The sequence below is a fragment of the Desmodus rotundus genome, chromosome 8 (genome assembly GCF_022682495.2).
Source record: "Desmodus rotundus isolate HL8 chromosome 8, HLdesRot8A.1, whole genome shotgun sequence".
Classification (NCBI taxonomy): Eukaryota; Metazoa; Chordata; class Mammalia; order Chiroptera; family Phyllostomidae; genus Desmodus; species Desmodus rotundus.
The window spans coordinates 60,469,570-60,726,196 of NC_071394.1; the positions used below are offsets into that span (position 1 = coordinate 60,469,570).

General features: G+C 42.7%; 1 protein-coding gene across 8 annotated transcripts; it reads right to left on the reverse strand.

The window, feature by feature from the left end:
* Nucleotides 1-65,051: 65,051 nt before the first annotated feature.
* Nucleotides 65,052-226,130, reverse strand: ZNF704 (zinc finger protein 704). 8 transcript variants are annotated; one of them, XR_008427476.2, is made up of 10 exons: nt 225,327-226,118; nt 191,099-191,340; nt 105,669-105,772; nt 100,954-101,180; nt 93,843-93,943; nt 90,009-90,276; nt 86,859-86,963; nt 70,543-70,640; nt 68,966-69,861; nt 65,052-66,602 (listed from the first exon to the last, which is right to left on the reverse strand). XR_008427476.2 is itself a non-coding variant. In XM_053929536.2 (9 exons), exons 1-9 carry the CDS (start codon nt 225,750-225,752, stop codon nt 69,750-69,752), a joined length of 1,599 nt encoding a protein of 532 aa, XP_053785511.1. In that variant the 5' UTR covers nt 225,753-226,130; the 3' UTR covers nt 65,052-69,749. The 8 variants fall into 8 exon arrangements, 3 of the variants coding, with proteins under 3 accessions (XP_053785511.1, XP_053785509.1, XP_053785512.1); XR_008427475.2 differs by having other exon boundaries at nt 65,052-67,541; XR_008427473.2 differs by having other exon boundaries at nt 68,948-69,861.
* Between the last annotated feature and the right edge of the window lie 30,497 nt (nt 226,131-256,627).

Consider the following 256,627-nt stretch of genomic DNA (forward strand, 5'->3'; position numbering starts at 1 on the left):
GGGAGGAGTGGGGAGGAATGATAAAAATAATAGCATGATTATTCAAATAAAAATGTTTATTCATATACCACATAAAATTATCTACCCTACTACACTTTGGGAAATGCTGCCTAGAAATAATACTCTTTTTATACCTCCTGGCTCCTTTTGAAGAAGTCCTTCATGAGAAAGTAAGTACATAGGGATTTTCTAATTTAAAAAAATACTGGGGTATGTTTTCTTGCATAATGAAACTCAGATATTTCTTCATTACTCCATGTGACAGTCACACTTAGCCCCATCAGTATGACTACACAGACACATTCACACACAGAGAAACAACACACACATTCACAGACACACATTCTCTAATAAGATGTTTTTCAAGCTGGTAAACATGAAGAAAAATTTTCAGCTTTTATATTTACAGAGTTTATTTGATGTCAATATTTTAGGATATTTGAAGGAATTATTTTATTCATATTTTCAAATATATAAGCATAAAACTAAAATTTAAAAATTACATGTCATTTTTCATTTGTATAATCATTTTGACATTTATCTATTAAATAAGATTTTGTCATTAACCTTGTTTTAAAAATCAAAATGATTGTATGCTTATTGGGTAAAAGTAAAGCTTCTCTTGATTTTGGAAAATTCCAATTTTTCCACCTCCTGAAACCTTGGGTTATGTCTCATGAGCAAGTGTTTTGCCCAAGTCCCATTTCTTTGAAGTCCCATGTCTTCATTTACAAAGTAGGTACTCACTTCCTGCAGAGCAGGGCGGTTGCCATGATGATCCATTTTTAAGACCTTCATAAGCTGCAGAAGGGAATAGCTTGGCGGTGTCTTAAAAAAAAAGGAATATGTAGAGTTCCATTTCATAACTAAAAAAACAGCTTATTGTTGAACTGTTTATTCCTTTACACATGGGTTACAAGAGCATTTTCTTTAAAATCTCTAAGCAGTTAATTATTTGGGCTGTTTTCAAAATGCCTGGATTTTTAAAAATTGCATTTAGTCTGAGGACTTCCTAGCTGTCTCTTTTGTGTTTTATTGTACGAAGAATTTCTCCTCTTGTTCCCCTGGTTTTATCATGGAATTGTGGGATTTCAGAGCTGTGAGCAGTCATGGAAGTCACTTAGTTCTTATCTAGCTATTTAATTTGGTAATGGTGGCTCAGAGAGGTCGATTTTCCATGTGATTTGTCAAAGACAGCTCATTTCTGTAATGTGGCAGCTTCTTCAGCAGAGGAGGGTTTATTGTGCCACAAGGTGGGCAGCAGCCTGAATACTCACGCAGTAGCCTTTCCATGAGAAAGCCTCTGCAGAATTCGAGAAGACTTGGACTCATAAGAGCTGGTCAATCACAGTCTAGTTACCAAACATCCGCATGGTGACATGCGTGGACCAGGGGATCCCATCACTCCAGGTCACCAGCTCTGAGCTGAGACATGGAGTGATGAGATTCCTGCCCTTCCCTTCCTTGTTCTGTACCTTGGTCCCTACACTCAGGGAATGGGGTAGGAGGGGTCCGGTAGGCAGCATGTTACAACCGAAAAACACCTGTACACAGAGTTCTGCACAAATGCCATATGTGACCCCAGGCAAGGCACTTAGCCTCTGCAGTTCTTAATGGACCAGATTCAATGATCTCTGAGATAAGCAGGAGAAACAACAGATGCTCAATCAAATAGTAAAAAGAAGACAATTTTTTTCACTTCTCTTTTAAAAAGAATATGCTGTACTTGATTGCGTGGCAATAATTCAGTATTCCTTCCTGCCCCTTAATCCAGAAGCAAGGACAATGAGAGAGACACTGGAAGAGCAACGTTCTATCCCAGGGCGGGTTGAAAGAGTTGTAATGTGGGGCTGGGAAAGCAGAGAATACATTCAGGATTGTTTTATAAAGTAATGGGAGTTAGCAGCAGTTACCATGCAACAAGGAAAGATGTATTTTTTTGAGAATATGAAAGCCAAGTTCTACGGAGTTAGAGCAGAAGTGGGAGACTGCCTGCCTGGCCAGTATCAGACCCCTTTCTCCAAGGGGGACCTAGCTCCCCATTTAAAACCAACATTTAAAACTCACTACAGATAATTAACTCAGAAGGGGATAATGAACTGAGTTGAATCAGTCAAATTTTTGCTCTGTATTTGGAAATGAGATTCTGAGATAGCCAATGAGTATTGTTCCTTGTACTAAGGGATATAAACGAAACCTTTCTGTGACCTCATGGATCACATGGTCAGAGGATAAGCAGAGCTGGTCAGAGAGGTGACAAGTTAGGGGCATCCTGAAGAGAAATAGAGGCAAAAGGCAGAAATAGGGAGGGCCTTCTGCTTCGCCCCTGCAGACATTTGGTTTGGGGACCACATCCTTTCTAGGGCCGGGTTCCCATGTCCCTGAATCCATCCAGTAAACTCCCTGGTCAATCTCACGGAGGCATCTTATGACAAATGGCAGGAACATTCTTGTGTAGTTTAGGTTAACGAGGAAGATCAGTAAAGAAACTTGTCCTTGGCCCAGAAGTTGGGTTCTTGACAGCAGAGGGAAGGGTGAGTCCCAGTGAAATGCACTCTGTCAGCCACACAACGTCCTTTGTACAAGCTGGCCCATGCCACCCCAACCTCTCCTCCAGGTTGGCTCCTTAACCAACACATTGCTGGAGAGTCAGGAAGGCCTTTCCTCCCCAATTCAAGATCCCTCCATTTCTGACTTTTCCCTCAGGCCATAAAGAAACAGACTAATGATTTCCAAATTAGCAAATTCCACACAGCAAAGATTTTCCATTAGATTTAATAGTAACAGTGTTAACATTGTCCTCCATCTTTATTTCAAGTTTCCACTAATCAGCCGAGAAATTTTCTGTCCTTTCTCCTTCAATTTACCTGGTGAGCCAAGATCATCCCCTAAATTCTATTAGGCCAGAACGTTTGGTTCAAACCTGAAAAATGCAGTCAGTCCTCTGGATGTTTCTGAGCACATCTGGATGCCTAAGAGATAGCCTCTGCTTTCTACCTGATTCTAGGTAAAACATCTATAAAACTTTGCTCCACAGGAAAAGCCAGCAACACCCTCAACTCTGAGGCCTCGTCCAGTGACGTGTGTATCACAGAGCAGTAGACCGGGAGCTCTACCTGGCCGTAATGTGCTTGTCCATGTGTACTTCTGTTTGGGAATCAGAGAGGGGTTTCCTTCCAACCCCACTTGTGGATCACCATAAGGGTGGATGAAGAGGGAGAATGGAGAGGAAATCCAACCTTTGCAGTTTATAATCTGAGTGACCTTCAGTCAGTCCTTCAGCCTCTCCAATCCCCAACTGCAGGAGGGCCTCCTAGGCTGTGTGTGCAGATTGCAGAGAAGGTGGCTAACCTTACGGCACACAAAACATCACCAGCTGTTCTCTTACACAGGCAGAAAAGCCAGGTTGGCCACCTCAGCTTGTTTCTCTTGTCCCTGTTCACACTTCTCTGCTGGCAAAGCCTTCATCTCAAGTGTTGTCTCCTCTCCCACTAAACGGCGTGTCCTGCTGAATACAGTTGTTTCCTCCTGTGGCAATGTCATGAGTTGCCCCTTTTTCTTTTCCTCATACTAATGAGGTCCAGATATAGTATTGTTGCTTTTATTTTTCTAAGACAATATATCACTTCCTTTCTAAGTAAATAGCACATGTGCTTAGAATTAGTTGGTGATCAACAGTAATTAGGTATTCCGTGGATGTTTAAAGCTTTCATTCCACACCTTCATCTAGTCACTTTGAATTAGTTAATCCAAACTCTATATTGATTAAATTGTCTTCTTTTCATTTGACCTCTTCTGTAAGGAAAAAAAAATCATTCAGTTATATTCTTTTCAGTTTCAGACCTAAAAATCAAACTGTGGGTATGAAAAGAAAAAGCAAGGTATGTAATAATATTACAGCAAAATGCTGCTTATGAATTAAACTAAAATTAACTTTTGTTGACATTAAAACTAGAATTCTATTAAAAATACTTAGAGCCTCTCTCTCTGTCTTTTCCCTCTCCTTCTTTTGTTTGTTAAAATATATTTTATTGGTTATTCTATTACAGTTATCACATTTTTTTCTTTACTTTATTCCCTTCCACCCTCCACCCTCCATCCTACCAGCAATCCCCCACCTTAGTTCATGTCCATGGGTCATGCATATAAGTTCTTTGGCTTCTCCATTTCCCATTCTGTTCTTAACCTCCCCCTCTCTATTTTGCATCTACCATTTATGCTTCTTATTCCCTGTACCTTTTGCCCCGTTCCCCCCACCCCCTTGCCTGCTGATAACCCTCCATGGGATCTCCATTTATGTGATTCTGTTCCTGTTTCAGTTGTTTGCCTAGTCTGGTTTTGTTTTTAGGTTCAGTTGTTGATAGTTGTGAGTTTGTTGTAATTTTACTGTTCATATTTTTGAACTTCTTCAATTTCTTAGAAAAGTCCCTATAACATTTCATATAATAAAGCCTTGGTGATGATGAACTCCTTTAACTTAACCTTATCTGGGAAGCACTTTATCTGCCCTCTCATTCTAAATGATAGCTTTGCTGAATGTAGATCCTTGTTTTCCATGACTTTGAATACTTCTTTCCAGCCCCTACTTGCCTATAAGGTTTCTTTTGAGAAATCAGCTGATAGCCTTATGGGCACTCCTCTGTAGGTAACTCTCTCCTTTTTTCTTGCTGCTTCCAAGATTCTCTCCTTATCTTTAATCTTGGGTAGCTTAATGATGATGTGCCTTGGTGTGTGCTTCCTTGGGTCCAGCTTCTTTGGGACTCCCTGAGCTTCCTGGACTTCCTGGAAGTCTGTTTCTTTTGCCAGATTGGGGAAGTTCTCCATTATTTTTTCAAATAACTTTTCAATTTCTTGCTCTTCCTCTTCTCCTTCTGGCACCCCTATGATTCAGGTGTTGGAATGTTTAACATTTTCCTGGAGGTTCCTAAGCCTCTCCTCATTTTTTTCAGTTCTTGTTTCTTCATTCTGTTCTGGTTGAATGTTTACTTCTTCCTTCTGGTCCAAATAGTTGATTTGAGTCCCGATTTCCTTCTCAACACTGTTGGTTCCCTGTAGATTTGCCTTTATTTCACTTTGCATAGCCTTTACTTTTTCTTCTATTTTGTGACCATACTCAACCATTTCTGTGAGCATCCTGATTACCAATGTCTTCAACTCTGCATCTGACAGGTTGACTATCTCTTCATTGCTTAGTTCTCTTTTTGGAGCTTTGATCTGTTCTTCCATTTGGGCCATGTTTTTTGTCTCAGTGGGTCTGTTAGGTAGTAAGGGATGGAGCTTTAAGTATTTGGCAGGGCAGGGGAAGCCAGGTCACTGCACTGTGGGGCTGTATGTGGGGGAGGGGGAGCAATAACACTTGCTGGGTTCTTGGCTGACTTTCACCCACTTCCTCCACTACCCATAAGCAAATTGGACCCTTCTGGTGCTGAATCCCAGGTGGGTGGGTTTGTGTATGTTCTAGGGCCCTGTGGGTCTCTTCAACAAACTCTCCTGTGAGGCTGGGAGTTTCTCCCACTGCCTCAAGCCCCACAGGTGTTTTCAGTCAGAGGTTTTGAGGCTCTATCTCCCTGCACTGGAATCCTGGGTTTCGAGGATGAGGTCTGTCTTGATCCCCAGTTGTTCCTCCTGGTTTATTGGCACACAAATGCGGGACCACCTGGTTTGTTAGCCGCCACCTCACCCGCTCAGGTCCTCCAGCCGCCACCTTGCCATGAATCCTCTCCACCCTGGCTGTCTGTCTCCACACCTCCTACTGGTCTGGATGAATCTTTCTTAACTCCTCGGTTGTCAGACTTCTAAACAGTTCGATTTTCTGTCAGTTCTTGTTATTTTTTGTTTTCAAATTTGTTGTTGTCCTTCTTTTGGTTGTTCAAGGAGGCAAAGTGTATCTACCTATGCCTCCATCTTTGGTGGAAGTCCGTATTTCTTCATTCTTATTTTCTATTAAGTCTCATTCAGACTTGAGACCCTAGTGGGAAATTTTACTTTTAATTTTGGTAAATGTCAAATAGAAGTGATAGGAATTTCAGAATATTTAAGCAAAATTATAAATAATCTCTTCTGTGTCATATGTGTTAAAATAGTCACAGGATATTTTTTTCATTCTAAATTCTGTAAAAGGAAAAACAAATCACCTTTGGACTAAACTTTATGAGGGGGTGTTTTCCTTAGGGTAAAAATCTTTTTAGAAAATGAAAAGAAATTAAAAGACTGGAAATCACAATCAGTTATAGCAGGAAGATGGGTTGGCCAGCGGTCTGCGCAGGCAGAGCATAAGGGCCCGCATTTCTTCCCTTGCTCTTGGGGCCTTTGGAAAGGAGCATAGGCCATCAGGAAAATGGCTCTGGCCATGAGCCAATGCCCTTCAGTTTTTCAGTGGGAGGAAGAAGGCAGAGTAAGTCCCTACTCTGAAACTTACTGGGTGCCTGGCCTCTTAAGCAGGGGTCCCAACTCATTCCCAGTAAGTTAACTGAATTTCAAGCTTGATTCCTCAGCTGCGTCTGAAAAAGAAGCTCTTCCCTAAAATATGGGTCTTAGCCTCTTAAGTGGTTCCTATCCCATCTCCCCATCTGTCCCCCATCCTGGGCCCATCAGTCTTTAGCACTGGCATTGCTGATTCTACATAGAGAAACATTAGTACTTTGCTCACTTTGGTTCCAAATGCTCCACTTTTGTTTCCTCCTCACTCCTTCTGTCCCTGAGCTTAGTCAGGTGAAGGTCTGCAGGACTGATTTAGACACAAAGAAAGATGCAGGCAAAGATTTTAGGGGTGGGTATATTCACATTGTCTATTTACTGAGGCCAAATTCAGGAGGAAACTCTCAGTGCTCCCCCCTTGACTGTGAATGTGCAAACAAATAACAAGGGATGCTTAGTCTCTGCCTCCTAATTTGCAGGTGCCTAAGTATTAAAGGTAACAAAGAAACAAGTAAACGTATAAGCAACAGGACAACCCCCAAAACAGGATTCTGTGTCCTGGATCTCTACAAAAAACCACGTGAGGGACAGAATAAAACCACCTGTGTGGTGCACAGACCCTTAAATGTACTGACTTCTATGGTTGTCACCTTGTCACCTTTCCAGTCCTGAGCCCCAGACTCAAATGGGGATTCCCAGGAGACATTCATGATTCAAAATCTGCTTCCCTGGGCAGATTCCTACTGCCCTGAGTAGAAGTGAATGTAAGTGAGGCTGTGGTCAGGAATCTCTGCTTACCTTTAAAAGATATTGCAGGATCTGCTACTAAAGCACTAGCTGCCCAACAAAAATCTCCAGCCAAGCTTATTCTTGATGATGGGACAGCCCTGAATTATGTTTAGCTGGGCAAAGAGACCCCTGTGCTGCACTTGGAATAACACTTCTGGGAAAATTGAGGCTCAGCTGTGTAAGATCACTGAGCAATCCACTTGGCTTCAGAAAGTAAGTCCTTCAACAAGGGCTGTCTTTGATCTATTTGATCTAAGCTATTTTGAGTCATGGGGACTGTGGCTTCAGAGAACCCTCCAAACATTGGGTGCTACTCTCCTTATAGTCATTGTAATAGTCTCCCTGGTTCCTGGGTTCTCTAAGAAGCTTTAAATGCATGCACGCAGCTGCTGGGGACCAGACAAATGATTTCCCTTAGCCTACAATGCCAAAAACAGGGTGAAGAAAAGTCAACTAAGGGACTGAGACCTTGGTATCCTAACCCAGTGATTTTTCAACTGGTATGCACAAGAATTTTTAAAACATGCAATACCTGACTATTTAGTCAGGGACACTGACCTCTTTTCCCTTAGATTGTCAAATAAAAAATGACAATAGACAACACAACAATAGCTGTTGGGTGTGAGTGAATCAAAATTATACGTTATTTTTTTGTCAGATCGGCAAAAAATATATTTTTTGGTGTGCTGCAGAATTTTAGTAATTAGTTTATGTGTGCCATGAGATGAGAAAGGTTGAAAATTGCTGTCCTAACCTATGTATTTAAGTGGGTGGTCCAACCTGACCCCAATATCAATAGGAAGTGGTAGGTCAGAATGGCACTTAGCTCAGAATACCTTAACTTTTGATCAATTCCCTCAGTACAACTAAGAATATTGATTAAAGGAGGAATTGATAAAGTTAATTTGTATATTGGGACCTACAAAATGGTGGTTGCCTTAGTGACCCACCCCGTGTCACAAATCTAAACCCGTGAGCCTTCACTTAGGGGAAACACCAGCCAAGGAAACCTCATCGGCACCAACCTCAATCCTCCAGCTCAGCTTAGCCAGCTTACCTTACACTAGAAAATGAACCTTGCTAGCCTTTGAAGGAAATCCTTCTCCAACTACCCCTCCACACCCCCTACCCCAGTAAGTCCTGCCCTGCTTTCTCCTTGCTTCTTCTAAGACTCCATAAAACTCACTCTCGGTCCAAACCCCTCTGGAGTAGTGCTTCATTGCTGTGAGGCCCTGGGCACTCCCCACTGTATGGATTGTTGTCTTTTGAATGAAGAACATACTCATTACTTAAAGAAATAAAAGTATACACAAGCTAAAAAACAACATGGCTTATCACTGAATTCAGAAGACATATTTTAAAATATTGCCAGAATTCTAAATATTCATGTGAACCTATACAAACAACTTGTGCTTAGTAGCTTTGGGTATGGCGGGTTGCTTTCTGTATTTCTAAAGTTTACAATACCATACAAAAATTTATTAGAGGAAAACTTGAAAAATAATGACTTATAAGTCCACATGTCTACCCAATGCTGCAAAACTGGATGATATTGAGAGATTCGGTTAACCCATAAATAGATTTGATCCATGGTTATATTCACAATTATTCTAGATAAGATGCAATGGTAGTCCCACCTTGTGGGGTGTGAGGTCAGGGAGCAAAGGACCCTGCTCAGTGATGGCTGGTTTGGGGTTTTCAACCCAACCCTGACTGCTGGCTGCCATTGCGCAGATGTGGGCAGGTCGTAGCCCTCTCTAAGCCCGTTTCTTCTTCTACAAAATGGGATAATACTGTATTGGTATTTGCCTTCTAAGTTTAAGAAGTTTAAATAAAATGCTAATATCTATAAATTGCAGAGAATAATGCCTGGAACTCAGTGAACCCTCAAAAAAGGTTCCACATCAACTAGTTGGGAAGCAAAGACTGGAAGTCATTCATCTCATGTCCAAGTAAGTGAACATGTACAGTTTTATAGACGTAGTTGGATGTTTGCCTACACTTTTCATATTTTCTTTTTATTTTTTTCTTCTTGGTCAAAGATAGAGTTGAAACCAGATGGGATATCCTACAATTACAAACCTACAAGCTTTCCTGTTTCTTTTAGATTGGTACCTAATTTGGGAGTATGTGGGCAGAAGAAACCAAAAAAAATATTCCTTTGAGTAATACCTGAAAAGAATTAGAGATTAGGATTTTCAGAACAAAAAACTAAATAAAATAAAATAAAAGCCCTGGCTCTACACACACAAATACTATTCTTAAAGGCTTAGAGGAATTTGTGACCTTTACTTTATGAAAAATGGACAATCTTACATTTGATTGGTCCATTTTCTCTCTGTGTGTGTGTGTGTGTGTTGGGGCGGAGGAGTTAATCAAGTTCCCTGCCTGAAAGCTAAACCTATTTATGGTGAGCTCTGTTTTTTCAATTAGGTTTCTTTTCATTTTCCCATAGGCCATGTTAGCTGAGAACGTCCAAGTTTATTTTTCTTTCCTTTTCCTTTTTATAATACCTTTATAATAAAATATACAGAAATTAAATCTACTGGCTTTCTTTTGAAATTCTAAGTCTTAACAATGTTTTTTCTCACACATTTCCGAGTGTAGTCTAGCCCAAGTTTGTGGTCAGGTCTTCCAGTGCGAGGATCGCACCCATTTCACCCACTTTGTGAGATGCCGTGTGCAAGTCAGTGCCCAGCAGATAGTGAAGAACCACGAAGAGTTTGTGATTTTTGGCTTTTCCCAGACATTTTCAGCTGGATATCAGAAAATACTGTTTCAGTTTCCGAGCTTAATATTGGTAATACGTTCTCTCCACGAGGTCCTTCCTTTGCGGGGGAGGCGGAATGTGAACTCAAAACAAAATCCATATAACCTTTTTAACATTCTTGCAACAGAAAGTAACCACCGGTGGGACAGTCTGAACTGGTGTTGAGCTGGATCGCGTCCTCCCCCGGGCTTTGCCTGCAGGCCTGGGGAAGGGACAGCACCTCCCAATGGATGCAGGACTCTGCTGGGGGTCGGAAGGCAAGTCTGGGGCTGGAAGGTGGGCGCGGTATCCCAGCCCCCCTCCCTTCCCACTACCACCTCCAGGGGCCCCGCGCCCCGCCCTCTCGTGGCTCCTCCCAGCGCGCGGTCACCCGCTGGCCGCAGTGTCCCCCTGGGTTCCTGCGCTGCCTCCCTCCGCTGGGAGCAGGAATTCCGCCCACAACCCTGCCCGGGCCTGGTGCCCTCGGGGGCGGGGTGGGGCGGTGGGGGCCGCGCCCTCTTCACTGGCCTGTGCTCCCTCCGCCCTGCCTCCCTCTCCTTCCCCAACTTCCCTCCTCTCCAGCACTCTGGCTCCCTGCCCCCCACCCTCGCTCTCGTCCCTTCCTTCTTCCCTCGCTGGAGCCCCTTTTCCCCGCTCCCCCTCCTGTCTTCTGCTCCCTTACTCTTTTCCTCCCGGGTTTCTCCAGATCCCCTCCGCCCCACCCCCTACCCTTCTCCCCTGTGCTCCTCCCAGCTCTCTTCCTCCTTCAGTTCCCCACCTTCCCATTCCCCCGCGCCCCTCCTTTCCTCCACCCCGCCCCTCCTCCCTCCGCTTCCCCACCCCTCTCCCCGGGACCCTGCCTTCTTCCACCCCTTCTCCACCCGGCTCGCGGAGCTCCCACGTGGTTGCTATGGAGCCGCCCGCGGCTGCTCGCCGCCTGGCGGGAGCTGCCCTGTGGCCCTGGGGACTGTGCAGTGACTCTGCGTGAGGCGCCAGCGCTTCGCCCCCTCGGGGCCCAGGAACAAAGCCTGCCCTCCCCCATCTCGGGAGTGCGCTGTGAGACCTTCACGGGCCCCCGGGCGGGGCCTTAAGACCACCGGGAATCTGCTTGACCCTCACATCTGTGGGTAGGACCCCCAGGGTTGGGGTGACAACTGCGAGTACTGAGCTACCTTCCTGGCCCCCCAAGATTACTCCCGCTTCTCATTATCCCCATCCCCATCCCAGAGGAGTCACTAGGGCCGGGGGATGGCCAGATGGCCCCATTTCAACAGGACTCTCCCCTTTTGTTGGGAGCCGGAGCAACATCCAGGCCAATTTACATAGGAAAATGGGGTTTGTATCCCCAATTCAGTACAGTGCCCCGACAGCTGGTGGCTCTGTCATCCTGTGAGGACCCCACAGCGTTGTGTTTAAAGTGGCTTTATGTGTGCGGATGTGTGAATGTGAATAGCAATTAATGGGGGACCAGTAGCTCTTAGGTCCGGCTTGGAGAAACCCTGTGTTCACAAAGGAAATTTTAATCAGCCTGGTCAGCCTAGGATCATAGAAGGGAAAAGTCTTTCCGAGGACTTCTGATGCTCTCTTACAGAATTTATAGCTCATCATTTAATCCAGAAATCCAGAAAGCCAAATAGTTTGGATCTGGGGAGGATTTTGAAATCCTTACGGTTTACACTTTGGTCTTTGGTCTGCTTGTAAAAATTGCAAGGCTTAACATAAAAAGGCATAAAGAAAACTACTAGGAGATAAAGATGATTGATGAAAGACCTGATCTAATTCACGTTATTAAACGACTTTAACTCAGCCAGTTTGAGTTGGTGCTGTGTAACTAACCTGCAGCAGGCCGAAAGTGATCGTTACTTTGGAATCAGTGGCTTAAAGCATGCACTTAAATGACGACGTTAGAACATTGGAGGAACTTCATTCTTATTTTACCAGTTAGGAATTTGAATCCCAGAGAGGTTAAGTGATTTTCATAAGATCATACAGCTCTAGAATTTATGATCGCAATTCTTTGAATCCATAAAAGTTGGAAGCTTTAGGACACTAGATTTAGGAGCCTATGAAAATATCTTAATCAGGACAGTCTCAAGCCTTGCACCGGTCCACTGGAGCCACCAACAGGTAACTCCCTAGAAGGCAGGGGTTGAGAGGAAGTTTTTCCGCTCAGCCTTTATATATTCATTAACTTTAGCTGTATTGGAGCCAATTCTAGCCATTAGAATCCTCCAGAACCCTGAACTGGAACTCGTGACTTTATTTCCATCAGAGCAATTGCTTTGTGACATGATGGAAAATGCGTGGCCAGGATTTGTGTGAAGTGGGAAATCAAAGCTGGGCTGGAACCCTCTGGGGTTTTTCTTTTCAGGTGGGAGGACAAATGACTGATGGAATCTAGAAGGTTGGGTGGCTAATTTAGAAAGGCTTTGATCTCCACAGAACAACAGTAGCTACCTTTATAGCCATTGAAAAGAGTCCTTGAAATGAAGTCTCCTTACTTTAGGGGGTGTGTTGGAAGAATTCTATTGGCTAAACCTTCTGCCTTAAAACCCTAAGTGAGTTTGCGATAAATTAGAAAAGAGTGCTTCCTGGGCAGATACTGGTAGAGGGGTAGTAATCACAGGGTGCCAAGTTGAAAGAGGGTGTGAATTCAAACACCGTATAATACTTCAAATGTGAGAAAGAACAAGAGCATACAACTGGACTGGAAGTAGAAATGGAGTTAATTTCGGGTCTGCCTCTCATACCAGATCAAGTTAGTAAGTTTTTTTCTGCCTTCCATTGGCTTGGGCCCATTGTACCAGGATGAGAGTGCCAAGTATGTGATGAAGCTGTTAGATAATCAACGTAAAAACCTCTCAATTCTTGGAAAGGGAGAGTTTTTTAGAATCATTAAAAATGCGTTATAGTTTTAAAATAACTGTATACAAGGAAATTATTGAAATTGACCTTCCTACTACTATCACACACACATACTGCCTTATTCCCTTTACTGCTGCATTTTGAGTGCTCTTTAGCTTTTGTGTTGGTGAGCTACTGAGGTGTTACAAATAATCCTAAAACAGCAGCCATTTGTTACAACGTATGCATCCGGGGTCAGGAGGAGGTCAGCTGAGCTAGGTTGTGCAGGTTGGATAGCCTGGCTAATGTTGGCTCAGCTCATACACGCTTCTGAGAGGCTCCTGGGGCTCTGCTTTGGACTGAGCTTGGCAGAGGAAGTTCAGCTGGGGCAGTTCTGATCTACATCTCTTATCCTTCTCCCAGGACCAGTGGACCAGTGTAGGCATATTCTTCTCTTGGTAATATCAGAGGAGCAAGATGGGCATCAGAATCACGAAGGCCTCTTGAGGTCTGTCTGTGTGTCAATAGAGTCAGGAGCCGACACACTGTCATCTCTACCTCCTTCTATTGGCCAAAGCGGGTCACATGGCTGAGCTCAAAGTCAAGGAGAAGGGATGAAGCCCAGCTCACTGCAAAAAAAGATGACAAAGGGGTGGATAGAGGGAGGGTAAAAAATTGGGTCCATTATGGCAATGAAACAGCCCATGTCAACATGTCACATCTATGTTACTTACTTGGAAGTTTGTTTCTCTTCCTGCTAGACCAAAAGCTCCATATGGGCAGGGACTTTTGTTGGCTTATTTATTGCTATGTCCTCAAGATCCAGACAGCAGCACATTGTAAATGTTTAATAAATATTGGATGAGTCAATTAAGTGGATCACATTAATTATGATGGCTTGTGTTTAAAGCCCAAATTGCCTGCAATTGAATGCAATTTTCTTAGTTTATCTTCTGATTTAAAGATCATTGTTCATTTTTGCTGGCTACAGAAACCACTGGCTGTTTAAGATAAACATTTCTTAGACCTTAAAAGAATTGCTTGACTTCAAAATAGTTTAATATTTCTCTAGAACATATGAGCAGGAACCACATAAAAGTAGATTATTAGATGAGTAGACAATCAGTCATAGGGAGAGGTGGGTCTTACATCTATTTTGGCAGAAAACATATTGCTTCTTATATAGGAATAATATAAATATAAATATAAAACTTTCAAAATTTGACTCTAAAAAATGCTCAAGACCTTTGGATTTGAACTGGCCCAAGAGGTGTGGGACATAGGACAGTACCTGTGAAATTACTGTTACTGGGCGTTGGGGTCCATGGAAATGCAGTCATTTCTCTCTCTCCTTCGCCCCACCTAATCCAGGAGACAGAGGGCAAATGACTTTTATTGGGTTCATGCTTTAAAGGGGAATTCCTGTGCAGTATTTATTATTTTATTTCTTTGAAATTTGAATTTGTGCTTCTAGTTTTTGACCATGATATATGATGAGATAGGAGATAAAGTAGGTGTTAATGCTCAGTTACATGTCCACACTTAGCAGCAGGCTCACTTGGGACTCCCAGGAGAAAGCCAGGTGTTGAACACTGGAGTGAGCATCTGAAGTTTCATTATCTGAGTGGCTAGCTTCTCAGATGGGCAGCTTTCAGATCTAGAAGTTTGATTCCAGGTAGATAGGCGGATATCTTATTTTGCATAGAGAAGAATCTGGAAAGTTAAGGGCCTAGAGACATCCTAAATTATAGTCACTTCTCTCTCTGATACTCAATAGTCCCCACACAATGACTGTTGCAAGTTGTAAATTTAAAATGTTGCAAACATTTCTCAGAAAGGTTTTTTTTTAATTTTTAAAAATATATTTATTGATTATGCTATTACAGTTGTCACATTTCCCACCCCCCTCACTCCACTCCATCCTGCCCACCCCCTCCCTCCCACATTCCCCCCCATAGTTCATGTCCATGGGTCATACTTGTAAGTTTTTTGGCTTCTACATTTCTTACGCTATTCTTACCCTCCCCCTGTCTATTTTCCACCTATCATTTATGCTATTTATTCTCTGTACCTTTCCCCCCTCTCTCCCTCCCACTCCCCTGTTGATAAACCTCCATGTGAGCTCCATTTCTGTGGTTCTGTTCCTGTTCTACTTGTTTGCTTAGTTTGCTTTTGTTTTTGTTTTAGGTGTGGTTGTTAATAACTGTGACTTTGCTGTCATCTTTACTGTTCATATTTTTGATCTTCTTTTTCTTAGGTAACTACCTTTAACATTTCATATAATAAGGGCTTGGTGATGATGAACTTCTTTAACTTGACCTTATCTGAGAAGCACTTTATCTTCCCTTCCATTCTAAATGATAGCTTTGCTGGATAGAGCAATCTTGGGTATAGGTCCTTGCCTTTCATGACTTGGAATACTTCTTGCCAGCCCCTTCTTGCCTGTAAGGTCTCTTTGGAGAAATCAGCTGACAGTCTTATGGGAAGTCCTTTGTAGGTAACTGTGTCCTTATCCCTTGCTGCTTCTAAGATTCTCTCCTTATGTTTAATCTTAGGTAATGTAATTATGATGTGCCTTGGTGTGTTCCTCCTTGGGTCCAGCTTCTTTGGGACTCTCTGAGCTTCCTGGACTTCCTGGAAGTCTATTTCCTTTGCCAGAGTAGGGAAGTTCTCCTTCATTATTTGTTCAAATAAGTTTTCAATGTTTTGTTCTTCCTCTTCTCCTTCTGGCACGCCTATAATTCGAATGTTTTAAAGATGTCCTGGAGGTTCCTAAACCTCTCCTCATTTTTCTGAATTCTTGTTTCTTCATTCTTTTCAAGTTAGATGTTTCTTTCTTCCTTCTGATCCACACCGTTGATTTGAGTCCCAGTTTCCTTCGCATCACTATTGGTTCCCTGTACATTTTCCTTTGTCTCTCTTAGCATAGCCTTCATTTTTTCATCTAGGTTTTGACCAAATTCAACCAATTCTATGAGCGTCCTTATTACCAGCATTTTGAACTGTGCATCTGATAGGTTGGCTATCTGTTCGCTGCTTAGTTGAATTATTTCTGGAGCTTTGAAGTGTTCTGTCATTTGGGCCATTTTTTTTTCTTGGCGCGTCTGTTACGCAAAGGGGCAGAGCCTAGGTGTTCACCGGGGCAGGGTAATGGTAGTCGCTGAGCTGTGACGCTGTAGGTGGGGGAGGGGCTGAGAGGGAGCAATGGCGCTTGCTCTACTCCACCGGATTTCAATCACTCCCTCTGCTACCCACAATCAAATTGGGCCCCTCTGGTGCTGGTTCCCGAGTGGGTGGGCTTGTGCAATCCCTAGGCCCCTGTGGGTCTCTCCAACGACCTCTCCTGTGAGGCTGGGAGTCTCTCCTGCTGCCACCCCAGCCCCCACAGGTGTTTTCAATCAGGGGTTTAAGGCTTTATTTCCCGGTGCTGGAGCCCTGGGTTGCGCGGTCTGCTTCGCTCCCTGCTGTTCCTCTGGTTTATCTATGTGTGAATGTGGGGCAGCGGGGTGCTACCCGCCGCTCTGCCTGCCCCGTTTTCCACCACTCTGAGTCTGGCCCTCTCGGTTTATCTGTGCGGGAATGTAGGGCCGCAGGGTCTGCTAGTGGTCAGACTGCCCGCCCCGTTCATCGCACACTCCGCCAGTCTCGGTCCCGCCACAGCAACACGAGTCCTCTCCGCCCCAGCTGCCCATCTCCGCCCCTCCTACCGGTCTGGATGAATGTTTATTTTTTATCTCCTTGGTGTCAGACTTCTTTGCCATTTGATTTTCTGTCAGTTCTGGTTGTGCGAGGAGGCGCAGTGTGTCTACCTACGCCTCCATCTTGGTTCTCCAAGGTTTTATTTACAAGTTTATACTAACATGTTTGCCTTATCATTAGTGAGGCCCATAAGCATTCAATTAACCTAGTTTAACTTTTTGGCCTTTTTGGTTAGAAGTTTGGAGGTTTAGAGGTTCCTTCATTCAGCAAACAGTGAGGGTCTACTGAGTGTAGCAAATGCAATTAGGCAAAGCCCTTGGCCCCAGGGGACTTGACAGGTTGGGGGTAGATCTGCATATCAGACAATTTCAGCCCAGCGGGATAAAGGGTGTGACTGGGAAAAGGGTGCAGTGGGAACTCTGAGGAGGGGTGCCTAGGGACATCAGGGGATACTGGTCATTGTGTCATGCCTCCCCATTTGCAGAAGTCCTTTTACACTCATTGTTCCCTCCCCTCCTGGTAGTTTCCCTACCTGAAGGCTCAAGCTAGGCATTATTCCTCTGATGCCCAGAGGAGGAGACAGCTGAAGGGTATACAGACTTGAGGTCAAGCACACTTTGTAAGGGGTGGAACCTGCATCACACAGGGGTCTCTCTGGCAGGGCTGTTTCTCTCCTAGTCTTGTCACTGCTCCCTCTGCCAGGCTTAGGCGACTTCCATCTGTGTGGCCTGCTCCAGTCTTCCCAGGCCTTCCATCCCTCAGGTGTAAAATGAGGACATTGTCCAGGATGATTTCTAAGATCTTGCACCTGTAATGGTTTATGATTCCAAGAAATGTTTCTTTTCTAGTCAGTCTGAAGAAGCTTGATGTGAAAGTAGTGTCAGTTTTTTATTCATGTTTTGCAGAACCCCGTGTGGCAGATTAGTCTTTATTTTTTAAACATATCTGTTTCAGAATGAAGAACTGAGGAACTAGGATCCTGCCACTTGTCTGTGGTCCCACAGTGTCCTGGCAGGGCCCGCACTTACCGGTTATGCCTCCTGAGTTACTGATCTCTTTTTGTTTCTCTGTGTGAATTGACTTTCCTAGGACCTTTCCCTTTTTAAAAAAAATATGAGTTTCAGGTGCACAGCATTATAATTAGGCGTATGTACCCATTACAAAGTAATCACTCCCCAAAGTCTAGTTACTATCCATCACCACACAATTGACCCCTTCACTCCTTTCACCCATCCCCAACTACCTTCCCCTCTGGTAACCACCAGCCTGCTCTCTGTACCTGAGTTTGTATTTCTTTTGTTTGGCCTTTTTTTTTTTTTTAAATTCCACATGAGTGAAATCATATGGCGTTTGTCTTTCTCCTTCTGTCATTTCATGTAACATATTACCTTAAAGGTCCATCCATGTTGTCACAAATGGCAAGATTTTATTCTTTTTTATGGTCAAGTAGTATTCCATTGTGTGTATATCACATCATATATACATATACAGCACATATATGTATCACACCACGCTTACACATCACATATATCACATCATATATACACATATATCACACACATATTACATCACACGTATATATCACATCATATATAATTACACACACACACACACATATCTGTATCTGTCTCACATCTTCTTTATCCAGTCATCAATCCATCAATGGACACTTAGGTTGTTTTCACACCTGGGCTATTGTGAATAATGCTGCACATAGTACCTCTTAATTTTTATTTTACTTCCATTTGTAGTGTAGCTACTTCTTACTCTAGATGTCTTAAAGTATGTGTGTGTGTCTGTGTGCACATGTCTTCTGTAATTTGCCCATTGTTGAAAAGAAAGGCTGCAGACTGAAAGTTGTAAGACTAAACCCTTATTTGCAGACATATTTAAAAGTATGATTTTATTTATTTTGAACAGCTGACACTTGAAAACGGTACAAATTCCCAAAAAAACTTGTACGGAATTTAAAAAATTTAAGCTGACATTTACTAATTTGGAGGATTTCATATATAAAAATCGGGGTTTATGACTTCTCCTGAAAATCAGATCATTCAACATTAGGCCAACTTTCCTGTAATGCCACCAATGACCTCCACTGTCTTTTGGCAGCCTGTGGGCTCACCAGGTGTTTCCCCAGCCCCATCTCAAGTCCTCACCACTGGCAGGCTGGATTGGTCATTTAATTCCCTGGGTGGCCCCTGCAGACATATTTGTATTTGTACCTGCTCACCTGAAGTATTTGCACAGTAGATGTCCCACCTACAAAGAAAGGAGTCCACTGGGTCCAGGCAGACCAGTTCCTAGTTAGCTGGACAGGAAGGTGAACGTCACCTGCAGGATAAGGGTGAAGGTGGGTGGAGTCAGGCAGGAGATTCCTGAAGCCTGAGGAGAAACTGCCAATTAGGAGAGAGGCTTGGGATTGGCTGGGATATTCTCTGGAGAACAAACAACCAACAATAAAACAGGCAGACTGAAGCAGAAACAAAAGAGGAAAAACAATAGGGTTCACGGAAGGACAAAATGCACAGTAATGGCAAACTGAAGAAATATATGAAATAGAGAAAATGAGCAAATTATGAATCTCCCTAATTTTTGTCTGCAAAAGGGGGCTGGCTTCCTAGAGAGCAGAGGTAAGAGGAAGCAATGTAATTAAAGAGCCTACTATTCTGCCTGGCCTTCGGTGGATGCTGGAGGATAGTGTGGTGACTCCTAAATGCGGGTGTGGCTGCTTCACAACACACAAGGAAGTGAAAAGTATATCACTTTTTTCTGGATATAATTGTATTTTTTAAAAATAAAATATGACATTGGGTATCAGAAATAAGTTTTTGAATATGGCAGTGTTTCTTTTCCCAGTTGCATGTGGGTCTCCTGGTCCCACAGCAGTTATGTGAGGACTACAGAAAGGAACCCTGCACAGTTAGGGTGACAGGTTGGATTTCCAAGGTAAATAAGTTCACTGTCCTCATAATATAGCAAGTGTTCTGCCTGAGATCCAAGTGGGTTCAGAGTTTGGCTGTGTTTACACCTAGCAGAGGGGTGAGTATCTATTTGAACAGGTTCTTTTGATGTTATTAGGTTGTTTACAACTATTTTGGACCTCTTCCAAGCACATGGTAGAGTTGCACTTTCCAGTTGCCTTCAGTTCAGGCATGTCCGTGGGACTTTGTTTGGCTGATGAAATGCATTTAGAGGTGGTTTGAGTCACATCGACAAGCTTCACGGTCACAGAAGCCATGGGAGCATGTCAAGTTGGCTTGCCATGTGACTCAGGCAAGCAGACACCCCTTGACAACCTGCAATGAACACACAGGAAGCACAAGAAATAAACTTTTTTGTGCTCTGTCTCTCTCGGTTTTATTGTTACTGCTGCGTAACTTGGCCTATCCTGACTGATAGAATTGATATTCTAGAGCCTTTTTTTTTAACTGAAGGAGGATAGAGTTTTTATTTGTTTCTCTTTCTGCTTTTGTGGAGAGAAGAGAAGGGGCATGTGTCTGATCTCCACCTAGGCCCCAGGTCTAGTTGGAGACCCCAGGTCTAGTTTGAAGCCCCAGTGGAAAAGGAAGTTGAGCTGGAAGCTGAAGGAACCCACCATGGGTGATTGTCAGAATGTCTTGCCCTAAGTTTTCAGGAGTAAGTGACAAAGAGGTGTCCTGAAATCAGGAGAGGGCCATGCCTCCACCTTTCTTCCAGGACTCAGGCAGTGCTGTGACATTTCACAGACTGGTAGTATGGGAAGGATTTTTTTCAGATGTCAGCATCGTCACACAGGTGAGCAGCAAAGGAAGGTGTGACGTCCTGAAATGCAGCAGGAATGGAAAACAAAGGTAGGTTTGTGACCGGGTAGGCTGGAGACATCACTCTGGAGACTCCCAGAAATAGCCAGGAAGACTTGGACTGAGCAGTTGAGGTCCTGCAGTTACCCTGGTGGTGTCAAGGGCTGCTGTCATTTGGAATTAATGATAGGACCTGGTGTGTGTGTATACAGACAGGCTTGGGGGTGTAGGGACAGTGAGTCAGAACATTAGTCAGCTGGGCCTGAGACATGGCTGCAAAGTGGTTCCTCTCTGCACTGACTACTATTTCTGACTGAGTATCAACCCTTTTATCTGGCTGCGTGGATCAGGGTATATTTTCTCTAGGAAACTGAATGTATGCAGTATTCATTCTTAAGGAAGAAAACCAAAATATTTAATATTATTTTTGAAAGCACTGCAATTTCTAGACTTCATTACAGGGCCAATGTCTTTTGTTTTTCTTTTTTATAAAAAATTTTGTTTTTGGGAGAAATCCAAACCACACTGACTTTGTCTATGAAATGACTTTAAGAAGCCAACATATACTCTGAAGGTAGGGAGTGAAGAGTGTTTCAAAGGAAGAAGTAATAGACAAACTGCTATCAAAGCACAGCTATCTGTGTGAGTCTAAATGATACAAAAAGCATACTGAGAGACTATTTTATTATAATTAAACTGAAATTGGGTTGGGGGAGTTGCACTTTAACACACTTTACAGACCCACAAGCCCAGTAGCACTCCCTAGGGGACATTATTGACAGCTTACATTCATCTCAGGTCATCTGACCCCAGAAGGCAACCTGAGAGTATTGACTGCATGTGTCTCTATTGTATTATCTTTGTCCATGCCTTTTGGTGGCAGTGTGGAATTTCCCGGGGACTCCTGCAGTTATGACCCGGCTTTGAGAATCATTGAGTGGACGGTTTAGGCCACCCTGGGCATCCTTGTTTTGTTCACAGCAGAACCACCTTCCTCTTGTCACATAGTATAAAATTCTGGGACAACGTCAATGTGGGAAAGATCCTTCTCTTTATAGTCAATGGCAAATTGTTATATTTGTTAATAAATGATGTCACAATTTTTCAAATATTCTAGCAAAAAACTTATAAAGGTCTTTCAAATAAATTAACCAACTTATCCCCCCAGTGGTGAAGCTGAATCTTGCTCAAGGTCACCAGATGGCAGCAGAACTGGAACTGGAACTCAGGACTTCAAGCATCTTGACCATCCCCTCACCTTCATTTTGGGGGCGTTGTTAAATGATTAAGGAGTCCTGAAAGGACCTATATGCAAACAGGTGTCTGGGATCTGACAATTTTGGATAAAAATATTAAAAGAAAATAAATAGTTGCCTGCATATTACTTAATCCAAACCTTTCCTTATTATTTCTAAAGAGAATAATAATAATAAAATATTACCAGCAACCCCACTTACTGAGTGACTCTTCTGGGTCAAGCATGACACTCAGCCTGGTGTCCCTCTACTGTCATTTAATGCTCACAATAACCCCAGAACGTCAGTACTAATTTAGCCCCATTTTACTGGTGAGGAACTGAGGCTTATGGAGCTTAGGAAACTTGTCCAGGTTTTTACAGCAGCAGCTAAGTGCTATTCCCAAGCACCCCACTGACCTTACTCTTGTACCTGAGGAACCTCATTCCCCCTCCCCCCAAAAAATTTTTCACAAATTGAAAAAATATCAACTAGTCCTGAAGCAAGCTGAAGAAGCCAAGAGACCCATTGTACAGGTTTAAGTTTTGCTTATTGGAACACATGTTCAGTGGAGATTTGTTAATCATGTTGGTTTTCCTGGAAAGTTAATTTGCTTTGCAGCAAAGTCTGAAGACTCTGTGTACTAAACATTAAACTAAGATAGATGTGGTCTACCGTCATCCAGGCCCAGATTACACAATTCAGAGGGAACAAATGGTAAATTAAGATAAAGTGTGGTGAAACAGTTTTCATTTAAAGAAAAGCTAGCCATTTAATATATTATTTTTTCTAGCTATAGGGTCTTGACCCTCCGGATTGTTGAAAGGAATTTCAGGATTGATTGAGGAAAGGGAATAGCAACTCTCTAAGGCTGCAGCAGATTAAATGACCTGTCCTGCCATCCTCCTGCCAAAATGAGATTCATTAGGGAAAACTCTTAACGAAATTAAAACTCTCCTGACCAATGTCCTCCCCTCCAGCTGTTGACAACCAATCGCGCTTTTGACAACCAGGCTGTGGGTGATCTGTGGAAACATTTCTTTCTCATAAGAGGGATGGCAAGAAGCACTGGGAACTATTTACTTTTAACCCAAAATGACAAAAACAGCTGACTGATGGGTGACATGAATCAGGAACGTGGAGTGAATGTTCAAGGGTTCAGATGTGCTTGTTCTTGTGGCAGCGTGAGGCTGCTGTCATTTCCTGACCTGTGTGCAAGATGGGAAGATGGCTTAGAGGCTGGCAGCAAGGATGAACTTTGCTCACACAGCCTCACACTCTGGTGAGGGGCGGCCTTTTCTAGACTGGTCACCAGGGTGCAACAACTCCTCTGGGGGGCGCTTCTGTTTATGGAAGGTGACAGAAAACACAATGTCCATATCAAATGAAAATAAACCTCCAGTGCTTCTGCTCTGGTAACCTTTAGAAGGCACTCAAAGGACACAAGTGCCTAGCGGGCCGCTCAATAACAGCCCTTCCCCAGATGGCGGGTGGCAGCTGCACCTGGAGGGAGACAGTGCATGTATCATACCTGGTATTTCACCTCTGATTCTGAGGTGAATTCAGAGTGGCCCATCTGTCATGTAAATCCCAGGGGTTAGGGATATAGATGGGAGTCAAAGTGGCATTGATATGCTTGAATCTTTTACTGGATCATAAGCTTCTTAAAATCAGGGATAGAACTTGTTTAATTATGTCCCCAACTTCTAGTTTAGTGCTTGGCTCATAATAAGAATGTAAATACTTTGAATGAATGAATGAATCAGTTTAGGCCTGATGTGAAAAAGAAAGAGACCACTCACTTTTTTTACTTTCTTTGAAGATGCTGCAAGTCAGACAGGTTTCAGGGTGCCTCTTCCAGGGGAAGAGTCTTTGCCTTGAGGTACTAAGTGTGTCCCGTGTCTGCACAGGAGAAGGGGGTCAGCAGTTTGCTTCCCCAACTCAGGGCTTAGGGGGCACATGGCTCTTGCAGTTTGAAATTAAAGTTTCAGTCCCTGAAGCTGATCTGGGACTGAAACTTTAATTCAAAGTCAACATTCGCCGAACCTTATAATCTATTGGAGGTATTTCTAAAAATTCTCAGCTCTGTGATGTGTTAGAATCACTCATGAATGTTCAAATGTGTAAATACTTGGCCCTACTTCCAGGGATGGGCTTGGATTCACTTTTCTTTATTGACACAGGGTTTTGCAGAGAGACAGCAAGGACAGCGAGAACTCTAGCTCAGGGTTTCACCTTTCAAAGAACAACTGGGGTGCCTGCTAAGAACACAGATTACTAGGTCTTTCCTGTATCCACTCACTGAGTCAGACTCTCTAATAGAAGGGCATAGGGATTCGTAGTTTTTAAAGTACTGCAGGTGATTCCCAAAATGTTTCCCCAGGCCAACAGTGTGGGCCTTGTCTGGGAGGTTGTGAAACATGCAGAATCTCAGGCCCCACACAGAAATAGGGAGTCAGAATCTGCATTTTAAAAAAGATTCCAGGTCATTTGCCCATTAAAGTTTGAGAAACCTTGCTTTTTACCCAAATAGATATTGCTTTACTATGGAAATAGATAAATGTAAGCTCCTTTAATGAGAAGCAGTAAAAGTAGCTTTAAAAAACATTTCATTTATTTTTAGAGAGAGGTGAAGGGAGGGAGAAAGAGAGGAAGAGAAACATCATGTGAGAGAGAAATATCAATTGGTTGTCTCTCATATGCACCCCAAGTGGGGACTGAACCTGCGACCCAGCCATGTGCCCTGACCAGGAATTGAACTGGCGACCATTCCCTTTGCAGAATGATGCCCAACCAACTGAGCTGCAATTAAAGCTTTAATTAAAGAGAATCTAACTTCCAGCCAAGATGGAGGCATAGGTAGACACACTGTGCCTCCTCGCACAACCAAAAGAAGGACAACAACAATTTAAAAACAAAGAACAACCAGAACTGACAGAAAATCGAACTGTATGGAAGTCCGACAACCAAGGAGTTAAAGAAGACTCATTAATCCAGAATGGTAGGAGGGGCAGAGATGCATAGCTGGGCAGAGAGGACTCTCGGCAAGGTGGTGGCTGGAGGACCCAAAGAGGCAGCAGATTGTGGAGCAGGGTAGGCAAGGCTACAGCTGGCAGACTGGGGGCTTGCAGACTGGGTGGTCCCACATGCACATTGCAGATAAACTGGGAGGAACAAAGAGGGAGCTAAACAGACCATGCAACCCCAGGGCTCCAGCTCAGGGAAATAAAGTCTCAAATCACTGATTGAAACCCCCTTGGGGGTTGAGGCAGCAGTGGGAGAAACTCCCAGCCTCACAGGAGAGTTTGTTGGAGAGACCCACAATGTCCCAGAACATACACAAATCCACCCACACAGGAATCAGCACCAGAAGGACAGAGGAGGAAGTGACTGAAAGCTGGCAGAGAGCAGAGAAAGCACCATTGCTCCCTCTCAGACACCTTCCGCACATACAACAGCACAATGAAGTGGGTTGCCCCACCCTGGTGAAAACCTAAGGCTCTGCCCCTTTATGTAACAGGTGCACTAAGACAGAAAAAAAATGGCCCAAATGAAAGAACAGATCAAAGCTCCAGAAAAAATACAACTAAGTGACAAAGAGATAGCCAACCTATCAAATGCACACTGGTAATCAGGATGCCCACAGAATTGGTTGAATTTGGTGGCAAATTAGATGAAAAAATGAAGGCTATGCTAAGTGAAATAAAGGAAAATGTACAGGGAACCAATAGTGATGGGAAAGAAACCGGGACTCAAAGCAACGGTGTGGACTGGAAGGAAGAAAGAAACATCCAACCGCAATAGAATGAAGAAACAAGAATTCAGAAAAATGAGGAGAGGTTTAGGAACCTCCAGGATATCTTTAAACGTTCCAACCTCCGAATCATAGGGGTGCCAGAAGGAGAAGAGGAAGAGGGAGAAATTGAAAAGTTATTTGAAAAAATAATGAAGGAAAACTCTCCCCATGTGGCAAAAGAAATAGACTCCTGGAAAGTCCAGGAAGCTCAGGGAGTTCCAAAGAAGTTGGACCCAAGGAATCACACACCAAGGCACATCATTGTTAAGTTACCCAAGATTAAAGATAAGGAGAGAATCTTAGAAGCAGCAAGAGAAAAGGACAGTTACCTACAAAGGAGTTCCCATAAGACTGTCAGCTGATTTCTCAAAAGAGACCTTATAGGCAGGAAGGGGCTGGCAAGAAGTATTCCAAGTCACGAAAGGCAAGGATCTACATTCAAGATTACTCTATCCAGCAAAGCTATCATTTAGAATAGAAGGGCATATAAAGTGCTTCCCAGATAAGGTCAAGTTAAAGGAGTTCATCATCACCAAGCCCTTACTATATGAAATGGTAAAGGGACTTATCTAAGAAATTGAAAAAGATGAAAAACTATGAAGAATAAAATGACAACAAACTCATGACTATCAACAAATGAACCTAAAAAACAACAACAAAAAAAGAGAAACAACAAAAACAAAAACAAAAACTAAGCAAACAATGAGAACAGGAACAGAATCAGAGAAATGGACATCACATAGAGGGTTTTCCGTGGGGAACGGGAGGAGAGGAATAGCAGGGGAAAGGTACAGAGAATAAGAAGCATAATTGGTAGGCATAAAATAGACAAGGAGAGGTTGAAAGTGGTATAGGAAACAGAGAATTCAAAGAACTTATAAGTACAACCCATGGACGTGAACTAAGAGGGGGGGAATGCTAGAGGGTTGTGGGGTATAGGGTGGTGGAGGGATAAAGGGGGAAAAATTGAGAAAACTGTAGTAGCATAATCAATAAAATATACTTTAAAAGTGATAGGTACAAAATAGACAGGGGGAGGGTAAGAACAGTATAGGATAAGTAGAAGCCAAAGAACTTATATGTACGACCCATGAACATGAACTAATGTGGGGGGTAGGGGAATGTGGGTGGGAGGGAGTGTGCAGGGCAGAGGGGAATAAAGGGGGAAAAATGGACAACTGTAATAGCATAACCAATGAAATATATTAAAAAAAATTGAAAACCATATATACAAAAAAGTGTAAAGATCCCCTCTCCTGTTGTACCTTTTCTTTCCATGGTGTTTTTTTCTAAGTCTGTATAGAGACTGTCAAATCATTTTATTCTAGAGCCTGAATTTACTCCTTTGGAATATAAATTTGTTCTCTTTGTGTATATATACATGTATACTTACACACATACATGTGAATGTATTAGTCGGGGTTCTTTGGAAATTTTATATCTATCAATCAATCAATCTATCATCTCTCTATTATCTATTTGGAGAGGTGTGGGGTGCTTTAAGGAACTGGCCGAGACAATGATGAGGCTGGCTAGTCCAAATTTTACAGGGCAGTCTGGCAGCCTCGAATTCCAGCAAGAGTTGATTTTGCAGTCTTGACTTCAAAGGGATTATGGAGATTAAACTCCTTCCTTCTTGAAGGAGGATTTTGTAGGATTTCTTAAAACCTTACACTGACTGGGTGAGGCCCACCACATTATGGAGGGTATGTGCTTTACTCAGTGTCTGCTGATGGAGCTGCACAGGAACAGCCAGACCAGTATTAGGTGAAACAACCGGGAAAAATAGTCAAGCCAAATTGACACATAAAATTAGTCATTTATATTTATAAAACAGATCTTTGAAAGTCCTAGAAGTCCTAGACTCTGACCAGAATCAGACAGTGATAATTCATAAAAGGTATCTATTGTTACTCATGTAATTGAACTCTAGGTTTTTCTTTTTATTTTTAAAAGTTTTTTTTTTATTGTTCAATACAGTTGTCCCCATCTCTTCCCCCATTACTCTCCCTTGCCCTTCCCACTCCCCCTTTCCCACATTTAGCCCTCCTCCTGACCCCGTTGTTCTTGTCCGTGGGTCCTTTATACATGTTCGAACTCTGGGTTTTTCTTTTGTCCTCCAACCCCCTCCCCCGCCCTTTTCCCACCTTATATTAAACTTCTTTTCAGACAAGATAAAATCCTGTGCCACCTGGGGTGTTCCAGACAGCTGTTATAATTGCTCATTCCCTGCTATAACTGTTAGTAAAACATCTGAATTAAATAATTTCTTTAGTCAAGAATTTAATTTGCTTGTTTATGGATTTCAGTAACTGTATTAGCAGCCCACCCCTCCTTTTTATGGAAAGACTCTCCTGCCCTCTGTAAAAATATCTCCATCTATCCATCCATCTATTTATCTATCATTTGTTTGTTTTTATCTACCTACCTACCTACCTACCTACCTATCTATCTATCTATCCATCCATCTATCATCTATTTGTTTTTTTCTGTAAGGTGGCTGTAGTAGAGCTTAGGTGTCTTTAACTTCATTTGAAACAATTTTGTTAGATTGTAATGTCACAGCTCTCATATCAGTGTGCATTTGAAAAAACATTAGAATTGGTGAATTTTTGTGTATCCATTTTAATATTGAAGATGGAAGAAAATATATAACATTTTTGACATATTATGTTTTATTTCAAGAAAGTTTACCAACCGAAACACAAACAAAGATTTGTGCAGTGTATGGAGAAGGTGCTGTGACTGATTGAACATGTCAAAAGTGTTTTGCAAAGTTCTATGCTGGAGATTTCTCGCTGGATGATGCTCCATAGTTGGGTAGACCAGTTGAAGTTGATAGCGATCAAATCGAGACAGTAATTGAGAAGAGCATTATAGCACATGGGAGATAGCCAACATATATAAAATATCCAAATCAATAAAGTTATTAGTGAAAATGAAAAATATGTCTTTTATTTTATGGAAATAACTATATGGACTCTTTGGCCAACCAGATTATCTATCTATCTATCATATATCCATTTATCTATCAAAACCCATATGGTCACACTAATATTCACAGCACCATGGGCTTCAAGCTGACTCTCATTATCTTTAATACAGCTACTGATTTGATCAATCTCCCTGTGTGTAACCAACCTCCCGTCACTTCTCTGCCTTCTCCTCAGCATGGATACCTGGTCACCCATCCACAGCCTGGGTGGACACCCTTTCCCCCACTGCTTGGTCTCTAAAACTTCTCTGAACGCTCCCCTTATCCCCATGCATGGTGCCCTTTTGACCTTTCTTACGCTCTGACATCACTTTCTTGGAAGTCCTTTTGCATAGACTGAAGGGCTTCCTTTAAGGGAAAAAACATCAGAAGTGGCTTTAGAAAGACCTGCTTCCTGGGCCTTTTGTTTTAAGAGGAATTATTATAAAATGTGGGCACAGCACCGCAGTCACTTGGAACTAACTGTTAAGGGGCACTAGACAACTCTGCAGCCAAAAAGACCACAAAAAAGTTAGAACTCTTAAGCATTGTGTGATTTTTGATGTATCGTATTTTTCAGACTATAAGACACACCTTCCCCCTCCAAATTTGGGAGGAAAATGGGGGTGCATCTTATAGTCTGAATGTAGCTTACCTGGCTCGCTACAATATTTCTGCTTTAAAGGATATTAAATATTTTACCACATTTTTTGCTTCAAAAATTTTTTCCCTATTTTCCTCCTCTAAAACCTAGGTGTGTCTTATGGTCCAAAAAATACAGTAAATAGGCTTCTGATGTCTACTTTGTCCTTGAGAACAGCAACGCCTAAGCAGGTTGCTTGTACAACACTTCGATATTGTGTGTAAGAGCACAGACCTCTCTCCCAGAAGTACCCCCTCTGTCAATGCCCGTGTGTTGGATAAAGAAAGCAAGAGATGGTTATTTAGCTGAGCGTGAAAAGGCAATGAGAGGAAGTCCTGAACACACCTCCCCGGCAGATCCAGATGGTTCTGTGACTCCCAAGTTCACAGAGGTGGTGGAAGGCACAGGGAAGGACAGTGGCCTGGTTTCTGAGCTCCAAGGCCAGTTGTGATGTATCTGGTTACATATCCGGTTATGATGGTTCATTTTCTGTGTCAACTTGATTGGATCACAGGATGCTCAGATAGCCAGTTAAATATTATTTGGGGCATGTCTGTGAGGGTGTTTCTGGAAGAAACACTTGAATTGGTAGACTGAGTACAGCAGATGGCCCTCCCCAGTGTGGGTAGGCAAAATCTAATCTGTTGAACGTCTCAATAGAACGAAAAGGCAGGGGTTGAGTCCTCTTTCTGCCTGACTGATTGAGCTGGGACATTAGTCTTCCACATCATCAGTTTGCCTAGGTCTCCAGCTGGTGGGTGATAGATGGTGGGACTTCTCAGCCTCCATAATGATGTGATCCAATATCTTTAAGAAATCTTACAATAAATTTAAATATATAGGAGATTACATATAACATGCAATTTAAATATATGAGAATATATAATATAATATAATTTAAATATATATAATATGTCAAATATAAATGTATAATCTCCTATGGGTTCTCTTTCTCTGGAAATTCCCAACTAATACACCAGTCATTACAACTTCAGACTGAAGGTCATGTCCCATGAGATTTTACTGAATATGAGAATCCATGTAAGATGAACAAGAATAATTAAATCAAATATTTGAAGGAAAAAAAATGTTATAAATGGCAAAGGGGCCAGAATTGGACAGGAACATTTCCAGGGCTGTCTTAGATTTAGAATACAGCTGTTGTTTGGACTTAAGGACAAACCAGGAATGAGTGATAAGGTGAAATGTCACAGGCCACAGATGAGGCTGTTTCATCCTAAGGAAGATTGATATGTCATAAACACAAGACAGAATTCAGTGTCCTAAGAAGCAGCTCATCTTTTAGATAAAGTTGTCAAAAGCCCATCAAACACTGTGTTGCAGTTCAAAGACAAAGAGTGTATGTGTCAGGGATGGGGAGGAAGTGCGGGCAGGGAGGGCCTGTAATTGCCAGGGCGGGTCCTGATAGAAGTGAAAACGAAGGACCAGGCAAAAGGTGGTCCCGCTAAGGTAGCTGCACAATCCTGGGAGACTCAAGCCATTTCGGGGGGAAATGGGTAGATGGGATCTTGTCTAGAACACAAAAGAAAAAAATTTAGAAGAAAGGACAGTAGCTTGTTAGGTAGAACCTACATAAAGGACAATTAGAAGGTATGGTTATCAGCCAGAAACTAGAGTTTCTTTTACCTGTTTTTTAGTTTTACAAACTTTGTTTAAAAATTACTAATATTTTTACTGAAAAAGTACAGATTAAAAGTTTTAATTACAGATCCCTATTACAAACGCTTAATTGCAGTTAAACTCTGAAAACTAAAGGTAAAATAAAATGTTTAAGTGTTCTTAGAGAAGGAAGTCCTGAAGTGTGGGTGAAATATGCAGGTCATTTGGAACTGCTGAAGGGTGTGCTAGATGGACTGAGCAGACAATGAAGCCACGTGAAAGCCAGGTACGAGAAATCGGGGAATTGTAGATGCAGATGGTTGCTGTTCAATGCACAAAACCTGGCTTGAACTAACATAAGGCTATTTTTGTTTAATTTTTCCGTGTGTGTGTGTGTGTGTGTGTGTGTGTGTTTTCTGCTTCAGAAATACTAGTGTTTGATTATGGGCGGCTTCCTAGACCTCCTTACCGATACATTCTATTGTCTGTGCCTTAAGAAAAGCTACTCAGGATACTTCTTAACATTTTCTTTGTTCCTAGCCTTCAATTCTGGTGAAAAGCAGATGCTTCTGTTTTCTCAGAATTTTGCCCCAAGATGGGGTGGGAATGGAACCAGGGCTTCAAGGAACGAGCAGAAAGCAAGGCTAACTTGTCATGTTCCTGGTCGTTCCCACTTGCCTGCTTTTAGAATTCTATTCCTTTAGTCTTCATTTAGAATTCAGTGGAGAACTCCCAAGTGAGAAAAAGAATTCTTTCCCATCCAGAAATAGGAAATCATTTTATATGTCTATTATTAATGCAACCTCTGTGTTGCTTGTCACAGGGCTCCCTGCTTGCTCTTTCTAGGATTCATGTTCACACCCGGGATTGTTACCTACTTGAGCCTTGAAGTTTTCTTCATTACCTGACTTACCTTGTGAATACTCCAGCATGGACTATGTCAAGTTATGAAAATAATAGAATATATTATATAACTAGAATATGAGTGAGTTTGTACATAATATAGTGAATGAAATCATGGACTAACACATGTAATACATTTCCTGGAATTCAATTAAAACTTCATAACCCCTATCATTAATGAATCAACAAACAACAAGTGCTGGTAAGGATGTGGAGAAAAGGGAACCCTAGTGCACTGTTGGTGGGAATGCAGACTGGTGCAGACTGGTGCAGGCACTCTGGAAAACAGTATGGAGTTTCCTCAAAAAACTAAAAATGGAACTGCCTTTTGATTCAGTGATTCCATTTCTGCCAATATATCCTAAGAATCTTGAAACACCAATTCCAAAGAATATATGTGCCTCTATATTCATAGCAGCTTTGTTTACAACAGCCAAGATCTAGAAACAGCCGAAGTGCCCATCAGTAGATGAGTGGATAAAAAAGCTGTGGTATATTTATACAGTGGAATACTATGCAGCATTAAAACAGAAGGAAATCTTAGCTTTTGCAACAGCAGGGATGGAACTGGAGACTATTATGCTAAGCGAAATAAGCCAATCAATGAAAGGCAAGTACCATGTGATCTCACTTATAAGTGGAATCTAATGAACAAAGTAAACTAATGAGCAAAACAGAATCACAGGCATAGAAACATGGAACAGACTGACAACCGTAAGAGGGGTGGAGATAGGTAGGGACTGGGTGAAAAAGGTGAAGGGATTAGTCAAAGAACATACATGCATGGCCCATAGTCATGGACAAGTGTGGAGATTGGCTGTGGGAATGGGGGACAGGCTGAGTGGAGGGAGGCAAAAGGGGAAAAATTGGGACAACTACGATAGCATAAACAATAAAATATTTAAAGGAAAAAACCCTCCATAACCCTGCGTGATGGTGGTGGTGGTGGTGGTGATTATTGTTCTAATATCTGGAATCTCCAGGCTCCCTTATCATTGTCCTGTGTTTATTTCCCTCATTAGTGACCCTGGGCTCATTTGTGCTTTCTGCTGCTGGGTGCTTGGCCCAAAGCCAATGGGCTCTGCCATTCCCTTGCAACCTCCTGGAGCATCTCTAGGTTTTACCTGGAGTGGCACCCTCATCAATGTGAGTGGCACATCGCCTCCCTAGAACTGACAGTTTTGTGCTGCATGCACATAGAGGTAGAAAGCCTCTCAGATTTATCTCGGAAGAGTGATGTATTCCCTCTTCACAGATCATAGCATTATCATCTCTTTTTCTCTCTCTTTCAAGAAAGCCTACCTTTCAATCTTCAAGAGAAAAACAAATCCTAACTCTGAGGACACCCCAACATGTTCCAAATTTGGCTGCCTTCTTGACTCTCTCAAGAGCAAATTCAAAAGATTACATACCTTCTTTGTTCTCCCGGGGAAATTTATATCACCTATGAATTATTTGGTCTTTTAACCCATATAGAGCCTTCACACATTTTTGTTTTGATTATTATATAATAACCAATGTTTAATGCAGATGCATTAGGAAAAATTATGAAAATGTCCGTAAGTGAAAAACACTAATACATAATTTCAACACCCCAAATTTGCTCTGTTAGCATATCAGTGTGTAGACTTCTATCTTTTATCATACAGTTCAGTTTTGGGGATGGGATATTGTGCACATGACATTTTAACCTGAATTTTAAAAGTTTAATTTAACATAGTTTGAAAATCTTTGCTTGTTAAGCAAGGAAACTAATGGAATCTCAACATCGAGGTCCATTCATGGATGGGAGGGGAGACAAGATTAATAGCAAGTAGTCTTCTAGCCCCGGCCTCATTTCTCTTTGTAGCTCTGATCTCCACTTGACTATTTTTATGTATTGCTTGTGGTTGTCCATCCTCCCCACCAGAATATAAGCTTCATGAGAGCAAAGATTTTGTTTGTTTATTGCTATATCTCTGGCTCTGGACTTATATTGGATACAAAACCAGCATTCAGCCCGTTTACTGAATGAATTAATGAAGAATTCACACCATGATTGGTGATTATCTTCTTTTTCATTTATTTGCTGTCACAGTTACTGTTTATCATTCTCTGTGGTTATTGTCAACTCAGAAATTTATTCATAGTAACTAAGCCCATATATGTGTATTTATAAAACTTTAGATTATTAACTGGCTCAGTTGCAAAAACTTTCTGTTAGTAATTTGCATGGTGGTGTCATACTTCCCTCAAAAATTAAAAACCTCCTGAAGGGCTCATCTGATTCACTGTGGTGGCTCAGGGCACCTCAGCACACATAATTAGAGAACCATAGAACTTTGATGTAATATTTGTGAGGATTTGAGGAGCTATATCCTCTCAGACCTTTTGAGAAGTTTATAGTCTCTCAAAACCTTCTGTCTTGTAGAGAAATTGGAAAAATCTACTGCCAATGTATCAGAAGGTAGTGGTATGAGTTACATGTGAACTTTGGAGCAGTGTGGCCATTGTTCTGTGTATTTCATTTTCATTAAAAGCAGAAGTCACCAGAGTAGCGGTCAGGACGCCAGGGCCAATAGACAACAGAGTGCACTGGGGGCCACTCCCTGGCACTTCCGATCTGTGTCCTCTAGGCTTCCAGGAACCCATGCTGCTGTGGATAATCCGCCACTGCTTCTTCCGTCAGCTAATCCTCACTGTGGAGCTTTTAAATGTTGACATTCTTCAAGTCTTGGTCTTACATTTCAGTTCTTGTATGTGAACAGGTGGCTCCCCAAACCTTTCTACTGACTTTTTTTAAATCACCCCAGTCCTTCAATAAAATAAAGTGTATTTTTACAGACAGATACAGAGATCCTGAGGAGACAAAGCAGGGCAGTCACAGGGTGCCCTCCCACAGGCCCCACAGAGAGAAGCTGGATCCGATGAAGGGAATATAGGTGTGGAGGTCCAGGTGGTACCCAGTATAGTGAGGGGGCCCATAGTGCAATGGGGCCCAGTGGGGGAAACATGTGACACCCACACACAGTATCTAGGGAGATGACTCCAGGAAAATGGGTGAGGCAAATTTCTACTTACCTACAATATGCTACATCAGAGTTGTACACTTTGGATGCTCAGGAGAATCACCTGGGGAGTTTCTTTAAAATGCCACAGCCCTGCCCTGACCCATAAAATTTACTTTAAGAAGAGAGGCCTAGGCTTGAGAAGTGGGAAGGGGAACCAAGATGGCGGCGTAGGTAGACACACTGCGCCTCCTTGCACAACCAGAACTGACAGAGAATTGAACAGCAAGGGGGACCAACACCAAGGAAATAGAAAATAAACATTCATCCAGACTGGTAGGAGGGGCAGAGACGGGCACCGGGGCGGAGAGGACTCGCGTGGCTGTGGTGGGACCGAGACTGGCAGAGTGTGGGACAAATGGCGCAGGCAGTCCGAGCACTACCAGACCCTGTGGCCCCACATTTGCACAGATAAACCCAGAGGGCCCGTCTCAGAGTGGTGGAGAACGGGGCAGGCAGAGCAGTGGGTAGCACCCCGCGGCACCACATTCGCCCACAGATAAACCAGATGAACCGTGGGGAGCTAAGCAGACTGCGTAACCCAGGGCTCCAGCGCAGGGAAATAAAGCCTCAAACCTCTGATTGAAAACGCCCGTAGGGGTTGGGGTGGCAGCAGGAGAGACTCCCAGCCTCACAGGAGAGGTTGTTGGAGAGACCCACAGGGGCCTAGAGTGTGCACAGGCCCACCCACTCGGGAACCAGCACCAGAGGGGCCCAGTTTGATTGTGGGTATCGGAGTGAAAGATTGAAAGCCGGAGGAGAGTGAGGCGGGCGCCATTGCTCCCACTTGGTCCCTCCCCCACGAACAGCGTACATAGTCACAGTGTAGCAACCAGAGCAACCCCGCCCCAGTGAACACCTAAGGCTCCGCCCCTTAAAGTAACAGACGCGCCCAGACAAAAAAAAAAAAAAAATGGCCCAAATGACAGAACACTTCAAAGCTCCAGAAAAAATACAACTAAGCGACGAAGAGATAGCTAACCTATCGGATGCACAGTTTAAAGCACTGGTTATCAATATGCTCACAGACTTGGTTGAATCTGTTCAAAAAACAGATGAAAAGATGAAGCCTATGCTAAGAGAAACAAAGGAAAATGTACAGGGAACCAATACATAGTGATGAGAAGGAAACTGGGACTCAAATCAATGGTGAGGACCAGAAGGAAGAAACAAACATCCAACCAGAAAAGAATGAAGAAACAAGAACTTGGAAAAATGAGGAGAGGCTTAGGAACCTCCAAGACACCTTGAAACGTTCCAACATCCAAATTATTGGGGTGCCAGAAGGAGAAGATGAAGAACAAAACATTGAAAACTTATTTGAACAAATAATGAAGGAGAACTTCCCTCATCTGGCAAAGGAAATAGACTTCCGGGAAGTCCAGGAAGCTCAGAGAGTCCCAAAGAAGCTGGACCCAAGGAGGAACACACCAAGGCACATCATAATTACATTACGCAATATTAAACGCAAGGACCTACATCCAAGATTACTGTATCCAGCAAAGCTATCACTTAGAATGGAAGGGAAGATAAAGTGCTTCTCAGATAAGGTCAAGTTAAAGAAGCTCATCATCACCAAGCCCTTATTATATGAAATGTTAAAGGGAGTTACCTAAGAAAAAGAAGATCAAAAATAGGAACAGTAAAAATGACAGCAAACTCACAGTTATTAACGGTCACACGTAAAACAAAAATGAGAGCAAACTAGGCAAACAACTAGAACATGAGGGTTGTCAATAAGGGAGTGGGAGGGGGAGAGGGGGGTAAAGGTACAGAGAATAAGTAGCATAGATGATAGGTGGAAAATAGGGGGAGGGTAAAAATAGTGTAGGAAATGTAAAAGCCAAAGAACTTATAAGTGTGACCCATGGACATGAACTATAGGGGGGGAATTTGGGAGGGAGGGGGGTGGGCAGGATGGAGTGGGGTGGGGGGGAATGAGACAACTGTAATAGCATAATCAATAAATATATTAAAAAAAAAAAAAAGAAGAGAGGCCTAGGTATCAGGAATTTAAAAATCTCCTGAAGGGATTCCAGTAAGTAGTCAGGGTTGGGAACCACTTGCTAGAGGAAGCTGATCTGAGGAACAAGTGGAGGTGAGAGCAGGGAAGATGAACTTGGACCTCTTCCAATTCTACAAGCAGATTCAGGGAAGAAGGGCCCTGGACCTGGGGGCAGACCTCTTGCCATGAAGCACAGAAATAAACCCAATACGAAGACTGTTCAGAAGAGACATGGAGAAGACTTAAATCTTGATGACAGCATTTGAGATATTCCCATGTCTAGAAATTCCAGTTGTATATCCTATATCTTCTCTTTTTACTTAAGCCAGGATGGCCTAGGTTTTCTGCCTTGGTAAAGGGCGTGAGCAGAGTGTTACTTGCATGGCTATCACTTCTGACCTTTTTCTTACATATACCTTAGGCCTTATATACTGAACTTTGTTTCTGCTTTGGTTGGCGGGGATAGCCCATTGTGTCCCAATATTTATTTTCTCTTTCTTCCATGTAATATCTAGCTAAGCTGTCTAGAAAAATAAAGGCGACAATTCTTCACTTCCATTGCAGTTGTGGCCATAAGATAAAGTTTTGGCCAATAGAATGCAAATAGAAAGATAATGAGGTAGCATCCAGAATCCTTAAGAGACAGCAAGAACTGGCCCTTTTCTCCATCCTTCCTCTATTTTGCCATCGGAAACATGGATGTCATCATTTTGAACTTGATGATGAGGCCACACCCGAGGAATGGGATGGACAGGCAGCTGGAGTCCTGGGCATGGCAGGGAGCAGAGCCACCACACTGATTCGGGCCTGACACTCCCAGGCTTCATTTATGGGAATGAAAAATATATTTCTCTCTTACAAAGCCAATTCTACTTTGGGTTTCTGTTGACTCGAAGCTGAATCTAATCCTAATCAGTATACCATATTAAGTTTCATGTTGATAGATTTGGACTCTGGGCCCAACATCTCTGCTCCGTCCAGCTCTCTATCATCTGTTAATGAGATCAGTGTGCTGTCTGTACCTCCCTCCCAGTCATTAATAAAAATAGAATCAGGAGAGGGCCGAAGACTATAGCTACTGCCTATGACAGAGAGGTTTCTCACCAGGGTACTTGTTATTTATCCACTTTGACTTTCTTTGAACACAGGTGTGGGATGGTGTGGAGGGAAAATGAGGAGCATCAGCCATAGATCAGCAGATCTCAAACTTTATTGTGTATCGGAACCACCCAGACGGCTTGTTGAAACACAGACAGCTGGGCCTCATCCCCTGAGTTTCTGACTCTGTACGTCTGCAGTGTGGCCCAGGTACTTATGTTGCTAACAAATCCCAGGTGATGATGGGCCAGGGAACACACTTTGAGAACCATTACTCTAGGCTATGATTTTTACTCGGTAGGTAATCTATAAAAGAGGAAGAATATTTAAAAGTAGTTTGGCTATGGAAAGCGAGTCCTTGAAGACACAAAAGGGGCTGGAGTATCTGGGAGTGTTAAACTCTGAGAAGGTCAGGGTGCTGTGTGTGGCCTCCAGAAAGGAGGCCAGCAAGGTAGGGGCCAGAAAAAGGTAGACTGTTCTCTTTGCACTGGAGGAGCCCGGGGCTCCTGTCCAATGGCTTCTATTTTCTCAGTGAACAATATGCAAGAGCATTACCTGAAGCAAGGGTATTAGCAGGGTGAGGAGAAATTACAAAACAGCCTGGCACATCCCATATCCTGCGGTGGTTAAGGCGTACTGGGGAATGACGGGAGGACTCTAGCAGGGCTGCACCTGCCTAAGGAGGTAGCTGACTCATCTTTGTATTGGCACATTTCTGGGAATGTCTAAATTGACGCCGTTCCAGGGAGGATATGGCACAACACTCACCAAGATGTCTCAGGCTCAGCAAAGTGCTCGAGGAATATTCAGTTCACATTTAACAGTCAATGAGCATGTGAAGCTCGGTTTGTAGTTTAGACTGTCTCCCTGGAACAAAACGACAGTTTGTTAGTTTTCACATGGATATATTTTTGATGACTTTTAATGAATTTTAAAAAATCTGTTTTGTGGGCAGGCACTATATAATGTGTGATTTTTCTTAAGAGAGAGAATGCTTCATATATTGTTGGATATCACACCTTAAAAAAAGACTGCAAATGCACAACTACCAAATCCTGAAACACAGTTTTCTTTCTAAAGTAGGGTTACAAGAAGACCCAGCAGATGCTGCCACATATGAGCACATTTCAGCTCACTTCTGACTCACAGAACAGCCAGAACCATAGTTCAGTTCCTTCTCTCTGGGGAGGTGAGAAACAGGAGAATAAATCTGAGGGCATTTTGAATGGCTTCAAACCCCACCACTGAGCCTAAGATTGGTGCTGTTTCTGAGAGGAAGAAATTAAGACCCACAGAAAACCAGAGGACCCCTGTCACTAGAACGAGTCCACAGGGAAAAAGGTGGTGACCAAGCATCAGGATTTGCCTGGGTTTAGGGCGGTGCCTGGGATGTGGGGTTTTCAGTGCTAAACCTCTGATAGTTTCTGGAAAACCAGGACAAATTAATCACACTGGCTGGGGCTGAGCATTGAAGGAAAAACCCAAGCTGGTATGGAGCACAGGAAGACTGCTGTATTGACTTCTGGTAGGAAACAGGGCTGGCACTGGGTGTGTGACTAGGGTACCATAGTCACAGCCTTGGGCTCAGGAGGGCCCACGCATGGTGTAATGTTCTGCTGTTGTCACTTGAAAGTCTTCAGAACTTTTGAATAAAGGGTTCCTCATTTTCATTTTGTTATGGGTCCCGCTCATTATGTGGCCAGTCTGCAAATTATGTGGCAAGGGAGCTGGGGTTTCTGTTTTGCTTTCTGTGAGGCCTGATAAAGAAAGGCAGACAGGTTCTCTGTCCTGCCTCTCCTCTTTCTGGTTAAGCAAAACCCATGTGAAATATTTCTTTATCCATTAAGTTTTTCAAAGGCTACCCTGTCTTATCACACATGTTAGTATATAAAAAAATTAAAGTTGGCTCAAATGAGGCATTTCCACCATGGATGGGATTCTCCCAGCAAGGAAAAGTGAGCAGGAGAAAGAACAGATAAAGCATTTAGAAAAGTCTGAGAAAGTGTGGTAGAAATATTATCTTAGGAGCCTCCACTGGGGGAGAAGCCATGCGGAACTCTGGATCAAAGGGAAGCCTCCGGAAGATGAAAGGGGTGATAATTGTAAGTTGAGAGAGAGAGTTTTAGAATAAAGGTGATAATAACAGGCACTTTGGGGGAAACTATGAGAAGTTCACATTGGGGGGTGGGGGGGTGGTTAGATTGAGGAGGGAATATTAATTCTCTCCAAGTTATTCAAACAGAAAAAAGTTTTTCAAACAGAAGGTTGTTTTACTGTGGTATTTACTGATGCTTTTGTCATTTTAAATAGGGACCTTGGTGAGGACAGGGGATGGCTAGCTAAGAGAAGGGAAGGATAGTTAGCTGAGAGAGAGGGTAAGGGAAGTTGAAGTGGGAATGTGAAGCCAGGGTAGCTAAGCAGGTGTGAGGATGTCAAGGTGACCTTTGGGAAGTGGCTGAGATCAAGTGTGTTCTCACTCCTAACTGGGACCCAGATGGTCACTCATCACAAGGGTGATGGAATCACCCAGCCTCTGCCTCAACTGGGCCAGGCCTCCAGCAACAGTCCCCAGCACTGGGCAAACATTGCACTGAGCTGTTCTGGGGAGCAGAGTACCTGGCACTGCAGCTTAGAAAGGTAGGTAGAGTAGGACCTGCTGTGAAAGTCACAGGATCTTTGAGATTTTCATTGTATTTTCCCTCCAGTCTTTGGATGGGTAGATGTCAAAGCCATGTAATGGAGACAGGGGGAATGTAGCTGGAATCAGATGCAGGGCTTCTGCCCCAGGAGTGGAAAGGATGCTGGGTCCCTGTTGTTTCTCCCCCCCATCCGTAGGTAACAGGGTTGAGAATTAATTTGTGGAGGTCTGGGCAAAGCATTCTGGACTTCGCAAGGGGGAAAAGTATACTGTAAAAACAATGTGACCTGGCTGGAAAAGAATGATTTTTAAAGCTTAGAGAACTTGGCTGTGTGTGTGTGTGTGTGTGTGTATGTTTGTGTCTGGGTTCTGAGTTCTGTTAAACTAAGTGATGAGTGGCTTCCAGGTAATGAGGCAGACGTTTCCAAGAGGGTGTCAGTATGTCCAGAGCAAGAACACCAAACCCGGGTGACCATACTGCTGTCTTGCTAAAATGCCCTTACATGTAAAGCTACTTCTCTTATAAGCTCTGCCTTAACAATTTTTTTAATTTTATTTTTTCCATTACCATTTATCCCCCTTATACCCTCTCCCACTTCACACCTGTTAGATGGCTATCATCAATAAATCAACAAACAGCAAGTGCTGGTGAGGGTGTGGAGAAAAGGGAACCCTAGTGCACTGTTGGCGGGAATGCAGACTGGTGTGGTCTCTATAGAAGACAGTCTGGAGGTTCCTCAAAAAACTAAAAATGAAACTGCCTTTTGACCCAGCGATTTCACTTCTGGGAATTTATCTGAAGGAACCCCAAACACTGATTTGAAAGAACATAAGCACCCCTATGTTTGTTGCAGCGTTATTTATAATCACCAAGGTTTGGAAGCAGACCAAGTGTTCATCAGTAGATGAGTGGACAAAACAACTATGGGACATTTACACAATGGAATTCTACTTGGCCATAAAAAAGAAAAAAAATTACCCTTTGTCTAAACAATTCTAAAACTCAGAACAAGACTGCTGATACATGCTTTTAAAATGATTGTGCATATCCACACAGTTCTAGAAGTAACTTTTATGAAACAGGATACATTTCAACATTTTTGGGGGGTGAGGGTGGGAATATTTGTGAAATCAACTCACGTATGCCTTGGAAAATAGGCTGTATTTTATGTTAAGATAAAAATCTCCCGGGTGATCAGGCAGGTAAATATATATTTTTATCTTCACCCAAGGACATTTTTTCATTGCTTTTAGGGATCGGGTGGGGGGGCAGGGAGAAAGAGAAAGAAAGAGACAGAGACAGAGAGAGAGAGAGAGAGAGAGAGATACATTGATGTGAGACAGAAACATTGATTGGTTGCCTTGATTGGGAATTGAACCCAAAACCCGAGTATGTGCCCTGACTGGGAATAGAACCTGTGACCTTTGGGCCTATGGGACAATGCTCCAACCAACTGAGCCACACTGGCTGGGGAAACAAGGTAAATATTTTAAAGTTTAAGGAAATATCAACATTTTATGAAAGACAAAGGTAATTTAAATTATTGTTCGATGGTGAAAAATTAATTTCAAAATCTACTTTTAACAGGTTTTATTGAATAGTCACTAGAGGGCAGCACTTGATAAAGGTTTGATAAAAATCTACATTAATTTGTAGATATCACAGAATTTTAATTTGTTTTATTAACAATGATAATAGTCAAAAGTACTTATCTTGCTTCCTCAGCACAACAAAAGGAAGCTCTGTGTGCTCGATTTCTATGTGGAGTGAGGAGTTCTTAAAGCAGTATATCCTAATTTGGAAAGGGTGTATCTGTTTTTATAGTGTTCAAGATGGTAAAAAGCAATCAAAGGAACTAAAAACAATTTAGGCAGTACTTTACAAGTCCTGGATTGATCCCATTGGTTTGCTAAAAAGGAGTTTGGTTGCTTTAACTCAATCGCCAACATATTATTTACCCTCCCTGGGAAACTGCCCAAATTTGGCCACATTTCACATGCTGGGACAAGTTCCGAGTCGGGGCCAGCTGTGGGTCTGCCTGAGGTGGTGGAACAGCAGAAGAGAGGTGGCAGGCTGGTTTCCAGGGGCCGGAAACATCACAGCCACACCAGTGGATGGCAGTGTTTGGGGCGTAACAGGGACAGACCCCTGCCTGGCTCATAGGCGTCAGTCAGTAAATGTTAGTTCCTCTTATGTTTACTTTCTATATAGTTATTTCTTGACTTGTGATGCCACTTAACCTATATTTGATGTATTTACAATTTTAAAATATTAAAGAAATACATGCACATGGTAAACAAACAATGTAATATGATACATGATCAAACATGTCTTTCTGACCCCACACACCAGACTCCCTCTCTGGAGGTAACCACCAGCGGTGAATTTTTTCATATCATTCAGAAAATTTCCCTGAAAAAATATGTCTATATAGGGATATGTGTATATTATACACATTTTTGTACAAATAGGAACATACTATATACATGCTATTCTATGTCTTGCTTTTTTATTGTTGCAGTTCAACAGTGCATCTTAGAAATTTTTCATATCTTATTGCTTAACTTTTTCAATTTTATTATTTTCCAATGGTAGGAGCTTCATTTTTTCTTTTCCCCTTTGCTACAATGTCAGAGAGAGAGAGAGTACTATCAACATACTGGGTGTTTAACAGCCATTCTGGGAGTCATTGGCTAGGCTGTCAGCCAGCTCCTCGTGAGGTGGGCAAGGAAGAAGGAAGGGTATGATCACATTGAGGAATCTGTTTTGTTCATTTCCAAAAAAACGAGAACTGGAAAGAGTACATTGGGTCATCTTATCTAGTACTTGACAAGCCCCGGATACTTGAAATTCACTGCAAAAGTCTTGCATCATTTTGGTCTGTGGGCTGTCCCAGCTCCTTTTACTTGTCATCACTAGTTAGCTGTGCCTGTGAGTTGGCAGGTGTTCACAGTCTCACTGTTGCTGACTGGGAGCTCTGTGCTGATGGGGCACTAAGGAACCTTCCTTCAGAAGCCCAAGATGTCATTTATAGAGGTCTCATGTTCCATGCGTTAGCAGTGATGGTGGCCTTCATTATTCTCCTCCTTGGGCCCCCAGTCCTTCATTTGAAAGATTGTGTACTAAGAAAGTGGAAATCACACACAAAAGCTGTAGGCATTTTCTAACCATGGTCTGTGAGAATGACAGATAGTCCAGGTTTAAAGGATAAGGCATCTGTGGAAGGAACTGGGGACAGACCATTCTAGAGTCTGAAGAGCCCTGACCAGTGTGCTCAGGAATTTGGAATGGAAAGCCATGGAAGATTCCATACAGGACAACATTGGGAGGATGTCGATTGTGTTCATCAAAACAGTAGAACATAAGGTATCCAGGGAGGGAGAGAGTGGAGAATTACCTGAGTCTTGTGCATACTCAGTTTAGGGGACATCAGAAATGGCTCATTGGTGATTCCTGATCAGATTTTGGGAGCTCAGAGGGGTCAGGAACAGGGATGTGTGAGTGAAAGGTTAACAAAGCATTTTCTCCTCCTTTATGAAAAAAAGAAAAAGACCTTGGGTTAACTGTCTAGCTCTTTGTGCCTGGAAACCTGACAGAAGTGAATGCTGTTTGGGTTGCTGGGCAGCACAGCTTCTGGGGAAGACTGACCCATGATCAGTGGGCTGTGTGTGGACTGGGAGGAACGTGAATGAATGGGGCTGCCTGGTGGGAAAGCACAACTTTGGACTTCCTGAATGGAGTGACATGATGGGGTATGCCCCTGCCTGAGATCTGGAAGCTCTGCTCTGGGATTGTTCCAGTAGAGATTGTTCCTGATGTGTGGGGCATCTGCACCCACCTGTCTGTTCTCAGACTCTCATCTCTGCCCTGTGACTTAGACCCTTACACCCAGACCCAGGTGGCTAGGAGCATCCCCCTGGGGTGCTGCTTCATGCTTGCTACCCCTGGTGAAGCCGGCAGCAGTGAGGTTTCCTGGGTTCTGGATGTTCACCTAGATGAGCCTAAGATTACAAGGAGTGAGCACTGAAGAAAGAAAATACTGTATTTACATGTGATACACATACCCCCAATTTTTTCTCTGACTTCATGTTGTCAACTTTTTCCTTCTCTGAACCTCAGTAGTGAGCCAGGCACACGTCCTTAGCATCTGGCATAGACATTGCTGGCCATGGGCAGGTGCCCAGTCAAAGCTTGTTGCATAACTGATGTCAATAAATAGTTATTGATTACCTGCCATATTTCATGTACTTTGTTAGTTTCCAGAATACAAATATATGTCAACAATCCCTTCCCTCAAGGACTTCACATGTTATTAGACAGAAAATACTTAGAAAGAATCTTGTCACAGTGTGTGCCAAGGGGAATGACGAACAAATGACTTCCAAGGTTGACATTGGAGTAGCTGATTTTATGTCCTTTGAAAATATACGAAGAAAGGGAGAACCAAGATGGCGGCGTAGGTAGACACACCGCACCTCCTCGCACAACCAGGACTGACAGAAAATCGAACTGCAAGGAAGTCCGACACCAAGTAGATAAAAAAGAAACATACATCCAGACCAGTAGGAGGGGCGGAGGCAGGCAACGGGGCAGAGAGGACTCCCGTGGCTGTGGCGGGACCGAGACTGGCGGAGTGTGGGACCAACAGGGCAGGCAGTCTGACTACTAGCAGACCCTGTGGCCCCACACTCGCACACAGATAAACCGGGACAAATGGCGGGGAGCAAAGCAGACCGTGTAACCCAGGGCTCCAGCTCGGGGAAATAAAGCCTCAAACCTCTGAATGAAAACGCCTGTGGGGGTTGGGGCGGCAGCAGGAGAGACTCCCAGCCTCATAGGAGAGGTCGTTGGAGAGACCCACAGGGGCCTAGGGTGTGCACAAGCCCACCCACTCGGGAACCAGCACCAGAGGGGCCCAGTGTGATTGTGGGTAGCGGAGGGAATGACTGAAATCTGGTGGAGAGTGGAGCGGGCGCCATTGCTCCCTCTCGGCCCCTCACCCAAGTACAGTGTCACAGCGACCAGCGTTACCGCGTCCTGGGGAGCACCTAAGGCTCTGCCCCTTTAAGTAACAGACTCGCCAAGACAAAAAAAAAAAAAAAAAAAAAAAAAAAAAAAAAAAAAGGCCCAAATGACAGAACACTTCAAAGCTCCAGAAAAAATACAACTAAGCGAGGAAGAGATAGCCAACCTATCAGATGCACAGTTCAAAACACTGGTTATTAAGATGCTCACAGAATTGGTTGAATTTGGTCGAAAACTAGATGAAAAATGAAGGCTATGCTAAGAAAAACAAAGGAAAATGTACAGGGAACCAATAGTGATGCGAAGGAAACTGGGACTCAAATCAATGGTGTGGACCAGGAGGAAGAAACAAACATCCAACCAGAAAAGAATGAAGAAACAAGAATTCGGAAAAATGAGGAGAGGCTTAGGAACCTCCAGGACATCTTGAAACATTCCAACATCTGAATTATAGGGGTGCCAGAAGGAGAAGAGGAAGAACAAAACATTGAAAACTTATTTGAACAAATAAAGAAGGAGAACTTCCCCAGTCTGGCAAAGGAAATAGACTTCCAGGAAGTCCAGGAAGCTCAGAGAGTCCCAAAGAAGCTGGATCCAAGGAGGAACACACCAAGGCACATCATCATTACATTACCCAAGATTAAGCAGAAGGAGGGAATCTTAGAAGCAACAAGAGAAAAGGACACAGTTACCTACAAAGGGGTTCCCATAAGACTGTCAGCTGATTTCTCAAAAGAGACCTTGCAGGCAAGAAGGGGCTGGAAAGAAGTATTCCAAGTCATGAAAGGCAAGGGCCTACATCCAAGATTACTGTATCCAGCAAAGCTATCATTTAGAATGAAAGGGCAGATAAAGTGTCTCCGATAAAGTCAAGTTAAAGGAGTTCATCATCACCAAGCCCTTATTATATGAAATGTTAAAGGGACTTATCTAAGAAAAAGAAGATAAAAAATATGAACAGTTAAAATGACAGCAAACTCACAGTTATTAACAACCACACCTAAAACCAAAACCAAAGAAAACTAAGCAAACGACTAGAACAGGAACAGAACCACAGAAATGGAGATCACATGGAGGGATATCAATAGGGGATTGGGAGGGGGAGAGAGGGGGGAAAGGTATAGAGAATAAATAGCATAAATGATAGGTGGAAAATAGACAGGGGGAGGGTAAGAATAGTGTAGGAAATGTAGAAGCCAAAAAACTTATAAGTATGACCCATGGACATGAACTCTAGGGGGGGAATGTGGGAGGGAGGGCGTGGGCAGGATGGAGTTGAGTGAAGGGGTGGAAATGGGACAACTGTAATAGCATAATCAATAAATATATCACAAAAAGAAAATATACTCAAAAGTGGAATTGCTAGGTCATATAGTAATTCTATTTTTAATTTTAATTCTATTTTAAAAGGGAACCCATTTCCTAAGGTATGCCTTTGGTACTTGTTTTCAAGTTTATATTTAAATTCTCAGATGTTTCTATCTATCTACCAACTAATCACAAATAATCATCATCATCATCATCATCATCATAGTTAGCACTTATTCAGCGCATATTATTTACCACTTTACAGATGAGAAAACTTGAGTTGGTGGAACCAGGATTCAAAACCTGAAGTCCGACTCCAGAGCCCACCTTCTTACTGACTGCACTGTTCAGCTTCCTGTTGCTGCCCATGCAGGGACATTTAAGTGCAATGTATTCCAGGCATGTATCTGCTTGGACAAGAAGAAGAACAAAAGAGTATTTTGTATATGTCTGTAAGAAAATTAAAGTGAATTATTCTTCAAATGTTTCATATGTACTGTGGATTTAGGATTGATGTAGTAAAGATGTCTAGTTCTCATGTACAGTTCTGCTAAGGGAGAAATCACTTAGAGTTCCATTAAAAAAAAACAAGTGAAACAAACAAAAACCTCCCAAATAATCAGATTTAAAAATAGGCAAAGGACCTGAAAAGACATTTTTCCAAAGAAGACATAAAAATGGCCAACAGGTATATGAAGATATTCAGCATCACTAATTTTCAGGGAAATGCAAATCAAAACCACAATGACATATCATTTCACACCTGTTAGAATGGCCACCATGCAAAGGACAAGAGTTACCAAGTGCTGAAAAAGTTGTGGAGAAAACCCTGTGCACTGTTGGTGGGACTGCAAATTGGTGAAGCCCCTGTGGAAAACAGTATGGAGACTTCTCAAAAAATTAAAAATAGAACTACCATATGACTGTATAAATAGTGGAATATAGTCAAATTCCACTTTTGACTATATTTCCAAAGAATATAAAATCAGGATCATGAAGGGATACCTGCATTCCCATGTGCATGCAGCATGGTGTATAATAGCCAAGATATGGAAACAACCTGTGTCTGCTGAGGGGTAAATAGATAAAGAAGATGTGCTACACATACACAATGGGACATTAGCCAGCCGTAAGAAAGAAAGAAATTCTGCCGCTGCGACAACGTGGGTGGACCTGGAGGCCATTGTGTTAAGTGAGATGAGCCAGACAGAGAAAGACAAATACTGTATGGTCTCACTTATATGTAGAATGTTTAAAAAAAAAAGTGAACTATAGAAACAAGGTAGAGATTAGAATGGTGACTACCAGGGGCTGGTAGGGAGGGGAAACGGTATTACTGTACACTTCAAATTCAGGAAGAGAGTAGAGCTTAAGCAGTCTCACCACCATCAAGCACACACACATACAACAACCAAAACATTTGATTTAAAGTTAGAAATTAATGCCTACTCTATTTCAGGTAAAGCTCCGGTTATATGACTTTTTAGTTTTATTTTACCTTATATGTGTTTGTCTAGTTTTATTTTATCTTGTGGAAACCTCAGATAATTTATTTTAAACTTTAATTATACCTGGAAGACTTTTACAATTTTGTTATGGGTTTAACTGTGGTAGAATGTTGTGCATATGAATGTTGAATTTTACCAAGCACAGGGAAGTGGAAAAACATTTCATTTGTCCAGTTTTTCTTGGTAATCCTTGAAAAAGGCTAGAAAAACTATTTCTTTCCATTTTTGTAACTGGCTCCCTCCTCCTCCTTCCACCTCCTTTGTTCACTATCCTGTAGTTTACTTGGGGAGACGGGGTGATCCCACTGCTGCTCCAGCCAGCCTGTGTGACCTGAGCCCCGTGCTGCTTGGTTTCCTGCTCCAGGCTCTACTTTCCCTCCTCCAATTCTTAGACAGGCTGTAGAGAGAGGTGACAGGGAATTCTGAGTTTCTCTTCACATTCCTGCCCCTGAATCTCTACAACACCATGAATACAAGGCTGTGTGCCTAAGTAGGGAGCCCATATGATGCATTGTTCCAGTGGGAGACCTTTTAAAAAATGTTTATTTATTTATTTTTAGAGAGATGGGAAGGGAGGGAGAAAGATAAGGAGAGAAACAATGATGTAAGAAAGAAACATCAATCAGTTGCCTCTTGGAGCTGGAACCTAGGAATGCACCCTGACTGGGAATCCAACCCACCACCTTTCGCTTCGCAGGACAACACCTAACCAAATGAGCCGTACTGGTCAGGGTCCAGGGGGAGACTTTTGATAGTGAGTTGGGGACTAATAATAATGACACCAGGATATCAGGCACAGAATGGCAGTCCCAGGAAAGCTGAGAAGAACAGTGTAGGAGACATCAGCTGAAGGCTTGTGGACGGAAGGGAAACACAGAGCAAGCAACAACTTAAAATTGACTATCACTTACTTACCATCTTCTAGAAAGTCCCTCAGGCCTCTCCCTGCTGTGTGTGGCTTGATTTCGGGGAGGGAGAAGGGACTGATGTGAAAGGGACTTGTGTCTTCTCTGCTCTGCCCAATAGGTGTCCATTAGGTGCATGTGGCAATTTAAATTTAAATAAATTAAAAAATTCAGTTTCCCAGTCACATCAGCCACATTTAAAGTATTCAGTGGCTACTACATTGGCCGGGCATAAATGCAGGCCATTCCTGTCGTCCCAGAAAGTTCAGTGCTGGACGCTCCTCAGATCTCCCTTCCTCCTTTCCTACGTCCAGGTTGTTTTTCCTCCCCAATCTACACCCCCGCCCCCCACAGCCCTGGCCTGGCTGTCCAAATTCCATTGGTTTATTGTGCAAAAAAATTGACCATTCAGGCTTGCCCAAAAGGCCTCTTTTCTTTCCACTAAAAAGAAGTGTTCTAGCTCTCTGAAATGTTTTCCTCAAAACCAAGGACTTGGCTACCTAGAGAAGGGTGGCCCCTCCCTCCTACAAGGCAAAAGTGTCCACAGTCAGGTTAGTGCCTCTAATGTTCTGACACCAAGTTCTGACTGTAGCATTTGTAGGCAGTTTTACTACTTTATCATCATATGGTCAGTAAAGAAGTACAAGAGGTTCTAAGTCAAATCCTTGGTTTATTTGGCTATAAAAAGCAAAGGGAAGAAATGAAAAAAAGAATTACAGCTCAGGCTTAGGCATACTGATTTTTATTTTTTAATATATTTTATTGACTATGCTATTATAGTTGTCCCGTTTTTTTCTCCTCTTTCTCCCCCTCCACTCTGCACCCTCACCCACCAGCAATCCCCCACCTTACTTCATGTCCATGGGTCATACATACAAGTTCTTTGGCTTCTACATTTCCCATACTATTCTCAACCTCCCCCTCTCTATTTTGTACCTATCATTTATGCTTCTTATTCCCTGTACCATTTCCCATATTCTCCCCCCTGCTCATCCCTGCTGATAACCCTCCATGTGATCTCCATGTGTGTGATTCTGTTCCTGTTCTAGTTGTTTGCTTAGGTTTTTTTTTAAGTTCAGTTGTTGGTAGTTGTGAGTTTGTTGTCATTTTACTGTTCATATTTTTGAACTTCTTCAATTTCTTAGAAAAGTCCCTGTAACATTTCATATAGTAAGGGCTTGGTGATGATGAACTCCTTTAACTTTACCTTATCTGGGAAGCACTTTATCTGTCCTTCTATTCTAAATGATAGCTTTGCTGGAGAGAATAATCTTGGATGTAGGTCCCTGCCTTTCATGACTTCGAATACTTCTTTCCAGGCCCTTCTTGCCTGTAAGGTTTCTTTTGAGAAATCAGCTGATAGTCTTATGGGAACTCCTTTGTGGGTAACTCTCTCCTTTTCTCTTGCTGTTTTGAAGTTTCTCTCCTTATCTTTAATCTTGGGTAATGTAATTATGATGTGCCTTGGTGTGTGCTTCCTTGGGTCCCACTTGTTTGGGACTCTCTGAGCTTCCTGGACTTCCTGGAAATCTATTTCCTTGCCACATTGGGGAAATTCTCCTTCGTTATTTGTTCAAATAAGTTTTCAATTTCTTGCTCTTCCTCTTCTCCTTCTGGTACCCCTATGTTGTAATGTTTAAAGTTGTCCTGGAGGTTCCTAAGCCTCTCCTTATTTTTTTCAATTCTTGTTTCTTCATTCTGTTCTGGTTGAATGTTTATTTCTTCCTTCGGGTCCAAATTGTTGTTTTGAGTCCCAATATCCTTCTCAACACTGTTGGGTCCCTGTACATTTTCCTCGATTTCACTTTGAGTAGACTTCACTTCTTCCTCTATTTTGTGAGCTCACCCAACCATTTCTGTGAGCATCCTGATTACCAGTGTTTTGAACTATGCATCTGATAAGTTGGCTCTTTATCACTTAGTTCTCTTTTTGGAGCTTTGATCTGTTCTGTCATTTGGGCCTTTTTATTTTTTTTTGTCTTGGGGGGCCTGTTACATAGTAAGGGGCAGAGCCTTATGTATTCGCCAGGGCGGGGTAAGCCAGGTCACTGCATTGTGATGCTGTATGTGGGGGAGGGGTCTAAGAAGAACAATGCCACTTGCTGGGCTCTTGGCTGGCTTTCAGCCAGGTGCCCCACTACCCACAAGCAAATTGGGCCCTCTGGTGCTGATTCCCAGGTGGGTGGGTTTGTGTACATTCTAGGACCCTGTGGGTCTCTCCAATGAACTCTCCTGTGGTCTGGGAGTCACTCCCACCACCTCAACCCCCACGGGTTTTTTCAGGTAGAGGTTTTGAGGCTTTATTACCCTGAGCTGGAACCCTGGGTTGCTCGGTCTGTCTCATTCCCTAGTTCTTCCTCCTGGTTCATCTGCATGCAAATGTGGAACCACCTGGTCTGCCAGCCACTGCCTTGCCCACCCTGGTCCTCCAAGCTGCTGCCTTGCCTCGAGTCCTCTCCGTCCAGCTGCCTGTCTCAGCCCCTTCTACTGTTCTGGATGAATGTTTCTTCTTTAACTCCTTGGTTGTCAGACTTTCATACAGTTCGATTTTCTGGCAGTCCTGGTTATCTTTTTGTTTTAAATTTTTTGTTGTCCTTCTTTTGGTGTGCAAGGAGGCAAAGTGTATCCACCTATGCCTCCATCTTGCCTGGAAGTCTGCACATTGACTTTTAAATAGAAAACATTTGACTTGTACTGAGAAAGAGTCCGTCTGTCTGCCTGTGGTGAATAATCTTGCTAGATGGTCATGCACACAAATATACTGGAACAGAACTGGCAGATGTGTGGTTTCATTGTTGAAAATAGCTTTTCTATTATCATAAGTAATAATTGCATGTGAAAGTGTTGTGGGTTACATAACAGTTTTATATCATGAGATACGCTAGAAAATAGTTTTATTGCAGAAAATAGTGAACATTCACCTGAGGGAAGAGTTGATTCATCCTGTCTTGGCAGTGCTGAGGGTATACTCGTATGCTTTCAATCCAATTTTTCTAAAGTCCAACTGCATCCAACTGCAAAAGTTCTAGGGCTTAAGCCTCTGCTTTGAGATATTTACTGCTGAGGTTTTTCTCAGAAAATCATTATTCTCCCACTACCACCACGACAAAAGACTTAAAGGGAAGATGCTGCCCTTCATGTTCTCTCTTTGTAACCCAGGACTCCAGGAGAGAGGCCAGGAAGCTGGAAGGGCCCTGGAGGGATTACCCTGGGATGCTATCAGCACATGTCACAGACCAGACACCAGCTAGAGACCGCAGCAAGAGGATGGTCAGTAAGAGTGGCTGACAGTTGCCCAAGGGGAGGGGAGCTGGGTGAAAAGGTGGAGAGACTGAGAAATACAAATGGGTATTTACAGAGTAGTCACAGGGATGTAAGGTACAGCATAGGGAATATATTTAATAATATTGTAATGACCATGTATGGTGCCAGGTGGGTACTGGAAATATCAGGGTGATCACTTCATAAATTCCATAAACGTCTAACCACTATGCTGTACACCTGAAATTAATATAATGTGGAATGTCCACTGTAATTGAAAAATTAGAAAATGAAAAAGAGTATGGTGGGATGATAGCAGTGGAAAGTTGAAAGACCAGATGGAATGACATTGTTCTCAGCAGATGACAGCACATGATTTTGTGGGGCCAGGACTGTCCTTCTTACCATACCCAGGACTAATCATGGCCAAGTGCACAAAGAAAAAGCAGGGGGAGATAACTTGGGTTGACTGGGTTTAATCAGGAACAAAGGAGCTTTGAGAAGATCCTACCATCGTAACAACTGAGTAACTAATGGTGATCCAAATCTGGAAGAATGGCTGGGCTGAGTTAATCATTAAGGAGACTGGGACAAATAGCCAGATACTTGGAAAGGAAAAGGACATTTGACCTTTTCCTATACCAAAATGTTCTAGATAGTAAAAATGATAGTGTAAATAAAAGCTGAATGGAAATATAAGGAAATATTTTCTGATTGAATGTGAGGGGCCTAAGATAATGAAATTTTAAGGAAAAAGAGAGACAGATTTAATGATACAAAGATTTAAAAAATTTGCATGCAAAAATGTCTCATGACTGAATATAAAATGCACATCAATTGGGGAAACTGTTCTAGCAAGTAAGACAGAAGTTTACAACCTAACAATGTAAAAAACTCCTACTAATACATGAGAGCAGGTTAACATCCAAAAGATAAACAGGCAGAGAATATGAACAGACATAGTGTAAAAAGAAATGATCAGTGGTTGACATAGAAAAAATGCTTAATATCATTAGCTAGTATTTAGGAAATATAAACTAAAACAAAATGCCTGTCATTTAGGGAAGACTTAAAACGTGATAACCCTCATTTCAGGAGAACAAATAGCAAGACACTAATTCACTCTGCTGTTTGGAGAGTAAATTGAGTCAAATCATTTGGATAGTAATTTGGCAACCTGTAGCAAGAATTTAGAAGAGATTAAAATTGGAAACAAGCCCTGGCCAGCGTGGCTCAGTTGGCTGGAGAGTGGTCGCGTACACGAAAAGGTTGAGCATAGGAGGCAACCAATCAATGTTTCGCTCTCTCTCCATCTTCTTCTCTCTCTAAAATAAATAGACGTATTTTAAAATGTTTTAAAAAGTTGGAAACCTATGTTTTCCAGATAGGGAAATATTTCAGGATATCGTGTATATCTACATGCTGGGCTATTATACGGCATAAGATGGAGGTATTGGAAAATATTTAATGACATGGGAGAACACAAAGTGACTAAAAGCAGCATGCTGAATTATATATACAGCATGATTGCAACTATGCAAATAAACGTGCATGGAAATGGTTTGAAAAAAATGCATGACTCTACCTGTGCTTATTTTTTTGTCTGTGCTTATTTTTGAGAGTTGGTATTATCAGTGATTTTATTTTCTTTCTACTTGTCTGTACTTTTATAGTGCAGAAAATTCTAAGTTAGAAACATTTGAAAATAGTTTTTGTAGAAAAAAAAATATATATACTTTCAGCTTTACTGTAACTTAATTAATGGCTCCTGCTCTAATGGTTCAAGATGGTGAATGCATTTGTCTCAAGCTATTTGAATAATGACCCTGTTGATGTTTCATTTAATATTTTTTTATTCTTAGTATGTGTCAGGCACCACGTTAAGCACTTAACTCATATGAACTCATTTAGAATTCACGATGCTCAAATAAAGTAGGTCATATTGTTACCCATACTTTATGGAGCAGAAAATTGAGGCACAGAGAGGTTACTTAACACCCCCAAGGTCACACAGCTAGTTAATAGCAGAGATGAGATTTGAATTCAGGCAGTGTTGCTCCAGTGGTCCTACTCTGTATGCTCTATGTGGTTATGTTTAAGAGAATAAATAATCTTGTCCTTCAGGCAAATAATAAAACCTCATAAAAACAAACTAGTATCAAACAAGAGTCATAAATATAAAATGACATTCATGGGTCATGAATATCATCAATGAAATAGAAGACTTAAATTAGATAATCTTTAATATGCCCCTGGGTGTAAATTGTATGATTATATTTATTAGTAAGAAAAACTGACTTTTGTCTACTAGGTAGGAATGTCAATTATTTCCTTTCCCTATTACTTCCTTCCCAACCACACACCTTTTTATTAGAGACTCATCCATGTGACCCCTGACACCACCCCACTACCAGCCCAGTTGATGGATCCAGGAAAGCTATCTCACCCAAACTAGACCAGTGAATCCTGAGTTTGGGATCAGTGTGCCAAGATTCTAGCCCACCCTTGATGGCATGTACCGAGTTCAACGTGGGGCCCTGCTGGCCATTTTCTACCATATGCTGGGGAAGCACAGAGGCAGCTCTGCAAAGTGAGCAGAAAAGAGACTCACAGAAGAGAGAGGACCTGATCCTGAAGCTCCATGGAGGCTGGTTGGGGGGTGGGACTGGACAGGTCGGGGTGTGGTTGTCTGATTTCTAGATCTTGGTTCTAGGACTCCATGAGCACTGGCAATATTATCTGACTGTACCCTCCAACACCCTGTGTCCTTTCAGTACTCCCTTCCTTGTGTTTGTTTGCTTTTTCTAGCTTGAGTGGGATTATTACTTGCTACCAACCATGTAAGATGTGTGCAGCTGGTTTCCAGCGCAGATAGTCCCACAGGCAGAGCTGCTGTGGGACTTGAATGAGATGATCCCATGAAAGAATCAGCATACTGTCTAGCACAGTGGTCTCCAATCTTTTTGACACCAGGGACCAGTTTTGTGGAAGACAATTTTTCTAAGGATTGGGGTGGGCGGGGGATGGCTTTATAGCCTGTTACCAGATGCAGCTTAATTGTCACTTGCCACTCACTGATAGGGTTTTGATATGAGCCTGCAAATAATTGATTTATTATGGTCGCTGTGCAGTCAAACCTCTCTGCTAAGGATAATCTATATTTGCAGCCACTCCCCAGCACTAGCATCACCATCTCAGCTCCACCTCAGGTTATCAGGCATTAGATTTTCATAAGGAGTGTGCAACTTAGATCCCTCGCATGCACGGTTCATAGTAGGGTTTGCTCTCCTATGAGATCTAATGCCACTGCTGATCTGACAGGAGGTGGAGCTCAGGCAGTAATGTGAGTGCTGGGGAGCAGCTGTAAATACATATGAAGCTTCGCTTGCTTCTCAGCCATTCACCTCCTGCTGTGCAACCCAGTTCTTAACAGGCCACAGATCGGTTCTGGCCCATGGCCCAGGGGTTAGGGGCCCTTGTCTAGAACATAGAAGCAAAGTTATCCTATCTTCAGTCCCATTGCATCTCAGGAAAGGTCAAAGGGCTCAGTGTTCCCTGTGCTGAATACAAGGAGATCATAGAGGTTCAATGGCTAGGAGCTGGGCTGAGGCTGGAGGTGGCATGGAAGAAGGCAGTGGGTGTCCAACTGCAAAATCCTCTAGTTCTCAAATTGTCTGAGCTGTAAAACTCTGTCTCCACTGCTCAGTCTATTGATGAAATAATGATGGCCAGGAGTAACCAAGAAAACATTCAGATGTGGTGTATAAGCAATTGACTAAGGTAGGGCGTTCTTATTTTAGAAAAAGTCTTAAGAAATTGGAGAGAAAATTCTGTTATTTGAAGGCACTCATCCTGGACATTTGCGGGTTCCAGCATTTGAGTATTTGGGCTTCCATTTGGGGAATACCCTCTGTGCACAGTGATGTGCTATTTCCAGTAATTCTCACAATAGTCCCTCAACATAGGAATGTCTCTGAACCAGGCAACAGACCATGAGTCATCATCCTCTCCATCCCAGCTAAGCCAGACTAATTCGTTTTCTTCTCTTTCATTATCATTCCCATTATAAAGACAAGACTTATAAAGGTTAAACCACTTGTTGAGTTGCCTACCTCTCAAGAGGCAAAACTTGCTTTCGTGCCCACATCTGTTCCGCAAAGCTTGCTGCCTTTGTTGCACATATCCATGTGCTTGGCTTTTGCAGGCAAATATTTCAGGTTTTAGTGGACATCACCTTGGCCTAGGGAGGGTGTCTAGGATGGCTTGCCACCAGAATGGACATTGCCTTTTCCCTGCCAGGTTGTGTCCACATGCCTGGGACCACTGGGCTAGTGCACAGGGTGAGCAGCTAACATGTTGAGCAGATGTTTCCAGGGGATGGGTTTGAGCTGTGATCATCGGGGCTGAACTCTAGAAGAGAGATGTGCCTTCCGCACGTTTTTAAAGATAGCCTTGAACAGTTGACATGGGGAAGATGTCCATTTGGCTGTAAGTGATTTTTACCATTGTAGGTAAAACCTCAAATCCTCTAACCTCAGTGAGCTCCCTTGGGTATAAGTTAGTTACCCTTTACTTCAATAAACAGCGTCTAAATAGAAGCAGATCACAAAAACTTTTATTACGTGAAAGTCAGACCTCATGGTAATTACCAACTTACAAGTGCATTTAAGTTCATGTGTGTGGACACTGCAGAAGTCAGGCTGGTCTCATGGCAGTCCTGGGCTCTGGCTCGGTCGGCACGTGCCTGTGCAGCCCCAGCTAGAATCGTACACGCAGTGATTACGGGTCAACGAGGACGTCAGACTAGACTACCAACACCAGGTTCATTGTTACAGGAAGCATTACAGACGTGAAACTCCAAAGACCAAAAGACTATTATTAACGTGATTCTTACTATAAACCTTTACTTCTACTTATATTCTTCCATAGGACCAATGTAGCAAGTCCTTGACTCAGGGGGACGGCACCATTTCTATATTTTCACACTTAAATGGGCCACAGAAGCTGTAAGTAAACATGTAGCGGTCCTCCTGACGCCCCCTGCAGGTAGATGCCAGCTGTCCCCTCAGGAAAGTGCAGTTTAGTTTAACTGGTGTGAACATTTTATGTTGTACATCTTCAATCTGACATTTCTCTTCTATTTCAATTAGCACCAGTTTATTTGAAGTATTTTTCCTGGTGTTAAGTATTTAGAAAACAATTTTTTTAAAGCACACACAAAGTCCCAAACAATGGAAAGCAAAAAAAAAAAAAAAATTCAAAAAAGTTGTCTTAGAGAACAGCATTTAGAAAAACGACATCATTTAAACATTTGACAAATCTATATACAATGTGCCAAAAGCTGGCCAGGAGCATGGCTGAGGAACAGTCACTGAAAGGTGTATGAACCTGGACCTCCACAGGCTGTATTTACAGTTGACTAGGGATTCAGAAATGTAGTATCAGAACATCTGAATTTGGCTAAAAATAATATAAAAAGACATTCCGCATGACTTCTAAATGGTAGCAAACATATCCAGTATAACTAAATGTGAGTGCCAGGTTTACAAGTGCATTTCCCAGTATTTTACATACAAACGGTTGAGAAACATTCTCAGTGGACACAGAAGGGAAATAGACTATAGAGAAATGGATTTCTCTATTTCCACATTGTCAGATGAAGGAAAGGAATTTTTTTTCATGTCATGTAATGTGGTAAAGCATTGATTAAGGAGCAAAGATAAATTATTAGTGGAAAAGATTCCATGAACATACAAAATCAACAAGAGGGCTGAAGAAACATGTACATATTCCATATAAACATCCCCCCAAAATGAGTCATCATCTCCATGTAATTTTGAAGAAAGATCAGTAATTTGCTTTGCTAGGAAATATTTTATATTTTCATTTTTTAATTGAATTTATTGGGGTGATATTGGTTAATATAATTATAGGTTTCAGGTGTACCACTCTATAATACATCACCTGTATATTGTATTGTGTTCACCACCTCAAATGACGATGTTTTATTTTTATATTTTGTTTTTTGTAACTATACAACCCAAAGCCTTTGAGGAATATATATTTTTTTAAATAGAGAATTAAACACACCAGATACAGCCCACACTGTTTTTATCCAATGTTACTAGAACACATACCTCTAAGGGCTGGGCACATCTTGTGACAGCCAACATGTCCTTTCTCTGTTTCAGAGGTAAAATATAAACCATTTCCTATTAATTCACCGTAATGGCTGAATTTGTTTAGAGCCTGAAATTTCAATGCACTGTTTGTAAAAATATCAGCTAGAAGAATGTAGATGGGAGTCCTACCTCCCCATAAGAACGTGTTCAAGTTTATCTTGAATAATTTGTGGTTGTGATAAGTCTCTATGAAAAGAATTTACTTGGGTTCAACACAAAATAAACATTACTCTTTGCAAATGCATAGATTGTAACTTTATACATTCATTTACTAACATTAACAACCTTTGTAAGCACTCACTCATCTCCAAATGGTGGCTAAAACTGTATTTCAAAAGATGTCTAAAAATTGGATAGCATTGCCACATTCGTTGTGAATTAGTAGTGCCCAATTACAAGTTAAGGCCTGTCATTTGAAGGCGGGCATCATATAGGAAGGACCCTTCTTTCTCTTCAGTCTGTCTTTCTCCTTTGCTTGTTTTGCAGGCACTACAAAGCAATGTTTCCTACTGACAGCATTTCCACTAACAACCCCATTAAAGATGTTTTAGATTTTCATTTCAATAGTTTAGATTTGGTATAGAAAACAATTTGAAAGATGGCTTAATTTTTAAAAGTAGACTTTTTAAAAGCTTTATCATGAACTAAGGGCAACAGAGGTTCTGTGATAACTGCTGTTTTCTCCACTCTCTAGCCCCTCATTTGAAGAAGACCGTAGGCCACTCGGCCTTGGCATTTGATGATAGTCATGAACCCTTTGGGACCTAGCGATTTCTTCTTATCCTGAGTTCTTCTAAATATATAGGTTTTGATACACAAAACACTTTGGAAACTATACTAGCATCTGGTTATTCCAGAGAGCACATGTTCAAATGGCTGACTGTTGTCTAACCATTAATTATAAAAATAGGGATTTTAGGGTGTATTGTAGGAAAATATTGATAAATGGCATTTTTTTACATATATCATCCACATTCCTGGGTTATTTTACACCCAGGGCATTTTCAGTTATTGAAGTCACAAGTATATTTGGGGGTACTGAGCTCTTCCCTAAAAATCTAACTCTATTCCAAACCTTCCTACCAGTGGTCACGAAGGTTCCCCAAGTAGTTGGGAGACTTCAGAAGGGATTTTCCTATCATCACAGGGCTTGGTCAAATCACAGTCATTGATTTCCAGTTAGCGGAGTCTAGCAAAAAAGAGATTTAAAGAGCAAAGCAAGGGTTTGTAATCTGTAGGAGATGCATCCTTATTTTGGGGTGCGGTGGGGGTAGTTTATGATGAAGCTACACCATTGATCTTGGAGGGTCATTCTAACTTTGGCAGCAGGCACTGGTCCCAAAGATCTTCCTCTTTCCTCTCTGTCCCTCCATCTCTGCTCAAAGCATGGGAGGGAGGCTGCCCCCAGGTAAGGGACAAGGGCTTCACTGTGTGAGCAGATTGGAGCTGCTGCTTTCTAGATCCATGAATATAACATTAAAACAATGACACCCTGCAGGAGCCACTTCCTTTCACATTTTTAAAAATGCTTCCATTTTCATGCTGTGTAATGTGGGCAAAGTGAGGCCTGGGGCAATTAAGGTGAAGCTTACTCCCTTTGCCCTTCCATTCCTGGTCCACATGCAAGGGGCTGGTGGTATGGGACTTGCACAGGGCTTTGAGTCAGAGTGAGAGGACTAGATATCTGCCTGACCTTTATCAATGACTTGGCCAGTCTTTTGTGATGAGTGTGGCGGGCTGCGTGCTGACCTTCCCGCTCTCTGAGTGTACTCCCAAAACTGCTCAGACAGATGGGAATTCTCCCCCAAAGGAAGGGGTGGCCTCACAGACTGAGACTAACACACCAGCCATGTTGACTTTTATCCCCTTAGATCTTATGTAAGAGTGAGAAACCAGCAGCCCCAGAAGCAAATTGTATAATCTGGGACCTTGGGAGAAGAACATACATAATAACAGCACAATAACAGAGGGATGTGTCACCAGTGAATGCCAGGTAGCTGCCAGGATGGGGACTGTTCTCTGTTCTCAAAGCTCAGCTTCTCCTGAGTGTTGGTTTTCCTCTTTAGTTAGAAGAAAATAGATGAGTAACTTTTTAAAACAGAAAATGTCACTTTAGTGACAGCTCACTTTGCCTTCACCAGGAGTTGCTACTTGGTATTCTCACTAATTTTCTGAATTAAAAATTCAGAGTAGAGAATTGCCCTCTAAGTGAATGTAGTACATGGGCCTCTGATTTCAAAAGTTTGCCTTTAGCCACTTGGTTTTTATGCAGCCCTTACATCGACACCTATCTTTGCTAACCAGAAGAATTCCGAAGAGGATTTTTGCTTTTGAGAAAACAGCCATCACCTTACTCTAACGTAGGTCTTTGTGTTACTGATTCAGTTTACAAAAAGTTTCATAAGCTCACTCTACCTTTGGATAGGTGGAGGAGGGGGGCCTGCATTTAAGTAGACTTGGGAATTAATTTTGAACAGTTTCATAATACAAATGAAGGCAATCTTTTCTTTGGAAGGTGGCAGTTAAATACATGGATGGCACCCAATAAGAAAGAATATTTTTTAAAAAACAAGGACTACAACTTAAGTACTGAGTTCATGATTTCCACCTTCTTTCAGATCTGTCATTACCTCCTCTTGGAGGGGTAGCTTTTTTCTTGTTCCCTGCAGTTTGCGTCCTTCTACGTCCTGCTACTGTCACAGCGCTGGTGCCACCACTGTACAACGGGCTTCTTTTCCAGCAGAGGAAGAAAGGGCCCCCCCTCTGTCCTGCTCTAGCTCTGTATTATTGCTTTAGAAATATTTATCAAAAAGCCTGTTAATGACGTAGGTGATGGGCAGGAATGGTTTAGGTCCCTTCCAGCTCCCCGTGAGTGTTTTTTCTTGTACTCAAGATGTGAAAACTGTAAACTAATGCAGAAGGGTGGCGGGAAATCCATTCAAGTATCAGACCACCTTGGCCCCCCTCACAATGACAGAAATCTCAGGCATCACCAGAGCTATTACATTGCATTCGTATTTAAACATGGCTCAACCAGATTCCCAGGTGTTTCCAACTTGGAGTTAACATTACTCATTGATGTGATCCCTGCACACTGTAAATCTGAGCTGTTTTAAAATTTCCTGGCATCAATTTAAGTTTACATGGATAACAAATGTTGAATGTTAGCAGCAAAATAACTTTTCCCAAGGAATCTAAACTGTTATTCGTGTTAGCTACTCAACTCCTATAATGACCACCCACATGGTTGGAACCTAGGAGATGCAGGATGGCGCTGCCCTAGCCCTAGTTTTCATTTGGAGATCATTCGCTTGTTTTTAACAATGTGAGTGAATGGGCTCTTCTATACTGAGAAACTGGATTGGAAGAATGGGTTGAGAACACGGTGGGTCACTGGGTTTTCTCAGGTCTGGATTTTTTCTGGAAGAGTAAGGTCTGAGCTTCAGTGGGCCCTTGCCCTTGAACTTGCAGGCAGGCATGAGGCTGACTCCCAGGTTCAAGATCATTCCAGGTTAGCCTTGGAGGTGGGTGATAGTGACCCTAAATATCCCTGTTCTCCATTTGGTTCTTAGGAAGTTCAAATAACACAATGCGTCTGACAGAGACATACCTTATTATAAATGTGATTGTTCCAACACATCACATTTAGGGTTCTGGTGTGAGATACAGCCTAAAATCACTTAGTACATCCATCCATCCAAATGAAGGAAGTGATGTCTACTCTTTTTCATGATACATTTATTCCTATTTTGTCTTTGTCTTCAGATAAAGTTGTGAAGGTTTTCTGTGTGGAAAAATTCCATTCTGAGGTCAGTGGACACTCTAAAATACCCAAATACCTACCAGTTTTTCAGCAAGGATTTTGCTATCCTATAGGTGAAAGCACAGAAATATTATCCAGGGACAAAAGTCACAAGGCAGGAAGGAGGGGAAGGAGTGTAGAGGGGTTGGCAAAGGGCTTCAGCTATGTGTGCTGTCTTACACTCTGGGGGCTCACAGCTGCCTTCTCTGAAGGCACAAGGCTGCTCCTTGCCAGTGCCTCGTCACAGTGGTCACGGCAGTGGAAACACGAAGAAAGTTGGATTACAGTTACCCGATACTCGGGGCACGGCCGGGGCATACCTCAAGAGAGCAGAGTGAGAGCTGGGTGAGACTTCAGTATGTTTTGGTCAGAGCCAAGGCTAGTTTGAGGACATTATACTTCTATATTCAAGTCTTCCATGAGAATGACTTGTGGGGAGAACTGACCTCTTTCCCTTCCTTGGTTTTAGTTGTCCAGATGGTGCCATGGTGAGTGTGGGGGGTGCAGGGGGTGGCTGATGGCTGTGGAATGTGAACTTTGTGTTCCCCAATAGCTGGATCTGGTGGCCAAAGGCTACACCTGCCCACACACAGGTTCCTTTGGTCTGCACAGTGTTGGCCAAGAATCTTAGTTGTCAACACTTAAATGTCAGGTAAAATCATATTGCCAAGTCAGAAGATCTAGCCTCCCTGGGCCTGATTTCTACATGGCTGTGATTGTCTATGGCTGGGTCCCCTCTTCAAAGGGGACATGTTTTTTTCTTGTTCACCATGATTGCCACCATTCTCTAGCATCCATATTTTGCCTGATCTGAATCATTCATTCACAACCCATCTGGGCCTTCTAAAGTATCTGCTCTATACCACTAGGAAGCTTCTACTTAGAAAGGAAGCACTGCCCTGGCCGGGGTGGCTCAGTAGATTGAGTGCCAGCCTGCAAACCAAAGGGTCGCCAGTTCGATTTCCAGTCAGGGCACATGCCTGGGTTGTGGGCCAGGTTAGGTCCCCAGTGGGGGTGCATGAGAGACAACCACACATTGATGTTTCTCTCCTTCTCTTTCTCCCTCCCTCTCCATCAGTCTAAAATAAAAAAATAATAATACCTAAAAATAAGTGGAGCAAGACTCACTTGGTTCAAAACCATTCAGCAATGAATGCTTCTTGGGAACTTTAATGCTAACAACAGGGATATTCCAGGGGAAGGGACATAGAGATTTTCAGACTGCCTCATCTCAAGGACCAGGAGGCGGGGCTGTATAGTCATTCCCTAACTCCATGCATTTCTAGTCCTCATGTGTACAGATTCGAAAGCCCATTTGAAGGCAAGGTCTGAGTGACCCTCTGACAACCTCATAGGAGTTGCCCAGTGGTGACATGACCATCGTATCTTAGCTTTTCTTCTGATGTTATCTGCATACTTGGTTAATGGGTCCAGCTTTTGAATGAGTAAAGTCTTAGAAAGACAAGATGCTTTCTCGCTTTAACAGTGAGTGGGATAAAAAAAAAAAAAAAACAAAAATGAACTACAGCACTGTGAATGGTCCGGCAAAGCTCAGAATTACTTGTGTAGTTACTAAACTCTCCCTGGGTGCCTTCCTCATTTCCCAGCTCTTGGGAATACTGTGACTTTCCGATCCCAACCAGGCATGTCTGAATTCTTCTGGTGAAAAAAATCGATCACTTGTTCTGATAAGGAAATGTAAGTTTAGCTGAAGAGAATATTATTTTAAACAGCACTGACCACCGAAGAATTCTACCTTTGGGCTTATTTTCCATGATTTTAGAAATTTCTACCAAATGATGCTTGCTAGTTAAATGCAGGTTTGTGGTTCTGGTAGGTCAATTGGTAACTTGTGTGTGTGGCAGAATCTATCATTTTACACTAAAAAATTTATAACAATATTTCTCCCATTACTTATAAGCATGTCTATTGACTTCTTCTAGATTTAAGATACATAAGACGATTCTTAAAGTGTCTTTCCCCCCCACAATACTTTGAAACTGTTAATGATAAAAGGAGTAGCTGTTGCCATCTTGATTTTCTGGTATTAATCTTTCCATCTGATCTACATTTCCACCCCTCACTGCAGAGGGTTAACTGAAAAGATATGCACCAAAACGCTTGCTTAAAAGAGGCATAGCCCTTTGTTTGGAGAGCAAGAATTGCTTATAATTTTAACACTTCCTGTCCAGTAAAAGACTGTCTTTTAAAAACTAAGCTACAATGTATAAAACCAAGGTCAGTTCTCAGAAAATGTTCATGTTTTTTTGTGATTACAAAACACTGCATCCTGTAAAATATCTCTAGTTCTGTTAACTGGAGAAGTTAAGTACTAATGCTTATTATAAAAGTGGTATGTCTCTTAGAATTGTAGAAGCCTAAGCAGTGTATTTCTTGTCTTATTTGGAAAATTAAGTTATAATTGTTATTGTATTTCAGATTACATTCCAATATAACACATTACCATTGTGATTCTCAGACCCGCAAGAGAAGTTATAAAATATGAGATAGTCATAAAAAAAGGATCTATTTACAAATCAAGACCACAAGTAAAAGTCCCATTTTGATTGCTGGTCCTATGATAGATACACTTTTTAAAGCATCTAGACCAGTGATTTTCAAACAGTGTGTCACAAGAATTTTTAAAACATGCAATACCACTGTTTAGTTAGGGGCACTGACCTCTTCTCTCTTAGATTGTCAAATAAACAAAAAAATGACAACAGCCAGCACAACAATAGGTGTCTGGTGTGAATGAATCAAAATTATACCTTTTTTTTCAGATAGGCAAAAAATAGAACTATATTTTTGGTGTGCCAGAAAATTTTAGTAATTAGTTTATGTGTTCCATGAGATGAAAAAGGTTGAAAATCACTGATCTAGACCAGCAGTCCCCAAACTTTTTGGCACCAGTGACTGCTTTTTCCACAGATGGGGCTGTGGGGGAGGGTAAAGAGGGGGGGGTGGCAGGAGACAGGAAGGGGAGCTCAGGGGAGCTTAGCTCGTGGCCCTGTTTCTAATAGGCCACAGACGGGTACCAGTCCATAGCCCAGGGTTGGGGAGCCGTAATCTAAACCATTGGATATGGGCTCAAAGTCAGTCACAATGAAATACATTTTATACTTTCTTGCTGTATTGATGATACAATTGGTACCCCAAAGTGCTGATTTCATTTTATTTTCTGACTTGTGGTTCAACTAGTTACAATAGAAAAAGACAAAAGAAACAGTTTCCATAGGGAGGAACCCTCAGGGAGGATCCCCACAGGTATAAGGAGCAGGAACAGGGTCAGCGTCCATGGCCAGGAGCGTTATTTTCTTAGAAGAAATGAAATTTGCAGTTGCCCCTGGTGCCCAGAACATTTTCCAAAATGATCCACACCCCCATCCATACCCGAGAATCCTGCCGTGTTTCCACTCACTTGGGTGCACAGATTCTTCCGGGTGCTCACCCAGGTCACTGCTACAGTTGAAGTGGTCAAGAGAAATTTTACAGGGTCATGAGAAAAAGCAGCACCTTGTCCAGAAGAGTCCATGGAAGTTTGCTCCTTAACTCGCTATCACAGCTTTAACGCTTCGCCCCTGGGAGCTTCTGCTCATAGCTAAGAACTCTGGTGAACTAAGAACCCATCAGTGATGAGAGGAAGGAATGCCAAGGCTACATAGTCACAATTACATTCTGAGAAAGCCTTCCATGAGTCTGTGGACACCCACCCGGGATGGTACCTGTGGTCCACACACCAGGCTTTAACCACAGCTCAGCCACAGAGAAACAGCTCTTCTCATAAAGCAGCCCCCAGCCCCAGAAAAGTTGGTCCCATCTAGTTCGTGTAACTTTGTCTTGAAATAACATCATGTTCATGAAAAAAAATTTTTTTTTCTGACTAGAAGACTCTGGAGATAATGTCTTTCTAATATTAAGCTCCTCCAGTTCTATTTTTCACATACCCTTTAATTTTCCCTGAGGAAATGAATATTATTTATAGTATTTTGCTACTATTCTCAAGGCATTCTGTTCTAAATGTACAAGTCTTTCCACTTTTCTCTAAACATTCTCAAGTGAAAGCTGTGCTTTCGTTTCCAATGAAGTCTGCTGAAGAAGGCAGTGGGCTGCTCCCACAGGTGTGGACACCTGATTTCTGCCCACTGCAGATGGCTGCTCCCCCAGCGGGGCCCAAGGACAGCCACCAGTGGCTGATCAGCACTAAGGGGTGGGAGTCAGGTACCCATGGGCCTCTTGTGTTTCTTCTTGGTTCTTCCACACTCTTGTTACTTTCTCCAAGTTGTCACGCTGCATCCTACAACTTGGGTGCATGTCCCTTGGGAAGGACTAAGGCAGGGGTGTCCAACCTTTTGGCGTCTCTGGGCCACACTGGAAGAAGAAAAGTTGTCTTGGTCCACACATTAAATACATTGCGACACGTAATCACAAAAAATCTCATAATGTTTTAAATAAATTTACAATTTTGTGTTGGGTCGCATTCATAGCCATCCTGGGCCACATGCAGCCCACGGGCCATGGGTTGGGCACCCCTGGACTAAGGCTTCAACCTACTTCCTGATGACTCTCTCTCTCTAACTATGCAGTTATGTGGAGATTACCTGTCCATCTCTATGAAATGCCTTCTTTGGAGAGAGGTGAGAAATGTTTTCTGAAGGAAGGAGTATCAAGGGAGAGAAAAGTCAATGCTGCGACGAGCCTTATTTAGAAATACTTTGGGACCAGAATCCACTGCATTGCATTCCTGTTGCAGAAAGGTCTCTGAGGCCCCTGTGATGGATGGGGCTCCAGTTCAGCAGCCAGCATGCTGTGGGACACCCCTTCCCATCCACCACCTTCTTCCCTCCACCAAGTGAGAGAACATAGAAGAGCATGGTACCCCAGAGATGGCATAAATAAATGTTGGGCTTAATTTGGCACTTTGTTTAGTTCCAAAGGATAACAAAATAGCTTTATATTAAAAAAATTTAGCTTTTACAATCAGTGTTGTATATTGCAATTCATAGCTTGCTGGCCCCCTGGTTACTACATGCCTTCGTACCGGGGAGAGAGAGGTGTCTGTATGGTCAGGGAGGAGCCCCCACGTGGCGGGAAACTGGGGAGAGTACATGTAAAGAAGGTGTTGGAAAGGCAAAGAACTCCCAGGGAAGGGCATGCAGCTCTACCTTCTGCTCATACCTGTGCATTTGGCTAAAATCCAGGCAGAGCTCAGAACTACTCATGTCCCATGTCTCTGCAGGACAGCCACACAGCCTGGTCCCAAGGTTGCTCCACAGCAAAGGTCTCTCCCTCCTTGTGTCTAAAAGTTCTCTGTGTGTTGGGAGGATAAATTCAGCACCTCATCATGTTAATCATTTTTGATTAGTGAGATAATCCAAGGATCAAGAGCCAGGGAACTTTACTGAAGAGAAAAACCTCTGCTCCAGGGTTGTACCCCAACTACCACTTAAGTCCATGGTGAACCTGCTCAAATGGGTGATCAGCCCTGGACTCACTGGGCACTCCACCTACAGCTCAGGGCCCTGGCACCAGGCCAGAGCCCCGTCTCACAGCGGGCGGTGCCTGCAAGTGAAGCATCAGGTCACCGGGGAGGAGAAAAGACATGCTAGGGCAGAGGATGCAAAAACATTTCTCTACTTTAAGAAAATGCCCTTTCTTGGCTATCCGCATAAATACTAAACATACATTACAGCTGATGCCATGGCGAGTGCTGATAGAGCATCGTGATGTGAAATTAAATAAAGCTCTTTTTCTGTTCTCTCAGAATAAGTGTTTTTACAGAAAAAATAAATGAAGGAGGAAAATAGGATCTCTTCTAGGGAATAATGTTTAAAAAGTCATATGAGAATTTAAAAAAGACAAGTTGCCAAAATATAACCACATAGATTATGGATATTACAATACAGAATTATATATATATACATATATATATATTTCTGTTATCACTAGATGACTTCTTTCTACTCTTTAAACAAAGGTGTATGTACAATCTCTAGATGTATATTAAACTTTCCTCTGTGCAACCTTCTTTAACATCCCCATGGCTAACCCTAGGCTCCCATCCTGCACAGTGCATCCTATAAGGTGCTTGTACTTCCTTGTGCAGGTATAGGAGAGATAGCTCTCTAGCAGGGCAATTGAGAGGAGGGTAGGAATTTATAGGGCTTGACAACTAACCCCCTCTCCCCAAACCACCACCACAAAAACCAACCAACCAATCAGGTGAGAAAGCCTAATAAGCAGAACACAGCACAAGCCCTCCTACTAAATCAAGAGCATCCTACACCAACATGCATTCTCCTTTCGGTGTTCTCTATGTTCCCTTCTGAGCCAAATTCTTAATGAATAGCTTCACTATTTTTACAAGAAAAATAAAGGTTTGGATCTTCCCTTTACCCATAAAATATTTAGATTATTCATGACCCCATCTCCCAGACACACTAAAGCATGAAACCTGCCCAAGTGCATGCAGACTGGAGGTTGGTTTGTTGACCTCACGTGGCTTTCTGAACAGGTGGAGACGTGGAGGCTGTGCTCTGCATTTAAAGCAAATCTGCAGGGACAGTTTGAGTTCTTGACGTTTCTCGGACCAGACAGTGAGGAGTTTTGAGGGAAAGCTCGATGACCCATAGACCCGGCAATGACTGTCAGACATGTGGTGACACGCAGATTTCAGCTGCGGTTCACATCACATCCCTGAAAGAAGTCAGGCTTACCCAGAGGGCTCCACGCACCAGTTCTGGATTGAGTTGAGCAGGCAGAGGAGGAGCTGCTTGGGGAAGGGCCTCTTACAGATCTCAGGAAGACTTCTAGGTGTTTCCCATCGGTGACAGCTGGATGTCCTGAGCTCAGCTTGGAGCTGAAGTCTGCTGGTGAGTTCAGTCAACCTCTTTTTGAGTTTCCACCATCTTGGACCCTGCAAGCCCACAGCTCTACCATTTCGGGGCCATTCTTCAAAACAAAACAAAACAAAACAAAAGAGAAAAACATGGAGAAGATACCCAGAGTGCTGCCCCAAGAAGTCAAATGGAAACTGGGAAAAGACTATTCACACAAAAGTGGGTATTGTTCTTTGTACAAATGCTACAGAATCACATGTAGCTTTTTTGTGTGTCAACCCCCCCAACCCCCTCCCCCCCGGAAATGGTATTTTTCAGAGAGCTTATCAAAATATGCTTCCTTTATAGGTAAAATGGGCTTTGTTGATTCCATTGCTACGGAAGTCCACAGTTTTCAGACCTAGACACATAATAAAGCAAACTGACTTTCCTTTTCACACACACACAAAATTAGTAACAGCTGCTCTAGGCGGGTCTCCGAACAGACCAGTGACTGTGTGACTTATTTTTTGCTGTAATTCCACCAAGGTTCCTGGAAGTGTTTTCCCGGGCTCCAGATGTGTTTTGTTTAGAAGGAAGAGTGCTTTCCCAAAAGCTGCAGCGGGAGGCGAAGGTAGGGTGACCCGTGGTGGCTGGGATCCGGTGGCTGTGACCCGATTACTGATGTCTCTCAGGTCCCTCAGTCCAGGAAGCGCTGGCAAGCCTTCTTCCAGCGGCAGGCCGTGCACCACAGGTCTCGGTTCTCCATGCCATATACCTTCCGGCATTTCTTGCCCTCTCCCCGAGGCTTCCTGCAGACGTGTGAGGACAGCATGGTCAGTGGGAGGAACTCAATGGGCATTCCACTGAGGGCTCAAAATCCCTCAAAAAATGGAGAAAAGAAGCTAGGAAACACAGCAGAGCTCTCTCCAGGTCAGGCTTTCACATATGTTTGGTGATTTCCCTGCCACTGCCCAGGGCTGCTACAATTGGCTTCTCTAACTCTTAAGCTTCTACTTGTCCACTTGTGGACATGATATGGGCCATCTGCACAACACTAAGTTAAACACGCACACTGAGACCAGCAGAGAGCATTACTGTTTCAAAATTTTAAAGATGTGCTTTCAAGTGCTCTCTTTCCTCAAGTGTCTAGCATCCCGGTTAAGGGAATCCCAGGAGGTGCTCCTTGGTCTGGATTAGAAACTCTATTTTGTAGTTAATTTAATACAGCAGTTAATGCAACATGGCTTTAAGTAGACCCAATAATCACCATGGCTTATTCTGTAGCAAAACTTACTGCAAACTGTTACAACAACAACAAAAACCCAACACATTTTCCCTCATAGTTAATGGATTGGGAAAACCATGGGAACAAAAGAAAGTGTGTCTCATCCATTATAGGGGAATTTTATGGAAGGTCTTATCTCTGGTTTCTCTTTCTTTATTTCAGTTCTATGTTTCAGTTAATTCCCGGGAGATGAGGAGTTTCATACCTTAGGCTGACCATCCCCCTGGGTGGGGAGGACAAGACCGTGTGACTGTGCTGTCTCTGCTCTCCTGTGCCCACAGGATGGTGATGTGTTGGTGACACCTGGTGAGGACATGGAAAACAAAGTTGATGGGGTGTGTTCTCTATACCATACCTTTATTTAGCTTTGCGATGTGGGCGGTGGTCCTTCACCACTAGAAATGGAGGTGAGGTGTTTCCTTCACAGAGACCACATGTTAAAATGGATGGGGGGATGCTCACAGCAGAATTTAAAAGCATCTCCAACAGATGAGACCCAATAGCAATTAATACCTTAAAAATCTTCATGACTTCACATGTGTGCATTCTAATTTGCCTATAGTAACATATTTTCATTTGAATAATGTTTTATACCATAAAGGATACTCCTATTCCAAGTACCATGATTTCTCTTTTAAAGAAGAAAAGAAGCGGAGAACCAAGATGGCGGCATAGGTAGACACACTGCGCCTCCTCTCACAACCAGAACTGACAGAATATCGAACAGCAAGTAAGTCCGACACCAAGGAGATAAAAAATAAACATTCATCCAGACCGGTAGGAGGGGCGGAGATGGGCAGCAGGGGCGGAGAGGACTTGCATTGCTGTGGCAGGACCGAGAGTGGCAGAGTGTGGGACCAACAGGGCAGGCAGTCTGACTACTAGCAGACCCTGCGGCCCCACATTCTCTCACAGATACACCGGGACGGATGGCGGGGAGCGAAGCAGACTGTGTAACCCAGGGCTCCAGCGCGGGGAAATAAAGCCTCAAACCTCTGATTGAAAACACCCGTGGGGGTTGGGGTGGCAGCAGGAGAAACTCCCAGCCTCACAGGAGAGGTTGTTGGAGACACCCACAGGGGCCTAGTGCGTGCACAAGCCCACCCATTTGGGAACGAGCACCAGAGAGGCCCAATTTGATTGTGGGTAGCAGAGGGAGTGACTGAAATCTGGTGGAGAGTGGAGCAAGTGCCATTGCTCCCTCTCAGACCCCTCCCCCACGTACAGCATCACAGCTCAGCAACCTGCGTTACCCCACCCCAGGGAACACCTAAGGCTCCGCCCCTTTAAGTAACAAGCACCAAGACAAAAAAAAAAAAAAAAGGCCCAAATGACAGAACACTTCAAAGCTCCAGAAATAATTCAACTAAGCAGCGAACAGATAGCCAACCTATCAGATGCACAGTTCAAAACACTGGTAATCAGGAAGCTCACAGAATTGGTTGAATTTGGTCGAAAACTACATGAAAAAATGAAGGCTATGCTAAGAGAGACAAAGGAAAATGTACAGGGAATCAATAGTGATGCGAAGGAAACTGGGACTCAAATCAATGGTGTGGACCAGAAGGAAGAAAGAAACATCCAACCAGAAAAGAATGAAGAAACAAGAATTCAGAAAAATGAGAGGCTTAGGAACCTCCAGGACATCTTGAAACGTTCCAACATCCGAATTATAGGGGTACCAGAAGCAGAAGAGGAAGAGCAAGAAATTGAAAACTTATTTGAACAAATAATGAAGGAGAACTTCCCCTATCTGGCAAAGGAAATAGACTTCCAGGAAGTCCAGGAAGCTCAGAGAATCTCAAAGAAGCTGGATCCAAGGAGGAACACACCAAGGCACATCATAATTACATTACCTAAGATTAAACAGGAGAGAATCTTAGAAGCAGCAAGGGATAAGGACACAGTTACCTACAAAGGACTTCCCATAAGACTGTCAGCTGATTTCTCAAAAGAGACCTTACAGGCAAGAAGGGGCTAGCAAGACGTATTCCAAGTCATGAAAGGCAAAGACCTACAGCCAAGATTACTGTATCCAGCAAAGCTATCATTTAGAATGGAAGGGAAGACAAAGTGCTTCTCAGATAAAGTCAAGTTAAAGGAGTTCATCATCACCAAGCCCTTATTATATGAAATGTTAAAGGGACTTATCTAAGAAAAAGAAGATAAAAAATATGAACAGTAAAAATGACAGCAAACTCACAGTTATTAACAACCACACCTAAAACAAAAACAAAAGCAAACTAAGCAAACAACTAGAACAGGAACAGAACCACAGAAATGGAGATCACATGGAGGGTTATCAATAGGGGAGCAGGAGAGGGAGAGTGGGGGGAAAGGTACAGAGAATAAGTAGCATAAATGATAGGTGGAAAATGGACAGGGGGAGGGTAAGAATAGTGTAGGAAATGTAGAAGCCAAAGAACTTATAAGTGTGACCCATGGACATGAACTATAGGGGTGGGGGATGTGGGAGGGAGGGGGTGGGCAGGATGGAGTGGAGTGAGGGGGGGGAATGGGACAACTGTAATAGCATAATCAATAAATATATTAAAAGACAAAATCAGTAATCAAGGAATGAATTTACTTCTAATGAATGAAAATAATAAAGCAACCAGAAGCTGACTTTAAAAAAAAAAAAAAGAAGAAGAAAAGCTAGAGAGGTGAAGAGAGCTTTCTAAAATTATACGGCTAGTGAGTAGCCACATCAAGTGGCCTTCGGCCTTCTGTTCACTTTGTCATTCACAGCCACTAAATAAATGGCTTCTTACACAAGATACCCACACAGCAACGAACCCCTTCTGGGGTCCAAAAGGAATAAGGGGAAGAACCCACGAGCTTGAGCAAATCAAGAATGAATGTCACCCACATAATACTTACTGTCACTGTGGGCTAGGTCCACTGACAAGAGCTTTAATTTTCACAACCACCCTAAGTGATAAGTACTACTATTGTTCCAATTTTATGGATAAGGAAACCAAGGCACAGAGAGGTTGTAAAACTTGCCCAACATCACAACTCTGCAATGGCAGGGTGGGGCTGTCCTGAGCCTGACTCGCTAACACCTCTGCCTCCAGTCTTAACAGTAGCAGGGCCCCTCCTGTTCTCCATTCCCCGGATGATCACCGAGTCTCTCTGCACACCTGCTCTCATAACTCTAAATATCCTCCCAGGTCCCAGAATTTTCAAAAGCTACCAAAACTAATTTTCATAACAAAAGGTAAATGTTTCAAGTAAATATATAATCTTTGTGTCACAGAAGAGCAGACACTTGATACATTTTAAAACATAGTCATCTAGAAGCCAACAGGGCCCTAGAAATACCATTACCCATTAACAGTCACGGGTACATTCCCAAGGCAAACTTATAGAACTGATTTGCTCTAGTTCAGGGGCTAGTACATTTATTTTCTTTCAATGGGAAGTAGTGTATGTACATCTGTGTTATTTCCCCAGACATTAATTTTAAAAAGATTAAACAAGAAACAGAACCCCTAACATTTTAAATCACTGTTGCTATGACTCTGAATTATTCCATATCATTGGTCTTTACTTTTGCTAAAGTTGGGTGGAGTGGATGCATTTGATGTGGGTAGATATGTAGGCTCTTCCAGGAGCAGAATCCCACCCCATCCCCCATCCCCACCAGGATGCATAATAGCAAACCAGAGGGAGTAAATTTTATAGGTGTGCTTAGCTGTGATCCCGAATGATCTAGAATTACTCATCTGAATTGTTTTCAGTGATCAGGACAATAGAAAATTTAAAAAATAACTGTAGAACTTTTAGAATCCCAAGAACACTCCCCTATTTAGTCAGAGAATTGAAAAGGTTTAGGGGACATGGTACTATTTTTATCAGCCCAGGATACTGTGGAAAGTTCTAAATTTTACAAAGTTGCTGCCCCCCCCTTTTGTGTGGGGTAATATGGGATTACAGGATGTTCTTCTTTCAGTGGGTATTTATTGAGCACTGACTACGCACCAGACACTGTCTGAGTCTGTGGGGATAGAACCTGGAACAAAACAAAGTTTCTGCCCTCAAGGAGCATACGTTCTAGTGGGCAAAGAGCCTCTCAACACCAAACACAGTAAAATAGGGTAAGAGGCAGCTTGACGGAAGGACAGAACATTTATTTATTCAGGGTGCTAAGAGAAGGCTTCTCGAGGAGACTACCCCTTACCTCCAGGGCACCCCAGGGAAAGGAGAGCAGTGACAAAGCACTGTGGGTGCGGAGTGCCGATGGGGTCAGAGGACACTGTGTGGGGGCAGAAGGTGGGAGAGCAGGAGGTGTTAGATCCAGGTCATGCCCTGTCACTGTGATAAGGAATTTGAATGTTATTCTAAGGCCAAGGGAAGCCACTGGAGAGTTTTAAGAAAGTCAGATGTCTGATTAGCTTTGGAAAGATCGCTTTTGGCTCCTGGGAGAATGGCTTGGAGACAGCTGGAGAGAAGCCCCAAGGCTGGTTCAGAGCTTATGCAGTGTTTTGGGGGGAAACATACTGGTGATTTAGATGAGGGTATGGCCATGGTGTTAAGAAGGGGCTGGACCCATGTCCATTAGGGGCAGAGTCTGGGACTTGCTATAGATGGGATATGGGACAAAATGAACAAACAACCCCCCCCCCCCCACACACAAATCTTTAGATGAATCTGAGAGCAATCACGAGGTAATGATGAATCCTCATTTCTGGACTGAGCAGCTGGAGGGATGCTGGGACTATTTATTGAAATGGGGAAACAGGTAAAAACTACAGGTTTGGGGTAGGAGAAAGGACTGGGTATTTGAAAATTCCAAGAACATAGTTTGAGGAACATGGACCTTCTGCTGGAATAACCCTTGTCTACAGTCTATTCTTGCTAATGGCTTTCTCAGCCCTGGAGTTGAGGGCCTGTATGTTTTGAGTCCAGTTCTGGTGTCCACAGGACGCAGCAGAAGCCAGGACTAATTCACACCTCACATGTGGCTCAGGCATGGGGGAGGGGCCATACAATCCAGCTGTTGAGCTGTCCTTGAGACACAATGACAAAACAATGGGGTTTTAGCTTCTTGTTTTAGTTGGGACTGAGGGTGGAGAAGTCCAAGTGACCGGCACAGGGAACTAACATTTATCCAGCACTTAAAAACATGAAAGGCTACTAGGTTATTTGTGATCTCTTTTAATCCTCACAGAACCATGCAAAGTGCTGTAGAAGGGCTACAGCCTGTAGAAGTGCTGTTCCTTGCATTTTGCAGGTAGGATAATTCAGGCTGTGAGCAGAAAAGAGGCTTGTGCAGTGACCCAGAATTACGAGCAGCAGTAATTTCCTGGGATCTTGTTCAATGAATTGCCTTCCACATGTTACCTCATTTAATTTTCATCATGATCCTATGACAGGTATGGCCATCATTCCATTTTATAGGTGAGGAAATGGAGAAGTTTAGTTGCCAAGGCCACAGTTAGTCACTAGTGGACCTGGGATTTGAACATGGCTGTCTCATACCAGCTGGCCTTGGGACTAGGTTCAGAGTGATAATGCCCTGCTCTTTCTCCTTTTCCATTAATGGGAACAGGGAGTGCCCTAAAATAAAGCCCATCTAAGCATTCTTTTGTCTATTTCTCCCAATGGTCTCCACTTTTCAATTTTTACTTGTTTTATATCTTAACTGTTTCTAAGTGCTCTTTTGAGGCATGTTATATAAAGTATATAATGTGCTTGGAGAGTACTTTATGGTATTATTTCTAAATAAATAAAATTATTGGGTGATAGGCCTATAATTTGTCTACTAATTAGGTGTAACCTCAGAAGCATTTAAAGCACTCTAAATTATACTCTGCAAACGTCAGGCTAATTTCTCCTTCGAGTTGAGGAGATTCATGTCATACATACGAGTCACTCCCAAACGGGGAGGATCCTGTTCTCTGACCAATGTATTACGGCAATGAGACATGTCACAAGTGCCATGATGGCACGTGCTCCACAGTATCAGTGCCAGGCTGTGCTCAATACAGCAACTTTCCAAGTGCTGGAGTTGAGGGCACTGCTTAACAGAGGCCCTGTGACTGTCAAGAGGTCACAGTGTAGATGCCAGGGTTGGAGTCTGTGGCTGAGCCTCACCAGGTCAGGAATACGGTTGTTGTGTTCTCCTGTAAACAAGTTGCAGACATTTCTTTTCTTCGTGATTTTCTATCTCTCAAATGGAATTAAAAAAAAGAAGACTTTTGTCTTGGTTTTAACCTCTTATAACATACTATTTTGAATTCTCCCTCTAGGTGTTAAAAAACCCCAGCTAAACCACTAACAGGCAAGCATGGCTATTTCAGGTTGGGAGACCCTCCTGGCTTGAAGCCTCCTGGACTGACCCAGGGACAGCAGGCTGGTCCATTCCTACTGGCTTGCATGGGGCCTTTTATGGACTGAATGTGTTTCCCCAAATCCATATGTTGAAGCCCAAATTCCCAGGGTGGTTGTATTTGGAGATGGAGCCTTTAAGGGAGTAATTAAGAATAAAGAGGTCCAAAGGATGAGACCCTGATCCACCAGCATTAGTATCCTTTTAAGAAGAGACACCAAAGGGTTCTCTCTCCATTTCCCCCCAAACCCTCCAAGAGAAAAAGCCATGCAAAGACACAGAGAGAAGGTGCCCTCTGCAAGCCAGAAAAAGGCCCTCACCGGGAAGGAATTGGCCAGAACCTTGATCTGGGACTGCTAGCTTCCAGAACTGGGAGAACATACATTTCAGTTATGTAAGCCCCGTTCTATGGTGTCCTGTTAAGGCAGGATGAACAGACTAATGTGTCATGAAAAGATAGAAAGGAATGGAGATAATTAGAAGAAAAGAGAGTCATTCAGGAAAAACAGGTCAAAGAAAGCTGTAATTAATGAAGGTCCTCTCCCTACCCCTATGTCCACAACCTTGGGCTAGAAAAGACACAACCCCAGTGACATTTGTAAATAGGCAAATTGGCATTCTTGCTCCACACCTCCAGAGCAGGCCTTACCCAGGGAACTTATTAAAGCCCACCATCCAGGAGGTCCAGTGCTGGCAAATGAATAAATAAAATCCTGCAGACCTTGAGATTTCTATGAAGGTTATTTGCACTCTCCAGGTGGCTTACAAAGGCAGCCCCTCTTCCAGGTCTCAAAGATTCTCAAAGAGGGAAGCAAATCTTAAGTGGGGCCCATAGCCTCAAGGTGTTTGTTTTGGAGTACAAACAGAAATGTATTTTTTTTTTGAATTAAAAATTTTTTTGTGTGTCTAGTTCTGGCCAAGATGGAGACGTAGGTAGAAACCCTTCACTTCCTCACACAACCAAAAGGAGGAAAACAACCAATCTAAAGACAATAAACAACAAGAAGAGCCATAAAATCAAACTGCATGGAACTCTGACAACCAAGAAATTAAAGAAACAGCCAACCAGACCAGTAGGAGGGAGATGGGCAGACAGGATGATGGAGAGAACCCGGGGCAAGGTGGTGGACCCCATCAGTGGGGCTGGCTGAAGGTGAAACTGAGACTCAGCTGACTGTGGACTATGGCAGGGGTTGCGATGGTGGGAGAAACTCCCAGTCTCACACGAGAGTTTGTTGGAAAGGGGCTGGTGCCCAGCAAGTGAGCTGCATTGTTCCCTCTCTGACCCCTTCCCCACAGACAGTGCCACAATGCAGCAAAGAAGGTTGCCTGCCCTGGTGAATATTTAAGGCCCCACCCCCTTACAACTTAACAGGTGCACCTAGACAAAGAAATATGGCCCAAATGAAAGAACACAGCAAACCTCCAGAGAGCGAGCTAATTGATGAGGAGATAGCTAACCTATCTGAAGTGGAATTCAAAACACTGGTAATCAAGATGCTCACATAACTGATTGAGCTTGGTCGAAAAATAAAAGAGCAAATGAAGACTACCCAAAGTGAAATAAAGCAAAATATTCAGGGAACCAACAGTGACAGGAAGGAAACCAGGACTCAAATCAACAATTTGGAACAAAAGGAAGAAATAAACATACAACCAGAACAGAATGAAGAAACAAGAATTCAAAAAAATGAGGAGATGCTTAGGAACATTTGGGACAACTTTAAACGTTCCAATATCTGAATTATAGGGGTGCCAGAAGGAGAAGAGGAAGAACAAGAAATTGAAAAGTTATTTGAACAAATAATGAAGGAGAACTTCCTCAGTCGGGTGAAGGAAATAGACTTCCAGGAAGTCCAGGAAGCCCAAAGAGTCCTAAAGAAGTTGGACCCAAGGAAGCACACACCAAGGCACATCATAATTACATTAGCCAAGATTAAGCAAAAGGAGAGAATCTTAGAAGCAGCAAGAGAAAAGGACACAGTTACCTACAAAGGAGTTCCCATAAGACTGTCAGCTGATTTCTCCAAAGAGACCTTACAGGCAGGAAGGGGCTGGCAAGAAGTATTCCAAGTCATGAAAGGCAAGGACCTACATCCAAGATTGCTCTATCCAGCAAAGCTATCATTTAGAATGGAAGGGAAGACAAAGTGCTTCTCAGATAAGGTCAAGTTAAAGGAGTTCATCATCACCAAGCCCTTACTATATGAAATGGTAAAGGGACTTATCTAAGAAATTGGAGATTAAAACTATGAAGAGTAAAATGACAACAAACTCACAACTATCAACAAATGAACCTAAAAAAAAAAAGAGAGATAGAGAGAAACAACAAAAACAAAAACTAAGCAAACAACGAGAACAGGAACAGAATCAGAGAAATGGACATCACATGGAGGGTTTTGGGGGTGGGGAGGGGAAGAATGAGGTGGGGGGAAGGTACAAGGAATAAGAAGCATAATTGGTAGGCATAAAATAGATGGGGAGAAGTCAAAAATGGTATAGGAAACAGAAAACTCAAAGAACTTATATGTACAACCCCTGGACATGAACTAAGGGGGAGAATGCTGGAGTGTTGGTGGGTGCAGGGTGGAGGGGGGATAAAGGGAGAAAATTAGCAAAACTGTAATAACATAATAACATATATATAAAAATTTTTTTGTGTCTTCCATGCACTTTATTTTTTTTATTGTATTTTTTCCATTACCACTTAGTCCCCTTATACCCCCAACCCCCTCCCAATTACCACACTGTTGTCCACATCCATGAATACCTTTTTCTTTTTGCTCAATCCCTCTATCCTCTAACCTCCCCCACACTTATCTGTCATCCTGCTCTCTATGAGTCTATCTCTATGTTGCTTGTTAGTTCAGTTTGTTCATTAGATTCCACATATGAGTGAAATCATATGGTACTTGTCTTACTTTGATGGCCTAATTTCACTTAAAATAATATTTTCCAGGTTCACCATACAGAAATGTATTCTTTTTTAAAAATTATTTTATTGTTATTCAATTACAGTGGTCTTCATTTTCCCCCATCCCTCCCTCCCACCCCATCCAAACCCACCTCCCTCCCTTCCACCCTCTCCCTTGATTTTGTCCATGTGTCCTTTATAGTAGCTCCTGAAAACCCTTCTCCCCACTGTCCCCTACCCGCTATCCTCTGCCTATTGTTAGATTGTTCTTAACTTCAATTTCTCTGGTTATATTTTGTATGCTTTTTTCTTCTGTTGATTATGTTCTAGTTAAGGGTGAGATCATATGGTATTTGTCCCTCACTGCCTGGCTTATTTTGCTTAGCATAATGCTTTCCAGTTCCATCCATGCTTTTGCAAAGGGTATAAGCTCCTTCTTTCTCTCTGCTGCTTAGAATTCCATTGTGTAAATGTACTATAGTTTTTTGATCCACTCATTTGCTGATGGGCACTCAGGTTGCTTTCAGTACCTGGCTATTGTAACTTGTGCTGCTATGAACATTAGGGTGCACAGGTCCTTTTGGATTGGTGTTTCAGGGTTCTTAGGGTATAATCCCAGCAGTAGAATTGCTGGGTCAAAGGGCAGTTCCATTTTTAGTTTTTTGAGGAAATTGCATACTGTTTTCCACAGTGGCTGCACCAGTCTGCATTCCCACCAACAATGTACTAGGGTTGCCTTTTCTCTGCATCCTCTCCAACATTTATTTGTTGATTTGTTTATGTTGGCCATTCTGACTTGTGTGAGATGGTACCTCATTGTGGTTTTAATTTGCATCTCTCTGATGGCTAGTGATGCTGAGCATCTTTTCATATATCTCTGGGCCCTCTGTATGTCTTCCTTGGAGAAGTGTCTGTTCAAGTCCTTTGCCCATTTTTTACTTGGGTTGTTTGTCTTCCTGGAGTGGAGTCGTGTGAGTTCTTTACATATTTTTGAGATCAGACCTTTGTCTGAGGTATCATTGGCAAATATGTTTTCCCACACAGTTGGTTCTCTTATTATTTTAATGCTGTTTTCTTTAGCCATGCAGAAGCTTTTTATTTTGATGAGGTCCCATTTGTTTATTCTTTCCTTTATGTCCCTTGCTGTAGCGGATATGTCTGTGAGGATGTTGCTGTGTGGAATGTCTGAGATTTTCCTGCCAATGTTGTCCTCAAGGACTTTTATGGTGTTACAACTTATATTTAAGCCTTTAATCCATCTTGAGTTTATTTTCGTGTATGGCATAAGTTGGTGATCGAGTTTAATTTTTTTGCACGTAGCTGTCCAGATCTCCCAACACCATCTGTTGAAGAGGCTATTTTTGCTCCATTTTATGCTCCTGTTTCCTTTGTCAAGTATTAATTGACCATAGAGATTTGGGTTTATTTCTGGGCTCTCTGTTTTGTTCCATTGGTCTATGTGCTGTTTTTATGCCAGTACCAGGCTGTTTTGATTACAGTGGCCTTGTAATATAGTTTGATATTAGGTATTGTGATCTCTCCTGCTTTGTTCTTCTTTCTCAAAATTGCTGCAGCTATTTGGGGTCGTTTATGGTTCCATATGAATTTCTGAAATATTTGTTCTATATCTGTGAAATATGTCATGGGTACTCTAATAGGGATTGCATTGAATCTATAAATCTCTTTGGGTAGTATGGCCATTTTGATGATGTTAATTCTTCCAATCCATGAACATGGTACATGCTTCCATTTGTTTGTGTCTTCCTTAATTTCTTTCTTAAGTGTTGTGTAGTTTTCTGAGTACAGGTCTTTTACCTCCTTGGTTAGATTTATTCCTAGGTAGTATATTTTTGTTATTGCTATATCAAATGGGATTTTTTCCCTGATTTCTGTTTCTGATGTTTCATTGTTGGTGTACAGAAATGCCGTTGATTTCTGAGTATTGACTTTGTATCCAGCTGTTTTGCCAAATTCATTTATTAGGTTGAGTAGTTTTTGGGTGGAGTCTATAGGATTTTCCATGTACACTATCATGTCATCTGCAAACAGTGACAGTTTCATTTCCTCCTTTCCTATTTGGATGGCATTTATTTCTTTTTCTTCCCTGATTGCTGTGGCTAGGACTTCCAATACTATGTTGAATAGGAGTGGTGAGAGAGGGCATCCTTGTCTTGTTCCTGATCTTAGTGGGAAAGCTGTAAGTTTTTGTCCATTGAGTGTGATATTGGATGTAGGTCTCTCTCACATGGTCTTTATTATGTTGAGGAATGCTCCCTCTATTCCCACTTTGCTGAGTGTTTTTATCATAAATGGGGGCTGTATCTTATCAAATGCTTTTTCTGCATCTATTGATATGATCATGTGATTTTTGTCTTTGATTTTGTTTATGTGGTGTATTATGTTTGTTGATTTGTGAATATTGTACCATCCTTGCATCCCTGGGATGAATCCTACTTGCTCATGGTGTATCATCTTTTATCATATTGCTGGATGCGGTTTGCCAATATTTTGTTGAGGATTTTAGCATCTATGTTCATCAGCAGTATTGGCCTGAAGTTTTCTTTCTTTGTTATGTCTTTATCTGGTTTTGGGATTAGGATGATGTTGGCTTCATAAAAAGAGTTTGGGAGTCTTCCATCTTCTTGTATTTTTTGATATTTTATAGTCTGTGGAGGATGGGGGTTAGCACTCCCTTAAATGCTCTGTAGAATTCTCCGTCTGATCCAGGGCTTTTGTGTGTTGGAAGCTTTTTAATTACTTTTTCAATTTCATCAGGTGTTATTGGTCTGTTTAGGCTTTCTGCTTCTTCTTCATTGAGTTTTGAAAGGGTATATTTTTCTAAAAATTTGTCCATTTCATCTATTTTTTAATGAAATAGATGAAAAGGTTTTCACATTTCTTGGCATACAGTTCTTCATGGTAATTTCTTACAATCCTTTGTATTTCTGTGGTATCAGTTGTAGTGTCTCCTCTTTCACTTCTGATTGTGTTTATTTGGGTCCTCTCTCTTTTTTTCTTGATGAGCCTGCTTAAAGGCTTGTCGATTTTGTTTATCTTTTCAAAGAACTAGCTCCTGGATTCATTGACCCTTACAATTGTGCTTTTAGTCTCTATGTCATTTAACAACACGCTATGAAAGAGAGAACAAGGTGAAACCAGTCAAACAATGCAAATTAATCAGTCAGGTGAAGAAGACTAAACAGAAAGAAGAGAAATACAAAAATCTAATAAAATGAGAGATGCAAGAATAATGAAAAAAATACAAATATATAGTAACTTGCAAGTTCTCTGGAGTAGCAAGTGAAATTTGTTTTACTGTCTCAGCTGTTGGGATGCCCCCTCTTAGGGTCCAACTGTGGTCTTTTCACAGTTCCAGGTGTTATTGTCTCATTTGTGGGAATTAAAAAAAAAAGAAGGAAGAAGAGATATAAAGGGAAAGAAAGAAGGAATAAAACAAGAAAGAAGAGAGGAAGGTGTTAATAATAATAATAATAAATAATAATAATAAAGAATTACTTAAAAAAAGAAAAGCCTCCTGCTGCCTTAAAACTGGCCAAGCCAGTTTTGCTGGTCTTTTTGGCTGCAGCAGGATGAGAGGGGCTTAGTTTGCTCTTCTCAGTTCCTTATCAGCACTCGGCCAGCATGCATCCCAGTTCCCCAGCAGTCTCTGGTCCTGCAGGTTCAGGCGTGCACTCTCCTCGGGGCTATGGGTGTGAGCATGGGGCCTTCCATGGTGTTACTCTCTCTGCTGCCCGGGATATGGACTCGGGGCCTTCCACACCACCGTGGGAGCGCCTCCTCGGTGGAGAGGAGGCTGGAGCTGCTGCAGGAGAATTCCCCAAATTGCCTCTGAGTGTCTTTTTTTTCACTTTTTCTTTTTGAGAAAATCCTCCTGCTCATTCCTGCTGCTCCACACGAGGAAGGACGTGTCGTCTCACACAGCCCACCTCTCCAGCTAGACCGGGGACTGTCCTGGTCAGGTCCCGACAAGGCCCAACTCTCAACTCCCCCCCAGACGACGCACACGGTTTCCATGGGTTTACCTCTTCTCCTTATTTCCCTCCCTGCGACTTCAAGCAACCAGGTCTCTCTCTGTGCATGCAGCTCAAGCCTTGTTTGGCAGGGGAGGAAGCCTTTAACCCAGCTCTCTCTCAAGAGACCTGCAGCAGACCGGGCGGACGCCGGGCCTGGGGCTGCTGTTGCCCTGGTCCCCACGCTGGTCCCAGGGACCATTTTGTCCTGAGGCAAACTCCTTACCGTCTGATTTTTCAGTGTCCTCTACACTTTTTGGTCTCCTATCTTCATATATGCCAGGGTGCTGTTGGCTGTTTGCTTTGTTCCTCAGTAGATCGGCTAGGTGTTTCACCCATGTGCAGAGGGAAGTGGACTCCGCTCCCATCTATCTCGCCGCCATCTTCTAACCCTAGAAATGTATTCTTACGGAACATTTTACAAAATGCCAACTGCTCTACCATTCAGCATGAACACAGTTGAGCTCTCATTAACACTAATTCACTATAATTTTAAAATGTTGAGAGTCTTTGTCTGAAAACCCTGTTACATTCATTTAGAAGGTAGAAATTCATATGTTCTTACATTCACCTTGGCTCCTGACTTCCAGGGGTGGGATAGCACTCCTGCAGAAACAGGGACAGTGTGGCAGGTGTCCTCAGTGGATGCGTGACAGTCGTGAGTCTGTGTGCTGTGCACTTGTGAATGCCCCGTAGGAGGCAGACAGCAAACACCCACCTTTTTTTGTTAAGGATCAATAGAGAGTATAGCAGATGAAGAACATTTTTGGTGGTAAGCCTTCTCATTTTGTAATCTAGACTAAAACCGATGTCCTGAAAAATAGTGCCCTCTACCCTCATCTTTATTTTCAAATAGGAATGGCAAGCTTGATTGCTAACACAGTCTAGCATTGGCTGAACCAGACCACACAACGAGATAATGGAGAAAGAATGTATTCTCTGGTTAAAGAATAAATTGGAAGCTCACATAGGATTTTAGTGAGAGACCCAGTTAACCCAACCACTCTGTATACATTCTGTGAAAGCTCTAGTCTAGAGTGTCCCTGAACCAACACAGTGAAATTAGGGGCTCTGAAAAACCTAGGGCATTGAGATGGGGATAGAGAGTACACAGTGTCCACAACAGGGTTTTAAAATTTCACTGTTAGAAAACAAACAAAGAAGGTACCTGGCTGGTATCCTACTGTGTAAGACATTGAGGAACTTTGGAGAACATACTACTCAGAGTGACTTTTTTCTACATTTCAGTAGGAAATGGTTTAATAAAACACAGGGGGAAATTCCATCTGAAAAGAAGTCTGAACTGGGCTGTTCCATCTACACTCTATGCTTGTTTTTACATGAGGCCAGCTCTCAAGTCAAAGACAAGAATAGCAGGTCTCTGTCATTCTGTAATTGCAGCTGCCCTTCTAGTTTAGAAGGATTTTTTGCAAACGTGACCTTGCAAACTACTCTAGATCAGTGTTCTAGACAGAAACAACACTAATACCTAATTTCTAAGTTGTTCTCTCCCCCTGTCTACTAACATGTCATTGACTGCTTTCTTGGTCTTTCAGAGCAAGCAGCAGTGGTCACTATTCCATGAAGCAGGTAACTTTCATGATTACTCCAGATCCACAATATCATTGAAAAATCAAATTCTAGAAGTCGTTTCTAGAAACCACAAATTCCCAAACTGCTGCCAGCAGGATGCTTTTTATTGTTGGCTAGTCCTCTAGGGATTTAATAAATATTCCTTGGTAGAGAGCAGCAGAATTGATTGAGCCACTTTCATTATTATCAGCTCTGCAGGAAGTCTTAGTATTTGCTGGAAACCTCTGGGAGTTGCCAGGGGTTGAAAATAAGAAGCTTTTGTGAGGTCCTTGGGGAGAGATGTGTGAGGAAGAAAATAACATGAATATCCGTTATCATATGAAACTTCCAGGATCTTACCAGGAGTTATCAATGCCCTAAGCATCAATAGTGTGAGGGGTCTATGGATGTTCTGTGATAAACTATAAAGAAAAATCTACAGGGAACCAGTGGTGGAGGGGATGAAGCCAGAGTTCAAATCAATGATTTGAAACATAAGAAAGAAATAAGCATTCAACCAGAATAGCAAGAAGAAAAAAGAATTAAAAATAATGAGGATAGTATAAGGACCCTCTGGGACATCTTCAAACATACCAACATCTGAATCACAGGGATCCCAGAAGGAGAAGAGGAAGAACAAGAAACTGAAAACTTATTTGAGAAAATAATGAAAGAAAACTTCCCTAATTTGATGAAGGAAATTGACACACAAATCCAGGAAGCACAGAGAGTCCCAAACAACTTGGACCCAAAGAGGACCACACCAAGACACATCATAATTAAAATGCTTAAGGTTAAAGCTAAAGAGAGAATCTTAAAAGCAGCAAGAGAAAAGCAGAGATTTACCTACAGAAGAGTTCCCATTGAGACTATCAGCTGATTTCTCAAAAGAAATCTTGCAGGCAAGAAGAGACTGGTAAGAACTATTCAAAGTGATGAAAGGCAAGGATCTCCAACCTACATTACTCTATCCAGCAAAGCTGTCATTTAGAATGGGAGGACAGATAAAAGACCCAATATATTTTTAAATGAATGGTTAGGAATCAGGTTAATTCATAGGAATTTATCAGACAGCAATCATTTAATATGTCAAATCAATTCTTATGTATTACTTAAACCTGATGGCATATTTTACCACTCACTTATTTTCCAATTACCCATCTATACGGATATATTATTCAGGCTTTAGGGGGAAAAAGAGATCTCAATTTATTTACTTTTTTGAACCTTCAAGATAACATACTCACAAACAATAATTTCAAAGTCATAAATATTATAAGGTTACTCATAATGATAAATGTCATTTATGTACAGGGTCGTCTTCTTTTATGTTCAGGATCTGAGTTCAGAGATTGATTTTATAAAGCCTTTTGGAAATATACAAATATACCACCAACACAAAAAATCTTGATGTATTTCTAACACATTGTTTATCAGCAGCTGAAACGTTCTTCTGCTTTTCTTAAATTCCAGTCAAAACATCTTTCACAGAGTAGCTGGGCCTGTCTGAACCATGAGATATCTTGCTGAGGAATTTACAAACACAGCATAAGACACAGGGTACTTCTAGTGTTCTGATGTTTGTCTTTTTCTTGCATGAGTCTACAATTTGTTCCCTTACTTCCCATCTGGTTTTGACCAGCTCTTTGCCTTTTTGCACTTGTACTTACTGGAATGCCTGTGAAAGTAACTGGAGGAGACTGCCAAGAGATGCTGAAGCTGCTGCCATTGGGGGCGAACTTGGCTGATCCTGGAATGGTCACAGGGGGTGTGGCCTGTTACATAGAAAACAGAGAAAATGGTTATGAAAGAACAATTTTCCCCAGAGCCTTAGCTGTTATTAACAAGAAATGATCTGAGCTGTATTAGTAACTTAGGCTAATTATCTTATAGGAAGAGATTAAACATGGTCAAAGAGAATAGCTAAAAATAAACTTTTTATATATCTAAGCAAACTAAGGTATAAAATTAGATGGTTTTTGATTATTCATCTCTATATTTTAGGGCATCTGTGAGATATAATTCCTCACTATAAAATTTGGAAATAAACTTTTGTACAGTGATGGTGGGTGTATAAATTGGTATGACGTTTGGGAGGGTGATCTAAGAATATATGAAAATTCTTAGTATTCTGTATATTAGCTATATCACTTCTAGAATTCATTCTAAAGAAATTATATATATAAAAAACTGGAAACACAAATGTCCAACAATAGGGAAGTGTGTAAATAAATCATGATATACCCAAAGAGCCATTATAAATGGTATTGTTGAAGAATACTCATTGGCATGCAAAAACACTCATGATATATTGAGTGGGAAAACAAAGCACAGTAAAAATAGTACTACAATAGATTCTTTAATTTTTTAAAATTGATTTTTAGAGAGGGAGAGAAATATTGATTTGTTGGTTCTACTTATTTATGCATTATTGGTTGATTCTTATATTTGCCCTGACTGGGGATCGAACCCACAACCTTGGTTTATCGGGACAATGCTCTAACCAACTGAGCTACTTGGCCAGGGTGATTCCTTAATTTTTTACATATACATATGGAAGAAAGTCTTGAAAGACACAAGAAGTATTAACCAAGGGGCTTTCTTGTTATTGGGATAAGGGATACATTTTCTTTCTCTGTTTCTGTTTTTACTATTTAAAAAACTTTTTTTATTCTATTACAGTTGTCCCAATTTTTTCCCCTTTGTCCTCCTCTGTCCTGCCCATTTCCCCACTCCCACAGTCCATCCCCACACCATTGTCCATGTCCATGGGTCATTCGTACATGTTCTTTGACTAATCCCCCTTCTTTCCACCATTCCCCCTCCTCCTCCCCTCTGGCCACTGTCAGTCTGCTCCATGTTTCCTTGTCTCTGTTTTTAGTGTTTTCTATGCCGAATGTTTATAATACCTATAAGCAGAGAAATCCCAATATTACGAACACAGGGCTTATAAAGCACCTTCTAGATCACTGAGTATATGTCCCAACTCATTTTATAGATGAAGAAAATAATTTTATTAAGTTTGTTCAAGCTCACGATTTTGGACCTAAGTGCAACATTGATAAACAAGAACAAAGGAATAAATAATTCCTTTGACCAACATAACAAGAGTCAGCAATAATATTTATTGCACCATCTAATTGAATAATTAGCTCCATTCCATTGTTCTTAAGTCTACTAAATAAGTGGCCAAATTCTTCCTCTACAGATTTAGTTTTTCTAATAATAACCATAGTTGCTGGTGACAGTAGTTATGTCTCTGGCACCACTGGAAAATATTTTGGCAGTACTTAGAAGGAGCCCTAAGTGTTCAGGTTGTATTCTCTGACTCAGTAATTACCCTTCTGTGAATTCAAAGGAAAAAAAAGCTACTGGCACAGACATATTCATAGCGAAGTTATTAATGATAGTGACAAAACTGGACAGACTAAAAAGTAAGATACCTGACAATAAGAGAATAATGGAAAAATTTGATTTAACTTTTTAATGAAAACAATTCAATTTAACTTTTCCTACTTTGCTTTAAAAGGAAAAAAAGAAGTCAATTCAGCTACAGGGTTATATACAGTGTGTAATATTTTTCTACTCATAGGTCAGAATGTGACTGCTTTTGGTCAGGGATAACATGTCACTCGGGGTCCCTTACATGTCACCTTGTAAGCGTGGTCAGTGTGCCTGAAGTACAGGAATGGGAGAACACAACTACAAATACAGGGTAGGGTAAAAATACATCTACAGTTGTGAGTACACAAAACACAGTTTTTTCATTATTTATTAATTACTGCATTATTTTCTATATGAACAACTGCAAATCTTTGGCCCCACCCTGTATGTAAAGGAGATTTCTTTTTCTAATTTTTATTGTATAAAAGCTTTTATGTATTTATTTTTAGAGAGAGGGGAGGGAGGGGGCAAAGGAGGGGGAGAAACATGGGTGTGTGAGAGAAACATCAACAGGTTGCCTCTTGCACGCCCCTAACTGGGGACCTGGCCCGCAACCCAGGCATGTGCCCTGCCCAGGAATCGAACGAATGACCTTTGGTTTGCAGGCCGATACTCAGTCCACTGGGCTGCACCAGCCAGGGCAGATTTCTCCTTTCAAAGTTATATAAGGTAGTTGAGAATTACAGATAAAATGTTTTTTAAACTTTGAGTGCATTGACATTTTATTAAAACAAATCAATTTTTAAGAGTTAATAACTGCTGGGGTCAAGGAACTTCAGCCGTTTCCTCTGTTTGATGATTTGTCTGTAAGGCCTTATCAGACTTCAGAGTGAAGCAGTCCCCTGGAGGGCCTGTCACAGCCCAGGCTTTGGGCCCACCCCACTTCTGGTCCAGTGGGTCTGGGCGCCCCAAGAATTGGCATGTCTCCCACGTTCCCAGGGGATGAGGACACTACTGACTCGGGGAACACTGACACCCCCTGCTCTAGTCTGAGAGGGTTGCTTGCCAACTCAGAGGCAGGTATACAATCCCAGATTTGGGGTACAGGGCTATTCTGTCAATATACCAAAGCTTTTCAGTGCTCACCTCTCTTTTTATTTCACTTATAAATAAGTGTTCAGGCATCTTTCTGAGGCCTTTACACTACTAAGGATTATAATCCTCATAATTGCCTCTAAGGGATACCCTGTCAATCCTGGGGATTCCAAGAACCCAGAGGGTCCCCTCTGTGAGATCTTGGCTTTAAAAGGAGAAAAAGAAAGAAACGAACTCAGCTACTGGGTTACTGTGTGTGATGTTGCTTTTCTACTCCTAGGGGAGAATGTGACTGCATCTGGTCAGGAGCCAACTGCTACTCAGGATCCCTGGCACATCACCTGGTAAGCATGGTCGGTGTGCACGAGGTAGAGGGTGGTGGGGGCTGAGCGGCTCAAGGGCGTCATCAGTTTAGTCTCAGTTTTGGCACAAGGGGTTTCTGTTCGGCTTGAATCCGGGATGGGGAAGGTGGGTGGCGAAGCCAGGGACTGGGAGGGCGAAGCCGGGGCCAGGCTACCCAGTCCATCTGCCACTGAGTCTGTGTTGAGCTTGATCTCCGTGTAGTAGAAGTCCTCTTCGCCATCACTATAATCGGAGTCCCCCACACGCCTAATGCAAAGGACAGCAAAACAATCAGACTAACCATCTTGCACATGCTGTTCCCTCTGTCTGGAAGGTTTTTCCTTTCTCTTGTCTACCTGGAAAACTCTTACTCACTCTGCAACACTCAGCTGTCCACTTCCAGGAAAGACCTCCTTGACCTCTTAGAGTAATCCATGTAACCAACCAACCAATCACCTATTCAACAATTTATTGAGAATGTACTATGTGCTGGCACCTTGCTAGGGTCTCTTAATAGCATAGTGACCAAATTGTAGATGGATTCTGTCCTGATGGAAATTACATCTACTGGGAGAGGCAAATAAGGAACCCATAAATAAATAGGTATTTAATGTACCATGTAGATAAATCCTAGAAAGAAAAATTAAGAAGCATAAGAGTGCCCTTAAGCAGGGTAAGTGATGGGGGTGGGGCATATTTTAAACTGAGTTCAGAGGGAGCCTCTGAGGAGGTGATTTGAGCAGAGACCTGGGCAAGTTGTGGGGGAATGCCTGCCAGATTGCAGGAAGAGTGCACAGTGGGGAGCAGCGAAGGCCAGGGGTGGGGGTTGCTTGGTGTCTTTGGAGAAGGGCAGAGGCCAGTGACTGGGGCGAGGTGCAGTAGAGAGCAGTGGGAGAAGAGAGGGCAGAGGCAAGGTCACAGAGGGCTTCACAACCCACAGGAAGTGCTTTGCTTTGTGTTCTGAATGAGAGGAAAGCCACTGGGGCTTTGAGGAATCTCAGTGGCTTCTTAAATGGATCCGTCAACATCGATGACCCAGATGAGTGCTGACAGTGGCTGGGGGGTGGGGTGTTGGAAGTGACGAGGAGTCCAGTTTTGGATGTAGGTTGAAGGTTAGGATTAGCACTTCACTCAGGAGTGTTAGATCTTCTGTGCTCCCTCTGAAGGATGTTCATTTTATTTTATTCCCTTTATTAAATTACTTCATACATTTCTGTAATGCTTTAACCTCTATTGCTTCCTTACGACATTCTCTAGGGCCATGTGTTGCTGCTCATCCTCTTAAGGCTCCACACATATCAGCGTATCTGGCATATAGTAGGTGCCTATTCACTGTTGAATGGAGGAATGAGGCTGATGCTGTTTGGCACAGTGATGATGAGCGTGAATTCTGGAGTCAGGTGTCCCAGTTTCGAATCCTGTGCTACAGAGCTGTGTGTGAGGTTCTCACTGAGGAAACGGGGTAACACAGTGCCTACTGGTGGTGAGGGCTAAATGAGACAGCGCGGAGAAGTGTTCCTGACCCATGAGAAGAACACGGTGCTCACAAAAGCAGAATGAGGTCCATGTCAGAAGGCAGAAAAGTGTCTTCTGCTTTCAAAGCTCTCCCCGAGCCATGGAAGTTTTTCACAGCGCGTCTTGAGTAAATTAAAATAACTGTCCAAACCATAGAAAACATTTATTCCAAGTGTTAATTTCTAAAGAAGTGGTGTGTATCTACCAACCTGGCTTTATGGGGTGGCTGAGCGAGGGCTTTGTGTCTCCTTCCCGTGGGGTCTCCCACATTTCATGGACAGATCACTGACTTGCAATAAGCTGTTTCCCACTTACGATCCCTTCAGAGAACCTAAAATAAAACCCCCTTTTCTCAATCTTTCTCTTTGGCCAAATCCGTGGCTTCTCCCAGCCCTGGTTCATGTCTGCTGAATACTCAGGCTGAGCATCTGGGGAAGTGTCTGTGCCGTCCCAGGTCTGGGTGGCTGTGGTTTTTTGACAGCATCCCACGGAAGACCCCAGAGAACAGGACGAAGAATGTGCATCTGTCTGTCCCATTCCTGTCCCCATTTCCTTTCCAGTCAAGGGCAGGCCGAATTGCTACTGGTTGCTGCTGAGTCCTACACACAGGCTGGGGGAGAGGGTGCGTCCACCTGGGGTAAGTCAGGATGAGCCCCGGAACACAAGAACAGAGGGACGGTTTGGAGAAAAATTGGCCGGTGTGCACTGCATGACTCAGATGAAGATGTAGTTTCTTTGGGCTTTGGTGTCCACAACAAACATGCATTAAATATGTCCCATTGTCCTATAGTCACAAAATTGAGCTCATGGGCTAGGGCAAAGGCGATTCCTCTCTCTTGTCTGAGAACTCCTGCGAACCCAGGCCTGCTCCTGGGAGTACTGGCAGGCTGTGAATGCTAATCCCCAAGGCCATTTTAGAGCGCTGAGTGAAAAGGGAACCCCAAGGAAGCAAATGCAATGACTGCACTGTGAGCTTCACCCAGGAGGAGAGCACCCAGGAGCTCAAAGGAAACCCTGTGGTACCACCTAGTCCACAGACGCGAATATAGCACCAGCTTCCCCATGATGCTGAACAGGGTTCAATTTTCTGGGCAGATGGCCTTGAAAACAAACACCCTACCTCCTGATTGTAGCTTTGGGAAATTCTCTCTAGACCTTTAAATAATGCTGAGCTATTTCCATTGTGAGTCACCACGATGATGAGGTAAAAGGGGAAACAGCGCAGGATTTCTTTCCCGAAGTCTTCAGTTACAGAAACGGGGTGTCTGCCCACAGTGCTTCAGGGCAGACCTCCTGGCAATGGGAGCAGAAGCCCAGCCTTGATGGGCCACACCCACTGGACGATCTGCTTGGTGACCTCTATGCTGTGCTCTGGGAGGGTCTGACTGTGTCCCCAGATGTCAGCCTCACTGATTGGGGAGGAGGTTCCTACCTCTCTCCAGTCATCGAAGGACTCCACCCATGTAGGTGAGCAAAATAACCCAGAACGCATTTTTATTTTCTTTTTATAACACTTTTATGGATGATGCATTTCCTAAAATTATTCCTTGCTGAGCAAAGTGACTGTGGTGTCTGTTTCTCAACACTCATGTTGTTGAAAGGACTCCTCCGTGTGTCCCAGCATTTGGTTTGCTGTCTGCGCACCGGTCATGACTTACAGCTTCACAAGGTCCCTTTTCAGTCCCATATCCCTGGACAAGAGAGACCCAGAGCCCAAAGGACAAGACTGGGGAACCATCCCTGCCCCTGATATGGCCCCTTATCACCATGGCCCCCAAAGATTTGTCTTGTCTTTCCTTAGAAAGGTTTTTATAAAACACAAGGAAAAGCGTAGAAAATGACAGAGCCAAGTCATCAGGCATCATAACAATAGCAAGAGCAGCTTTGATTGACACATGGTACTTCAACCCTTTTTAGGCTCTATATGCCTCTGAGGGGAAAAATGCACATTTAATTTTACAGACAATTCCAGAGGGGTCCTATCCTACCCTAGTGTTGTATTTTTTACAAATCACTCTATGTTTTATTTTTGACCTTCACACGTGACCCCCCATAGGGTGAATTGTATTATTAACTTCATCTTCAGAGGGAACGGAGGCTCAGAGCGGTGACTCACCTAACATCTCTCAGTAAAGTACACTTCGCACCCACAATCCTCCCACTTTGTGGTATGGGCCTCTTATCTGCAGTGATTAGGAAGACCCAGCAAGCCCAGGCCCTTCCTGTGTTAGAACTTTTAAGGCACAGCTTGGTGGGTCCTGCCTGAGAGCTGGCACTAGAGAAGCCCACACCGAGCTCTGAAGGGAGGGTGGCCTCACCCGAGGTGAACTGTTCGGATGTGTTTCTGGATCCCTGCTGCAGTACTCAGCACCTTCCCACAGTTTTTCCAGAGGCATTTGAACATCACCTTCATGGAGTTCTAAAAACGGGAGAAGAAGTTATATTAAAATGGAAACGAACGTATCAATATTGTCTTTGCATTGTCCCAACACCTCTTTCCTTACTTTTATTATTCAAAGCATTTAATGACTTCACAACATTAAGGGCAAATCCTCACATTATGAGTGCTTTCTGTCCATTTTTCAAACAATGAAGCCATGCTATTCAAAACTCTCTCTCCCTGCTCTGGGCCATGGAGGTTGACCTTGTGTATCAGTGGGCCCCTTGCCTGTGGGTCTCAGGTTGCGGCTGGCCCCTGAGAGACAGGAGGCTATGGGCTCCCTCAGCTTCCCTTCTGTCTGGCCACATTTCTCCCCTGAAAACTACCACTTCTGTTGGTATTGCCAGAGTTTTGGTAACCCTCTGAGTTCTGGAAACCCCTCTCTTTACTCGTCTCCTGAGTTTTGGGGTGGTAACGGCCTTGCCTGGTAGCCTCTGGGATGCCATACCACCTCCTCTGGGTTTTCCTCAACCCTGTCTATACTTTTGTAAAGAGCCTCTTCATCAAACTCTTTTTAATTACCCCTCTGAGTACATCACCTGCTTCCTGCCAGGACAGGGAAAAGTAGGTTATAAAAGAATATGAACAATATGATTTTTTTGGGGGGGGAGAGGTATGTAATGCAAATAAGTATGTATTCTTGCATGGTGGAAACACTGGGTAGGGGTATCTTATTTTTACATTAATTTCCAAATATAAAAATTACTCTATTTTTAATTTTTTTAAAAGTTATTTCTCTAAAAATGGAAGTCACCCTGTAGTGCAGGCATGATTAGCTCAACTTTAATGAAATCAAGGGTCTGCACACAGGTGCAGATGTTCTTCCTCAAACCAGAAGGCCCCTTAAATGATAGTCAAGTACTTGTCAAAGTCCCCTAACTACATCCAATGAAAACAAGTGTTGTCTACAAACAGCCACCTTGCTCTTGCAGTGGGAGGAGAGAGGAGAAAACAGCTAAGTAAACAATGCTGGGCTTGCCACACAGGCACAAGCCCGTCCTGGGAAGCCAAACCAAGCACAGCTGCTGGCAGAGTCACAGCCGCCAAGTCTGAGTGTGACCATCTGTGATTCAACCCTGGCTTCTCCTGGCAGCTCGACCCAAGTTCACGAGGCTGAAGGTCTGGAGGAGGAGGCCACTGTCACTGGGATCACGTGTGCCTGACCTGACACTCACAGCCATGCCGGGGCAGCTGAAGCTCCCTGCAGCAATGAGCAGAGACACATGCCCAGCATGTGGTTCCAGGCAAGCTCTGCAGAAACACTGGCTTCAGTGCCGTGGCTCAGGACAGCAAGGGACAGCTGCCTGGAAGCTCTCCACCATTGCAGAAGCTTCTGGACTGTCTCTGACACCAACTGCCTTGGGGTTAGAGGCTGCAGTCCTGGCCCAAGATGCCCTCACTGTCTTTCTCATGGCAAGACTTGGCCCTGGTAGGATGTTGCCTTCTTAGGATTTATGAAGTGGCTTCTACTTTCCTGACAGAATCCAGACTATTACACAGGATTGACAAGACAACTGTTGAAGGTCACCTTCAATTCCAAGGGGGGAGACATGCCTGCATTTTGAAGAATACTCATACCTACACTCATGCCTTGGGGTAAGTCCAATTAAAGTTATATTCCAGAGCTCACTTGACTGTCCAGTTTACCAATAGCAGCCTGGGGTTGAGGCCAAGTTGACTTTCCTGAGGCAACTAAGAAGATCCTAACGTATGTCTTACATGGCAATTAGGGTGTGTATATATGTATCAGTGTGTGCATACGTGTATAGGTGTGTGTTGGGGGTGGAGGCTCCTACACCCAAGCATACCAAGAGGACCAGGGTCCTTGGAAGTAGGGGGCATTCAGTTATGTTGCACAGGTGGGTTTGCTACATTATACATGGCCCACAGCCGGCCTCATGGGGGAGGAACCCACACTGCTGGGCAGAAGCTTTGATAACTCTCTCAGGATCAAGAGGTCCACGCAGACCCTCAGCAGGTTCCAAAAGACTGAGAAATGAACAGATGTATTTCCAAAACCACAAATGCCTAGAAGCTGACAGGGGTTCCAGTCCTTTCTTTTATTGGGAAAGCAACCTTATACATGTCATCTCACCAGTTTGGGGCTTTATTTCTTTACTTGTAAAACGGGAAGACTGAAAAAGATGAACATTTTAGGTCTGTGAAGTGTGTGAGGTTAATGCACAGTGACGGGCGAATTCAAATGTATACCAACCATTGATGAAACATCTCCTGCCTACACGCACTGTTTACAGGATTGACAAGACAAGTAAATTTACTTATGTGGTGATAAGGAAAATTAAAAACATAAAAAGATTTTCATAAATGGTGTCTGGCTTCTTTACCTCAGCATAATGACTTTGAGTCTCACCCATTGTTTCGTGAACTGGTGGCTTGTTCCTGTCCATTGGGTGGTGATATTCCGTTGAAGGAATGTGCCACAATTTGTTTATCCATCTCCCCATTTATGGACATTTGGGTTGTTTCCAGTTTAGGGTGATAATGAATAAAATTGCTATGAACACTTGTCCACAAGTTCTTCTGTGGACACAGGTTTTCTTATCTCTTAGGTAAATATTCTAGGAGTGACTTACTTTACAAGAAACTGGCAAACTGTTTTACAAAGTGGTTGCACCATTTTAGGTTCCCACAAGCAACACATGTCAGAGTTCCTGTTACCAACACTTGGAATTTTGTGCACCCCGAAGCGCATGCTGTGTTACTCCATTTAATTTAAGTTCCACAACATGCACAGTTCATCTATTATCAGCTCAGCAGTTGCCAGTTTGCAAGGTGCAAGGTGTGTCTGACTGGAGAGGGTCACCAACAGGCTGGCCTAGATTAGAGTGGTTATTACCCAGGTGTAGAAACTTGCCAAAACTCACTGAACTGTATACTTAAAACAGGTTCATTTTATTGCACGGAGATTATGCCTAAAGTTGATTTTAAATGACTTCTGTAATGACATCAAAAGCATCCCGAATTAACACCAATCCATAGTGATTATGTGTTTTCTCAAGCAGTGGATTCTAAGAGTGCGTCTAATCTTTGGGGACTTCGGCCTGTTTGCAGACATGATCAAACAATCCTGTGAGGTGGAGAAGTTGGCCCTGGGCTGGGTGATTTCTGAAGTCCTCCAGATGCTCCGATCCCATATACTGCTGGGGTGGCAGGTTATTCTACAAAGCTGTCACTAAGTTGTCTAGATCTCAGTCTTTACCCTGATCCCCATCTGCTCTGGCTGGCTGTGTGGTGTCATCACTGTGACATCCACTCAGTGTGACCCGAGCTGCTTTCTTAGCATTGCCCTGCCCACATCTTGCTCAAAGGGCCTATTTCTGGGAGCGCAGGTTTTCCTGCACAAGGCTGTGCTCAGGGGTGCACTAGGAGTGAAGTCAGCACCGAGATGAGGGCATGAGGGCCGCGTGGGTCTGCTGGCTTTTCAGAACTGTCATTCGCAATTTAGAGCGAGTGACTTCTTTCTGGGACTGAAAGACTGAGACACTGATTAGTTCATTGTTTACTCCGGAACAATTGTTATGTTAACTTGATGCTTTTCCTTGTGACTTGAGCATCTCCTAAGTCCACAGGTAAAGTGGTCCATGGTCCAGACACCTGTGAAAGAGGTGAAAGTGATGAAGCCTGGAATTCGGTGACTGTCTCTGAGTTGCTGTGCTTGTTCTGGAAGTCAGAGTCCTGAGCCAGGTTTCTTTGTCTGCCTCAATTTCTGCCACTGTCGTTGCTGCCCTCATCCCTCACTGGATTGTGGGCTGGGCTCTCCGTTAACCTGAAGTAAAGCCAAGGTGGCTGAGGGGCCCAGGGTGGCCTGAAATGGTTATGATGGAGTCAGGCTGGAGGATGGAGGCAGGCACCCTGTTCTCTCCACACCCATACTTCTCACATTTCCCTTCAGTCTGTTGTCAATGCAAAATACGGGCAGCCAGCATTTACTGCTCACAGAACCCTCATAGCAACCCCATCTTTTTGGTGCTGCCATGACCCATATTTTACAGATGCGGAAACAGAGGCTTAGAGAAGTCAAGTGATTTGCTTAAGGTCACATTACTTGGAGCTGAGGTGCTAATTCCCAAGCACGAACGGTTTGATTCTTTTAAGGAATGGGCAAATCCAGAATCTAAGATGAAGAAAAAACATATTAATAGTTAATAGTTAACAGTTATCAGCATGTCTTGATTTTTCTAGAGATCTCCTGGGATCGGTCCATAGGATTTTTCTTCCCGAATGCTGGAGTGGCTGTATGTGGGTCACTGCATCCTCTGTGGTCATGATAGGGACTGCACCTTCCTACAGTCCCAGTGTCCTGCCCACACTACCAGGGAAGTCCTTTCAGTCTGTCTGAAACTCCAGAGGAATAATTCTGCTAGAACTTGGCTGGACACAGTTGGTTGACTGATCTCCAGAGCTGGGAGAAATTCTTTCTTTCCCCCTTCTTGTATTCCCGCCTACCTTGGCTGAAGGCCATCTTAAGTGATGGGGCCTCATGCAGGAAGTCAGGCCCCTGCAGGCAGCCTGCAGTTCCCCTTGCTGCCATCATCTCTTCCCCAACCCTCTGCACCCTTCTCCCACCCTGCCAGGTAATGTTGGCTGATGCTGCCTCCGATTATTTTCTCTCCACATGAGTTTCCTCTGCAGGCAGAGGCAAATGTGGATGCTTTGAATTAAGTTGCCTCGAGTTTCCTCTTTGCAATTTCAGCTGGGCTGATCTTACCTCTGTCACATTAAGAACTTCAAGACTTTGAGCAAGTCGCCTAACCTCAGTGAGCCTCTTCTGCAAAATGAGGATGTGGATATGCCAAGAATTTTTGTGATGATTAAATGAAATGCTGCATTTAAATATATTTCATAAACTGTAACTAAGTATGCAAATGCAGTTATCATCAGCAAGGGTTTCTTCTTCACTATCATAGTAAGTGACGGTGGCTTATCTAGGGGCATCTCACACGCTCTTTCCTTTTACATAAGTGGGACATGGGTGAGGTATCCACGGCAGGGGCGCACCGGAGAGATGAGAGCTTCTGTAACCAGGAGGAGAGTCAGGATCATGGCTTTGTTAAGGGGCCCTAAACATCTGTTACAACGTTGCTATGTTCCAGTTGGTTTAGAAAGTGCTTATAAACCCTTTTTATTTATGGTCACTTTGAATCTTCATGGTTGTCCTAAGAGAGGGTTGATAATACCTGTATGTTCATGTTGTAGATGAAGAAACCAATGACCACAGAAGAGAAATGATTTTCCAAAATGCAGTGTTGCAAAATTCAGTTGAGAATGGGGCTCTTTTGATTTCTTTTTTTTTTTCTTAAGATTTTATTTATTTATTTTTAGAGAGAGGGGAAGGGAGGGAGAAAGAGAGGGAGAGAAACATTAGTGTGTGGTTGCCTCTCATGTGCCTCCTACTGGGGACCTGGCCTGCAACCCAGGCATGTGCCCTGACTGGGAATTGAACCAGCAACACTTTGGTCTGCAGGCCAGCACTCGGTCCACTGAGCCACACCAGCCAGAGTCTCCTGATTTCTGATTAGAGCTCCTTCCTTTCTCACAGATTATGTTATTTCTTTATGACACAGAACAGAATTTTTGCCCATGAGCCACAGTAAGAGATCCACTATGCACAATACACACATGAGTGGACAAATGAAACAAAAGCACCAAGAAACAAAAGCTCTGATCATGCACAATGCACCATATTCTGTCCAGTTCATTAATGAAGCCATGTCTGATGACAGCCAGGGCCACACGCACAGGTGACCCCCGAGAGAAAGTCTGTGCACCTGATACAAGTGCCAGCCTCTGTCCAAGACTAGTCAATCGAAGGTCCAGTGTCCCTGGGGACCCACAGGACACTGAACAGGTCGAGCCCCGATGGACTGGTGTGTGGAGCAGTAGTCTTCACGCAGTGCCTCTGGGAAGGGCAGGGGCCTCCTTTATCCCCTGTTCTCCGGACAGAGAGAGGGGCTGTGTAACCCCCACAGTTACAATGCTGAGTAATGCTAGCAGAGATGCAGGGAGGGATGGTGTTGGATCAATGCCATCTCTTTGTTTTCCTCTTTGAAATAAATTGGGAAAATAAAAAAAAGTTGCATTGCAGTTCTCAGGGTTTTGCTTTGGATTTTTGTTTGTGAATAGTCACTCATAATGAAGCCACCAACAGTAACTTAAAAGACCAATAGGTAAAGTAACAGACTTACATTGACATAGTCATTTAAAAAATAACGTTAAAATGTTTTCTAGAGTAGCAGTAGATTGTTTTATTCTATGAAGTAGAAATGCTTTTGAAAAATTGTGAGTGGGCATGAATATAAATATACATGAAGAGAATGAAGAGAATATGAGCTTCAGGTTCAGGCAGACCGGGGTCTGAGGGGCAGGTCTGGCCTCTCTACCCTGCAGGACAGGGCAAGTTCAGCGTCTTATCTCCTGATCCTCAATCACCTCATACCAAGGTGGGAAAACAATACTTACCAGACAGGACGGCTGTGAGGAGTAAATAAATGTGTGATCAGTGTATTAAATCAACTCATTAGAGCTCCTGTTTTGTTTTTAGTTAGTAAAATACAATTTTTGGTCTGTGATTACTACATGCATCTATGTGTCAGCTTTCATGTATGTTTCACATCTGGTTTTCAAAAAATAAGATGTGGAACATTCTTTCAATATGCTCTTTGAAGCTGAAAAAAGAAAAGGATATTAGTTTTATTTTACAGGTGAAAAAAAATGAAGTCACAGGTATAGAGTGAGTTAAGTACCAAAACAAGCCTGAAGTCCACATTCGTAGCTTTCAAACCCTATTAAAGCTGGGGGGGCACCAATGTCGACTCTGACACCAGACTGCAACTCGACCCAGAGGGGCTGGTGAGGGCGGGAACACCCGCTTGCAAGACACGCGTCCACTTAGTGGCTTTGTCTCTGATCAGGACCCTTGGGATTTATTCTGGACCGCCAAAGACCAGGAGCGGGGAGCAGAGGCTGACCTTTCTTTTCCTGGGGATGGGCTCGTCGAAGAGCAGATTGCCGGCCTCAGCCTCGTCTATGCCGTCGTCGGGCGCGGGGCTGCGGAAGGGCTTGGCGCTGTCGGCAGACAGCGGCGGCGACGGGGTGGACGGGTTGGACTGGTCGCTGGGGGCACTCCAGCTCCAGTAGCCGCTGCCGCAGCTGCTGGACGGGGCGCCACCCTCCTTCCAGGATCCGCTGAGGCCCTCTGCAAGCCAGACAACCAGCGTCAGCGTGCACGCGCACCTGGAGTGCAGGGCTGGGAACGCTTGCGGACAGACCCGGACCCTGCAAAGCACCTGCAGCCCACCCAAAAATGTGCACCAGCTAGGGGTGCAGTATCTACACCTCAAGAAAAAAAAAGTTGCATTATGCTTTGTAAACACTGAGCTATTTTAATCACATAACAGGTTTTTCTAACAGTTTTCTGATGTGGGTGGTTTTGTGTTCCTTGGGATGACAGTGGAGATGATATGAAAACAGGAAAGAAAAAGATGTCCTCGTTCACTAAGTTTGGGGAGCTCTGAGTTTATTGATGGTGTTTCTAAGAGGGAATCATTTGCAATATTATCCTCTTTCCCCCACCTCTTATTTTAACGTTTTAAAAAAGGGATTTATCATAGGTCTGTGATCTTTGGAATAGGTTTATAAAAAAAGTTAGTCCAAGATTTAAGAATCTAAAAGAAATAATAATTTCCAGATAGTTACCTAAAGCCACTGGCCTTATTAAAGATACAACAGTGCTTTACGTTGGTGTTTTCCATCTCACAAAGCTCGTTCACACAGCCTCATTTGTTCTCACAACGTCTGTCTCTCAGAGCTTGCACTGCCATGCAGGCTTCCCAGACGTGGACCTGAGGCACCAGGAACTTAAGTGACTTGCCACGTAACCAGTATGCGAACCTGCGCCCAAGCCATGGTCTACCGGTTGGTCTTTGTCCTTTAGCGCACGTGGGTCCTGTGTTGTAGGAATCCTCCTCTCTTTCCAACAAAGCTGAGATTGGGGATAATTACCGGTCATATGAATTTTACCTTTCCACTTGTGCGGGAAACATGAAATGTTTGCTAATGTGGAGAGATCTTTGCCCAATTAGAATGCCTTTGGGGAGGTTCTTATAATCACTGAAGATTTGTTTTACCATGTAAGATGCCTGATTTTAATTAGCTTTTGTACAAACTCGACTTTCTTTTTGGATAATTTCTCCTCCATACTTATGTGCATTTTGAATATATTAAACTATATTCTAAGTACAATGGGGCAAAATCCCAAAATGCCTCATTAAAAAAATGCTGTTAACATCTGTGTAATTAATAATGAAATGAGGTGGACTAGCGTTCATGGAAAAATGTCTTGACTACCCTCACCCAATTATAGATTTCCAGCATATTCCTCAACTATGTCAAGCAAAAGTTCAGTTAGAGGAATGAAGTTTTAAGTTGAAATAGAAGAAAGTTACCCATCTCATTAAAGTGAGGCTCTAACTGAATCAAATAGTCATTTCTGCAGGATCATACCTTTCTGGCACTAAGAAAACCAAGTCAGCATCTCATACAGATGCACTAACCAGACCCAAGTGGCCTTTTATAAATAAGAAAGCTCCATTCAATACAACAGCACATCAAGAGGAGCCTCATGTAAGGCCTTAGGTAATATTACCTGGTGTGACAAACTCTTTAGCAGGCTCAGGAGGCTTATAAATACCCCGCAACATACACTTGTAAAATAAAATAACTTTGTGGCACTTGCTGTGTAATCATGTTAGGTATGAAGAATTGAATTTATTTTGAAAAGCGACAACTTATTTTGAAAAGCGGTGTGGTTGCATTACTTCATGTCAATGCCCAAAGTTAATTTGCTTACTTGGGAATGACATTTCCTTTAAGAAACACTATTTAATGAGAAGGATAATGTGAGATATAAATGAATTTTTCAGAAAAAAGTCAGAACCAATTTGTAATTTTTTTTTTTAAGAGGGCAGTGTCTCCTTATCTTAAAAAAGTATTGGGCAAAAATGCAGACAAGTCCTGCTGGAACTCTCACCCTCTTTGCAGACCCATTTCCTGACAAAACAATCCTTTTCTGGCACGAGAAGGATCATGACAGTTTTCAAAAATTTACTGATATACAAGAATTCTGGACATAATATTTATTTCTTAAAAATCCAATGCCTTCATTATCATTATTACCATTAACAGCTTTTCCTTGTTAAGAATTTGCTGCCTGTTGCAGACTTAATGAAAGATCAGACAATTTGGGATTATTAGTTGGGTAGTTATTTTTAAAAATAAAAATGAACACTGAATTACTTTCTTTATAACTATGCTAACAAAAGTTTGCTTTGAAAAAGCAAAAGGTTTACTTTCGTTCTAACCTTTCAAGGTAAAAAATAACATTAAAAAGTTTCTCAATTCAAAAAGAATGCCATGTTAAAAATAATGGTTGCATTAAAATATACTCTTTCTCCTCTGACAGTTCTATGAAATCCTGCAATTCTTTTTTTTTTAAAGCAATGAAAATCTACAATTTATTTGCATTTGGTGGCCCAGCTTAGGACAAAGTAAATACTTGTTTGTGACCCCTAAGAATTTTTTCACTATTAACTTTCTGATCTTTTAGGTAATTGCGTTTGCTAGGATTGGATTCTTCAGTTTTGCTTTAACTGCGCTCTTTCTTTGGTGGCATAGCCACACTGAGCAGGCTAAATCGGGATGCTTGTTCAACGGGCCCTGAGAAGAAAGGCCCTGTCATTCCACAGCATAGGTCAGGCTCACCTCACCCCCACTGTGTAATGAGGTGGCCTCACCCCCACTTGTGGCGGTCATGACAGGGGGTGGGCACTACTGATTTATGGTATTGATTTGACTTCCCAGAACCCTGATCATTCTTTGCACCCACAGTTGGAGTGGAATATGTTTTGGTGAGGATTCACTGTCTGTTCAACAAATTTATTTTCACACCTCATGCTTACTAACAAATTATGTGTGAACCATACCTCGGTCTCATAACTGACGAGGCTGGCTTTTGAGAGATGGTGTTCCAGTGTCGGTAACGTTCACTCTGTGGTCTCAGTGCATTACATTTCAGTTAGCTGCAGTCTGATTTCTGCCCATGGTTGGTCCACCATGAATGGTCTGGCCAGATCTCCAGGGACCTTCATCTTGATACAGAATTCAGTCTGTTTCACGGTTTAGCTTCTGAAGCATCAGATGTCTGTCCTTGAAACACACATCTGATGCTTGGCTTCCATGAAACCACTCTCTCCTAGCTCTCCTCTACCTCTGGTCATCCTCAGGCTCTTCCTGGGTTCTTTCCCCTCTGCTGATCCCTTCAGTGATGGTGGGCTTCACCCCTTCCCCCTCAGTTCCCTCCTTGTCTTTGCTGACTGCCTCTCTACGACTCTCTCAGGGAGATCCCATCTACTCTCATGCCTTCAAAAAATGCTGCCTTTCAATTCCACCTGGGCAGCTCAGATCTCCCCAGACACCGTCCCTTCAATGGGCCTCAGTCCTGCCCACTAAACATGTTTCCAACTGAACCTATTGTCTTCTTCAGTGACCCCAGCTCCTGTCCCAAACATCCACCAATAGATGTACTCCTCTGCCTTTGTTCCCATCTCAGGGAATGGGTCTCCTTGCTGAAGCATATTGACTGCCTGGAAGTCACCCTGTCACTCCCTCTCCTTCAACCTATTTGTCCATCACAGAGTCCTGTTGATTCTACCTTCCTTATATTTCTCAGTTATGTCCTATCTGTCCCCTCTGTGACCACCAAGGATCAGGACACCACATTTTTTTTGGTTCTTTTTTGTTTTTGCCTATAAACCCAATTGTAACTTTCCAGTGGCAATCACTTAATAGCTCTGATGCAGCATCAAATTAATGTCCACAATCCTAGTCAGGTCTCCAACATCATCTCCTACTGCCCTCCTGATTTCTCATAGTGAATTATGTGAGTCCACAATATGTCATAACCAAGATAACAGATCTGGGATCAGGAAGATAAAGAAGAGAATTTCAGTTTTGCTATTTACAAGTCAATTAATCCATGTGCCTCAGTTTACTCATCTGTAAAACAGAGATCATAATATTTCATAGAGTTGTGAGGATTACATGAGATAAAGCAAACCTAGTACTTGTCACGTAGTAAGTGTTCAGTAAATGCTAGCCATTGGTATGGCTATGATTGAGAGTCTTTTTTTCCCCGCAAAGAGATTGGGACACTACATGGGAGTGTGGACATTGTTTTCAATGATGTACTCAAACCATTGGCATAGTACCTAATAAATATATATTGAGTGAATGAATGAACTAAATAATTGTATTTGATTAAGGAGTCTGGGATAATGCTTTTTCAAAATATTTAATCTTCAAAGTTTTTTGCTCCAACTACCTCTCTGACCGAACAGAAAAAATGCTGGGAAAATAACTACATTAAACCAATCTCCATTTACTTGGGGAAAGGGACAAAGTGCTGCAGGTAAGTGTCCTGGCAAGGTGATGTGTGTGGAATGGATGGAGGGATGAATGTGGTGCCCTGGAGTCTCCATTTCTTCCACATTTCCCCTGGCTTCCTGATCATGGCAAGGATTAACTGTTCATTTCATTTGATAGGTGTGAGACCCGTATGGGACCTCTCAAAGGGAGGCGGTGCTCTTGGTACCCAGGGGCCCTTCCCTATGCCCGTCCCCCTGCTCACCATTCGGCCGCACAGGAGGACTTCGAACCAAAGGGCTGGTGGACAGGCTGGTTAGTACCATTGCTGCCGTCACTTTGTCCATGTCCAGTTCCTCTGAGGATTTCCTGGAAAACAGGGAGGGACACTGTTAACAGTGCTCACTCTGCATGGACTATGGGCCACACCATGTACTGTTGGGAACAGTCCTGCCTGGTTTCAGAGACTGTAACCCCCCATGGCTAAGGCTGAGTGAGAGACCTTGAGACCCTAAGCCACTAAGGAGACAATGTTTATCTCCCTGGTAGGAGCACCGCCTCTGCCCACTTTACTTCACCCTGCCTGGCCCCCAGTGCATGAGCGGTTAGCCAATGATGGGTAAGATTCCTCAAGGGAGGGGTGAGCTAAGACAGGCATGGTCCCAAGGGGGTCCTCAGGGAAGGACTTGGGGGCTATGGAGAAAGGGGATGATGGCCCTGCGTCCCTTGGCTTTGGCATGGCCTGAGTCCTCAATTCTGTCTGCAAGAAGTCTCCTAATCTCTTGGCTGCCTTCTTTCCCAGGCTCTACCTAAGCCTGAAACAATGCTGGAGATGGGTGTGGTCCTGTGCTGGAAAGGGTGGGTTCCCCCCAGTGATCAGGACTAAGAAGGAATGCAGGAAATCCTGTGAAACCGGCTTTGCTAATACCTTCAATTTAAATGATAAGGGTCCAAGTATGAAATGAGTTTGTTTCCCCTAAGTTTTATGGTCCTTTAGCTAACTGACCCAGATTCAAAATAAACCCTCAGAGTTCTTTGAATGTTATCTATTTAATTATTACAGCCTGACAATGATTGATGAGCTTTCCTTATATGCCCTGTATTCCTATGCAAATTAAACCAATAAAAGCCTGTCAAGGCAAGGGTTGGGGCACTATCCCCTTGAGAGAGTGGCTATGCGTCCCTTTTCCTCCACAGGGCTCAGTAGTCCATGTGAATCTGTCTCATGTCAGCCACAACGCTGTGGACACTGCTTGCCGGTGACTGCGTCAATGTACCACACACTACCCCACACATGTACTCCCTGAATTTATCCCTTTGAAAATCCAATGTTTTGTTAACTTTATTGTAGTGATAAGGAAGCTGAAGTCCAGCAGTTAAGTGATCCCATCAAAACCCTATACCAGGGGTGTCAAACTCATTTTCACTGGGGGCCTCATCACCCTCATGGTTGCCTTCAAAGGGCCGAATGTAATTTTAGGACTGAATTAAGTATAACTACTTCTTAACAGTTAAGTGAGAGCTTGGCGCTACTGCCAGGTAGAGAAACAAGGTGCTGGGCTGGATAAAACAAGGTGGAGGGCCAGATTCGGCCCATGGGCCTTGTGTTTGCCACCTGTGCCCTATAGTATTAGGAAGAGAAGGATTCATCCATTTGAAGAAGGACCAGGTCAGTGTGAGAAGGAGACATGGGGGTCCTACAGGACATGGGAGAGGTTCCAATTTTATTCTAAGTACAACTAGCCAGGTGAGGAAGTCACTAGAGGGACTTAAGCAGGCCTAGTGATATAACAAAATTCATATTTTTAAAAATAATTACTGAGCAGCTCTCTGGAAGATAGATTGTGGAAAGGGGAGCAGAAGCAGGAAGGCTAGGGAGGAGAGAATTGCTAGGACCCAAGAGAAGAGGAAATGGTGGCTGGGATGACGGCTGGGGCAGTGGAAGGTGACCTGGCAGACTAGCTGAGACACTGGGTGTGAGGTGAGTGAAAGGGGTGACTCAGGATGGCTCCCAGGTGTTTGGTTTGAGTGTTAACTGGATCATTCACTGAGATGGGAGAGAAATGAAGGGAAACATTGAACCCCAGCGAGCTGCTTTGCTGCACTTTGCTGGAGGGGACAAGTCTGAGCAGCGGAGACTGTGTGGTAAAAGTGAGGAGCACTCCCATCATTCACTGAGATGAAGATATTATTCTAGCTCCTGTATTTTGGCCAGTCAACCCCAATAAAGGCCCATAAGATAATGATCGCTGTGGACTGGAGTCAGCTTTCTAAGGCTGATTTCAATAAAGAAGTTAATATCAAGAGGCAAAAACACATGTAGTACACTGACATCAGATAAATTGTACCTCCTGAGACATGAACATTGCAAATTGGGGGACAGTTGAAGCAGCACAACAGAGGATTAATAAGCCATACGGTCAAATGAGCTGCCACGTTGACAGATGTGGCTCTCATTCATAGGTGTGCTGTATAATCCGTAAAAGCAAGGAAGTCGTAGAGATAGAAACTTGATAGCGCAGTAGGAAAACAGATTCCTAAATCAAAGAAAAATCAAATTGTTCCCAATTTTGGGGGTGGGCTACTCAATTAATTTCGTGATGAAGTTATAAAAAAAGCATTATAATTTGGCTCTCCAGCATCCACCGTGACCCTAAATTACCATGCAAATCTTACTTTTCCAATCCAAGATGAGAATCTGAAATCTCCTTCTATATGTAGTCCTTCTCAAAGTGTTGTTCACTCTTTCTTGGAAAATTGTTTTATTGAAAGACAAATTCATTTTTTCAGAGACTGGCAATTAAAGATGCTTCTAGAACACTGAGTACACAGTGGAATTTACTCTGCAGAAGTTTTCAAGTCAACCTCATACACAAGGGAAAAAACTGCTCGTCATTTGGTACACTGTGACAAGACTTTACAATAAATACCCACAAGTCATCAGATCCTTAGACTTGGGAGTAAAGGTAAGGCCATTCTCTTATAGAAATGAAGCCTCCTGAAGTAGCATGGAAAAGAACTTAAAGCACCTTATGGTCATTGAGTGCTCAATGCAGAGTGTAGACATGTCGCAGGGGCAGGTGTGACGAGGGGCCTCGCAAGAGAGACACTTGCCGGATAGACTGCTGTCAGGCTAGTTGCCTACCCAGAGCCTAGCTGTTACCATTGCTTCACACTGGTGTCAGGACAGGAGCAGGCCACACTCTTACCAGTCCCAGGACTGAATTGCAGGAGCTACCGACTGCTCTTTCCAACTCGCTCCTGCTCTTTCCAACTCTGCCTTCTCCTATTCTGTTTTTAACAAAAGTTTTGGGCCCCGGCTGATGTGGCTCAGTGGATTGAGTGCTGGCCTGAGAACCAAAGGGACACCAGTTTGATTCCCTGTTCCCAGTCAGGGCACACACCTGGGTTGCCGGCCAGATCCCCAGTGGGGAACACGTTAGAGGCAACCACACATTGATGTTTCTCTCCCTCTCTTTCTCCCTCCCTTCTCTCTCAAAAAATAAATAAATAAAGTCCCCCCCCCCCCCGCCAAAATAGGTTTGAGAACCAGAATAAGGCCCAGGAGTCCGGTGCTGGGAAACGGCAGGAACTCCACAGAGAGTCCCCAGCACTCTGCCCTAATTTCTGCAGCGGAGGGCTACATAGCTACTCTTTTTCCTGCTCCTTGGTTGCAGGGACCTTTATTTTCCCTTCCACAGTCAGCTCTGTTTTTTTAAAAAATATATATATATTTTATTGATTATGCTATTAGAGTTGTCCCATTTTTCCCGCCTTTATTTCCTTCCACCCTGCACAAGCCTGCCCCTCCCCCAGCCTTAGTTCATCTCCATGGGTCTTACATATAAATTGTTTGGCTTCTACATTTCCTATACTATTCTTAACCTCCTGCTCTCTATTTTCTACCTACCATTTATGCTTCTTATTCCCTATACCTTTTCCCTCATTCTCCTCCCTTCACCTCCCTGCTGATAACCCACCATGTGATCTCCATTTATGTGATTCTGTTCCTGTTCTAGTTGTTTGCTTAGTTCATTTTTGTTTTTGTTTTTTCAGGTTTGGTTGTTGATGGTTGTGAGTTTGTTGTCATTTTACTCTTCATAGTTTTTGATCAATTTCTTTTTCTTAGATAAGTCCTTTTAACATTTCATACAGTAAGGGCTTGGTGATGATGAACTTGAACTTGACCTTATCTGGGAAGCACTTATCTGCCTTTCCATTCTAAATGAAAGCTTTGCTGGATAGAGTAATCTTGGATGTAGGTCCTTGCCTTTCATGACTTTGAAAACTTCTTTCCAGTCCCTTCTTGCCTGTAAGGTTTCTTTTGAGAAGTCAGCTGATAGACTTACTGGGAACTCCTTTGTGGGTAACTGTCTCCTTTTCTCTTGCTGCTTTTAAGATTCTCTCCTTCTGTTTAATCTTGGCTAATGTAATTATGATGTGCCTTGGTGTGTGCTTGCTTGGGTCCAACTTGTTTGGGACTCTCTGTATTTCCAGGACTTCTTGGAAGTCTATTTCCTTTGCCAGATTGGAGAAGTTCTCCTTCATTATGTTTTCAAATAAATTTTCAATTACTTGCTTTTCCTTTTCTGCTTCTGGCACCCCTATGACTAGGATGTTTCTGGAACATTTAAAGTTGTCCTGAGGGCTCCTAAGCCTCTTCTCAATGTTTTGAATCCTAGTTTCTTCATTCTGTTTTGGTTGAATGTTTATTTCTTCCTTCTGCTCCAAACCATTGGTTTGAGTCCCGGTTTCCTTCCTGTCATTGTTGGTTCCCTGTACATTTTCCTTTATTTCACTTTTCATAGCCTCCACTTTTTCCTCTATTTTGTGAGCTTACCCAACCAATTCTGTGAGCATCCTGATTACCAGTGTTTTGAACCGTGCATCTGATAGATTGGCTATCTCTTCATCGCTTAGTTGTATTTTTTCTGGAGCTTTGATCTATTCTTTCATTTGGGCCTTTTTTTTTTTTTTTTTTGGTCTGGGTGGGCCTGTTACATAGTAAGGGGTGAAGCCTTAGGTATTTGCCAGGGTGGCAACCCACTTCACTGCGTTGTGGGGTGTATGTAGGGGTAGGGTCTGAGAGGGAACAGTGTGGCTTGCTCAACTTTGTCTCGGCTTTCAGTCACTTCCTCCGCCACCCACAATCATATTGGGCCCTTCTGGTGCTGATTCCCAGGTGGGTGGGTTTGTGTACATTCTAGGACCCTGTGGGTCTCTCCTGTGAGGCTGGGAGTTTCTCCTGCCACCTCAACCCTTACAGGTTTTTTCAGTCAGAGGTTTTGAGGCTTTATTTCCCCACACTGGAACCCTAGACTGTGTAGTCTGTCTTGCTCCCCAGTTGTTACTCCTGATTTATCCGCATGCAAATGTGGGACCACCCGCTCCTCCAGCTGCTGCCTCACCCACCCCAGTCCTCCAAGCTGCTGCCTTGCCGTGAGTCCTCTCTGCCCAGCTGCCCATCTCAGCCCCTTCTACTGGTTTGGTTGAATGTTTCTTCTTTAACTCCTTGGTTGTTGGACTTCCATACAGTTTGGTTTTCTGGCAGTTCTGATTGTTTTTGTTTTTAAATTTGTTGCTGTCCTTGTTTTGTTTGTGTTAGGAGGCATATTGTATCTACCTACACATCCACCTTGGCTGGAAGTCCAGCTTTGTATCTTTTATTATTTTTCACTTCTGAGGTTTGTTTTAGAGGTCTAGTTGATAATTAAATCAACAGCTGGTCTAAGTGATTTTTTAAAATATGAAGATTCAATAGAGAAACTATCATTATAAAATATGAATTTCTTTTGCATTGCTAAAGTCTGCCACTACCTCTCAATGTAATTATCAGAAAGTAGATTCCTGATGAAGAACGACAAGAAGAACTAACATTAGCATCATCAGAGTGTTTTTATGTTTGCATTACCTTTAGGTTTCAGGTTGGCATTAGCGGTCACAACAACAACAGCAAACATCAAGGGCCCACATCACTCACCATTCAGTTAACCTGTGTTTCTCAGGGAGTATTTTCAGCATGCTGCATGAAACATCACCGGATGACATAGCCTTGAGCTGAGTTGTGTTTTTGTTTTTTTCATCTTTGTTTAATTTCTTTTGCTACAGTGCTATATAATTACTGATTAATTGGTTCTACAAATTCAAATCCTTGTAATTAAACACAAAGAGATGATATACAAAGTAGAATTTGTTACACTTTGAGGAAGCTGTTGCAGAGGCCTTCTGGTAGATTTAGAGTTGGTGAGAAAAAAAACCAAACTCATTCCAGATGACAGTCAGTGTTTTCTTGTAATTGGAATTTGAATCTGAATCTACTGTTAAAGACCTCACTGATCGCATATTTACAATAGGCTGAGACTTCTTCCAAATAATTTCTCCTCCCAGACCTGGTTGAGTATTATAGAATTTATTGAGATTGACTCAGCTTGGATGGATGAATAGGATTCTGGGATGGGAGAATCACATTTCAGGCAAGGAAGCATGCAAATCCTTGGCTTGCAAACAGCTTAGGAGTCCTGGTGGAGGAAGCAGTGGGAAAGAAGAAAGGATAGAACGTGGGTGGTTCCTGTGCCCCATGTGCCTGGCTAAGTGATTTCTTGTGTTTTGAAAGCAGAGAGAGCCATGAACATTCATGAACCCAGGACGGAGAATGATGGTCAATCTGTATTTTAGAAACAGGTCAAAATGCAAACAGTAATGGCAAACAAAGAAAATGAAGGTGTGCTATGTAGCTATTTTTCGTTAAATCTTAATTCAAACCCAAAGTACCAGACTAAGAGACAGCTCTTCCTGTATGAACAGACAGTATTTAGTCTGTGAGTACAGAACTCCCTTGATATCAGCTAAGGATGTATCTCTGGGGGAAAAGAGAGTGCAGGCTCTGGAGTGAGTAGCATCATGTGGCTTCAAATTCACTCTCTGCCATGACTAGCTGTGTGACCTTGGGGAAATTACTTAACCTCTCTGAGTCTTTGTTTCTTCACATGTAAAAAGAGACTAATTGTTGAGACAATTCCATGAGAAAACACATGTGAGCACCAGCAGACCTCACCCACAGCCAGGGTTCCATGAATGTGAGGTGTTAACCTTCACATTCACAAATCTGCCCAGAGCATCTGTCTCACAAGCAAGAGGGATGCAGTCAATGACTCTCCCAGCTCTTCTTCCTGGGTAGCAGCACTAGCAAGATGTTGCTTTTCTTTTGGGTGGTGGGGGGGTGCAGAGCAAGGGTGCTGTTGGAGTACTGTTTTTCATAAAGAACCAAACTGTTCTAACTTCATAGGAGTTACTCTGTGAGAGGTGACCACTGGTGCGTGGAGAAGCAGCTGCCGCATTCCTCACTGGGGCTTCACAGCAGTGCCTTGGCCAGGATCCAGCTCATGACATCATAGCTCTTGAGCACTGTCCACAATAGCCAAAGCATGAGTGTGTCTAGATTTTATGTTCACAAGTTCCTGCCTTTATCCCTCACTCTAGAGGACTAGCTCTGTGCAAGCAGCTCTTCTGCATACTGGAAATAGAGTCTCACAACCTGGTGGAGTCTCGTCCCCCTGAAATCTATCTAGTCTGTTAGAAAAGCAGACCTTAATCAAACACATATAAAAAATCATAAACCTATGGATGTGACAAATGCCAGGAAGGGTGCTGTGGACTTGATGAGGTGCTTCACACGTCCCCAGCTAAGGGAGCCTGGAAGTGAGCACTGGCCTTGCCCAGTTGAGGGCAGGGAGGAACTCTGGGTGGGCAGTGCCGAAGCTTGGGCCAGGCTGCCTTGAAAAGGAGCAGAAAGGCTCAGCACGGTGCACTATGCACTTGGACAGGGGACAGGCCCAGGAGGACCTTCGCAGGTCACTGGGGGTTTTCATCCTTATCTTCTAGAACCTGAGGAGCACTGAACTATTTCAAGCAGATTGGCCTTCGGAGAGGTCAGGTCAAGCTGGGGTGATGCTATCAGATTCACTTTTCAAAAAGCTCACTCTGGCTGCCAGGTGGAAAATGAGTTTCTTGGGTTTGACAACTGACCTTTTATCTGTGGAATTGATTGCTTGGTGACCATGGCAGTGGGTTGTAGAATGACATCATCTGGGACATGGAGGCACTCGGGAGTGTGTATGGCATCAGGGAACATGGCCACAGCCCCCGGTCTATGCACGGGTGGGCGCTGCTTGGCTGGCCCCAAGCGCTAGGTTGTGGCCAGTGCTTACAAGGCAAGCTATTGTTTATGTCACGAGAAGCTTTTTCTTCTTCTGAGTCACTTCACCCTCCAATGCCATTTGTTTGGGGAGGGGTGTGCACACACACCATCTCCATAGCTAATCCACCAGCTAGGAGAGAAATGTTTTACGGGCTGGAGTGCTGTAAGAGACATTAATCTGCAGTTAAAGTGCTGTAGTAACAAATGGAAATAGAGGTGAAGAATACATTCCTTAGGTTAGCACTAATCCAGTTCCTTTGCAACAACCGAAATCTGCTGTTTAGACCCAGTTCAATTACTTTTAAAACTTGTGGTAATCCTAAAGCAAGGAATTCAGTCTGAAAGTAAAAGCTCTTCTCCTGGAAAGGTCAGAGTGACCATCCCCAATCTTGGAATTTTGGGAAAGCTTTTACTAAGAGTTTGGCAAACTGGTTCCAGTTAACTACTAACTGTGTTTAAGCATAAAGAAACATTGTTTCCTTTCTGGGGGAATTTTGTAGCTAAAGTGGTAACTGTTAACACCTCCAACTTCATTTTAGTTATTGTTTCTTTTAGCACTACAGGGAAGATCAGGAAAGCTGCCTATTGCAATAATATGTCCAGTGACCTCGATCAAACAAGATGTGAAAAACAGCAAATACATTGTAACACATAAGGCAATATACATGCCTACACAGTTGCATCCCCTCTATGTCTCTGCTCACTGTGGACTGCTGACAGTTTGCACACCTACATTGCCCTGTGGATCACACTTTGAGTGTGGAAATAGGCAAGTACTTTGATGTCTATTCCATTTCACCTGAAAAGATGATATTCAGTTTGTCCCTCTTTTTCTTACTTGCTTCTCTCTCCTTCTGGGACCTACCACCATGGATTTCTCTCCTGGCCCTTGTTACTCTGGCTACACGGCCCCACTTTCCATGGAAAATTGACCCTTCTGAATCCTCATCTTCCCCCAGTTTCTGGACCTGAACTCTTCCCTAAGCTCATCCTGTTTCCATTGGGTCACTCATCCTGCCTTCCCCAGAAGACCATCCTCTTTTTTTAAAAAAATTAATTTATTTTTATTTTAACTTTTTTTTTTTTATTGTTGTTCAAGCATCCTTTTCACCTTCATGCAGAAGCCCTTGGTCTCTCTAGGTTCAGCAGAGCAGTTACCTTGTTCTCTGCCTCTTCCTAGTTCAGGCATGGACCAGCCTTTCCATTAGCACCTTCTCCCCTAATAGCACCCGATATTTTGGCACATAAATTATAGCCATTATTTTTACCTGGAATTACGACTCTAGGAGATGTACTGAAGACCTCCAATAACTTCACCATTTCTGTCCCCTTAGCCCAACAACATCTGGTGGATGGACTGAGGTTCATCCCCAGCAACTGCACTTAATAGCTGAGTGATTTTTTGGGAAATCTTGTAGCTTTGCAAAGCTTTGTATTCCTTATTTATAAAATAGAAATGACAATAATATAAACCTTATAGGGCTTTTGAAGAATTAAATAAAATTATTAACATATAATATCTGGCATATACTAAACACTTAATTAATAGTAACTATTATTATCATCATTCTTTATCCAAACTCTCATTTCAGTGAACTAATCTCAGAGTAAAAGCCTAAATGGTACCTACTAAAGTATTTATAGGTGAAATAACATAAAAATCCCCAAAAGACTGAGCTTGAGATAATCAGGTGAAATAAGATGAGCAATGTGTGCAAAAACTTTTTAGTTTGATGTAGTCCCATTTGTTTAATTTATGACTTATTCAATAAATCATTTACAGGAATATTTTTTTACTTGCCCTAAAAATGTTGGCCTCTCTATGCAAAATTGATTTTGTTCCAGAGTCTGTGATAATTCTTCTGTATTCACAAAGGCTTGCAGACCCATCAGGGAACTCTGGAACGAGAGCAGTAACATTATTAAATAATAAGTTCCAAGTCCCCTGGAAACAGAGCTGGGTGATTAGCTGGACTTGTTGATGTGAGCAGGCTGTGAAGAGTTGCTCTGGGAAGCATTGTGCGTGTCCCCAGATGGCCTTTGTGCTTTGTAGGTCTGGTGCTTCTGATTGTAGCCAACACATTCTCCCAGGGGTGAAAGGCCAATATTAGTCCATGCAGTTCTACCTGAACACAGAGCCTGCTGTGTGTGTGGGAGCGCCCTTCAGGGATGACCACGCAGGTACCAGATGATGGAAGATTAGAGGGAACACAACCAGGTTCTTCTGAAGGTGTGGGTGTGTGAGCTGATGTCCTGTGTGTGTCTGTGTATGTCTCTGTGCATGTATCTCTGTGTGTGCATGTGTCTGGGTCTGTGTGTGTCTCTATGGGGACCTGTGTGTGCTCTGTGCATAGAGGAAGACATGAAGGGAGTTGGAGGGGACCATGCCCCCGAACCCTGTGTCCTGCCCATGGTGGCCACCTGTGTCTGGGTCAGCCATGTCCTTGCTGACATCTGTATCCCACAAAGCAGCTCAGTGTGCCTCAACAGCAGCCAGAGCAATGGTCAGAATGTCTGGAAAAGTTTGGGTTGTTTCAGCTGGAATCCTGGGGCACTGGCCAGGCAGGGCCTGCCGTGTGTGCAGGGTAGGGATGCCGGACAGGTGGGATGGACGGGCCTGAGGCAGCGGGCAGTCTGCAATTAACAGTCCACCTGAGTGAGTGTCATAGTTGTCCTGGGAAGAAAACTGTAATCAAAACTGCATCGCTTGCACTTACATTTGTGTCCAAGTTGGGTCATTGCAGACTTACTGTTAGGGTTAATTATCTTATTGCTTGGAGGCCTCAAATCCATTTAGGTCTTCATAATGGAAAGAACTTCCCACTACATTTTATGGTGATAATAGTTATTTCATGAGGGCAGTCGGAAAAAGACAAGTCCGTGTTTTCTGGTGTGCTAATTAAAGAAGTATATGGTGATTTTTGCCTCTAGATTAAAAAAAATAAGGTTTAGAAAGACTGTATTACTTATTTCTATTACTTCCTTGTCCGGAAATAGTAACATTATGTTGGCAACAGACCTAAATGTGGGCTTGGAGTTGTAGCCATTTTATCTCACTGTTTTTGCAAAGAGAAAGGACTCATATTGTTCCCAACCAATCCACCCTGACTGGCTGCCCAGGAGTGAGAGGGGCACAGGCAAGAGAGGGAGACAGAGTAGTTGGCAAGGGCACTGTGGTACTGCTCCAGGAGTGAGGCCCTGCGCCATCGCCCCAGCCCCAGAGCGGCCACTCAGGCTGTGCAGAGAAGTGGTAGATGCGCTGTGTGCTAATTCATTTGTCATGCATTAGCTGGGGCCAGGGGTGCGGAGGGGGTGGCGTGGGGGGCAGGAATTGGGGGCTTGTGTTCTGTTTGTAAGTTTTGGTTTATTTCATGTTTGAACTCCCTGGGACCTGCTTGCAGATTTCAGACACGTCTGGGTACACTTGAGCAGGACGGATGCACCCAGCGCCCCTCCCGTCCTGTGCTCTGAAGTGGGGACAAACTGGTATGTGATGTAGACTGAATCAATCCCTTTTCAAGGTGCTAATTCCAGATTTGGTTTCAAAAGATGTAATCTTTTTTTCCCTCAAATATTGCATCTTCTTTCCAAAATGGCTAATAATTCCTGAGCATGCCCAATGCCAGATGCTTTATGTACACTGTTTAAATTGCCACCATGGGTTGATATCATCACCCCATTTTACAAATGCCTTCTAAGGGCACTCGGCCAGCCAGCCAGGCCTGCTTAATTCTAGCGGCCCAAGGTGATCTTCAAACAACACACTAATGCTGTTTGCATGATCATCTCTATAACTTTGTATTAAATTTGAGACATACTTGTCATCTTCTATAATTGGACTATATTTGAGAAATGAATGCAATCTGTTTGAGATTACACATTTTTCTGTATTACATTTAAAATCATCTTATAATAAAAAAGATTTCTTTTATATACATAGGTGAGTCCATATTAATAGGCACATAGCATATAAATGTTCAAGTTGACAAAACAGATTAAATTATAGGCTTATTACTCATATTAACAAGTGTTTTGCTTTCAAAAGAATTGTTTAAATGAATTTTCTTTAAAGATAATTATTATAATATGCTTAAAATGTTGTGAATGACTAAATTCCAATTCAGCTCATTTACTCAAATTCTAACCTCTATATCAATATCTGTTTTGTACTGTTAGGCTGGACCACATGAATTCGCTGATACTCACTATTTTTAATCTACAGAAGCAGTAGTTTCATATGGTTCGTACAGCTTGCTCTTATGGAACATTTATCTTTAGTTTCATGGGCTAGAAGTGAACCAGTTTCTTCCCATTTAAAATTGATTGTTTCAGGTCACTGAGCCTGACCATGGTTCCCTTTCCGGAGGTGTGTACTGTGGATAATTTTATTTCGGGAGCTGGCTTTTACTGGAGATCATCTCCTACAATATAATGCAAGCAAGCTTCAATTCAACATCTATCATGTGCAAAGTATTGCTCTGGGCAGAATTCCTTGCCCTACAACTTGTCTGAGGCTGACGTAAGGCCTCAGAATGTCTCGCTCCTGGGGCAGGAGGAGAGGTATCGATGGGCCCTTTGGAGAATCCTCACATACAACATTACCGTTCTGTGCCTGGGTTCTTTCAGCATGTTTTCACCATGTTACTGACACATGTTTCCATCAATTCGCACAGCTGTGATTTGATGACAGATCAGTTCGAACTGTGAATTAGGTATCTGGTCCATAGAAAATAGTAATTCTATCATTCTTAGACTTGTGCGCAGCAGTCTGATCTAAGGGCTATGAAATCAAACCTAGGTACTGAACACCCAAAGGCTGAACAATTGCACACCGAGCTGTGTCTACTCTGTGCACAAGAAACATGATTTCCCCTGAGGAATAAGCAGGAGAAACTGACAGAGTCAGGAGCACAATGCAAAGGTTACTGCTGGGAGTATCAGCAGATCAGCGACACGGCTGGGTGGCTACCGGCCAGGGCATATCCAGTGTCCTGTAATAAGAGGTAGATGAATACAGGTCAGTGATGCCAAATAGAGCTTAGGCTACAGCCAAGAGAAGTCTACAGTCCAGGGGAAGCAAAGCATTGGAGCTACTATTTCACATGTCTTCTGAAAACAATACAAATGACTTAGAAGCCCAGGATGCTGGAATTAATATTTAATGTAAAAAGTATCACTAGAAATGATTGGAGGGGTCTCGGGTATAAAGAATAATTTCCACCTCTGCTGACCATTGTCACTCATTTAGGTTGTCACACTAGTGCAGTTGCAGTTTACAGGCACACTTACTATAATAGTGTGTTGATTAAACTATGGTGGAACTACCCACTCAACATACCTTTCAGTTCTGGGCTATTAAGAAGTTCTAAATATTCCCAATGCAAATAGACCTCTATTAGTCAATAGCTCAGTGGTTACCTGTCTTCTTTACTTAAAAAAATCATTATAAATTTGTATTTCTACATACTTGAAAGGAACCCGTGAGCTTATGATAAGGAATTAACAAGCATACAGACTACAGAATCTGGATTTACTTAAAATTTGATGAAAAAATGAGCCACTTAAACACGATTATAAAAATATGGAGAGAAAAGCCTCTCAGTATGACACATCACTATCTCCATTAGCATTACTTTCCTCACTTAGTATGGCATTTCTACAAAGGTTCATCCAGCACAGACAGAAATAGGCACCTGCTTTCACTTGTAGGAAGGTGAAAGTTTCAGGAGTTGAGAGAGGTAATAATAGGGGCTGTGTCAGTCTGAGTCCTCCAAGAAGCAGTCACCAGGACAAGATCAGTTCTGCAGGTGACTTACTGGGGAAGATGTCTGGGAAGGGTAGAGGGATGGGAGCCCAAGAGGGTGGGGAGAGCCCACATGCCCCCAGGCGGATCTGACACCTGCGGGTAAGGAGTGAGGAAAGCAAGCCTTGGGTAGGAAGTACTTCTGAGCAGTTTCAAGAGTATCAGAGCAAGTCAAGTGGATGGGAGCATCCTGAACAGCCTGCCTGTTAGAGGAGTCCCAGGTGGGGCAGAGTGACCTGGCTCCATCAGCCCTGCTGTGCTGGGTCCTTGGAGGGGAGGACGTCCTGTTTCCAGAACTATCTAAAGACCACTCAATACCTGACCAAAATTTACCTTCCTTATAACTCCTTTGCGTTACGGTCCTACTGGGTGAAACCCAGGGTATCACCCATCTCTTTAAACCATAATAGTTAACATTTATGCAGCATTTACTACATGCCAGCCACTGCTCTAGCTGTTACTTTCACGAACTCAATTGATCCTCATAGTAAGTCTATGAGGTCAACAATATTCTAGGTCCCACTTTCAGCGCTGAGGAAACTGAGGCACAGAGTGGTAAAAGAAAGTAAGTAGTGGAGGCTGGATTCTCATCCAGGCAGTTGGACGCCACAGTATGTGTTTGTTTGGATGGAATATTTGTGTCCTCCCAAAACTCATATGTGAAGGCCTACCCCCCAAGGTGATGGTATGAGGAGGGAATTAGGGTTAGATGAGATCATGGCAGTGGAGCCCCGGGATGAAACTGATGCCCTAATAAGAAAAGAGATACCAGACAAGAAGGCAGCCACCTGTCAGCCAAGAAGAGGGCCCTTACCCAGCACCCAATCAGCTGGCACCTTGATCTTTGACTTGTAGCATCTAGAACTGTGAGAAATAAATGTCTGTTTTTTAAGCCACACTGTCTCTGGTATTTTGTGAAAGCAGCTGGAGCTAAGAGTGTTTTTACCCTGTATGCTAGGAAAAGAGGTTGGCAAGACTTAGGCAAGTGGATAGGGCCAGACATGTGAGTGCAGTTTCCTGCAAGCTGGAGACCAGGGACACACCCGGTGGATGAGCTGGGCCAGCTTGTCAGCAGGGAAGGCAGGACTCATCTCACTGAAAGGCTGGCTCCCAGGACCCCAGGCCTCGGCAGTACAACAACAGTCAAGGTTGGTTCCTGACGCATTCCGCCACAAGCCAAACTGCACCCATAGCTGTGCTTGTCCTAGTCTGTTAGTGACAGGTGTCAGGGACGACCTCTAAGCAGCGACTGGGAAGATGACAGTGACAGTTCTGATAGTAGCAGTGTCAACGGAAGTGCTGAGCAACAGAGCAGCGAACAGCAGCAGTCGCACGGATGCTGTGGCCAGTGGTGCTTCGGGCACAGCCAGAGAAACACACACTGAATGGGATTCAGGTGCAAACTCTGAATCAGGAAAGAAAAATCTATATATCCCTGCCCACAGATTTTGTAAATTATTTCAGTTGGTGGATTCCTTCAAATTGATTGATAGCCTCTGGCAGGTTAAACACTCACTGTTTCAAAGAAACCGAAGGGAGAACCTATTAGCTCCAACTACATAACCTGTCTTTAAGTGCCCCAAGCTAAAGGGCAGACACCAGCATACCTGTTTTAGAAGCAGGGTTCCCACCAATGACTGAGGCTCAGATTTTTTATCTTTTATGCTGGTGAAAGTAAAATGACATGACTTCTGCAAAAGCAAATTACGTCTGACTCACCTATCACAACGTTTCGGGAAGAGACATGTGCACTGGCTTAAGCTCTCCATCTTCCCAACTGATACCAAGCTGGGAGATCTCTGAGGTTAGACCCTGCATGACTCTGAACCAAATCAGGTTGTGGAAGGAAGGGCACTGAAGATGACCCATTTAGCCCTGACCAGTGGGGCTCAGTTGGTTGGGTGTTGTCCCTGAAAGTAAGGGGTCGCTGGTTTTGTAACAGGGTGCAGCCAAAGTGGGGTGGCAAATAGGATTTGTAATGGGGTCCAGAACTCACGGTGTTCAGGAAATATTAGAGAAAAAAAATATGATGTCCTCACCCCTACCAGTCTGAGCTGGGGGAAGGGACACATGGAGCAGGGCCATTCAGAGCTGTTTTTGTATAGCAACAGCTGTGCAGCTAACCTCAGGCATGGCCATTTAACATATCTATAACCTTTAACTGGTTTCATAGATATGTTAAATAACTGTGGCCATGCTTTGAGCCAGGGGGATGGGAGTGACTTCAACCCAGGATATAACTGGGAAGTGACTCCACCTGGTTACAGCGCCTACATGAGAGCTTGGAGATGATTGGCTCCATGCCATGGGGACTTACTATGGCAGCCTAGTAAAGCTGGAAGAATATGGGAATGCTGGCAGGTATAACTGATTGTGGGAGTCAGAAATGGGGCTGCAGAGGAAGATTAGTGCTGGGATTTAAACCAAGAAGCATCAGTCATACCAGAGAGGACCACGTGGTTTTGGCGGAGTAGGTTGGGATCATGTGGCTTGGGCAAGAGTTAGGACTACGCAGCTTTGGAGTGCTCCCTTTTGCCATGTGGCTTAGGCAGTAGGAGAGACTTTACCTAGAAGAAAAGGGGAGAAAGGACTCTTGCTGGTGGGCCATGAGAAGGTGCCACATGGCTCTGGATTAACTGGAGATCGTGGTGGCGACACAGTGGATGGTGCCAGAACCAAGGGGCTGCCTAAACCATGGACTTCTACTTCTTTTCCTGAGATACAGTACCCCAGACTGGGCAAAGGGGAGAAGGAAGGACTGTGTGCATTTGTGGGTACTCGAAAGAACTTTAGTATTTTAATGAAGACATTACTCTAAGTCTGGATAACTTTTAAATAAATAATTCCTTTCCTTTTCACCAATCTCTGGCATTGAGAGATGTCTTTCCTCTGGCAGCAGGCCAAGCGAACCTAGTATGTGGGGGGGACCCCCAGTGAAAAAGGGAGGGTCCTTTTAGTAATAGTATATTATTCACCCCCCCACCCCACCCTGGTCTGTTCTGTAACAGTTTTTGGCGACCCAGATGGGACAATAATAGCCTGTGGCAGACCGACCCCCTCAGGTGTGGGAGAATGAGACTTCAGAATTTTGCCAGTCTCTGAGAAATTCTATGTGCTCCTGAGGGCATTGGCCACCTAATCACACCTGGAAAGGTGAAAAGGAAATGAAACGGGGAAGGGAGAAGAGACGTGAAAGTGTTTTGGTTGAAAATTTGTTTTCTGAATACTATTTTGGAATAATGGAGTTAGAGTCGTGGGTGATAGCTGGCAAAATACCCGGTCTTTTCGCTATCTGTATTCTTCTTGCTCTGATTTTTACATGCTCTGCTGGAACATTATGTTGTTCTGAGCCAGTCCCTGAGTGGAGCCCGCTGGGTAGAATTCTAAGGGATTGGGAGAGTTACTGCTCTAAGTCTACGTACAAGAACCCCTTATGTCAGCAGTTATTGTTTTATTATTGTAACACAGCGTGGCCCACTTATGTTTTGAGTGATAAGATGAGGTGCCCTGTGAATGGTTCCTTGAGTTACTGCATCATTACGTGCTTGAAAGAGTATTGCCGAAGGCGCAAACTCTCGGAAGAACTCCACTATCTTAATGCATTTATAATGTTGCACAATAGCCTTATGCCAAAGACAGAGAAGCGTGTAATGGTGCAGAAGGAAAAGATGGTCTCAAACCCCCTCCCTGATAGTAGGACACAGGGGGAGAGGGATACCGAGATAAACCTCATTAATGTTCTGAACCCAGGAAATGGACACTCCCAGACTGGAGGGACCTCTGCGGTGCTGCTACCTCCCCAGGAGGTGGGGCCCGCTGGGGCTCCTCCCCCGCTGCAGGTGGGAGAGGTCTCCCCCACGGATCCACACCCTCTGTGGGTGGGAGGGGTCTCCCCAGTGCCTCCGCCCTCCCAGGTGTGGGGGGTATCTGCTCCGCTTCACTCCCTCTACAGACCACCGAAGTGCTTCACCCTCTGCAGGTGGGAGGAGTCTCCATGGGGCTGCTGCCCTCACGTGGTGGAGGTTCCTACACCTCTGGCCTTACAGATGATGGGGACTGCCACTGCCATGGTACCTCCCCCCCAATAGGCGGTGGGAGCCACTTCAGTACTGTCTCCTCCCATAACCTCCCCTGAAGCAGGGACTGCAAAGCCATCTGTTCCACCTCCACCTGCTGAGGAATGTGTTTCACCACCCCCCGCTCCCCACCCCAACTCACCAGAGCATCTGCTATAACCAGGGGGCCTCCCAAAGTGTAGCCAGCCAATACCCTTGAGGCAATACCCAATGGCTGGAGTAAATGAAGAAGGCCAGCCCGCTGGCTACTATTGGGCCCATACTCCGTTCTCCACTTCGCACTTTCTAAATTGGAGGAATTCCAGGCCCTCACATGGGGATGATCCTCAGAAGATGGCAGATCTTATCTCCCCTATTTTTGCCACTCACCACGCAAACTGGGCAGATGTACAGGACCTCCTGAACATTTTGCTAACTGCGTACAAAAGACAGTTGGTTCTAAATATGGCTGATCAGGAGGCCCAGTGCCTCCGTGCGGAGGACAGCCAGGGGATCCTTGGCCCAGTTGAGGCAATTCCTCCGGTGGACTCTAACTGGGACCTGAATAGTGGAGGTGGCTTAGCCTCTTTGAAACATTACAGAAGGTGCATATTGGAAGGGCTTAGGAAAGGAGTGCCAGAGCAGAGGAGCCTGAATTTGATACAGACTCTTCAGCAGAAGCCAGGTAAGGATCCTTCTGAATTTCTAGAAAGGATCTATCAGGCTTATAGGAAATACGCTGATGCTGATCCAGAGGCACCAGAAAATGTGAGGATGGTAAACATGACTTTTATTGGACAGAGTGCCCCGGATATCAGGAACAAACTTCAGCGTGTAGACGGGGTACTGGGAATGAGCCCCTCCTAGCTGGTGGACAAAGCATTTAAAGTCTACAATGCCTGGGAAGCAGGGAAGGCAAAATGGGCCAGGGTGTTTTTGGAAACAGCCCAGGGAAACCAAAAGAAGCAGGACCCTAGGGCAGAGAAAGGAAACTTATTAGGTGCCCCCTACCATGCCGGTGGAAAAAGAAAGGCCCAAGAGGCATTAATCAATGTGTCTATTGCAAGGAGGAGGGTCACTGGAGGAATGAGTGCCCAAATGGCAAAAGGAAAAGTCAGAGAAAGAGTCCATACCGAGTGGTGGTAAAGCCGAGAACAGAGGATGATAATGAAGGAGGAGGCCCAGGGGCTCCGTATGACATCTCCCGAATTATCACCATTTCCCCACAGGAGCCCCGGGTACAAGTGACTGTGGGGAACAAGCCAATTGACTTCCTTGTATATACGAGAGCTACATACTCAGTGTTAAACACAAAGTTGAGTGGAAAAAGCTCAAATGAAGTAACGGTTACTGGTGTGTCTGGCCAGGTACAAAAACAGACATTCCTGCAACCTCTGGAATGCCAGCTTGGGGGTCAAAAGCTTACACATAGTTTTCTCTATATGCCTGATTGTCCCATTCCATTGTTGGGCCGAGATTTGCTTTGTAAGCAGCATGCACAAATAACCTTTTCTCCCAAGTGACAGCAGCTGTGTGTGGAAGTCCCACTGCAAAATGCCCTCTGGCTGCAGGCTTTCCTGACCTGTCCTGGAGGCCCCTGAGGTGAACCCTTCCCACCTGAGATCTGTGAACAGGTCGATCAAACTGTTTGGGCTGACAGAACTCCAGGTAAAGCGGTTAATGTGCAACCCATAAAGATACATCTAAAAGAAGGGGCATGGGTCCCACGAAAGAAGCAGAATCCCCTCAAAAAGGAGGCTTTAGAGGGGATCCACCCAGTGCTGCAAAAGTTTTTGAAATCAGGATTAATTCGGCCTTGCCGGTCACCCTACAACACTCCCGTTTTGCCAGTCAAAAGGCCACACTCGGATGAGTATCGGTTTGTACAGGATCTCAGGGCATCTATGACATTGTCCAGGCCATTCACCCCACGGTGCCTAACCCTTACACACTGTTGACTATGGTGCCTGGGGATAGCAAATGATTTTCAGTCCTAGACTTGAAGGATGGCTTTTTCTGCATCCCAATAGATGAGCAGGCTCACCAACTGTTTGCCTTTGAGTGACAGAACCCAGAGACTAAAGCCGTGCTCCAATACTGCTGGATTGTGTTGCCACAAGGATTTAAGAACTCCCTGACTATATCTGGGGATGTGCTGGCAAAAGACTTAAGAGATGTTCAGTTGAGATTGGGAGTTCTTTTGCAATATGTGGATGACCTGTGAATAGCCAGCAGTAACTATGAGGACTGTTTGCACAACACCATCACAGTTCTAAGTCATTTGGCAAAGAGGGGATATAAAGTGTCACCTCACAGGGCCCAAATATGCAAACCGGAAGTGGCATATCTTGGATTTCAACTAAAACAGGGTACCAGGAGTCTGATGGCAGATAGAAAGCAAGCCATTGTTATGCTAGAAGTCCCAGAAAATCAAAGGCAGCTTCGTGGGGTCTTGGGAATTACAGGGTTTTGTTGGATTTGGATTCCAAACTTTGGACTTACAGCAAAGCCACTGTATAATTCCCTAAAAGGACTGGACTCTGAACCCCTTGAATGGACAGGGGATTGTCAGGTAGTATTTGACACTTTGAAGGAGAAGCTGGCTTTGGCCCGTGCATTAGGACTGCCGGACTTACAGAAGCCTTTCAAATTCTACATTCATGAAAGGCAGGGGATAGGACTGGGGGTGCTACCCAGACCTTGGGAAATATTCCCCGACCCATAGCCTATCTCTCAAGGCAGCTGGATCACACAACAAAAGGATGGCCACCGTGCATCGGGGCAGTAGCAGCCACCTGTGACATCTTACAGGAAGCTGAGAAGTTTACCTTGGGACAACCTACTACAGTGTTGGTGCCACATCAGGTTCTGACTCTGTTAGAACAGAGAGGAGGATGTTGGCTGATGGCAGGGTATATGGGGAAATACCAGGATATTTTGCTGGACAATCCAAATGTTACCTTGCAGACCACCACAACCCTGAATCCAGCCACCCTACTCCCAGATATGGAGGGGGACTCTGCCCTTGAGCATGAATGCCTGGAAATAATTGACGAAGTTTATTCCAGCAGGCCAGATCTGACAGACCAGCCGCTGGCGTCACTGGACTGGGAGCTGTATACAGACGGGAGCAGCTTCAGGGACAATGGCCAGAGATGAACTGGGTTTGCGGTGGCCACTGCAGACAAGGTGATAGAAGCCAAAGCCCTTATGCCAGGAACATCAGCGCAAAGGGCTGTACTAATAGCTCTCACAAGAGCCTTACTGCTCTCCCGAGGAAAGAAAGTTAACATATATACAGACTCCAAGTATGCCTTCATGGTAGCCCATGCCCATGGAGCAATATGGAAAGAGAGAGGACTTTTAACCTTGGGGAACAAGGATGTTAAACACGTGGAGGTGATTTTACAGTTGCTGGAGGCAGTGAATGTACGGGACTGGGTTGCTGTAATACACTGCCCAGGACGCCAGAGGGATTATCCCCAAACCAGTCAGGGAAACCAAATTGCTGACAAAGTGGCAAGACAGGCAGCCACAGAGCTGCCATGCCTAGCAGCTCTGGTTCCCCATCTGGACCTGTCAGAGTTTAAACCTCATTACAGAGAACAGGATGAGGAACGGGCCCGTGAATGGGACTCACTAACACCGATCCCAATTCTATGTGGAGGGTGAACGCCCATGGTATGATTCCCAGTCAGGGCACATGCTTGGGTTGTGGGTTTGGTCCTCAGTTGGGGCACATATGAGAGGCAACCAGTTGATATTTCTCTCACATCAATGTTTCTCTCCTTCTCTTCCCCACTGAAAATAAAATAAATAAAATCTTAAATAAAGATGACCCCTTTGGTATTTAAAAATGCTTTTAGTAAACAGTTTATAGACAGAAAAAAGGATGGAAATAAATGTGCTCTTCTCTAGATGGAGACATGTCAACCACCGAGTTCCTGTGAAGCTGCAGCTTTGGATCATTTTATAAATGGTCTGGACGAGGGCACAGAAACACTTTTGGATTTGTTGATGATCCAACTTCTGGTTGATAAGGATGGATTTCAGGAGCTATTTTAAGGGTCTATTAAATGAGCAAAGATCTTGGTACATGTTAATGTGAGAACGTGCAAGGTAACAAATGCAGTAAGAAGAAAAACTATCACACACTTCCAGGCATATGAGATCTGAGTGATAGGTTACAACCCAGAAGAGTTTCCTGGGATTAAATGATAGAATCCACTAGTAGGAAAGCTAGCTCGGGGTCAGCCAGGGCAACCTGTCATCTGATGCCTCTGCCCCTTCCACTGCCCCTTCCCACATGCACACTGACCCTGTGCTATATGGTGAGACAGTCGTCATCCTTAGAGGGTCTCTTCTCTTTTTTTGGACAATCCCGTGTTAGAAAGTTCTCCTTTGTGTTGAGGCCACAACACTCTTTTCCTGACAAAGTTCAGTGTTTCAGGATTCCAGAGGGCAATTATGATCCCTCCTCACATAAATGTCACTTGTATTTCAAGGACTCAAATGTACCCTGTAAGTCTTTTCTTTTTTAGATAGATTAAGCATCACATATGTCTTCCATGTTTTGCTCCAAACAATCTAAATATCCTAATTTCCATGGTGAGATAAGGTTAATTTGCATCTGTCCCAGGCCCAGGGCTGAATTCAGCATTTCAAGCATGATGTGACCAGTGCTCTATGAAGGGGACCTTGTTTTGGGGGACTCGTTTTTTAAAAAATAACAGATTTATTAAGTTATAGTTTATATACCCCCAAACTCATGCTTTTAAAGTATGTAATCCACTGCTTTTAGTATGTTTTCAGAGTTGTGTGGCTATCACCACTGCCAGGGTATTTGCATCCCCCCCCACCCCCGCCAAAACCCTGTGCCATTAGCAGGCACTACCTAGTCTCCAGCCTCTGGTAACCACTCATCTACATTCTCTCTTTACAGACTTGCCTGTTCTGGACATTTTACATAATGGGCTCAGGAAACGTGTTCTTTCGTGACTGCCTTCTTTAACTTGAGTGTTTTCAAGGTTCGTCCATGTTGTAGCATAAATCAGGACTTTATTTCTCTTTATTGCTGAATAATATTCCATTATAAGGATAGATCACATATTATTTATCCACTCATCAGCTGAGGAACTTTTATGTTGTTTCTACTTTTTTGGCTATTATGAATAGTGGTTTTATGCATATTCACATATAAGTTTTTGTATAGCCACGTATTTGCAATTTTCTTTAGGATACACTTGAGACTGGAGTTGCTCCGGGTCACATCGTAACTCTATGTTTAACATTTTAAGGAACTGACAAGCTCTTTTCCACAGTGACTGTACCATTTAATAATTCTACCAGCAATGAATAAAGGCTCCAATTTCTCTCCATCCTCTCTGGCCCTAGATAGTGTTCACCTTTTTGATAACAGACGTCATATTGGGTGTGAAATCACTTTGGCATTGCCGTAAGGACTAATGATGTTGAATATCTTCGCATGAGCTTGTTTTTCATTTGTGTATCTTCCTTGCAAAAATGTTCAAGTCCTTTGCCCCTTTTCATTGGGTTAGTTGTCTTTTTATTAGACCAGTATCAGATATATGACTTGCAAATACTTTCTCCCATTCTGTGAGCTCTCTTTTGATGAAGACCAGTTTAGCTACTTTCCCTGTCATCACTTGTGCTTTTGGTGTTATATCTAAGAAACTATTGCCTAACCCAAGGTCATGACTTTGTACCAATGTTTTCCTCTAAGAGTTATATAGTTTTACCTTTCAAACTTAGGTCTTTGATTCATTTTGAGTTGATTTTTTTATATGGTTGAGTTGGGGTCTAACTTCATTTTTTTAAATATATATAAATGACAACTTTTATTTGGTGACAAGCAGTGAAAGATCTTTTTTTATAAAAAGTATTCTTTACTGATTATGCTACTACAGTTTTCCCAATTTTTCCTTTTTTATCCCTCCTCTGCCCTGCCCCCCCAATCCTCCAGCATTTTCCCCACCCTTAGTTCATGTTCATGGGTTGTACATATAAGTTCTTTGAGTCCTCTGTTTCCTATACCATTTTTATCTCTCCCTATTTTATGCCTCCGAATTATGCTTCTTCTTCCCTGTAACTTCCCCCCCATTCCTCCCTCCCCCCTCCCCACTGAAATCCCTCCACATGATGTCCATTTCTCTGATTCTGTTCCTCTTCTAGTTGTTCACTTAGTTTTTGTTTTTGTTGCTTTTCTTTTCGTTTAGGTTCATTTGTTGATAGTTTTGAGTTTGTCATTTTACTCTTCATAGTTTTCATCTTCTTTTTCTTAGGTAAGTCCCTTTAACATTTCATATAATAGTGGCTTGGTGATGATCAACTCCTTGAACTTGACCTTATCTGGGAAGCACTTTATCTGACCTTCTATTCTAAATGATGGCTTTGCTGGATAGAGTAATCTTGGATGTAGGTCCTTGCCTTTCATGACTTCAAATACTTCTTTCCAACCCCTTCTTGCCTGCAAGGTTTCTTTTGAGAAATCAGCTGATAGTCTTATGGGAACTCCTTTGTGGGTAACTGTCTCCTTTTCTCTGGCTACTTTTAAGGTTCTCTCCTTATCTTTCATCTTGGGTAATGTACTTATGATGTGCCTTGGTGTGTGCTTGCTTGGGTCCAACATGTTTGGGACTCTCTGGGCTTCCTGGACTTCCTGGAAGTCTATTTCCTTCACCAGATTGGGGAAGTTCTCCTTCATTATTTGTTCAAATAAGTTTTCAATTTCTTGCTGTTGTTCTTCTCCTTCTGACACCCCTATAATTTAGATATTGGAACGTTTCAGGTTGTCCCAGAGGTTTATAAGTCTCTCTTCACTTTTTTGAATTCTTGTTTCTTCATTGTGTTCTGGTTGTATGTTTACTTCTTCCTTTTGTTCCAAATTGTTGATTTGAGTCCTGGTTTCCTTCCTGTCACTGTTGGTTCCCTGAATATTTTGCTTTATTTCATTTTGGGTATCTTTCATTTGTTTTTTTTCATTTTTTGACCAAGCTCAATCAGTTCTATGAGCATTTTGATTACCAGGGCTTTAAATCCTCCATCAGATAGGTTGGCTATCTCCTCATCACCCAGCTCTCTGTGTGAAGTTTTGCTCTGTTCTTTCATTTGGGCCATATTTCTTTGTCTCGGTGCACCTGTTCAGTTGTAAGGGGGCAGGGCCTTAGGTATTCACCAGGGCGGGGCAACCCTCCTTGCCTTGCTGTGGTGCTGCCTGTGGGGCAGGGGCCAGGGAGGGAACCATGCAGCTCGCCTGCTCATCTCTAGTGCACTTTCCAATGACTCTCATTTGAGACTGGGAATTCCTCCCACTGTGGGAACTGCAGTATTCCACAGCCACCTCTGAGTCTCAGTTTCACCTTCAGCCCCACCGTCTGCCACCTTGCCTCGGTTTTTCTGAGCCGGCCTAGCCCATGAGGTCCGCTGCCTTACCGGTCTGGTAGTTCTGGTTGACTTTTTCTTTAATTCCTTGGTTGTCAGAGTTCCATGCAGTTTGATTTTCTGGTGCTTCTTGTTGTTTATTCATTTTAGATTGGTTGGTATCCTCCTTTTGGTTGTGCAAGGAAGTGAAGGGTTTCTACCTATGCCTCCATCTTGGCTGGAACTATTAACTTCATTTTTTGAATGTCAATATTCCAACAGACTTAGCACCACCATTTGTTAAAAAAAAAAAAACAAAACAATTCTTGAGTTGTCTTGGCCCCCTCATTGAAAATCAATGGACTGTGATGGGGGACTCATTGCTAATAATGATACTAGATGTTTGTTTTTTATACTGCTGAGTCATACTGAGTTTATCATCAACTAAATTCTTGAACTGTTTCATAGATGTTGCTGTTTAGCCAAATCTCCCCCATCTTGTCCTTGTGCAGATGGAAACTGGGGCCCCAGATAATAGACTTCATCTTCATTGCCATTAAATGTCACCTTTTCAGTTAAGCTGGTCATTTCACTAAGTTGAGAACTTTGGGATGTGGAGTCCAATATCTAGTTAGGTTTGTATCATCTGTACCATTGGTTTTTCAGATCAGTCATGGAACATTTAATAAACTTCATATCAGGCAATGGATCTAGGTATCCATGAGTAAGATGAGGTATCTGCCCTTATGGAGGAGGCATAGAAGAGACAGATATTACAGAGGTAAGGTAATAAACAGATAATTTCAAATAGTGAGATTCTTCAGTATTAGGTCACTTAGGGAAATCCCTTCTATCCATGTATTTTTAGTGGCATTTATATCAACACTATCATCTTAGAAGCCAGTCATGTCTCAGTGGCATTGCCTAAGATTCAGTTCAGTGAGTGGTAAACTTTGGGAAGTGCCCTCCTTGTATCGGATGCTGACATTAAGGAGAACACCCTCTTTGGTACCACTCAGAGGGATTCCCCACAGGGACTGCTGGGCCATGAGCCTCACCCAACAGAGTCTTGCTTTGGGTTCTAGAAAATATATTGCAATCCTAAAATGACTCCTTCAACTTAGTATATTAGAGAGGGCCTGATAACACTGCTGCCACTTTTCCTGGATAAATAATACAGTCTTCTGGAGTGTCATCCAAACTCTTTGACCAGCAGCCACAACACTATGCAGGTGCATGTTCTTCTTCTCTGTGAAAACTGCCATCTTGCAGGAAGTTCGTAGGGTGAAAGGAGGATAACGAAAGGGGATAGTCCTACTGAATCTAATGAAAATGAAATGTAACAGAGAGAACCTTTCCCCAAACTTCTGTCACCTCTGAGAAGAAGGTCCATCAATATGTGTAAAAAAAAACAGCCTTATCTCCAGAGCCGAAAACAGTGTCTGACATATCCAACTAATATTTGTTCAACAAATGAGTGACACGAGGAAAAATTCTGCACTAGTCAAAACTGGCCTCTTCTGCAGGTTCTCTTGTCCCTGAGACTTTTCACGTTCATCTAAGTATCAAACATCCTGAGTTTTTTGTTTGTTTGTTTGTTTCTTTGTTTGTTCAATTTGGTTGTTTAATTCCTTCTTGATCAATTACTCCCAAGGCTCTGAGGAGGTATTCCTGACTGCCTGGAAGCTTCTGGCTTCTCTGGGCAATCTTATTCCATGGGATTACTGGATGCTACTAATGATCTCCACTGGCCAGCTCCTCTGTGGGCCTTTGATCTTTTCCTTCCTGGCTTTACATATTTAGATCAGTAGTTTTCTTCAATAAAAACGGGCTCCAAAACTGAGTTTCTCTTAGCAACTACTGATTTCTATTTGATTTGTAAGTCATCTCCTAAGAGCAATTGTGAGCAACATATAGGTCCTGTTACAGGTCATCTGAAGGGGTTGGTGGCAGGAGGCCCATAGGGCCAGGACTGTGATATTTCAGCATAAATATTTTGTTTAGCCCAAAATCTCTCTATTGCTACTGATCTTTTTTTCCTGCCATTTTGTCTCCATGCACACAAGGAAAAGTCAGATTTAATATTCATCAATTCAACTGATTCCATGGAAACAACAGTAATTCCTAGGTTGAAAAAGAATTATGGATGCATACTGATCATATTTCTTGGCTGAAAAAATCAAAATTATGACTCATCACATTAAATTAGTCATTAAAATATAGGCCATCAAAGTATAGTCCACATTCAGGTCCTGATGTCTATCAGATGGGACAGGAAATAAGATAATATTGCAAGACAGTAATTCGCTTCCCTTTTCTCATAGGCAGAAATATAGCATGCATTTCTAGGATCACTATGAGTTTATTAAGCCCACACAAAATGTGAATTAAATTGCCCTTGTCCTTTATTTTCCATTAAGACTATCACAGATGCATGTTTTTGTGTCTCCTCAAAGGAGCATTTTATTCTTTTTCTCATAGAGGTTCCCATAGAGAGGTTCAGAACAGGTTTCAGAGGGCACAGCACTTTGGGACAACATCCCTACCAACTATTCATTTATGGGAGTGATTTTGCTATTTGGATTAGGACCTCTGTGTTCTGGCTTCTGACTTCTGATTTGGAAATGTAGGGATACAGGGGCACATGAGGCCCAAGAGGCGGCGAGGCCAGGGGTGCCTCCACATCCACCTTTCAGAGATTTGCTTCAAAGATTGGTCTAATCCTACATTTCTCAAACCTCCCTGCACATTAGACTCCCGTGAGGACCTTTTAAAAATAATATAGATGCCCAGCCCCACCCAGACTGATTAAATCTGAATCTCTGGGGGTGGGCCTGGGGCATTGATAGTTTTAAAACTTCCCAGGAGACTCTAGTGAACAACCTGAGTTCAGAATTACTGAGTCTGGGTCAGAGGTTAACAGGTGAGGAAGCCCTCATGACAAAAGACTGGAGACTTCTACCAACTCCTTCAGAGGGGTTCTATTGGTGTCATTTAATTCCTTTTATCTTTCTTATAAACACTAGGTGCCGGAGCATTAAAACCAAGATACATGCCATTCCAGGGAGCTTACTTCACAGTCTTTGATGCTTATAGGTCAAAAGACTTGAAGATTCCTTCCAGCACTTAACAGGATCCATACCTCTGAGCCCTGCTTGCCTTCTAGAACACTTTTTTCCCTGGATAGAGTCAAGGAAGAACAGGCCACTTAAAAAGAAATCAACAGCTCACAGCAGGAATCTTAGTTCATCTGAGATCTCCTATCCTTGAGTCAGCCAGGCTTTTTCCTTTCACCTTCTAGCACCTGTAGCCAAAGTATTCAAGACGACACCTACATTCTCAGTCCCCAGAACTGATCCTGATTGCTCACAGGATGTGTACTATCTCAGGACCTGACCCACAGGAGGAATTTTTGGACAGATGTCTAATTACATGTCTAGAAAACTTCAGCTAATCCCTTTTGAATCATTTAAACTGCTTTTGTTCATAATTTAGCCATTTCAAGGAAAATAGTTACATTTTTAGCACTGCTCTCTGTTCTGTATCCTTAAGATTGCATGTCTATTTCTAAACTCTGAAAACAAGGACTCAGGAGTCTATTCAAAATGGGATTACAATTTCATCAGTCTTATCTGCGGAAGGCCTGTGCTGTCAGGAACACCAAAGTGCCAGGTCAGCAACATTTGTTACTTGCTGCTATTCACTGTCAGCTTCCTCGGCTGGCTTGATTTATCTGCCACAGGGAAAACTAAGAAAGGCCAATTAAAACACTGCTTAAACTTTATCACACTTCCATTTTTAAGTTGCAAAGGCATTCCATACTCTTTAAATAACTGCAGTGGTTAAAGCCTCTCCAATGTTTTAGCTAATGTAAAAGCCTTCTTGGCAAGGAAATTTAGGTAGAAAAAAAATGTGTGAGATGTCTTCTAGTGTACCCATCACTCCCCAATTCTCGCATGAACAGCAGGGCTGTCACTCCTTACTGTGAGAAGACACTCGAACATCCCGTTGCCCTGTCACAACCATGCATGCACGAAACCTCGCTTGCTCAGTGAACTGCTTCTTAGGAAAATGTGCATTTGTTCCTACTCTGTGCAGGTTTGTGCCTGGCACTGAGAGCACAATGGAAAACCAGAGCTGAACTCATGAGGTTCATACAGTATCAGGGGATGAACACAGACTCTGCAATCTGCACAACTGGGTTGAGGTTTTAGTTTTCTCAACTATAAATGGAACTAGTAACACCAGCTTCATAGGGAATTGTGAGATTTGGGAGATAATACACATAACATGGCCACCTTGCCCTCTTCCTCTGTTAGCCGCACTCTGTCCACCTTCTTTTGATTCTATTTCTGCAAATTTCAATCAATTCCCTGATTTTTAAATCCTCTTTCTGAATTACTGTCTTCTCATTGGGATTATTACCAGTTGGCTAGCTGGTCTGTCTGCCCACTCTAGTTTTTCTCTCCTCCCCTTCTGGCCACCATCTTTTAATCAAGTCTTCAAACTGTGTCTTAGTGATCTTGCCCAACTTTACTCTGATCATGGCATTGCCGCTTCTCCAAATCAGAAATGCTGACTCCACGTTACAAGCTGGATGACACTCAACTCCCCGGCATGACGTTCAAGGCCATTCATGAGCTCATTCCAATTGAGAATTGTCTTTCCCATATATTTATGGGCTGAACGTGCATGAAAATGTTTAAATATATTTATGTGTGTTGTTCTAAAATAAAGCTTTAGAGCATTCAACAATTCTCAAATGAATCCAAAACATTTAAGAAGTTGCCCAACAGTGTCTGCCTGGCCTTTGTGTCCTCCTTCCAATGACTCCTGCTCCGGGGACTCAGCCACCCCAGAAATCTTCAATCCTCACTAAAGTCAGGGATTGAAAAAGGAAATTTGTCTATAATTTCCTTTATGGAGTTCCCTCTCTCTGGAATGCCCAATCCCCCAACTTGGCTTATTTAAATTCTATCCACTCTTTTAAGGTTATCTCAAATTCAGGCAAGTGATAATAATTCCCTAGTTAGAATGAATTACTAGGGAATTATATTACACCTCCAATACTGTGAACTTCATTATATTTCTATGGTAGTTTGCATCCTTCTTCCCAGTATGGATGCACACTCTTCACTGTATGAGTTGACACTGAAGTTCCTTCTTCTAGAGGTGGAGTGCTCTCCTCACCCCACTGTTTCTGGGTGTGCCACGGCATGTGCTTCGGCCAGGGGAATGGGGCAGACGTGGTGGTGTGCCAGCTCTGGATCTAGGCCTCAAGGACATCATTGGCTTTTCCTTGTCCCTCTTGCCCTTCAGCCATCACTGTGAGAGCGGCATGCTGTGGTTAGCTTGCCGAGCCAAGGAGGGTGAATCACGAGGAGTGAACTCGAATCCAGGTGCAGTGTGAAGCCCAGGACTAACACATCTAGTCTAGATCGACTGATCCCCAGGCAACCTGCCTACAAACGAGTGAGAATGTATAACTGCTGTTTTAAGTCACTGACTGTGGGGCGGCACTCGGACTGGTTGTGCCAATAGCTACCTGGTACAATTTTTGTATAGTTTTATAGTTTAGCTTTCTGTGTACACAAGTCTGTTCCTTCTGGTAGACAGGAGCCACACTCTTCGCCTCTGTATTCTTTAGTGGCTTAGTCCATTTCTTGCATGGTGGGCACTCCATACATTTTTGTTGGTTTTGATCAGATAACAGACAACTTACTCAAGTTTAAAATCAGCAGGAGGAGTCATTACTCACCAATGTCGTGACTGTCATGAAAGACAACCTGGGAGCTCTGTACCCAAACAATCTGGCAAGCTCCCATGAATGCTTCTAGGGAGGATCAAAATAACAATAACTAACTACTAATTGATATACAAATAGCTATTAGCTGCCAGGCCAATTATGGCAAGGCTACCCTTTTCAAATGTGACAGAGGTCAATTATCACAAAGCTTTAAGGAGCTAGGACAAAGGAGCTGCCACTTGCCTAGTAAAGAGCAGACTTGCAGGTGTTTGACATGCACTCAAAAGGCCTTCTCCCTTTCACAGACCTTTTTGGGGACATTTTGGGTAGTTCATGAAGTTTAACTCGAAAGAGGTTTGTTTATCATTCTGTTTTTAGGAAATGTGTTCGGAGCTGTGGGCTGGCCGCTGCTGCAGCTGGTGGAGGGGGGTCCCTGAGCCCACCAGAATGAGCAGACTCCATGAGAACTGGGTGTGCCTTCGCACCCTGGAATGGCTTCTACATACCCCATGTGTGACCTCAGGAGATCACTAAGCTTACTTGACAAGGAAGAAACCCATAACAGAGAACAGTAGCTGATCTAGATTCTCTACATGTTGTCTCACTTCATCCTCACAGCAAAACCACAGGAAAAGTGAAGAGCTTTCAAGAGGTTGATTTGCCTAAGGTCATGCAGCTATTGAATGGCAAAGCCAAGGTTTGAATGCAAGTCTGTCTGTCTGCCTCTAAAATCCAGGCTTTCCCAGGACATCATGCCTCCCCTTCACAATTTCTGCTGCCTTCCCCACCACCCGGATGTGACTGCTTGGGTGTCCGCCTCAGGTCAGGTGGAGCCTGAGGGTAACAAGTCCCCTGTATATTTGTATATGAATATAAAATAGATTTATATTTCTGTTCCCCACCTCCACTGGGAGTCAAGCTAATAGCCCACCTCTGCTTTCTTTCCTTTTCCCCACATGTTCTCAAAGTTTCACAGCCAAGGTCATGCAGGTTATAAGGGAACTTCTGGACTTTCCCTTCTGACATGTCTGTATATAGGAAATGCTAAAGTATGAAGTGAATTTTCAAGACTAGTTTATGGAGCAAGCTCCATGTTACAGTCACAGGAACTTCCAACACGTTCCATTTGAGTAACTCAGTGTGGAGGAGGCTAAGTATCTGCAGTCTTTTCCTTTTAAGAGCTGCTAAAGCCACAAGGGAGACCAGGGAGCCACCAGAGAGCTCCTGTCATTCTCCTCAGTGGTCAGGGAGAAAGATCCAGGGGACTGTTTCCATGGGCCCCACGCCCTGGACTTAGCCACTCAGAAGGTTTATCAGCTGCTGCCCTTCAGTTAGTCTCATCCAGCTCAGTCATCCAGCAGGGCACTCCCAGGGCACCTGCACCATGTTCCGGGGTCGCTCATCATGCTGTACTGTGGCCTTGGACCAACGCTCACACCCTCTTCTTGACTGTGAGTTCCGTGGGTGAGAGATCCCTTGCTTTTTTGCTCACGGCTCCATATCGAGAGCCTAACAGAGTCTGGCCTACAGGTAATGCAGGATCAGAGATTTGCAAATTAAGTTTTGAATCTTGAGGAAGCTAAATTTATTTGGAATGATGTAATTTAAGAAAATAGAAGGAGGAGGAAGCTTGAGATTCCTCAAAAGGAAGGAACTATGTAGATTACACAGTCTTCATATCTGAGATGTGCCCATCAAAGGAGACTGGCGAAGGCACAGGGGACACACAGGGTCACAGGGGTTGGATTAGAAGATGCAGGGGGGTTTAATTGTCTAATTAAAGTATTTACATTGTTAGCCATACACCCAAGGCATACTAAGATGAGAGATAAATAACATATTTGGTTAAAAATTAGAACTAGTTCAGTTGTTTAAAGCACTTTAATATCCATTTTCACCATGTATACAATGATTTATTGTTTTATAACCAAACTGACTAAACAGTTTCTGGTCACTAACGGCACCTGCAGCATTCCTGACTTACAGTTTCTAAAACTATTATTATTTAACATTTGTAGTCCAAGGGAAGACCTCTTAACATACTGGCTTGGTCAGTTAATCAAAAAAGCTTAATAAAAAGGGAAATCATAAAAATGCTGTACATCGACCTTACACTTTATTTTTAATTCAAACGGGCTAGATGGCAGGCTTGACCAACTCAGTGACTTAACGTGACAATGCCAGGATGATCTGATCATAAATTCCTACCTGGGCAGGTCAGGGTGGATTGTCACCCCCCAGGGCTACAGCCTCCTTAGCAAAGGTCTATCTTTACCGTAAGTGAGCCTGTCCATTGTTCTTGTGTATCTAAACTAACACACCTTTGAAATATCAGAGTAATCTCCTTCTCCAGACCCCTGGGAGGCACACCCACCACACACAGTAAAGACCATAGAACCCTCACTGTTATCTTGTTCCCTTAATACCCTCTCTCTGTGCCGTAAATGTTAATTGTTAACTGTCCTGTCCTCAACAACGTAAAAGATGTATGCATTTCCACGTTACTCTATCTAATCCTAGAGATTGCCCCGCTTTTCCTTCTCCCGACTCCCTAAATCTATCACCAATCAATTTCATGTAACCCCCTTACGCCTTCTCCTTGACTCTAAATGTATAAAATAAGTTGCAAAACTGCCATTCTCTAAAACATTTTATCAATCCACTGAGATCTTGCTTCTGGGCATGGTCCTCAGTGATTTTTTCCTTGGCTTAAATAAATTCTTATACCATTTTTCTGCAGGTTTGGATGTCCCTTCGTTGACAAGAATCAACATCTCAGAGTAGAGGCGTACTCATTAACAACTCAGACTCTGGAGTAAGACTGCCTGGTGGTGTCACTGAGTAGCTGTGTGACCTCCACCCAGTTACTTCCCTCCATCTCAATGTCCTCATCTGTACATGGGCGTGAGAAGTTGCCTGCCTCATGGGCTGCTGTGAGGGTTAACTAATGAATGCAAACGGCTCACTAGGGCCATCCTGGCACATGGGAACTCTGTGTCAGTGTTCATTTCTGTTACATGAATCATGAATTCTATAAAATACTTAGTTGTGATTTAAAGTAAGATTTAAACCAAAGCATCGCTGGTTCAATTCCCAGTCAGGGCAGATGCCTGGGTTGCAGGCCAGGTCCCTGGTGAGGGGCCCCCAAGAGGAAACCACACATTGATGTTTCTTTCCCCTTCTTTCTCTCTCCCTTCCCCTCTCTCTAAAGATTAAAAAATAAAGTAAATAAATCTTTAAAAAATAAATTAAAAAAAATAAAGTAAGAATTTAGACATTTACCAAGCAAAAGTACATAATTTAAAGAGTTGTCCAGTCTTTTGAATGTTTTGTAGCACCCAGTGTGTCATCAGTTTTCAAAGCAACCTGTCTTTTTCAAAGCAATCAATTCCATTTTTGTAAAAATAAGTCATTATTACATGCATCAACTTTTCTGTCCATTTTCTACAGCATCCTCCCTGTAACTGATGGGAGACCCTATCTGTGGCTGTGGACAGTGAGTTCCCTTTGCCCATGCCCCCCCGCCCCCACATCATGACCACAGGTAGCCTTTCCCCCATCCTTCTGTGAATTGCCCAGTGTGGTGAGACTGCCAGGGTGGCAACTGAGGAGTCCATGGGAGTTGGTGTCATAAAAAGTGGTGACTCTGAGTATTGAATAAAAAAAAAAAGTTCTTCTGCACTTCAAGGGGTTTCCAATTCTTTGGTTTCAAGAAAACTGAAGAAGAGGTGAAGAACCAAGATGGCGGCGTAGGTAGACACATTGCGCCTCCTCGCACAACCAGAGCTGACAGAAAATCCAACGGCCAGGAAGTCCGACACCAAGGAAATAAAAAATAAACATTCATCCAGACCGGTAGGAGGGGCGGAGACGGGCACCAGGGTGGAGAGGACTCGCGTTGCCATGGCGGGATGGAGACTGGCGGAGTGTGGGACAAACGGCGCAGGCAGTCCGAGCACTAGCAGACCCTGCGGCCCCACATTCGAGCACAGATAAACCAGACAAACGGCGGGGAGAGAAACAGACAGTGCAACCCAGGGCTCCAGCTCGGGGAAATAAAGCCTCAAACCTCTGATTGAAAGCACCCTCAGGGGTTGGGGAGGCAGCAGGAGAGACTCACAGCCTCAGGGGAGAGGTTGTTGGAGAGACCCACAGGGGCCTAGGGCGTGCACAAGCCCACCCACTGGGGAACCAGCACCAGAGGGGCCCAGTTTGATTGTGGGTAGCGGAGTGAAAGATTAAATCCGGAGGACAGTGAAGCAGGCGCCATTGCTCCCTCTCGGCCCCTCCCCCCACGTACAGCGTCACAGGGCAGCGACCAGCATTACCCCGCCCCGGTGACCACCTAAGGCTCCGCCCCTTAAAGTAACAGACGCGCCAAGACAAAAAAAAAAAATGCCCAAGTGACAGAACACTTCAAAGCTCCAGAAAAAATACAACTAAGCGAGGAAGAGATAGCCAATCTATCAGATGCACAGTTCAAAACACTGGTTATCAAGATGCTCACAGAATTGGTTGAATCTGTTCGAAAACCAGATGAAAAAATGAAGCCTATGCTAAGAGAAACAAAGGAAAATGTACAGGGAACCAATAGTGATGCGAAGGGAACTGGGACTCAGATCAACAGTGTGGACCAGAAGGAAGAAACAAACATCCAACCAGAAAAGAATGAAGAAACAACAACTTGGAAAAATGAGGAGAGGCATAGGAACCTCCAGGACATCTCGAAACGTTCCAACATCTGAATTATAGGGGTGCCAGAAGGAGAAGAGGAAGAACAAAAAATTGAAAACTTATTTGAACAAATAATGAAGGAGAACTTCCCTAATATGGCAAAGGAAATAGACTTCCAGGAAGTCCAGGAAGCTTGGAGAGTCCCAAAGAAGCTGGACCCAGGGAGGAACACACCAAGGCACATCATCATTACATTACCCAAGATTAAACGCAAGGACCTACATCCAAGATTACTGTATCCAGCAAAGCTATCATTTAGAATGGAAGGGAAGATAAAGTACTTCTCAGATAAGGTCAAGTTAAAGAAGTTCATCATCACCAAGCCCTTATTATATGAAATGTTAAAGGGAGTTACCTAAGAAAAAGAAGATGAAAAATAGGAACAGTAAAAATGACAGCAAACTCACAGTTATTAATGACCACACCTAAAGCAAAAACAAGAGCAAACTAGGCAAACAACTAGAACAGGAACAGAACCATAGAGATGGAGATCACATGGAGGGTTGTCAATAGGGGAGTGGGAGGGGGAGAGGGGGGGAAAGGTACAGAGAATAAGTAGCATAGATGATAGGTGGAAAATAGACAGGGGGAGGGTAAGAATAGTGTAGGAAATGTAGAAGCCAAAGAACTTATAAGTATGACCCATGGACATGAACTATAGGGGGAGAATGTGGGAGGGAGGGGGTGGGCAGGATGGAGTGGAGTGGGGGGAATGGGACAACTGTAATAGCATAATCAATAAATATATTAATAAAAAAATAGAAGATCAAAAAAAAAAGAAAACTGAAGAAGAACCTAATCAAGTTAGATCATTAAAAATAGTTGCTGACAATAATACCACGTAACATTTGGCATTTATCTCTCGGAAGTTCAAATGATTGTGACATGGGTATAACAAATCCCTTTCCTTTCCATCTACCTTAGTTTATGTGTATATTTTAAAAAGTGGATAATGGTGGCATTATCTATGCTACCATTATGGCATTTTTATGCCATTCCTACAGCATTTAGATTCCACTGTATACTTTTAAAATGATACTATTTTTAAAGATTAAAATATCAATGTTATTATTTAAATTACTATTTATATACAATATTACTATTGAAATCTATAATGCAAAATTTAAGATGTCACCTTTAAAATGGGTGAGGGGGAGTATAGTTTTCAAAATTCTTATAGAGAATTCGTGAGCAAAAACTTGTGAAGACTCTCACCTGGACCACAGCCCATCCAGCTTTGATTTTAAAGCATCAGAAGGAAAACACTGGGTAATCCAGGGAGTCAGTTAACAGGCACTCCACTGTTCTAAAGCTTCCAAAGGTCTTTCTCCTCATCACTTAGTCATTATAAGAGACAAGCTATGTGGTGGTAACACCCTGGTTCTCACCAGCTTCAAGGCTGCCAGTCCACTCCAAGCCCTCAGGGAGCTGTATTGTATTCATGCATGTTCACAAAAGGGGCTGCTCTGAAGAGTCTTAGAAAGGATTACTTTTTACCAATATTTTATCATCATCAATAATTATCTTGCCACATTGGAATTTTTACTTTTTTCTGCTCCACATAATTCAAAGTACTTATCAACTGTATTTGATCAATCTTTCACAAAGCCTGATGAACTATGCAGGAGGTGGTCAGGAAGGGGTTAGGAAGTTAAGGGTGGTGTCAATAATACAGGAAATAAAACCAATGACCCTTACTATTCAGAAAAGCATCTAGGATGTAGCCTAGCCAGACCATATTATGACTCACTGTTTCTTTTCCAAGTGATGCTGATGTTTGGGCTCATTCAAACACATGCAAATATTTTTACATTTATATATGTACATGATAAATACGTACTGCAAACTGACAAATACAAATACATATCTGTGAAATGGTACTTCCCAGGCCCCTGCCTAATTTAATTTAAATTGCCTGGCTGTCTTCATCCATCGTCATAGCTTTAACACCCCCAAGTGTCTCCTTTCCAGCCTCTGGTGCCGTAGTCCTGCAAGCTATTTGGAACTTTGTCCCATCTGCCGTGAAAGCCAGAAACCTGGGAGTGTCCAGGTCTTACTCCCCTTCTTGGCCTCTGATATCCAATCAATCCAAAGTTCTATTGATTTTAGTTCAGCAATAACCAAAAACCCTTCTGTTCTGAATTTTTACCACCAGTGCTAAACCGGGCCCTGTTTTCCTCTTCGTTGAGTCCATCCTCCCAGAGCAGTAGTCACAAACTGGTCTCCCTGCACTGGGCCCATGGCATGGAGTCCATTCCCCACAGCACCGTCCAAGCCATCCCTTCACAGGTGAACTGAAATCATGCCACTGGTGATTATTTGCACTCACATTTCTAAGTGTGGTTTATGAAGCCCTTCATCTACCCTCTTTTACAGTGACACCCCCATCCCCTTCACCCTGGACTTCTCAATGGTCTTGCCTTTCTCCGAGTACACATGCTGTGTCCATCTACTCATTCAGCCCTTCATCCAGCACTTCCTCTGTGCCAGGCCCAGTCCGTGCTCAGAGTCCAGCGGCAGATGTGACAAGTCCTTGCCCTTACACAGGTCACATTCTGGGCTTTGTCACAGTCCATTCTTTTTCACTTGTCTTCTTTTATTCCTGGATTGCCTGTTTCCAACTCCTCAGGTGTCTAGCAAACTCCACTCTACTTTAGGACTCAGCTGCTTATCGGAAACCTTGTAAGGTTACCTTGACCTCCCCCTCACGCCTACAGTAGGTATCTCTAAGAAATGACCGCAGGAGGCAGGGCTTTCCTGTGTGTGGCTGCATGCTCAGGGCCCAGACAGTGCCTTGCATGTGGTGGGCTTTTAATAGATATTTGCCAAATAAGCTGTACCTTCCAAATACCTACCCAGCTGTTTCTACCGTGAGACCACAGCTGTGAGTGTCTGATGGTCAGAGACTTCTCTAATTTGCCTCTTTGCCTCCACTGCACATCACAGTGCCTGGTACAGTGCTGGCAACAGATAATGGTGGATATAGGCCATACGGATTTACATGAAGAAAACCAAAAATACAAATTAATTGGGGAAAGTGTGGTGATGGGTTAGTGTTATCCAACGCCCGGAGTGGGGCAGGGAAGTGGGTGTAAATGCTAAACTCCAGGAATAAGTAAATTCCAGTAAATTCCATGTTATTCTAGGAATAACATGTGGTGTTGTGTTACTAGGCGGTAGGAGGACACATATACATATGACTAAATTAAAAAATGTTGGGATGCTTATGTATTTAATTAGATGTTCCAGCAAAATGTCATGGTAGCAGGGTGGAAGGAGGGAAGCCCAGAAGGCTTCCTGGAAGAAAGCCAAGCCTTGAAGGGTTTCATTGCCAGATAAAACCCAGGACTCCCAGTTAAATTTGAATTTCAGATAAACTAAGAATAAAATGTTTGTAACAACTACGTCCCATGCAAGATTTGGGATATATTTATACTAAGAATGTAGTCATTGTTTATTTGAAGTTAAAATTTGACTGCACCTCCCATATTTTTATTTACTAAATTTGGTCACTCTACCTCGGATAAATGGAATAGCTTGAGAACAAAAAGATCAGGGATGAAGACGCACGAAGAGAATGGCCACCTGTGCAGCACAGGAGTCGCAGGTGTGTGGGGCTGGAGGAAAGAGGAAGTTGGAGGGGCTACTGGGAGGAAAGTGATGGGGCCTGATCACAGAGGCTTTAAATGACTTTGATTTGTTAAAGAAGAATATGATGTTATCCTTGGAACTTGTATTCAGCAGTGATACAGAGACCATATCCTTTATTAAAAATAGAGTGTACACATAAATTTTTATGGATATAACTCATACCTCCCTGGGATTTCATGTTAACACAGATTTTATGTGTTCTAACACATACAGAGCTTATCCTTAAATGGAAAGAGCTCTATTTTCTAAAAGATAAATGAAATGTTTACATGTAACCAATACAGTTAAAATTTTTAAGTCATATGTTTAGATAATGAGTACATAAACATATTGGGCATCTGGATCACAGATATGAAATTAGTGATAAAAACTGAACACACTTGTTACTTAGTTACCCTAACCAGTACAGAACCTCTAATTTTATAAATAAGTTATTCAGATTAACAATTGACAAAAACAAATTAGCAGTCTGTCTTTTCCTATCACATAAATGTCAATGTTTGTGTTTTTTAATGTTTAAATTTAGCTCTGAAAAAGCAAGAATTCATTTGAAATATTTAGAAATTCTTTTTTTAAAAAAATGCTAAGCATTGGAAAATTTTCTGAAATTAAAAAAAGTATAAAAAGACTTTATTGGACAATTGAGGAAATTTGAATATGGGCTGGAGGTTAGATGATAAGAAGGAGTTATTTTAATGTTATAGGGTATCTAATAATTGTAGTTGCATTAAAAATAAAATCCTTTTCTGTTTTGTAGCTACATACTTAAGTGTTAATGGGTAGAATGGTACCATTTCTGGGATTTGCCCTTAAAATACTCCACCCAAAGGCAGGAGCACATGAAACAAAGCTGCCAAAGCGTTGACGATTGTTGAAGTGGGGTGATGGGTACATGGGGGTTCAGTGTATGATTCTATTTCAATGTATGTTTGAAAATTTCCATAATAAAAGGTAAAACCCAAACAGGCCTTTTTCATGGGTAAATAATTTCCCTGAAAGTATATTCTATAAAACATTTACATCCTGTGTCCAACTCACATTTTTTAAAAAATATTTTTTAAATATTTTATTTATTTATTTTTAGCAAGATGGGAAGGGAGAGAGAAAGAGAGCGAGAGAAACATTGATGTGTGAGAGATACATTGACTGGTTGCCTCTTATGAGCCCCCCGTTGGGGACTAACCAGCAAGCGAGGCATGTGCGCTGACTGGGAATTGGCGACCTTTCACTTCACGGGCCGCACTCAATCCTCTGAGCCACACCACTCAGGGCCCAATTCACATTTTAAAATACATATATATTTACACCTTCATATTACACATACTGTATTTTCTTTCTGTGACTGGTTCATAAAGCAGTTGAATAAGTGTATGATATTAATGATCACTCATTCATGGACCAGTCACTGTGCTTAGTGATTACCATGTAGGATTTATTTAATGTTTGCAACTCTTTTGATCCAGGCTTATCATCCCCATTTTACAGATGGGGAAACTGAGGCTTTATGATGCAGTTCTCACCTCATATAGACAGCAGATGTGTCCGAGTTGTTGGGACCCAGACTCAGGCTGCCTGGTTTTGTGCATTTAACCATTACCTGTCCAGCCAGGTAAACTAGTAAGAGTGTGAATATACTCTCAACATAGATTACAAGGAAAATAATGTGGGAGACTGTCACAGTCTCTCCCTTGCCACAGTGTGGGGCTCAGGGCCAGCCCCATGGTCTGATCAGAGCCAGCTGAGTCAGGCCCCTATCAAGCTGTTGTCAGAGCAGAAAAGGGGAAAGCTGCTCTCGGACTCAGGACGGGAGGAAAGGGAAGCAAATGCTTTCCAGCGATCACAGCAGTTCTGCAACTGTTAACTGACTTCTTATGGATACAAAACATCTGCAATACACAGGAGGCTTTTTCTGTGCCTTCCACACCGGTTCTCAGTCAGTCCTCGGGCAGGGTCTCCTTTCGGCGCAGCGGCCGGGTGGGGGTGGGGACAGGGACAGGGAGAGGGGAGCTGGAGGACGAGCGGCTGGCGCAGCTGCGCCTACGGCCAATGAGCTCATCCCCTGGCAGTGCGACCAGGGTGACATCATGCAGCCCCCTTCCAGCCGAGGCAGCGGAGCGCCCGCTCTTTCCCAGCAGGAAAAATTAGCCTAGCTATTCCTAGTTGTTCCCGAGGAAATGGCATTTTATTCAAAAGTGTCATGGGTGGAGGCCGGGGAGGGAGGTGGGTTCGGCTGGGGTAGGGTGGAGGGATGGGGAGAAAAGGCAGACAACTGTAATTGAATAACAATAAAAATTTAAAAAAAAAACAGTATATAAAATTCAGATGGTTGCAAATAAAAACCAAACAAATAAAAACAAAAGTGTCGTGGGAAATGTAACATATTGCCTTCCTGGTATCAGCTGCTGCAACAAAGGAAAACAGAGCTTATCAGTGAATAAGTCACTGATTACTCTCCTTATCAGATGGGCTCATTCTAATGGCAATAGATGTTCTGTGTGTCTTCAAAGTGGTTTAGCCCAAAAATATATTTAAAAAACTATCAATAATATCAAATCATAGTAATCATTATTATTATTTCTTCAGCTCTTGCCGTATCCTAGGAACTAATTTAAATGTTTTCTATATATTGTCTAATTTAATCCCTACTACACCCTTGCAGGGTAGGCATACCCCCACCTCCCCATACACACTTGTCAGGAGAGGAAACTGAGGCTTGGAGAGAAAGGTAATTTGCCAAATTTAGACAGCTGCAAAGCGCCCCACACTGTTAGTCACGGTGCTACATTGCTCTACTAGCCACGCCTAGAGGGATAGCAATGTCCAATAACAACTCAGTAGAACATGGAAGAGGAGCTGTTTCCACCAAGTAATCTGCAGGCACCCGAGCTGGGCTCTGGGCTCGTTGCCATGCCTGGCATCTCACACCTCATTAGACCCCCATTTTGTAAAGTGGAAAGGCCTGGGGAGTAGTTATTTATTAAGAACCTACTGTGAAATAATAGAACAGATATAGATTGGTTTCTGCCTCAGGTCCTCACACAGAGCTCCTACAATGGTAACTTCCTAAGTGATAGGAGCAAGGGAAGCATCTTTTGTTCTAATATTTGGTCTTTGATCCTGGTCACTGACACTGAGCTCCCAAATCCTTTGGAATTTCCTTCATGATAGGAGCATCTTTTGTTCTAATGACACGACTCTTGGGCTCCTGGATAGGGGCAGGATGCCAGAAAGACTAGCCCAAGATTAGAAGCTTGGAATTTCCAGCCCCACCCCCGAGTCTACCTTGAAGGGAGAGAGGCTGGAACTGGAGTTAATAGTTGATCATGCTTACGCAATGACACCTCTATAAAAATCCCCAAAATGTGAGGTTTGGAGGGCTTCCGGGTAGGTGAGCATGTGGAGATGGGGGAGGACTGGTGACTGGAGAGCATGGTTTAAAATGCAAAAGTTTGATGTACACTCTACACCAGCTTTCATTTATCAATGGTGTTGCAACAGGTGCAGAATCTTCATCATCTTCTAAAGGACACTCACAAAATCCACACTCAACGAATTCCTTTCAGACATGTTCAATCTAGAGTCCAAAGTTAAGTAAGAGAGTTTCACTGGACAGTGACAAGCCTACTTCGCCCAGACGTTATTTCCTTCACTTTGCCAGTGAGCTGCCCAGATGATAAAACAGGATGGTCACAACCCATTTTGGTACAAACCTGGCTCCTGGTAGATTATTTCCTTCTGTGGGATACTCGAGGCCTGGGATGGGGGCGGGGCGGAAATGACAAACTCCTGCATGTTAATTATAGGTTCTCTATTTCATGGCTCCAGGTCTTCAGCATAAAATAGGCAGGCCTTTCTTTTGGTTAAATAAAGGACATTTAAACAAATTGGTAATTTATTTTTTTCCAAATGCCTTAAGCAGATAATTCTCTTGACTCATGTATAGCAAATGTTGCTTTGGTACTTCAGCTTGACAGAGAAGAAAGAAATATAAACATGAAAGGAGGAATCCAGCTCAGTGCCTTAACCAAGGAAAACATTGGCTGTCCTTTGACTACAGTCCACAAATAGCTTGCTTTGCTGCTGTAAAGTCAATAGAATTATCTTGTGGTTTCTCTGCCTAGCTGATAAACTCCTTTAAGTGAAAGACTGCTTTCTTCCTTTTACAGAAGGCTCTATAATTCTATGCTATTTCAGTGAACAGTTTTTGAATCTTATTTCCTTGCAACACATATTTCCTAATGCATAAAGTCAATTTTTAAAAAAAATTCTCAACTGAGGATACATTCACTGATTCCAGAAAGGGAGGGAAGGAGGAAGGGAGGGAGAGAAAAACATCGATTAGTTGCCTCCTGTACATGCCCCAACCTGGGACCAAACCTACAACTGGGAATTGAACCAGCACCTTTTTGGTTAATGGGAAGACACTCCAACAAACTGAGCCATACTAGCCAGGGTGTCAACCCTTTCTTACATGGCAGACCTCCAGATGGCTCACGTGGATGTCCCACACTCTGGTTTAATTGGAACACTCAGAAGCAAACCTGTGAGAGGAAGGCCTCTACCCCTCTCTCCCCAGCCTTCCTGACCTTGTCCTGTGTGCTGTGTAGATGGACAAAAGGCAGCAGTTCAAAGGTAAGGGCTAGCTCCTGATATGGTCCCCAGGCCAACAAATTCTGGGAGATTTAGCAAAGCCCTGTGCACCAGATGATACTTGATCAGATCAAGTCCCCTGCAACACATCTTCCTTCTTGAGCCTACCGGCTAGAAAGTATGTTTGGAAGCCATGTCTGCTTTCCCTCCCCTCCATTCAAAGCATTGGCTCCCTGAACAGTGGAGAAAGAGGGGAAGTTGGTTCCTCATCTTCGTCTATAGGTAGCAGACCCTGGGGTCCAGATCCTTACTCACTCCTTGAAAAAAGAAAAAGCCTTCCCATCAAGCCATATGGGGAGTAAAGACTCAGGATTTATAAATAAGATTAAGGATACCTCTGTGATATTAGTGGATAAATACCTCACATGTCCCATACTAAATAAATATGAACTAATCTATGAGGGCTCCTACCAGCTCAGTCAGCCTGGAATCTCAAGTCAGGCTAGACAGGCGAGCCTGGTGCAGGTCCAGCAAACTGGGATTCAGATCTTGACTCTGCCACCTACCCCCCCCCCGCCCCCCCCCCCCCCCGTGGCCTCACACAGATAAATCGATCTCTCCCTGTGTCCATTGCCTCCTGGGTAATGTAGAGATACTGATCATGTCTAACTGCATGGGGTCATGTGAGAATTAAATGAGATGACAAGTTAGTGTAACATGCTTATTTGCACAGTGTATGTTCAATACATGGTGGCTTTTCTAATTATCAAAACTTCCTTTTCCAATAATCTTAGACCTGGGATAGCAAAGTGTCACTCTAAGTTAAGGAAAAAAGTCAAGAATTTTCACAACAAATCCATGTGAGCGGCTTTCAGGCTGTGAGACAGGGAGACCTTTTTAGACTTGAAATGTGGCTCATCTGAATTGAGATGTGTTGTAAGCATGACAGAAATGCCTGATTTTGAAAACTTATTTTGAAAAAGGAATCCAAAATATCTCATCAATAATTTTAAAATATTGATTACATACCTGTTGATATAATATTTTGGGTATGTTGGGTTAGATAAAATATATTATTAAAGTTAATTTCACCTTCTTCTTTTCCCTTTTTTTAAAAAAGATTTTATTTATTTATTTTTAGAGAGAGGGGAAGGGAGGGAGAAAGAGAGGGAAAGAAATATCAATGTGTGGTTGCCTCTCACACACCCACTACTGGGGACCTGGCCGGCAACGCAGGCATGTGACCTGCCTGGGAATCGAACCAGAGACCCTTTGGTTCACAGGTCGGTGCTCAGTCCACTGAGCCACACCAGCCAGGTCTTCTATTCCTTTTCTAAAATGAGACTCCTAGAAAACTTTACATACGTATCTTGCGATATATATTTTTGGACGACGCTATTCTAGAACACTGAAATCACACTGGGAGAAGTTTTTCATTGAATTCTTAGAGCCATGAAAGACTTAATACATTTCCTAAGGTACTGCATGAAAGTATCACAAGGGAACACAAGCCAAATGTATCACAAACTGCTAATCACATCATTAACCGCAGTCTCTCCTGGCACCGTGTGTAATCACTTAGGAGAGCAAAGAGCTCAGAGACTTTTGGATCATGGAAAGTTTCAAATATCCACTCAGCAATCTTCTTGTCATCCCTGCTACATCCATCACGATCTAATCTGGCTGCAGTTCAGTGCATGACATTTTTATCGCAACCACAAATACACTAACCGATGCGCGGAGCCAGGGACAGAATGATCTTTGCTTTAAATAACGTGCTTAACTAATGGCCTGACCCATTTACCATTGGAAAGGCCACAGGTAGTGGGAACACACGTGAACTGAACCAATATTAAATATTCAAAAAGCTAATTACATGGTTTATTTAAACTAGAGGACAAACAGTTAAAGAGGAGACCCATCCCTTCCATTCCAGCCACATCATGTAGCATTCCATTAGTGTTTTCCTTCATTTTTCTATCATGGATTTTAAGTATAGGTATCATCTCAATATACTTGATAGAAATAAGTTTGAAATTCCCAAATGCATACTTAAGGAATGAAATAATTTTACTTCTTTTAAAGGATCTATGAAACTTCAAAGCAGTGTTACAGTGTATTTTTGATGGCAGCCCCTACCTCTGTAATGCTATTATCTACGGTATGGACCTTTAAAGATAGTCAAGATAAAAAGAGAAATTTCAGTTCAAGGAATTCCCCAAGCACAGAGAAAAATTCCTTAGTTTTGATTGACAGGGCTGTGGCAATTACGCAACTAAGTTCCAGGAAAAAAAAAATGCTCTAAAAGAAAATTTAACGGCAGGTAGGAATGGCATTTTCTAGAAGAAATAACACTGCATGTTGAACATGTCCAGTATCTTAAGAGAACAGCCAACCGAGTTTTAAATAAGGGTGAAACCTTAAGTTTTTAATAAATAGAATATAAAATTTATAATTTATTTGTTTTGAAAGATTAAAAAAATATTTTATTTATTAATTTTTATAGAGAGGGAAGGGAGGGAGAAAGAGAGAGAGAAACATCAATGTGTGGTTGCCTCTCATGTCGCTCCCACTGGGGACTTGGCCTGCAAAGGTGCCTTGTCTGGGAATTGAACCTGCGACCCTTTGGTTTGCAGTCTGCACTCAATCCACTGAGCTACACCAGCCAAGGCTAATTTATTTTGTTAGAAAGTACATCTGTCACAACAGGAGGGACTCTATACACAAGTGTGTCCATTAAAAAAATTACTTTGCAGTGTACACACTTGTAATGAGTAGTAAGTTGCAGAAATCTACAGCACAGTGTAATGAATATAGACAGTAATACTGTACTGTAATGACGTAATATGATAAATATTGGTACATGGGCAATCATATTATAATATATAAAAATATGAAAGTAACATGCTTAAACTTGGTAGGCTTAAATTTGATACACAAAGGTATCAAAGTATACCTGAAACTTATACAATGTCACATCCAAATTTATTCAGTAAAAGATTACTTTGCAATTCCTCTTCCTACAATTCTGGAGGCACTTTCACGTCCTAGAACACCCATCTATGTACATCAGCATGGCCAATTCCACATGTCAGTTACTCCTGAAACAAACACTGAGCTTCACAATGATGCGGAAGGGATGCTCAGAACCTAGCAGAATCGAAGGACAGACAGAGTGTGCGCCACAAGAAAAAGCAGGCCCTTTGGAAAGATAAGGAAAACATCAAAATCATCTCAAGCACTCTTAACTGATTAAATAAATATATTTCTGTCAAGAGAAAGATTTAATTTCCTAGTACAACTCAGACTTTCTCAGGACTGTTGTGAGGACTGCAAAATGGTACAATCTCTTAGGAGAGCTGTTTGACAGTATCTTATAAAATTAAACAAGTATCTATACTTGTAGGTATAGATCCAAGAGAAATGTAACCTTCTACAAAAATGTGCCCAGGCCATCATGGAGATTAAAGAATTCATGTATGTGGAAGTGGTTTGCACAGAGCGGTGGGAGCTTATTAAAATAGTCTTTTTGACCTCCTGTCATGTCTTTGTACATAATAAATAGAGTTATTGTCCTGGCTCTACAATTCACCTGTTATATTCATTCATTCAAACATTTAAGCACCAGCTCTGTCCCTAGTGCTCTTCTAGGTGTTGGGGGTTATCTTGAATGTGATGGTCCAAATCTTTACTCTCAGGAGGCTGACAATCTAGATGGGCAAGACATCTAAGTTTTCTGAACCTCGGTTTCCACCTCTGTCATTCAATGCAGCAGCTGTGACATGCTGGGTACTGGGCTGAGTAGGGAGCACAAAAATCAACTAGACAGAACCTGTGCTTTCCAGTTCTTTACACATCCAACAGGGGCAGTGTACAAGGCAGGCAAGTTCGGTGGACAGTAGCAGGTGCTGGGTCATGACAGTGCTGTGGGGGCTCTGAACCAAGTATTTAGCGGCAAGGACACAGGTTGCAGGAGTGCATCAGGGAAAGCATCCTGAAGAAAGCATAAGTGCAATCTGCAGAGTCAACCAGGCAAAATGTGTTCACAGATTCATCATATCATTAGGAAGATGAGATGAGAATACATATAGTCAGGAAAGCAATCATCAGGCCATGGGTCCTTTTAATGTGAAGCAGTCCTATTTCCATTTTCAGGGCAATAGTATTAAAATGGGAAGTTGTTGGGCAGTCCTGAATTCAGTTTATACTCTGACAATATGCTGTCTTCCTAACACGTGCCTAATCCGAACTTTCACCTCTGTCTCCCAGATTGCAGCACTTCTAGTTTTCTGCCTGAAGAAACTGGGTCTATGAATATATTGTGCATAATCACACAGGGCCACTTCTGACTTCCAGTCCAGTTTCTGAGATTTGCTAAATTCACAGTCCATGTTGCAGCTCTATGGCCTCTACATACGAGACAGGTTTTCAAACAACTAAAATTCTGGATCTTCAGGAACCCATGGAGCACTTAATAATTCTTTCCAGTTTAATTGCAAGGCTCTGTTTATGGGACTTAAATACAGTTGATGCCATAAATACCCCAAAGTATCAAGTGGTAGAAAAACCACTGGCTCTACTGGAAAACTTTTGTTTTGCACTTGCTGCTTTGTTTCAAATGCTACGCAAACATCTAAAAAAACATGGAAGTAGGAAACGGGACCAGGGACAAGAACTGAGGAAATTACTTTTTCCAAACAGTGTGGCATTCGAATGAACCGGGATCACGAATGTCACTGGAGAAACAAGACCTGCATTCAGCACCCTCACCGTACTGCACGCATCCCAGCTGACAGCAGACCTTCACGACTGCATCAGCAATTGTGACGAAAACCACTCCACACACTATCCTTGAACCATTGAAGTAGATTGTGAAAAAAAAGTCTAAAGTCCTTAATTTTCCTCTTGGGAGGTAGTAAAGTTGTTAAATAGAGCAATATTCCAATTAATGGCAAGGGGTTTTGCAAATGTTATAATCCATCTTCAGAAACATATGTATAATAGCCAGATGTTGGAGATGTTTTCTAGATTGTTGGAAAAGAGAAGTTATGACATAGAGGTCTCCTTCCAAAAATAACAGTAAGTATATGAGGTCTGTCTGGAAAAAGTCCAGCCATTGTTAATACAATGAAAATGGTTTGCACAACATCAATGTAACCTGGCAGCCAAGGAAAGTGAATTAGAATGTGCATACATGAAAAATGATGACCTCACTGTACTAGTGAGTGAGTATGGATACTTTGTGGCCATTGTGTTAAAAATGATTGAGCAAGGAAGTCTTTTCCAGACACTTCTGGTCAAGATGGCAACATTGGTAAATACGGCTCATTTCCTCATACAACCACATCAAAATTACAACTAAAATACAGAACAATCAGCACTCAGAACCAACATAAATCAAATTGAATGGAAATCTGACAACTATGATATTAAAGAAACCATATCCATCCAGACTGGCAGGAGGGGTGTAGATGCAGAATGGGTGGTCCCACATCCAAGTGCAGTGGATAAAAATTTGAGACGGATACCTTGGGAGTGAGGACACCCAGCCCCACACCAGGCCCTCCAGCCCCGGGATCCAATGCCAGGAAGATAAGTCCCCACAACTTCTCGCTGCAAAAACCAGCAGGGATAGAGTTGTTGGAAGAAACTTTGGGGTCCCAAGCAGTTCCTTTTAAAGAACCCACACATGGACTTATTCTGACTCACTCCATCTCATTGCCAGCACCAGAGCAGCAGCTTGAAAAACACTAGTGGCATGCAGGGAGGAACTGAAGTGTCTGGCATCAAGGCCAGAGCTGGGGGACAGCTTTCTCCCAGACAGAAGCCATTGTCCATCTTCTGAACCATCCCCCTCACAGAGCCACAGAGCCAGCAGGCAGGTGCCATATCTGAGACTCCATCACCCTGGCTAACACTGTTTGCCCCATCTCGGAGATCCCCAGAGACTCTATCCCACCCAACTTGCTTTTACATATGAATGGCTGGTCTTGGCTCACATCTCACAACTTTCTAAATCTTCTCAAAAAAGCAACAGCCAACTTCAGGGAGTCCCCATCCCTTTACCTCAAGTGGCCCCAGGCCTGGCACTAGCAGCAGCTGGCCTAGGTTCACAGCTTGGCTTCACCTGGGAATCTTCAAGCCCAGCACAAGTAGCAGCCATCACAGATTGCTATATAGCTCAGTCAGGATTGACCCAGGTAAAACACAGGTTGGGGCTGACCTTGGCCTACAGTATGCAGGAAAACCCAGAGCCTGCATACCCAGTGGACAGCTACAGACTATGTTGGAGCACCACCACCCTGCCCCCACATAACTGATCCTCCATAGAGGGGGGAGGTTCATGGTCAGTGGACACAGCCAGTCCTTGCAGCTGACTGGCCTGAGTAAACCCCTCCCGCTGACCTGCTCACAGCAACCAAGTCTCAACTACAAGAGGAGGGTATACTCAGCCCACAAGAAGGGCACACCTCGAGTACCCAGCTTGGGTGATAGGAGAGGCTGTGTCACTGGATCCTATAGGATACCTACTACATTAGGCCAAACTACCAAGAAACAGAGTCAAAGCAGCTCTACCTAATACATACAAACACAGGGAGGCTGCCAAAATGAGGAGACAAAAAAACATGGCCCAAATGAAAGAACAGATCAAAACTCCAGAAAAAGAGCTAAACAAAAGGGATATAAGCAATCTTTCAGATGCAGAGTTCAAAAAACTGGTTATAATGATGCTCCAGGAACTTACTGAGGATCTCAACAGCATAAAAAAGATCCAGTCAGAAATGAAGGATACACTAGTTGAAATAAAGAACAATTTACAGGGAAACAACAGTAGAGTGGATGAAGCCGAGAATCAAATCAATGATTTGGAACATAAGGAAGCAAAAAAAAAACCAAAAAACAAAAAACAAACAGACAAAACCCCCCAAAACCATCAGAACAGCAAGAGGAAAAAAGAATCCAAAAAAATGAAGATATTGTAAGCAGCCTGTGGGACGACTTCAAGCATTCCAACATTCTCATCATAGGGGTGCCAGAATGAGAAGAGAAAGAGCAAGAAACTGGAAATCTATTTGAAAAAATAATGAAAGAAAACTTCCCTAATCTGGTGAAGGAAATAGACATGCAGGTCCAGGAAGCACATAGAGCCCCAAACAAGATGGATGCAAAGAGGCCCACTCCAAGACACATCATAATTAAAATGCCAAGGGTTAAAGATAAAGAGAAACTCTTAAAAGCAGCAAGAGAACTTAGTTACCTACAGGGAAGTTCCCAAAATACTGCTAGTTGATTTCTCAAAAGAAACTTTGCAGGCTAGAAGGGATTGGCAAGAAATATTCAAAGTGATGAAAACCAGGGAGCTACAGCCAAGACTGCTCTACCCAGCAAAGCTATCATTTGGAATCAAAGAGGAGATAAAGAGCTTCCCAGACAAGGTAAAGCTAAAGGAGTTCATCATCACCAAACCATTAATATATGAACTGTTAAAGGGACTTATTTAAGAAAAAGAAGAAGATCGAATCAGAACAAAGATGGCGGCGTAGGTAGACACACTGCACCTCCTCGCACAACCAGAACTGACAGAGAATCGAACAGCAAGGGGGACTGACACCAAGGAAATAGAAAATAAACATTCATCCAGACTGGTAGGAGGGGCGGAGACGGGCACCGGGGTGGAGAGGACTCGCGTGGCTGTGGCGGGACTGAGACTGGCGGAGTGTGGGACAAACGGCGCAGGCAGTCCGAGCACTAGCAGACCCTGCGGCCCCACATTTGCACAGATAAACCTGACGAACGGCAGGCATCGAAGCAGACCGTGCAACCCAGGGCTCCAGCTTGGGGAAATAAAGCCTCAAACCTCTGATTGAAAGCGCCCCTGGGGGTTGGGGCGGCAGCAGGAGAGACTCCCAGCCTCACAGGAGAGGTTGTTGGAGAGACCCACAGGGGCCTAGAGTGTGCACAGGCCCACTTACTCGGGAACCAGCACCAGAGTGGCCCAGTTTGGTTGCGGGTGTCGGAGTGAAAGATTGAAATCTGGAGGTCAGTGAGGCGGGCGCCATTGCTCCCACTCGGCCCCTCCCCCACGTACAGCGTCACAGCGCAGCCAACAGCATTACCCCGCCCCGGGTGAACACCTAAGGCTCCGCCCCTTAAAGTAACAGACGCGCCAAGACAAACAAACAAACAAAAAAATGGCCCAAATGACAGAACACTTCAAAGCTCCAGAAAAAATACAACTAAGTGACGAAGAGATAGCCAACCTATCGGATGCACAGTTCAAAGCACTGGTTATCAATATGCTCACAGACTTGGTTGAATCTGTTCGAAAAACAGATGAAAAAATGAAGCCTATGCTAAGAGAAACAAAGGAAAATGTACAGGGAACCAATAGTGATGAGAAGGAAACTGGGCCTCAAATCAATGGTATGGACCAGAAGGAAAAAACAAACATCCCACCAGAAAAGAATGAAGAAACAACAACTTGGAAAAATGAGGAGAGGCATAGGAACCTCCAGGACACCTTGAAACATTCCAACATCCGAATTCTAGGGGTGCCAGAAGGAGAAGAGGAAGAACAAAAAATTGAAAACTTATTTGAACAAATAATGGAGAACTTCCCCGATCTGGCAAAGGAAATAGACTTCCGGGAAGTCCAGGAAGCTCAGAGAGTCCCAAAGAAGCTAGACCCAAGGAGGAACACACCAAGGCACATCATAATTACATTACCCAAGATTAAACGCAAGGACCTACATCCAAGATTACTGTATCCAGCAAAGCTATCATTTAGAATGGAAGGGAAGATAAAGTGCTTCTCAGATAAGGTCAAGTTAAAGAAGCTCATCATCACCAAGCCCTTATTATATGAAATGTTAAAGGGAGTTACCTAAGAAAAAGAAGATGAAAAATAGGAACAGTAAAAATGACAGCAAACTCACAGTTATTAACGGCCACACATAAAACAAAAACGAGAGCAAACTAGGCAAACAACTAGAACATGAGGGTTGTCAATAAGGGAGTGGGAGGGGGAGAGGCGGGTAAAGGTACAGAGAATAAGTAGCATAGATGATAGGTGGAAAATAGACAGGGGGAGGGTAAAAATAGTGTAGGAAATGTAGAAGCCAAAGAACTTATAAGTATGACCCATGGACATGAACTATGGGGGGGGAATGTGGGAGGGAGGGGGGTGGGCAGGATGGAGTGGAGTGGGGGGGGGAAATGGGACAACTGTAATAGTATAATCAATAAATATATTTAAATTAAAAAGAAGAAGAAGAAGAAGATCAAAACTGTGAACAAAGATGGCAAGAAATACATATCTATCAACAATTGAATCTAAAAAACAAACTAAGCAAACAAGAACAGAGATAGAATCATGGATATGGAGAGCATTTTGATGATTGTCAGAAGAGCAGGGGGGATCAGGGAATGAGTGAAGAGCTGAGGGGATTAAGAAATACAAAATAGGTAGATACAGAATAGCCATGTGGATGTAAAGTACAGCATAGGAAATGGAGTAGCCAAAGAACTTATATGATTGACCCTTGGACATGAATAATGGTGAGGGGATTGACTGAGGGAGTGCAGAGTGCTTGGTGGAGGGGGGCAAAAGGGGTAAAAATCAGGACAATTGTAATAGCATAATCAATAAAATATAATTTTAAAAAAATGGGCAAAGGACCTGAATAGACACTTCTCCAAAGAAGACATACAGAGGGCCCATAGACATATGAAAAAATGCTCAACATCATTAGCCATCAGAGACATGAAAATTAAAACCACAAAGAGATATCATCTCATACCTGTCAGAATGGCTATCATTAATAAATCAACAAACAACAAGTGCTGGTGAGGATGTGGAGAATAGGGAACCCTAGTGCACTGTTGGTGGGAATGCAGACTGGTGCAGCCACTGTGGAAAACAGTATGGAATTTCCTCAGAAAACTAAAGATGGAATTGTCTTTTGATCCAGTGATTCCACTGCTGAGAATATATCCTAAGAAGCCCAAAACACCACCCCATGTTCATAGCAGCACAATTTACAATAGCCAATTGTTGGAAACAGCTTAAGTGCCCATCAGTAGGTGAATGGGTTAAAAAACTGGTACATTTACACACTGGAATACTATGCAGCAGAAAGAAAGAAGAAGGAATCCCTACCCTTTGCAACAGCATGGATGGAACTGGAGACTATTATGATAAGTTAAATAAGCCGGTCAGTGAAAGACAAACACCATATGATCTCACCTATAAGAGGAATTTAGTGAACAAAAGAAACTAATGAGCAAAACAGAACCAGAGACATGGAAACAGGAGACAGACTGACAATGGCCAGGGGAAAGGGGGGTATTGTGAGGGGGGAATAGTGGAAAGAAGGGGAAGGGATTAGTCAAAGAACATGTATGAATGACCCATGGACAACAGGGTGGTGATGGACTGTAGGAGTGGCGGTTGGGGCTGGACTGACGACGGCAAAGGGGGAAAAAGTTTGGACAACTGTAATAGAATAAACAAAAATAAAAAAGCCAAAATCATAAAAAAATCAATAAATATATCCTTGGGTGAGGATAGATAGATAGATAAGAATGACTGTAAAAATATACTTTTCCCATTGATCCTAAAAGTATAATGTGTCCCACCCTCTAAAAGGATATTTTGTAAAAAGGAAGCAGTGAAGCAAATTTCTATGGAAAGGCCCAGATATTTTGAAATTTTAAGAGTAGTATCAGCCATGCTGGGACTGTCGATCACCCCAACATGGAGCAGCCCCTGAGAAAAGTTGCTTCCAAAGCTGGCTGCAGATTAGATGGAACAGAACCATGGAGGGCTCAATGGCCAGACCTCTCTACCCTGAGCTGCAGACCCAGGGAGAAACACTCCACCATTTGGGAATATCAGGGTACCTGTGTCAAGGTCTCTGCCCATCACTTCTCTTCCTGGTGAAGAACCTTCAAGTGTCACTCACACTGGTGCCAGACACTGGAATGTGCCTGTGTCATCAGTGAGAACACATCTCCCCATCTTCTCCCAAAGCTAAAGGGCCCTTCCCAACGTGTTTTTTTCCAGTGTGCTTTTTTCTACAACTGTATATACGAGACAATTTAAATATTTCTTATATGTCAATGTCCTAGAGGAACATGAAGCAAAAGCCAGAAGTAAATCTTTGTCATTTAAGTGTTTAAATCTAAGGAGATTTGGGTATTACTTGTTACCACAGCAAACAGCCTGATCTGATCATTGCAGCAAATTAGTAAACAATTTGTAACAACAGCAGATGATGATTGTGCAAAAGTCCCTCCGGATCCTGGTACCAAGAAGGCTCTCAGATTGGTTCTTACATGGCACCCCCACTCCACCACAGCTTAAGATTAGTAACCAGTCAACTTCCAGCTTTACTGAAACCCAAAGCAAATAAAACACCTAAAAAACAGAACTGGTCCGTCTAAGAAAACCAGACATGACTGCTGAGAGAGAAAGTGATTCCAGGATCTCTAAATCCATGGTTCTCAGTGCTCAGTGCTTCCCTGGTTCCAACCCCAGAGACTCAAGTCTACATGGCAGAATCTGGGCATCTGTACTGCTTCTCAGTCCTCCACCCAGGTGATCTCGGTGTGCCTTGAGGAGCATGACTTCACATGACAGCCTCTTCTATTTTGCAAAACTTAACCCTGGGACATTACATGTTACAGGAGAAAGAGATATGCACAAACAATGGTACCTCCAAATGGCATGCTCATTACATGAAATAAGGGTTGAGGCACAGGAGTTGCCAATTCTCCTCCAGTCCCGCAGAATACGTCCCCGGTTCCTGGTGTGCAGGTCCTCTCGCACTACAGCACACCACTGGAGAGTGACCAGAACCGCTGGCTCTAACCCAGCGCTGGGGCACATGGCTGCCCAGCAGCCTGGGAGTCAGTTAGCTATCCTGCAGGACTCTGAGATGAGGTCTGTGTGCATTCAGATTCACGGTAGAAAGTCAACTGGGCCCAGGGCACACTGCAGACAGATGGAGACTGTTAGCAAGAACACATAGCTGAGGAGCTAAAAAATGTTTTCTGCATCAGAACCCATTCTTTGGATTTCAGAGAAGAAGCATTCAAGGATTGTCCTGAGAACACCCCAAGTCTCTTTACACCCAGATGTGTGAACACCTGGGGCTACTATAACCACGCCGTGTCACTTACCAGTCACCCACTGTGCACCGCGCACCAGTAATTGTATGAGGGGTTTGAAAACACGATATCCTCTTATCCTCACATCAACCCCCAAGAAGGTACAATTATCATTTCCATTTTACAGATAAGGCAATTGAGACCCCAAGTTTAAGTGACTTGCCCACTGTCACATGGCTATAAACAGCACTAGAAAAAAAAAGAGGTTCACATGCTACCCATACTATGGGGTAAAACCGAGGGACAGGTGGTTTACCCCAGTTTCCCAGTTTCTCCTCCTGTTGTCACCATACCTATTTCTCAGGAACTTGGTTTCATCTAAAGAACATGACTTATTAATGGTAGCCCGTTAGCATAATTTTTATAACTATCTATTGAATAATCATTTCTATTCAACTTCAAATGGATTTATTTAAATTTTAATAAACTTTAGCATTGTTATACATAATTCACTTCTCTGACTAAGGTTAGCGAGTAGTCACTAAATCCACCAGTGAAGAGTCTAGAACCTTCTCAGCACCAATTACTGAGGAGACAATAGGGAGCAATAGATACATTTGCTGCTCCCTCAGAATTTAGAGTTTGGCAAGACCCACAGGCAACTGAATAGCAAGAATGGTGGGCTAGGGGGTATGATGAACAAGAATTACGACGAGGTGTCCCAGCCAATTTAACAGACACTGTCTCCGTGTGGACTCTGCCCTTCTCTGATGCTCTTAGAGCTGTGCCTTTAGAGCAATGGTACAGCACCCCATTGCTTCAGCCGGGTCTTCATTGTCATGTGCGGTACTGTCGGCTCCATGCAGAAAGGCCTCCCTTCGGCTCACTGTGGAGCAATTGCTCAGCTAGTCCCCAAATTAGCAGTAATCATAGGAGCAGGCAAGCACAGTGGAGCAGCATTGAAAGTTAGTTTTCAACCTGTTGAAGTACAAAGTGTAATTTGGACCTTTATTCTACTTTTGTTTAAGAGATAAAATGTGGGAAGCACACTTCTCACCAAAAGGTCTTTGTCAAGTGTCACACTTATCGAGCTTTTTGGACAGAGCCATGGGACTGAGACAGACATTTTGCTAACATTCCACGACTTATTTGCAAAACTTGGCACTGGCTTTGTAGATGTGTTCTGCAATTCAATTTCAGGTATTAAAATTATTTGTTTAGGATTTGCAAGAAGACCATAATTGCTAGTGATAAAAAAAAATACCTAATATGTATTAGGCTCTTACTGTATGAAAGGTACTGTTTGCTAAGTGTTTTATGCATGCTATCTCAGTTAAACTTTATAAAAACCATAGAAGGTACCACTAGCATAATACATCAGTTCTAAAGCACACATTTAAAAAAAGATTTTATTTATTTACTTTTAGAGAGAGAGGAGGGAAAGAGAAAGAGAGGGAGAGAAACACCAATGTGTGGTTGCCTCTCACACGCCTCCTACTGGGGACCTGGCCCACAACCCAGGCATGTGCCCTGACTGGGAATGAAACCAGTGACCCTTTGGTTCGCAGGCCCGCACTCAATCCACTGAGCCACACCAGCCAGGGTGAAAGCACACATTTTTGTTCACATTCTAATATGTTTGAAATTAGGGTACATCTAAGTCAAATTATATCAGTTTAATTGACAGCATTTTTTCTCTGTGAGTTACATGTAAAAGAATGTCATATTCTATTGTAAAATGCATGCTGACTCAGATGCAATAAAATATGGTATTATTATCTCCATTTCACAAGTGTAGAAATTGAACTTGGAGAACTTAATGCCCAAAGTCACATAGCAAGTAAAGGGCAGAGTAAGGATGTAATCCCAGGTTTTTGTGGCTCAAAGTTCACTCTGAACTGGTAAGTTTACTGCCTCCACCACATGGAAACAATGGGTTTTAGAAATATTCATTTATTCAGCACTTAGCATCTATGATGAGTTACCACCAAGGCAGGGATGCTGGGGCTACACAGATGAGTAAGACAGTTAGGGACTCTCTTACTCACCCTATAACCAGTTAGGGACTCCCCACCTGGGCAGTTAACTAGAAGGTTCATCTTTGTACACTTTCAATGGACTCTAGAGTAACAGAAGATCTAAGTCCAGGCTTCTCTCTTCTCAAGGCCTTTTTTTTTCTTTTACTAAGAGCTTTTTTTAACTAGCTAAATATCTCACTCCTACACAGCAGTCTTACGTGGGGTGAGTCCTATTTAAGTCAACATTTTGTTGTAACAGGCAGATTTCCCTTCTTCCTAGTTATACCCTCATGTAACACCCTCCGTGTGTATGAGAGCAGGACCTGTGACTTGTTTGTAACCAACAGAATATGGCAAATGTGGTGGGATGTCACCTCCATGAACAGGGTACACAGACTGTGACCTCTGTCTTGCTGGCAGACTGTTTTGCTACCTCTGATGAAGCAAATTGCCACGTCAGAGAGACCCCATGGGTGAAAATTGAGGGCTGCCTCTAGACACAGCCAGCTAGGAACTGAGGCCCTCAGTCCAATGACCCAAAGGGAGGTGACTCCTGCCAACAACCCATACATTAGTTTGAGAGATGATCCCTCCCCAGCTGAAGTCCAGATGAGTTGTCAGCCTGGCTGACCCCTTAAATGCAGCCTCATGAGAGAGACTCCAAGCATCAGTGCAGCTAGGCTGCGCCCAGATTACTGACCTACAGACACTATGAGATAATAAATGTGGGTTATTTTATGCTGCCAAGTGTGTGGTCATTTGTTATACAGTAATAGATAACCAAAACATCTGGTGAAAAGGTATATTCCTTTGCGTCATGGACCTCCATGATGTTCTCAAATAGTTGATACCAAAAGTTCCAATTGTGATTTTACTCTCCTTGGTTAGATCATAAAAGTAACAGCTACCATGCAGTGAGTACCCACTAATGGGCAAGTAAATGCTAGCACAGTATTAATGAAGCTAGGGCCACATTTGCCAGCAAGAGTTCACTCGTGTTGTTACTGCATATATAAGAAATATTAAGTATTCATTTCAGTTAACAATTTTGGAAAAGGTTAGTGGACCTTGGCATTTTATTGTCTCCAAGGTCTTCTTTTATAACCATGTTTACATAGAGATTCTCCCATTCTATCTATTTAGCCTCTTTGCTGCTTTCAAAATTACCTCTCAAGCAGAGGCATCCAACCACTTTTTGTAAGGGTTGCTTTGCTTACAGCACAAATTAAAAAAAAAATTACAGCATGGGGAATACAGTCAATATATTGTAATAACTATGTCTGGTGCCAGATGTGTACTAGACTTAGCAGAATGGCCACTTGGTAAGGTTTCTAATGTCTCAACTTGATGTTCAACACCTGAAACTAACATAAAATTGTATGTTAACAACTACGGACTTCCGGCCAAGATGGAGGCATAGGTAGACACACTGTGCCTCCTTGCACAACCAAAGGAAAACAACAAATTTTAAAACAAAAACAAACCAGAACAGACAGAAAATCGAACTGTATGGAAGTCTGACAATCAAGGAGTTAAAGAAGAAAGATTCGGAGAACCAAGATGGCGGCATAGGTAGACACACTGCGCCTCCTTGCACAACCAGAACTGACAGAGAATCGAACAGCAAGGGGGACCAACACCAAGAAAATAGAAAATAACCATTCATCCAGACTGGTAGGAGGGGCGGAGACGGGCACCGGGGTGGAGAGGACTCGCGTGGCTGTGGCGGGACTGAGACTGGCGGAGTGTGGGACAGATGGCGCAGGCAGTCCGAGCACTAGCAGACCCTGTGGCCACACATCTGCGCAGATAAACCGAGAGGGCCGGACTCAGAGTGGCGGAGAGCGGGGCAGGCAGAGCAGCGGGTAGCACCCCGCGGCACCAAATTCGCCCACAGATAAACCTGACGAACGGCGGGCAACGAAGCAGACCGTGCAACCCAGGGCTCCAGCTCCGGGAAATAAAGCCTCAAGCCTCTGATTGAAAGCGCCCCTGGGGGTTGGGGCAGCAGCAGGAGAGACTCCAAGCATCACAGAAGAGGTTGTTGGAGAGACCCACAGGGGCCTAGAGTGTGCACAGGCCCACTTACTCGGGAACCAGCACCAGAGTGGCCCAGTTTGATTGTGGGTAGCGGAGTGAAGGATTGAAATCCGGAGGAGAGTGAGGCGGGCGCCATTGCTCCCACTCGGCCCCTCCCCCACATACAGCGTCACAGCTCAGCGACCAGCGTTACCCCGCCCCGGTGAACACCTAAGGCTCCGCCCCTTAAAGTAACAGACGCGCCAAGACAAAAAAAAAAAATGGCCCAAATGACAGAACACTTCAAAGCTCCAGAAAAAATACAACTAAGCGACGAAGAGATAGCCAACCTATCGGATGCACAGTTCAAAGCACTGGTTATCAATATGCTCACAGACTTGGTTGAATCTATTCGAAAAACAGATGAAAAAATGAAGCCTATGCTAAGAGAAACAAAGGAAAATGTACAGGGAACCAATAGTGATGCGAAGGAAACTGGGACTCAAATCAATGGTGTGGACCAGAAGGAAGAAACAAACATCCAAACAGAAAAGAATGAAGAAACAAGAACTTGGAAAAATGAGGAGAGGCTTAGGAACCTCCCGGATGCCTTGAAACGTTCCCACATCCGAATTATAGGGGTGCCAGAAGGAGAAGAGGAAGAACAAAAAATTGAAAACTTATTTGAACAAATAATGAAGGAGAACTTCCCTAATCTGGCAAAGGAAATAGACTTCCGGGAAGTCCAGGAAGCTCAGAGAGTCCCAAAGAAGCTGGACCCAAGGAGGAACACACCAAGGCACATCATAATTACATTACCCAAGATTAAACGCAAGGACCTACATCCAAGATTACTGTATCCAGCAACCCTATCACTTAGAATGGAAGGGAAGATAAAGTCCTTCTCAGATAAGGTCAAGTTAAAGAAGCTCATCATCACCAAGCCCTTATTATATGAAATGTTAAAGGGAGTTACCTAAGAAAAAGAAGATCAAAAATTGGAACAGTAAAAATGACAGCAAACTCACAGTTATTAACGGCCACACATAAAACAAAAACGAGAGCAAACTAGGCAAACAACTAGAACATGAGGGTTGTCATTAAGGGAGTGGGAGGGGGAGAGAGGGGGAAAGGTACAGAGAATAAGTAGCATAGATGATAGGTGGAAAATAGACAGGGGGAAGGTAAAAATAGTGTAGGAAATGTAGAAGCCAAAGAACTTATAAGTATGACCTATGGACATGAACTATAGGGGGGGAATGTGGGAGGGAGGGGGGTGGGCAGGATGGAGTGGAGTGGGGGGGGAAATGGGACAACTGTAATAGCATAATCAATAAATATATTAAAACAAAAAAAAATACAGACCAGCTTTGAAGACTTAGTATGAAAAAGGAATATACCATATCTCAATAATTTTTATATGGATTACATTTTGAAATGATCATATTCTGGATATATTGGGTTAAATTAAATATATTATTAAAATTCAAAAAAAAAAAAAAAAAAAAAAAAAGAAGAAAGATTCATCCAGACCGGGAGGAGGGGCTGAGACAGGTAGCTGGACAGTGAAGACTTGTGGCAAGGTGGCAGGTGGAGGACCGGGTTAGGCAAGGCGGTGGCTGGCAGAGTGGGCAGTCCCACATCTGCATACAAATAAACTGGGAGGAACAACTGGGAAATGAGACAGATTGCACAACCCAGGGTTCTAGTGCGGAGAAATAAAGCCTCAAAATGTCTGACTGAAAAAACCTGTGGGGGTTGAGGCAGCGGGATAAACTCCTAGCTTCACAGGAGAGTTTGTTGGAGACACCCTCAGGGTCCTAGAACGTACATAAACCCACCCACCCACAAATCAGCACCAGAAGGGTCCAGTGTGCTTGCAGGTAGTGGCAGGTAGTGGAGGGTAGTGGCAGGCAGAGAGCTGAATAAGTGGCACTCTTCCCTCTCTGACCCCTCCCCCACATACAGCATCACAACCCAGCAAAGTGGGTTGCACTGCCCAGGTGAATACCTAAGGCTCCACCCCTTACTACATAACAAGTGCCAGCCAAGACCAAAAAAAAAAAAAAAAAAGAAGGCCCAAATGAAAGAACAGATCAAAGCTCCAGAAAAAATACAACTAAGTGACAAAGAGCCAACCTATCAGATGCAGAGTTCAAATCACTGGTAATCAGGATGCTCACAGAAATGGTTCAGTATGGTCACAAAATAGATGCTTAGGAACCTCTAGGACAACTTTAAATGTTCCAACAGCTGAATCATAGGGCTGCTAGAAGAAGAACAGGAAGAGCAAGTAATTGAAAATTTATTTGAACAAATAATGAAGGAGAACTTCCCTAATCTGGCAAAGGAAATAGACTTCCAGGAAATCCAGGAAGCTCAGAGAATCCCAAAGAAGTTGGACCCAAGGAAGCACACACCAAGGCACATCATAATTACATTACCCAAGATTAAGCAGAAGGAGAGAATCTTAAAAGCAGCAAGAGAAAAGGAGACCATTGACTACAAAGGAGACTATCAGCTGACTTCTCAAAAGAAAACTTGCAGGCAAGACGGGGCTGGAAAGAAGTATTCAAAGTCATGAAAGGCAAGGACCTACATCCAAGGTTATCCATCCAGCAAAGCTATCATTTAGAATGGGAGGGCAGATAAAGTGCTTCCCAGATAAGGTCAGATTAAAGTAGTTCATCATCACCAAGCCCTTACTATATGAAATGTTAAAGGGACTTACCTTAGAAAAAGGAGAAGATCAAAAACATGAACAGTAAAATGACACTAAACTCACAACTATCAATAACTGAATCTAAAAAAAGGAAAAACAAACTAAGCAAACAACTAGAACAGGAACAGAATCACAGAAATGTAGATCACATGGAAGGTTATCAGTGGGGAGGTGGAGATGGGAGGATGGGAGGAAAAGGTACAGGGAATAAGAAGCATAAATGGTAGGTACAAAATAGATAGGGGGAGGTTGAGAATAATATAGGAAATGTAGAAGCCAAAGAACTTATATGTACGACCCATGGACATGAACTAATGGGGTGGGAATGCTGGTGGGAGGGCTGGTGCAGGGCAGAGGGGAAGAAAGGGGAGAAAAAATGTGACAAGTGTAATAGCATAATCAGTAAAATATATTTAAAATTTTTAATTTTTATATAGTTAAAATTTCTGATTCCCTTCTTTGTGATTTGTTCGGTTTATTCTCATATTAGAATGTCATTTTCTATAACTCTATTTTTCTTTTATATGTATTTATATTTTTTACTTTCTATCCAATATAATTTAGTTGAGTGTTTGAGTAGAAGGGCAAAGTTGATTATCATTTTTTCCAAAATTGCAAAGAATCTATCTCAATGTGATTTTATAAGTAATCCTGTCCTTCCTTACTGAGTTATCATGTGAGAAATTCTTAGTTATGCCAGGTCCTTCGACTATCTGTCCAGCCACCGAGCCTGTGCAGTCCTGCACCCATGCCTGTTCTCACAGCTGTGGTGGCACAGCACACAGCACACATCCACTGACTGAGTCTCCAGTAACTCCTGGCAATGGCAGGGCTGGAGACTCTCATTATTAATTTTTAAAAATTGTCCTTAATATTCTTACCCATGTTTGTTATTCAACCTTCCCCCCAAACGTTTTATTTTGAACAATATCAAACCTACAGAGAAGCTGAACACCTGTATACCCTTCACGCTGATTCTCTCTCCCTCCTTCCCCCGGGGTGGTACCAGTAGGACTGGAAGGCAAGGGACAGAATCTTCAAGACTGGAAACTGAATCATTGCTGGAGAGAGAGAACAAAGGCATCTGCTTAACAAACAGTGGCCTCCCCACAGATTTGTCCAAGGCCTAATCCTTGAAACTGTAAATGTAATCTTAATTAGGAAAAGGTTTTCACAGATGCAATTAAATTAAGGCTCTTGAGATGAGATCATCATGGATTATGGGTGTGAGCCCTAAATCCAATGACAAGTGTCCTTATTGGAGTAAGGGAGAGGCAGATTTGACACAGAAGGAGAGAAGACACAGAGAAGAGGAAATAAAGTGGCCAGGAAGGAGAGATTGAAGGGATGAGGCCACTAGTCAAAAAATGCGAACAGCCACGAGACCCCACAAGAGACAAGGAATGGACTCTCCCCTGGGGGCCCTGCAGAGAGACTAAGGCCCTGCTGGGTCCTGGAATTATAAAACTGTGACAGAATAAATGTCTGTTGTTCTAAGGCACCTCATTTAGATTAATGAATATTTGATCCCATCTAAAACATACGTGGAGATATTTGGTTCATAATTCATTAAATATTATGAACATTTAACTTCATTAAAATTTTATTCATGTTGTTTTAATTGTAATTCATGATGAGTTTTGGACCAGATGTCTCAATGGACATTTTGGACAAGACCAAATGTCCCACAAGGTCCAGTTTGTGCTAATTTGTTATGGCAACCCTAGGAAAATAACATGGCATTCATAATACCGAATAAAAAAGTTTGGAAGACAGATAATTGGAGAAGTGCTTGGAAACTGATCAGTGTAATTTATATAGTTTGTGGGAAAATTATGGCATACAGGCTAAAAAGATAACACATTGGGCAGAAGAAGCAAAGCAGGATAATTTTCGATTTCTATGTCCTGAGCTCGTTATCACAGAGTGTTTGTATAGGTGTGAACCATAAGGAGATGAAAAATGCACATTCTTGGACCTTATCTCCAGATTTCTATTCTGATGGCCAGGGGTGGGCTCAGGAATTCAGTTTCAAAAGCATCCCAGGTGAGACGCATGCAAGTGATCTTTTAACACTGACAAACTTCTTCTATAAAGGGCCAGAGAGTAAATAGTTTAAGCTTTTCCAGTAAAATTTTATTATGCATCCTGAAATTTGAATTTCATATAATTTTTATGTGTCATGAAATATTATTCTTTAAAAACATTTTTTTTCCTTCAACCATTTAAAAATGTAAAAAAACAGGTGGCAAGCCAGATATGGTTCAGGGGCCATCTAGTTTCCCAGCCCCGGCTTTAACATGCTGCAGTTTGCAAACTGCTGCTTTAAATGCTGGCACTGAGACTTTTCAAGCCAGTGGCATATCATGAAGCAGCGAGAGGGAGGAGTCAGGGAATGTGAGGTGCCAGGTGCGGCAGCTTCTTCTGGAGTAGCAGCCCACAGTGCAACTGTACTTCTGAAAGGCTGTCACTTGGGGAACACAGTCTGCAGGCGTGAGGTCAACCTAAACATAGACTGAGGGCCACTGGGCTGGAGTAGTGATGGACAACCCCAGTGTACAGACTGTAGCCTCGTGACAAAGCCTGGTTTCCACTACTTGTATTCTGCCCCTATTTCTCCCGTTGCAGAATGTCTCAGAGCATGCAAAGGGTGGAAGGGAGGAGATGATAGAGATAGTCTCAAATTCACTACAGTTTGCAAGTCCATCATAAACTACAATTTGTTAAATGCAGTTAGGAACAAATGACTTTCAATATATTTCACAATACTGGATTTTGGCCTGCTAACACAAGCATTAAAGAATTGCTATTCTAAAACACTCAGCAAAGTGGGAATAGATGGAGCATTCCTCAACATAATAAAGGCCATATATGAGAGACCTACAGCCAACATCATATTCAATGGACAAAAACTTAGAGCTTTCCCACTAAGATCAGGAACAAGACAAGGATGCCCTCTCACCACTCCTATTCAACATAGTACTGGAAGTCCTAGCCACAGCAATCAGACAAGAAAAAGAAATAAAAGGCATCCAAATTGGAAAGGAGGAAATGAAACTGTCACTGTTTGCAGATGACATGATAGTGTACATGGAAAATCCTATAGACTCCACCAAAAAACTACTTGACCTAATAAGAGAATTTGGAAAAACAGCTGGATACAAAGTCAACACTCAGAAATCAAAGGCATTCTTGTACACCAACAATGAATCATCAGAAACAGAAATCAGGAACAAAATCACATTTGATATAGCAACAAGAAAAATAAAGTACCTAGGAATAAACCTAACCAAGGAGGTAAAAGACCTGTACTCAGAAAACAACACAACACTTAAGAAAGAAGAAAGTAAGGAAGACACAAACAAATGGAAGCATGTACCATGCTCATGGATTGGAAGAATTAACATCATCAAAATGGCCATACTACCCAAAGTGATTTATAGATTCAATGCAATCCCTATTTGAGTACCCATGACATATTTCACAGATATAGAACAAACATTTTAAAAATTCATATGGAACCATAAACGACCCCGAATAGCTGCAGCAATTTTGAGAAAGAAGGACAAAGCAGGAGGGATCACAATACCTGATATCAAACTGTATTACAAGGCCACTGTAATCAAAACAGCCTGGTACTGGCATAAAAACAGGCACATAGACCAATGGAACAGAACAGAGACCCCAGAAATAAACTCAAGTCTTTATGGTCAATTAATATTTGACAAAGGAGGCAGGAGCATGAAATGGAGCAAAAACAGCCTCTTCAACAGATGGTGTTGGGAGATCTGGACAGCTACGTGCAAAAAAATGAAACTCGATCACCAACTTACGCCATACACGAAAATAAACTCAAGATGGATAAAAGACTTAAATATAAGCCGTAACACCATAAAAGTCCTTGAGGAAAACATTGGCAGGAAAATCTCAGACATTCCACACAGCAACATCCTCACAGACATGTCCCCTAAAGCAAGGGACATAAAGGAAAGAATAAACAAATGGGACCTCATCAAAATAAAAAGCTTCTGCATGGCTAAAGAAAACAGCACCAAATTACAAAGAGAACCAACAGTATGGGAAAACATATTTGCCAATGATACCTCAGACAAGGGCCTGATCTCCAACATATATAAAGAACTCACACGACTCCACTCCAGGAAGACAAACAACCCAATTAAAAAATGGGCAAAGGACTTGAACAGATACTTCGTCAAGGAAGACATACAGAGGGCCCAGAGACATATGAAAAGATGCTCAGCATCACTAGCCATCAGACAGATGCAAATTAAAACCACAGTGAGGCACCATCTCACACCAGAGTGGCCAACATAAACAAATCCACAAACAAATGTTGGAGAGGATGCGGAGAAAAGGGAACCCTCGTGCACTGTTGGTGGGAATGCAGATTGGTGAGGCCACTGTGGAAAACAATATGGAATTTCCTCAGAAAACTAAAAATGGAACTGCCGTTTGACCCAGCAATTCCACTGCTGGGATTATACCCTAAGAACCCTGAAACACCAATCCAAAAGAACCTATGCACCCCAATGTTCAGAGCAGCACAATTTACAATAGCCAAGTACTGGAAGCAACCTAAGTGACCATCAGCAAATGAGTGGATCTAAAAACTATGGTATATTTACACAATGGAATTCTACGCAGCAGAGAGAAAGAAGGAGCTTATACCCTTTGCAACAGCATTGATGGAACTGGAAAGCATTATGCTAAGCCAGATAAGCCAGACGGTGAGGGACAAATACCATATGACCTCACCTTTAACTGGAACATAATCAACAGAAGAAAAAAGCAAACGAAATATAACCAGAGACAGTGAAGTTAAGAACAATCTAACAATAGCCAGGGGAGGGTGGGGAGGGGACAGTGGGGAAAGGGGGTTACAGGAACTACTATAAAGCACACATGGACAAAATCAAGGGGGAGGGTGGAGTTCGGGGAGGGAGGGGGGTTCGGCTGGGGTGGGGTAGAGGGATGGGGAAAAAAGGCATACAACTGTAATTGAATAACAATAAAAATTTTTTAAAAAAAGAATTGCTATTCTTTTAGAGAAGGCAAGATGCTTTCTCCCTTCCCAGGCAATCCTCACTGGCTGCCTCCTTTGCATACCTCTGGCTTTGCCTTGGCCCAGCTGGGAACGAGTTATTTGCAAGCTTCCTGTACCTGGGTCATAGACACAAGCAAGTACACATCGCATAAATACATGACAGAACAAGGTTCAGTCAGATCTCAATAAGCTAGAAATCTAGGATCAAATAACAAGATGAAGTTTAACCAGGACAAATGTAATTGTCTGCATTTATAGTTAAAGAGATTTGATTATATAAGTACAAGGTAGAGCAGACTTTCTGAGTGACCTCAGGGATGCTTTTAACTAGAATCTCAAGGCTGGTGAGATGGCTGCTAAAGTGCTTAATATAATTTTTGGCTGCATTAATGCAATCATGATGTCCAGATGAATACAAGAGTCCACTGTACTCTGAGTAATCAGATGACATGTGGTGTCTTTAGCAGTTCTGGGCTGCAGGTTTTAAAAGGAACGTTAACACAAAGTACAGGAAAGGTCTTTAGTAATCTGCTGTGAAGAGGAGGAGAAACAGGATGAGAAAGAGACAGAAAAATTTATCTTAGTGGGAATATCTGAAGGAGCTCAAGTTGTCAGCAATGCTTTTGAGAAAATACTTGTAAATATTTGAAAATGAGAGAAATGTCACATTTTGGAATGTAAACTATACAATGAAACCATAATGGCTCAAAGCCATATATATATAAAGTCTACACATTCGGACTCCCAGAGAGCAGACCTGAAGGTAATCTTGCTTCTAACACCTAGTCTGGGGAAGAATATATGTAAAAAAATATATAATACTTGCATTCAAGTATTTTAGTAACTGTCACATAGAAGAGAGAAAACTTGGGTTGCTCGACAGGGCAGAACCAGAACCAACTATGTAAGTTATTTAAAGTTAACATGAAGAATAGATATGTAAAAATTAGAACTTTATTTTGAAAAGGAATGGGCTGGTTTTGAAAAGTCATAAACTCTGTATACATAGGTGTACTCGGCCTGGGTCCCCATCAGCTGTCATTGTGGCCACGACGGAGAGTCCTGCACTGGGTTGTGGACGGGGCTCCCTCACAGCCATGCCTCCTCGGTCAAAATGTCTAACATGTAAGAAAAGCTGCTCTTTAAAAAAATGGTCTCATCATCTAAACCCATGTGCTTATAGCCCCAAAGATTGGGATGTATTATCAAGAAATGAATAAAAGAGACCACTGATTATTGTTATACAAAAGAACACATTTTAAGTAAGTCCCCTTTAGTTGTGAAATATGGAAGTAAAATATACTAAAGAACAGAAGAGTCTTCTTTTTACTGAATAAGTGTGAGTAGAGGTGGAGAGTGTATACTTCAATTGCTAAGATTACAGCAAATATTTGAACCACTGCAGTAACTTCATACAGAGAAAAGATTTCAAGCACTATTTTACGTCTGCTGTGTGCTGTGTGCTCCTCCAGCTTACAAGAAGCTTCTGGGACAGCATCAAAGAAATCAGACTATCTGCACACCTTTTTCAGAAAGGCTGCCATATCTTCTCTTTACCTTTCTTTTACTTCAAAAGTTATATATACGGGGCACACAGACATCTTCATTCTCCTTCAATAAGTGATAAAGGTCTAATTGTGTCACCAACCATGTCACCAGGAACCCTGATGTTCCCACTCAGAAGAAGAATAACACCAACCCCATGAGAGTTAGGAGATGGAAGAGCTAAGCGAAGCTTGCAACAATTACAACCATGGCGTCCTGTGGAAGGGGCACCATATCCTTCTACACTACACAGAATGAAATCATCAGAAACCTAAATGGAAAAAACTATTTCAACAGAGTCAACAAGAATGGCTGGTTGATCTTATTTTCTATTTTTTTTGGACAGCAAGGCAAGTTTTCATTGCCTCATGTTTACCCCTCCCCAGTATATTTTCTGGTAACAACATCAAAGCCCAGTCTCCCTCCTTCCCACCATTCTTTAGGGTCTGTAGTTCACCATGGAGCTGGTGACTGAAAATGACTAACGAGTGCCACCAGTGTGTTGCGACAAGAGAAGAAAAAATTGTAAAGGAATTTCCTCCTCCCCCTCCTTCTAGGAATGAATGTCTTTAAAAATCATATTGTATCAAATCTTAATTACAATAAATTTTCCATTTAAAAGTGCCCACTCTGATGAGAAGGGAAATAATTTCTTTGCCATCTTGTAGCCATAGCGACTCATCAGGTTCTTATTTTCCCATATTAGCAAGAATTCAAGTCTATTTTCAAATTTCAAAATCAAAACACCAGGCAGCATAAATTTATGACACATTTTATTTTTCTCATTAAAATTCCATGCTTGAGAATAATCAGAATGTTTTCCAAATGCAGTGACATGATTTTTAAAAAGTGTTGGGACAATGAAAGTAGCTGAATACCTCTACAAACACACACACAAAAACCCAAAAGAGTAAAAATTCATTCAGCTGAACCAAACTCATCATCACAAAAATCTAGCAAATGTCAGTCTTGAGTTTATAACTCATCTTTTTTGACCATGAAATTCACAACTTTTAAACAAGTCATGAAGGGAAAACAAAATCAATGAAACAGAAAGGCCCCAGTACCAGCTGCCAATTCTATACCCAGTCTCTCTTTCTTCCCCACCAGAATGTCTGCTGGATTTGGGATGGCAATGTTCCCAGCTAAAACATTAGAAATGGCCAGGTGACAATTCTGTCCAAAGATGTACCTGGAAGGCATAGGATGGGGAAGCCAGGGAAAGCTCTTTGAAAGGCAAACTGCACCCTTCACCTTTTGCTTTTTTCTCTTCATCTTAACCCTGCCCAGAGAAGAGTGTGATGTCAGAAGCTCCATACAGGATCTTAGTCTAGGAGGGTGACTGCTACCTGTGTGGAAGGTGGAGCACAGGGCTCCTAAGACAGCCTGAGCTACTGTGTAAGCTATGAAGTGGTTTCCTTAGGACTTCTTGGTACATGGAGAAAAAAACTCACTTGTTTAAGACACTCTTTGTGAGGTTTCTACTACATGTTGCCAAACTCATTTTAACTGATAAAAATAATGTTGAGCACCCTTAAGGAATTTTAAAATACCCACTTAAAAACAACTAATATACTGCCCTATCTGGTGTGACTCAGTGAATTGAGTGCTGGCCTCCAAACCAAAGGGTTGCTGGTTCGCTTCCCAGTCAGGGCACATGCCTGGGTTGCAGGCCAGGACCCTGCTGGGGGTGCACAAGAGGCAACCACACATTATGTTTCTCTCCCTCTCTTTTTCCCTCCCATCCCCTCTCTCTGGAAATAAATAAATAAAATATTTTAAAAAGCAACTAATATACTAAGCACTACCCATTTTTACCTATTTTTAAAGCAGACAGCCCAAGGATCTCTACTCTAAAATTAGTCCTGGCTGACTTTGAGTAAGTATATGGTCCTGAAAGTAAGGCAATGTTTTCACTAAGAATAGATAAACACGAACATTGCTATTGTTTGGGGGAAATAGACATCAAAGCACAACAAGGTGTCACACAGAGAGAATTGCTTGGGGCTTCTGGGAGGGCCACTCATGGTGGAGTGACAGCTAGAATGACTGCAAAGCAGTTGGATATGAGAGACATCAACCACCGCAAAAAGCATGGGCACTCTCTAATGAGAAATACTTTTTCTAGATTTATCGTTTGAAAATATGTAAGAGTGTGCACAGGCTCAGCTACAAGGTTGTTAATGTGGGCGGCACGTATAAGGTGACTCCCAGTGGTCTCTGCCTCCTGGCATTCTCCCCTTGAGTGTGGGCTGGTCCAGTGACTTGCTTCTAACAAACAGAACGTGGCAAAGATGAAGGACTGTCACGTCTTTGATTAGGCTACATAATGTTGTGACTTTTGTGTGGCTGGCAGACTCTCTCCATGGCACGGTACAGGAAGGATATTCTTTTAACATATCGAGGTAAAGAAGAGTTCCTCTTGCTAAAGTTGGCTTTGCTGAAGCAAGTTGGCACATTGGGGAGGCCCCATGGCAAGGAACTGAGAACCACTGCCAGCCAACAGCCACCTAGGAATGGAGGCTCTTTATCCAACAAAAGTGAATTCTGCATCAGTCACATGAGTTTGGAAGTGGCTATGTCCCTCACTGAGCTGTCACAGGAGACCCAGAGCCAGTTAACACCTTAATTGCAGGTCTATAAGGGATCCCAAAGTGGAGGACTCAGCTAATCCATACCCAGATCCCCGACCCACAGAAACTATGTGTGTTCTTTTAAATCAATAGATTGGGGGGTAATTTGTTAGGCAGCAATAGATAACTAACTCAGTTGACTACAGTGCTATTTGTAATAATAAATAATGAAAACAACCAGAAGATCCACTAGGGTATTGACTAAGTGAAAACATTATACACATATGATATAATGCAATTCATCCACTAAAATTATGCTCTAGGTGAATATAAATAAATATTTATAAAGTATGTCTGCAGTGTATTACTTACAATATATTTTTTAAAAGTTGAAAACACTCTGTGCCATATAAAACCATTATTTGGAATAAATGCACTTCATACATATGCACATATAAAGAAGTGAGAATCATACATGGCAAGGTGTTGATAGTAGTTATTACCAAATTACTGCTTCCTGGGTGTTTCTTGTTTTATTTCTTCGGCTTATCTATACTTAGAAATTGTCTAAAATGGGTACTGCATTATAATAAAAACAGTTATACACTAGTCAGAGGAAAACAATAAAAAAAGGAATCACCAACAATATGGAATAACACAATAAATCAAGGAGGTTTCATTCATTCTTTTTGTCAATTGCCTTCTGTGTGCCAGGATGAAATCCGAGAGGGTCTTTGATTTGATCTGGCAGCAAAAAAGCAACTAACACAACAGTTGCCTCTGCATCAGTGGAAGAAAGGTAAGTCATTCATCCTTACTTGCTAAGTGCACCAGGGGGTATACAATATAAACAAATGAAAGAATTTCAAATAATGTTGCAAAAACATGATAATCAGTGCAGAGGGTAGAAATCATGATATAGAAAACATCTGAAATTGATACTTGATATAAATAATAAGAAACTGACACCAAAAGGACAAAAGTGACACCAATAGAACACCTATAGGACAAAAAATGGGTGAGAAAGTCTAGGCAGAGCAAGTACAGGCAGACGAGACGTAGACACATCACAGATGAATTGTTAAGGAAAGCTTAATGTTTTGGTGAATTTTGACTTTTTTGTCTGAATGATCTGTGTCTTTAGGGTACAAGTAATTTTAGGGCAGAAGCTTGAGTTTCTTCAATTCTATTTTCTTATGAAGAAATACACTCATATAGCAGTCATTCAGAGTTTGCTTCTAGTGATAATTATGTAGGAAAAAATATTAGATCAAGTTTACTATCAGCAAAAACTGCTACTCATTTTGTAGCTCAACATTTGAAAATCTTTCTAGGAAACAACCCATATAAAGACACCACCCAATATCAAAATACTCTTCAGTAGACAAATCAGCTATTTGGGAGCAGCAAGATATCACATTGAAAGAAACTAAAAAGTGATTTTAATTTTCCAAAGTGTCTCACTGATTTCCAGGGAGAAAGCTATGCAACATGAAGCTAAAGCTCCTAGAATCTAGGAGCGTTGATGAAGGAGCTCAAACAGGAAAACTGCCGAGGTCTTTGCAAACAAACACACAGTTAATTACAAACTCTTCTTCTGTTTGGACACTCCAAGCTGTGTCTGGGTACAAACCAACAAGCGGATGTGAATAAGTTTGGAATAAGTGAACCAGTGATAGGAAACATAAAATGGTTAAACTTCACGAAACTTGAACCTCAGAGTTGGAGGAAGAACTCTAGGATTATGTTTCCTGCTCGGTCTTTCTATGACCCAATGGGTAGAATTCCAAGGAAATTTTCACGTAAATTTATGAAAACAGAAGTGAAGAGCCACAGCAAAATGTACTTGAAGCACTGCATGGGGACAGAAGTGTGAGGAGTGAACACAAAACTGAGCAAGCCTGGGTTCCAGTCCAGGAGATGAGTGATAGAGCTGATGTTGGTGATACAGAGAGGACCTACATGAATCCAGCAGAGACACGGAGATAGTCAGGTAGACAGACAAGAGGCACCAGCACCCAAAGATGTAGAGACAATGCAAATGAATGACCCTTGGGTTTGGGAGTGGTTTCTTTCTCCTCCCTCCCTCCCTCCCTCCCTTCCTTCCTTCCTTCCTTCCTTCCTTTTCTTTCTTTTCTTCCTTTCTTCCTTTCCTTTGTTTCTGAATGGATCTCTCTCTCTCTCTCTCTCTCTCTCTCATTCTTTGATGCTGTTTGCTCTGTTTAAATGGCACAGTATATAAAGGGCACTGTAACTTGTAATTTTGAGATATAAAATGTGAAACATAAAACAAGGGGTCATAAATCAGTAGGGGACCAATTAAAATACTTAGACTGTCATTCAAAAACATTTCACAGAATGTAATAAAATGAGTGGGTGGTTGGTTCTATTTTAATAACTAAAGGCTGCAGAAAGATTTTATTTCTTCCAGCTATCAGCCAAATATATCCAGGACTGATTGCAACACGGGAAATACACTTTTGTATATGTTAAGCTAAAAAAAAAATTAAATGCCTCTAAAAACTGCATCTGAGCAGTGCCCCAATTCACAGGAAAGATTATGTTAGGCTAAACTACCCTTTAACTTCAGTATTTTATAATGATATCAGTAAACAGTATTTGCACAATTAATGTAATAATCAAATTATGTTCAGCTGTTACTCCACCATTTTATCATAAATATGAAACCCATTCATGTTTCTCAGTGAGGGAGTACTGGCGTTTGGGGTAGGAGAGTTAGTCATTGAGCAGAACTATTTTGCATAACCAAGATGCTGCCTAGACATTTCCAAATGCCTCTTGTGAGTAGAGTGGGGTTTGGTGGTGGTGTATTAATCACCCATAGAAAACAAGTAATTTTGTGTAACATTTGTGACCTTTAAATGGCATAACCATTTGCTCCTTTGAAAAACGGATCTTTATTCGGAAACCAAATAAAGCCTGAAAATAGTGTTAACATTCCAAACTGTAGGATTGTATCTGATAATACATATAAAAAGTCGCTAGGAGCCCTGGCTGGTATGGCTTAGTGGATTGAGTGCTGGCCTATGACCCAAAGGGTCGCCAGTTTGATTCCCAGTCGGGGCACAGGCTTGGGTTGTAGGCTAGGTCCCCAGTAGGGGGCATGTGAAAGGCAACCAGCCGATGTGTCTCTCACACATTGATGTCTATCTCCTTCTCTTTCTCCCTCTCTTCCCATCACTCTAAAAATAAATAAATACATAAATCTTTAAAAAAATTTTGAAGTGCAAGGAATAATTACAATAATGCATTATGCAGAGTATCAAATTAAATCATAAATTGTTTTAGAGTTGAATTAGATTTATCATTTAATTTGGAGACCCAAACCCTAAGGTAAATGCTGACTTCTCCTGAGACCAGGCAGTGTTTAATGATGAATCCTAAGGTTCCCTGGATTCTTTGCTGGAAGGGATTTTAACAGTTCAACCAGTCAAAGAGCCTAAAACGTCTGTAAAAATGCATGACAAATGGCGGTTTTTGTGTGCCAAGGGTAAGAAATCAGTTGAGTGGAATTCAAGTCTCTTGACTTTAGGGGATAGTCCTTTTCTCTAGTTTATAAATTTTAGGATTTTAAGACCCCACAATATTTTTTATTAAAAAATTGGGAACCAACAGGAGGTGCTAATGTTTTAAGTTGTCCACAAGTTAAACATTAAAAACAACCACCTACTACCCATCACCATGATTTCATAAAAGAAAAGTCATTCTAACACTGAAAATGTAGCAACTCCACAAAAGACTGACTACCCTTTCAGCTGAGAACTTTGTCATGGACTAGTGTGCACAGGCTGCACACTGGGTCACTTAATTATTTTACTCATTCCTCATTTCTGATCAGCACTGTAGACACTCAGCCGGTAAGGACAAGGTTTGTGATTCTTCCTTTTAACTATTCGTGACATGATTGAACTGTAAATATTAAATATCTTACCACTGGAGTAGGCAAAGACTAAGTATATAAAACCCCATCCTTCACCAATAGACCAGTTGCCTGCTGTAGAAGTTTCAAGCTTGGGGACCCACCTTGTCGCTCAACAGAATTACCATTGCCTTTTTGGCTGTGATCCTGGGCACTTTTGGCTGTTGATGCTGCAGCTCTGGGGGACAAGGAGAACAAACTGAAGCAAAGAACCATGATTTCTGAGTGAAAAATAGAAACCCACACCAAGTCAATCAGGGTCTTTGATGGGATTGGGAGGACCTGCCTTGATCTAAAATCTCATCTTAGACAACACAAGAAATATTACTGGAAGTGATTTCAGTCAATTCAGAGAATCAAAGCCCCTGAGAGTCAGGGAATGAACATTAAAACTAGATACCATTTTTCTCAAGTATGAGTGTTATTTTTTTTTTCTGCGTCACTAAATGTTATTTTATTTTTTTTTCACATAATTCCTTTTATTTAAAGCCCTTTCATGGCTTTTCTTTCTTTTAAAAAATATTTATTGATTATGCTATTACAGTTGTCCCATTTCCCCCCCTTCCCTCCACTCCCTCCTGCCTACCCCCTCCCTCCCACATTCCCCCCCTCTATAGTTCATGTCCATGGGTCATACTTATAAGTTCTTTGGCTTCTACATTTCCTATACTATTCTTACCCTCCCCCTGTCTATTTTCTACCTACCATTTATGCTACTTATTCTCTGTACCTTTCCCCCCTCTCTCCACCCCCACTCCCCTATTGATAACCCTCCCTGCGATCTCCATTTCTGTGGTTCTGTTCCTGTTCTAGTTGTTTGCTTAGTTGCTTTTGTTTTTGTTTTAGGTGTGGTTGTTAATAACTGTGAGTTTGCTGTCATTTTTACTGTTCATATTTTTTATCTTCTTTTTCTTAGATAGGTCCCTTTAACATTTCATATAATAAGGGCTTGGTGATGATGAACTCCTTTAACTTGACCTTATCTGAGAAGCACTTTATCTTCCCTTCCATTCTAAATGATAGCTTTGCTGGATAGAGCAATCTTGGATGTAGGTCCTTGCCTTTCATGACTTGGAATACTTCTTTCCAGACCCGTCTTGCCTGTAAGGTCTCTTTGGAGAAATCAGCTGACAGTCTTATGGGAAGTCCTTTGTAGGTAACTGTGTCCTTTTCTCTTGCTGCTTCTAGGATTCTCTCCTTCTGCTTAATCTTGGGTAATGTAATGATGATGTGCCTTGGTGTGTTCCTCCTTGGGTCCAGCTTCTTTGGGACTCTCTGAGCTTCCTGGACTTCCTGGAAGTCTATTTCCTTTGCCAGATTAGGGAAGTTCTCCTTCATTATTTGTTCAAATAAGTTTTCAATGTCTTGTTCTTCCTCTTCTCCTTCTGGCACCCCTATAATTCGGATGTTGGAACATTTCAAGATGTCCTGGAGGTTCCTAAGCCCCTCCTCATTTTTCTGAATTCTTGTTGCTTCATTGTCTTCTGGTTGGACGTTTCTTTCTTTCTTCTGGTCCACACCGTTGATTTGAGTCCCAGTTTCCTTTGCATTACTATTGGTTCCCTGTACATTTTCCTGTGTTTCTCTTAGCATAGCCTTCATTTTTTCATCTAATTTGCGACCAAATTCAACCAATTCTGTGAGCTTCCTGATTACCAGTGTTTTGAACTGTGCATCTGATAGGTTGGCTATCTGTTCGCTGCTTAGCTGAATTATTTCTGGAGCTTTGATCTGTTCTTTCATTTGGGCCATTTTTTTTTTTTTGACTTGGTGTGTCTGTTACGTAAAGGGGTGGAGCCTTAGGTGTTCCCTGGGGCGGGGTATTGCTGGTCGCTGCCTTGAGACGCTGTACGTGGGGGAGGGAACAAGAGGGAGAAATGGCGCCTGCTCCACTCTCTGCTGGATTTCAGTCACTCCCCTCGCTACCCACAATCAAATTGGGACCCTCTGTTGCTGATTCCCAAGTGGGTGTGTCTCTCAACGACCTCTCCTGTGAGGCTGGAGTCTCTCCGCTGCCACCTCAACCTCCACGGGTGTTTTCAATCAGAGGTTTGAGGCTTTATTTCCCCGTGCTAGAGCCCTGGGTTGGGTTGCGAGGTCTGCTTCACTTCCGTGCTGTTCCTCCTGGTTTATCTATGCACGAATGTGGGGCCGCGGGGTCTGCTAGTGGTTGCACTGCCTGCCCCGTTCGCTCCACAATCCTCCACGTCTCTGGGTCCGGCCACGGCAATGTGAGTCTTGTCTGCCCCGCTGCCCCTCTCCGCCCCTCCTACCGGTCTAGATGAATGTTCCTTCTTTATCTCCTTGGTTGTGGGACTTCCTTGCGGTTCGATTTTCTGTCAGTTCTGGTTGTTTTTTGTTTTTAAATTGTTGTTGTCCTTTTGGTTGTGTGAGGAGGCTCATTGTGTCTACCTACGCCTCCATCTTGTTTTTTTCCCTCTGCATCACTAAATTTTAAATGTTTGGTCATTTGTTTTTAGTGTCCAAAGGTACAGGCATAAAGAAAACAAAGATAATGGAAAACAAAGATTCCAGCCATAGAATTAAACATACCATTTTCCAAAAGATGGGTTGTAGTTCTGACTGTAGTAATTGTGGCCTTTCCTCCCCGCAGCATGGGCAGAGTTATGTCAACTATTGCCTGTTTTGACTTTCAGTTTTTCTCCCTTACTCTAGACTCTCACTGAGCTCTGGCCATCACACACAGCAGTGTACCGTCCTGGTTGTGCTCTTCACCCCCAGGCTGTCACCTTTGCTTCTTGGCCCCCATCAGTGTGGCCTTCAAAGAGCACAGCTGTTTTAAATGTGAACACAAGTGGGCAGCAGGTGTGTGTTTCGGAGGATGGAGCACAAGGCAGCATCCCTCCTCCTCCAATAAGAAGGAAGACTGTCAGCCTATTAGTGAATAGTCATTCAGGTGTGATGAGTTTTAAGGGATGCCCCACCAATGAAAATGGGCAAAATCTGAAAAAACAGCTTTTAGAAAGTGTTTAAATCCATTACCAGAACCCAAACTCTTAGCTTAAAATAATAATTTCCATCTTTCAAATGATGTGGATCGAGCACATGACTTTCTTGATGCTCATAATTCTTTTCACTCTGTGAGCTATAAAACCCGCCTCCGGCAGAGCAAGGTGACCACTGCACTTCGCACCACCACGGGGCCTGTGCTGTGCACGTTGCCATGGTTTCTAGCTGTCATCTGGATGAAATACCCTACTCCCTGCAGGCCCAGGTAGGCAGAAGAAAAGGCTTGTGTTCTTTCTTTATGTGGTTAATTAGAATTTATAGAATTAAATTACTCAGAGTCAGGGGAATAAAAAGGAAGCAACAAACACATTTGGACTTTGAAATTTCAGCGATAGGCTCAGAAAAACTCAGTGTCTTTTCATTTTTATTCTTGGAGACAGGTTCTTTTCCCTATTAAGGCTGTTTCCTCAGGAGCCAAATGGACACATGGAGTTTCAATAATGTGGAGACAGAGCACCATAAGCAAGAGTAGGAGCTGTCCCCAAGCCATTGGGATATCCTTGCCAATGCAGGGGTTTGGCCTGATTCTGACCGGAGCCAAGAGAGAATAAGACTGACACCAAACCAAGCAGGGAGCATCCTTCATGACAAATGTCTCTGCCACTGGTCACTTCCAGATGTGATGCTGCTAGGCAGGGCCATGTTGTCCTATTATGGATGCACAAATAAATAGTTTCTCATTTTTTTTCCCAGTTTCACCACACATCGAAGGGATGACTGAGGCAGAGCCCCCACACTTTTGCTATGGATGCCAGAGTGAACTTGCAAACTGCTGTGGTCTCACATCTGAGATAAAGAAGACAACATATTCAGCTGTGCTGGGTGTGATGCTGAGGGAAATGCAGGCAGCATAATTCCAGCAGAGTAATGTCTCCATGTTTACAGAAGGAGTGACTCCACAAAGAAAACTCTAAGCCTAGAAACACCAAGCACATCAATGAAATGCAGTGAAAACTCCTTCCTTACCGATGCACTGACCTGGCCTCTTGCCTGTCCAGAGGGTGGGCACTAACCTGGCTCTGGGTGCCACACTGAAGTGGTCCAGCACTGTGGCTCTCTATCATTGCTAAGTGGACTTTGCCACTGTGATGAAACGAGGCACGAAGCCCTCACAGCCACTAGTAATAGACAAAATCTCATGTCAGATTCCTACTGAACACTATGCAGCGAAGAGGGTATGTTTTTGAAATGATAAGAAGAAAGCTTACCGAATTCTGTACAAAGATAGGCCTTGGGACACTGTGTCCCAGCTGTTACTTCTCAATGGACAGTCAATAAACTTTGAAACAGTAATCAAAAATTTACATAAAAAGTTAGCCAAAAGACAATGAACCAACATTTTTAGAGTAGAAAGTGTGGGCAATAGGTGAGTTAACCTAGCTTATGAATATATCAGCTCTCCTTGATATATTTCCACTTGTTTGCATAGAAAAATATTTGAATTATAAAAAAATACAAATATTTAAATAGTATACCACTGTCTGATTCACTGATGAGAGGAAATGAGCTATCTTTTTATATCCATTCCTGTGGTTACAAAATATAGTGACAATTGAATTTAGTATTGCAATAAGCAAACTAGCACTTTGAAAACAAAAGTTGAATATTTTAAAACCACAAAATGGGCTTTTACTTCTTTTTCACCTTATCAGATTGTAGGGTCTTTCTAGTTTTGAAGGAGGTAATAAAGACCCAAGCCTTCTTAGTTTTCTCCATCCAGCCTGATCACACCTGTGGGAGGCACAGGTGCCTGGTCTAGCTTCGACAGCAGTGCTGGGAGCAGGGTATCTCTCCGGTGGCCTGAGAGTGAGGCTGCCGGGAGAAGAGACACATGCAGTGCCTGGCCATGGACACGTGGGGGAAGGTCAAGGGACTTCCTGGAGGTGAATGCGCAGCAGAACTCCCAAACTCCTCCCTCCTAGATACCAATCCTATTTTCTAAGTGATTTTATAGAAACACACCCTTCAAGAATTCTCCTATTGCTAAAATCATATTCTTCCTGAAGTAATCTGAAATGTCAATCGGAGGTATCATTGAATAACTCTGTATAACCTAACAGATAAAAATCAAATTCCTAAAGTGTTCCAAGTTAAGCCTAACTCTCCAGCCTTAACCCTTAACCCTTCCCTACTCAAAACTCTGTATCAGGGAAGAAAACATAAGTTAAAATTTAAAAGAATTTGTAACAGTTTAAGCCAATAATAAAGTAACAAAGTAAACCCTTCCTACTTAGCAGCTTTTTAAAAAAAATTGATATATTTGTTGAATTACTATGTTTACAAGTAGCATGTATTAATTAGCTATTTTGTTACTAGTGTGTGAAGAAGCGTAACCACATGCAGGAAGTGTGCTGACCTGATGTGCTGGGGTGGCCTTCAGGGTGGCGACTGCAGGTGACATCACAGCTTCTAGTAACCAGGAAACAGGCTCTCACACTCTGGAAATGAAGCTGCTTTTATGTTTTTAAAGAACTATAACTGTGATTGTATCAATTTATCTTGTATTTGGCTTAGATGGAATTTAAATATCTTAAGAATTATAATTGTTCAACATATCAGTTACACACAGCTGGGAGTCATTATTTAGGGGACGTACTGGAATTATGCTGCTAAGTTTTCCCAACTAAATATCTCTTGAGCCACAGATGCTGAAACACCTTACAGGGGAGACACCTTTCCCCTCACTAACCCTTAAGAAACACGGCCACAGAAAGCTACTGTTCCACCCTATTAGTTTGAGCAGAGAAAAGAAACCACCATCTCAGGGATAAATGGGAAGTTGTGCTGAACTGCACAGTTAGCTGATGGTTTACTCTAAAGCTGCAAAGCCCTATTCATTTGTCACTCTCCACATGTGGCTGTCGATCACTTGGAAAGTGCCCAGTTCAAGGTGAGGCGTGCTGCAACAGTAAAATGCACGTATGACTTCAAAGACCTAGTTTGCAGAAAAGAATGTAAATATCTCACCAATAAACTTTTATATTGATAATAGAAAATAAAGATATTTAGATATAGAAGGTTATTTTCCTGTTTTTAATGTAGCTATTAGAAATTTTTAAATGACACATGTAGCTCAGATTAAATTTCCACTGGACAGTGCTACTCAGAAGTTATTCTTTTAAAATAAGTAAATGATCAACCTCTTTTAATTATTTATTTGCCTTTAATTATTTATATGCCTCTCTGTAATAAAAGCAGAATAAAGGATCCGTATTGGCAGAGGGAGGTGGGTAGTGGGAGGCAATGGAATGTAATTATTTCTATATCTGATTGTTTAAACTTTGAACAGGCACAGTGAGGAAAAAATTGTTGAATCAAATGTAAACATAAACCATTTCTGAGAGGTGATCTATGACATGGGCGCTACCAAAGCTGAGTGATGGCCCTCTGAAGCATTCTGGAACATTCCAATGTAAGCGACCTGTGCCACAAAGCCACGGTCTACCTAGCACAACATGGGACAGGTTCGCCTGAAGTTTCAGTGGTTAAATTTTCTCTAGTTTGCTGCCAGAAAGGATTACATGAAGGAACTATTATTAACTATCCAAGGGGTCTTTGAAAGTCATGCCTGTAAACGTGGGAAAAACACTTTCAGTATTTTACTTTGTAACTACCCAACTGCTCCAGGGAGCATAGCCCTCGAAAATAGCAAAGTGACATAAATTATTGGTTATTTAAAAAATTCATATTAACAACCCAAGTTTTAAATTCACGATGGAATTCTAAAGAGGTGACAAATTCTAAATTGACACTATTGTGTGCTTATAATAAAAGGATATAAAACACAATTGTTGGAAGTTGAGTCTTCAATGTCATGAAATCAACACAAATAAGTGTGTAAAGTTTTCTTTAAAACACTGATATACACATACACACTTCCTGAGTCAAACTTACATCATAAAACAGGAGCTTTCCTAAGTTATAATGAAGAAAAGACGTCATCAATCCAGGTTATCAGTGTTGTACAGGAAAGAGAACTGGTGATCGAGAAAGATTCTCTGTCTTACATTACTAACTCCCTTCAGGCTTTCATAGAATATTAGGAAAGTCAACTGCAGTATATGTGCATTTAAATTACAGAAATTCAACCACAGGCACCTGGCAGCAAGAGAGAGCTATTTTTTAAAACAATAAAACAGAAATCACACCATTCCACTCAATGAAATTTTGCCCCAGAGTAAGAAGGGAGAGAAGACCTGTCCTTTTAAAATTGGTTTCAGATCCCAAGTGTTTCATGGTGGGTCTCACAGGTGGTTAAAGGCATTGTAAAGAATAATTTTGTCTGTACCTAATCTTTGCTTATTTGTTGACTTTAGAATGTAAATCCCCAGCAAGAGGGCTTGATTGTGTCTGATGGCACAATGCATTTCATTAAATCATAATGTCAATTATAATCATTCCCAGCACTTTCTTATCTCCGTCTGTCTGTCCATGATTACACTTGTGCTTTAGAAAGATTGTTTGACTGCTGTGTAACAAACAGACAGACTGAGCAAGAAAGCAGGAACAACAGTTACTTGTTGACCTGAATTACTAAAATGATGGAAAAGGATAAAAGTGGATAAAGGTTTCCTAAAAAAGATGTCTGCATAGCTGCTTCATAGAGAGTGCTTCAGTTCTTAACAGGAGTCCACAAATTATGTAGTATTAGTATTTCACCAAAATGAGTGGGCATATTCATATTCTCCACCCAATGTATATATTTTATTGAATAAGAGAAGCTTAAAGTGACCTTTACACTTTCTCTCTTCTTCAGCAGTTTCATGTTGGTTACAGAGTTTGTGACCCGCACAGTTTTAGTGCATTTAAACATTAAGCATTTGCTCCAGAAACTGCTGGGCTCTAGAGATTCAGAAATAGTGATACCCATCTTTCCTTATCTCTCACTTAATTCCAAATGTGATATAAGAGACTTCTATAAATGGTGTATAGTACATAAGACACAAGGAGAAAATGTAGATAACACCATTGGAAATGGTAGCCAAATTAAGCTCACAATTTTCCATTGTATGTATAGGATATTGTTTGAAGTTCAGGTCATTTCCTAATTTTGAACTCAAAAGTAACAAGTTTATGAAATTCTTTCAAACTGTACAATTCTCAGAATCATCCTATAAGAAGAAAATGATTTCACTTTATCCAGCATGTGATAAATATGACATCACTATATTTTAAAACTCTATAAAATAAACAGTATTGTATGGTTCTTTTTCTTTCTTTTTTCCCCAATAGCAAACTAACAATCTGGCATGTTCTAATAAACTGCTGTTAAGTCTAGGGATATTTTGGTCCAAATTTTCTTTATTCCCATTACTACTGGTTTGCTAATAGATTTCTTTAGCTTTAGGGTTTTAATTAGAAGACAGTTACTACTTTGCATGATCAAATTGTAATTGCTGTTTGGGTGCAATCTAACCAATTTAAGTATCAGTGTGTGGGTACATCCAAAACACAGAGACAAACAATGCCTGGCAAAAGAGAATAACAAATGCATGCTCTAATGACCCACGTTATCTAATAAGGTTTGTCTAGCTTTTGAGAGTTTCCCCTTTTTATTTTGTAGAGGCTGGAGAGCAAATGATATTAGAAATATCAGTGCATTTTAAGGGTACATCATGGTATGTAAATGATAACAAATGAATGTTCTTCAATAAACACTAATGATGGTCAGAAGTCTACCCCTGTCTTAGGCCTCCTGTTCGTTAAATGTGTGCTCCCAGGAGACCCCTTCACATTTCTGAGTCTGTTTTACTCACTTGTAAAAGGAGAATTATGAAACCCCACTATGAGAGACCTGTCAATTTTTTGGATGTCCCCCAAATCGAGGTGAGATAAGTGATAAGAAAATAAGCAAAAGGTCTCATGTGTACATTCTGTTACTGTTCATTGTCATTCTGCCATAATATTGTCCTCTGGTTCAACAGTACCAGATATGCTTTAAGTAAAATTATAATGTGACAAAAGCCTTTTGATATTTCAGATAAACTCTCTTGGCCCAGTTTCAAGGTAGATTTGTCTTCAAAGGATTACCATGATATAAACAAGGAATCACCAAACTTTTTCTGTAATGAGTCACATATAAATATTTTAGGCTTTGCAGGCCACCTATGATCTATGTTACATAGTCTCCATTTTTTTTTAACCCTTTAAAATATAAAACCACTCTTATCTCTAAGGCCACACAAAAAGAGGCTGGGGCTGAACATGGTCTTCAGCCCTGGCTCCCAAGCCCCTGACCAAAGACTGAGTGTCTTAGCCGTTACGTGCCTAGGCTCAGTCCTACATTCCATATGTCCTCAATTTTTTTACACTTTTTTTGCTCTTTATTATTCATTTGCCAAAATCTAATAAAATTTTCTTTTTAGAGCCATAGGAGTTCCAACTACTGCAGCCTCAGAGTCAGTTCTCAAAAGCTGTTTCATCCAAGCAAACTTCTTGGCACAAAGCCCTTCCTAAGTCACTGTGCTTTGCACCAACCTCCTGGGCAGACACAGAAAAGGTTTCATGGCCTCTTACCTTGCTGGAGGAACATCAATGTTGGAAGAAACAACTTTTCGCTTTTGCTCAAGGAGACAGATGGAGCGGGTGTTTTCTTTGTCATGGTCAAGGGCTCGGTGCGTGGTTTTGGTGTCTGCTGTTTTCACGTCTTCCTCCAAGGCCAAGGGGAACAAGGGCTGGTGAGACATTTTTTTACTTGAGTCTCGTTTTAGGTCCTCCGGTTGAAACGTGAAGGACATGTCCCGCTTAATGCTCCCTACCTGTGAAATGAACACAGAAATTCTCACTGGCACTCATGTCAGCTCTATATGACAGTGTGCAGGTGGCTGCGAGGGGAGACCGCAGTCACAACTCTCCCTGTTCATCTTGAAGATTGTATAGTTTAAATGGGAAAGATGTAACAGAAATAAAATACCTGAACCACAACATAATACACAATTAGTGCATGTTTTGTCATATGCAAACAAGAAGCATCAAAACATGAGAGAAGCCTTTCAGGCACACAAAAACTTCAAAGGCTTGAAAGCATGAGACTTCCAAAGAAAAATCTAAAAATTTAAAACATCATTGTTTTCTACAACTGAGAAAATTCAAGTCAATAAATTATTTTTTCTTTCGAATTTTATTATTGTTCAAGTACAGTTCTCTGCCTTTTCTCCCCACCCCAGCCTAATCCGCATCCCTTCCCGCCTCCCTCTCATTTCCACCCACCCCCCGCCATTATTGTCCATGTGTCCTCTTTAATTGTTCCTACAAACCCTTCACCCTTTTCCCCTGAAATTCCCTCCCCTCTCCCCTCTGGTCACTGTCAGCCTTTTCTCAATTTCAGTGTCTTTGGTTATATTTTGCTTGTTTGTTTGTTTTGTTGATTAGGTTCCTGTTAAAGGTGAGATCATATGATATTTGTCTTTCAACACCTGGCTTACTTTGCTTAGCATAATGCTGTCCAGTTCCATCCATGCTGTTCCCAAGGGTAGGAGCTCCTTCTTTCTTTCTGCTGCATAGAATTCCATTGTGTAAATGTACTACATAGTTTTTTGATCCATTCATTTACTGATGGGCACCTAGGTTGCTTCCAGCACTTGACTATTGTGAATTGTGCTACTATGAACATTGGAGTGCATAGGTTCTTTTGGATTGGTGTTTCAGGGTTCTTAGGATATAATCCTAGCAGTGGAATTGCCGGGTCAAAAGGCAGATCCATTTTTAGTTTTCTGAGGAAATTCCATACTGTTTTCCACAGTGGCTGCACAGTCTGCATTCCCACCAACAGTGCACTAGGGTTCCCTATTCTCCACATCCTCTCTAACACTTGTTGTTTGTTGCTTTGGTTATGATGGCCATTCTGACTGGTATGAGGTGGTATCTCATTGTGGTTTTAATTTGCATCTCTCTGATAACTAGAGATACTAAGCATCTTTTCATATGTCTCTGGACCCTCTGTATGTCCTCCTTGGAGAAGTGTCTGTTCACGTTCTCTGCCCATTTTTTAATTGGGTTGCTTATCTTCTTAGAATGGAGTCGTGTGAGTTCTTTATATATTTTGGAGATTAAACTCTTGTCTGAGGTATCATTGGCAAATATGTTTTCCCATATGGTTGGTTCAAGTCAATAAATTCTTAAATACTTCATGCTGACTGTGTTTCAAAGAAGACAGCTATAAATAAAAAACCAAGCCTTATCTTTGACTGTGAATACTGATCTTAACCATACTCTTTCATTCATGAAGAATTGGTTTTTATCCTTTACCTGTGACAGGTAATATCTTAATGAAATCCCCCATTAGTATGATGATAAAAAAGATATTAACTTTTCTTAACTGTTGACTAACTGCAATGATGCTTAAGGTTTAAAACAAATATGTGAGTAAAATGGAATCTCAGGGAATTGAATCTAGTTATTTCAGAATCTGGGAAGACTGAGAAAAAAGACTGATGTTGAAGAAAGATTTTTGTAAGGGGATGGGTATTGTAAATGAGATTTGGAGTGAATTTGATCAAGTCTTAAGTGCACAAAGAAGAGCCAAACTATCTAGTAACCTGGATCCTCACTCATCAGTGGTTTCAAAATATGCCTACAAGGCATGTCACAGGTCCCCAGAGCAGTCCATCACCTTGTGGACTTGGTTTCTGGAGTCAATAAATCTTTGCCACCCATTCAAATAAAACACATGCTTATTTGTTTCTTTTTAATTTTAGGAGGAGAAAAAGTACAAAGAATGTGATCAAATAGATTTAGAATTTTAAAAGCTAAAGCCATGAACATAAGGAATTTTTTCAGAATAAAATGAGAATATGATGTGTGTTCAAAGATAGCAGAGAGTAGCAAAGTACAGTATTAGTGGCTATAAATTCTCAGACTAAAGGAAAACTCTGAGGTATGTGTGGGTGGGAGTCACAAGACCTGCTAACAAATGAGAACTGCCAGAGCCCAGGGATGACTTGTGCCTTGGAAACCACTGGTCTCTTTGGTATGAGCAAGCTCCCTGTCTTGTTGGCCTGCACTTTTCAGGGAGGATAGACCTTGCATGTGCTCGGGGCAGACAGACTCAGCTCCACAGGAGAATGGTCAGCCACTTTGTGTCTAAATGTAACTCATTCAAAATTTACCACATTTCTTAGAATGCCTTAATGAGTCCAAGAAAAATGAGAGCTGTTTTAATGACATCCACACATAATAGGAATAAGAAAATATTTCAAACTTCCAAAAATGAAATGAATGTTCAATAACAATGTAGTTTGGAAAATTGACAAATGTAATTTGCAAATATTTTAAATATTCATCTCCAATCACTTTCTAGGCAACTTTTTCTGCTTGGAGCGGGGTATGAGAGTGGGTGTTTCTTCACTTACACAGCAGCTCGTTCCCCATCTATGTTTACAGCAAGGTACGCAGACCACCAGGCACAAAAGAGGAAAACAAAGGCCTGGTCCTGATAATTATAAATAGTTTCTTCCAAAGGGTCAGGTATTACATTAATTAATTAATTAATTAATTAATGTAATTAATTAATGTAATTAAATAATGTAATTAAATAATTAATTACATTATTTAAGGAATCATTAGTATTAATTTGTAGCAATAATTGACATCCATACCTCCCTTGGGGTCAACTACACTGGTTAAATGAATTGTCTAAAGAGAGGTGGGGTTGAGGGAGAACACTACAGGAACCTCAGCTTTTAGCCTTAGAAATGTAGGAAAAAACCAAAGCATCTGAAGTAAATACAAAGTAGAATAAATTTCCTATAAAGATGATGCTATAATTGTATGTCGTGCTCTTAGCCAAGACTTCATAATAAAATGAATTACAGTAATATTCAACAATGTAAGCTATTAATCTTCTATAATACATTCTAAACAAAAAATTCATCTCTTTGTAGTAATTAGGGAATTTTAGCAATGTATTGGGTTTCAAAGACTTTTTAGCCCAGATTCCTTGTTTAAAAGTGGAATTAAAGTGAGTTAGAAATGACCCAGAGGACAAAAAAATGTAGAATGAAGAAGAGATTTTACTTTAAGGCTCCTCAGTTTGTAAGGTGTGGTGACATGTGTGGACGGTCATTATATCACCATTAAAGTTGACAAAGATATTAATGCTGTCTTTAGTGTTCTTTTATTCATGTCAGATATCATATTTAAAAGTTTCTTTAAGAGGAGAGTTCACGGGAGAGGAGAGAGTGGAGAGGACACGGAGTCTGACCTTGAGAGGCTGGTCTCAGAAATGCTCGAGAAACTGAGAGGTGGGGGCAGGGGGTGGCTGGAGAGGACAATCAAGGAAGCACCTTACAGGTTCTCCATCAATGAGACAGAGAGTCACCACATGACCCAGCAGTTCCATTCCTGGTATATGCCCAAGAGAGCTGAAAACATGTGCCCACGTGAAAACTTGTGCAGGACTGTTCATAGCAGCATTATTCATAACAGCCAAAAGTGGACACCACTCAAATGTGTATCAACTGAAAAATGGACAAACTCTGCTGCCTCTGTACAATGGAATATTGTTCAGGATGAAATACTGACCCGTGCTACAACATGGATGCACCTTGAAAACATTATGCTAAGTGAAAGCAGACAGGCATTAAAGATCCCGTATTGCATTATTTAATTTATACAAAATGGTCAAAATAGGCCAATCCATAGAAATAGAGAGTAAATTTGTATTTACCTAGGCCTTAGTATTTACAGGAAATGTGACTGTCTCCTAATGAGTAAGGTGTTTTTTGGGGGGATGATGTAAGGCTTCTGAAATGGATTGTGGTGATGTTGCACAGTTTGGTGAAAATACTAAAAAACACTGAATTTCACACCTTAAAGTATGACTTGTAATTTATGCCAATTATGTCTCAATAAAGCTGTTACAATAAAAAGAAAAGATGCAGGGAACAGAGCATGTTTGAATGCTGAGGCAGATAAGAAAACAATGCATGGGTCGGGTTTGAACTTCTATTCAGTTAGCAGAAGAAAGCAGCTCGAGGAAAATAAGATGCCACTTATGTGAGATTTCCAGAAAAGGCAAATTTATAAAAACAGAAAGCAGATCAGAGATTGCCTGGTGCCGGGTTGGGAGCCGTGACTGCAACAGACCACAGTGGCATTTGCACAGTGCTGTAAACTTATTACAAGCCATTGGACTCTATTCCTACAATGGGATGGATGTTACGGTATAAAAGTTATACCTCAATAGTAACATTAAAAAAAAAAAACAACAAAGCAGGAATAACGTGGCATTCCCAAGACCAGAAATTGGGAGGCTGTACTGTAAACAGCAGACACAAAATCTATGGTTTTGTCTTGTTTTTAAATACAGGTGGTATGTGTTTCGCACCAGGCTGCTATGTGGTTGTATCCTGCTCACTAGTAAGATGGAGCTAACGTCCAGGCCCCACTCAAGCCAGGTCCATAGCGTCATCACCCAGGGGATGGGAACATTCCTAATTCCTCCTCCTGGAGAGAAATTTTGTACTTCATCTGCTCAAAGTAGGTATTCTTATTTATTTCCCCCCCAACTTGCACAAGGCCCTGGTAACAAAGGGAAACTTTTTTGGTGACAGTCAGGGCCCGAGCTAACTTAAAACTGGTATCAGTGAATGACGTGACTCCTTAAGAATGAGCTGATGATTTTATTCACAGAACAGTTGAGGCAACCTGAGAAAGCTGCAGCTCAAATGGTGGCAGAGGGTTCAGCAAGGGAAGACAGCCAGAGAGAACAAAAACTCTGATAAGAATTCAACAGTGACGTCAAAGGAGGTAAATGCAAAAGGAAGAAGAAAAGGGCATTCCCCAAGCTAAGTAACTAGTAAGGATGCTCAGCTCCAGTGGAAATGCAGCTATGTCAAAGAAGCTTCGCTAAGGCTTCGCTTAGCTGTGGGCTTCTGCAGTACCAGGAAGAGAGCAGGACACAGGTAAGAAAAAGACACCTTCCCAGGAGGCAGGCAGGGCTGGTGTGGCTCTTCAAAAGTGTGCTCGTCTTCCTGGACCAGAGGTGATTTCCAAACCTCCTGATACACTACTACCATTGGCGGTGAATACATAAATAGTCCAGACAAAAAACTCCAAAACATCTAGAAGTTATCCCCAGTCACTATAAAGATTCACCCAAGGGAAGTGAAAGACACAGTCATGTCTAGCAGGGTTCTTGTTTTTGTTTTAGCACTCAAGCCTTCAGAAGGCAAAGGAAGATCCTGGAGGCTAATAACTGCTGCACAACAAGTCAAAGAGAAAGATCTCACTCTCTATACCAGAAGGATGGACTATTGGCCAGACAATATGGATCATGTGAGATCAAGAAGAATTTCCTTGTCAGGAGATTCACTGACCTGAAAATATGGCTTTAACCTAACATTTCAGGAGGCAGAAGGAAACTGTCCAGACAAAAGTCCCAAGCTAGAAGCCATGCATGACAAATAACAAAGAAATAAAGCAAGACAGTGACTAGTGATTTTCAGGTGAAAAGACAAGGGAAAGGTTTAGGAATAATCTTAGTCTTTTTTTTTTTTTTTTAAAGCTATGTTGGGCACAAGGAAGGAATAATCTGGCCGATGAAACTAGAAGTTAGTAGGCAGCGGTATTTGTTCTGGTCATCAAAATTCAGTAAGGACACTGACAAATGGGAAAAATGAATTTGTCAGGATGGCAAAGGACCTTATTGGGAGGAACTGGGAATACTTTGTCTAGAAAACAGAAGGTTTATGGCCCACATAGCTGGTCTTAACATGTGCAGTATCCTCCTGAAGAAGAGGAATTTAAGTTCTTCTGGGATCAGGATCAGCACTTCTGCTTCTGGCTACTCCCTTCTGACCTCAGGGTTTCCTCTCTCTTCCTCTTTTTATCTACTCACTCTTCCTCCACATTGTGATTTGTACCTATAAGAAATACTATTTTCTACTATTAAGGGGTGCAGTCTCAGAGACTTCCCAAGTGTCGCTTAAATGTTTTATTTTTAACTATTTTTGGTAGCATTTAAATGTACTTTCCAATTTTTAAAAATGGTTACTTATTACAAAACACACATTTGTTTTTTTTTATTTTTTATAATATATTTATTGATTATGCTATTACAGTTGTCCCATTGCCCCCCCACTCCACTCCATCCTGCCCACCCCCTCCCTCCCACACTCCCCCCCTATAGTTCATGTCCATGGGTCATACTTATAAGTTCTTTGGCTTCTACATTTCCTACACTATTCTTACCCTCCCCCTGTCTATTTTCTACCTACCATTTATGCTACTTATTGTCTGTACCTTTCCCCCCTCTCTCCCTACCACTCCCCTGTTGATAACCCTCCATGTGAGCTCCATTTCTGTGGTTCTGTTCCTGTTCTAGTTGTTTGCTTAGTTTGCTTTTGTTTTTGTTTTAGGTGTGGTCGTTAATAACTGTGAGTTTGCTGTCATTCTTACTGTTCATATTTTTTATCTTCTTTTTCTTAGATAAGTCCCTTTAACATTTCATATAATAAGGGCTTGGTGATGATGAACTCCTTTAACTTGATCTTATCTGAGAAGCACTTTATCTTCCCTTCCATTCTAAATGATAGCTTTCCTGGATAGAGCAATCTTGGATGTAGGTCCTTGGCTTTCATGACTTTGAATATTTCTTGCCAGCCCCTTCCTGCCTGTAAGGTCTCTTTGGAGAAATCAGCTGACAGTCTTATGGGAAGACCTTTGTAGGTAACTGTCTCCTTTTCTCTTGCTGCTTCTAAGATTCTCTCCTTGTGTGTAATCTTGGGTAATGTAATGATGATGTGCCTTGGTGTGTTTCTCCTTGGGTCCAGCTTCTTTGGGACTCTCTGAGCTTCCTGGACTTCCTGGAAGTCTATTTCCTTTGCCAGATTAGGGAAGTTCTCCTTCATTATTTGTTCAAATAAGTTTTCAATGTTTTGTTCTTCCTCTTCTCCTTCTGGCACCCCTATAATTCGGATGTTGGAACGTTTCAAGATGTCCTGGAGGTTCCTAAGCCTCTGCTCATTTTTCCGAATTCTTGTTTCTTCATTCTTTTCTGGTTGGATGTTTCTTTCTTGCTTCTGGTCCACACTGTTGATTTGAGTCCCAGTTTCCTTTGCCTCACTATTGGTTCCCTGTACATTTTACTTTGTCTCTCTTAGCCTAGCCTTCATTTTTTCATCTAGTTTTCAACCAAATTCAACCGATTCTGTGAGCTTTTTGATTACCAGTGTTTTGAACTCTGCATCTGATAGGTTGGCTATCTGTTCGCTGCTTAGTTGAATTATTTCTGGAGCTTTGAAGTGTTCTATCATTTGGGCCATTTTTTTTTGTCTTGGTGCTTCTGTTACTTAAAGGGGTGGAGCTTTAGGTGTTCACCGGGGAGGGGTAATGCTGGTCGCTGAGCTGTGACGCTGAGCTGTGGTGCTATACGCAGGGGAGGGACCGAGAGGGAGTAATGGCACCCGCTCCACTCTCTGCCGGATTTCAGTCACTCCCTCTGCTCCCTACAACCAAATTGGGCCCCTCTGGTGCTGGTTCCCGAGTGGGTGGGCTTGTGCACACTCTAGGCCCCTGCGGGTCTCTCCAACGACCTCTCCTGTGAGGCTGGGAGTTTCTCCTGCTGCCGCCCCAACCCCCACGGGTGTTTTCACTCAGAGGTTTGAGGCTTTATTTTATCGCGCTGGAGCCCTGGGTTACATGGTCTGCTTCGCTCCCCGCCATTCGTCCTGGTTTATCTATGGTTTATCTAATGTGGGGCCGCAGGGTCTACCAGTGGTCAGACTGCTTGCCCTGTTTGTCCCACATTCCGCCAGTCTCGGTCCCGCCACTGCAACGAGAGTCCTCTCCGCCCTGGTGCCTGTCTCCGCCCCTCCTACTGGTCTGGATGAATGTTTATTTTTTATTTCCTTGGTGTCGGACTTCCTTGCTGTTTGACTTTCCATCAGTTCTGGTTGTGCAAGGAGGCGCAGTGTGTCTACCTATGCCACCATCTTGGTTCTCCTGTAATTTTCTTTCTTTGTGTGTCTTTATCTGGTTTTGGAATTAGGATGATGCTGGCTTCATAAAAAGAGTTTGGGAGTCTTCCCTCTTCTTGGATTTTTTGTAATAGTATGAGCAGCATATGAGTTAGCTAATCCCTAAATGTTTTGTAAAATTCTCCTGTGAAGCCATCTGGTCCAGGCCTTTTGTGTCCTGGCAGTTTTTAGATTAGTGCTTGAATTTCACTAGCTGTTATTGGTCTGTGCAGGCTTTCTGCTTCTTCCTGAATCAGTTTTGGAAGATTATATGTTTGTAGAAATTTGTTCATTTCACCCAGGTTTTCAAATTTCTTGGCACAGAGTTGTTCATAGTAATTTCTTATAATTTTTTATATTTCTGTGGTATCAGTTGTAATTTCTCCTCTTTTTTTCTGATTTTATTTATTTGGGTCCTCTCTCCTTTTTTCTTGATGAGTCGGATTAAAGGCTTGTCAATTTTGTTTATCTTTTCAAAGAACCAGCTCCTGGATTCATTGATCCTTTGAATTGTTATTTTAGTCTTTATGTCATTTAATTTTGCTCTGATCTTGATTATTTCCTTCCTTCTATGTGCTCTGGGATTTCTTTTTGTTGTTCCTCCAACTCTTGTAGTTATAGGGTAGGTGGTTTCTTTGAAATTTTCCCATCATTTTTTTTTAGGTAGGCCTGTACTGCTATGAACTTCCCTCTCAGGACTGCCTTTGCTGTGTCCCATAGGTTTTGGACTGTTGTGTGTTCATTTTCATTTGTTTCCAGAAACTTTCTGATTTTTTTTTATCTTATTGTTAACCCATTCATTGTTTAGTAACATGCCATTCAGTTTCCATAAATTTGAGTGTTTCTGAGTTTTTTCCTTGAGGTTGGTTTCTAGTTTCAGGCCCTTGTGGTCAGAGAAAATGCTTGATATGATTTCAATTTTTTTGAATTTCTTGAGGCTTGTTTTGTGTCCTATCATGTGGTCTATCTTTGAGAATTCCATGTGCATTTGAAAAGAATGTGTATTTTGCTTCTTTGGGGTGAAAGGTTCTATGTATATCCACTAAGCCCATTTGATCTAGGGTGTCGTTCAGTGCCATGATATCCTTGGACAAGGCCATTCTAATATATCCAAATAAAAGGTTCCAATCAGTTCTCATAGAGAACATTGCACAAATTCTCCTGGTACAAACAGTGAGAGGGAAGCCTTTCCTACAAGAATCTGGTTTGAGAGACCCAGAAACTGATGTCAATTCATGGTGAAGGTTGGCAGTGACTGCACAGGTGATCAGGCCAGGTACATGAAAGAAACGGGAGGAAACCAGGGATGAGTGAGAAAGAGGCTGGAACAGACTCTGGAGAGAATCCTGAGCAGGGACAGGTGGATCATCAGACAGACCTGAGGTCTGAGATGGGCTTGCCCCCACATACTTCCTAGCCCATCTACACTGACAGCCAGACTGCGGGGTACTTCTGTCCTACATGCCCTGATCCCCCTCCCCATAATCACAATCTCCATCCCACCCACTTCCCCCACCTTTCCAACATGTAATTCCTGAGCTGGCTTCAATTTCTTGCAACAAAAAAAGTTGGGTTAATTAACCCTATACCTTGAATTCCTTTGACAATAAGAACCATAAATACAGCTTTTTAAATTCATCAGTGGTTGCCATAGTCTAACACAGTCTTTCATGTGCAGAGCAGATTAAGAAGCAGATTTTAAGTAGAAAAGAATATTGGTTGCTAAGGGTTCCTCCTTAAATATACATTTCATTTAAAATACAATTTATAACTGCTCTGAGCAAAAAACAGCAGGTGAAATTAAAAACTAAAGCTGAAAATGAATCCGCATGTTAGCTTGGGTTGTGCTCCTCATTTGCAGGGAGCCAATCACTTTCACTAGCAGCACAGATGACTAAATAAAATCTGTTAATAAATGCAGCTAGAGAAATTAAGCAGTACATACTAGAATAAATTTATATACCTGCTTATCATAAATTTAATTCCTTAAACTAAAGGTCCAATTGGTGTATAAGAGAGTAGATGGGAATATGAGGGAGAAAAACCTGCCACTTCAACACACTCTTCTGTAAGAAGGTAGATGGCTCATTGGAAGAATGGGTTGGACCCACGATAGATGAGTGCACACTTTCGGGTAAAAAGGTGCCCACGGTGTTTCGGCCCATTCAGGATCCTTTCATCCTGCTTTGCTCCCTATGGATATCAGGTCTGCTTAGCCAGCATAATAAATATACAAATGTGTGTGTGTATAAATGAGTAAATAAATATAATACATATCTCCTAGCGGTCCTGCTCCTGCTAGAACCCTGATTCAATCAATATAAAACTTGCTATAAAGTATTCATGCTTTACCCATATCTCTCCTCTGTGGCCCAGAAGCTACTTGGAGACAGAGAATAATTTTTCTCAGCTTTGTATCCCAGGCAACTGATACATGCATAGTTGGTGCATACTGGTTGCTTGATAAATGGTTAACCTACATAATTAAGTGATGATAATGTGGCAAGGGGGCCAACCTATAAGAGCTGAAGGAAGATGTGTAGACTCCAGAGATGGAAGTGATGACTCTTCCATAATCACACTACTCTAAAGTATACAAAGGCAATTAGAGTAATAGTAGTAGTAACAATAGTAATGGCTACATTTATTGAGCCCTCACAAAGTATAAAACTCTGATTAAAATCTCTTCATACACATTATTTCACTCCAGGCCCCCAAATCCTGAGAGGACAATGTTATTACCCAAAGTTGTAGGTAAGTAAACGAAGGCAGAGAGAAGTTAAATAACTGACAAGATCTTACAGACTTTTATCCTCACTCACTATCCCTGTGTCTCCTTCTCTGCTGTACCCTTCCCATCAGCAGTCAAGCATGTGCCAATATCTCTTATCTTCAAAAAGACCTTTCTTTTGACTTCTGATCCTGCTCACGTACAGCTGCTGTAAGAGTCAAGTTATCAGTAGAGATGTCTTCATGAGCTATGTCTTCTTCCCACCTATCCTCACTTCTATTTCATAATTCTTACTTCCCCCAACACACACACACACACACACACACACACAAGTCATGCCTTTGCTACAGTCCCAATGAACAATATATCAGTAAATTTAATAAATATACACTTTTCAGTTTCCCTTCTCAACACTACTAAACAGAGTTAGCCTCCTTGAAGCATCATCTTTTCCTGGATTTATGATAGCAGGGCCAATCCCAACTCCTCTATGCAGAATAAAACAGAATTCTCTAAGAAAGATGGTATTGGCTGTTCCTAAATCTCCAAGGAGCCTGGAGAGCTAGGCTGGGATGGACAACAGGACACCTGCACAGAGCCAGGACAAGAGTCCAACCACATCACAAGTATGCACCTCCCACTGCTCCCACCACTCAAATCCCAACAATAGGTCCTGAAAGACAACTCCCACCACCAATGCCCTGGCTGCGCCAGAAGCCTTGGATACCATGTTTACCAGAACATCTCTTGTGCACATGGCTTCCCCTTGCTGTTTTACTTGTGCCTCCTGTCACATGCATTGTAGGTGCGATGCCTTGGCAGAACCTCAGTCACATACTTATAGCTGCAAGCTATTCTGGAACATTCTGGCCCCAGCAGCACAGGAAAACAAAGTGGAAGGGATGGTGGAGGTGTCAAATGAGGAAATCTACAATACCTGCTGTGTGACCACCATGCATGCCTGCATATCTATTTTTTTTCTTTGCAGTCTCCTCTTTGCTACCCACCACACGTTTTTAATCTATGAACTTCTATTTTTATTGCTACCATCGTTTTTCACTTAGAATAACAAAATAACTTCTCATCTAGTCTATCTACTCACTTCCACCTTTGACTCTCAAGAATGCACATGTTATTGAGAAAATCAAGTAAGAAAGAAGAGGATTTTGTAACTTCAATGTCATGTAAAAAAGTTATTGGCGATAAACTATTGTCCTTATTTCTAACTATTAAACCGTTAAAAGCATCATTTAAGTTGGAGGCTACCTGTGTGACATGACTTGAAGGTGCCAGGAAGATGCCTGGTGGAGGTATGAACCCCCCTGACTAGGAGTGATGACAGAAATTCCATCAATAGGGCTAAATCGTACTTACATTACTAAGTCAAGATTCCTGGTAAAACAATAAACATCCCAAGAAAAGGAGTTAACTAAAACGGGAATAAATCCTAGCTTTGCCACTTGCCAGGGAGTGGATGTCAAATCTGGTGCTCATCTATCAAGTAGGGATGATAGGTTGGTAGAAGGAGCAGATGGAAATGCCCAGTGCAGTGACTGGGGCAACATACTTGGGCAGTGAGTTGTGGTCCCTTTTCTCGGGCAAGACTTCTCTGAGAATTAGTGTGTGAAAGTGATTAACATTCTGTGTAATGGTTAACAAAAGACAAATGCCATAGCAGCGATCTGACACAGGCTTATGTATATAGGGGACCTTCATAGAAAGGGAGGCTCTAGTGGGGATCAAGGGGAAGCCAGAGACAGGTAAGGAGGAGCCTGGAGTGGGACAGGCTCATAAGAGAAATAGAAACAGCAATAAAACCAGGAGGAGATTGTGAAACCAGTTTACTCTCTTAAAGCTTTTGCACCATCAATGTCTCTGCCACTCTCCACATTGTCCCACTTCCTGGGCTCCAAACGCACTACATGTAGGAGCCACAGCAGGGGCCGTGGTGGTAACAGGAGGAGGAAGTGTCTGCAATGGCACCCGCATTGCTGGTTCCCACGTCCCAGAGCTTGTACAGCAGCAGTCTTCCTTAAATCGACAGGGTGTCGCATGCATCTCCTTCACAAGGGCAGAGGTCAAGCCTTCCAGCCAGAGAACACACCAAACTGAGCTTACCCTCTCACCTCCTCACACCTGCTCCACCTTCAACTCAGCACACATCAAGGCAGCCCACCTTGGCTGTATGTGCCTATGTCTGTTGACCACTGCAAACCATTATTTTCCACCAATATTCTACCAATGGACTCATTCAATTTATAGTTTTTTTTTTAAAACAGGAACTTTGTATTCGTGCAGTAAACTTTACTGATTTAGTGAAGGAGAAACTCTGCATTAGTTTGTATGTCCCAGAATGGCTCCATTTAATTTCGTACTTAAAGACAGTACTTGGAGGAGGTGAAATTTTGTAAGGAGTTGTACAGGCTTTGTATACAACCTTCTCCTTATGAGCACAACCATCTGGCATAACTAATGAAACTTGGCTAGTGGCCAAATAGAACTCATTCCAGGACCCTGCCCAGGGCACATGGTTAATATGTGTATATGAATGTCAAAAGTTACACATCTATTTTATAAAGGTTGAAATCTTCTGTTCAAGTGTTGGCTACATTTAGGACATTTTACAAAAAGAAGGTACAATACAAAAAGCCACAATTTGTTCTCTAGTTTCAAGAGTCAAATACGTTGTTTACAGCCAGAAACATGTACATTCTTCCAGGAAAATAGCAGACAAGTGATAGACACTATATAAACACCTTCTGTGTCTCCACAGAACACAGGTTTTTAAGTCTATGGTAATACATTAATTCACAACGAAAACACCTCTTAATTTTTTTATTTAAAGATCATTTTCATAGAACACTTTAGAAAAGAAGTTGTATAAAAGATTTCAAAGAAGATACAAATTCTAAAGCTTGAATATTTATTCCAACCCACACATACACCACTCTCCTTTTTCCTTGGGATAATAAGAAATAAAGATACTTTAGCAGACCTTTGAAAAGAGTGGTTGTTTGAAAAGTAGTCATTCATTCCACAAATATTTTTACTTTGTAGTCACAAAGAGTAATAGTGACACACATATGTCCATACGTGTTGTGTGTGCACGTGCATGCACATACTAAGAGGGTATGAAGGTCCCTGCACGCACAGAGCTTGAGATCAATAGGGAGGAGGGGCATAAATTAATGAATCCCACAAACGTAATCCCACACAACTGCAAGAAATGCTCTGACGGAGGGGTACACAGAGAAGCCAGGAGCACATGAGAGAGGAAAATCAGAGAGGTCTGGGCTGCTATATCAGATACATCACAGGCTAGCCCTGACTGGCATGGCTCAGTTGATTGAGCATCATCCCCAAAAGCAAAAGGTTGCTGGGTCAATTCTTGGTCAGGGCATATGCCTGGGTTGTGGGCCCAGTCCCCTGTTACGGCATATGCAAGAGGCAACCAATCAATGTTTCTTTCACACATCAATGCTTCCCTCCCTCTCTTCCTCCCTCCAAAAATAAAATAAAAGTCAAACCAAGAACATTTGAAAAAACAAGAGATATCACAGAAGGGGTGGCTTAAATAACCAACACTTATTCCACATAGTTCTGGAGGCTGAGAAGTCCAAAGTCAACATTTGGTGTCTGGTGAGGGCTGGCTTCTAGTTCACAGACAGCTGGGCCCACACAGGGCACAGAGCAATCCCTGGACTCTTTGTTCCTGTATAAAGACATCAGCCCATCATGGGGGCTGCACCTCATGCCCCCATCTGAATCTAATCACTGCCCAAAGGCCCCACCTCCAAATCGCATCACACTGAAGATTAAGCTTCCACATATGAGTTTTGGGAGAACACAAACATTCAGTCCACAGCAGGAAATGATGGTTGGATTGCAGTCTGATGACACATGGAGCTACTTGGGTGAAAGGTGGTGGGCAGGAAGTAACAGCAAATTTCAGAACTTGAAAGAAAACCATTGAAGCTGAAGACCACAGTAAGGGATGGTATGGGGCACAAGATGAGGCCAGAGAGATAGAGGGGATCAGTCCACATGGTATGGACTGAGCGGTGTCTTCCTAAAATTCACAGTTTGAAATCCTAACCCCCAGGACATCAGAGTGTGACTAGAGTAGGGCCTTTAAAGAAGTGCAATAATTAAAGTTAAAATGAGGTCATATGGATGGGCCCTAAATTAATAGGACTGGTGTCCTTATAAGAAGAGAAGATTAGCACACAGATAACATCCAGACCAAGGATGACCATGTGAGGACACAGCAAAAAGGTGGACATCTTCAAGCCAAAGAAAGAGACCTCAGAAGAAGCCAAACCTGCTAGCACCTTAATCATGGACTTGGAGCCTGCAGAATGGTAAGAACATAAATTTCTGTTGCTTAAGCAACAGAGCATATGGTATTTGGTTATGGCAGCCCTAGCAAACTTTGGGCCATACAGTATGTGGTCTTGACCCTAAGATCCTGGAATCCGTGGGTGGGGTTTACACTGGAGGGAGGAGGAGTCACACATCATGTATGGCTTTTGCTGTAGCTGCAGTTTCAAGGTGAATTGCAGGGAGGCTGAGTGGATGCAGAGTGTGGAAGACTGAATAACAGCCCCCAAAGACATCCACAGTCTAATCCCTGGGCCCTGAGACTGTTACCTTGGACAGCAATGGTAACTCTGGTGACGTGACGAAGTTAAGTAAGGATCTTGAGAGAAGAAGAATCTCCTAAATTATCCAGATGGGCCCTAAATCGAATCACCAGTGTTCTTTTAAGAGGGAGGCAAGGAGAGATTTCACAGGGAAGGGTATGTAACGATGGAAGCAGAGTGAAGTTATGTGCTTTGTCAGTGGAGGAAGGATCTACAAAACGAGGAGCACAGGTGGCTCCACCAGACACTGGAAGGGCATCCAGCCCTGCCTCCACCTTGGCCTCAGCTTGCTGACAACCATTTGGACCTCTGGCCTCCAAAACAGTGAGAGAATAAATCTGTGTTGCTTTAGGCCACTAAATTTGGGGTAATTTGTGGCAACAGGGACCTAATACACAGGGATCAACTAGGAGGTTGCAAGCAGTAGCCTAGTGGAGAGATGCTTGGATGGGGGTGGCAGAGGGTATGGGAAGGACACTTCCTGGAGACATCCACAGGAATGGTTGCCCAATTTGACTTGAGGGGAGGTGAAGGAGATGGAGCCAGTGTGAAGCATCCATGTGCTCCACTTCCCAAGCACAATCAGACAAGGTAGGACAGTCTCTACCACCCCGCACTGGGAGTCAGGGAGCTGGCTGGGCACTTGAAGGTTTGAAGGCAGGAAACAAAAGCTGTTTTTCTCATTTCACTCCCTCTCGGAGTTTCTACATTTTAAAAATATGCCTCCAAACAAAGTATGCTATTAAAATTTTATGTGGAGACAATCAAAACTCTTAGTTTTAAAAATGTTCCCAAATGTGGAATATTTCTTGACTTTTATTTCTGAAGACTCTGGAGTCCCTGAGGGCTCACCATAAGGATATCTGCATGGAAGTTACCAAGGATCTTTTAATTCTATTCTATTCTATTCTATTCCATCCACTTACTATATGCTTCCCTCCATAAATGTTTAGCTTCTCAAGGCCACCAAAAACATAGAATAACATTATTTAGAACTACATACCCTAAAGAACATAGGCCTCTCCTGTTCTCACTTTTGTGGTGACAGACCCTGAGCTCCACGCAAGCACTGTCATCAGAGGCCTGCTCAATGCCCCACCTAAGGCAGACCACGTCCTGCACCTGCCTTTCCACTTCCTCACTCCGGATGTGAACCCTGCTGATAAGAAGAGTCTTGGCCACATTTAGGAAGTTCAAGCATTTAATTAAAAGTGTTGTTCATGTGACTTGTGCTACCTTCCTTTCTCATACTCATTGCCTGGCTGGCTGAGAACAAAAAAGAGCTGGCCTGCTCCCAGAGTCCACATTCCTCTCGCAGGGACAGAAAGACCCCACCTTTCCAGGTATAAACTTCTACAGACATTGCTGAGAATTTGGAAGGGCCTCCAGCTTTGAGGAAGGAGCTATGTCTTAAAGACGGTGGGCTCTGCTGTGAGTCAAATGCATAGGAACTATCCTCAGAACCAAGGACTTAGACTTGCTTATAAAGTAAGCTTTCAAACAGAAGAGTCATACCTGAACTCTCTGACACAAAGGAAAAGCACAAAAAATCTGCAAAATTATAGCAATCTGGGGCCATCTTACTCAGGTGTTAATGGCCCTGAATGACACAAGTTTCCATGACAAACCCCCAGTACCTGAGGCTCCTCAGTCACCATCTTCATCCTCGGGGGGATGGAAAGCTGTACTTTATTCAAAAAAGATTTCATAAAAATTGCCAAACTACAATATGCAAACCCCTCATCATGCTATACCAGGAACTATGTGGCACTCTTCCTTTCTAATAATGCTAATAAATAAAGACCATCTTTTTGTCTTCTATACTGCCTGGGGCTGTGTTGAATGTTCAGGGTTTAGAAGGTTTGACCATGAGCCTCCCCAGAAGTCTTATCAGGGAAGCTGCCTGTGAACATACGTGATCAAACCAGCCTTTGGTTTTGCAAAGACTGGCATCCCTGCTGAGGTGACCCAGGGCCATGCTGGCAACTCGGAGGGATTGAACTCACTGACTGATGGCTTCACACTCCTCACTGGTGTTGATTAGCAGTTGCTCTAGGTAGTTTCTGGGAGCAATGATTCATTTCTTAAGCAGACAGTTTTAAAATATAGTTCATATTTTATCTTGGAGGATATGAACTAAAGGACTTGACTACTCAGCTTTATAATATAGAGACTTAATACGCACACAGGCACACATCCAAGTCTTAATTCTGCATTGAGAATACTGTTATCAGTACATTGTTAAGTGAATCAAGAGATTAGTGGTTACTGGGGGTTAGGGGCTTGGAGTTGGGGGAGTGGGAAAGAGGTGGCTGTGGCTACAAAAGGGCAACATAAGGAATCCTGCCATGGGACTGCTCTGTGTCTTCACTGTGGAAGCATTGGGGTTGCACCTGAAACAGGTGACATCTGACTAAGGTCAGCAGGTGTGTCTGTCCATTTCCCAGTGTGACCCTGTGCTACAGTTATGCGCAGGTTCCCATTGGAGGAAACTGGCTCAAGGATGTATGGGAGCTCTCTGTGTATTTCTTACCTCTTAAAGTTTTTTTTTCCTTTTTTCTTTTTGCCCTGACTGGTGTGGCTCAGTGAACTGGGCATCAGCCTGCAGACCAAGAGGTCGCCGGTTTGATTCCTGGTCAGCGCACATGCCTGGGTTGCAAGCTGGGGTCCCCATTTGGGGGGGTGTGAGAGGCAACTGATCAATGCACATCGTTGTTTCTCTCCCTCTCTTTCTCCCTCCCTTCCCCTATCTCTAAAAATAAATAAATAAAATCTTTATTTTAAAAAGTTTTTTAAGCTAAGAAAGGGTAAAAAAGAAAAAAATATGTAGTCTAATTACCCTCACTTTACAGGTGAATAAAAGAACAAGGAATAAAGGAATTTACTCAAGATTACATTTCTTAAGACCTGGATCAAAAATAAGATGCAAGCCTCTCTCTGCATTTTCCACCATGCCATGATCCTTAACACAAATAAAAAATAAGCAGTCACTACTGTTCCATCTGTACTGGGGGTTAAAATGATAAAGAGACCTTCAAGCAGCTAAAAACCTAGTTGAATCTATATGGAGTAATATTAAAGGAATAAGTAAGTACTAATGTAAGTATTATATGGTTCTAACTTAAATATAATATGAATTCAGAAAAAAAGCATAGACTTATGTTTGTCACACAATTCTACTGTAAATCTGAACAAATCTGATGCAAATAACCTCATTTATATAAAATAATCCATAGGAAAGAGACTTCCTATCTAGATACCCAGACCCCAGTATGTCACCCCAGTATGTGCTATGCTTAGGGTAACCACTGTGGGCGGAAGGGGACCACTACAGAGATGTATGGCTGACAGTTCCCAGACACTATGACACTTCCCTGTCCCCACCCTCTGAGTGACAAGCACAGCCACACCAAACATCCCAGGAGAGACACAGGTTCTTTCTTCACAGAAATAAGCCACACACAATAAATACACCTGAGGTAGAATTTGTTATTTCCTTCCGTTCAAGTTTGTTACTATCATAATCTGTGGCTCGCAGGTGACAGGGCTCTGCTATAATGCTGAGCTCCAGCTTAATATAAACTTTTCAAAAACACACTGCAAAGGCCTGGAACGCGGTTTTCTGCACGTGGGCCACCTGGATTTGCACAGTGAGCTACGGTGACGAAGAGCATCACGAGATTCTAGCCATGACGGTGGCCTTTTAAGGTCTGACAATGAAGATTAAAACTACCACGATAGTTTTGTACATTTTGGGAGACTGTTGTGTAGCTTAAATGTTCACTGGAATATGTTGCTTTTTGGGATTCAATTTTTCTTGCTCCCAATAAAATATTTTTTTTCTTAACACCATGATTCCATTAAGTTTGTTTTGCTGTGTTTTGTATCAGTTTTTCCTAAAATAATGTATTTTTTGCATTCACATACAATGGTAATTTTTTAGGACATTACTCAAATTTATTGTGATTTTATGCCTTTATTTATATTCACTTTCCAATCATGTATTGGATAGAATGTCATTTCTAATTGTGGCGAACACTGCAGCTTGTTTTGTAGTCACAGCTCCGTTTTCCTTATGTCTCATGCATGGTATGGAAGTGAACTCACCAGCAACTTGTCTTTTCTGTTTGCTCTCAGCATTCCCTAGTATGGACATGTAGCTGTTTGCACATTTTTGCTGTTTCTCTCCAGAATGGGCAGACTGTCATGGTCTCCCGCCCCTTGTTATTTTTGTATTTATAGGAATATCACTTAAAATCATGTATGACACATGCGGAGGAAGAAAATAATCCCTCCCTCAAAAACACCTTCCCTATCCAACTGAAATGCATCTCATGTGATGGCATGGCACCGAGGCCCGCCTCTACACAGCCACCGCCCGGCTCCTTCGCTGGTCCCTGACTTGCAGGTGCTTCTGTGTTGCTCTGCTTTTGCCTAGAGGGCTACTCACCTCACTCTCCACTTCACGTCCCCTTTCAGCCTTCAGACTCAGTGCTAACATCATTTACTCCAAACTTCATGGACTCCCCCAAGTAGTTACCTTTCCCTTTTCGGGGTTCCCAGGACACTTGAGCTCACTACATACAGAACTCAAAGACTGTGCTACAAATACCTGTCAACATATTTGTTCCCGTGTATTTCCCAGGTGGGGACCATGGGAAAATGCCAACATAAAGGAGGTTATGTGTAGAGCAGGCTTGCTTCCTGACCGAACTCAGCCACAAACCTGCTGGATCAGGCTATTGCTTTGTTCTTGGAAAACAGGCAGGGTTACGCCCTTGATGTAGGGAGAATGTATGAGCCAACTGTGTGGGCTGGGACATTTGCTTTTTCCAGCTTACCCTGGCAGGACCTCAGGACTCCCACTGAGAGCGCAGGGACTCACAGCATCCTTGTCCATTAACCATGATAGCAGGCGCATGGGAATGCCACTTCCTTTCCTGGTACATGACTTGAGAATACAATCCTACTTTGAGAGTAATGGCTGAGAAAGGAACCCAGTGTCCTCAGTCAGTAAGGACCCCTTAAAAAATACACAATATGTTAAATGCCCAACGTACTTTAGACACTGAAGTTAGAAGTTAGAATACCATTTCTTGGACTTCTAAGATCTGCATCTTGCAACTAAGGGCAGGAAACAACGTGGGGCTTTGCTGAAAAGAACCCTTAGACAACAGTTGGGAGAAGGAAATTATTTGGAAACATACTTCCACACGGTTGTACATATGGTACACATAGTAATCCCATCGATGGTAGTGTACTTTTGACACAAGAATCAATTTTTTAATATATTGATTTGAGAAAGAGAGAGGTGAGGAGAGAGATAGAGGGGGAGAGGAGAGGGAGACATCAATTTGTTGTTCCACTTATTTATGCATTCATTGGTTGATTCTTGTACGTGCCCTGACCAGGGATTGAACCCGCAACCTTGGCATATCAGGCCGATGTTCTAACCAACCAAGCTACCTGGCCAGGGCCATATAAATCAATTTTTAATAAAAGATATTGCTACCCCTGTGACTGCTAAACCTGAAAATTTTTTGTTTCAAGTTTTCTCTTAAATGTATTAATTACATTCTTGTCTCTCTTTTAAGCAAAACAAACCTTTCTTGATTGTACAAGGTCCTGGGAATGTTATAAAACTCTCCAGATCCACATTACAAGGATCTGGAGGGTTAAAATATGTTATTTCCTATGCTCACTTGCACAGTGCTTTAAACATAGATTGCATCTCCTCCATCAACATCAGTTTCATGCCTGCTGCTCTCAGGACACTGACTGTAAGTAGAGAGATGTACTCTCTTCCTGCTAATTCCCAACTTTTAATTTGTGGTAGACCAAGAAATCACATAACCACATTTGCTGGGACTGAGTGTCATATAAGAGTGAGTAAGGCAATCAATGTGTTTGTGTTTCTTCCTGAACCGAGAACTCCTACAAAGTAAGAAATATTCAGTGATATCTTGGAGCCCCCAAAGCACGTGGTGTTTTGTATACTGTAGCACTTAGTAAATGTTTTCTGATTTGAATTAAGCAAGTATGAATTATCTTTTTATATCTATTCCAGACATTGAAGCATTGTTAACTTACTTCTTTGTTTCAAGGTAGGTCACCAAGAAAAGTTTACCAGATAAGTGATTGCCCTGTGCTACCACTCCTGTGGTCTGGAAGGGCACACACAGCCAGGGACTCAATGATGCTGGTCTGTGAATGATGAGTGGAAGTCTACGTGAGTACTTACTCCTTCTTTTTATTATCAGGACTTAAAAATATTCTGTAAGTATTGTTTCTTGAATATGAAAAAGTTATATAAGACCTAAGATTATTTTAGCAGCTCTGAGAAAAACAGATTTAAATGAGGAGGAACTGGAAGCAAAAGTAAGCAATGAGAATAATGCAGGAATGAAAAACACATGATGGAAAAGATACATCGGACTTGGTAACACATGAGAAACAGAGAAGAAAGGTGAGAGAGGAAAATGGGCAGAGTGTCTGGACAATGATATGCTTGGTTTTTCATTTTCTATTCATTTAAACATTTATTTGGTACTCCCACGAGGGTATTTTTATTAGGTATTAGGTATTTTTATTAATTCCACCAATATTGCAGAAAATGAGAATCAATAAGTGTTCTTTTGGGGGAAAGGAAGACTATGATGATGGTCTTGAACTCACTGGGAAATAAGATAAGTATCACCAGTTGGGCCTGGGTAAACAGAAGAAGACTAAAGCAAGAAGGAGTCATAACGGAAGCCATCAATATGAAAATCTACAAGTACATGGCAGATAAGGGGGTGGAAATGGGGTAGGAGGATCAGAAAGAAAGGATTCAGAGTCATTTATTAAGTCATCTTCAAATGGCTATTTGACCTCTGGCCATGGCTGCCTCATAATTAAATTGAAATAATGACTGGCAAGGAGATGGTAAGAAATACAAGAGGTATGTATGTAAAGTGGCTCTAGGGACAGAAGACACAATCAAAGTTTTGCTATCACAAATCCAAGGGTTAAAAAAAAAAAAAGGACAAAAGCATTCACTTCCTGTTACATATTTACTTTAAAAATTAAAGTCTTCTCTCTCAAGTGATATGCTTCAAGTCCTATATCTTTCTGTATTCCTACTCATCAGTGCCTTCCTCTCTCAACTTTGCCAACTTTTTAAAAAGGACACACCAAAAATATTTAGCAAAGCAAAGACTAGAGGGACCGTCTGAACAGAGCTCTCATTTCCAACTCACTAGGCACTACACTGAAGAAGAATATAATTAGAGAAACTTGCCTAATTTTGATGTTGATATCATAGCCTGAAAAGCTAATTTTAAAACAAGGCTTTTTAAAAAGACAGCAACTTAAAAATGGGGTTTCTTTAAATATCTACAATTCCATTTCTCTTCGTAGTAAACTAAAAGCATGAATATAATTTACTGCTTGATCCTAGCCACTAAGCTTAAGTTTAAAATGCCACTCCCTTTGTTGAGAACACAGAAAGAAAAAAAGATGTTGGGTGAATGTCAGGGGTGCGTGCAGACAGGAGCAAATATGCGCTTAGACTGGCTTGGCAACTTAGCAGATTATTAACCACTGCCAGGTTTCTACATTTCTAAAATGAAAACTATAATATGAATCCTATGGTATCCTTGCATTTGTCATTTCATATCATTTGTTTGACTATTTCTCCCACTAAACTGTACGCCCTATGAGGGCCACGTCTTTCTTGTTCAATAGCATACTCTGTGTCCAGCTAAGTGCAGAGCAAGCACTAAATGAGTTTGGGTACTCCCAGATAAAAGTGGTAGCAGAGGAAATTTATTTAATTCTTAATCTACTTTTTAAATTGTGTCTCTTGATGGTCATACATCTTTAATTTTGATAAAGTATAATTTATCATTTTTTTTCTTTTATAACTGGTGCTGTCTGGTTCTTGTTTAAAATTCTCTGCCTAGCTAAGGTTACAAAGATTTTTCTCCTCTATCCTCCTCAAGAAGCTTTATAAAAGCTTTAGTTTTTACATTTATATCTATGATTCATTTTGAATTAATTTTTGTGTAATGGTTGCAGGATAGGGGCAGAGATTTTTTGTTTTCTTTCCATGTGGATAATGTCTCTCTGACTTAGTTGAACAAACTTTCCCACTGAATTTCTTCTGTGCCTTTCATGAACCATTTATTTTCTTTTTAAAAAGATTTTTATTATTTTTATTTATTTTTATAGAAGGGGGAAGGGAGGGAGAAAGACAGGGAAAGAAACCTTGATCTGACCCGCACCAGAGACCTTTCAGTTTGCGCGATGATGCCCAATTCACTGAGCCACGTCAGTCAGGGCCTTTCTTGAGCCATTTCTGTGCAGATGTATTTGGGAGCTCTCTATTTTGTTGCATGAGTCTATCTGAGCCCTAAAATTAAGTAGAGTGGGTCCTCCAATTTTGTTCTTATTTTTCATGAGTTTTCTATTACAGTTATTTTGCATTCCCATGGACATCTACCAAAGTCCTGCTGAGATTTTGATTGGGATGGTGTTGAATCTATAAATCAGCTTGTGGAGAACTGACATCTTAACCATATTGAATTTGCTATTTAAACATGGTTTATCAATTCATTTATTTAGTTCTTCTTTAATTACTCTCATCAATGTCATAGATTTCACACATCTCTTTTATATATTTTCATTAATTTTATCCCTGAGTGTTTAGTTTTTGATACCACTGTTAATATTTTTTAAATTTCATTTTCCAAATGTAGTACATGCAATTGCTTCTGTAAACTGACCTTGTATACTGCAACCTTGCTAAGTTCACTGATCAGTTCTACTGATTTTATTGATTCCTTGGGGTTTTCTCTATAAATGATCATATCACCTACAAATCGAGATAGTTTGACTTTTTTCCCCTAATCTTTATGCCTTTCATTTATTTTTCTTGCCTTATTACACTGGCCAAACTTTCAGCACAATGTTGAATAAAAGAACAAACAAAGCTCTTAAACACCCACCAAGAACTTATAACAAGAAATGCAAATAGCAGCCCCTGCTCCACTTCTGTAAAGCCTACCTGAGGTCCTTTCAAACCTCCAAGTGGCTCCTCTCTTATTGCCACTCATTTGTCCCCACTCTAAGACATTAGAGTGTTCAGTACATCTTTCCCCTTTTCTGAGATAATTTTTATTGCATTTAATATTTGATGAAACAAGACTATTTTTATTTCATATACTCTCCACATATTTATTTTTATAAGTTCTAAGATCCTTATTCTAATGTTTCCACTATTTTTCTAATATTTTGTTAAACTAGTTTTGTGTTGCAAGTATGTGAACCTGCTAATTGAAAACATTTTCCAAAAAAAAGTTTTTTAAACTAAACTTTGGGCCCTAACTCAAATTAGTAGATATTACTGAGGTGGCGTCTTCAGTAACCACTTGTGTCTGACTTGTTAAGCAAGTTTAAGCTGTGTGGAAGTATTTATGACAACCCACAAAAATTACATTTCACATTGTTTTAATTTATAATTTAAAATAATCCCAAATAAAGCTCCAAATCCGATTGTTGCTTAGGTACCAATTCCAATTATTTTTTTAAATCTGTTGTTCCAAATGTTCACTAAAATGTTTGACAAATATCTATGTCGTTTGGAATATAATTACCTCATATATATATTTTTTTCATGGAAACTGCCTCATTCTTTCCTGGGACTTACTTCCCACATCTATAAAATTGGAGATAAAAATATCGACCTTCCAAGATTACCAGGAGGATCAAATGAAGGCAGCACTGAGGGCCCCCTGTAAACTATGATACCATTAAGTGTTGGGTAATACTGAAAACACACTGGACAGCACTCAATAAAGAGTCCTGACCTGACGTATTCAGTGTTCCAAATGCTGTCGTTGACAGAAAGTGTCAGTCCTAGTATCCCAGTGAATCTATATGCTATTCTCATTTAGAGTATTCTGATATTTTCGATCTTTTTTCTTTTAGAATGTAGGAAACATTATTAAATACACTTTCCTGGACATAAATGCTTGTGATTCTGTGCTTCCTGGCACTAATTAATTCTGTTCTGATCACTTCTCACAGCTCCTGTCCCCCAACTAGACCCATTGTGGGCCCTGATTTACCAAGAAAATGTGTTTTCCATCAGTTTTTAAACTTCACACATAAGAATAGTATTCACAGATGTACAAGTGAAATTTTACCACATGAAATACTCCCCTTTCTAAGATACTTGATAATGGGGAAATTATCAGCGTATAGGGAAAAATATTTCAAAGCTTATATGACCCACTAACAACATTTTAACCTCTCTATGCACGTGACAATGTATTTCTTTAATAACGCAGTTTTCATTATTTATCATAAGTATAAAGCACTTATCCATGAACTTCCCGTTTAGAAAAATAATTATAAGCCAGTATTTCCCAAAATGCATCCCAAGGGAAAGGTGTCCTAGGAAAGGAAAAGCCTCCATAGTCTCATAAATAGCAAATGGTACAATCTATATTCACCTCCTTATAAATGCAACAAACTCTTGGTGCCTAGGGTCAGTGACTTCTTTATAGGCATATGGGTGTTGTATTACTCTTCCAATCATTCTATATTAGAAGGTTTTCTAACTTAAAAAAATGTGTATCTCTGTTCCTAGCTGGAATTTCTCCAAGTCGTCCAGCCACCCAGTCCTTATCTCACCCTTCTGGATGTCTCCCCAATAGCAGAAGCAAGTAGGTACAAGAGTTTAGAATAACTTTGTGCTATGCATCCCCATCTACCCAAAGAACAAAGAATGACTTCTTCACCTAACAAAAGTACAGCTGGTCCTCGCACCAAAGCAGAGAAGAAAGAGAAAGGCAAACCCACTCCTCCATCTCAGCCACATGCCAGGTAGGGGTGGGGGGTGACGTCACTGTACTGCCATGGCAGCTTTTAGCGACACAGATCAACATGTGTGGTCAGCCTGTTCCCACCCCTCGGGATGGCCTCCAGGTTTTCTCCAATGGAAGAGGTGCAGCTCTGAACAGCCTGAAGAACCTGAGAGGCAGAGTCTCTGTTTCCTTCGCACAAGTAGGTAAGTGACTCGCAGCTTCCTGAGCTGAAAGGGAACCATCAAGCTGAGCCCTGCACGATGGCACCCCATGGAGTTCAGACAAGTGAAGTCAGAGTCACTCAGGGGAGCAGCTCTCAGAGCTGCCTTGTTGTCTTGGGCCAAGAAGGGGGTGGAAACAGTCAAAATTACTGGAATTTTGGATCCTTGAACAAAATCTCACAAAAGCTTCCTTTCTGAAACCACAAAGGAAATACACTGTGATCGAGGTCTAGTTTCAGGAGGTCTCTGGACCATATTCATTACAATAGACTATGACAGAGTAATGTTATCCCAATTGTATTTGATAACATTATAGCATGGAGACCTCAAGTAACCTGATCAAGCCACACAAGTAGCAAGTGGAGAAGCCAGCATTTGAACCCAGAGCTTGTTACATCATTTCTTGATGTACGCAGAGGTAATAGTGGGCTAGGGGGGAGTCAGCGGGATCAGCTGCTTTGACTCAAGCCTGTTCTCTCTATCTCACTAATGAGCCGCAATGAAGGTTATTAATAAACTGAAATTATCCTGTCTGCAGGTTTTTTCACATGGCATTTCAAGACACGTAGACTTTTTAAAAATTGGGTTGAATTTAGAACGTCAGTGCACTTTTGGCATTATGGAGTCTGACTAGCCATGCCCAATCAGTCTGAGATCAGGGAGATTTGACTTTCGCTTACCCACCCATCATGACAAGAACCTGAGGACAGCACGTGTGCCACAGAGCAGCGTGGGGACGAGGCGCTCTACGCCAGCCCTCAAGGAGCGACGCGCAGGTAGGGCCCTTGCAGCTCTTGCACTCGAGGTTCCCTGATGTTCTGCAGGATGAATGAGACGCTCCTGTGTGTTACTGCCGAGTTCTTACCCTAGAATGACAGTCTCTCCTTCCAGACGTTAGAGTCGAGCCTGTTTGCCCTATGTACAAACTAACACTAGAATTTTCAAAACTCTTCAACAAAGTGTTAGGATTTGACCACTCTGATTCCACTTGACAAATCTTGGTGTTATTTTATATTCCCTCCCATTCAATAAATGAGAGCAACTTTTTGCCAAATTCAGTGATCTAAACTCATCCTTGACTAGCCATTCAGGAATTACCTCCTGGCCAAACCATATCATCATCTTCATATCGGTTTTTTGGCTACAATTATTTTATGAAATATATCACAATTACATCCCAAACTGTGCGAACGAAGTAAGGTCTCTCAGTAGAGCTAATCATGGGGACAAAGAGAAAGGGGGTTCTTTCTAGACAACTTGGCAGCAATTTTTTAGGCTGTGGGCTCCCTGAAAGGGCCCTACCCACTGGACCACAGCCACAGGTGAGCTGCCTCTACCTGAGGTACTTTATGAAGGAAGAACTTTCCAAAAATAGAAGTTGATTAGCAATGAGTGGTAGATCACTTGAGAAAACTGATTTTTCTTTCTGCAAATATAAGGGAGTGAAGTGCAAATTATTCCAGACCCAGGGAACTAACCCAGTGAAGATGGTGATATCTTGGAGCTGGTGGACCAGGGCACTAATCCTTCCCCACCTGCCTTGCCACCAGCCCAGCTGGACACGGCATTTCACCTTCATCATCTCAAATGAGGGTATTGGATTGCTAGATAATCTCTGTTTCTCGTCCAACTTCCGCAGTGAATGACAACTTTGTCTGGTATCTTAAGCACATGCCTTTTGCTGCAGCCAACACAGACTATTTGCAAGACACATACTTGTTAGCAAATTGGAATTCAGTGTTTGTGGCACAGTCCTTGCCAAAGGCTTCTTACAGTCATCTGATACTCAAGAGATAGTCTAATAGTCATGTTAACCATCCCTAAAGAGCTGGCACACAGGAAGCAGATTCCATTCCATTGATATTTGTTGAGCACTGAAAGTGAGTGGGAACTTCAACATCTAGTATCTCATTTAAGCCTTTCTTCCCAGTTTTTCACCAGAGGAAATCTTGATAGAACACCTAGCCCTCTTTCATGTCCAGGTTTTTCCTAAACATATTATCCCAGTAAATTATCTATCTCTGCAGAGTAGAGACTCTGGTCCTGGGCCCTGAACTAATCCACTGCATCGCAGACCTGGGCCTTATTATCTCAGCCTCCTACTGCTTGGCCTTCGCTGTGTAACAATGTACTATAGAATTCTTCCTCTCTTTGATACTGTTTAATCTGCTACTCACTATTTCTTACATAAAGTCCCAGAAAGTCAGTTTTTTTCCTGTGAGAGTAGGAGGTGGGATCTTACCATTGAAGATAAATGAGTAAGCTTTTCTTGGTCAGAAACTGAAAACCATACAATACAAAGTTTCTCTTGTTGTCTCATTGAAAGCCTACATTGGTGTCCATTGCAGTAATCCAGCAACACATCTCAGATACATACTAGCACTTATTCCTCCATTTCCTTAGCAATCTTTTAATCCTCCTGGACATAAATGGGCATATAAATCCCAAATAAATATAGGGAGAGTCCAGTGAATCCAGCACAGTGATTGAAAGCACAGGCTGCAGGCATGACCCATGCTGTCACTCGTGGCCACATTGACTCAGATGTGCCACTTTACTTCTAAGTCAATTTCCTCACTTGGAAAATGGGGCCGTGTTGATTCCCGAGTCATACTGTCTCATGAGATCCTCCTTCAAACCAGTTAGTTCACTTCCTGGCTCACAAGTAATGAGCAAATATCCATTTGCTATAATGTTATTTTGGAACCCAAACTGCCCCACATTTTACTTCCATTTTTTAAAGTTTTATTGGTTTACTCTGTTTTCTCTGATTCACTGACCCATGACTTCATCACCATCCCTCACCCCCTTCTGTACTCACTTTTCTTAGATCCCACCTGACTAAACTGCATCCCCGCTGAATCCAGCCATCTGCTTTGTCTACAGGAGACGGTGGAGCATAAGGCACAAGGGTGCTCTGTCACTCAACACCTGTGTATCTTACGTGAACTGCTCGTCACTTCTGTAAAACAAGGATGATGATAGTAATGCCGGGTGACTCATGGGTATATAATCAAGTTTAAATGAGACTATACACTTAGACCTGAACTGACCATAGTAAGCTCTCAATAACTGTTCCCCAGGATTCTCTTTATTGTTATTACTCAATGCATGGGCTGATGGAATGAAGTTGGGAAAATTAAATACCCAGAACCACAAATACCAGATGGGTCCTTGAGAGCATGGCATCTCTGTTTCTCTCTCTAGTAAGTCTTTTCTCCACTCTCCTCCCACACTGTGTCACACCATCAGCTCCACTTCAAATGTCCTTCACCCTCAGCTGATGACCTTCCCTCCTGCTGTGTGGGGGAAACAGAGGCCATAGGACCATTACCACTTCATCTGACCATCATCCAATACATAACTACCCACACCTGTACTCACTGTCTCCACCTTCTCTATAATTCAGTGGGCAAAGGGCTCTTACTTCCTTAAAAAAACAACCCATCCTTGGGGTCTACATTCCCTCCCCTATGGCTTTTCCAAAGAGTGCCACCCTGAAATTACCCCTCTTCTCTCTGCATCTTTGGTTTCTCCCTAAGTGACCCCTCAATGACTCTCAACTCCTGGTATGCATGCCCTAAGTATGGGTGGAACCCAGGACTCACTTGTAACCAATAGCAAAGATGATAGTTTTATTGCTCCTGTGATTACAGTGCATTATATGAGACTCCAGCTCACTAGCAGACAGGTGGTAAGATCTTCCTCGCTGGCTTGAAAAAGTAAGAGGCTGAGTCAAGGAAGCCCACATGACAAAGTACTGTCAGTGGAAAGAGGGACTCTAGGAGCTGAAGACAGCCTTCATGTGACCACCAGCAAGAAGCTAGGATGCTCAGACCTACAGATGCAAGGGATTGAATTCTGCTGATAGCCTGGGTGAGCTCAGAAGGCAGCTCCTCCTCCCCCATCCAGCCTCATGATGAGAACACAGCCCACCCAACACCTGGACTGCAGCCTGTGCGACTTAGCACAGACCCAGAGACACTGAGCCTGGACTCCTAACCCGTAGATATCTGTTGTAAGTGATGTCTGTTGTAAGTTAAAAAGTTTATGATACTTAGTTACACTGCGATAGAAAACAAATATGCTTGCCCTCTACCAGATAGTCCCATCATGCATTAGAGTCTACTGTGTCCTGTCAAAAATAAAAAATAAATCAGGACCTCATGCCCTCCAGATGCTCCGCTCCTCTCTGCTCTCCTTTCCAGCAAAACTTGTAAAAGAGTTTTCCCTGTGTCTCACTGTGTCCTCAACTCCATTCACTGCTCAGCCAACGCTAGCCATATCGCTGACTCACATTCTTTTGCCCAGGACACCAACAAGTTCCACATTATCAAATCTGAATGAACATGCCTCAATCCTTATCTTATTCAATATCCTAGCAGTATTCAGCACCATTTAGCATGCTCAATTTTCAGAACTATTTCTTCTCTTAGCTAACTGGTCTTTACATCCCCCAGTTTTCTGTCATTTATGGTTGCTGCCTTCTCCTCCTACATTCAAGCCTGCTGTCCAAGCCGTGCTAAGCCACAGGGTCTGGCCCTGGCTCTCCTGTCTTGGTCACTCCCTCTCTAGCCCCAGCTTTAATGACCTCAACATGTTGGTGACTCCCAAACGTTTCTCTCCAGCCCTGACCTCTCCCCTCTGCTCCACATCCTATAGCTACAGGAATTGCAGCTTCCACCTGGATGTCTAACTGTCATCTCAGATGTAACACGTCCAAAACAGACTCTGCTCCCTCCCCAAAATCTGTTGTTCTCCCAGTTTTCCCAAATGCAACAAATGGCACACCTAACCAACTTTCACATGGGGGCCTCACCATGGATTTTTCTTTCCTCCTCCCACCTCCTTACATCAGCAAGTTCTTGAAGGTCAGTTGTCACAGTAGATTCTGACTCTGTTCACTCCCCTCTAATTTCCTCCTGTTAACCTAGAGAACACTGCCCTTACCTCTCTCTTGGACTACAGCACCTCGCTGGCCTCCTGCTTCTCCCTGCTGTCCACTGTACTCCATACTGCATGGTCTTTAAAAAAACGCAAGTAACCTTGTATGCCTTTACTGTTTAAAACTTTCCAAAGTCTTTGCACTCTACTTTCAAAATGTCCACCAGGCTCTATGTTCCCGGCCCTGACCGGCCTCCTTGGTGTATCTCCAACTTACCAAGTCCCAGTCACACTCACCTTTTTCTCCTCCCCACATCAAGACTTTTGCAATTGTTATTCCTTCTTTCTGGAAACATCTCCCTTTCAAGCTGCATGGCTTGGATCTCAGATCAAATATGTCTGCCTAGGGAGGTCTCCCCATAACAGCATTCTGTTCCTCATAGACTCTGAGATACCACCATTGCCATTTCCCTCTCATCGTGTATCACAGTCTCAGGCACCCAGGCTTATTTATCTGCTGGTTTGATTGTTGCTATGACTACTCTCACCAGATGTGAGTATACAGAAGGTGCTTACTTCTGTGTTTTAGAATAGCACCTGGTACATCATAGGTGCTCAATAAATATTTGAATAAATGAATGCACATATATGTATGTATGTATGTATGATGTGGACATTGTTATATGCATTTACAATGAAATGTCCTGTTGCATTCCATTAGAAAAATCTCTTCAATGTCAAAATGGCTGAAAAGCAGTAAAACTTATATACAAATTATACCTCAAACTACTCAATATATACATTTCTGAAAAGTGGGCAAACCAAAACATTATAACATAAAACCCATTTTGAAAGAATATAACATAAATTTGTTAGGAGATGTGAAAAACCTTTTTTGATAATGTTAAATTATCATACCCTAGTTATTCTGTTTTTATAGATTTGATTTCTCTCCCTGCATTGGGTTTGCTTGGATCACAGAGCATAAATTATAATTAATTTTTAAACACAAATTGTTCAACCACTGTTCAAACCACAAGGAATATTTTCAGTATTTCTGGACAAAAATGCTAAAGATTCATTTCTCCTATTCCCCAATGTCACTGACACCATATGACTTAGGTCCAAACCCAGCTATGCCCTACTGCCATCCAGCGCAGGCAGGCTTTGTAACAGGCCATGGTAATGAGTGTGGTCAGGGTCTGGAGTTCAGCAAGTAACTGTCAAAACTATCTTCCCAAGTGATTACTTGATGAAAGCTTCTCATTCCCAGAGCAGATACTTCCAGAGTGGTCTAGGAAAGAAATCTGTGACCATACCTACTCTGAGGCTCTTCTAAATGCTAACATTTAAAGCTTCTTTGGAACTACAATTTCATGCTTTGAGGAGGTGACTTTTATGCAAGCTCCGGGGAAAAAATAAGTGGCTATTAAACTCAATTGTTTATGTATTTTTCCTTGCTGATATACCCAAATCTTCTGAAAACTCCAGTACGCGGTTTATGCAGTTGGCTTCAAGATCCACTGTTGAGAAAAAGCACTCCCTCCCTCCTTACCACTTGCTGCCCTCAAAACTTCTTAGCAACACACACTGTGCACGAACCTCGGCCTGGTCCGCCTTGTCCAATCGCATGCCTGCAAGCCCAGCCAGTCAGTTGTGTAATAATAAACCCCTTATCTCCTGAAGATACAGAAACCGAACGATCTCGGTGTTTCAGTGCACAGGGACTTTGCTGGAATCCTCAGCGCACACTCACGTTCATTTTCAATGCCAAATCCACCCCACCCTACCCCCCAATTTTCTTAATTTCCTCCTTTTTACTCATTTGCAATTCCGAGGACAGAAAAAAGCCAAAATGCTAAACAATGTCAAGTTTAAACAGGGGAGGGCAGGGGGCACTGCCAACACTGCCAGCAAAATTCATGTAGAAACCACCGGCTTGGCTGTGCCTGCACTGGGCTCACTCGTTCCCTCCCGGTGCCTGCGATGGAAACTCGGCAACAATTGTTCTGGGATGGAGAGGGGCTGAGATGGACAGGACAAGCTGCCTGCTGGTAGTAATGAGCCAGACTAGCCCTCAAATCCAGGACAGCGGACACTCCTGCTTCCTGGATAGTATCTCACCCCCTCCTGCCTCGCCTGTCCCTAACCCGTGCAAACCCGCGCCTACCTCGTCTCAGCTCCAAGTTCCCGACCTCAACGGGGACAAGTGGCCTTTTCCTGCACCCGCACGAGACCCGGCCTTTGATGAAGGGGCAGCGGCTGTCCTCAAAGGGGCCCGGGACCGGCCAGGGGGCCGGGTTGAGCAAACCCGGACCCCGCGCCGCCCGCGCGCCTGACACACCCCTCCCCGGCCCCTCCCCCGACCGTTCCCTCCCGAGCCCTCCGGCCTCTCCCGGGCGGTCCTCTCCCCTTCCGGTGCCAACCCCGGTCCGCCAGTCCCGCGCCCCGCACGCACCTTCAGCGCACCCCGGGTCGGGCCCCTGGGGACTGCGCGGCAAGGGCCGAGGGGCAGGAAGCGCTCCTCGCCGTCCTCCTCCTCGTCGTCGTCGCCATCCCCCACCTCGATGACCCCCTCCTCGTCGTCCTCCTCGTAGTCGTCATCGTCCTCCTCCGCGCCCCCTCGGGGCTTCTCCGGCACCCTCCCGAGACCCCGCCGCCGTCGGCTCGCGCCCTCCTCGTCCTCGTCCTCCTCGCCCAGCAGCAGCAGCACGGGCGACGCGACGGCCCCGGAGGCCCGAGGGGGGCCGGTCCCCGCGCTCCGAGGCGGCGGCGGGGGCAGTGGCGGCCTCCCAATCTCTGGCGCCGTGCCCGGCGGGTGCAGCGCGGGGCCCCCACGGCGGCTGCCCAGGCTGGAGCGCTTGGCCAGGCGGCGCGCCTGCATGCCTGCCGCCGAGCTGTCCCCTCCCCTCCGCTCCCTCCCGCTGTCGCGGCTCCTCCCGCGGTCGCTGGGACGCACGCCGGCCCGGGCTGCGGGGCTACGGCGGGGCTACGGCGGGAAGGGGGTGGGTGTGAGCGAGCCGTGCGCTGCCACCTCTAACGCTGCCCGCCGCCGCCCTGCAGCCGCAGGCCGAGCTGCGCCCCATGCGGCCGGCGGCAGGGCCCGCGCCTCTCGGGCCTACAGCGGCCGGCCGGGCGCGAGCTGTCGGCGCCGCTGCCACAGCGCCCGCCCGCCGCCCTCTCCGCAGCCCTCGGCCCACGAGTCGGCAAAACCCGGACTGGAATACTCCCCAACCCGTGTTTTCCAGATCCAGGGCTTACGAGAGGCCGGGCCGCCGCCGGCCGCCTCCCCCAGCCGAAGCCGGCGACTCCCTCTAGACGGAGGACCGCGCACTTCGCTGCTACTAGGGTTGTCAGTCAAAGACAGACTCCGAAGGAAGAAATTTGCCCCCCCGCGCCCCCCCGCACGTTAATTTGAATAGTCTCTGCGCGGCGACAGCTCCTGAGCTTCTGTGCTATCAGGGAAGGTGCTCCCATCGGAATTTGGGGTCAGTCCCTAAGATGAGTCTCCAGACTCATCTGGATTCTTGAAACACGTTCATGGCGTTGCCTGCCCACCTGTCCGTCTCTGAGTGCACCCCTCCAAGCCCTGCCTGTCAAGCAATCCGGGCCCTTGTGAAGTCTTTAGTTTCAGCTTTTATTTCTGAATTCCTACCTGGAGTGCTTGTTTACAGCGGCTAAACGCCAAGATTTCTGCTTGCTGTCAGGGCCTTTGGAGAAAGAAATAGGATGGCCTGCTCCAGACTGCTTGAATTTGTTATTAAAAAAAAATTAGTATGAAATGAGATCAAGTCTGGAAACCAATAACCCATTTGCCATATAACTAATGGCACTGTCATTTTCTGAGGATTTCTAGGTGTGACACAGAAAAGTCAGTGACTACTGTATGAGGTTAGGTTATTTGGTAAGCCATGCCCTTTACACTCACATCACATGCCAAATTCCACCTTTGTAAGTGAGGCCTGGGGGGACACCTAACTCACTCAGTGCTCAGGCGCCTCCAGGAAGGTGGCCTCGCCCTCAGCTCCCTTTCCCTGTAATTATTGTCAGAGATCTAATACCACCACCCTGTGAGATACTTGAAGGAGCTCATTAAATGCTCACTTATGGTGTCTTCCAACTGTTGAATGGGGATGATGACAAGGATTATAAAATGAACTTCTTGTTCTCCTTGAATCAGATGGGCTTCCTGATACATCTATTTCAGGTAATGACATTCTCATTATAACCATTCAGGCCCAAAATAGCAGGATCATTTTTAACTGCCTTCTGTCTGGTATGCCCAGAGGCAGTTGTCCACTGGTAGGATCCAACGTTCTCTCTGAAATGCCTCTGGCATCCACTCCTTCCCTTCCATTCCCAAACCTCCTACAGTGTCATGGCTACCATGTGAAAGTTTCCCACCAGCTCTCTCTACCCCTTTCTTCAACCACACCCCCTCCTCTTCCCTTTCACATACCAGCACCAGATTCATCTTCCCCAGACCTTTCAGATCATGGTATTTTCCTGTTGAACTCTTCATTTGTAAATATTCCATTTAAGACTTCAGGGAGTGAGAAGGTTGAGCATTTGAAGAGATGGGTGTGTAACGGTAAGTGCCAGCCAAGAAGTGAACTAATCAGATCCATGAGTGCTTACAAAGAACAGAGAAGGGTCACTGAGTGTTTTCATCCCAACTGCAAGGAATTTGCCTTGGTTGATTTCAAAGATGATTTTAGGGACAGGTAGCAGGGCCCTTCTCTGACCCAAAGAATAAAAGACCAGGCCCGGGCCTGGCTGACAGGTGCAGCGGCAAAAAATGATAAAGGTGTGAGGCAAGTGGGGAGGTAGCTGGATCCCAATCCTGCCTCTGAAACCTACCAGCTGCAGCTCTATGTACTTATCCTCCTCTCTCAGTGCCTCAGTTTCCTCATCTGATAACTAGGGATAATAGCAGTCTCTATATAATAGTAAACTTGTTTTGCAGGAAAATAAGTCATCCTACAGATACGTGTAATGTGTGTAATCAGCTTAGAAGAGTAGCTGGTACAGGTAGGTCTGTATAAAGGCTCGTTAGAGTCAATGTGTTGATAGCAATACACAAACAAAGCTTGGGATGCTCTCAAAGAACAAGTTGACTCTCTTTTAAGTAAGCTCAGAACAGTCAATAACTAGCAAAAATGTGCTTTTAAAGCCAGACTACATTTTATCAAGGGGCTGTGGTTAGGCCAAGGGTAAAGCTTTTTATGTCTGAAATTACCGTAGATGAAAGAAAGTAAGCATGTTCCTGAAAACTGACAGGACAAACAAGATTAAGTGAGTCGTGGTTGGTATTTGTGGTTTAGTGGAAGAAGTTCTAATTTACACCACTGTTCTTTCTTTCAAAATTGCTGTAAATGCTTTGAAATCAGTTGTTCTCTTTCTCAGGCCACCTCAGCAGAGCTCATGCATATCCCCATTTCCTGGCCCCTCTAGGCCTGAGAGGCTGCCCTCTGAGAAGGAGAGAGAGTGGCCTCATTATTGGGACGATTGAGTGGAGGCAAATGTCAGAAGAGGTTGGCCAAGCTGGGCTGTGAGGGATGAGAAGGATCTAGATAGGCAGGGACATGCAGGCCATTTAAGACCAATCTTGACATTAGAGGACATCAGTGAAAAGTAAAATCAAATGACCTAATTCACCAGGAATCAAGAAATACCTAATGACAGAGGCTGATGACACACTGCACTCATGATGTGGGCTTTGAAGTCAAATGATGTCTCACGGTGTCAAGCAAGCGTAGAGGAGTCATTGCTGCTTCCTTCCCTCAGTGCTCCCTAAACATCACACATTTCTTCCAAAACCAGGCATACTTGCCACTAGGACAAGGCGCCCTCTCTGTCATCTGGCGGGCCGATTTAACAAATCATTGTTGAGAAAGTAAAGCAGAGGGAGGGCTAGAGACAGCTGTGGGTTTAATATAAAAAAAAATACGATATTTAAGACCTATTTAATATACTTAATTTATTATTTATTATGACATTTACTTATTATAATTATATTTTGCTTATAACTACTTATAGTTATATATATGATACATTTATTTTCTATGACATTTATTTATATTTTGATATTATATTTAATATCAATAAATATTAGAACAAACGTAAGAACAGTAGGGATTGTAATGTGAAATTTGAATGTATAGTTGTAGCAGCAGCCATGGCAAGGGACTTTCATCTCCCTTCCTTGGTGGGTGGGGTCTGCTTTCCCCTTTATCCTGTGTGCTCTGGCTGAATGGTCTGTGAGGTGCTGAGGAGGACCGAGAATGGGCTTTGGAGTGAGTTGCACTCCACAACCACAGAGCAACTGGCTGCCTTGGCCTGGTTTCTCCTGATCTTAAGTGACTCTTTTCTTTTTAGATTTTATTTATTTATTTTTAGAGAGAGGGGAAGGGAGAAGAGTGGGAGAGAAACATTGATTGGTTGCCTCTCGCATGCCCCCAGCTGGGGGGACCAGGAATTGAATCAGTGTCCTTTCGTTTTGCGGGACAATGCCCAACCTGCTGAGCCATGCCAGTCAGGGTGAAACTCTGGCTGTTTTAACCCACTGAAATCTTGAGTATTCACTATTGCAGCATAATCTGGCCTGTCTTGATTTATATATATGCCCCCCAAAATAAAATGAAAGTGTCCCTTATTTTAATACCTAGTAGTGTCTTTTTTTTAATTTTAATTTTGTATTTTTATTCAATTACAGTTGTGTGCCTTTTCTCCCCATCCCTCCACCCCACCCCAGCTGAACCCCCTTCCCTCCCCCAACTCCACCCTCCCCCTTGATTTTGTCCATGTGTCCTTTATAGTACTTCCTGTAATCCCCTCTCCCCACTGTCCGCTCCCCACTCCCCCCTGCCTATTGTTAGATTGTTCTTAACTTCAATGTCTCTGGTTATATTTTGTTTCCTTTTTTCTTCTATTTATTATGTTCCAGTTAAAGGTGAGATCATATGGTATTTGTCCCTCACCGTCTGGCTTATTTCACTTAACATAATGCTCTCCAGTTCCATCCATGCTGTTGCAAAGGGTATAAGCTCCTTCTTTCTCTCTGCTGCATAGAATTCCATTGTGTAATATACCATAGTTTTTGGATCCACTCATTTGCTGATGGGCACTTAGGTTGCTTCCAGTACTTGGCTATTGTAAATTGTGCTACTATGAACATTGGGGTGCACAGGTTCTTTTGGATTGGTGTTTCAGGGTTCTTAGGCTATATTCCCAGCAGCAGAATTGCTGGGTCAAAGGGCAGTTCCATTTTTAGTTTCTGAGGAAATTCCATACTGTTTTCCACAGTGGCCTCACCAGTCTGCATTCCCACCAACAGTGCACTAGGGTTCCCTTTTCTCCGCATCCTCTCCAACATTTGTTTGTGGATTTGTTTATGTTGGCCACTCTGGTGTGAGATGGTGCCTCATTGTGGTTTTAATTTGCATCTCTCTGATGGCTAGTGATGCTGAGCATCTTTTCATATGTCTCTGGGCCCTCTGTATGTCTTCCTTGACGAAGTATCTGTTCAAGTCCTTTGCCCATTCTTTAATTGGGTTGTTTGTCTTCCTGGAGTGGAGTCGTGTGAGTTCTTTATATATTTTGGAGATCAGGCCCTTGTCTGAGGTATCATTGGCAAATATGTTTTCCCATACTGTTGGTTCTCTTTGTAATTTGGTGCTGTTTTCTTTAGCCATGCAGAAACTTTTTATTTTGATGAGGTCCCATTTGTTTATTCTTTCCTTTATGTCCCTTGCTTTAGGGGACATGTCTGTGAGGATGTTGCTGCGTGGAATGTCTGAGATTTTCCTGCCAATGTTTTCCTCAAGGACTTTTATGGTGTTATGATTTATATTTAAGTCTTTTATCCATCTTGAGTTTATTTTTGTGTATGGCGTAAGTTGGTCATCGAGTTTCAGTTTTTTGCATGTAGCTGTCCAGATCTCCCAACACCATCTGTTGAAGAGGCTGTTTTTGCTCCATTTTATGCTCCTGCCTCCTTTGTGAAATATTAATTAAGTGACTCTTAAAACTTTGAGTGCTGAGCTCCAAACATTGTTTTTACATGTACTGAGAAATTGTACCAAAAGAAAAAATCAGGCTCAATTTGATCTTTTGTTCAAGTTTTAAAAACTCAAATTCAGGAAAATAGTAACACATCCCCCAAATCATGAGGTGTGACCGTGACCAGCACAGAGATACAACAAACTGCCACCTAACAGCAACAGCTCTTTGATGTCCTTGAGAGCCTTAAGTAGCTGGATTCTTGGAGAGTGGCAGGTCCTTTTAAAAACTGTTTTCAAACTGAACATAAAATTTTGCCCTTTAAATAGGTTAAAAAGGTTATAAGGTTAGTTTTTCCACACCTCTGGAAAACTTAAAAATGACTTCAAATGATGACTGTCATCCCACGGCATGAAAAACAGATTGAGGTTAAGAGAATCATCTCTTACAACTGTCAGGCTGAAAGCCTGCCTAAGTCAAGCATAAACCCCCACCAGATAAATGTTTCTTCCACGAGCAATTAACTTCGACTCTCTTTAACAACGTAGCGTACTTTCAATGCATGTCTTTAAAATACTTCCCAGAGACTTAGATTTGTGTGTGTTTGTGTGTACATAAAAATGATTAGAATTGTTTTTTTTAGGTAACACATATTTGGTATTTCGGGTGAGTGTGTGTGTATGTGTATATGTGAGACTTATTTCATTATCTGGTCAGCTAGTGCCAGTCTCTAAGCAGCTCTGGCCACACACCTGTCAGCCTTGTGACCAGGGACAGGTTTGTCCTTTGCCTCTTGCAGCAGTTAAGGAAATCCCAGTAAAGGACTCCGGCAGGCCCAGTCTGCATCATGAGCCCACATCGGTGGCCAAACATGGAGTGCTGTGATTGGTTACCTCTAAACCACATGGGTAAAGGGTTAAAGGATGGGTACTGAACTGGGCAGAAAAAGAACATAAAAGATGTTATAAATGTAGCCAATACTATCTCAAATCTGAAACATATAATTAAAAAAATCATATCTAATCTCTCTACCCAAAGACAATCACCCTTATTGTTTTGGTATATTTATTTAAATTTCTTTTCTATGTGTCTTTTTTCTTACATATTATTTTCTCTTTCTCCACCTGTTTTATAATGTAAGCTTTTCTTTCACACATGGCAATATAACTTGTAGATGGATTTTGAACTAGACTAGTAGAACAGAATAAATCATAAAAATACTACAAGTAAAAGTGCATGAATATTTTTATCATCTCTGGGGAATGACAGCCATTTTAAAGAGCATATGAAATCAGAGACTGATAAATTGGACCAAAAAAGACCTTTAAATTTTATGACAAAGTTACCATTAAAAAGTTTAAAAATAGGTGAAAGATGATTAGAAGACATTTTTGTCATAAAACCAAGGATTAATGTACAGCAGAATACAACCAATTCAGTATTATTAAAACAATTTGATCTAATATTCACCTATCAGGCTGGCAGACACATTAAAGCATTGATAACATTCGGTGGCACCGAGAGTGTGGAGAAACAGGTGCTCGTGTATTCTGCCACAGTGTCCATTATAACTCCAGAAGGCAGCCAGCATTGCCACCTCTAGCTCTGCATTCTAGAGAAACATGAGCTCAAAGGAGCATGTATCTGGTACAGCACTGGTTTTAACAGCAAAAATAACAAAAACAAAAACAGTGTAAATAGTCATCAAAGGGAGAATGGTTTTAAAAGATGCCTCTGACAATCTGACCCACTACTCTGCTCCTCAAAAGAACAAGGCACCTTTCTGTGGTCTCACAGGGAAAGGGCTCACATTTGTAAGAGAAAAGGCAAATGATAAAGTAATACTTAAACAGGATTTCATTTGTGTTGAAACCAAACTCTGCAAAGTATATTTTATATTTCCACATAGTGTGATTTCCAATAGGAAGACAGATGGACAGATGGGCAGATGGCAGAATGTCTGAAGGACACCTTTCAGCCTCCGGGGGTAGGGATGGGTGTTTGGGATTGAGGAAGGGGAACAAGAGGGCTCCTACTTTCTGTATTTTTCTTGACTCTGAAAAACAATGTATTCAAATGCTGCCCAGTTTCTTTTAAAGTAGAGTAAAAACTTCTCACAGCCTAACTTTTACTAGAGAAAATTCTGTCAGACCATGACGACATGATTTCCCCAGGTTCTGCTCGCTAAGTAGGGGCTGTCAACCTTGGCACAGAAAGCACTGTGCACCTTTGGGATTCTTTGCTTAGCATCAGAAGTGGAATCAGGGGTCAAAGGGTGTGCACCTTTTCTCTGTACATCTTACTGGAGGGCTCTCGGAAATGGTTGCCTCAGTTTACATTCTGACAATCATGGGAAAGTGGTTGGCCTCCTGCTCTGTCCTCTGCTTTGATCATATCTCACTCTTTCCATCTTTCCCTTTCTGATCATTAATAAAGAAAAGTCGTTTCCCATAAGTTCGTGCTTTATCTCCCTTTGTGTGAATTCTTATCCTTTTCCCACAGGCCTACAAGAGTCTGGGTTTTCCTTTCCACTTGTGTGAACTCTAGACCTTAAAAATCCTATTATCGTATTTTTTGCATGTACTTCCTTAGCTTTGTTGTTTGTCTTTAACTGTTTCTTCCCCAAAGCTTTAGATTTGCCTATTGGTTTCTCTTTTCCTCTCTTTACTGATTTTGTAAGTCCTTATCACTGTTTTCCTAACATTTGTACTAATAACTTGCACTAGACTTCATCCCTTATCACTTTCCTTCAATTCTTGTTTCCTTAAGAAAAAAAATGGCTTTTTTTGCATCAAGGCTTCACTTTAACTGCCATTATTTTGTTTATGTGCTTATCTAAAGTAGTAATTTCCTTATAGTAGAGGATGTGCTATCATTGGGATGAACTCTTAAAATTCAATTTTCAGATTTGATTCTCATTTATTTTAGTTACTGATCACATGCCTTCCTGTGTGTATTTTAGTTAATAAACCTGGTTTAATCCTTTCATCCTAATAGAAATATTTCTAGGTCATCATGGTAATATCTCTAATTAGCAACATTTTTTCAGAATACTAAACCTAACTGTTCTAACATATTTAACATTAATACAAATGTGAACATATGATTGGCTCACCGGCTTGAGTGTTCTGCGACCCGGAAGCCGTCGGTACCTGTGCTGTCCATCACAGCAGCCACCGGCCACGTGGAGCTGATGGAGCACTTGGAATGTGATTAGTGTAAATGAGGAACTAAATTTTTTATTGTATTTAATTTTAATTGAGTTTAAATAGCCATGTATAGCTCATGGCTACAATATTGGACAATGCTGGCCCAGACCTTTCAAAGGCCATTTTCTACTTTCCCGATCCACTTTTTAGATGAACCTGACTAGTAAAGGAAACAGAAGTCATATTCTTGAACTTTGCAGCAAATCCAAAATCCTAACTACCATAACTATGTTTTCTCATCTACCTACCTAATTTTAAAAGACTAATGTTTTTGAATTACTCACTTGTATTTAACAATTCTCACTTACTACCTTCACAAGGCTTCTAACTAGGCTATTTTCAGGTTCGAGGGTGACAAGGTATCCAAAGCTCCTCATTTATATCCTGTGCTTCCAGTATTATTTTTATCTGTACCATTTTCATTCCCACGTTTATTTTCTTTTTAAGCTATTCCAGGGGGAGATGTGCCTGAATTACCCCCAGCAACTTATTAGAAGAGTCTGGAAAGCCATAAAATATAATGGGACATTGGCACATGCTGATATAAATGTTCCTGGGATTTCTTTAAAGCTAGTTGTAAATTTCCTTGTCATTATTGTTTGGCCTGTTAATATGGAAAGAAAAAAAAGGAGAGATGGAATTTAGTAAAGAGTGCAAAAATTCTTCCACGCTCACCATACTCGCAAGGCTCACTTTCCCCTGAACCACTGCAGATATAGAGGCTGTCTGTGTGGCCCAGACCTCACGTGGATGAGAGAGGGGAGACAGGCAGCCCGATGTCTTCGAGTCTTTCCCTATGGATGCAGAGCTCACCAGCAATTGTTTCCTCTCATCTCTGTGGGCATGAAGGTTGAAGCTTGTCCCGGCACCTCTTGCATCTGAAGCCCAGGGTCCCAAGGCCTCCAGTGGTCCCGTCTGTTCACCTACCACCTGATGTCTTGCCTCCTCTTTCCACGTGGCACATGCAGCTGACTCCCAAGACCCTTGGCCTGGACTGAAATTTCAAACAAAACCTGCTGCAAATACTCTTGTCTCTCGCTGCTTTCCAGAAGTTAAGAGGCGGGAAGAGGAGACAAATGAAGAGGAACAGAAAAGGAAAGAGAAAAAAGAGGAAGGGACAAGAAGGGTGGGCAGCAAGAAAACATAAGGGGAGTCTTGGGTTTTTGGTAATTTACTATATTATATGTTATAATCCACACATCAAAGGTTTTCTTCTATTTAGCCTAAGTGTATTCTGCCTCAGTGTTCTTCAGCTTTTACACATTTATGCTGAAATACATGATGCTTTATCTCCTAAAACCATCCCCTGATGGCTCATATTTGGGCCTTACATCCTCTCTCATTTTACAAGGGTGCTCACTCTCACACTTAATTTGAACCACAAAGAAGGTGAAGAAATTTACATTTATTCTAATGGGTCATAAGGATGGGGGCGGGTGGTGAAAGGGAGATGCTTCTAAAAGGTTTAAAGGTGTGTGCTGTGATCTGCATGTTCCTGTCCCTACCCCCTAAATTCATATGTTGAAGCCTATCCCACAAGGTAATGGTATTAGGAGGTGGGTCTTTTGGGAGGTCAGTAGGTTACGAGAGCAGAGGCCTCAGGAATGGGATCAGTGACCTTATGACAGAGACTGAGAGAGCGCTCTCATCCCTTCCACCATGTAAGGACACTGGGAAGCATGCTGTCTATGGGAAAGTGACCCCTCAACAGGCACTGACTTTGCAGGTGCCTTGATCTTGGACGTCCTAGCCTCCAGAACTGTGGTAAACAGATGTTTGTCGTTTATAAGCCACCTATCTATGGCACTTTGTTTTAGAAGCCTGAACAGGCTAAGGCAGTGTGTATTTGTGTGCATGTGTGTGTGTTAACTTCTACTTAGATGGGTCAGCCTGGCACACTTTTGGTCCTGTGAGAGCCCCCCTGTTTTTCCCCACCTCACCCCCCAACTTTTCTCATGCACATTGAAGACTGAGCGATAATTCCGAGAGCATTTTCCTTCCATTTGCTCCTAGATATTCTCTTAGTTTTCACTCCCCAGAGTAAAATCATTAAAAGTTTTTCTGAAAATACAGTTATCTTGGGGGTTTGACCCTCAAGTTATCATCCACCAATATCCAACCAGAATGTATTTGTGCTGAGCTAAGCATGCTCTTGGCAGATCTTTGAACTCAGAAGAGAAAAGCTTTGTGGTAAAATGGTGGGTAGGTAGGATCAGGGAAGGTCTGGGTAACAAGAGTGACAGGCAAGGGACACTTGTGACAGGCTGTTCTGTATCTGGACTGTGACGGTAATTATACAAATCAACATGTGTGATAGACTTGCATAGAACTACATGCACCCACACACAATGCATGTTGACCTGGTGGAGTCTGAATAAGGTGGCTTGTGTCAATGCCACTCTCCTGGTTGTAATATTGTACTATTATTGTGCTAGATGTTATCATTGGGGGAAACTGGGTGAGGACATAAACAGGAACTCTGTATAATTTCTTAAAACTGCAAGCAAGCCCACAATAATCTTCCAATAAAAATTAAAAAATAGAAGCACTACAGAGAGGACAGGCCTGGATGATGTCAGAATGCCGAATCCTGGGCAGCCGGGGCTCCCGAAGGGCGTGAGGATCCAGAGAGAAGGAGAAGACCCACATCTAATGGGAAGAGAGGCATGTTCTAGTGGGTAATTTAGGCATGTTCTTAAATTACATTCTCCTCTGCTCCTTATGTTATACTGTAAAAACTTTGTCTATCACTAAGCCATAGTTTTTAGGGTGACCATCTATCAGGTGCTGAGAGTAATAGTAATAATAGCTATCACGTATGGCTAGCTGCCAGGTGCCACTTTCTTTATATGAGTCATCTCATCTGACCCTCTCAAGAGTCCTATGGGCAGGTGTTGCCCTTCTATCCATGTTCCAGATGAGGCCACCAGGCAGGGAGAGATGAAGAAACACATATGGTCACTGGCAGAGCCAGGACTTCTCTGATTTCAGCAGCAGCGTCACCAATGCTCCCTGGTGCTCCCTCGTGCCAGGTGTGCAGTCCTAGCTGCTTTCTCTTCATGACAAGAAAGTGCTTGCCATAAATTCTGGAAAATTCTCCACCATCTGTTGGCACCAAGTAACCACATTTGCTTATTATGTGCTCTCTAGTGCCAGCCACGTTGCATAAATCATCCCATGAAGTCTTCACAGCATGTCTGGATATGTTATCTCCACTGTATTGATGAGAACATGCGAAGTCTTGTCCAAAATCACACAACCAAGACGTGCAGAACCAGTGGAAGCACGTGGGTGGGCAGACTCCTGTGCTGCCCTTCAACCTCTGTGCTCTACTGCCTCCAACCCAGAAACTGCAAACTCAGAATCATTTCATTTCCCCGCAAAGCTCGATGATTTTCAGTCTCCTGGAGCCACATTAATCTGTTCTATTTTCTGGGTCTTCCAAATTCATTTTTCAGATTATTCTCAGGGAACATCCTTTGTTAATCTATCCTCTACTCAAGGCTGGGACAAGTTCTCTTTCCTTAAGTGGTTCAGTACACAAGAGCCAGCATGCACAATCCGTGTGTAACATGTCCACTTTAATGGTGGTGGCAATGACCTTTTGCTTGAAAGTTTGCAGGAAGCAATCAGCATCTCTAACACATCAGCCATCAGCTTCTTCAGCTGCTATCTCCTCTATGTCACTTCAGAGCACCTGGTAGGGGACCAAGGACTTAAAGGGCTATCTATCAGTCCCCTTGAGTGAAGGGGACATGGTCTCTTTTGCTTTATTGCCCTATAATAACAGAGACTGCATGAAGAAAATCAGAAGGAACTTGCCAGGGAAATTTCTTGCTGGAGTTCAGCAAACAAATTCACAGCATGAGCCGAAGGTTCAGGGCAGCTTCCCTCTTCTCCCTGGGTCCTCTCCCACTCCGAGCACTCCACGTCCGGGTTTTCGTGGTAGCTGCAGACCGAGGCAAGCACACGACTGGGGAGCCCAGCTGGCCCCCCTGGCCAGGCCTGAGTGTCAGGGGCTGTACAATGAGAGCCAGATTTGGGCACCACAGCTGGGAGTGAGGCTTTTGTTCCTTAACAAAGCAAGCGCCTGGGTGGCAGGGCTGCCAGTGCTCAGCCTTGCCAGGCAGGCATCAAGGAGCCCTCCTGGTGGATGTTTGTGACCCTTAATCAGAGACAGCTCCCTCTGATTCCAAATGATGACAGGGAGATGCTGTGGCAAATTCTTTTCATACCAGCGGACCCTGCTCTCCCAGTGGAGGTGATTATCATGCACCAGGGGCCTGTTAGCTCAGGTGTAACACACGTGTTTTGTTGGTAACCAACTGAGTCCTGGCCAGAGCTTTCTGTCTTTTCTGTCAAAGACCTTCTTACGTCCTCTGTAACCCATAGGCTGTCTTTTTGGCTGAAGCAAGTTAAATGATGGACTCATTTATTCCAGGAAGGAAAGTTAGGAATTAAACATCCTAATGCAGCTCACTCAATTTGTGGTGTCTGGTTGTAAATACATAGGGACCTTCTGCTATGTGAGTTGTTTGATTTTTGCTGAGTTAGAATACATGCAGCTCCAGGTTGTTACCCACTTCGAGAAAACTCACATGAGAAAACCTAAATCACAAGCCAGATAGATCAGGGATGAATAATCTCCATTCATGAAGGACTGCTCATGTTTCAAAAGCATTAGAAAACTTAGATACTCACCCCCTCCTGGAAAAAAAAAAAAAACTCCACCTCAATCCGTGGAGCTGATGTCTAATGTATCAGAATTAAAAGTGTATTCCTTCAGCTTTAGGCTCAGGCTTGTTGGGCAAATACTTTTTCAGAAATGATGAGGTTACAAGATAGTCATGTACACCCGAGTATAAATAAGTTCACTTCTTTCCTGAGAGCAGGTTTCCAGGAATGGAACAGACTAGTCACAACTGAATTCCTGAAAGGAGACAGAGGAGCAATATAAGTGGCAGTGAATGCAGAAAAAGAGAGTCTGAAAATTGGTGTTTGTTGCCTCACAATTCTAAAACAAGTAAGCTTTTCATTTAAAAAAAATTTTTAATATATTTTATTGATTATGCTATTACAGTTGTCCCACTTTTCCCTCTTTGCCCCCCTGGATCTGGTGCCACCCATTCCCTACTCAATTGCCCCCTGCCTTAGTTCATGTCCATGGGTCATACATATAAGTTCTTTGGCTTCTCCATTTCCTATACTATTCTTAACATCCCCCTGTCTATTCTGTACCTACCAATTATGCTCCTTAAACCCTCTTCCCCTATCCTCCCCCTTACCTACCCCAACCGATACCCTCCAAGTGACCTCCATATCTTCGATTCTGTGTCTGTTCTGCTTGTTTGCTTAGTTTGTTTTCTAGATTCAGTTGTTGATAGTTGTGAATTTATTGCCACTTTAAAGTTCATAGTTTTGATCTTCTTTTTTTAAAAAAATAAGTCCCTTTAACATTTCATATAATCATGTCTTGGTGATAATGAACTCTTTTAGCTTTACGTAGTCTGGGAAGCACTTTATCTGCCCCGGGAAAAGTCAGCTTTTTAAAGAGACGGTTTTTGTTTGCTTTGTTTTTGCAGTTCTGTTCAATAAGTTTTTGTGATGATGGAAATGTTCTCTATCCTCACTGCCCAAGGTGGTAGCCAGTAGCCTCAGGTGCTTATAAAGCACGTGAAAGGTGGTTAGTGTGACTGAAGAGTTAAATTTTTAATTTTATTTCATTTTAATAGCCATGCGTGGCCAATGCCTCCTGCACTGGACAGTGTGGCACAGAATGCTTTGTTTTTCTCTGCTTTACTTTTTATTTTACTCTCTTCTCTCATAGCACATTAAAAGTAGCCACTCTGTAAAAATAATCTGGACATTAAAGTAAAATAAGTCACATGTAATTATTAATTGTGTCATAGCCCCATCAAAAAGACAAAAAAATACCCCAGATTCATAAACCCCAATTCTTTATCTAGCTTTGTTGGTTATCTCCAAGTTGATTAAAGGGAGCAATACTCATTTGTAAATGCACTTGGCAAACTTACCCTGCGATTGTTTCTATTCTTTTGTAAATTACAGACATTGAGATGAAGGCTCTGTAATTTCCTAGCTTTCCCTTTATTCCTGCTTGGAAAATGGGTATTGCCCTGGCACCCTTCCACTTTGCAGCTATTTCATTTGAATACAGCAAATTCTTTACAGTGATTAACAAAGACTTCTGCTCTGTTCCTCTTTGAATATCAGTCTGTTCCTGGAGATGAGTTGATTTCGAGCTCTGCTGTCTCCGAATCTCTCTGCTTCGCTGATCTCAAAGATGTTCAGAACAACAGACACCCAAGTATTCCTAAATGACACGGGGGGTTTTCGTGTGTATATTCTTTTTTTGAATAATTGTGTGTTTAGTAATTTTACCATCATCTGGAACTTTTTTCCTCTTCTTTCCATTGTCTGATTCTAAATGTGTCCTTCACTCATTACTCAAAAACCTAAGAGAATGCAAGCAATTGAGTTTGGTAATTTTCTATTTTTAAGCTTCTTTCTGTTTTAGTATTTCAGTTTTTCTTTTTACTCATGCTTATATCTCTTCAGGATTTACAATATTTTGCAAGCAGTCTTGATACCAGGCTTTTTGGGGCATCTTGAGTATACACAGGGTTTCCCTTTAGCGCTATGATTTCTAATCCATTCATTCATCATCGCACTGGAATAGCTTCTCCCCACATCAAGCTCTCCTTCCTTAAACCTTACCTGGATGGACTACATAGATATAAATGTATAATACTACTCCATGAGTATATATTATTATATACCACTCCACAACTATATATTACTATATATATAATACTCATGGAGCTGTGCTCACCCTTAGAGAGTAGTAAATACCCACTCCTAAGATGAATTTAGAAGAATCTGGTTAAGAGAGCTCTTTCAGATCACAGACGTGGTGAGAATGCTGGAACCCAAACAGATTCCTCACTGTGACTATGAGCCCATCTTACATGACCAGATTCCCACACACAGATTTCTTCTCACATCTTTCTCATTAGACCAGGAGTCATAGCGCCTATCCCCACACCAGCACGGCGGGAGGGGCCCAAACTCAAGAGGGACGCTTTCCTGGTTCATGTAGCCTCACCAATCACTGCTCAAATGCTGCCACAGCTCCTGCCCTTGGACTCATTGGATCTACATGTTTTCCTGGAGTAAACAAAAACCCTTGCTTGTCACCCTTCATGGAGTGGGGTGGTTTCTGTATTTCTGTCCCTTGCCCAGGTGGGGATGTTTGTGTATTGTTATCTCAATTACAACTCATACCAATGAATGACAATGCTGAAGTAGTTACGCTCTCTTCAGTATTTTCCCAGCAGACAGTCATTGAGTAGCCATCTCAGTGATCCGATGGCTGTCTCAACACCACAGGGCTTGGGTACAGGTCCTAACAGCCCCAAAGCACAAGAGCAGTGACACTGGCAATTTGGACATGCCAGAGAGGAGTTGTAAAGTGCTTCTTTTGTGCAGAAAGGTAAAAGTTCCTCACTTAATAAGGAAAGAAAAAAAAAATCATACAGGGAGGTTGCCAAGATCTATGGTAAGAACAAAACTTGTATCTCTGAAATTGTAGAGAGCAAAAAAGAAATTCACGCTGGTTTTGCTATCATACTGTTAGAGAACAGACCCATGGAGGGTGAAAAGATACCGTTACCAAATGGACCCCCTCCCCTTCAGGGTCCCCCTGTACTAGGTTCGCCTTGCCTGCCACCAGGGAATTATAGCTCTCAATGCCAGAGATTGGTGAAAAGGAAAGGAACTATTTATTTGAAAGTTATACAGACTTAAAGTAATGACTTAATGTCTTCCTTAAAATCCCAAAGTCCCTTAAGACACCCACAAACACACAGTCCTTTCTTCCCCCCTTTGCCCAGTCAGGGGTACCATATCTCAGGAAAAAAATAGTAGGCTGCGGCTCAGGTAGTCCCGGTTCTTCCCAGGAATCCATGTGTGGCTGGCAGGCCTCTCCTGGTTCTTAGCACCGTCACCTGTGTTTCTTCGATCTCCAGTTCTTAATCCAAAACCACGTGGCACTTTCTCATGGCCCACTGGCAAGAGTCCTTTCACCCCTTTCCTTCCCACGGAGTCTCTCCTGCATTCTTCCAAACTGCTAAGAAAGAGCTCTGCATCGCTGCTACATCCTGCTTTCCTGCTTCCTAAGCCATGTGGTGAAGAGAGCCCCCAAACCACGTGGTTTCACACAAAACTCTGTGGTTCTACACCTTGCCAAAACTGCATGTTCCCCCCTCTCCTCCATGGCTGCTGCACCTGGGCTGCCATAGTTAGTCTGGGCAGGCGTCGCTGGTGGCGTGGAGCGAACCATCTCCAAGCTCTCACACAGGCGCTCTAACCAGGGGGAGTTGCCTTCCAGTTTAGACATGGATGGAAGTCATTCCCATCTCCGTGGCTCAAAGCATGGCGGCAGCTACTTAACATATCTATGAACCAGTCAAAAGTTATAGATATGTAAAATAACCATCTGCAAAACTGTTGATATGCAAAGTAACTCTCAATGGCCCTGCTCCATGTGTCCCATCCCCCAGTTTAAACTTGTGCAGGTGAGAACATCCTATATTTTTAATATTTCCTGGAGTTCTGGACCCTGAGTTCTGGACCCCATTACAAATCCCTCTTTGGGGGGGCCCCGGGTGCACCCTGTTATAATATCCCAAACTACAAAAGTTACAGTCATAGCATGTGGTAAGTGGTCACTCAGTTAGGATGGAAAAGGCATTACAACTATGGGTGAAAGACACGACTTGAAACGTGCTCTCGTTCTGACTGGCAGCAGTGTGTTTCTCAGAAAGCACCGAGCTTTTGCGAAAACTTCAGCGAGGGATCCCTTAAAACAAGTGACCACAACCACATCACTTAATTACAGTGTATTTTTATCATTGTTCTATTTTATTACTAGTTATTGTTGTTAACCTCTTACTGTGCCTAATTTATAAACTGAACTTTATTATAGGTATGGGCGTATAAGAAAAAACATAGTGTATATAAGGTTTGGTACTACCTGCGGTTTCAGGCATCCACTGGAGGTCTTGGAACGTGTCCCCCATGGGTAAGGGGGAACTACTGTATGGCCATTTAGATTCAACAACTGTTAAGAGAGAAATGTATTTTTATCTTTATTCTAGATGGGGAAATCCGATCAGGAAACTGTTAGTAACTTCCGCAAAGTCACACGGACAGTGAGAGGCAGAGCTGAGACATGAACCTGCCTCATCTTCCCAAAGTCCTTCCTGCTGAAGAGAGCACTGGAGGAGAAGGAGATTGTCCAGAGCATGGGCAGATTGCCTATTGATCTCCGTTCATTTAGACTCAGGCCACTCTGGAAGCAGAAAGTGGAAGGCACACATGTTCACCACAGTATCTGCCGCTCATATGTTGGAAGGGAGCCATCAGCCCTTTTCACGCAGGGCACTATAATAAACCCTGGCACAGGCCCTACAATTTGGTTATGGAAAGAAAACAGGAAACAAGCACATTTTCACTGCAGCTTCCCTCTGAGGAGGGCTGGCATCTGCCCACTGCAGGGCTAGATTTTCTTGTCAATATTGTATTTACTATCCTGGTCACATGAGCCCAGAGAGTAGGATGAGTCACAGTTAACATGACTGCTAAATTAGGAGAATGTAATCCATTTGTTTCTTTCAAATTAGATCCCCCCAAAGCATTTTAAAGCGTTTTTTTCTGGGCAATCCCAGTCACAACCTAAGCAGCAAATGCCTTCCCGATGTATGTTAATCTGGCTCTCCTGTACGTAAGTAGACTGCCATTTGTAGCATTCTCTTCCCATTGTGATGGCAGGATTTGGATTATATTAATCTTCAATTACAAATGCTTAATGGGTCCAGGGTTTTTTTTTAATAATAAAAATATCCTGGAAGTAGATAATGATAATGGTCCCACAACATTGTGAATGTACTAAGTGCCCCTGAATTGTGTACTAGAAAATGATAAAAATGGGTGAAAGAGGTGAAGGGATTGAGAAGTACAGATTGGCATTTACAGAATAGTCACAAGGATGTAAAGTACAGCACAGGGAATGTGGTCAATAATACTGCAATAAGTATGAATGGGGCCAGCTGTGTACTAGAAATATTGAGGGGAACACTATGTAAAGTATATAATTGTCTAACCACTATGCTGAAACCATTACAAAATAAAATTGAAAGTAAACTTTAAAAAAAATGAAATGATCAAAATTGTAAATTTTATATTATATTTATTTTACCACAGTAAAAAGAAAAGGAGATCATGGTAACCCGTCACAGGATTGTTCTAGGTTATGAATTACATAGTAAGCACCATGTAACTGTTGTCAACGATGGCGCTGGCAGTGATAAGAGATTGGAGAAGCTAGAAAGGGTGTCAGATAATTCAGGATGGAAAATGCAGACTGGGGAAGAAGTGAATAGAGATCCTGGTGGTGTGGAGGGCGTGAAGGGAGGATTATGTGGGATCGTGAGGAAGGAATGGAGGAATGGGTGTGGGTCCTAAAGGTGCAGATGAGTGCACCTTAATGAGGGGACACAGAAACGCCTTTCCATGCCATTGTAAGGAAAGGGCTGGTTTTTACAAATGATCCTGAAGTCACTGGTGTGGTTAATATTTGTGGTGAGAAGAAAGTCAATGAATTTGACTTTCCATGTGCATAGCTTTGCAAGCCCTGACTTGTGAAGTAACTCAAAGTTCAGTTTTAGAGAGATTGTTCACACCAAGGGTCTCAGTTTTTAATGTTCCTTATTGCAAAAAAAGAAGAGGACACTTTGGTGAGGACACACACATTTGTTAGGAAACAAAAGATTTCCAGACATGAGGCTGTGAGATTTGGCCCCAGCTCTGTTGAGCTCTGATCCTGGAGCCGTCTCCTTCTCCTTCTCCTTCTCCTTCTCCTTCTCCTTCTCCTCCTCCCCCTCCTCCTCCCCCCTCCCCCTCCCCCTCCCCCTCCCCCCTCTCCCTCTCCCTCCCCCTCCCCCTTCCTCTTCCCCTTCTTCTCTTCCACTTCTCCTTCTTCATGAAAAATAGAGACATTTATTGAAGAAGATATGAGCTACAAGAAACATTGTACCTAGGAAAATGACACCTCAGTCCCTTCAAAGTAGGTGCCTTGGGACCTCACACAGTTCTCCCAGTGTTTTGACCTTCCAGAGGAAATCTAGTTCACTGGTAGCTGTTTGAATCAAGTCATCAGCAACTGCAGCACGATGTTCCACCTGCTGTGGTAGCAGAAGCCGCAGAATGAATTTTGTCATGACATGTTTCATGCCGAACTCCTGCGTCAAAATCTTGGACACAGTGGTTTTTGGAATCCCCAGATCAGCTTCTAGTTCTCGCACTGTCAGCTGCTGATCTTTGTTGATTGTAGCCTGTACACATTCAACATTCTCAGGTGTTCTGCTTGTTGTAGGCCTTCCAGAATGTGGATCATTTTCAACAATTCTCAATCATCTTTGAAGCACTCATGCTACACTTTTATTTGTGCTGCACTCATTGCATCATCCCTGAAAGCCTTCGGAATCATCCATATAGTTTCCATGGAGAAATATTAAGCTTAACACAAAATTTAATGCAGATCCATTGCTCTACTCACTCAGCCATTTTGAATGCAACAGCCACACAGTACACATGCTCACTCAATGGCATCTACCGCCTCCATTGACTAGTATAGTGAAGTGGTCATTGTTCACTCTCCTAGGCTACCAGGTTATATCGTTGTCATGCAAATCATTCTCATTGTGTTAACAATGCCTGGACTTTTCCTGGACAGATCATATAAATATATATAAAACTGGTCCAAATATATGAAAGAACTGTTTTCAGATATTAGGCAAACTGGCAAGACAGGATGGCAATCCCTGTGAGAAGGGAAACAAACAAGGCAAACTCCGCGGTTGTCCTGATTTTGCACCTGCAGTCATTTACTGAGCTGCAACACAGCGAGGAAGAGGGAACCCCAAAATTGCATAGGCATTCTTGGTGAGTAAATAGAAGCTCAAGACGACTGCAATTTGTGAGACAGATTACACAGGGTTTACAGTAGAGGTTACACATCTTAGTAACAGAGTTCAAATAGCCTAAAGCACAAGCTTAAAAGCAAGTGTTGAAATCATCAAGGTGACCCATAAATAGCTGGCTGCCCCAATATATTCAGTACAATCTGAAAGTATATTGTTTCCTCCTTGGCCTAGCACCCTCAGGTTGATTTCCACATGTATTCTTTAGATTTTGCCAACAAAAATGAGCAAAATTTTACCCTTATTTGCCCCTCCTCTTGGGTTTGACTTTATAATTGCCTTTGAACTATACTGGAATTGGATGATAGTTTGATATCTCTAGACTCTGGGGAAGATGGTTTTCCATTTGTACCAGTTCTGGGCCTGTTTCTCAGATCCATTCTACTCTTCCCCTCCTCTGTCCATATCACAGATAAACTGATACCTGCAAGTTATATTCTCTGCCTTCTGTGTGAGGTTGGAGGTCAGGAGAAAGGGAGAATCCCACATAGGTTTTCCCTTCCTTCTCTGCTTTGGCAGCAGCTCCAACAGCAGCTGCAATGCTTGCATGGTTCCAAGTCCTGCAAAGCAAGCCTGCCATAGTCTCGTCTCCACTGGTTGACTCTGGACCCTGGGCTCCAGTAACTACCTCTTCCCTTTTCTCCTGCCTCTATAAGAAATTCAAAATTCTTCAATCACAGTCATAAAATGTCCTTAGCTTTTAGGTGGACACTTCAGCCAAGTCATTAGGATATGAACTCGAAGTCTTTGTGGCCCTTGTACTGCTTTCTCACATGGCCACTCAACCTCTTAGAGTTTTGTTTTCAATGGGCACTTCAACCTAGGTGACTAGAAGTTTGCATTTAATCGCATCAGGCAGGGTTTAGTTGTATGCAACAGAAACTGAGCAGACAAGGAACTTCTAAAGAGGACTTTTGGTAGCTCATGGACTCTTCAAGGGGGCTGGAGGACCAGAATGCAGTCAGGAACAATACCCCAAGTCATGCTGCAGAACCAGTCCATTTGGGGACACCGCTTCAGCCGCCACTGGGGCTAGCTATAGGGAACCATTCTGCACGTGGGAAATGTAGCCCAGCTCCCACTCAGAAAAGCCAGTGGGGAGCGAGGTCCAGAACACAGGACCCAAGCCCACGGATAGGTTCTCCTGTGGGGAATCAGGCCCTCATTGTACCTGGGCTGCTTTGAGACTTGCTTTTGCTAAAACTCCCGCACCCTGAATTGAGGCAGCAAGTGTTTACTGCATATCTTTAAAGTAACTTCCTAAAATCTGAGCTAAACCTCCCAAGTATGGAGTGTAACCAGTTCAACCAATTTTCCCCTTATATTTGCAAATATCCTTCTTCTTTGATGTAATTAGCAACATCCTCTCCTTTGTTTTCTGTAATAGGTAACCACCCAAAGTGAACCTGTGCATAGTAAATGAGGACCATCCTTGATGTAATGTACCTAGAAAAACAATAAAAGCCTGTCCAGGTGGGGGTCAGGGCCCTCTCTCTCACTTAGAGAGTGGCTGTGCCATCCCTTTTCTCCACAGGATTTCTGTAGTCATGTGAATTTGTCCATTGCTGCCACAACACATGGATCCTGCGGGCCGGGATCCGCATCAGCTAGCTTGCACTGCCAGCCCCCTAGAAATTAGATGCTGGAGCTGCTGCCTCCATACCCCATTACCAATAATGGGCTCTGCTTGGTCCCTATTTTTAAAAAATTTGTATTTATTTATTTATTTTTAGAGGAGAAGGAAGGGAGAAAGAGAGGGAGAGAAACATCATTGTGTGGTTGCCTCTCACGTGCCCTCTACTGGGGACCTGGCCTGCAACCCAGGCATGTGCCCTGACTGGGAATCGAACCAGCGACCTTGTGGTTCACAGGCTGGCACTCAATCCACTGAGCCACACCGGCCAGGGCTGGTCCCTATTTTTTAATGTCATTATCTTATAATTCAAAGTCAGAGTTATGTGATTGGCAAATACTAGTCCATGGATTTTTTCATACTCTCTAGGGAGAAGCAGACTCTACCTCCCTATTGGTGTGTGAATTTTCTACCTTAAAAGGAAATATAGAAAAAGGCTCAGATGCTGGACAAAGAGATGGTGCACATCTATGGCCCTGTATGAAACCTGAGTGCTTGACATGCCTGCATTCTGTGGTCAGAGGAGAATGTTTCTTACACACTCGGGATATATTTTCCCATCTTGTAGAACCTCCAGACTTGTCTTCTCCTCTTCACACCTGCTACTCAGACTCAATCCCTTTGAGTTTCAGCACCAAGGTAGCAGCTTGAAAAGCATCAGTGGCATACTGGGAGAAACTGAAGTGTCTGACATTAAGGCAAGCAGAGTCCATGGTCCCTTTTCTAAATCCTCCCCCTACAGAGCCACAGAGCCAGCGAGCTGGTGCCATATCTGAGACTCCATCAACCTGGCTAACACTGTTTGCCTAGAGCCTTCTTGATAAGTAACTTCTGAGGATTGCTACCAAAAGGGGCCCTGGAGGTGATTAAATGAAAAGACTCCTACCTCCCACTTCCACATCCCCACAACTCTCCTGCATCCCCAAATGTTCTGTCCATGCTAGGCTGGATGTGAGTTACATGCATCCTATGCAAGAATGAGCTGTAATTCCTGGGGTCAAACATAAAAGGGAGAAGGGAGAAGGGAGGGGGAGTAAGGTCTGAGCTCCTTCAGACCCTGGGACTCACAGTTACTCCACTCCTTGCTGCTTGTCTGGGTGTGGTGCTCAGAAGCTTCTTTCTGGCAGATAGCCCCTGAGAGGGCAGATAAATACAGACAGGGGCTAGGGCTCAGGAGACTTGGGTAGGTGGTCTGCAATCTGGGGAAATACAGGATTTCTGTCTTGCTAGTGTGGTGGCCCAGATGTTCGTGGGTGACCATTTCCAGTTCCCTCACTCCCAGGCCCTCACCCATCCCTTTCACCTACTGAATGAGAATCCAGCTGGGTTCCTGCAGAGCTGAGGAGGCAAAATTGGGATACTAGAAGAGTGAAGGCTGGGGAAATGGCAAGTGGGGTGGGAATGGAGAGAAATGGGATCGATGCCTAGAGTGGCAGTGGGATGGACCACCCCATGAAGACAAAAAGGCAGAGGCGGGTGGAGGACAGGAAACCTAATGGGCTGTGTTGCAGGTATTTGGACTTGGCCTGGGAGAGACTCTGCAGGGGTGAGAAGCTTAGGGGTGAGAGGCTCTGTGAGTGGGGAAGATGGGGTGTTGGGGCCTTTTAACTAGAACCTTGAAGGGGATGAAAATGAAGATTCAAATCCTTCTATATTGCTATTAGCAGCTGGATTCATCCTCTTTGAATATAGAAATGAGAACATAGAAGATCAGCTTATGTTTGGGTTGCACCATAAAGGTGCGGACTTGAATACCCTTAAAATGGGCAAAATGGGTGAAGGGGGTCAAAAGGTACAAACTTCCAATTATAAAATAAATAAGTCCTGGGGATGTCACTTTTCATCACTTTTCTCCAATAACTGCCTGTTTTTGCTGACCTGGTAAATTCAACCTCCAACCTCCATTACTTCCTCCCAGCATTGCCCCCATCCTTGTAGCAGGATTTTGAAAGTGGAGAGAGTCCTGTTTGCTTCCACCCACAGGCCTTACGCACATTTGTTTCCTGAGTAGGATCCTGAGTTTGGAGGCACTCCAAATGACAGAAAATTGGCAGGTTCCTCCTCAGTGATTCCTTGTGCTCTTGGGAGGAAAGGAGTTCTGCTGAGGACTTGGCTGAGTTCTTGGTTGGGAACCCCAGCCAGTTACTCGAACTTTAAGGAACTTGACAGACAGAGGCCATTTGTCTGGGCAGAGATGGGAGGGACCTGGTGAGCCTGCCATAGCACGCTGGCACTTTCCATGTTTATCCAGAAAAAGCCTCCTTTCTGACCAGGCTCATTGTGGCGTCGTCCAAGTGGGAACCTTGGCCCGCCAAGGGTGGCCATGGACCCTGATCCCTCCAGTGTCCCACAGGAGCAGTGAGATTGTGTGTGTGTGTGTGTGTGTGTGTGTGTGTTTTACTCAAACAGTTAGAAAAAAAAGACAGAAGGCATAGACAGATTTCCAGGAAACAGGCTGTGTTAGTCTAGACTAGTAAACCACAGCCAATATTGTTAACAAATTTGTGATCATTATTTCTGTATTTATTTTGTATTTAACTGCCCTAAAAAGAGTAAAATAGTGAGAAAAACTATGTATATGCACTGAGCTTTCAAATGACCAGCCAATTCCAATGGTGGAGTACTCATGGCATCAACAGAGGTCAATTCCTAGGATTAGAGATTATAGATTCTTTTTATTAAAAACAAAAACCTTTGTGTGAGTCTTAAAAATTCTACTTTTTAAAAATAGCAAAACCAACATGCTATTGCATCCATCCTGCTAGCTCCAGCCTGTTATCATTCTTATCAGTGTTGAGTCAGGAAAGACAGGAAGCAGTTCTTCCTGGAACCCCAGGCAAGGCTGAGGGGTATGAACAAGTTCCCCCTTTTCTCTTTCACCCAGCAGGAAGAGCTGGGAATTGGCTGGCTTCCTCCTGACCTCCTCATGCCAGGGTGCAGAAGGTCATTTGCCCGCTGTTTGAGTGAGACTTCTTGGCTGGGGTTCCATTGGTTATTGCAGATCCATGGTTTCCGTGGTTCCCACTGAGCAACCTCAGACGGCACGGTAAATTGCCTGGGGAGTTTAAAAAACATCTCAGTGTCCAAACCACACCCCAAGCAACTCAATCAGAACCAACCTCTGGGTCCAACCTCTCTGTAGCAACTCAGAACCTAGAGAGGTTGGACCCAGGCATTAGGACTTTGTTTGAGATTGTTTTTATGGTGGTAAAATATACATAAAATTTACCATTTTAACCATGTTTAAGTGGACAGTTCAGGGTCATTAAGCATGTTCACAAGTTGTGCAACCACCCCTACCATCCATCTCCAGCACTTTTTCATTCTCCCAAACAGAAAGTTTGTCCCCACGGAACACTAACTCTCCCTTCCTCCCTGACCCCAGCCTCTGGCAACCATGGTCCTACTTTCTGTCTCTAGGAATTTGGCTATCTAGGTCCCTCATGTAAATAGAATCATACAGGATTTGTCCTTTTGTGTCTGCCTTATTTCACTTTGCATAATGTCTTCAAGATTTATTCATGTTGTAACATGTATAAGAATCTTTTTCCCTTTTAAGGCTGAATAATATTCCACTGTATGTAGATATCACCACCAAATACCCCTGCCCAGATCCCTGAGAGAAAGGGCTCACCCCTCTATCACTAAATTGGAAGTTAATCACACTCTGCAGCTGAATTTAGTCTTGTATTTCAGCCAAAGCACAGTGTGGTTTAGACAACTAAATATGTCTTTTCAAGTGAAACAAAGAAATTAATTAAAGCCAGACAGGAAGTGTCTCTGATGCAGTGTCTGGAATTATACCCCCCTCGGGCCTGCAGGCACCAACAAGGAAGGTGCAATGTGGCAGGTGGTTGTAGAGAACCTAAGCCAGACCTTGAAGTGAACAGAGTACCCCTCATGGGGTCCCCAGCAGTGCTGGTGAGCATGTTGCATGGCTCACGCCTACAGGGATGGAGTCAATGTTGAGTGTGTGTGCTTGTATACAAGCAGGTATGTGTGTCTATGCATGTGTGCATGTGTACAAATGTATGTGTGCATGTAAATGTGTGTGCATGGGTTTGTAAATGTGTGTTTATACATGTGTGCATGCAAGTGTGTATATGTGCGCACACATGTGTACAGGTGAGTGCATGCATGTGCGTACATGAGCGCTGCTGTGAGACCTGGGCAGGGGGAGGGGGGAAGACAGTACGAGAGTCATGACCATGATGAATGGGCATCTTTTCTGTTCCTCAATGAAAAGGGACAGGGTCTCTGACAAAAGGAACGCAGAGTAATAAAGGTGCTAGGGAAGCTAAGAAGTGGAGCACCTTCCTATATGTCATTTTGTGTAATCCTTTGTCCCACTTTTTCAGGTCAGTAGGCAGATGTAGACAGAGTTCTCTTGACCTGAAAAAGGCTGAGCAGTGGGTAAGTGAGGTTATTGGGGTTTGATTTCTGGTCTTTGACACCAAACAAGCCTGCAGACACTCCATTCCCCATACTGCCTCCCTAGTGGCCCCTTCCTGCCATCCTTCCTGGAAGGGACATATATGGACATATATCCTAGTGACTAAATGAAGCCTTGGAGGAAATGCTTTGCCCTCCCAGGCCTCCATGCATTCACCTGCAAAAGGAGGCCAATGAATTAGGTGAATGCAAAGATTCCTTCTAGGTCCAGTGTTCTGTTTGTGAGGCCTGACAGATTTTGTGGGGGCAGGGTGGGGTAATCCAGACTCTGGGCTAAGCCGGACATGGTGGAAACCTTCCCGCATCAGCCCCAGGCACACCTAACGGCATTTAGTTTCCCAAAAGGTGACTTGGAATGAAACACTGGTTTTAGAGTGAGGAAGAGCACAGTGAGAGTTCAGTAATGATCGGATGAATGAATGAAAGATCAGTGGCCCCCAGCACTCCCTGGGCTGCATGTTAGTGGCAGGGGAAGTGGAGGTGCCATGTGCAGAAGACATAGAGAAGTGTCTGTACCCACCCTAACTTAAACAGATATTTACTACCAGGGCCACATGGTGGGATGGATTTTTTTTTTTTTTTAAGGAATCACAGATACAGTATGCTCAACGTCACTAATCCTCAGAGAGATGTAAATTAAAACCACAATGACATATTACCTCACACCTGCCATAATGGCTACCATCAATAAATCAACACACAACAAGTGATGGTGAGGATGTGGAAGAAAGAGACTCCTTGTGTGCTATTGGTGGGAATGCAGATTGGTGCAGCCACTGTGGAAAGCAGTATGGAGCTTCCTCAAAAACTTAAAAATGGAACTGCCATATGACTCAGTGATATCACTTCTGGGAATTTATCCTAAGAATCCCAAAACACTGATTCAAAAGAATATATGCACTCCTATGTTCATAGCAGCATTATTTGCAATAGCCAAGATCTATCCTGTAAACAGCCCAACTGCCCATCAGTAGATAAGTGGATAAAAAAGCTGTGGTACCTGCACAGGATGGAATACTACACAGCCATAAAAAGAAGGAAACATTGCCTTTTGCAAGAGCAGGTATGGACCTGGAGATTATTATGATAAGTGAAATGAGCCAGTCAGAGAAAGACAAATACTATATGATGTTACAATCTAATGAACAAAAAAAACTGATGAACAAAATAGAGACAGCTGTCAGAAGGGAGAGGGGACTGGATGAAAGAAAGTGAAGGGATTAGCCAGAGAACATGTGCATAACTCATAGACACAGACAACAGTGTTGCGATGGCCAGAGGGAAGGGGATGGGGGCAGGGGGTGGGTGGAGGTGGATAAATGGGGGGAAATGAGACATCTGTAATAGCACCAACAATGAAGTTTAAAAAAGGGAAGCAGATACAGTTTCGGAGGGCTGTTAAATAATTTACTTTGATGTGGTACTTTGCGACCTTCCGAGATATACAGCTCATGTTTGTGGAAAAAAACAAGTGAAAGTTCAAAGCCACTGCCTGTTTCTCTTTGCTGCAAAGAGGGTGACCCAGAGTAGGTGGTCTTTTGTATCCACAAGCCCATTAACTAGTCCTACAATATGAAGATCCTGGACCCGGTGGGAGTGGAAAACGGAATTTCCCAGTGTGCTCAGGTGAGGATGTTGGGAAGCAACAGTGCTCAGAAAAGCACATTGGAGGTGGCAGCCTGCAGTTCCTCTGCGATGTGTAATGTTTGGTCCTGTCACGGTCAGCAGCCTCTGTTACCTTCCTAAATGCTTCGTGTGAGTGATTGCAAGGAAATTTGAAATGTGGGGTGTGGGTTATGGTAGGACAGGGAAGAAAACCACTGCAGGAGCTAAGAGAGAGCAAAGACGGTGATTTAATAAGCAGGAGCCATGTGTTCCAATAGTCCTTGAGCTCCTCAAAAATCCCAGGCAGACTTGGACTTTCCACCCTACATGGCAGAGATTGCTTGAATTTCAGAGGGGGTGAGAGCTTACCTGAAACCCATGAGTGTGAGGGGACACGTGGCTTAGGAAGCATGTTAAGGCAGGGCCCAGAGTCCCATGGCTGCTGTGCAGCCCACAGCTGCCACAGGATATGCGTGTTTGTAACAAAGTGTAGAAACTGAAAGACAATGGCCACAGTTGAAAGTCACTGGATCCAAAAGTTATGAAAAGGAAAGAAGTGAGAAGTATCTGAGGATTGAAAACCATTTAGAAAAAACCCCCCACTAACAATAATTGTAATGGACGACAAAAATCTCTGAACTGAAAACACCTCATTTTCAAAATCTTCCTAGTAATTAATGAGAATGAGAGAGGAGAGAGTAGGGAAAATGTTTTCTGTGGAAAAATTATTTTTACCTCACTTTAGAAATATGAATTGGGTTTCACTGGCCTGATCAGGAAGGGGGTTTAATTGTGGTGCATTCTCTCTTCCCGCCAGCTGCTGGTTGCTCTCCTTCACTGCGTGGCCACGGCATGCAGGGTCTGTGCTGGTCCTCATGCCTGTGACTGTGGCGTCTGACAGCCAGGGTTGGCCAAGGTCATACTACGACAGGCCCGTTACTCACCGGCGCTGGGGTTAACGTTAACTAAGTTAGTGGGCAAGAACTCTGAGCTTTTTGGCAAACCTCTTATCAGGGAGCCACTGATTTGGCTCATGTGTGCTTAATCATGTTTCCATGGAAACTCCATAGTTTTCCAATTTATTATAATTGGAAAGTTTACATCTCCTTCCTCTCCCCACTCATGTCATGGTATCACATAATCTTTCTCCAAGAACCTAAAAACCTCCCCAAGTTTTACACGGCTGCTTCAGGCCTTCCCTGACCACCCAACATAAAAGATATCATCTCTTATCACCTCCCCTCCCCCAGCAAACCAAGGCACTCTCTATTTCATCACCACTTAATTTACTTTATTCCATTGTATTTGTTGTATTCATCACATAGTCTGAGTCTGTTCTGGTGATCTTTCTTTTCTTCACCCACAGGAACGTGGGAGTCACCGGACAGTAATTCTTGCCTGTTTCGTGGACTGCCGTGTCCTCTCATCTAGAATGGTGACCAGGAAATAGTATGTACTTAATAATTACTTTCTTGGGCAGTCAGTCCTTTTCTCCTGACCAAAACAGGCTTGCTTTTTAGAAGGTTAATTCTAGTGACAGAATGGAAGTTACCACAGAAACAGTAAGGACGGCGATGGGATGGACAAGGGCAAGAAAGATGGAGAAAGAGAAGTCTGGAGGCCTGGCAGGCTGTCCTTTATTGGTTTGTGTCTCCTTGAGTGGGGAGAGCTAAGTTTCTTGGCGCGGAGGGTTGGTTTTGGCTGCATCCCATGCCTGGAATGCTCTTTCTCTGGCTTCTCCTTTCAGTCTTACCTTAACTATAACCTGTTCATAGAGGCCTTTCTGGAAATTGGATCTCCAGAGACTCGGTACAACCAGCTGAGGTTCTGAGGTACTGACACCGAATGCCCTGAGGACTTCAAGGTTAGCACTGAGGCTGTTTAGGAAGTGAGCTTCAATGAGGCAGGAGTTTGTCTTTTTAAAACGTGGCACATAGTATGTGCTCAGTAAATATTTACAGAATGAATACATGGTTTCCCTGTGGTTTCTTTTGTTTTACCATTAACATGTTTTTCTACTTTGGTGTTGCAATTATGTATATTTTTTCTTTTGGATGTAAGCTCTAACAGATGTTTGTTTTGAATGACTTGTCTGTTTGAGAAGACAGCCCTGCCAGGTGCTGATGCTGTTCATCTACAGGTTGAATGTTTTCCTTCCTTCCCCTGCCACCGCGTTTTGGGCTGGTTTAACTTGGAAAACACCCCTGCCATGTGTCTCTGCCATTGATTCAGAAATTCAGTCACAGAGAGGTTTGGGTTGGGGAGGAGCTCAAGAACAAAATCCCGCAATTTTATCAACATTAATCCAGGACAGGCCTGTAGGACTGCGGGTAACAGGGATGAGAATTCAGATCAAATCATACATCTATTTAGTGCTTGTTGTGTGCAGGGAACTGGTGTATGATATGGGGGACATTTCAAAGCTCAAATGTGCCCCCAAGGGGCACTGGGCCAGCTGGAGAAATGGCACTCCACTCCAGAGCGATGATATCGGCCATGGAGATGGAGAAACCATGGAAACGGATGTGACGCCTGGTAGACAGTTGGCTTTGGAGTGCCTGTGGTGTCTGGGTTTGAGATTTTAGGAATCATAAAGGTGGCAGCAAATATTCAGAATAGTGATCTTAAAGGAGCAGAAAGATCCCAAATCATTAAAAAAATGAAAATAATCTTAGTGCGGATTGTATTCACAGAGGGAGAAAGGTGGACCAGCAAACCGTCTTCTTTGCTAACAGTCACACGAAAGATGGGGTATGTATGGCCCACCTTAAGTAGGGTCTCAGATTCCTCCACACCC

Coding starts and splice junctions, on each gene's coding strand:
- ZNF704 (XM_053929534.2), bottom strand. CDS start 225,752: ATGCAGGCGCGCCGCCTGGCCAAGCGCTCCAGCCTGGGCAGCCGCCGT. Junction 93,944..100,953: donor CCATCCCCAGGAAAAGAAAG/GTCAGCCTCTGC, acceptor TCCCGTTTTTAG/AACTCCATGAAGGTGATGTT. Junction 90,277..93,842: donor ATCCGAACAGTTCACCTCGG/GTGAGGCCACCC, acceptor CCTTTGCATTAG/GCGTGTGGGGGACTCCGATT.